General features: G+C 43.0%; 2 protein-coding genes and 1 long non-coding RNA gene across 10 annotated transcripts; 1 reads left to right on the top strand and 2 right to left on the bottom strand.

Annotated features, from left to right (window-relative positions):
- Positions 1–51,589: 51,589 nt before the first annotated feature.
- Positions 51,590–241,269, bottom strand: AIG1 (androgen induced 1). Of its 5 annotated transcripts, XM_074948533.1 has the most exons (6): positions 241,064–241,269; positions 188,179–188,334; positions 177,487–177,588; positions 67,272–67,387; positions 56,135–56,298; positions 51,590–52,624 (listed from the first exon to the last, which is right to left on the bottom strand). In XM_074948533.1, exons 1-6 carry the CDS (start codon positions 241,202–241,204, stop codon positions 52,587–52,589), a joined length of 717 nt encoding a protein of 238 aa, XP_074804634.1. In that variant the 5' UTR covers positions 241,205–241,269; the 3' UTR covers positions 51,590–52,586. The 5 variants fall into 5 exon arrangements, with proteins under 5 accessions (XP_074804634.1, XP_074804637.1, XP_074804635.1 ...); XM_074948534.1 differs by lacking the exons at positions 51,590–52,624; positions 56,135–56,298; positions 67,272–67,387 and adding exons at positions 154,223–155,452; positions 166,739–166,817; XM_074948536.1 differs by lacking the exons at positions 51,590–52,624; positions 56,135–56,298; positions 67,272–67,387 and adding an exon at positions 107,245–107,429.
- LOC141984949 (uncharacterized) lies at positions 240,979–272,619 on the top strand. Of its 4 annotated transcripts, XR_012638840.1 has the most exons (4): positions 241,473–241,563; positions 267,018–267,060; positions 271,052–271,190; positions 271,743–272,619. It is a non-coding gene; the product is annotated as an uncharacterized LOC141984949 (long non-coding RNA). The 4 variants fall into 4 exon arrangements; XR_012638843.1 differs by lacking the exons at positions 241,473–241,563; positions 267,018–267,060 and adding an exon at positions 240,979–241,048; XR_012638841.1 differs by lacking the exons at positions 241,473–241,563; positions 267,018–267,060 and adding an exon at positions 241,361–241,433.
- On the bottom strand, positions 264,159–265,963 carry LOC141983852 (uncharacterized). Its single transcript, XM_074946840.1, has 2 exons — positions 265,280–265,963; positions 264,159–264,700 (listed from the first exon to the last, which is right to left on the bottom strand). The coding sequence occupies exons 1-2, from the start codon at positions 265,860–265,862 to the stop codon at positions 264,159–264,161; spliced, it is 1,125 nt and encodes a 374-aa protein (XP_074802941.1). The 5' UTR covers positions 265,863–265,963.
- Positions 272,620–275,890: the final 3,271 nt, after the last annotated feature.

The raw sequence follows: 275,890 nt of genomic DNA, 5'->3' as shown, positions 1-275,890 counted from the left end.
CTACATGGCCCTGTCTGTGCTAAATGGACTGTGATTGACAATCCAAAGATATAATAAGTATGTTTTGTGACTGGCACGGCAGGAGAAAGCATTAATTTAAATTACAACTTGGGGCTTTGAAAGGCTTATTGAGCCATTCCATTCTCATTATGAGTTCCTTCCACTATTTGAGATTAAGTGATACCTTTACATGACAGTTTTATTTATTTAAATACGTACATTTATGGAGTTCTTCTATTAAGTGTTTGAAATGTCTGCAGGTCTCTTGCAGAGATGTATATGCAGCATGGCCCATAATTACCTTGGCAGGCTTGGAGCACTGATAAAAGATTATATTTTTAAAAGTAAAGTCCTCAAACTTTCACAGGGCTTGGCAGGAAACCTATTCCTCTGTTGTATTTGGAGCAAGTTCTGGGGAGATAGCCTGCAGCCAGGAGCGCCAGTGTGGGCAGTAACTGTTAAATCTTAAAAGAAAAGGCTTTTGACACTAACAGAGGAAAGGAGAGAGGAAGACAATTAGTGCTAGAGAACAAGAAACAGCTGTTTAATCATTTGTTTTGCCTTGTGGCTGCCAATATACAAGCTTATAATTAAAATACACATAGGAATAGGTCATTTTATATTAATTCTCTAAGGCAGGCCTTTATCTTTTTAAGGAACCACCTCTGAAGTGAGGTTATTTGAATTTTTCAAAATTGTTCTAAGCCAAGAATGATAATTTCTTTCTTTAACTGATTTTTTTTTCAGAAGTTTCTGGTATGGCAGATGGCCTGTAGTGATCCAATAGGATGTAAAACTCTAGTTAGGTAGTCACTTGGCAATAAAATATGAGTTAGCCTATGTTTCCATAGAGACGTTAAATGTTTTCAATGCTGTCTTACTTTTGTCTCTTTCAAAATATGCATGATTAAAAAATAAGAAAAAGGTAAGATTAAAATAAAATAAAATAAAAAGCTTAGGACTCTGCGGACATGAAGGTTTAGAGCTGTTTGATTAATCTTGCCTTTCTTAGGGGATGTTATGTTTGTTAGCCTCATATAGCCTGAGGACAGAAGGAGTGGGTTTGTTGCTTTCTGGCTGAAGAGCAACTCAGTGACCTCAGCTATGAATGTGTCCACCAGCTATTCTTATTTCGAGAGAACTAGACAGAGCGAGTGTGTGTGTGTGTCCACCAGCTATTCTTATTTCTTTTAGAGTGGGTGTGTGGGTGAGAGAGAGACAGAGCAAGCCAGCTACTCTTATTCCTTTTACGGGTGTGTGTGTGTGAGAGAGAGAGAAAAAAAAATGTGTCTGCTAGTTACTCTCACTCCTTTTAGAGGTGTGTGTGTGCATGTGCACATGTAGGTGTTGATGATGCTGTTGGGTAAAGTAGGGGCAATTTCTGGAATTAAGGAATTGGTCAGATTTTAATGATATGGGGTGAAATCCTGCCCACAGTGAAGTCAATGGCAAAACTGCCATTGGGATAGTTGGAGCCAAGATTTCACATGATGTTTTTCCATTTTAATATGGTTAAAAAATACATTTTGTTGCGAGGCTTTTGGCTTTTGTAAGCTTATTTATAAGTAACTATCATGAAAAATTCACTCAGTGTCCACAGGACCCTATATTCCACTTCTGTGAAAAAGAAGCCTTGAATTTTGAGATGCAGCCATTAGATTGCATTACACTGTGACATGTTAGTTGCTCAGATACCCTGGTGATGGGAATAGACCAGGCGTAAATGGGTGTGGGCAGGGGGAAGGACTAATAAAAGATGTGGAGACTGAGGATTCCTGGGAAATTGTGGCCCTAACTCCCAGACTGTCCTCCATCATTTCACACAAGAATGCTTAGCAATGTCACCACAGTTGACAGATTTGCCATGTGGCCACTGGCTACTTTAAGAATAGCTAATGCTATGGCTCCCCTTCCCAAAAGGCTCTCATGTATGGGGTAGCACAGGGAAGCCATTTCAGTATGCTGATAACATCCAACTGTATGGCTCTCCTGTCTTGCTTGAATAGCATTGTGGTCCAGTGCCTCAGCCACTGTTCAGTTCAGACAGGGCTGTGGATGAGAACAAGCTGGCTGAAGCTCAGCTCATCAGAAATGGAGGTGAGGACTGGGTTTGGGGAAGCTGCAGAAGAGATAGCAGAGATAATAGATCAACCTCTTCCATTGAAGAAGTGAGTTCACCACTCATAACCAAAGTTCAGGACTTAGGGAGTGATTTTAGACTGCCAGCTGCTGTTAGAGGATCATCTTGCAGCAGTAACTAAGGTGGCTTTTTACACTCTGTGCCTAGCCAGGATGTTGCAACTTTTACTTTTGGATGTGGATTTTGCTATTGCTAGCCATGCCTTTGCCACCTGCAATATGCTCTGTGGGGCGACCACTTAAAATCCTTCAGAGACCGATGCTGGTGCAGAACACAGCAGTTCAGTTGCTGAGTGGGGCCATCTTGCTGGGAGCACATAACACTAGAATTCCAGGATCTCAGCTGGTTGCCTATCGGTCTCTGAGTGAAGTTTAAGGTATTAGTTCTGACCTATAGAGCCCTAAATGGCTTTGAACCTGCCTACCTGAGGGACCTCATCTCTTCTATGACATACTGCCATAGCTGTGATCAGCAGAGGCTCTCAAGTTTGATTTTCCTCCTTATAAATATGAGGGGGCTGCTGGTATTGTTTTCTCTGCAAGCGCCCCAGGACTTTAACTGGTTTCCCACCTTGGTCTGAAATTGCTCAAACTTCAGAACCTTCCAGGCATACTGCAAAAGCCACCCATTTGACACAGTTTGAGGGAAAAGATGAGGATATATACCTCGGGAGAGAAGTGAAAGGGGCTTTTCTGTTTTGATTTACTGGCTGGATGAGTTAGCTTGTTCCCCTTTTACTATTATTTAATGTTGCTGGATGGTCATCATTCTGTAACTATAATTAATTAGGAAACCTAGAGCTTTCTCTGAGAGTGTTTATTAGTACAGCTAAATAATAATTAATAAATAATGCTGTTCCAAGCATCACTAAATAACCAGAATATTTTACAGAGTTGGAGAACATATGCTAAGAGCATCTGTTCTCCGGTTCTTCCACTCCCTGACCTCTGTCCCTATGTATGGTCTGTCTGCCACATGGAATTTTTGTGCAGGTGTCATTAGCAACTACATAGATGTTTGTGTGTGTAGGGATATTCCATGTGCCATCTTTTTCCTGCCTGCACTCGCACTTCATGCATTTTTCTTTGATTTGCTTCTCCAAAGTCCCCATCAAATTGAGCAGTGACAAGTGGAGAGGAGCACTTACGTTGGAGTCATGTAATAGCTCCTTGCTTTGCAAACGATCCATATGAGTCAGGCTAGTGCATCAAATTGGTGTAAACTTTTTTCAAAAATGGGTGAAGATGAATTTGGGCATCTCACATAATTTTGCTGCCAGGGGAAGAGAAGAGTAGTTTTTATTTTATTTGTATTAAGAAAATGTTCTTACTTTTAAACATGAAATCAATCCAGGTTGTTTGTGATTTACAGCATTACACAAGCAAATGTCACTTTAATGTTTGAACAGAATTGTGTAGCTACCTTTGTGTTCTCTGGCTTCACTCATAAACTCATGCTGTCATCAGGCCAAGAATCCCCAGGCTCTGAAAGGAGATGGACAGCTCCTAAGTGGCCAAACCTGTTCTTGTTAATCCTCTCCACAAAGACAGCTGCTACTTCATTTCAATGTGATTCATTTGCTTATCCTCCACACTGCAGAGTCTACAGTTTATTTCCAACCACTTTTGCAGGGCTGCTGCTGTTGGCAATAGCAGTCTAAAGGAATCACTCACATGCACACACATATGGACTTACTGAGTGTGCTCTGTAGTATTTAAATCCATTGTGTAATAATTTGCTAACTTGGGGCTTTTTCTAGTAGGGCATCTAGTACCTCCAGTGAGATCTTGAGGAGCCTTCACTCCCATTGACTTCAGCAAAGGCCCTAGCTTCTTGCACAACAGGACTCTTAATTACTTCGACTTGAAGATACCTTAATAGCATTTCCATCTTGGGGGATGTCTAGCAACTGCAGCTTGAGAAATCTTTAGGTTTGGGGATTTTTAAAAAAAATATTCCAGCAGTGTTCAGTGTTGTACCTTGCCTGCACACCAGGGGGCAGCTGGAGATCTGAATGTCAATAGATGCCTCAGAGCCTTACACAGTGAGTTGACTCCTTGGCCCATTCCCACCCCATCCATTCTTTACCTTAGCTTTGTGCCAGGGCTATCTTTTAAGTGTTTGTTTATCTCATTTTGTTGTTTTTTACTATCACTCCTATTTCAATAGTTTCTTTGTTCACTGTGGCAGCTCTTAATGCAGATATGGCATGTCTTTATTCTTACTGCTAAATTCCCTGTATCATAGGCCAGATGCATAATTGGGAGCACTATGATGTGTTTAGGATGTTATTTCCTATGCTTTTGATACTTACACATTTTAGGCCATCTTTCCAGTCTTCCCCAGTCATTATCTGGCACAGTTTTCAGCAGCCTTCAGACTACATGAATCTCTGTTGTGAGCCTAGACCAGTGCTGAGCCAGCCAAGCAGGGTTCTGCAAAAGTAACTTAAAGCAATCTTTGCACTCACCACATCTGGTCTAGCACTCAGTACAGCCAGCGAGACTAAAGAATGTGGTTCTCTCTTTTTCCTGTGCATTTCATTTCTGCCTCATGTTTGTTCTGTTTCTCTCAGTTGGAAACATGGTGAACCTGCACCATGTGACCAACAAGTGCTCCATGGATCAGAGGTGATGAATCTCTGTCCTGTCTGATGTATTTCTAGCACCTTCCTATTGGAGATCTTTTTTCCAATTACAAAAGAGGATTTGCCCAAAAGGAGTTGGAGATATTAACTCATGATTGACTTTACATTTTCCAGGATCATGTATCTGCCATTTATTAAAAATTTTAAGGGTTAAATCTGAATCCATGTGGTCCTATTAGTTTTTAAAGCAAAACTCCCCATCAGAATCAAAATCAATGGAGATTTTGGATGCCATCAGTTTTAACATAGGTTTTCGCCACTGGATAGGAGTATCCTTGCTTTTATCCTACCTTTTAAAAATCTGGATAGGAGCCCAAATTTCTCAGTGGTTATCACAATACTTTTGCTGGAATGAACTGATGATTCATGTCGATTCATCCAACACCCTAAAAGTATGGAAATAAAGGGAAAGAATTGTGTGTTCCTTTCAACCTTCATATTGCCTACAAAGCTATCAATGACACTCCCCAACGGTCCATGAGGCTTTCATTCCCAGCTCCAACAGGTACTCAAAAAGCAACACCAACTTCATCAAATGTGGACTCTAACACAAGCCATTAACAGTTACCTTATACACCTTTGTATCAATAGAGCAACACACCTGACACACATTCCATGAATTTGGAAAATTATTCTGCCTTAGCAGTGATGAGGTCCCCACCAGACTCCCACTCCATCACTACCCATTTCTTTATGGTCAGGGTAGAAAAGATGAGTCTTGCAATGCACATGGAAATTAATAAATTCAGGTCACTGTATAGACCAAGGGGAAGACATGCTTTCGAAAAGCTCATGTACCTAATGAAGAATACCCTGTCAGCAGCCCCTTGCTCTTATGCTAATGAGGCTTCAACTCAGGTGCCTCCAATACTGCAACTGTGGCATAATAGCATTTGGAGATGAGTATTTTCTTGTCAAATGCTTTCTCCAGCATCTAAGGAAATAGCATGGAGAGGGTGCTCTGCATCCTTCACGCTGCACAGTAGATTCACCAAGCATCATAACCCCAGCTGAGCCATCATCACATCCGAGAAGGATGAGCAATAGCTTTCACAATGTTTGCAAGTCTTTGGGACAACTTTTTTTTTTAAAAAACTTTGTTTATGTCATCTTAAACCATTTACATATGAATTGCTGCTAATGAGGACTTGCACATTTGGCTTTCCAGCAGACTTGCAACAAGACAAAAATTAAGGATACAATTATAGTAGTATGGCAGAGGAGTAGGCAGAGCACTAAATGGTTTTTGGGTAAACAAAGAAGTCAGCTGCTGTTTATGGGTGGGTGCAGCCCAGTTAGGGGCTGTTGGGTTTTATTTTTATGATTACTTGAGAATTTTAAAAATAGCAAATTATAATAGGCCTACAGATTCTGTAGCACCTTTTCTGATTAATGTGAACCTCAAGATTAGATGCTAAAATATTCTCCATAAAAGGTACTATTCTGGAATTTTCTGGATGATATTTTAGTCTATGTCTTTATATTCATATTAATCAAAGGATTTTGGCCTGTAATTTAATTATTGCAAATGGTCCATCATTGAGTTTTTTGGTGGGGAGAGAGGTAAGAAAAATCTAGGCTGCAATTAATGCTGCAATGAAACCCTTTTCCTCTACATCTCTAAAAACATTTCAGTAAATTAGGAGCCAAATGAGACTAAAAGAGCTTATAACATTCTATTAGAAAGTCGTCTTCACCCAGAGCTTTTCTGGACCCCAGAGATTTTATGGCTTCTTTTTTCCCCTCTGCTATAGGACTACCTAAGTGTGCTCTAATTTCCTGAGGAATTATAGGTATTTCCATTTTATTTAAGAAACCTTGAGTCAGTTCAGATGTGGCAACTGACTCAGATTAATTATGTAGGTTTTTAGAACTCAAGAGACATCACTGAGGTCCAGAGGTTTTGTAACTCATGCACCAGATGACCAAGCAGAGAGATGATATTACACACTGTGCTTTCTTGTTCTTAAACTGCACTGCCAGCAGCTTCCTGGCCATTTCCCTGTGCTCATGGTTTCTTTGTCATAATAGGGAAAGACCACATCCACCATTTTGTCAGGAATCTTTGCTTTCACTCCTCAAGTAAGTACAAATAAAATGTAATTTTGTGTCTGGATTCCAGTGAGCAACAGAACGCCCACCTCCATATCACTTCCACATAGCCACTCCTATAGATTACTCAAGCTCCTTTGGTGAGTAATTTGAATGAATGAGGATGCATAGTGAGCTCTCATTGGAATTCAGAAGCTCTCACATATCACAATGATTGATGTGACATAAGAATACCGACTTTATCAGAAATTCAGTTGAATGGGGCCAGATTGATGTATTACCTTACTCCGCTAATCCCATTGACTGATTATAAAGTACTATTCAATGCAATTAAGGGTATCAGTCTGGCCTTTAGAAATGTATTTACCTACTTCACAATGAAAGAATAGGGTTGGAAGTGGAAAATTTTGACAGAGGGAAAAAGAGAGTAGAGAGTGGGTCAGAAAAATTCTAATAGAACAGTAAATACAGTGAGCCAAAGTCATCTCTCATGTATTACTTCACTGAAGCCCAGATTATATTCCATATGCAGGGCACCTATTTGTGTCAGGTTAGCGTTTGGAAAGGAAGATGGTTCTATTTCTAATACACTGGCCACAAAGCTTCCACAAGTTTTGCTAACAACATGTTTGTAATGAATCATCATTGGGGGAAGAGGAGAAAAATGGTCTGAGGAAAAAATAAATATTATGCACTCAAACTAGTTGAAGAAATGAGCTGTGCATTCAGGGGAATACATTGGGGCTAAGGATTCTACTCCTCACTACTAGCCCTTTTAAAGCTGCTCTGAAGCTACATCTGAAAGATAAGTGAGAAGTAGTGGACAGGGCCAGTTTCTGTTTCCCCTGGTATGTTGAAACAGTGGATCCATGCCAGGTGCAGACCCACTGGACATACCACTACTTTACCAGCTTAGAATCCCTCTCCCTCTGTGCTCCTATATATACTGTCACTCCAGATCTATTCCACAAGGGTAGAGCGGAGTCACTTTGTTTCCAGGCCTTTGTGCTGATGTGTTTGAGGCCATGAATGCCTATAAAGCAGGGATCGGCAACCTTTGGCACGTGGCCCGCCAGGGTAAGCACCCTGGCGGGCTGGGCCGGTTTGTTTACCTGCTGCGTCCGCAGGTTCGGCCGATCGCAGCTCCCACTGGCTGCAGTTCGCTACTCCAGGCCGATGGGGGCTGCAGGAAGCAGTGACCAGCACATTCCTCAGCCCGCGCCAGTGGGAGCCGCGATCGGCCGAACCTGCAGACGCGGCAGGTAAACAAACCTGCCCGGCCTGCCAGGGGGCTTACCCTGGTGGACCACGTGCCAAAGGTTGCCGATCCCTGCTATAAAAGAAGGATTTGACCTTTGAACTCGAGTCTTGCATGAGCAAATGGAAACAAGCGATTTAAGGATTTAAGCAATTTAATGGAAACAAGCGATTCGTTATCTCCCCTTGTAAGCATGCAATCACCTTTTAGATATTTAATTATTTTTCAGTAGGTCATGTCACTTTCTGAACAATTAAATAGTTACTCCCTGTAGAATACTAAGCAATCTGAAGAGAGGCTACAATACAACTCAACAGCAAGGGGTGACCAGGCAATTCATTAATACCATTATATTAACTTGTGTAAAATTAGCTGACATGAAATCAATTCCATGTTCATTAAATTGTGTTCCCCTTCAGTACATTTAATCTAAAAAAAGAAAAAGGAGGATAAGACAACTACAGTCCATAAATTATTTCTAAATAGTGTGCTATAGATTGATGGTAACTAGAACTGTCTCAATTCTGTATTTATATTATAATAACTGCAAAAAGAAAAGGAGGACTTGTGGCACCTTAGAGACTAACAAATTTATTTGAGCATGAGCTGTAGCTCACGAAAGCTTATGCTCAAATAAATTTGTTAGTCTCTAAGGTGCCACAAGTCCTCCTTTTCTTTTTGCGGATACAGACTAACACGGCTGCTACTCTGAAACCTGTCATTATAATAACTGTTTCATATGCATGCATTACATATTATAGCAATTATACCAGCTGAAAAAAATAAATTTGATGTAGATAATAAATTAATGCCTATTTTACCATTCATTAACATCTTATCTTTGCTAGGAAATGCCTTTTTTTATTCCACACTATATAATATACTGGAAGATTAATGCAACTACACAATATAACCATATAATTTACTTATATAGATTTCTAAATACCTAGAACCCAGACATGAGCAATGAAACAGAAGACCAGGCAATAATATATTTAAATCAATAATAAGCCACTCATTCTAACTAGAATTCCACAGAGAGAAAAAATGAACATCAAAGTTAAATCTTCCTAGCTACTGACACTTATTTGGCTAGATTCAGTCCCCTGTGAAACCCCATTAACTTCAATGGATTTAAACCAGAAGGAATATGGGATAAAATTTTCAAAGGCACCTAGATGATTTAGGAGCCCAAGCCCTTAATCTATTCAGTATTAGGATTAGTAAAGCCAGGAATGGTTCAAGAAATGGCCAATGGAATCGTTTTTCACTTCCATATTTCTGCTTTGAATCCATATTGTCAGTGACTGAAAGTTATTACCATCTGTTGGCTGTTTAGTGGCTCATGTGAAACGAGTTGGTGGTCTCATTCCCAATCCTAATCAACAAGAGACAAATTAAAAAAAAAAATCACCTTGGTTGGCATTTGTTGGTGTAGTTGTTGATAGGCTCACTAGAGAGGCCTGAATAAGCGGAGAATGAACTACCCTCTTACCTTTAGGCTATGTCTGCACTTGGAGCTTGGGGTGTGATTCCCAGCTCATGTAGATGTTCTTGCACGAGCTCTTAATGAGCCGTGGTGAGCAATGACACCGGCTAGCCGCCCCGAGTACAACCCTGCCTGGAATTCCTGGGTATGTACTCGGCAGAGCTAAGCCATGCCGCTGCTCACCGCTGCCTGTACTACCATCGCTACACGACGACTGTTCGCATGCTAGCTCGATGACAGCTAGCGTGAGTGTGTCTATGGGAGTTGGTAAGCTACGTGTCTCGTGCCCAGTGTAGATGTAGCCTTAGAACTGGTGCCCACAGCACAGGCATTTTGGCACAGCATTCTGGGAAAAGTTTGCTCTGCTGCGGCTAGTGTTACAGTTGTTCTGTTGATCCATAGAGAGGCAATCAGTCTCCCAAATAACTTGGGCCCGATCCTGCAGCCTTTATTCACAGGGAGTAAAAGCTGCAAGATAGAACCTAAACAATCAATACTGGAAACAAATTACTATAGTGTAAGAAAAGAAAATGCTTGATACTTATTTGAAGCCTAGCATGGGGCACACGTTTTCAAAGCCACACTCTGGCTGGGCCTTTGTCACAGATCTGGTCATAATCTCCCTGTCCGCAGACCACCACTTTGCCGTGGGGGAATCCCAGCCTCTGGATACTCAGGTGTTTTAAGCCTCTGGATTTTGAACAGACCCCAGGCACTGTCCTATGCTTGGGATTCCTTGGGACACTGTCAGAGTGACAACTCTGTCTAGTACCCCCTCCTGACAGCTGCTATCACACAGTCCAGCTACCCAGCCCATGCTACCAATGCTGATCCATCAAATTCCTCTGTAGCTTAAACACATCCTCTTCCAAAAGCCCATCAAAAGTATCAGCCTTCTGGGTTATGGTTTAGCTCTCTCAGGTACCTGTAGCATGTAACAGACAGACACTTTGCACAGAACTAAACACGTTGCTCTTTACTTCGTCACCCCAGAAATACACAGATGCATAAAAAAAAAAAAAAAAGCAAAACCCTGCACACACTTCCTCTCACTATAGCTCACCCTTATCTTGGGCGTCCTTTGGGATCTGTGTTCAGGTAGGTAGGTAGGAAGTGTCCTCCCCACCGCCGGTTCATCCAGCTCCTGTAGCAGCTTCCCTCATCTTAAGAGAGTGAAAAATGGCCAGGGAAAGAGCAAAAAAAAAACAAACAAAAAAACCCAACCCCAACAAAAACAAAAAGCAACAACAACCAAAAAACCCCACCAAAAGCAGCTTCTACTCTTTATGGTCTTCCAGTCCCTGTGTCAGGTGATTTCTGTATCAGCCTCTTAGGTGATCCCAGATATTTATCAGGTAACTTCATTGCTAGGCAAGCTCTCCCCTGATAAATTAGTTCTCCTAGTTGGGATCCAGTGTTTTGTCTACAGCAGTTTCAATGGTTGGGCACTTAAGTCAGTGACCCTCTTCTGTTATTCTTTTGCCATTTGCTTTTGGAATTTTAATCCAACATGTAGGTAATAGGAAAACAAAGAATGTAAAGAACCCCATATCCAAAACAGAGTCTACAGTCTGGTAAAGACACATATAAAGAATTCATAATGTCACATAGAATTAATAAATTGTACAGTCAGTTTCCCTACGTTGTCATAGGACCCTACACTGGAAAAGAATTACTGTATGGTAAGAAAATGCTTGACACTTTTTTAGAGCATTTCCAAAGCAACATTCTGGCTGGGTCTTTTTGATGATTCTGTACCTGTACACCAGCTCCTAGCATTGACCTTATCAGCAACAACCGCAACAACTTAAACCCAGCCAACCAACCTGTGCCCCTTATACTAAAAGGGGGGATGAGAAAGTGAATTAAGAGACAGGGATAATACAGGCAGCCAGAGGGAGTAAGAGGAGAAAGGTGATTAGATTTAAACTATCCCCTGCCCTTTATCATTTATAATTCTAAATTCCAAACTGTTCAATATTCCTGTTTTGGAATCCCATTACCATTTTCATATAATTCCCAGAGTGTATTAGGCACTTCCCAGACATAGAAATAGACAATGTCCCTGTCCTACTGAGTTTACTATTTAAATTATTAAAAATACTCAAATATGAATAAGCCACACCAGGAGGTGCATCAGTAGGCTATTGGTGAGTGAAAGCATTAGTCAAATGTAGCAGAGGCATGTACCAGTACCCTGATAATACATACATGGTTATTGTTTATTGCTGTACTACTTAGGAAGGGAGTGGTTGAGTAGAACTCGGGGGTTCTCTTTCCACTTCTGCTATTGATTTTGTGCAAATAATATAACCACTCTGAGTCTCAGTTTATCCCTCTATAATGCAATGCACATGATAATACCTCACAAGGTTGTTGTGAGGCTTAACATTTGCAAAGCAATTCGGTGCCTTCCAACGAGATTCTCATTAAGTGTAAAGTATCTCTAGGGAAAGGCAGCTGATAAAATAGATTCATATGTACCATAATGAATCCGCAGAAAGGCCGAGCTTAGTTTGGAGATGGATGTGGAAAGATTAAATTCAGTCACTGATGGCAACATCGTTTGGTTCCTTCTATGGGTGCACAAGGCAGAAGTGTTCCATTTCCTCTGCTTAAGGCGACTGGCAAACAGTAACCCATTTCCCTGCCCCGTCCCTACTTCTCTGCAAAAGAGAGGGGATGTTATGAGCAGCTCAGGGAGTGGCAGGAATGTGGCCAACTAGGACAAGCACAGCACAGATTCACTGCCCCCAAATATTGCACAGTTTGTGGGCACATGCTAGCTACAGTAGCAGCCACAGCCCCCCTGGTGATGCTGTTTTCCCCACCCCGTCCTTGCACAGGACACACAGCACAGAGCCCCTTTACTCAGGAGAATTTGGCCTGGAGTGCCAAGTGAAGGGAAGGAAGAAACGTGACTTTTTTTTCCCAGTAGTTGGATTATGGTTTGAGTATGACTCAGCTCTGGAGAGTCCATAAGGATAAGGTGAGTTGTGCTTTGTTAGCAATTAGGTTAATCTGTTTAATTATTTGGTGCTGCCATAAGCACAGTTCACTGGTGCATGAAGGGAGTAAAGAGTGACAGTCACTACTCACTGTTACAATCCTCACATTTAAATACAAGGAGTGCAGCAGCCTGACTGGAGCAGTAAATGAGTTTCACGGTTATCCGAGTGACTCAATAATAACTGTTCTCCGTATTAGGGTTTAAAACCTCCCTTCACTGAAAGAAATAGAGAAGAAAGAGGTGGGTTAACACAGAAACTTAGCAGTCCATTTGTGTTTGTTAAATGTACCCCAGACTACATTGGGCAGTGTCCTTTGCCTTCGTTTCTCACCTTGTGGTGTGAGAGTCTAAGGGCTTGTCTACATTGGCACTTTACAGCGCTGCAACTTTCCTGCTCAGGGGTGTGAACCCCCCGCCGCAAGCACTGCAAGTTTCAGAGCTGTAAAGTGCCAGCACAGACAGTGCACCAGCACTGGGAGCCGCGCTCTCAGTGCTGGGAGCTACGCCCCTCATAGTGGTGGTTTTTTCTGAGCACTGGGAGAGCTCTCTCCCAGCACTCTGCTGCGACTACACAAGCCACGTTAGCGCTTTAACGTTGCCAGTGAAGACGTGCCCTAACAAAGAAACATCCCTTTAACACACCACTCCCCTCTTCCTCCACCGCACCCTGCTCACAGCTGTTGTCTTTGTTCAGCGAAGACCCAGAGTCCGGAGGTGCATTTCACGTGAGTTCACCTCCCGCCTGGGGGAAGAAACTTCAAGCAATGCCTCAGCTCTGCTGCCAACGCAACTGGCTCACACCGCTGAGTGACATATGTTGACTTAAGCTGTAGTGTAGCCGTAGCCTTTGGTTGTTCATGTAAACATAGTCTGGTCCTGAAGCCTTCCCCCCAGCTCATCAGTGGCCATCAGGGGAGAGCTCATTCAGCCCTTGTTTATATTTGCGATGCCCTCAGCTGAACTAGGGTAAACGATCTAGATCGAAGATGTGACTTAGTGGCTTTCTTAGTGTTTTGCCAGACACAAAAAAAGGCTAATTTGATATGCTTTTAAAATCTTCTCTCCCCAGGAACAGAATACAGGAGATGAAACAGAGTTACAATAGTATAATTGAGAGCTGATTTTGGCCCAGCATCTGCATCAAGGAGTGGAGATAACATCCTTTGTCACAAAGATTTGCTTGGGGAGCTCATGACAATTGCTAGGCTGCTGGTGTGCTGAGACCACAGCTTGTAATGCTGACCAGTATTGTCTCTTGGTTTTCTTGTACCCCCCTATCTGTCTGTATCCATCTGTTGTCTCTTATGCTTAGGTTGTAAGCTCTTGGGGCAGGCACTGTCTTTTTGTTGTGTTTGTACAGCACCTACCACAATGGAGTCCTGACTCACGACTGGGGCTCCGAGGCGCTACAGTAATACAAATAATAATAAATGTGTTAAATTAGGGTTTAAACCCTGCTGTGTCTGGCATAGGCCATCAATCTTAAGTGTAAAATAAGGACGAGATGGTGAATAAGGAGACTCAATGAACATGGAGGGATTTCCCAAACTGAGTAAGATCATATCAGTATCTGTTTTATCATCATTATCAAGCAGGGGCAGGCGCAAGGTGGGGCAAATCATCGGGGGCACAGAACTTCTCCAGCCCCAGGGCCATGGAGGCAGGGAAGATCGAGCTCCTGCCGGGCTGGGGCAGCGTGGAAAGGAAGATTGAGCTCCTGCCTGGGGCCGGGGCAGGGTGGAGGGAGGGAAGATTGAACTCCTCCCAGGGCTGGGTGTGGGGGCAGCGAGCTCCTCCTGGGGCCAGAGGGGGGCGCAGTGAGCTTCTTGTCAAAAGGGGTCAAATTTAAATTCCTGCGCACGCCCCTGCAGCAAAACAAATACAATTATTAGACTATAGTAGGGTCCTCTTCAGCCCTCCTTTGCATTTACAGCAGAGTTCTTTGCATTTTAACTGGAAGTGGTGCTCAATGCAACTCCTTAATTGCACAAAATCAAATAAGAGTCAGGCCAAGGTGCTAACTACACAGAAGTTATGAAGAGTGGAACCAATTATTCCTCAGCTATCCACACACATCTCCCATTGACTTCCAGGGTATTACATGGAGGTATTGAGGGCTGAATTGGGACCCAGTGATTTCAGTCAGCTATGGACAGCAGCAGCATAGTCCTGCTTAATTTTCACTGGCCCTGTTAGATGCAGATAAGAGAGTTTCCCTGATAGTCTAGCTGCAGCACAGAGACTGTAGGGACTCCTAGAGACCAGCAGCTGTTTTCATTACTATGTGTCCTATTTCCTCCTATCTAAAACCTCCTACTGGGATGGTTTATTCTGTTTCTAGTAATAGTGACTTACATAGGAACAGTGTCCCTTTATGGTGTTCCTGATAGGACCAGGGAGGCCAGATGTCACAGGCTACCCATGGATACAAAAAGTCAGCTCATCTCCTGCATGGTCTGAGTAGATACCCCCCTGCTACCAGGGCTGTCCACTTTCACTGGCACATAGTGGGGCACAAAGCAGAATCTGGGCTTTGCCCATTCTCCCTGCCCCTTCCTCATGCACTTACTTAATGAGAGGAATATCCAGGGCAGAGCTCCCATGTGTTGCACAGGACCTGGACCCAAGATCTGAGTAGCGCTAGAGCCGGGGGATGAAATGAGGCCTTAGATCCCTTTACTGCCCTGATTAGCCACATTAGGGCTAGTCACAATATAGCCCTTAGATTATATGCTTTTGGGGTGAGGGAATCCATCTGTATCTGTATTTTAAAGCACCATGCACATTTACGGTGCTACCTTCTTTGGGTCATAAATCATGAAAAAAGCAATAAATATCTATTTATAAATAAGCCTGCTGCCAGCTTCTTTGCCTACCTCTGTCTTTCCTGGTCTAGAGAACAGCTCTGTTCAGGCAGCTGCTTGGCTTAACCCAAGTCTTGCACTTTCATCCTCATCATCCTAATGAGGAATTTTTACCAGCTGGATCCCACTCTTACTGTAATCTCTGTAATCAGGACAAACACATGGGGACCTCACTCCCTGGGTCAGGGAGAGAATTTTATTTCAGTCCTCAAATCACACCAAATTAAAGGGCTGGAGAGTGAGAGGTAACAAAGGTGGAAGGAAAGGATTAAATGTTGCCCTTGCATGTGAGCATGTAACACACCCTTTGGTTCGAGCTCTTTTTTATCTGCATAAGTGTTAGTGGAGAGCACATGGATCTGATGTTTGTCTAACGTAACTGCTTTAGCTGGGAATTATCCACATTGTTCTATATTTTCATTCTGATTACTTGTTTTGTTCTATTTTGTTTGCTATATTTTAGTCACAGCTGGTTGGGTGGTTTTTTTTGGTGTTTGACTTCTTAACGTCAATACGCGTTGGCAGAAGTGACATTTTAAAAATACATATTCTAAATATGCTCCGTCCATTCTCTCCCTCAGAAATTTGATTGGCAGAAATCAGAGGGTAAAAGCAGAGCATGTCACTCGTTCCTAAATCCTTAATATGGAAATGGCCACCTACATTTTACAGCAGAGTTTGTGCCATTATGTTGAAAGTGCCTGTGCATGCTGAAATACACCTGAAGGCTGTCAGGGTTCCCTCCCCACTCTGAACTCTGGCGTGCAGATGTGGGGACCTGCATGAAAGACCCCCTAAGCTTATTTCTACCCGCTTAGGTTAAAACTTCCCCAAGGCACAAATTCTTCCTTTCTCCTTGGACAGTATTGCTGCCACCACCAAGTGAGTTAGACAAAGATTCAGGAAAAGGGCCATGTGGAGTTCCTGTTTCCCCAAAGTATCCCCCCAGACCCTTTCACCCCCTTTCCTGGGGAGGCTTGAGAATAATTTACCAACCAAATAGGTAAACAAGGTGAGCACAGACCAGACCCTTGGGTTTTTAGGACACGAAAAACCAATCAGGTACTTAAAAGCAGAACTTTATTATAAAGAAAAAAGTAAAAGAAGCACCTCTGTAAAATCAGGATGGAAGGTAATTTTACAGGGTAATAAGATTTAAAACACAGAGGATTCCAGTCTAGGCAAAACTTTAATGTTACAAAAAACAGGAATAAACCTCCTTTCTAGCATAGGGAAAATTCACAAGCTAAAACAAAAGATAATCTAATGCATTTCCTTGCTTTACTTACAATTTTTGTAATCTTGGATGCTTATTTCAGGTAGGGTTTTAGGAGAGGGTTTTTTCCTGCCTGGTCCCTCTCTCTGTCCCGAGAGAGCACAAACAAAGAAAGTACAAACAAAATCTCCCCCCACAGATTTGAAAGGAGCTTCTTCCCTTACTGGTCCTTTTGGTCAGGTGCCAACCAGGTTATTTGAGCTTCTTAACTCCTTACAGGTAAAGGAGGGATTTTATGCTACCCTTAGCTGTATGTTTATGACAAAGGCCCATTCTCTTTTTTGTTTTCTGATTTAGGCCATCTGTTGAGAATGCACAACGCAGAGCATGTGCATGTGCAATTGTCTCGTCTGCACCTGCCACTCAGACATCTTTGTAAATTTACCTCCAGGAAATATAAAGAGCAAACAAGAGTTCATAGACCTGGATGCTGGTACCCATGTGCAGAGGAGGAGGCAGTTACTGGTGCCTGCTAAACACACCTTGCAGTTGATGGAAGCGGAAGCAGTGTGTGTCTTTGGATATTAATAAGCAAACAGATCTATTTCAGATATACCACCTTGGTTCCCTTTTGTTAAAAAGATTCGTGGGTATGCCAGATATTTAGATTGTTGTATAATCACATCTAAGAAGGGCCTTTACAGCTCTCCATTTTCAATCTATGCAGACAGCTTATTTAGAAAGCCAGTAATATACTGGCACAGAGAAATGTGTCTGCTCCTGTCCATGTGGCTTAAGGCAAATGGAAGCCCTATCCCCCAATACTTATTATATTGAAATGTGTATTGCCATTTGAGGTCAAAGTGGCTTTCTGTGTTTTTGTCCTAGATGCCTTTGTCTATGACTCTTCAGAAAACAGACCATTTGGTAGGAACTGACAATGTAACTGTGACCAGAACAGTTGCTCCGTCTGAACTAAAAAAAGGAAAGGGCAAGTAGCCTGGGAATCATATATGATTTAAAGGTGTATGTCCTTTGTAATCTTTATTTATAAGTATTTTAGCATTTTATAATTTTAGATGTAGTTTTATTGTAATTGGCCCACAGCTAAATTGCTATTAATAAACTTTCCTTTGCTGTGTGGGTATCTTCTGTAACATGTTGCATCAACTCTGCCTAACCAAAATGGCAGCTCTCCCTGCCCAGACTCCTAGACATGAAATTGTAGTGACACACACCATAACAATGGCACCGATTCTGGGCTGTGTTCTGGTCTCTTTACAGTGCTCCAGCAACGAAGAAGGACCCTAAAACAGCTGGATCTCATAATCCAGGAAGTCTGCCCAGTACAGAGGCATTCCTCAAGTGCTATAGGCCACTGTGACAGCGCTATGCTTGCTCTCCTTTTAGATCCAGCCCAGGGATGGGAGGGGGATCTATTCGGAGAAGGAGGGGATGTGACCATATTGCTCTGTGCTCTGGCTATTCTGGGCTGCCAAGCATTCCCTTTGGGACTGTGTAAGCTAAATGAGCTCCTTGTGCTTTTCTAGCTCCTGCTGGGGCTGGTACTAGAGGCTCTCAGTAGCCCGTGAATCTAGGGGCATGCAAGGGTGAAATAAAGCTACCTTCACCCTTTGCCTCACTACTCGGCCAGGCCTTCTGGGAGGCATAGCTAGCGCCTAGGTTTATGCAGAGGCATTTTGGTCAGGGTCAGGGCCTGGGTGTATGCATAGACACTTTGTTCATCCCTTGGATGCTCTTGACATACACTGTACACTGTGGCCTACTGTGACACTGGAAGATCAGGTGACAGCTCATGCCGAAGCCCCAGGTGCATTCACTTGTCTGTGAGTATAGATGAAAGTAATTGTTAAATGCATAAGAGGGTATTTGGTGTTTAAACTTCGTGAAAACTAGTGGGATGTTACATGCATTGCTTTTACTTATCTGTATCCTGTTATAACATAATTGTAAATACCACTTTAACGAAATAACCCATCAGACAAGAAAGAAGCCTTGTGAAATGCAAATGAAGAACTGTAACAGAAAAGTGTTAATTTCAAAGCAAGTGGTCCTGGTGTGTGATGACTGGAGGTCAAAGTCCAAAATGCATTCCTCACTCTCCATCATCAAAGGAAAAATCCATGTGGGTAGTGACCCTGTCAGCTTGTTTTCTGTGAGAAGAAGCTATAAGTATGGACTCATGGAAAGATCCTGCATCTCTGCACTGTTTGGATTCCAGCAGGGCAGAATAACTGAACGAGAAGACAGAAATCCCCAGAGTTATTCTGAGTAGCCCTAACAGACTTTTGGGAAACTGGCAGATTACTACATCTCTAGTACTATTTGGAATTACAAACTGTGACTCACCTGTACATATATTTTATCTGCTTAACCCCTCAGTAACTCTCACTTCCTGTTCTTAGCTAATAAACCTTTAGTTCGTTTACTATAGAATTGGCTGCCAGCATTGGCCTTGGTGTAAGATCTAGAGTACCAGCTGATCTGGGGTAAGTGACTGGTCTTTTGGAACTGGGGAGCAACCCGATGTCATGTGATTTTTGGTTTAGGTGACCTTTTATCACAAAGTCCAGTTTGTCTGGTTGGCAAGATAGACTGGAGAGACTAAGGGGAATGTCTGTGACTCCATGATAAGACTGGCATAGTGATCCAGGAGTTCACATTTGTTACTGGCTTGGTGAAATCTAATTTTAGAACACACCACCAGTTTGAAGTGTCTGCCCTGTTCTCTGACAGTCTGCCCTGAGGTAGGCACTCAGTTGTGAGCTACTTCAGACAGTGTGACACCTAGTTCCAGCATCACTAATTTGGCTACCTACGCTTGGCCCTGATTTTGAGAGATTTGGACCCCCACAACTCCAGCTGACTTCCATGGGACCTATTTGCTCCAACCCCTCAGACAGAGACCAACACCTACAAGATCTTCACCAAGCATTCTCAAAACTATGATACCCACATGAGGAAATAAGGAAACAGATCAACAGAGCCAGAAGCGTACCCAGAAGCCTCCTGCTGCAAGACAAGCCCAATAAGAAACCAACAGAATTTCACTGGCCATCACATACAGTCCTCAGCTAAAACCTCTCCAACGCATCATCAGTGATCTACAACCCATCCTGGACAACGATCCCCCACTTTCACAGGCCTTAGGAGGCAGGCCAGTCCTCGCCCACAGACAACCCGCCAACCCGAAGCATATTCTCACCAGCAACTACACACCGTACCATAGTAACTGTAACTCAGGAACCAATCCATGCAACAAACCTCGATGCCAACTCTGCCCACATACCTACACCAGCAACACCATCACAGGACCTAACCAGATCAGTCACACCATCACCGGTTCATTCACCTGCACGTCCACCAATGTAATCTACGCCATCATGTGCCTGCAATGCCCCTCTGCTATGTACATTGGCGAAACTGGACAGTCCCTACGTAAAAGGATAAATGGACACAAATCAGATATTAGGAATGGCAATATACAAAACCCTGTAAGAGAACACTTCAACCTCCCTGGACACACAATAGCAGATTTATAGGTAGCCATCCTGCAGCAAATAAACTTCAGGACCAGACTTCAAAGAGAAACTGCTGAGCTTCAGTTCATTTGCAAATTTGACACCATCAGCTCAGGATTAAACAAAGACTGTGACTGACTAGCCAACTACAAAAGCAGTTTCTCCTCCCTTGGTGTTCACACCTCAACTGCTAGAAGAGGGCCTCATCCTCCCTGATTGAACTAACCTCGTTATCCCTAGCCTGATTCTTGCTTACATATTTATATCTGCCTCTGGAAATTTCCACTACATGCATCTGATGAAGTGGGTATTCACCCACGAAAGCTTATGCTCCAATACATCTGTTAGTCTATAAGGTGCCACAGGACTCTTTGCCGCTTTTATGGGACCTATAGGCGCTCAGCAGCTTTGAATATCAGGCCCTAGAAGTCTGAAGTTGGGTATCCAAAATTTGTTAATACCTTGAAAAATGTGGCTCAATATAACAAACATTTATTTCACAGTAAAAGTCCTCCTAACACTTAACTCAGCATTGGCCTACAATAAATTCAGTGCTCAGAAAAGCTGCCAAGCTCCTGGTGCCTAACTAAAGGTGAAGTCCTTTATTAACAGAACAGGAACAGCAAAGACAGGGGCAGTGTTCATCTCCTTACCCCCAGTATGTCTCAATCCTGACATGGAGGGACCGCTAATAGTAGGAGGATTCAAGATTCCCAGGCAAGAAGGGACCATTGTGATCATCTAGTCTGACCTCTTGCATAACACAGAATTTCCCCAATACACAGGATAGTTAAGCCCAGACAATAACTCAATCCTTGGTCTTTCCATTGAAACTACCAGCTGTGGTGATGGTTGTGGTCTGTCCCAAATGCCAATTTGCTAAGGAATGGGCTGGTTTATAATATACAAATAAAAAGAACACAACTAAATCCAGCTGCATTAACATTTGCTGGAAAAGGTAATATTTATTCTATTTGTTTTGCTTCCAGTATTTGAAGCACTTGAAGGAAAAATCATACCCAATGAGGCTTACATGCATGCTATTTTTTGGCTGTTACACTTTGTGTTTGGTGTTACTTATCAGAGAGAGCTGCCTCACGCTTGAGCCTCTTGGCTGTTTACTGTAAAATGGCAAAGCACACACATTAAAAAAATGGGGAGAGAGAAAAAGTGAAACTCACTTCAAACATGTTTTCAGAGGAGATGATTTAGCTGCAGTCTGGAGGCAAATTCTTGGCCTTGGAATAAGCCGTTAAGAATCAACCACTCTGGGCTGTCACTAGGAAGCAGAGTGGACACACTGGTCCTTCTCATGGGTTCTAGGAACCTACCTGCTGATTCTATACTTGGAATATGACCCATGATGTTATTGCTACTTTTATTTATTCGTTGTGCCATGAAGATTCAGCAGCTGAGGTAATCTTTTCCAGTGATCAAATGTGTCTTGTGGAAAGCCAATGCCAGATGGAAGGTTTGATATTTGTGTTCTGTGACAAAAGCCAACATGTTATAAGGTGGACAATAAGACGACAAACACCCTGGCTCAAGTAGTGAAATGGTTAAAAAAGTGCCAGCATCCTCCAGTTACATTCAGTTTGCCAAAGCCACAGTGTTCCTCATTCACCACACCCATCTTTCCAGGGCCTTCCCTTATTTTTCGGACATGGGATGTTATGACATATGTTTTAAGAGCAAAGATCTAATTACCACAAGGAATGCAGCTCCCCAGCTCATGGGCCTTGCAAAACAATTTCGCCTCCAAGGAGTAGGTCTGGTCCTCCTCTTCTCCCCCCAGGATGAGTGCCAGTGATTTGTATGTCCTTTCAAACTCCAGCTCTATATCCCTGATACACTTCCTGGCCATACCTCATTAAATCCTTAAATTATGCACTGGGATCTGTTCACTAGCTCCAGCTCTTTCTAGTGAAAAGCTTTTCTTAGGCCGCCTTGCTTTGTCCCAGTTATTGTGCAGCCTGGGATTGCTCCTTCAATGTTAAACCCAGTCTGAAGCCTCTGCCATCCAGGGAGCCAGTGACTGCAGGGTCAACTGAACTGCTCCCATCGCAGAGATCATGCTAGCCATATTCTCTGACATTTCTCTGAGCGGTGGAAATACCTGCTCCTGCCTCATGGCTAAGATTCCATTCTCGGTGGTGTGTTTCTGCTCGTCTTGGCTTTTTCAGCAGTTTTTGCATGCCTGAGACCTCTGCCAAAGTCTTGTTGCTAACCTGGTAAGTTTAGATGCTGTTAGGTGTGCTGGAGAGGCTTTGGGGGTGAGGTCATTACATTTTAAAAAATTCTCTCCTCTCTAGCATGGAGCAGGTGACACCACACGATGAGCAAGGCACCATGGTATCTGGCAATTATTTTCCATCACCTCTAGCTATGTAACTCCTTGTGAAAAAGTTTTGTGCTATCACAATGGCAGCATACCATGGTGCGGTAACATAATGGTATCTCAAGATGTTACTCCGAAGTGGCACCATGGTGGGAAGCAGCCAGTTTGGTTTTGAGACTCATGCCATGGCCCCTTCAACTTGGTAGCTCAGTTCCTACCTCAGCCGATTGTGCTTAGGTGTTGCAGTTGATATGGCCTTTGATTGGAGAGCTTCAGATTAGGGTGGGGGTAGGGGGCTCATTCAGGCCCACTATACAGCCCCTTTGCACTAATCTAGCAGCATGAAGGGGCTGCACAGCTGGCATGGGGAAATCCTTAGCAGGTGTAGAGCCAGCTCAAGTGGCTATATGCATTCCCCTTCTGTCCCATTGTAGGGGCGTATTGGGGGGGGGGTGCCTGGGGAGAGGGGAAGTTGGCAATCCCCACCTGGGGTAATAGCCCTTTGAGGGGCATTACTAGCCAGCATTCATTAGAGTAGCCCTCAGTTAGAGTAGCCTAGGGGCTGGTCTATTTTATGCGAGGAGTTGAAGCAACTCCCAGTAACCGAGGGTGTGTGGGGAGTGCAGATGTGGCATACAGTCTCTTTTTCCTTCCCCTCCATCAAGTCGTGTACTCAGATGGACTCAGGGATTGGAGCCAGAGAGTTTAACGTACTAAATAAGCTGCAGAAGCCACAGCACATTGGGGTGAGTTAAGGACATACTTTCCAGCCATAATTCTGAGTTTCCTAGCTTTTGTCAGCTTAAGCCAGATTCTTAATGTTATTTTAATGCAGTTGTTGTTGTGAGTGTGTGAATAATATGCTCTTTATGCCAAACCACAAGCCCTGGAACTAATATCTCATAAAAATGCTGAGAGCCCAAAGCGAATAGCTGTTATGCAGAAAATCGGGTGATGGCTAAAAAGTTACAGCCTGCTGTTATTCCCACTGTGGAGGTAAAATGAAATGTGACCAGGGACTGGTACTGGGTGCTATTGAATGTACATGATCAGTGATTGGGGAGGAAATACCATATTATTAGCTTTAAACCAGACCATGCTATGGCCCATCATTCAAAAAAGTGTGTATAAAATGTGCCCCAAACCTTAACTGGAGTACAGGGAATCTGAATTCAGGGCAGTTGGGGGATTTCCATCTGCTTGTCCTTTTAAGGAGGAGTTTAAAAAATGTTCAGTATTTAAAATAACACTCCACCCACTGATGGGTTAATACAGCTCATCCTCACCCGTCACTGTCGCTGCGGGCAATGATTCACTGGAGGAGAACTCAGGATACCAAAAAGATGGATGGATCCTTTCGCCCAAGGTCGGTGGTTTTTGAGCGAGTCACGGAAGTGGTGAAGTCAGGCTCCCCAGCACACTACAGCCCCTGCCAGCTGGACAAGAAGCAGCAGTGGTGTCAGCTCAGGGGCAGGTGCTTGTTTGCCTTCCCAGCCAGCAAAAGTTTGTGGAGATGGAAACAGCAGCGAGTCATGAGAGGGAGGGAGGGAGGGAGGGAGAAGGGTAAGGGACTGAAGTGAAGGGAAGAAAAAACAGGAATTCAGTGTTCGTAAGTTTGTGTCATGTTCATTCCAGTCTCAGAAATCAAGCCATGGGATGTCAGTGCATCCTGTGAGAGTGCCAAGATTTCTGACAGGAGTTACTATCTTTTCTCAAGAGCACATAAGACCCCCCCCCCACCCCGCCCCGAACATCTGATTTAGAAACCTCACATCTTGATAGGCAAAACAAAGAGACGGCAGCCCATAGAAAGGAGGATGCTTATTTAGAAATAAGAAATGAAGTGGGGTCTGTAGACAGTGATTATGGGTAAACACCTTCAATAGAACCTTTTAGGGTGTACAAATGGTACAGGTAAAACGAGGGCGGAAACTGTCCACAGTAATGAATGCAATCCTTAATAGGTTTGGGGCACTAGCTGTGTCTATGACTTATTGCCCACAAAAGAATCAGCGAGGAGAAAGGATAATCTCTAGAAACATAAACTATTGATTATTTGCCTGTAACACAGAAGGGATTCGCTTCTGCAGAGCGGAAGAATTGATGTGTCGTGTGCACTGTTTATTTTGCTTTAATCAGATTCACACCCCCTACCTCCCACTCTTAATAAAGCTTGTTTTACTACAGCTCCTGTGAGTTTATGCAGTTATTTGTGAATTTCAAACACCTTCTGAAAGAGGTGAAACAACCTTTAACCTCAAGGGAAAGGCAGTGAAGGGAGAGTGTTTGGGACCACTGGGGATTCTATGGACTAAGAAGTCCTCTTGCAGTAATTGCAGAGAAAATAGCCAACAATAAGAGAAAAGAACCTTTCTGGAAAGTGAAATGTCAGCGTCTCAGTGCATCCCGGGGCATGGTCTTCCCAATTTTGAGACTGTCCTAGATAACCTGCAATAGAACATCGTGACTGGCAGTAGCATCTGATGATGTTAATCAGAAAATGGACTCCCTCTGTTTTGTCCTTGCTCCCTACACAGCATTGAGACCATGGGGAAACCACACTGGCACAGCTGGATTCCAGATAACTTCATTTATTAACTATGTACAGATATGCAAGACCTAGCTACCTAAGTACACTGCTGCTCTGGCAGGGTTCTGATGTCCTCTGCCACAGAAGACAGGGAGGCCCATTAGATGAGCGCACACTATTAAAAGAGATTTCACCCAATTATCACCCAATTTCCATATACTACAACATTGATCCATATTCCATGGATTTGCCTGCATTTTTATATGCAAGTTGAAAAAGAATTTTTTTGCAGCCACTTCTTATATTTTCTAGACACCGAAGAACTCTGTAAACAAATCTCTTGGTCTCCTGTTTTTCTAGCCACTTTGCTAAAACAAACAAAAATAACCCACACAGTATATGCAATAGTTTTGCCTTTTGAAATCAATCTGGTCAAAGCCCTGTAGAACAAAATGAGGTGGGATGGAAGTAGAGAAAAGTTTGGAAGAGTACAGTGTGAGGTCTGGATGGCTGCGAGTGCAGCATTCTGTGATAGGGCCCCTGCGCATGTAAGTACTTCAGAAGCCTGTACACTTTGTGCAGGTGAAGTCTTTGAAGTCTCACTGCCAAGCCACGTCACTCAGAAGTTAACCTCTGTCTCTGCATCAGACCAGTCACCACAGACATTAGAGTAAGTATTACTGTCCCGACTGGCCTTGCACAAAAGAGAAGCAAAATTAATAATTAATTCAGTGATAGTTTTGTTGCCTAAATTAGCATTGAGTATGCACTTTAGAATTAGGCCCTTAATTTCTAATTCTTCTATTTAAGTGTTTTCTTCAGAAAATGAGTGCTTTCCCTGTAATACATACAGGAATCAGATTTCTGTGGGGAGTAGCTGGTTCTGTGATTTCAGAAGATATTCTGCACCCTGGGATTTCTTTGGGCCCTACACATACTTATGGGCTTGCCATCATGAAAACATTCTTCTGATATATACAAATAGCTCCTACCATGACAGTTATCCTCAATGTGTGCATCTGATGAGAATCTTTTGAGTTTGGTCAACTTCTTCCCAGTGAAGGATTATTATAATTTTCTGTTGATCTTATTACTCAGTAACTGCATATAGTAGGATCAAACAAACACATGTAATAGGTATCTTTCATTCTCACCCAGATCACCTGGGTGATTTGATACATATAGTTTTCCAAGGCCATCATTTACAGTAATGTCATTTGCCTTTTTTCATCTGCATGTGTCCACTAATTTTACTCCTGGGGGAATTATGCACCAAAAAATTAAAAATTCTGCAAATTGTATGTTAAAACAATATAATCACACCAGTTTCAATTATTTTTGGTCATTTATTTCAAAATACCTGTCAGCAAGTATGTCTGTAGCAATACAGACAAAAAAGATTCAGGAATTTTTTTTTGATAAATAGATTCCTTACTAGGCATATTAATATAGAACTATGAGTAATAATTCATTTAAACTACCATACAGAACCGTATTTCCTGCACCCCTCAGAAGCAGTGCAAAGGCTTTGGGGAGTCAGGGGTAATGGAGGAGCTGAGGGAGAGGGAAGTAAATTGCTGGGAAGGAGTGTGGATGTGAACTTGGAGGGTTGTTGGGCATGGGTGGGAAAAGTATGGAACATGTTTTTGGTGGGGCAGGGAGGGATTGTTAGGGAGCTTCCCCCACACAGACCCTGGCTGAACCCTAGCCTCTCCCATTCAGTCAGGCACATCTGATCCTGCACCCCCATGTGTCCTTGCATCCCCTGTCCACATGTGTCCCTCCACCTCCACTCAGACACCCATTCCCCCATCCTCATGTGGCCCTGCACCCTCTCCCCTATGTGTGTCTGCCCTCACCCACCCACTCCCCTGTCTGTATGTGTCCCTGTACCCCCTCCCCCATCACCATGTGGCCCTGCACCCCCTGCAGCCCTGTGCCTCCACTCCCATTCAGCCCCAGCCCCAGTCTGTCCTCTGACACTAGCCCTTATAAGCCTGTCTGACACGCCCCTCCCCCCAGCACCCCACTCTGTTTCCCTGTAGCCCCTGTCTCCTGACCTGACCTGACAGGTGCTGCAAAGAAGGCTCTCTCTCTCTTCCCTAGCTGGTGGGGAGCTGCTGCTTTGTTCTATTTCCACAGCACCCTCTGGTGGGCAAAAGGGCAGAACTTCAGCAACATTTCTGCAGAAGCTTTTTTCTGTGCAAAAAAATTAAATATGCAGGGCCTCATAAATTATGCACACCCAGAGTAGTGCAGAATTCCCCTAGGAGTAACTAATTTTTGGTGCCCAAATTGAGACACTTAGGACCTGATTTTCCAGAGTGCTTAGCAGTTTTATATCACATAAAAATGTTCAAAGCACAATTCCCATTGACTTCAGTGGCAGTTGTGAATGCTCAGCACCTCTGTGAATCTGGCCCCAAGTGTCTCATGTTGAGGACCCAGAAAATGAGGAACACACAATTAGCAAAGAAGCTAGGGGCCCTACAAACACCAGTCTCCTTCACTATAGAACCCTAATTCATCCCCAGAGTACACTCCATTCTGTTCACTGAAAAATTTAGGGATACTGTGGAAAAGTGTATATGACAAATAATTAAGATTATGTACTTTCTTAAAAGTTGTGTGTGTGTGTGGGAAGTTAAGTGGAAAATTCCATCATGTGGCATCATATTGACCCCAACTAGAATTATCAACAGACCTTTAGATTAGGAGCACAGACTGCTGTCACTTGAGTTAATGGAGTAACTGATAGCAGTAGTAGGCCGTTTTCCTCTATGGGGACCAGCACTAGGGGGGCTGAGACACACACTTTCCTGGTGGATTTCACAGATATTTGTATTGATAGCAGAGAATGGTGAGACTCAGGACTCCTGGGTTCAGTTCTAAATTCTTGAGCGGAGTGTGTTCTGCTGGTGATAGATCCTTCTGCTGTGTCCCCATCACTGCTCCAAGCCTGTCTCTGTCCCTTCTGTACAATCTACAGCCCAGCCCCCCTCCTAAGCTCCTCTCCCAAATCCCCCTTCTTCTCTCCTCCTATCCACCCTGGCTCCTGCCCCCACCCCTTCTGCTCCTCTCCACCTTATGGCTCCTGCAACTCTCTCCCTTGCACCCATCTCATTCACCACTCATCCTTTATATTCTCAGCAGTGGGCTTCCTCCTTCTCCACTCTGCCTGGGCACCAGTACACCAAGACATTGATAGCACAGGAGACACAGTCTTCCTGCTCTCGGCTCTTGTGCCTGGTGCCACAGCAGTCCCTGGCTGTCAAGAAGAACAAGTTCAGGAAAAGTCCTGCTCAGCCCGAGGATGGAGATGCTTACTTGGCTCTGCAGGGATGGTGCATGCTCAGTCTGCTCACACGTAGTAGCTGTGAGAGGATGGTGAATGTCTGGTGCAGATGAAATCTTTGGAGAATTTAGGGACCAAATTCTAGCAAGTCTCTGCTGAATGCGTGAACTGAGATTTTTCAAAGGCTCCTAACTTGGCCAAATTTGGGCAGATGGTCACAGGATCAGAAGAAGGCACAAGCCTAATGCTAGAGGAAGACATCATGATTTTGCTCCATAGCACTGAGGTGCTAGAGCTTCTGAATGAAATAGTTACACAATATTTTTTTAACATGGGCAAAATTATGTATTTTCCCCTAACTGCATTCTTGGAAACCACCATCATTTTAGTTTTACTTTAAACTAAAAAAACTTTTTTTAAAAAAAAAGGCTCCTGGAGGCAAACACCAGGCATGGAAAACGGTTAGAGGTTGGCAAAGTTATAAGCATCTGAAAACAGACTTATAACAGGAAATCTCGGGCAATCTTAATAATAGGTGGTGCTCCCAGTTCTTCCTATAACACAGGAATCAATCTTTTCTGCCACTGAAATGTAACCACCTCTGGCATGGAGCTGGCCTGTTGGTTTAATTACCAAAGCAACAGTACACCAAAGTTTAGGGCAGGAAATGAAGCTGAATATTATATCTAATGTAAAGATCATGCACAGTTAGAGTAACAGGATATGAAGGGAGCCTCTTCCTATCTTGGCATGCCTAGGCAGGATTCCAACCTGGAGCATCCTGAGCACTAAATGGGGGATTGGTAGTGCTTCATGGCCACAACGTGGTATGACCTTTTTGGCTGGGAGGAGTTACTCAGGCTCAGTCCCTCTGTGTGTCTACTGCCAATGGTAGCAGGGCAAAGGGGAACACATTGCTCCTTTATGAAGCAGAAGTAAAGAGTGCTGGATCACCTAAGCCATGCAACCTGACACCAGCAAAATGATTTTTGCAGAAGTGCACCACAGCGGAATTGCCTGTGTCTTTGGGGCTTCCTTAACAAGTTTGCAATTCAAAGGACACAGGATAAACTAGGAAAGAGCTAAATGCAGAATCCAATTAAATCTCTATCTACAGAAGCATCTGCATCATGGGAGCCCGGGAAATTTATTTTATTGGGGCTTATGAGGCCTAGGGTAGAAAACAATGTTTTGCCTATTCAAGGGAACAGATAAATATTGTTTAACATTTCCAAGAAGGTGAGTTCATAAATTAACATCCCTGATTGTCAACTGGCTTGTTCGTTAACTTAATATTCAGTAAAGGGAGCAATTACCATGGCAACATTCACATCTTATGACACATTGTGCTTCCTTGACTGCATAATCTGCACAAGACACACACTGTGAACTTTGGTATTTGTGATAAAATTAAAGAGAAAGTATATCTCATAATTGACATATTTGTCTGCTTTTTTTTATTGCTCCTTTAAAAAAAAAAAAGTCCTCCCCTCTACCCTTCTTCAAATTGTTTTCTCTCCATCCCACTGAAATGTTGAAAACAGCTCATGCCTCCCCCGGATCTTCAGATATATGTTCCTGACAGTAATCCTACGCTATGCAAATGTAAACTGCAAAGTGCAGGGTTTTTTTTTAAAATTAAGTACATCCATTGGAGTCTAAATTGTGAATAAAAGCGCTAAGGGGAATACTAATAATAATAAAAAATATCTTCCAGTGCCTGCATAATTATAGTTCTGTTGAACAAAGCCTTACATCTTTTTGTTTTGGAGTTAACCTTAAATCTCCAGACATATGTGCCAACCATGCCTACTATATTTAGGAGAGACAGTCCTTATATTTTTAATTTCTCCCTTTCTTTAAAAATCTGTCTTTCACTCTGAAAAAACTTTATAAAGGTCCAACGTGTTTCAATGGAGTTAATTGTTTATCCCTATTTTTCTCATGGATTGACCCTAATTATAGCTTTTAAATGTTTGCAAAAAGAAAAGGAGTACTTGTGGCACCTTAGAGACTAACCAATTTATTTGAGTATAAGCTTTCATGAGCTACAGCTCACTTCGTCGGATGCATACTGTGGAAAGTGTAGAAGATCTTTTTATACACACAAAGCATGAAAAAATACCTCCTCCCACCCCACTCTCCTGCTGGTAATAGCTTATCTAAAGTGATCACTCTCCTTACAATGTGTATGATAATCAAGGTGGGCCATTTCCAGCACAAATCCAGGGTTTAACAAGAACGTCGGGGGGGGGGGGGGAGGGGGAGGAAAAAAACAAGGGGAAATAGGTTACCTTTTAAATGTTTATATTCAAGATAGAGGGCAAGATAATTAACCTCCTTACATCAGATATCTTTGACCCTCACCCATTAAGAGAATGTGGGACAGACCTCCTCCCGCCCAAAAAACTCTTGGATACTTCTGTTGTGCTGCAGCTTCTTCCAGGATGAATGCTGAGCCTTTGGACTATTTTTAAGCCTATGTAAAGGGTCCATTTTAGAGTGCTCTCACTTCCCACTGATATCAATGGCAGCTGAATGTGGTTAGCATCTTGCAGGATCACCCCATTATCTGTATTTGGAGTTACTGGCATGCCCTAATGCTTCAACAGAACTATAATTATGCAGGCACTGGAAGATTTTTATTTCCCTTAGCACGTTTAGTAAATACAGCCAATGGAGTCGAAATTGTCAATGTTAGAACTCTAGATATTCTTGTTATCCATATAAAAGGTCTAATTTTCTGAGTCTTGCTAAGCTTCTCAAAGGTATCATGTGGCAATGAGTTCCATAGACTAATAATTAAAGTATTCCTTTTATCAGTTTTGAGTTTGCCATCTTTCAGTTTAGTGGAATCTCTCCTTGTTCTTGTATTATGAGAAAGGGTAAATAAAAGTTCCCTGACTATAGTATTGATTATTTTGTCATGCCCTCCTTATGCATCTCCTGTCTAAGTTAAAATAGTCAGTCTTTTCAGTCTCTTCATATGAGAGCTTTTCCATGTCCATCACTCTCACCACCCATCTTTGAATCCCCTTTATTTCTGTTTTATCCTTTTTGACATAGGGTGAGCAGAACTGTATACAGTACTCCAGTACTCCACTGATTTATTTACTAGAAAAATGTTATCCTCCCTCCAGCATTCCTCATACAGCCTAGTATTTGTTTGTTTCTTTGGCTGCTGCTATACATTGAATCAAGACCCCTGCCCAAATGTCCGCACTGATGCCCAAGTCTTTCCCCTGAGCTGATGCTGTTAAATAAGAACCCAAGGTAGAGTATTCCCTCCAACATGCATTACTTTGCATTTGTCAATTTCATCTGCCATCAGCCTGCCCATTCACCTACCCTGATTAGCTCTCTGAAGTTCCTGAAATTTAGATCTTGACTGAATTTCAGAATTGTGTCATCTGCAAAATTTGGACTGTGCCCCCCTCTCCCCCTTTTCAGATAATAAATATACAAAACAACACCAATCCTAGCATGGAACCCTAAGCCACCCAATGGGTAATCTTTTGCCATGATGAAAATTGACTGTTTATTCCTCTTCTTTGATTTCTTCATCTCTCACCCTATGACTGCTTAGTTTCTTTAGAATCTCTTGTGAAGAAGTTTGTCAAAAGCCTGTTGAAAGTCTAACTAAATTATGTCAAGATGTTCTTCCTTGTCCACTAATTTACCAAAACATATAAAGAACCAACAGTTAGAAAAGGCATGAAGCTATACTGGCTAGACTGTAATCATATCATGATCTTCTAACCATTTTCTAATTCTAGTTTTAATTGTCATTTCAACCAGCTCGCCGGATAAAAAAGTGACTCACTGGTGTGCCATTTCCTGGATCACCCGAGCACTCCTTCTAAAATATAAGTACCACATTTGCTACTTTCCAGTCCTTTGGTACAGTAGTTGATATTAATGAGAAAATGCACATTTTTGCTAGCAGTGTAGCCACTTCATTCTTAGGCATCATTTTGTTTATATACAATCTGGGCCTGCTGAATTGTTGCGGTGACAGGTTTGGTCACAGAGACGCCCTTGGGACTGTCACCTGATGTGCTGAAACTACCTCTGAGCCTGGTTTCTTTACCAGCTTTGGACTCCAGAACCCTGTCTTGTTGAGCCAGACACGCTAGCCTGCTGCAACAATCCTTTCCTCTGGAACAGTCCTTGTAGTTCCATCTCGGGTGGTATCTAGGGGATTTCTCATGACTGGCACCCCTTTGTCCTGCTCCACCCCCTTTTATAGCTTTGGCACGAGATGGGAATCCTTTGTCCCCACCCCTCCTTCTAAATGGAAAAGCACCAGATTTAAGATGGATTCCAGTATCATGTGACACGGTCACATATCACTGTAAGACCTCATTGTTCATTACCCAGGTCACGTACACTGGAAGGCTTGCAGGTAAATAAACCCATTCACAACCAATTGTCCTAGTCAATGGGAACCATCAGGATCCTAAGCCACCATTAATGGCCCACACTTTGTATCATTACAATAGGACCTCAGAGTAATACTTCATATTTCTAGTTTTAGATACAAGAATGATACATTCATACGAATAGGATGAACACACTCAGTGGATTATCAGCTTTGTAATGATACCTTACAAGAGACCTTTTGCATGAAGCATATTTCAGTTACATTAGATTCACACTCAGCATATTTCCATAATACATATGGAACGCAACGTCACAGTTGCTTTTTAATTTCTCAGTTTCTTCCACCATTTCTTCTTTTGACCTCTGAAATCTTTTCTAGTGATACAGGTGTACTACCAGAATACCTCTAGAGTAGGTATTTTCCCCAACATCCTCTGTGGTGAAGACATGCAAAGAATTATTTAGCTTCTCAGCAGTAGCCTTACCTCTCTGGTAATCAGCAGACAATCATGATCATCTAGTCCGACCTTCTGCACATTACAAGCCACAGAACCTCACCCACCCTCTCCTCTAATAGAGCCCTAATCTCTCGCTGAGTTACTAAAGTCTTCAAATCCTCATTTTTAAAGAGTTCAAGTTACAGAGAACCCACAATTTACTCTAGTTTAAATCTGCAAGTGACCCGTGACCGCGCTGCAGAGGAAGGCAAAAACCTGCCAGGGTCTCTGCCAATCTGACCCAGCCCCAAATATGGCCATCAGTTAGACTCTGAGCATATGGGCAAAACCCACCAGACAGACACCTGGAAGAAAAATTCTCTGTAGTAACTCAGAGCCTTCCCTATCTAGTGTCCCATGACCAGCCATTGGGGCTATTTTTTTTTGCAAGTAATCACAGATTGCCTACCTGCCATTGTAGGCAGTCTCATCATACCATCCCCTCCATAAACTTATCAAGCTCAGTCTTGAAGTCAGTTAGATTTTTTGCTCCCAATGGTCCCCTTGGAAGGCTGTTCCAGAATTTCACTCCTCTAATGGTTAAAAACCTTTGTCTAGTTTCAAGCCTAAACTTGTTGATGGCCAGTTTATATCCATTTGTTCTTGCGTTCACATTGGCTCTTAACTTAAACAATTCTTCTCCCTCCCTGGTATTTATCCCTGTGATGCATTTATAGAAAGCAATCATATCTCCCCTCAGCCTTCTTTAGGTTAGGGTAAACAGGCCAAACTCTTTGAGTCTCCTTTTATAAGGTAGGTTTTCCATTCCTCTGATCATCTTAGTAGCCCTTCTCTGCTTCTGTTCCAGTTTGAATTCATCTTTCTTAAACATGGGAGACCAGAACTGTACACACTATTCCACATGAGGTCTCACCCATGCCTTGTATAACGGTATTAACACTTCCTTCTCTCTACTGGAAAAGGAGCAGATGCTACAAGCATCTGGGTACAGACCTGGTCCTTATGCTGCTCTGCTGTGTACTGCAGTGATGCCAGCCAGGGCCAGCTCCAGGCACCAGTGAAGTAAGCAGGGAGTGCCACTAGGCAGGGTTGGCATTTCATGCGTTATTAGGGCGGCACGTCCTTTGTTCCCTTTCTTCCTCTTCAGCGGCACTTCAGCGGCAGCTCAATCGGGTTTTTCTTTTCTTTTTCTTTTTTTCCCTTCACCGCTTGGGGTGGCAAAAAAGCTGGAGCCGGCCCTGATGCCAGCCGAGTGAATACTGGAGTGGCATGGGAAAAAGTGTCCTATCATGGTGGAACAAATAAGGCAGCTCTCCCCAGAAACCTTCTGCAAAGGATTGTAGAGTAACTACATGGAAGTTTCCTAGAGCTCTCCATGGAGGATTTGTCTGTGCACATAAGCAGTCTTTTCGGGGAGCACCCTCGGCTTAGCTGGAGCAGCCACCAGGAAGCAGACACCCATTGCACCTCATTTTTTGTTCAGATTAAACAAAATATCAGAGCATGTAACCCCTACAGTTAGATTAGAAATGTGTACTCACCAGAGGTGCCTTCCCTGGCATTACAGTCAACCACCATGCTGTCCTGGGACCAGCTGGGCTCTGGGGTTAAAAACAGCTCCTGGCTCTCTGGGAGAATGGATCCACTGCTCACCTGTCTCCCATTCTTCTCCTCCTCCTCCTGAATGTCCTCCTCATTGTTGCCCCTTGCAATCTTTACGTAGATGTCTTATGTTTCTTCAGCAGGATCGGAGGTGTGACTGCTCAGACCCTTCTCCCCACAGACTAGTAAGATCCACCATCTCCTGTGTACTCCAGGCTGGAGCGCATTTGGGGTGTTGAGTCATCATCATGATCAGCTGGTCTGGCGAGCTCTCCACACTGATTAAACAGGAAATGGCAATTGAAAAGTTTCTGGGGCTTTAACAGGGGAGGGGCTGTTTCCTGTGAATCTGGTTGCTGTGCAGCAGAGTTTAAAATGATCTCCAGAGCGGTCACACCAAAGCATTGTTGGACACCTCCTGGAGGCCAATTCAGTCAAATTACACAATACTGCATCTACACTAGCTCTCTGTCGACCCATCAGCACTGAATTAAGTGCTACACTTCTCACAGAGGTAGAGTAATGAAGTTGGCATTACAGGTGAGTTAGGTTGGCAGAAGGGACTTGTTAATATAGACACATACATTATTAGGTTGATGTAAGGTGGCTTCCATTAAACTAAGTTCATAGTGTAGACCAGGCCACAGAGTCTAAACACATTCTTACAAAATTCAACACCCATCTTTAACAATATTAACATACAGGTGAGCTGGTCTGGTTTCCAGCTATGAATTTGTAAGTGCTTTACTGACACCTACAGCCTTGGCAAGCGCTGGCAGCTGGTTTACCAGCATCACTTTAGTACTAATGGTACCAGCAACACATTAGTACTCATTTTAGGAACACGAGGTGTATATGGAGTAAAAGATGCAGTGCAGGTTCTTTTGGCAGTGGCTTCTCACTCTTACAAGGTAGTAATATGCTTTAGTAAGGAGACCCGTACCATGTCTGCATGCAGATTGCGTGGAGTGGAGACAGCTCACACAGATTTTCATAGCTGAGGAATCTCCCTGTTCTGGATGTTCTGGACCAGAACCACAAGCACTGAGTGATGGGACTACATTGTCGGGCAGAACTGGGATGACCAGCAGCCAGCGCCTGATTAAAGTATAAACTAAATTACAGCTTAGGGTCTCTAAAGAAAAGAGTCCGTTTAAAATTTTAATCAAAATCAGTTGATAAATAAAGGAGATCTGGGAAAGAGAGTCTCTTTACACAGACATTTTCATTCAAATATGACAAAAATATACACATCTGGCTACACAAATACTCTAACCCTTCACTACTTGTTCATTGACAGGTGGGAGGCCAGGGCTGAGAAAAAACAATAACTGTACTTACATTTAGCACTTGTACTTTTAGAAATACTATCAGTCTCCTAAGGCAGCGTTTTGTTGGCCAGCTGCTACTGGTAAAATTCTGACTGTGCCTTCAAAACTTATTTAAATAAATAAAATAATCTCTCTGCCGATAAAAATCGGGAAAAATGTGAGGTCAGAGACAGCAGTGGTCATGAAGCAACCCTGCCAAGCTCATAGTTGTATGTTAGGGTTAGTGTGGTCTTTCTTCTTTTGATCCGTACAGTGTGTCAGTGCGCATGCCACGTTCTGCTTTATGTGCTATCCATGCTTCACGTGATAGAGTTTGCAGGTGACAGTCTTATAGACTTGGATCGAGTGGATCTTGGAGGATAAATTTGTGTTGGCGTCCCTCCATCAGTTTCGGGAACCTTCACAGTAAATACCAGAGTGCTGACGAAAGGATAAATAGAGAGTTTTGAGAGAAGTGAAGGAAGATATACCAGAATAATATCCGATGAAGTGAGCTGTAGCTCACGAAAGCTTATGCTCAAATAAATTTGTTAGTCTCTATGGTGCCACGAGTCCTCCTGTTCTTTTTTCAGAATAATCTAAATATTCTGAGTACTTGGTGAGCAAGTTATTTCAAACTATGTGCATATATGATTTATAGGCTATTAAAGCCTATACTATTCATTATATTTGCTTGAATATAGGCTAGTTTTTCCTCACTTTCTCAATGCCTGTCGAGAGATTACCATTCTCTTTTGCGCATAGAGCTTGTGGTCATTCTGTGTGTTGGAGAGGTTTACTCAAGATTAGTGCTCCTGGGGGAGACAGGATAGAGAAGCAAATGCAAAGAGATGTCTGCCTAGAAAAAAAGACTGGGATTTTCTGCTTGGCGGGTTTGGAGCATGCAAGATATTTTACTATCGGTAGTATGAGACGTCAAAATTCTTATATAGACTTATAAATACCATGTCATATGCATAATACATTGTATTTTTATAGTATGGCAAAAGAAAAAACCCAACAATTCATTGTTTTGTAGCGAATATTAAATTGGAATAAACATTTGTAAATAGTCTGGATAAACTTTGTATTTCCCTAACAAAATTCAAACTTTTTTCATTTATTCGTATGAAAAGGATAATTTTCCTTATTAATGGTGTAAAAAAAGGATATCTCCTCTCTCATTTTACTGTGAGAACATAGACAAAATAGGACTAACTTTCAAAGAAATATCCTGGGAAAACACCACAGGTTTTTGGCATATATCAGCGGCTCCCAAACTGTGGGTTGGGACCTCAAAGTGGGTCGCGACCATGTTTGAATGGTGTTGCCAGGGCTGTTAAACTTGCTGGGCCCAGAGCTAAAGCCAAAGTCCAAGCCCCACCAGCCAGAGCTGAAGCCCTCAAGCTTCAGCACCCCCCAGGGTGGGGGGCTCAGGCATCAGTCCCTCTTCCTGGGGTCTTGTAGTAATTATTGTTGTCAGAAGGGGGTCACAGTGCAATGAAGTTTGAGAAACCCTGGCATATTTAAATATAAATATTATTTGTTGTATAGATATATAAATCTCAATATTTATAATATAAAATTAATTTTACTGGTTTCAATAAAAGCCTTCTGCTACTAATTTTAGCACCAATAGTAGGTAATTCAGCATAACCTTCTATAAAAACAAAACAAATCAATTTATTGGAAAAGTATAACCTGCATACAATTTTCTAATTGTTTACTTATTACTTGGGTATAGTTCATATCAATATAACTAATAGTTGAGCTTTAAACTTGTAACTTATCAGCATCCTATATCTTCTGTTGCCTCTTGTATCCTCTATTGCCATCTTATATCTTCTAAGAGTCTCATTGCGTATTCAGAAAAGGAATTCCACAATTTAGATGCCCCAGCAGAGAAGAAACATTTCCTGAGAACTCTTCTAGTAAATTGTATTATTTACTGTATTTTTTATATTGCATTGTTTACTTCTACTTTACTGACATATGCAATTAGTTCAAAGAATTTATCTAAAATTTATTTCTGTCATGATGTCATTGTTACAGAGAGGGCTGCTGAAAATGACGATTATTCTGTTTTTACAATTTTGCCTTTGTATATATGCAAATGTTTATATATTGAATGTCCTTTCTGTGAAAATAATGAATTCATTTTTTTATGGTATCATGCCTCTTACATTTGACATAGCTGAGGGCCTCAGAATGTCATAATCCAGCCCTGCCAGCAGCAGGCTCAGAACTTTTGAATGAGGAAGGCCACCTTGCTGGAGCTAAGTAAGGAGCTTGCCCTAGCCTTTCCATGCTGCAATACCCAGATGAGACTCTGTTCTAGTCCAGAAGCGTTGCTGCTGTTACCGTCTGGAAGCTGGCCACCCTGGACTGTTATAGATTGGTGGCTGAGCAGTTTGCCGTCAGGAAGTAAACACAGTCAGTGCTGCGGTGATGGAGGTTTGCAAGGCAATTATAGCTTTGGTTCACCTGCAGGTGGTTAAGATTGAAAATGTCTCTGAAATAATAAAAGGCTTTCAGTGAATGGACTTCCCAAATTGTACCCATTAGCTGCCTTCCCCCTCCAACATGCACGTGATTAAGTAAACTGAAAAGGATGCTACTCCATTGTTCTGCAGGCCTTGGTCAACTACTGAGGGAGGTTCATGACCAACTTTATGGGACGACAAGCCGAATGCATGATGCTAGGGCTGTAGATTAAGTTAACTGTGGCTGTGGACTATGTGCAGAGACCATAGCTAGTGAGAGACAGTGCAGTCCTGCCATGCACAGAATTCATAGACAACAGTTATGATTGGTAGTTGGTTACTGTTATGTTTTGGCAGAAAAATGGGAAAAGTCTGTCTCACCTTTTACAGTCTGAGGTAAACAACCCCACTGCACATGTGCAAACTTGAAAATAAACCTGGCTCTAGGCAGAGAGGGGAGTTGTTTAATTCCCCTCAGACTTCAGAGGACAGCAGACAGGAAACCCCTAGCTTTGTTCTTGCTACTAGGACCCCTCCAGTTCAGACAGGATTAAGTTAAACCATACATATACACAATAGTACAAATGTGCTATGTGCAACAGTATTGTTCAATAAACTACATGTGTTTTATGGAGCAGGTCTCGTAGTCTTCTACCTAAGGCTGTGTGGCCCAGAACCATACCCTTAACAGCAGGGTAACAAATTGGCGCCCGAACAGGGACCCACAAGCTAAGAGACTACGTCAGTCAACTGATAGTACTATAGGCTTGCTTGGGTGAAGGGTTGCAACCTTCCCCACAGTGTCCAGGGTGGATTACGAGTGAGGCTTAGGACAAACCTTTGTTTTGACTGGTACCTTACCTTTCTTTAATACCAGGGAAAAGTGGTTATAGGACCACGTCCACAAGAGCACAGGCTCGGTGTGGTGGCTGGGAAACTTGCCTACAAGTGACCTGTTTGGTCAACTATGTGATCAGTGGGATAAATGTTTGGGAAAGAGACTCAGGGAGTCTTCTTAAACCCACCAATAAGAATAAAAATATGAGTTGCCTTAAAGGACTTCATATAGCTGCCAAAAGGAGATTCCCAGTGTCTAGGTGATGCTCTGGAGCAAATACTGCAGTTGCTGAAACAAGTGGCTGCCAGTCAGGAGCACTGTAAACAGCTAGAGGGAGAAAATGCTGTTTTGCAGGGCAGTGCACTTAAAGATGCCCTAAAGATCGGGCAGTTGGCACAGAATAACAGCTATTGTTGTGAGGAAATTGAGAAGCTGACAGAACAGAACCACTGCCTAGAACAGAGGCATACTACAGCACAGGCTGCCATTGTTGTAGTGTTTGACACACAGGTACATGGTGCCATGGCTGATCATGCTGGATGTAGGCTGGAAATATCATTGTTGCAGCAGCAACTTCAGGCAGCCCAAGCTGTTAATGTGGTACATGCTCATTGCCCTCTTATGTTGCCCTCAGGATCAGGGGATGAAAACCCTTATGACAACGATGATAATGATGATTTGGACTCCAGGCAGGATGATCGGGATGATGGACAGTGGGTCATAGATCCATTGCTGCTTTTGGCTCACCTCCTTACACCCCTTTAAAACAACAACTGGCCTTGTTAGATCCTAGAAGAGGTAACCTCCCCATGGCCCCAGTAACCATATGCTGAATGGAGGTTGGACATGGAGAGAACACCGAGACCAAAGTAACGTCCCAGACCATTACTAAACTGTACTCTCCCGAGGAGATCAGGGTTATAAGTAAAGATCTGGGACCTCGCACGGAGGAAACAACTGCCTCCTGGATTTTGAGTATAGAGCTGAGAAGCGATACCATAGGTGATACAGCACTGAATGAAGCCAGGTGGATTAGATGGCAGCCTGGCGACTGACGCAGCAACAAAACCTGTATTACATGGACAGGCTCAGGTGGGCCAGTGGTGGGATGGGCTGAAGCAGGTTGCATGTTTCAGCTGCCCAATTCAGCGGGATATGATGTGAGTACTCAAGTAACAGGAGTAGTCATGGGACCCACGGGGGAAGGCAAGCAAAATACAAATAGATACACCAAGTGCTATGTAAGTGTAGGAAGATCTCTAGGCTACACACCAGCTCTGCCCCAGACTTTGAGTAATACCACACACTGTACCTGGTCAAGGAAAAAGAAGAGGGACCATAAAAGGAATAATCACCTCTCCAGGCCCTTGATGGTGTATTCTTGGTGGTAGTGGAATATTTGCTAACTCTTCCGTTTTGGATGTAAATCCTCTGCGTACAACAACTCATCTCTCAATTCCAATTAGGTTAAGGCTCACAGCTGATATCCCAACTTTCACTGAATATCTGATAGAAGTCAGTCGTTATCTTATCAGTCAGGATCATATGCAAAAGGTTGTAGTTAATACTGTTCACAGACTGAAGAGACTAGAATTGTTTCTGCAAAATGTGTCAGAGGCAAGCATTAAACCTGAGTGTCACAAATACATAATGCCACTGCTGACAGGATGGGACAATTGGTGGAGGTACCAACAAAGCCTAACCATCAGAGGAGGAGCACTGTGGGAGATGTGTTAGGAACCGTGGGCAACATTTGACTTTAGGTTAACTTTGCAGTGAAGACAAGCCCTCAAACTTATTGGTTCCTCACACAGCCATGCACAAATATAAAGATTTTAAATGTTTTTATTCTTGACTTTTCAATTAGCTTCCTCTTCCCTTCCCCCCCTTTAAGTATAGTGTCACTGTACTAAATTTTGATACCTTTCCTTCCCCAAGGATGTTGAATTTAATTACACTGTGGTCACTGTTGCTTAATGACTCATCTATAATTACTTCTTGAACCAATTCCTGCATTTTACTTAATTTTAAACTGAAAATAGTCTCTCCTGTTGCGTGCTCTAGAACTAGCTGTTCCAAGAAGCAATCATTCAATATGTCAAGAAAAACCTTGCCCCATTGTGACATTTGACCAGATAATATGCAGGTAGTTGAAGTCCTTCATTATTATAATTTTTGCTGCCTCTTTGATCTCTCAGTATTATGCACTTAATGGCCTTTTCTTGATCTAGAGGTGGATATTACTGCTGTCCTATTAACCCAACTCTATCGAAAACTGCTTCCAGACAAACAACAGCAGAAAAGTTGTAAATGCCTAACTCTCCTACTCTATTCACATTGATTAGGTGTCAATTTAAACGCCAAATTGGGACCATTGCTAAGTTAGTTATTTTATTTTCACTTAATAAATAAACCAAGAAAATTAAATGTAGAAAACTATTCAGGTAATGCTATGTACACAGAGTAAACACAAAACAAAAAGTCCAGAAACGCAGAAGGTAAATGTCCTTCAGCAGCATGAACTCATTGAAGTTGGACAGCCTGTTCAACATAAGTAGACCTTGTCACAGGGTGTGCGCAGGTAATCCCAAGTGAGAGCGCTCAGATGCTACGGACAAAATCTGAAGTTTTTCAGCATCACATTTAACAAGAGAAATAGGAACAAAAAAAGACTGCATATTTGCTATATGGTAGAGTTAAAGATAAGGTAGGGAAACTTCATTTCCCCCCCCCCCCCACTTCTGGATTCCTTTTCATTTTAACCATGTAACTGTGCGTCTTTAACATCTAGCTATATTTCTCTGTATGTCTCATAAAAAGGCCAGATTTGCATCAGTGTAACTGAGACAGAATCTGGTCCATTTTATATATATTTGTGGCTCTTTAACTTTTATATATAGTATCTACACACATACAGTGGGTACTATTTATATATTAAAAGGTAAACAAATATTATATCATGGTGCTGATTTTACCACAATATTCTCTATATTTAGAATGTACACCACAGAGGTACAATATTTATGCAAAATCCCAGTAAATGTTTACTTTTTAATATGCATACGATCTATAAAATTCTGAACTTGGAGACCATGGCTAGCTACAATAGGATTTATATGAACAAGCTGCTCTTTCTTTTGCATGGTTTTATTTTATTTTAAGCTACAGCAGATGCATCATTTGATAAGCAAAGAAATACGTGGCTTAGTTTCTTCATTGCTATAGTGGCATTTAGTGTGTTGAGGTTCAAAATGTAATCGTGGCTTTATAGCTGTGGTCTGAAAAAGAAAAAAAGGCACTTAAGGCAGTGCTTCTCAAGCTATCTGATGTGGGGGACCGGCAATTTTTCCCCCCCAATGTGCGCACAGACCGGCAGCCGATGGTTCCAGTCCGCGGACCACCGCTTTGAGTAACACTGAGTTAAGGGACTAAGACTACAATTTACCTCTTCGGTGAAATTAAATCAATTGATTTCCATCTAGCACTTGAACAAAACAGAGAGTGTATTGCGGTTAAAAATAGAATAGCTTACTTTGGAGACTATTATATAAAATCTTTGCTGTTTATGGTCTGTATATTGTACTGCACTATTCTTATTAGTGTTACTAATAGTACAAATTAGAATATTCAGCTATGGTCACAGACCTATTTTGATAAAAAAAACTTCAAGACATTGCATTTTATTACCGCCTGTTATTATTAGCATTACAGAAAAGTTGGGGCCTGAAGGCTCACTTAGGCCATGATTGAGGAAAACATCCCTCTTCTGGGCAGCACTTATGCATGTGGTCAAGTTCCATTGGAGGCAAGCCTATGTGCTTTTCTGAATCAAGGCCTTAGACAGGTAGACACTTGGGTAGTTTTACCTTCTAGTTCCATGGTCTTTATCCACCCACCATAGAATATCAGGGTTGGAAGGGACCTCAGGAGGTCATCTAGTCCAACCCCCTGCTCAAAGGAGGACCAATCCCCCATTAAATCATCCCAGCCAGGGCTTTGTCAAGCCTGACCTTAAACTTCTAAGGAAGGAGATTCTACCACCTCCCTAGGTAACGCATTCCAGTGTTTCACCACCCTCCTAGTGAAAAAGTTTTTCCTAATATCCAACCTAAACCTCCCCCACTGCAACTTGAGACCATTACTCCTTGTCCTGTCATCTTCTACCACTGAGAATAGTCTAGAACCATCCTCTTTGGAACCACCTCTCAGGTAGTTGAAAGCAGCTATCAAATCCCCCCTCATTCTTCTCTTCTGCAGACTAAACAATCCCAGTTCCCTCAGCCTCTTCTCATAAGTCATGTGTTCCAGACCCCTAATCATTTTTGTTGCCCTTCGCTGGACTCTCTCCAATTTTTCCACACCCTTCTTGTAGTGTGGGGCCCAAAACTGGACACAGTACTCCAGATGAGGCCTCACCAATGTCGAATAGAGGGGAACGATCACGTCCCTCGATCTGCTGGCTATGCCCCTACTTATACATCCCAAAATGCCATTGGCCTTCTTGGCAACAAGGGCACACTGTTGACTCATATCCAGCTTCTCATCCACTGTAACCCCTAGGTCCTTTTCCGCAGAACTGCTGCCTAGCCATTCGGTCCCTAGTCTGTAGCGGTGCATTGGATTCTTCCGTCCTAAGTGCAGGACCCTGCACTTATCCTTGTTGAACCTCAGATTTCTTTTGGCCCAATCCTCCAATTTGTCTAGGTCCCTCTGTATCCTATCCCTACCTGCCACCGTATCTACCACTCCTCCTAGTTTAGTATCATCCGCAAATTTACTGAGAGTGCAATCCACACCATCCTCCAGATCATTTATGAAGATATTGAACAAAACCGGCCCCAGGACTGACCCTTGGGGCACTCCACTTGATACCGGCTGCCATCTAGACATGGAGCCATTGATCACTACCCGTTGAGCCCGACAATCTAGCCAACTTTCTACCCACCTTATAGTGCATTCATCCAACCCATACTTCTTTAACTTGCTGACAAGAATACCGTGGGAGACCGTGTCAAAAGCTTTGCTAAAGTCAAAAAACAATACATCCACTGCTTTCCCTTCATCCACAGAACCAGTAATCTCATCATAGAAAGCGATTAGATTAGTCAGGCATGACCTTCCCTTGGTGAATCCATGCTGACTGTTCCTGATCACTTTCCTCTCATGTAAGTGCTTCAGGATTGATTCCTTGAGGACCTGCTCCATGATTTTTCCGGGGACTGAGGTGAGGCTGACTGGCCTGTAGTGCCCAGGATCCTCCTTCTTCCCTTTTTTTAAAGATGGGCACTACATTAGCCTTTTTCCAGTCGTCCGGGACTTCCCCCGATTGCCATGAGTTTTCAAAGATAATGGCCAATGGCTCTGCAATAACAGCCGCCAACTCCTTTAGCACTTTCGGATGCAACGCATCCAACCCCATGGACTTGTGCACGTCCAGCTTTTCTAAATAGTCCCTAACCACTTCTTTCTCCATAGAGGGCTGGCCACCTACTCCCCATGCTGTGTTGCCCAGCACAGCAGTCTGGGAGCTGACCTTGTTCGTGAAGACAGAGGCAAAAAAAGCATTGAGTACATTAGCTTGTTCCACATCCTCTGTCACTAGATTGCCTCCCTCATTCAGTAAGGGGCCCACACTTTCCTTGGCTTTCTTCTTGTTGCCAACATACCTGAAGAAACCCTTTTTTTTTTACTCTTAACATCTCTTGCTAGCTGCAGCTCCAGGTGCTATTTGGCCCTCCTGATTTCATTCCTACATGCCCGAGCAACATTTTTATACTCTTCCCTGGTCATTTGTCCAATCTTCCACATCTTGTAAGCTTCTTTTTTATGTTTAAAATCCGCAAGGATTTCACTGTTAAGCCAGGCTGGTCGCCTGCCATATTTACTATTCTTTCGACACATCGGGATGGTTTGTCCCTGTAACCTCAATAGGGATTCTCTGAAATACAGCCAGCTCTCCTGGACTCCTTTCCCTCTCATGTTATTCCCCCAGAGGATCCTACCCATCAGTTCCCTGAGGGAGTCGAAGTCTGCTTTCCTGAAGTCCAGGGTCCGTATTCTGCTGCTTCCCTTTCTTCCCTGTGTCAGGATCCTGAACTCGACCAACTCATGGTCACTGCCTCCCAGATTCCCATCCACTTTTGCTTCCCCTACTAATTCTTCCCAGTTTGTGAGCACCAAAGTAATTGTTGCAACTATAGAGTTTAACTCAATTAAAAATGTAAATGTTATGTGCTGTGAGTTTTGCACTAATTAAAGCTATGCACACACCCTGCCTCTGTCATTACCTGTAGGCATGCATCTCATACTAGTGACATATACATTTTTACACATACACATAATGTGTTGGGACAGATTTAGTGGTACCCGCCAGTTATTTTATCTCACTCCAGTGAGGCAAAGCACGTGTGAACCTAGCTTCAATGGCTAGCTAAACTGCGTGGAGTCACTGGAGCAGCACAAAGCAGCTGGGGCAAGGCAGTGAATCTGGCCCATTATACACTATTCTGTATATATCTTTGGCAGAATGCTTTCTTGCATTAGCACTTGCACCTGTGCTGTAGCAGAGGGTACAGTAAAACACATTGTTTCACACTGTCTCACATTTCAGAAACTGCATTTATAGCACAACACACCAATGCACACATTAGAGTTTGTGTATTTAACCCAAATAAGGCCAGATTTCCCGCAATCACTGTAACCTGATGCCTTGCAACGATATGCGAAGTTGAGAGAATCTTCAAGTCGATTTGCTTTCTCACATTCTACTTTGTGGAACCTAACACCAATTAACAAGATAGGATAGCCATGGAAGGACACCAGAGTGTGCCTTTGAGGTCTCTCTCCATGCTGATCCATCTTGCTATGTGTAGTCTGGAAGAGTCTCAGTGCAAATTTAAAAGACAAAGCCAAGGGAAAAGCAGAAGCCTTATGCACTATTGTTCTGAACTGTCATTTAAGAGCCTGTCCCATCACTGTCACCTCTCATGGCTTTGGCATGCATTGGCATCAGTGCCACTAGCGTTACTAGTGTCCAGAACAGAAGCCTCTTGCCAGCAAGCTGAACGTTGACATGACAAAGATCAAAAGGTCAAAAAGGGAGGTCGTAAGGGAGGAGTGTAAGGGTGAGGGAAAAGATGTGACAAACTGGGGTAAACATTTGACAATGTTACCCTCAAAGGTTAGACAATGGGTGACATAGAGAGACAGTAAAATGGGTTTCTATCTCCCAGGAGTTCACAAATTACTGAAGCTTCACATTTTGGTAGCAATTAGCAGATGTGTGGCAATCTCATAGTAATATTTAAAGGAATACGAATATTGTACATACCTGCTTATAGTACATACTTCCAGCTGCACACAGAAATTAGGGATGAGATTTTTTCAAAGCCAGCTAGGGGATTTAGTCACAGAACTTCCATTGAAAGTCATGTGAGTTGTGTGGCCCAAATCTACTTAGTCAGCCTTGAAAATCTCAGTTTTTTCTCTTCTGTAGTAGAGAAACAGACCATGTTAAAAGAACATTAAGGTTGAAAAGTCAAGCACTTAAGATTTAGAAAAGGCCACAGCGTCTTCCCACAGCTCCCAGTCTCCTTGCCAAGATAGTTGCAGTCACTCCGTCCAACTTCCAGACCCAGTTTCCCTCCAATCCCACCAGCCTCCAGTCCCAGTCTTCCCTCCACCCCCTGACTCCTTGTCCCAACCTAATTCCCTTCCCCTCAGTCCAGCTCTTATTCCCTCCGCATTCAATTAAGGTAGCTTCCTCCTCCATGCTGTCTAGGCACCAGTGAGGGCATGGAGAGTCAGGATCCCTGCTCTCAGTTCTGGTGGCCAGATCCAGACCTGGAACGAGCCAAGCCACCACCCACACCGAGTGCTGTGCTGGCTCGGGTGCCCAGCAGCCGCCCCCGCAGTGCTGGGCCGAGCCGCTGGCCTAACCCCCTCAGCCTGCCCCAGAGGCATGGCAGGCTCAAGCTCAGGGCTGCCAGCTGGAGCTGAGCACCAGCTGCCTTAAGGTAGAGAGAGAGGGCAGGGCCATGGCCTGGGTCAGTGGAGGCATAGCCTGCCCTGGCCTAGGATACCTGCTGCCCATTTATAGAAGAATTATGAAATCTATTTCTGAAGGAAAAAAAAAATCTTGTATTCAGTTGTACTCTACACCTGGGTACTTTAGGCAGCAAAGATTTTGCAACATAGGTCTTGTATTAAAGGCTGGAATTAAATTGCCCTCTAATTCTGTTCTTTAAAGCCTATGACCCAAAGCACACAGGAGTAGTAGAACTTTGAGATAATGGGGATAAACCGAGTTCAGACTTTGCCAGACTACTATGCATTTTCCAAATCAGTTGTAACCATTACAGTCTCCACTGCATGTATTGCTACTGGCCAACATTTTCAAACTTGAGTGGCTAAATCCATATTTGACACCTAATTCTGAGTGTACTGATTTCCAGAGGTGCTGATGCTTACAGACCCAACAGCAGACAATACTAGTTGTATGTACTCAGCACCTTTGAAAGTAAGGTCACTTTGATTTAGGTGCCTAACTGTGCATTTAGATATCTAACTCATTTAACAGCATTGATCTCTGTCAGCAACCATGATGGGGATAGTCTGACCTAGTGTCTGGAGTCAGAGCCAGAATCATGAGTCCAGAGGTGGGCTGGAGCGAGAGCAAGGCTGGAGCAGGACCAGGGCTGGAGCGAGAGCAAGGCTGGAGCAGGCTAAGACTTGGGGAGGAGAGAGTTGCAAGCCCTGGAGTGACATTGAGCAAGCTAAGCTGCTGGTCCTCCTGTGGCATTTATATACCTGCCCCAAGAGTCACCAGACCAGTTCCTGGCTTGTGGATTGGCTGGAAAGTGTTAGGAAATCTAAATGTAGGTGGTCACTACCAACTCCCCCTAGATTAGAATTTATTCTTAACAGTAGTATGTAACATTGGCAAATGCAGTCATTAAGGAGGGTTCCACAGAAAGGGACAAGTTATCTAGGTCTTCAAACAACCCCCAACCTCATCATCAGACACAAGCTCCCCACAGACCAGACACACCAACTCAAAGCGGCACCAGACCCTGCCAGAACACCACATGCAAAACCTGCAGACACATCTCCACTGCTACAATGATCAACACCCCCCACAACACACCTTTCAAGATCTATGGGTCCTACACATGCCTATCACAACATGTGGTCTACCTCATCCAGTTCACTAAATGCCCCAATAGCAACTGTGTGGGTGAAACCAGACAATCCCTATGCTCTTGAAGGAACTCACATTAAAAAAATAAGACAAAAATACCACACCACCCACGGATGAACACTTTTCACAAAGCGATCAATCCAGATCTGACCTCTCTGTCCTTGTCCCCAAAGGAAACCTGCAGAACACCTTCAAAAGACAGGCCTGATGCTTAAATTCATAAATTTGCTAGACACTAAAAACATGGTCTTATAAAGACATTGGATTTACAGCTTATTAAACAATATGTGACCTACTAACCTCCCTTTTTTGTCCCTAGGACAGTAGAAGTGTTAAGGGCATGTAACAGGGTCAGCACCCGCCTCTCATGCATTCCCTCTTTCTCTGGCTGATAGTGCCTGCAAATATAGTCTTTTCACATGGGGAGGGGACACTCCCCTCTCATGGATGGCCCCCTTTCCTCTCGGTTAGGTCCATGTGTGGTGTGATATTTTTGTCTTATCATTTTTCTTTTTTGGTCTTACATCAAGGTGGCACCTGCCTCTCACAAGCACCCCCAGCCTCTGGTTCTCTCAGCCAGTCTTCAGCAGCTCAGCCCTCCAGCCAAGCTGCACACACACTGTCCCAGGGTATACAGTTCAGAGTCCTTATCACAGCCCTGGTATGGGGCCGTAGCTCTTAGGCTTCTTACCAGAGGCACTGCCTTCTTCAGGCACCTAGCCAGGGCCCATCTTGGTACCTTCAACTGGTGTCCTTTTCAGAGGCACTCCCGGGGCTCAGTCTGCTACCAGACCAGCAGGGCCCATCTTGGTACCCTCATCTGGTCTGGCCAGGTTTTATGCTCAGTCCCATGGGCTAAGCCTTCCCACAGTGACCTTTCAATGGCTCTGCTGCTATTCTAGCTAGCTAGCTAGCCAGCTACCCATTCTTCGGCACCCTCCTATGGGCTCAGTTCTGTCTGGTGAGCTCTCTGCAGCAAGCTAGCCACAGTCCTGCTGTTCCTCTAACTAGCCAGGCAGCCAGTCCTCCCTTGTCAAGCTCTGCACAACACTTAGAGCTTGCCTTTTATCTAGCCCTTCTGGCCCCTTATTGGTCACTCCAGCAGCCTTTCTGATTGGCTGCTCTTCTGCAGCCACTCTAGGCTGCCTGGAGGACTTCTCACTACTCTGTTCTGGGACAGGGTGATGCAGGGCCGTGAGGCCTTCAGCAGGGGGCCTCCGGACCTAGTCCATCCTGCCACAGGGCCACTTCACCTTGAATGGTTCCTTAGAATATATGTTAACTTCTTATGCTAAACAATCAGTTCCACATTGTAGTTAGTTGCAACACTCTTGGGGGCTGGCTTCACAAACAGTGCTACAGTGGATTTTTCACACCTGAGTGATATAATTATAATGATATAGGTCTGTAGTGTAGACCTAGCCTGAGTAAGCCCTGGTCTACACTACACAGTTAGGTCGACATAAGGCAGCTTGTGTTGATCTAACTATGTCAGTGTACACACTGTAGCTGATGTAAGTGCCCTACCATACCAACATAATAACTCCACCTCCATGAGAGGCGTAGGGCTTATGTCAGTGTAGTTAGGAGGACGCAGTATCAATATAGACACTGCGTTACTTACATCGACTGTTGGCTGTCTTGTAAATTTCACGTCTGCACTGGAGCCGTGAAATTGACAAGAAAGCCCAGCTCCGCAACTGGGCTGCTGCCAGGTCTCCGCTCCAAGCGGGGCTGCCACCCAGGCTCCTGGCTTGCGCTGCCACCCAGGCTCTCCACTTCCTGTTGAGAATCCTGCTGTCCTCTGGGGTCCTGGCTCCCTGCTTCCAGCAGGGAGCCCAGCTGCACTGAAGCTCCCAGTTTGGAGCCTGGCTGCCAGCCCTGGGCACTCGGTTCCCTGCCAGCTGACCAGACTCCAGGCACGGATCTCTCTGGCAGAGGCAAGAGGTCCTGGGTGGCTTCCTCCCTACTCCTGGCTGAAAGCAGGAAGGTGAGAAGCCTGGGAGGCAGCTGGGCTCTAGGTGGGGAGCTTTGCAGAGCTGAGAGCCCTGACTCTCAGCCCCTTACACTACCACTCTTCAATCAGCGGAAGTGCTCCTGCTGAGGACACACACCATCGACAGAAGGAGAGTAGTATGGACATCAGCCACCACAGCAATTATTGGTTGATTTAAGATTATAGTACAGACCTGAAGAAGAGCTCTGTGTAGCTCGAAAGCTTGTCTCTCTCACCAACAGAAGTAGGTCCAATAAAAGATATTCCCTCGCCCACCTTGTCTCTCTAATATCCTGGGACCAACATGGCTACAACAACACTGCAAATAGGCATGAGTAGGTCAAGTGTATGGTGGAGATTTAACTCGGATTTTCCCTGTTTTTGAAATTTAAAGGAACATTGTGAAAGTTTTAAGAGTTAAAACTTTTCCTATGGTATTTTAATATTTAGCCCATCTGGAATGTCTAGCCAACTGTACTCCTAAACTGTATTTTAAATAGATCGTTGTTTTTTAAACAACCAACCGCCACACCCCAAAATCTCTATTTTTAACACCCACTCCCCCCCAAAAAAACCCAACTCCTGCAATGTTTCTTATCATACTGTATGTATACCAATTTGTTGATAGTAAATCACACTGCAACTTGCATGTCATGTTCTGCAGTTAAATCCAGAATGGACACACTAAAAATTCTAGTTCCAGGTTAGGACCACTGTCGAGCCAAATCAACCTCCTGACAGTGTCCCTCTCATTAAATATATATTGAACACGTACAACTTTACACCGTCGGCGTGTAAATACATTTTAGTATATTTTAAACAGTCAATATTGTTATAAAGTATGTGTGAGCTGGACATCAAGGTACTTGCATATTTGGAAGATTATTTTTTCTTAAGTATATTTTCCTGTTAAAAATAATTTGGTTTGTTAATCTTAATCCCACACAGCTTTCCCCTGGCTGTAACATTTCTCTTTTAATTGTCTGGTTGTCAACTGGAATCCAAAAGAGCATAGACCACGGCAAGTACTTAGGAACTAAGGCCCCAATACACCTAAGGGACCCGAATGCATTCTCTCAGGTACCCTATGTACTGCCACTTATCTGTTAAGAGCCCAGGGCTTGGCTACCCAGTTTCAGGACTTCAGCATATTATACGGCAGTCAATTTTGTATTAGAAATCGTGAGGAAAGAACTTAACACAGAAATGCCATCATCTACAGGTGACATAACAAAAACTGGAAATAGATTATACAGTACATGCTGCATCTATCCATTTGGAATTCTGAGAAGCAGCATTCAGAAACAGAAAACTGGGCATATTGTGGTCTTTATTTATGTGCTTTTGTATTTAAGAAAAGTTCCATCATATGCACATAGGTTCTAATTACAATTAGGGTTTGATTCAATTGATATAATTACTATTAACATTGCCTACTTAAGGCAAGTGTTATACACTGGTACATTAATATATCATAGTTTGATTAGATTATTTCTTCAGGTAAGCTTGTGTAGTGGTCTTTTAATAGATCTTTAGAGTATACTCTGAAATATACAGGATTATTACATTTATCCACAGTAGGCCTATCTGCTTAACCTCTTTCTGAAAATGATACACAAATGGACCCATCATTCCTCTCACAATAAATGGAAATACATTTACACTGATATACATGTTGAGAGCATTGTGGAGATAATTAATGTACATATCTCCATGGATATGATATGTACAAATACTGGAAAGAGGAGGATCAACACATATTTAATGTTTTTAGCTAAAATCAATTCTCCTCTAAATAAAAGTGAAAGCATCCTTGCATTGGGTACATGGTCCATATAAACTTTTTTCCAAGAGATTCCTTTCCCTGCCAGCATCTGTTCAAGCTGAAAAGTTTTCCGTGGAGCAAAAAGCAAACTCTCCTTGTTGCATTCAATTTTCAGTCCATTTTAGGCTTTTCTTTTCCTTCTTCTATACCTGAAACAATATGGAAAACACCTGAGTGATGAAAAACTGATCACTTACTTGGAAACCTAATACATTAATCTTTCTTCTTCTTTGCTAGCAGCCTCTGTCATGTTACCTGACCTTCTGTGAAGGAAAAGAACATCTATACACCTGAAACCAGCAGTTGTCTGGTAATGACCTACCTTACCCTTTCCTTCCCCAGGACCCTTTTCAGAATCTTAATCTGAACCTAGAGCATGCTCTGCCTCTGACTGTTTCAGGAGAATGAAGATAATTGTCTCCTGGGGTTCCAATTGCTTACATACAAACAAAACAGAGCAGATTTTATTATGGCTACCATTAGCTGAAGCTAAGCCGCTGACATTTTTTTAAAGTACATTTTCAAAACTATTATTGATAATTCCATTTAGGTTTTTTCCCCCTTTCTTTCCATTGTCAGATTTAAAAAAAAAAAGAATCATAAGTAGAAGTCATTTTTCCTGACAGTGCACAAAGAATCAATGATTGCTAATGGAGTTTTTTTCTCATTAATGTCCATTCCTTTTAGTAATCTAGGTAGCATGAGCACAGTACATATTCTCTTTAGAAGATTTGTCTTTGCTGCAGAACTGCTCTCTGTCGTCTGTGCTGAAAGGCAGCTGGGTGTGGCAACAGGCTGTTCTCCTGGTGATGAAAAGTCAGCTCTTTCAGATGCTTGCTCCTGGGCAATTAATTTATTATTAGAATCTAGCAAAAGTGTAGTTCTTTTGTCCATTTTGTTTCTTCTGACTAAACCTCCCTGCCCAAGATATCAAAGATAGTCTGAAAATGTTTCTTTTGGAGGTTTCCTGGACTGTTGCAAATCACAGAAGAAAGATTTCTCAGGATATAAGGCCGATGAAAAGTCATTCTGAAAGCAGCAAAAGGAAAATCCGACCATAGATGATATTACCTACTAATGGAATATGTGTGCGGATGTTAGTTCTTGGGCCCTTCTGAAAATGTACCTTTTAATACCCAGATGGGGGTAGGAGGAAAGCATCTACAGAGGAGACTTTACTGAAAGAAGCCATAAGGAAACAAATGGCTCCAGACATTGCCAGCAGTCTGAACACAATGGGCGTTGTATTTTTGGTTTGCCAGCAACCATGTGATAGCCATAGTCAAAGGTCTGAAAAACAAAACAAATGGGCTGGCTCCAAAAGAACACTATTGGCCTAAGATCTGCTCTAGAGCCAACCTCAGGTCCCTTGTGTCCTCTGCTGCGAGGAACTTACCCAGTGGTTTTAATTAAAGCATTGTATGTGTCTTTTAAAAAGAGCCTCTTTCCTTTCTTCTGAGGTATTCTACTGCAGATGGATCAATTAATTTGGCAGGAATGCAGGTATCTTCAGCACTGAGAGAAGGCTTGAGGAAAGGGCAATTTTTTCCTTCCCTATCATGCTTGTGGTTTAGATTGGAAAAACTAACTACAAAATCATTTAGTCAGTAGTGGGTTTTTTTCTTAATGCACCTCCAGAGGAAAAGGCTCACAGAAATAAATGAAACCTTCTCAAGTCAGATTGTTTTAATCTGAAGGCCCCTTTTAAAGGTTTGGTTTCCAAATATTTTTTGCTCCAAATCTTACATATAGTTATAATTTTTCATTTTTTATGGTTGTGGGGTTCCTATCATACACTTTAGGCCTGATTTATATACCACGCTTCATACATGGCCACACAGCAGGTGACTCATGCCATTTGCTGGCTTGCATGTCGCTGAACCAAAAGAATTTGGGTCAATGTCTCCTAACCAACTGGGGGGAAAATTGAAGAGTAGCTAAAGGCCTTGCTGAGCCTATTGAGCCTATGGCAACATTAACCTCAATTCTTCTGGGATGAGGAACCAAAGGAGATAAAGTTTCTATTATACATACTATGGAACAGTGAGGGAGATTTTCCTTGAGCGACTTGCTTGTGGATTCAATAAGAACATGTGCTGCTTTATCATATTATTATTATGTTTTATATCATATGGAATTTATTCACAGTGAAGCCATCATCTTTTGGATAACCTTTCTTTAAAGGACCTTTCCTGCATTATCAGAAGAAAAGGTAAGTGGTTTAAATAGCCATTAACATGAAATTGAATTACAGGTTCAGGACCAGCCATAAATGCAGTGCCAAATGACCAGATGCTCTACAGTTAAGAAAAGAGGTGCCTGATGTCTGGACTCTAATACTGAAAAGGGACACATGAGGCACACAGAAAAGCAGGTTTTGTTTCAGATTCTAATTAGAAGTTAAGGGTGACATTCTGGCCCCACTGACGTTAATGACAAAATGCCCATTGACTCCAATGAGGCAAGGATTTCACCCAATTTGGCGCTGTTCCAGCGGGATGATTAAGGCCATCTGGATTATGTGAGAGGGCACACCCTCACTCTGGTAGAGAGGAGGCTAAGGAGCTCTTCTTAGTTTAGCCAGCACCAATCAGGTGCACCTGTAGGGCTTGCTCTGCCTGACGGAAGAAGCTTAAGGAAAAGACTTCCACATGAAGGGGAGGTGTGAAGACTGCTGGCTACAGGAACACAGCAGCAACCAGGAACATAGCTACAGAGCTGACTGCCCTTAAGACTGTATGAACCAGATATGAAGTGGGGGTATCCTTAAAGGAGGGGCTGGAGGCAGGCCATAACAAGACACTATACCTGCAAATAAGCGAAACTCCAAAGGGGTAACCAAAAAGACTGCCTAAGAGACTGACCACCTTTGTCTTTCTTCTTCCTTTTGGACTTTTGACTCCCTTGCTCAGGGGAATGAGAGGAAACAGGACCCTTTTTGTTTGGAGAATTCTTCGTGTGCCACAAACAGGGGAAGAACTTTATAAGTTGTTCAAATCATGATCTGCTGAGGACTTGGCGTGGGGGTAACTTCATCTATTTGGATGGTTTGGAGGGAAAAAAATCTAACAGTTATTTATGAGGAATCCACTAAGTTTTGTGCCTCTCATTTTATATGCCTAGTTGCAAGTGATGGGTAATCTAAATAGGCTAGTGATATTGATTCTGTAGAATTCTGCAGCATGGTTGTCTGTTATCCCTATTACTTGGACTGTTGGATATGGACATATTTAATTTCATAGGACAAATTGATTTATAAATAGATAAGTACCTGATGCTTGAAAATACCTTTAAAAACAATCTCTCTTCCTAACCTCAAGCATAACAATTTCCATAGAATGGCACTTTATTCTAGCTAGATTTTACTGGTTCCTCAGCTAATAAAACAGAGTGGGTTGTAAATCTTTCAGGTAATTGCCAACAGCTCTTAAATTAGTATTAGAAGTTATAAAAATGAATACATATTCATAGCTAATCATGTTACCTGGCAGACATTTCATTCATTTGACTTTTTTTAAGAGGAAGAAAAAAAAGTTACAATGAAATCTTGTCAATTCCCCCATGTTTTAATCCTAAAACTTACATTAACGTCAATGGGAACAGGATCAAGCCCTAAGAGAGTAATCCTATTGGTTAGTGCTCCTGAAAACAATACTTACATTTTTGTGTATCCCAAATGTAGTTATTCAGGACCTCTCCCAGCAAGTAGAAAATGTTAAGTACTAGGGTGACAGTTACAAAGAAAATTATCTTGGCACCTGGGCTGATGTAATCCAGGAGAGGGTACACCCAGACCCCTGTTACTTGATGGATCCAGCACACCCTGAAATGGAATCAAAAGACCAGTGAAGATATTGCTTATGTACTGGTTTTAAAGCGACTCTGGCTACTGTGTGTAGTTACCCTAACCCATCAATGAGTCAATTTTTCCAAAGAACAAGGTACAATTGAATGTTTGATTCTTAGGATCACTTGAGACGATGTCCTCCTGGAATAGGGGTGACACGATGATGAAACTGAAACAGTTTTACAAGAATATTGTTACCCCTTTTGAACTGAGTAGTTAAACCCTGAAAATTGGTTATCAGGTTGTTTCTATTAGAAGGAGGAATTGAGGCTGGACCGGGTATTTCTCTGATGCAATCCTGCTTATTTACAAAGAATGTACAAAGTCCTGTTTCCCTGAACACAGGAGGCATAAATCAACAGGAGACAGTTTGTTTGATTTCAGTTCCAAGCCTTTGAACCAGCACTTTACCTGAAAACTCTCTTTTAGTTCCTTCCCCTCCCCCCCCCGCCTTACCTAAAGTCATGCTACCACAACTCTTCTGGCTGTGTCCGGGGCTTCCTTGCTCCTTCTGTGTGTTTCTGCTGCTTCTCTCAGTCAGAACCAGACACACATAGCTCAACTCATCAATGCCGCAGCCCCCACACCCGCATTTGCTATACCAGTCCCCAGGGAAAACCCTCGAGTTACATGGTTCAGCTTCTAGTCAAGCCTTGCCATGTGCCTGTGTTTTGGATGGTGGCTTCTATTGTTTCAGCTATCTGGTTCCATAAAGGAGCTTGATTGTTTATTGTAAATGAAGGGCAGTGGTTACATCCACCAGTTTCCGTGAGGTTTTACTCAACTCCCAAAACACTGATGAATTGTTGGAGGGACTCAGATTCTCAGAAGAGACAAGGTGGGTGGACCAACTTCTGGTGGTGAGAGAGACAAGCTTTCGAGCCACACAGAGCTCTTCTTCAGGTCTGGGAAATGAATTCCCAGCCTCCCCGCAAAATGCAAGGTGGAACAGATTGTTCAGTATAAATACTTAGCACATATTGTAAAGGACCATTCAAGGCAGAGATTCTTCGCACTCATTGGCAATTCAGGTGACTGGTCTCTTGACCCAAGAAACAGAGTTTGTCAACCTTAGCACAGTTTCCAAAGAACTCCGCATAAGTACCTGGCTTTTCCTCAGGGTATTACTGTGACAAATGTGAAGGTGCTTGGTGGTGAATGTTGATCTGTAAAATATGGCTTGTTGTATTGTATTTCTAAGATGGTGGGCTGTAATGTCAGAAGGGAACAGAGAGTTTTAGCATATTCCCCCCACAGTCATAAGACAAGTGATTGTAAGTCATTAAGGGTGAATGGTCTAACTGCCGAAGAATGGAGCAGCCATCATAGGAGCGTTCCTTAGATGGCTGGGCTGGCTGACTGGGGGTGGGAGGGAAAATAGTTGGAAGGAAAGAGAAGATGACACACTTAGGCCCCATATCAAAAGTTAGGGTGATATGGTAACTGGGCTTAGGCTCACCCACGGACTGTGGGGCTCTGAGAAAAGGGAGCTTTCCTGAAAGGGGAGGGAACAGGCTAGTGGTAGGGGGCGTCACACAGTGGAAAGCAATTGGAGATGAGGCAGGATCCCAACAGTCTTTTGGCTTCCTAAAAGAATGTACATTAGTTCTTTTCTGTTCCTGTAACTCAAGAGGGAAGCCCATCTAACTTGGCTTTTAGGGAATCACAAGTTTAGATAAGACTAAACATGTACGTAGGCTTGTCATGGGGCACCTGCCCTTTATGGGGAGTTAGGGCCTACCCAGTGTGCGACTGCCTTATGAAGGCCTCCTTGGGGGTAGCTGCCTGCCCCAGGTGACTGATTAGTAAATAATAAAGGTTACCCAAACTCAGTTATGGGGAGAAACTGCTGGGGGGAGAGGAGCTCGTAAGAGTGCTGATCAGGGAGCCTAGAGGGTGAACTCTCCAGGGAACACATCAAAATGGGGACCGATTAAAAGGTGCTCCTAGAGAAAGGATCCTCACAGACCCACGGCTAGAGTTGGCAGGCATCCAAGAGGGTCTGATCTCAGCCAGAGGGTCTCCCAGATACTCTCTTGAAGCCCAGTCTGGCAAGGATCACCTGCTGTCCCTGGAGAAGAGTTGCAGAGGATGGATCTCCCCAGATTCTTCTCTGTCAGGGATCCTTCTCCAGTAGGGGCAAGATGCCTAACATCAGGGGCAAAGACTGGAATGGAGAGAACCCCTGTAAAACAACCTAGGTAGAGGAGAGCACCAGACTCAGGTTGAGGACAGATGGACAAAGAATGACTGGGTCACCCAGCTGAGATGTGGCAGGTGAAAGTTTGGTTTTTGTGTAAGCTTTTCTGTCAATAAATGAGACCCTCCACCAGGAGGTGTTCTTTAGCATTGAAGTCTGCCAGGACTTGTTGATATCCTGGGTAAGAGCTCACCCACAACACCATGCCTGCCTACAAGGGGGCGCCCTGGGTCAGCCTGGAATGATAAGGCCGTTTGTTGTGGAATCCTTTTCTCTATTGTTCTGTTCCATTTGTTAATAAACCTACTTGTTTTTGGAAGGCTTTGGGGCACTACATCTCTGGTCACGGGCTCCTGAGGGAAAGAGATGCCGGTGTCCTATTGGACTTACATGGTAATAAGTGGTTGGCATAGGTGGGGTATTGTACCCAGATCCCAGTCTAAGAGTGGGAAATCTGCAGACTAATAAGGGCCTTTGTCACCTTGAGGAAGGATTATGGAAATGCCCTGTGGTGGCTTGCTAGAGTAGTGGTAGTGTTCTGACTGTGCATGGGAGGGCTCATGGGTTCAAGTTCTGGGAAATCTCTTGCAGAAATTGTGAAAACTCTCTGCTTTAAATTCGCTGGGTGAAATTCCATGGCCTGTGTTATGCAGCTGGCCATACTAGATGATCACACTGGACCTCTCTGGCCTTAAAAAAAACCTGAGCTCCGTCCATTCCAAGTGGTCTCCTTATCTTGGTCCTGTACATGGTTACCATATCCTCCTTCAGCTGCTTCTTATAGAAGCTTTTATTATACAGTCAAATCCCAAATTACTAGAAACTTCATGTAGGAATTAAAATGTTGGCAGTAGCTAATCTGTGAGATAACTGTGACTGGCTGCTGACCCTAGCCCCCCTCCTACCTCTCTGAAAGAGTTCACATGTGAAAGAGTCCCTCCATACTTGTGGATAGCTTGTATTCTACAGATCTTGTACTGTGCCAGAATGTACCTGTGAAAAGGTAAAAGTGCTAAAGACTGTAAATGACTAACAGGTCCCAGCTTGTCACACGGCTGCTGGGGTTAAAGGAAGGGGAGCTAGGTCAAAGGGGAATGGTATGTCTTCTCCCCTTTTGGCTGAGTCAAAGCAGAGAAACCCCATGGGAATTAGTGTTCAGTATTTTTTCCACTTTTAGTTTTGTGATCATTCGGTGGACTGTAAAACAAACCTTGAAGAAAAAGCCTTAAAAAGACCTATGCTTGGAGCTTTATTTCCCTTCCCTGGCTGGTGAAACTGCCCACCAGTTTACAGCACCTCTAGAGGAGGAATACTCAAAAGGGTCTTTGATCTACTGCTGTGCACCTGAATGATTGGTTCATGAACCAAGGGGAAGTGACACTTCCTAGAATGAATTTATTTTGGACACCAAAAATATTGTCTAAACCCAAGTGAGTCACTAAAGAATTCTTGAATGTCATCTATGGCTTGTTGAATGCAGCATCCTGGCTTAAGTCCCTTTGTGGATCCAACTTTATGTGGCTGTCCCCAGAGCAATAGGTCACTAACTGGAACTAATATGACAAGAACAAGGTAAAACAAGTGCTGCTTAAGAAACAAAGTTCAAAAGCACACCTGCCTAGCCATCCTGACCTCACTGAAAATCAACCCTGCAACCCAGTTTACTATGCTGGAATTACTAACATTGTACTTCTTTCCACTGAGCAATGACACAGCGAGTATTGGTGCATTGTCTATATTACAAATGCCAGTAGCAAAAGTAGGACTGCTACCATGGAAACATTACCTGAGGTCCTTTGTTAGTTTGTATTCAAGTAGGAATGAACTCACTAACTCAACACTGCACAATAAAGGGCTGATCAACTGTAGGTATAAGTCTTCGATACAAGACTACTGATTATTAACTTTAATGAATGCCTTCAACACGGCAATTCTAGCAATCATTATTCTTGTTCAACCTCATTGTTAGCTAAGCACAGGGGAACATGCATTAAGACACACTTTGGATTGCAAAACCAGAGCCAATTTAAGAGCCTACTATTGTACAGGTTAAAAAAGTTGCTAGTTGAGATATAAATATTGTGTGTGTGTGTGTGTGGCGGGGGGTGGGGGAATTAAACTAAAACTGGACCAGCTAACTTTGCAGTAGACAAAGTCAACTTAGTTTTAAAATACACCCAGCGGTGCAATCTTCATTAAATGGTTTATATTCATGTATGCAATATTTAATATTTTTACCTTAAAAGTCCAGAGGGTTAGAACCTCTGCTCTCCCTCTGATTCTGTGACAGCACCGGTATCATTGCTACTACCCAGCTTTTTTTTTTTTTTTTTTTTTTTTTTTAAGATGAATATCCGAAAGGTCCTAAATAACATCCTGTCATTATTACTGAGTTCAGCTGGTTGAAAAGACACTTCTCAAGAAATTTCTTACAAAATATGTCATTACTTTAATGAAACATTTGAAATTTTTCAACCTGCTCAATAGCTGGCTTGAAAACAGGTAAAAAGAAAATTAGAAAAATGTAGCTCTTTTTCAAATAAACATTTTTGGAGGGAGAGCAGCTCTGTTCTGGGGTTCAAAACATTGACGTTTCCCCCCCCCCCTTTTTTTAAACTGCTACTATTGCAGTTGAGCCGTTAGCTCCTTCTTGCCAAAATACTGACTCTTCCTCTCTGCCATTCTTCTAGCATTTGCTTTACAAAACGAGCTTGCTTGAGGAAGTGGAAGATGCATTGGAAAACTCTGTACCTCTATTACTTCTAGGGCTAACTGAGGTAAACCAACTGAGCCCAAGCATGTAGTGTGTGACACTCTGTACATATCTACCAGAAAAAAATTCTTGGCATATTGAATGATGTGACCCTGGTTACCTGAAAAAGCTGTTACCTGAAAAAGAGCTCAGCGTAAGTTTGAAAGCTTGTCTGTTTCACCAACAGAAGTTGGTCCAATAAAAGATATTCCCTCACCCCGCTTGTCTCTAATATCCTGGGACCAATATAGCGACAACAACATTGCAGGCTGTGGAATGTCTCCCAGAGGAGGTGAGGGAGGTGTATCAGCTGAGTCATTCAAAACCGGAATGAATGAATCACTCAAGATTATAGTGTAGGGAACAACCCTGCACTTTCAGGGGCATGAACTCAATGACCCATAGTAGGTCTAGTCTATTTCTGAGTTCTATGATGCAGGGTAAATAGACTGACAGAAAGCTGCTAGAGATTTTAGCCAGGAATGTATTTTTTGCAAATTTGATCCATACTGATTTCTTCTTCCCTGTTCATTTTGGAAGAAAGTAGTGTGAACTTCAGTCTACATGGGATTTAAAAATAAAGGTAGGCTGTAGTGAATGGAAGTATAAAATGGCCAGCACACTGAAGATGGAGATCACTACAGGGGGGTGAGATGCATGAGAACACATGGGATGCCTCTGATAAATGAATGTAAATTTAATTTTTCTTTTGCATATATCCAACACTATTTGTCTTGATTTATTATCACACTACCAAACGCCTAGGGACTTACTTTTTTAAAAAAATGCATACAATCATCACACCATATATTACACTATGCAAACTTCCCTCCCTCCCCTTATCAAATTAACAGACCTCCCTAAAGCCGGCTGTAAGAAAATCCACACGTTTTTCTAAATCAGTTTGATTGGACCTGCCCTGCCTGAATTGTTTTATTAAGTAGTGAAAAAATGAACCCATGTTCAGCCCTGGCACAGGTGGGGACAACTCCCACTGTAGCAAATGTAGGAACAAGAGGACTGACCAAGTGCTTTACTACCAGACACCTACCCCATATGACTAAAGCGCAGTCACATCCTTGGGAGTGGCTCTTTGGCATCCAGTATATCTCAGCAGCAGAAGGAACACAAACATCTTTTAACTATACTCCTTTGGCTTCATTTCTTCTATGGCCACATATCGCTCAGACAGTAGTTGCCATGAGACCATGATTGCTACAATGAGCAAAACAATAACTTGCTATTTTATCTGCCATGACAATCAAATTCATAGACCCAGTGCCTGTGGGGTTGTTTTGTTTGTTTGTTTTTGGGTAGTTGAGGTGTACTCAGAACAGTTTTCTAGCACTAATGAAAATAAAGTGTGATCTTTTCAATCCCATTATCAATAAAGCAAACTGTCATTTTACATTATACCAAGGCCTTGATCCTGAAAGTCCAAGTAAGGTGGGCAGTATGCAGTGCAAGACTATTGTCCCCTGGTGCAAATCTGAGAGACTGCCATACATGGCCATGAGAAAAGTTAATTAAAAGCTAAGGCTTGTCCTTCCACAGAGATGGTGTGACTCTCTGCAGTTTGTGTGCCTGCTCTAATCCTTTCATGAATGCAGGGTGAAAGAGAAAATAAAGGGGTGACGGGTTGTGGGGGGAAGAGAAATGGGCTTCAATGTAATCTCCAGCATACACCTTGGTTCTGCTCCTCTCTGTTGCTACTTATTTTTTTAATTTTTATACACTATATAAGAGGGAAAAGCACCTCTTTCAGCACCCTAGTACCTTTCCATACATGAAATACAGACACATGACAAATAGAAACACCTGCTTCCCCTCACCCCAAAACCAGAAAATAACTAATTCCAAATAAAGTCAAACCTAAACACTATCCCCAATGTACCCCTTTCTCCCCAAACAGCTGGCTCCAGTGATGATCATTGCAGTGTGTCAGGAAGGTCAAAAGATCTGGGCTAGGTCAGACCCACACAGAGAACCTAAAACCTGAGGACAAACCACCGTGGCACCAGCTTCCACCGCATCTGCCTCTCCTCATCTCAAATATGGCAGGATGGCACAGGGAGAGAGGCAGTCTCTCAAGCAGGCAGGCCATGAGCTTTATAAGTCAAAAACAATCCCGTAAGCTCTAACAGGGAGTCCAACCAGGTCCTGGGGCAATGGTGGTGTGTGCTCCCAGCAAGAAACACTGCTTAATGAGCAGGCTGTTGCATTCTGCTCTAGTTTTATTTTCCAGGTGCAGCCTCAAATCGAATGCACTAAGCTTGAGGTGACACAGGCATGGATCAGTAGTTGGATCCCAAAGCCCATCTCCAAATGAAATCAATACAACCTCCTGGCAAGACAGATGAATAAAAGCATTCCTGGTTAGGGTTTGCATATGGTCACTTACCAACAGGTGGGGAATCCAGCACTACCTCAAGTTGGTAAATTCTCGTTATGAAACGTGGGCACACCCTTGCTAAAAGGGGCAGATACAATCCTTTTCATATTTTCTGGTTGCTCCTTCCAGCCTAAGCCTACCATCATCACTTCAGTTCTGTTTGGATTGAACTTAACCCAGTGATCCTTGATCTATAGTCCAGTCTCAGCCACACACTGGGTAGAACCTTCAGTAGCACCGGGGAGATTCAGAGATATAGAACTAGGTGTTATCTGCAGGCTGAACACACAACAGACCATGCTGCCTCACTACTCCTCCCACTGACCCTTACAGGCCATGAACATGAGAGGAAACAAAAGGCAATCCTGCAGAACCCCACATGCGGGTCCTTAGAGAGGAGAAGCAATTGCCCCAACTCCCTTTTGGGAATGCTCAGCAAGGAAGAAATGGAGTTAGCTGAGAGCAGCCCTATCCACTCTTGGTACAGTCTGTAGGTAAATCAATAATGGAGTGAAGAGTATGCTTATAAATCTTACATATGACCCCAAGCTGGGAGGGATGGGAAGCACTGTGGAGGACAGGATTAGAGTTCAAAATGACCTGACAAAGGAGAGAATTTTGTCAGAAATCAACATACCGAAAGTCAATAAAGACAAATGCAAAGTACTACACTTAGGAAGGAAAAAAAAATCAAATGGCCAAGTACAAAAGGGGGAATAACTGGCAAGGCAGTAGTACGGCTGAAGGGGATGTGGGGGTTATACTAGATCACAAATGGAAAGGCTAAAAAAGGCTAATATGCTGGTATGTATTAACAGGAGTGTCCTATGTAAGACATGGCAGGTACTTGTCCTGCTCTATTTGGCACTGGTGAGGTCTCAGCTGAAACGCTATGTCCAGTTCTAGGCATCACACTCTAGGAAAGATGTGGAGAAATTTGAGAGAGTCCAGAGGAGAGAAACAAAATGATAAAAGATTCAGAAAACTTGACCTATGAGGAAAGGTTAAAAGAACAAACTGGGCACGTTTAGTCTTGAGCCAGGAAAACTGAAGTGGGATCTGATAGCATCCTTGAAATATGTTAAAGGCTGCTATAAAGAGGGCAGTGATCAATTGCTCTCCATGTCCCCTAAAGGTAGGACAGGAAATGATCAGCTCAGTCTGTAACAAGAGAGATTGAGGTTGGATATCAGGAAACGTTTTCTAACTATAAGTATAGATAAGTACTGGAAGAGGTTTCCAAGGGAGGTTGTAGAATCTCCATCGCAGGAGATTTTAAAGAACATGTTAGACAAATGCTTTTCAGGGATGGTCTAGTTATACTTGGTCCTGCCTCAGGGCAGGAGACTGGACTAGATGCCCACTCGAGGTCCCTTCCAGTCCTACACAGCTATGAATCACACCTAAATGATCAACAATGCTGACGGGAGCTCACTGAGGAAAAGGCAGCAGTGTGATATAATAGACAGGGCAAAAAACTGGAATACAAGGGAGCTGGGTTCAAGTCCCTCCTCTACCACTGCTTTGCTGCATGACCTTGGGCAAGTCACTTCCCTTCCTGTGCCTCAGTTTCCCTCAGCTGTAAAATGGGAATTATGATACTGGTTTCTGTAAAGCATTTTGAGATCTATGAATGAAAAACACTATAGCAGGGCTGAGTATATTATGATAGCACTGAAATATGTAGGCAGGAATAACAAAGTGGATGGGTAGCAGTGTACATCTCTTAATGCAGAATCAGTTTCCCCTGTGTTCCCTGTCCTGTTCATCTCCTTTTATCTTGTGCTTCTAGATGCAGGATGCAGATACCTGTGCTGGGAAGGAGCAAGCTCTATACAGGGTTCTTAGTTGTTTTAAGAAATAAATTACCGAGTACTTGGAATGACAGGTGTATGCTGTGCAATAGCAATTTCCATCAGACTCTTTACACATATAAATGTAATGAAAATAACTGATATGGAGGATGTGATGTGGCCCTGTAGAAGCTGCAAGATAATGTATCCCCTTGAGTCAGTGTCAATTTATGTTTGCAATTCACTTGAGGGGGAAAAAAACACACGTAAAACAATCTTTTCATACTGATTTTGTAACGCTGCCTTAAAAAGCTCTTAAGACACTACTCAAATTTATTCCCACTTACACAAGTGGGCTGCTTCAACTTTTCCATTCCTGTGGAATAATTTTCCATGGGCCTCATCACATGATTTTCACAGAGTCATAGACTCCGAGACCAGAAGGGACCATTTTGGAAAAAAGACAAGTTGCTGTACTAAATCAGCCCACTGATTTATTAAGTCTGGTATCCTGCTGCTGTGTATTGTTCAGAGGAAAGTGAAAAAATACCCATAACACACCTAGCTAATTGTGCATTTTTTGGTAGAAGTGAAAAAAAAATCCTTCTTTTCCCCTAGAGAAATCAGTTTATGCCCCGATGCACGAGATTTGTTTATCTGTATCTCACCAAGCACAATTACAAATATTATTAACAATAAAATTATTCTGATCCTTTTGAAATCCAGCCACAAAATTTGACTCTGATCTCCTTGATTTTGGTTATTACATGATCCCTGTGTGGGTGTAGTAACTATACATGGGTATAATGCCCCCTTTTTCCTTGGCCCATATAAAGGCAGGGAGCACTGAAGAGGTAGCACTTTTCAGACCCTATGTTGCTTTCGAACTAGTGGCCCCCTTTGGTTGGTGGAAAAAGTAGTATTCCTGAGTTCTGGAAGGAGCTGTATCCCGTTCTCTTAGGCTATGGGAAGGCTGTTGTGATGGAAAGCCTCAGAGGAAGGGAGTAGGAAGAGAGGTAAACAGGAGATCATAAAAGGCCTCAAGGGGAGGAAAGAGGGGGAGAGAGAGAGAGAGAGAGTGTGTGCGCGCACGCTTGTGTGAAGGGGGATGGGGGGGGACAGACAGACTTTTTAACCAAACAAGGACGGGGGGGGGGGGAGGGAGGAGGGGAGAAAGCCAGAATGACTAAATAATTGCAGGGTAAAAAAATAAAAAAAGTCCGATGGGTAAAGTTGCTCTGTCAGATAAGTCAGGTTTTTTTCAATTGGAAAACTCCCCAAAGACCAAGTTTAGTGTTGCTTATGCTTTCTTTACTTAAACATTTTCCCAAATATTTTCATTAGAAATAAATTACAGAATGTTTGGATTTCTGTAATTGATTTCTAACACAAGAATGAGTGAACTAAAAAAAAAGAAAAAGAAAAAAGCGTTATCTTTTCTGAAGGGGCTTAAAATGCTGTTGAAGGAAATCATTTGCCTATTCTCAATTTTTGTCTGATAGAATAAAAAACCCTAAGCAATAAAACCAGGGTCCAAGAAAAACATTTAGTTTGAAAAAAGGTTGAAAAATGTAGCTTTGGAAAGATCACTGCTTACATGGGATTGTTCAACAAATTCCTGTTGTGTGAGGTTTGGCATATACTTTCTAAAAATATCAGCATCTGGGGAAGCCAGACAAAGCCCAGGTCTTGGACCATACGAGACATGCAGTGTGAATCTGTTAGTGATTATATCCATAATGAAATATGTGCCCAAATTTAGCAATATAAACCCCCAATACAATATGAAAACACAGCATGTACAGTCCTTACCATAATATATAGCCAACAGAGAAGGTGCATACTGCAGCCAGTCCACAGCTCCTGCTGGGATACTGATGATGTGTTGTTCTCATCTCGATTAATATAAAGGGCAAAACTGTTGTATGCTAAGAAAAAAACAAAACGCAACAGGAGAAAGCCAGGTGATACAAATGATTCTCATTGCATTTCAGCACTTGTTCTACAACAGGAAACTTAATAGCAAAGACTTCTCATGAGAAAAACAAAATTCTGAGGTAATCTCTTTATAGGTATGGAAAAAGTCAAAACCATGAGCATATAAAGCCGATCAAATTTAAACCCTATTACTTAAATTGGCCTTTTTAATGCCTGATCACTGAGGGCAGTGTAGGAAATAGCGAGCAGAACATACACTTTGTTTTGCCTGAGGGTTGCAGTGAAGGATCATTTTGTGATTAAGGGACAGGACCTGGAACTAGGAGAACTGGGTTGTACTCCCAGTTCTGCTCCACAATTGCTGTATGACCTTTGCCACATCACTTAGGTCAAATGTGTCCACTATTTTCGGATACCCAACTTCAGACTCTGATTGTTAGAGGCACAGAGCACCCACAACTCCAAGTGAATCAATGGAAGCTGCAAGTGTTTAGCACCTCTGAAACAGACCTAATGTGTCTCAATCTGGGGACCCAAAAATAGGGGTAAAATTAGGGATAATTACCTTTCTTACAGAGGTGTCATGAGTCTTAACTTGTTAATCTTGGTAAAATTAATTGATATCCTCAGATAAAAGGCACCAAGGCTAGCGTTCTAACAATGCCTATATAGCACCTGTCCATGTTTAGAAGGGACAGTCCTTATTTTATCATTCCACCTTATAGCTTTCTTGTGCTGCACCTTCCAAAATGATCTCCTCTTCCAATGAATATCAGCAGAGTGAAAAAGGGTGTCCTCCCCCTGTCCCAAAGCTATACATAACTCAATGTACAGATTTTAAAATGTTAGGTATGAAAATGTACAGAAATGAGGAGCAATTCCATCTCAAAATAAAGTTTTGGATTAAAACTTTCATTTTTGAACATACAGCTCAGGCAGAAGTGATCTTATTGATGACTCCAGCAGCATACATTGCACTGAAGACCTGCCGTGGATCTGTACACCAATCTCCCACTGAGCTGAAGGAGAGGTCTACCAGGTGTCAGGATTGCAGGAGCAGTCTAAATCATAAACCAGTTTCAATCCTTTCTTAATACTGGCTCAGGAATAAGACAAGAATGTTGTTGCTTATGGCCAGATTCTGCCAGCAGATGTGCATGTGCAGCCCTCATTTGTTGACTTTGGCGGAAGCTGCAGATTGAGGGCTGAATTTGGAATTTAATAATTACACTGTGAACGCCCTAAAATGTTAACCAGTATTATGGTGGGAGGGACAGAGATGCTAAAAACTATCTTTGTGGGGATAACAGGCCTTAATGAGATAAAACAGAACAGCCTTTTGTAGACCTGCTCTTCTTTAACAACCATAAATTTTTTTTTTTATTTAGATGAGAAAGACAAAGACAGTGGAAATTTCTCTGGCTCACAGATGTAACATAATCTGGATTGGATAAGTGTTCTGATTTTTCAATACACTAGTAATTAATGACTGGCATTTAGAGAATGTCAGGTGGATAATATAGCAGTTAGGGGAGCTTTCAATTTCTTCATCTTTTAACAGCTTGTTCCGCCCCCATCCCTTTAAACAATATAAATCAGCACCAAGGGAATGCACGTATGTTTTACATGTGGTCTATTATAGTCGCACCCACTAATATCTTAAGGTCTATTAACTGTGCAAAACCTTCAGAGTGCACTGACAGGGGTTTGCAGCAAAGCAACCCTAATGTTCACTTGGGGGGTTTGGGGTCTATAAGTGAAACCCTTTAGATACAGTTCTGGTATCCAGCTTCATATGCCTGGGCTACTGTGGTGTAGCTGAAGCTGCGCAAACAACTCCAGCCCAGGCTCAATAATCTATTTTGGAACCAGGGGTCAGTAAATATGTTCGCCTCCAAAACCCCCTTGATTCTGTCCAGGTTATCAGTTCTTTCTGATCTGTTCACCAAGTCTTAATAAACAATAATGCATTGAAATCAGGTTTATAATGGATAATTATTTGTATTCTTGTCGCACTCAGAAGCCCCAGTCATGGACCAGGACCCCGTTGTGGTAGATGTTGTACAAATAAAACAAAAAGACAGTCCCTGCCCCAAGGAGCTTACAACCTACGTGTAAGATGTGAGAGAACAGGTGGACAGAGACAGATGGGAGAGACCAAGGAAACAATGAGACAATATTTGTCAGCACACTAGGCTGTAGTGTCAGCACACCAGCAGTCTAACTGTTGTCAAGTTTTTTTGTGTGGACCTCACAGCAAAGTAGAGTTTTAAGGAGGGGTTTGAAAGAAGTTTTGTGGATGCTTATGGGAGTGTCTCCCAAGCGTGAGGGGCAGCATGGGAGAAAGCACAAAGATCAATGTTTCTTTTGACACCAGGTAATAACAGTATGACACACAGAAATGTTGAACAAACTGATCTTTAGTTCTGGGCTCTAGCCTAGAGAGACATGGGTTAGCATTACATCAGGTTAGTAACTGCTACATGGCAGATGTCATTATCCCCAATTCCAGTGGCTACTGCTCCAGGTCTTCAGGATGGTCCTTAATTTTGAGGTACACAAATGAAAAAGGTCAAGGGAACTTCATTTTTTCCCTTGCACAGATACGTATGGCTCTGTAGTTCGTCTGTGCCTTAATCATCTTTCATTTTGACTCCACTCTTTGGGCCTGTCTACACAGCAGGGAAAAACCCATGGCTGGCCCATGCCAGCCAACTCAGGCTCACGGGGTTTGGGCCGCAGGGCTGTTTCATTGCTGTGTAAACTTCTGGGCTCAGGCTGTACCCTGGGTTCTAGGACCCTGTGAGGTGGGAGGGTCCCAGAGCTCAGGCTCCAGCCCATGCCTGGAAGCCTAGGCAATGGTGAAACAGCCCTGCAGCCCGAGCCCCGCAAGCCCTACTTGGCTGGCATCGGCCAGCCATGGGTTTTTCTTTGCTGTGTAGACAGGCCCTTTGAATCTGTGCATTGACTCTCTCTCACTTGCTATATCAAGCTAAATCTTGTGGCCCTGTCTGCACCTCTGTCCCCACTTCTTCCTATTCCCCCTCTTGCTCTGCCACTCCCTGCCACCTTATTGCTCTGTTTTGTACGCTTCTCCCACTTTTGGACTTTCTGCCATGCTGCCCCTCTCAGCTGTGACTCACTCTCACACCTTGTCAGACAGGCAATCATCCTGACCTTAATTCAAATCATTCTTTAAAACACACTTCAGCTAAGCCCCCCACCTCAGCTAGAAGTACTGTGGTTCACACCTTAAAAAATGCAGTGCCAACTACTCTGGACATTAATGTATCTGTATTGTTTTGCACTTCTCTCTTTCACTCTAGTTTTAATGTAGTGGGGACCATGGCTATCACTGTGTTTTGTACAGCTCACAGCACTCTGTTGCCATTTAAACAAATAATACATAGCTACACAGTTTGGCAAGATTTAGAAGGAACATCCAGCTTATGGGCTGAGAACTTGTGCCTATCAGCTCTCGATCCAATGAGAATTAAAATGATCAGGTTGTAAACCTAAGAAAATAAAGCGTTTACCACAAAAATAATAGCATACCCTAAAGGGTGGTGTACTCTGCAAAATGGCTATGTAAAAATTAATGGCACAATTTTACTCAACAGATCTATTGCATAATAATAATAACAAAAAGCTTTTTCTGCTTTTTATCCCTGCTAACTCTGAAGAGCTGGCACTGCTCTCTGTGGGACTACAGGTTTTATTCCATCTTGTGCATCAGAATTCTCCCCTAAGGCCTGATCTACACTTAAAATTGGATTGACCTAACTATGTCACTCAGGGCTGTGAAAAATGTCTCACCCTTAGGCTGTAGTTAGGTCAGCCTAACCCCTGGCGGCTAGGTTGTTGGAAAAATTCTTCTGTTGACCTTGTTTCCACCTCTCAGAGAGACGGATTAATTACATCAATGGAAAAACCCCTTCCATCAGTGTAGGAAGTGTCTACACTATGGCCAACAGCATCACAGCTGCTTCACCGTAGCCTTGCCATTCTAGCATAGAAATGCCCCAAGTTTCAGTTACATCTGTGCAAACCTACTGAAGGCAAAGAGGTTGCACAGGTGTCACTGAGGGTACAATTCAAAGAGAGTGGCGTTTCACAGATGTAACTAAGGGTAACTTGGCCTGCAGAACCTTTACTACTGGAAATAATGCAGAGAAAGCAAAACCTCAACTGTCAGAGCCCAGGCTGAGTTTGCAGGTCATCTTACATACAGAAATCACTGATGGATATTAAACACCAAACCTCACCACCTCACTCTTTTTTAAAAGACTGACTTTTTAACATGGTTATGTGAGCACAGACTGCAATAATTTTCCCTTACAGCTGCAAGGTGGAGCAATGCCCCTAACCACCATACTCGCTTCCAAGAGAGACAGAGCTGTACTGAGACATATGCTAAAAATGCACATTTATTAATGCCTTTTTAAAGGATATTTTTAAAAGTTCTGCCCATCCCCCTCATGGGGGTTTGCTGTGTGTGTGTATATATGACCCTAGTGAAATTTTAGACGGAAAAAATCATATTACAAATAGGCACATCTGAACTGTCAGCCCAGCAAATTTAGACTTGATGTACTATACTTCCCACTTATAGTTATATACTACTACAGGTATTCAGAATAAAAGGTTTTATGCAAATCAGGTACATTAAGAATGAGTCTGTAATAGAGTTTTTTAAAAAATTAAATACTCTGGTGTTGAAAGCCTGATTACATTTTGTCTTCTCATCAGTCAGTACTGTTTTAACACTATTTTCATCAGTACCTTGCTTAACTTCCCATACCCCGCACCCAAAATTGTGTTTTAAAATGAATTTTAGGTAGTTTTAAAAAAGATACTGGCTGAACTGTCAGACCTGCATATTAACATCTTCTTTCCTCAGGGCAGGTACAGCACCTAACTGGTAATGTAACCTTCCTCACCAGTCTGACCCAATCCCAATCCTGAAATGATCACCTTGAGTCACTCTAGAAGTGAGAAGTTCGTTCAGTTCAACAGTCCATTTGTGCTTCTGAGATGCTCAGTAAGGGTGTGTAAGGGATGACTGCCACCCAAGCACCCCCTCATGGCCGGAAGTCACTCCCCAGGCATCCTGCCTCACTTTCTCCCCTTGGACTCCTCAAAAACTCCAGATCACAATCCAGAGTTAGTTAAAGCACTCCCCTTTCTTGGGTCCAATTTATTTAAAGATACTGCACAAACTGGTCCTTCAGGCCTCAACCCCAGTTCAGCATCTCTCTCTATCTCTCTCCACCCCCTTGGTAAAGGGTTTCCAAATCTCCTTCATAAAGAAGAATCTCAGTTCACCATCTCCCAGGCTTTACCTGGCTGGAGTTCAGCCTTCAGGCACTGACTTCCAAACTGCCCTGGTCACAGGGTCTTTCTCCTGCCTTAGCAGGCTACTCCTAATCCTCCTAGCTGAGGCAACTCTCCTTGTCTCAGGTCTTTCATGCAGAAGCTTTTACTTATTCCCTGCAGTCTCTGACACAGCTTCTTGAGCCCCCCAACTTTGTGGGGGCTTTTATGTGGGAATCAGCTGTCTTCTATTAGGCCCCATCAAAACAGTTGATGCAGCGCAGGTGGGCTTGAGAGGTCCTTTAGTAAATCAGGGTTGGCTGGCCCCAGGCCTCCAGCCCTTTAGGGCAAGCCATCTTGTTACAATCCCCCCTTAGAACCTTGCCCACCCCAGGGAAAGTTCTACCTTAGGGGATACTCTTCCCCTGTCCCTGCCCCCCAGGGGTGGCCAGGTCCCATGCACCCTTACAAGGAACTTGAGCTACCTACGCTTGCTTTGTTTTCCCCAAGGCTCACTGTTTGGGTGCCCCACCTCCTTGCATGTGTTATCTGGGCTCTGACTTCATCCCCCTGGAACTCAGTTTGGGTTCCCAGTGTCTCCTGATCTCACACCTGCTTCCCAAGATTCCTCCCAGAGCCTTGCCAATCCTGATGCAAGCTTTCTGCCATACCTTGCAGGGGATCTCACAAAACTGGGTGACTGGGCAACAAAAGGGCAGATGAAATTCAGTGATGATAAATGCAAAGTAATGCACATTGGAAAACATAATCCCAGCTATACATATAAAATGATGGGGTCTAAAGTCGCTGTTACTACTCAAGAAAGAGATCTTGGAAACATTGTGGATAGTTCTCTGAAAACATTCACTCAATGTGCAGTGGCAGTCAAGAAAGCAAACAGAATGTTAGGAACCATTGGGAAAGGGATCAATAATAAGACAGAAACTACAATGCTACTATATAAATCCATGGTAAGCCCACAATTTGAATACTGCTTGCAGTACTGGTGTCCCATCTCAAAAAATATATATTAGAATTGGAAAAGGTACAGAGAAGGGCACCAAAAATTATTAAGAGTAAGTAACAGCTTCCATATGAGGAGAGATTAAAAGACTGGGACTTTTCAGATTGGAAAGGAGATGACTAAGGGGGGTGGGGGGCTATGATAGACGTCTATAGAATTATGAATGGTGTGGAGAAAATGCGTAAGGAAGTGTTATTTACTCCTTCTGATAACACAAGAGCCAGGGGTCATCCAATGAAATTATTAGGCAGCAGGTTTAAAATGAACAAAAGGAAGCAATTCTTCACTCAATGCACAGTCAACCTGTGGAATTAGATAAGTTCATGGAGGATAGGTCTATCAATGGCTACTAGCAAAAATGGTCAGGAATGCATCCCCATGCTCTGGGTATCCCTAAGCCTCTGACTGCCAGAAGCTGGGAGTGGATGACAGGGGATAGATAACTTGATGATTGCCTGTTCTGTTCATTCCCTCTGAAGCACCTGGCATTGGCCAAAGTTGGAAGACAGGACACTGTGCTAGATGGACCATTGGTCTGATCCAGTATGGCTGTTCTTATGTTCTTCCTTCCTTGGCCCCGTGCCAGGCTGCTTCTCAGACGGCAAGCTCTCCAGCTCTCCATAATGAGTGAGTTCTCTCTCTTCTACAGTTGCCTGATGCATCTTGTCTAACTTGTCCCTCAGCCTCAGGGCCTGCTGCCTGGCCTCCTCCGTAGCAGCTAGCTCCTGCCAATACTTCTCCCCTAAAGAGGTCAGGCTTTCTATATCCCTTTTTCTGGGTGTTGTGCTGCACATCTTGGCAGCCGTAAGAACTGCTCTCATGACTGCAACATCCACTTTTGCTGCAGCCTCTGTGGTCTCCCAAACACGAATCCGACCATGCCATTCTCTGGACATCTCTATGCTTTGATCACATTTCCTCATGGCCATTTCTGGCTATCACTGTGGCTATCACTGCTCCACTTGTTTTTCAGGGCTGACACACTGCTTCCCCCTTTAGCTCTCTCTCTTTGACTCTCTCTTGGTCTGTTGGGCTTTTCCCTTCCTTTCCACCCCATTATCCAAGGTACAAACTCTTTTAATGTGCCCCATCTCTCCATATCAAACACTTGGGCAGATGGCCCCCACCCTTTGTGCATCTGTTTCTTTCTTGTTCATTCCCCACTAAAGTATTCATACTGCTTCCTGGGGCACTCAAATCTTCTGTGCCCCGGTCTTCCACACTGGCAACACACAGAGATTACTCCTTTGCAGGTGGCAGTGGTCTTCCTGCCAGCACTGTTGGGTCCCAAAGCCTACTGTGTGACCCACTGTGATTTCTGTTGCTGCTCCTGCAGAACTGCCTGCATCCACTGCTGCTGTTCCGCCAAACAGCTTCCTCCATTTTGCTTTCCTAAGCTGCACTGTCACCTTCCTTGACGGGAGGTGCTTTTGTCAAATCTGCCAACTACCACCCACGCATCCCCTCGTGGCCTGGGCTTGCTCTGCAGGCACCCTGCTTTAGTTTCCCTCCTCAAAAAGTCCAGATCACAATCTGAAGTTAGTTAAAACACTCCCCTTCTAGAGTCCATTTATTTAGTCTTCAGGTACACACTGGCCCTTTAGGCCACAACTCTGCCAGGGTTCTGAGGCAGGACTTAGGGATCAAGCAGTTCAAGATCAAATTTCCAGGCCAAGATCAGTAAAAGAGGTCAGAGTTGTGTCAAGGTTCTGGATCCAGAGCAAGTGTCAGAATTCAAGTCAGAGCCCAAGTCAATGCCGGGAATTCAGGAGAAGAGGAACAGAGAAGCAAAATCAGTTGTGGCAGCTCGCTGGGGATCCGTGTTGTTTCCTGGATGCTTCCTGGTATGCCCCATGGGCTTATATGGGGCCAAAAGACCAATCAGGAGCCTCAAAAGCAACTGCCAATTGGGTCTCTTGGGAAGGATTTCCCATACATGTACATCCACTGCAGTTTGTGGGTCATGGGAAGCAGCCAGATTACAGTTGCCAGCAAGTTGTAGTGTGAGGGTGTCGATTGCCTAGTTTCTCTGCCAACCCAGGTTTGAGTCCCACTGATCTTTACAAAGCCTGGTTCAGAGTGTCTCTCTCTCCTCCCACCCACCACTTGATAGGGAGTCCACAGCACTCCTTCCCAGAGCAGGATCTCAGATCACCAATTCGCAGGTGTTGCTTGGATGGTGCTCAGCCTTCAGGCTCTGACTTCCAAACTCGCCTGGTGTCAGGGTCTTCCTCCTGACTTAGAAGGCTACTCCCAGTCCTCCTAGCCAAGGCAACTCCCCTGGTCTCCGAGCCTTCCCTGCAGAAGGCTGTCTCTGCCACAGCTTCTCTCTTCCCTGTACTGGGAGAATCAACTGTCCCCCATCAGGCCCCATCAAGGCTATTAGCACAACACAGGTGGGCTGGAACAGTTCCTTCAGTACTCAGGGTTGCCTGGCTCCAGGCCTCCAGCCCTTAATGGCAAACCACACTGTTACAGGGTGCAAGTTCTGATGGTGTTTCTTGTCATGTAGTCACCTGTTCACCAGGAAATGGCCTGAAACCAACATGTGATTTCACATTAGTCACTAAAGAGCCATCAGATGATGATGATTTTTATTACTGGCTCAGGCTAGATTCAAAACTAAAGATCTAAGTTTTTGATAAGGTCTCCCACAGTATTCTTGCCAGCAAGTTAAAGAAGTATGGATTGGATGAATGGACTATAAGATGGATAGAAAGCTGGCTAGATTGTTGGGCTCAACAGGTAGTGATCAACAGCTCAATGTCTGGTTGGCAGCTGGTATCAAGCAGAGTGCCCCAGAGGTTGGTCCTAGGGCTGGTTTTGTTCAACATCTTTATTAATGATCTGGATGATGGGATGAATTGCAACCTCAGCAAGCTCGCAGATGACACTAAGATGGGGGGAGAGGTAGATATGCTGGAGGGTAGGGATAGGGTCCAGAATGATCTAGATAAATTGGAGGATTGGGCCAAAAGAAATCTGATGAGGTTCAACAAGGACAAGTGCAGAGTCCTGCACTTAGGAAGGAAGAATCCCATGCACCGCTACAGGCTGGGGACCGACTGGCTAAGCAGCAGTTCTGCAGCAAAGGACCTGGGGATTACAGTGGATAAAAAGCTGGCTATGAGTCAGCAGTGTGCCCTTGTTGCCAAGAAGGCTAACAGCATATTGCGCTTTATTAGTGGGAGCATTGCCAGCAGACCGAGGGAAGTGATTATTCCCCTCTATTCGGCACTGGTGAGGCCACACCTGGAGTATTGTGTCCGGGTTTGGTCCCCCCACTACAGAAGGGATGTGGACAAACTGGAGAGAGTCCAGTGGAGGGCAACAAAAATGAGTAAGGGGCTGGGGCACATGATTTACGAGGAGAGGCTGAGGGAACTGGGGTTATTTAGTCTGCAGAAGAGAAGAGTGAGGGGGGGATTTGATAGCAGCCTTCAACTGCCTGAAGGGGGGTTCCAAAAAGGTGGGAGCTCGGCTGTTCTCAGTGGTGGCAGATGACAGAACAAGAAGCAATGGTCTTAAGTTGCAGTGGGGGAAGTCTAGGTTGGATATTAGGAAACACTATTTCACTAGGAGGGTGGTGAAGCACTGGAATGGGTTACCTAGGGAGGTGGTGGAATCTCTATCCTTAGAGGTTTTTAAGGCCCGGCTTGACAAAGCCCTGGCTGGGATGATTTAGTGGATGTTGGACCTGCTTTGAGCAGTGGATGAGACTAGATGACCTCCTGAGGTCTCTTCCTACCCTAATATTCTATGAGTCTATCTAAAGGTGAAAGATTATTTTAGTTCAGTGGAAATCCCATGAGCCATCCTGTCTTGTTAGCAAAAGGGTTTAATTATGACAGGTATATAGCAGAATGTTAATAATTAGTACAAGCCAATAAAGTGATGAAAAAGGAAGTTTAATGGCTTTGATATCAGAAATAAATCTTTTGTCACAACAGACTGTGAGGGTCTGAAGTATTGGCTTCTCCACAGAATAATAATCTTGAATGATTCTACAAAAATTAATGAGTAATTATGTTTCTGTCCTGTGATGACAGTATGTAGGTATCCATGGATACTATATAAAACTATGAAGAGCTGCAGTGCTTCATGAGCGATAAGTGATGCAGCAGACTGACAGAAGTGCAGGAAACAGAACGTTACGGAATATTGTGAGAGGCCAGCATTACATGCTGAGGCTCTAGGTGCTGCTGTGATAGCAGCCTGGCCTTGGCTTGCATTCCTGAGCCTCCAGGACCCACCACACTAGGTCCCTCCTGAAACCTGACCCTCATCCTTCCGTTCCAATTATCATATTACAGGTAGCATTTCTATATATGCAACAGACACTTTCATGCTTAATCAGAACACTTGCTTCTAAAGCGTTTCATTTCTGAAAATGAGACTTATGCAAATCATCAGGCTACAGCACATCGTCTAGACTTACCATCTTGTGCTGTGATCCCATCAGACCCCACAAGATAAGCAATACTGAGCCAGGGCAGTGCTTGAATGGGAGACCTCTAAGGGTATGTCTTCGCTGCAGCTGGGAGTGAGCCTCCAGCCTGCGTAGATGGACTTGCACTAGCAGGACTCAAGCTCTGATTCTAAAACTAGCCATGTGGATGTTCCAAACCAGGATCTTAAGCCCAGCTGAGCTCGAGAGCTCAAATTCCAGCCTGAACTGGAACATCCATGTTGCTAGGGCAAGTCAGACTGGGAGATTCGCTGTCAGCTGCAGTGTAGTCATACCAGAGCTACACTGAGGTGCTGCAGCAAATGTTCGCTGTGATTCAACTGCTAGCGCTCTTCCTTCTCAGCCAACACTGAATAATGCTCCAGAATGGTACTAGTAAGGGAGGTCAGAGGTGTTGTCTTTTGAATAAGAAACAAAACCGAGATCCTGACCACTTAGGGTCATTGAAGATACAATCTCATGACACATTCTGTAAGGGCACGAGAACCCCTGGGGTGGGGTGAATTTCCCTTATGGGCATCCTATTATCCATTAACAGGATAGTTAATGGATAATAACATTATTGCCTCCCTCTGAAGCATCTGGTACTGGTCAGAGACAGGATATTGGACTAGATGGACTATTGGTCTGTGTGGGGCAATTCCTACATTCCTAACCTTGGTGTCCTGACCAAATTCCAATATTATTCTGCTTTTCTAAATTTCTCTCTGCCATTTCAATCAGATATGGCATTATCCTTCACTTTCTGTTCTAAATTCTCATGTAGTTGTGTGCTGTTAAACAGCTGTTGCATTTCAGAGTGGGTTAAGCAATCCATGTCCCTCCCTTCCCTACTTCCCACGGGCATGTAAAACATTGTGAGATTAAAGGTGTTGTAGAAATGAAAAATATTATTAGCAAAATAACCTACTACTTTCCACTACATTTAAAATCTCTGCCAGTGTGCTTACCTTAGCAACGGATAATGACATACAGTATCTAAAAATTGCCACAATAGCAGGCAGCCACACTTGTAGCATAATAGCTCTCCATAATAATGTCGCAAAAAGAAAAGGAGTACTTGTGGCACCTTAGAGACTAACCAATTTATTTGAGCATAAGCTTTCGTGAGCTACAGCTCACTTCATCGGATGCATACTGTGGAAAATACAGAAGATGTTCTTATACATACAAACCATGAAAAAATGGGTGTTTACCACTACAAAAGGTTTTCTCCCCCCGACCCCACTCTCCTGCTGGTAACAGCTTATCTAAAGTGATCACTCTCCTTACAATGTATATGATAATCAAGTTGGGCCATTTCCAGCACAAATCCAGGGTTGAACAAGAACGTCTGAGGAACAGTGTGTGTGTGTGTGGGGGTAGTAGGAAAAAACAAGGGGAAATAGGTTACCTTGCATAATGACTTAGCCACTCCCAGTCTCTATTCAAGCCTAAGTTAATTGTATCCAATTTGCAAATGAATTCCAATTCAACAGTCTCTCGCTGGAGTCTGGTTTTGAAGTTTTTCTGATGTAATATCGCAACTTTCATGTCTGTAATCACGTGACCAGAGAGATTGAAGTGTTCTCCGACTGGTTTATGAATGTTATAATTCTTGACATCTGATTTGTGTCCATTTATTCTTTTACGTAGAGACTGTCCAGTTTGACCAATGTACTTGGCAGAGGGGCATTGCTGGCACATGATGGCATATATCACATTGGTAGATGTGCAGATGAACGAGCCTCTGATAGTGTGGCTGATGTGATTAGGCCCTGTGATGGTGTCCCCTGAATAGATATGCGGGCACAGTTGGCAACGGGCTTTGTTGCAAGGATAGGTTCCTGGGTTAGTGGTTCTGTTGTGTGGTATGTGGTTGCTGGTGAGTATTCGCTTCAGGTTGGGGGGCTGTCTGTAGGCAAGGACTGGCCTGTCTCCCAAGATTTGTGAGAGTGTTGGGTCATCCTTCAGGATAGGTTGTAGATCCTTAATAATGCGCTGGAGAAGCAGCTGTCCTATCTCGGGGCCTCTCCTTCTGCCCCTCCACCCCCACGAACATGATACAGTTCTGTGATGACCTAGAATCCTATTTTCGACGTCTCCGACTCAAGGAATATTTCCAAAACACCTCTGAACAACATACTAATCCACAGAGACCTCCCTACCAACACTACAAAAAGAAGGATTCTAGGTGGACTCCTCCTGAAGGTCGAGACAGCAGACTGGACTTCTACATAGAGTGCTTCCGCCGACGTGCACGGGCTGAAATTGTGGAAAAGCAGCATCACTTGCCCCACAACCTCAGCCGTGCCATCCTCAATGCCATCCTCAGATCCACAATGCCAGCCTCAGAAACAACTCTGACATCATAATCAAAAAGGCTGACAAAAGAGATCCACTTCCTGGACACTACAGTGCTAATAAACGATGGTCACATAAACACCACCCTATACCGGAAACCTACTGACCGCTATTCCTACCTACATGCCTCCAGCTTTCACCCTGACCACACCACACGATCCATTGTCTACAGCCAAGCTCTGCGGTACAACCGCATTTGCTCCAACCCCTCAGACAGAGACAAACACCTACAAGAGCTCTATCAAGCATTCTTACAACTACAATACCCACCTGCGGAAGTGAAGAAACAGATTGATAGAGCCAGAAGAGTTCCCAGAAGTCACCTACTACAGGACAGGCCTAACAAAGAAAATAACAGAACACCACTAGCCGTAACCTTCAGCCCCCAACTAAAACCCCTCCAACGCATTATTAAGGACCTACAACCTATCCTGAAGGATGACCCAACACTCTCACAAATCTTGGGAGACAGGCCAGTCCTTGCCTACAGACAGCCCCCCAACCTGAAGCAAATACTCACCAGCAACCACATACCACACAACAGAACCACTAACCCAGGAACCTATCCTTGCAACAAAGCCCGTTGCCAACTGTGCCCACATATCTATTCAGGGGACACCATCACAGGGGCTAATAACATCAGCCACACTATCAGAGGCTCGTTCATCTGCACATCTACCAATGTGATATATGCCATCATGTGCCAGCAATGCCCCTCTGCCAAGTACATTGGTCAAACTGGACAGTCTCTACGTAAAAGAATAAATGGACACAAATCAGATGTCAAGAATTATAACATTCATAAACCAGTCGGAGAACACTTCAATCTCTCTGGTCACGCGATTACAGACATGAAAGTTGCGATATTACAACAGAAAAACTTCAAAACCAGACTCCAGCGAGAGACTGTTGAATTGGAATTCATTTGCAAATTGGATACAATTAACTTAGGCTTGAATAGAGACTGGGAGTGGCTAAGTCATTATGCAAGGTAACCTATTTCCCCTTGTTTTTTCCTACTACCCCCCCCCCTCCACTGTTCCTCAGACGTTCTTGTTCAACCCTGGATTTGTGCTGGAAATGACCCACCTTGATTATCATACACATTGTAAGGAGAGTGATCACTTTAGATAAGCTATTACCAACAGGAGAGTGGGTTTGGGGGGGGGGGGGGGAGGAGGGAGAAAACCTGGATTTGTGCTGGAAATGGCCCAACTTGATTATTATATACATTGTAAGGAGAGTGATCACTTTAGATAAGCTATTACCAGCAGGAGAGTGGGGTGGGGAGAGAGAAAACCTTTTGTAGTGGTAAACACCCATTTTTTCATGGTTTGTATGTATAAGAACATCTTCTGTATTTTCCACAGTATGCATCTGATGAAGTGAGCTGTAGCTCACGAAAGCTCATGCTCAAATAAATTGGTTAGTCTCTAAGGTGCCACAAGTCCTCCTTTTCTTTTTGCGAATACAGACTAACACGGCTGTTACTCTGAAACCTGTCATAATAACGTCGTGTTCCGTTCTTGGGATAAATGGAGAACTAGATAGCTATCTTATAAGACAAGGGGCAGGATTATTAAACTTATGAGAGCTGAAACAGTTGACCAGGGAATATTTATGTGTCATTTGAAGGATGGCACCTTCCACCAAGGCAGCATAATCCACACAGAGAACAGCAGGGTATCAGAACTGGGCATATAATAAATTGGAATCCTTGAGTGAGTCTGAAACCTTCTGAGACCGAGAGCACTGGCAGCACTTTCCCTTTTGCAAATGAGAAATTATTACTATTAACTGAGACACACTGATGCACAGGATGCACTCCAAGGCAGCCACAGACAGATCATTAAGTATTATTGTATGGTTTAAGAGAGGAAGAAGTATTATGTGATCTAAACAAAGACCCATACTACCCAATGCCACAAGAGCCAGAGAAAACAATTTTCAATCAATATGAGAGTGCAATGCTCTTTGGAAAAAAAAATTAACACTCTTGCATGTAAATCCCTCTCTTCCTCTTTTGTGTGGCTATATATACAGGGTATTGTACATCTGAATTAACTGGAATTGTACAGTAGACCTCTCCACCCCTACCCATTGTTGACGGCCTCAGCCTCCTTGTTTCTGACATACCGTACATTAAAATAGCAATGGTGGTCCGTTCTCACCATAATCTTGGGTTGATTAGTGGGAGTTATTTAGGTTTATTTATTTATAGCTTTTCCATAATCCCAATCACTGCTGTATCTGAACACTTCAAAAATATTAATAAACTTATCCTCATAATATTGCTATAAGGAATGGAAAGGAAGTATTATCGTTCCCATTTTGCAGAAGAGGAACTGAGTCAGAGGGAGATTAAATGACTTGCCCAAAGTCACTCAGGAACTCTGGGGCAGAGCTGAGAACAGACCTCAAGCCGGAGTCCTAGTCCAGTGCCTTAACCACAAGACCATTCTCTCTCATACAGAGGGGAGACAGGGTAACAAAAAGTTGGCTAAAACCGTTTCCAGACACTAATGTTTGTAGCTTTGGGACATTCTGGAACTCTGCATCTCTGAGTTCCTTTGATCTACCTTCTGTCCTTGATCCTCCTCCATCAGTTTTCCCAGGCTGCTCTGATTACCTCCCTCAGAGCCATTCCACTCCCATCTTTCAGCTCCTGTTGCTTCAAGCTGCTCCCTTGCAGCTCCTGTTCTGTCAAGCCAAGCTACTCCTTCTCTGCTCTTCCCCCTCCATTACCTGATGATGCGTTCGTTATCTCTGTTTCTCTGTATCTTCCACTTGTCACAGCTCCTCTCTTTACATAATTTAGTATCTCCTCCAGGTATACATAGTACTCTATAATTGGACCACATGAAAATCTTTGTCACTAGTGCTTGAAACAAGGTGGAATGCAAGATAGTGTAGCAAAATTTTTATTTTAGTGCAATACACCCCCAAACAAAACAAAACCCCTCAACAATTCTGTGCCACTAGTTGAAACTGCAGTGCTACATAATATAGTGATACAACAGTAATATGTCTGTCCCCATTACCCTTTGGGTGGTACAGGAAATAGTAAACCAAGCAAATGATTTACTCTACATATTTCTCCAATAACAGATCCTACTCCTTTCTTCCCTGAGACCATAAAGTACCTGTGAACCAGAATTTAACTTTCCACTTCATGTCAAAACACCAGCAGGAAAAGAAAACCCACTAGCAGAGTTTCTGAACTTTGGCGAATGCCACTTGTTAATAAGTGCCATAATTATTACTTAATGAGTATTATAATTCATGAACCTCTTGTCCAACTGATCTCAAATTTAATAGAAATTTTATTTCATCCACAAACCTAATCTTCCAGTTTTGAAGTTGATATTCCTCTGTGAATTTCTGAGGGAGGGGAGCAAGTTGGATTTATAATATAAACCTTCACTATGGAGCAGCCACAGCCTGTCCACTATAACAACACACACACAAACTGGAACTACTGCAAACTGCTGCCAATTTTTTTTTAAAGAACCATCCAGAGAAATATTTCCTTGTTTCTTCCAATTGCCCCCAAAATCACAAGCCCAGTGCATATATACTGAATTATGTGTACCGTAAAGGTTTTATTGGCATGACTGTTGGATGGTCACTTTATGCGCAAATGAGTGCCAACAGAATCTTTATACCACACTGCACCATCACGTTTTAATAGGCCACATTTCACAAAATAAACCTTGTAGGTATATTTTACAGATTATTTTAGAAAATGTTACTGATATGAAAAATAGTATTCCTCTCCTTGAAAAGCCAGGCTCTCTGAGTACCATGAGTCCAATTGTACAGGTTTCTGATAGAGAGAAATATTATAATCAATACCTTTTATAAACCACTTTAAATGACCTAAAATAGCTTATTTATACATGCAATGTATCATTTTAAAGTCCTTGCAATCTACCAGGGCTAAAACAAAGCTTTAGAAATTTGGGGAAGGATATTTCTGGCTTTATAAAGATGTAAAGCTCCTGTTTCTAGCTTGGAGATACTGGACTTTGAACCTATGACTAGTCCAGGGCTGAACATTGCTTGTCCTGGGCCTCAGACCAGTGTAATTTTGGAGCAGAAATTCCACATTTGGGAAAGGCAAGAAACATTTCTTTGGAAATTTCATTTTTAAGTGGTGGCTAGGGTTGCAGCCCTCCAGGATTGCCCTGGAGTCTCCAGGAAGTAAAGATTAATCTTTAATTAAATATTATGTCATGTGATGAGATCTCCAGGAATACGCCAACCAAAATTGACAAGTGGGGGTTGTTAGATGCTGCTCAGAAATCTGAACACTTGGAAGTGGATTCTGAGGAGGTGGATTGTTCAGGTGAGGTAGCCAAAGATGCATAAATGTAATCGATCACACGGCTCTGCAATTTATCACATGGTTCTACAATTTATCTCAAGGCTATTGCCACTACATATATAATGTGTTTATACATTACACACATACACACTATAATAGGCAAGTTTACATAAGCCTGTAAGCCCTTTCCCTCTGAGATTACAAAGAGAAGCAGGCAAATACGAATCCAGTACCATCAATGTACACAACAACCCAATTTGTAATTTGTTTTGCATGATGTGTATGGTACTATACATTTTAAATAGCAAGTATTCCACTGTGAGAAAGATACAGCAATGTGCTTTGTCATAAACTATGTTATACATTTCCAACACATTCTGCCCATTGTATTTCAAGCTTCTTCACTCCACAGATCCACTAGCTTGCGTTCTAAGTGCAATTATTGTAGATTATTTTAATCTGGCATTGTTTATGTTAAAAGAAATGTTATTTTGATTGATCAGCAAAAGTCTACAAGCTGCAGTAAAGGCAATTATGTCTGACATAGGGACATTATAGAAATCTATAACCTGAACCTTTAAAGCCTGACTTGAACCATCAAGTTTGACTTATGAGACCAGTTACAACACTGCTTCATGCAAAAAGCATTAGGTTAATGCTGGATCAAGCAGTTTTGCCAAACATGCACTGGCATAATTAATCAAGAATATTTCAGAAACGGATTGCCTGCAAGAGGTTATTGATTTCCTTTCACAATATGTTTTCCTTATGAGGTGCTACAATGCTATGTATCGGAGATGTTTTGGCATGTATTTTTCAGTGACTAAGCCTTGATCTCTCTTGCTGGATTTCTGCCATTGGTGCATTGACATCTGAAACTACTCATGTTTGACAGCCTCATGCATGAGCTATGTGGCTTCCAAGTTGGATGGGATTAGTATAGGAGACTTTCTAAATACTTCAAGTTTAATTGAAAGCAGATAAATACAAGGGTCTCAAGAGGGTGGCATACTTCTTACAAATGGCATCACATTAAATCATACACACACGCTTAGAATGAGAGAAATTTCAGTGTTAAGCAGTGTAGTATGCTCAAGAAATCAGTTGCCCTTGTTTTAATATAGATGAATAATTCTGATAATGACACATCTTCCTAAGCTATGAATTTGCTGCATGATTGTAAGTGGACATATGCCAAGTACACCTTGGTACATACATTATCTGGGAAACAGCATTTTTTATTGTGTCTGGAAGGTGTTTTGCCTTTCATCCAAACTTTTATTATGGCATTATTTGATTTCTTTTGTTAACCATCCCAGCTGCATTATGATACCTAACACAAACTACTCATGAATGCAATCTTAAGGTTGTAGAGTTACAATTAGAAATGTCAGAAAATATGAAAGATAAGGTTTCCATAAAAGAATAGATTCAGCCACATTATACCTACATATATATATTGTAAGGAGAATTTTATTTTCCTGTTTTTCTTGTTAAATGTGCAATTTAATATGTTTTTGAGCATATTTATGTACTAGTAATGAAAGCCTGTGTCACACAGCTGTAATTCGTAAATTCACGTGTGTAAAAGAGCTCAAAATTGTGGAGAATATAAAAATTGGATGGTAACAGACCACAGATCCCAGTGATGACTGCACCTTGGTGATATTCTGAGCAAAAAGAGCTCTCAATCATTCTCGTAGCTCTTTCCAGCACTTCACACTGACTCAACGGACCTTGTAGGCTGCAGAAGGATGTTTGGGGTTATTGCATGTGCTGCAGTGAGGGACTATGTGTGTTTGGGGTTATTGTGTATGCTTGTGGTGGTGGTGGCGTGTGGGTGGCTGTGTTGATCTGTGTCTAGAGGAACTGTGCTGGGAGAATTGGTGTTGACCGGTGCAGGTGGCAGTTGGGCACATGGGTATGGCCATTGGACCAAGTAATCCATCATCAGTGCAGTGTCCGTCATACAAACAATGAAATTGTTGCTTCTAAATTAGTTGTAGGGTAAGGATAATGATTAGTTGAGTTACTTCTGATATCACAATGGTCTAGAACTTTTGCCATGGCATAGATTCATGCCTTTCTGTATCTATACACTGCTCAAGTGTAATTCATAAAGTCAAAATTAATGAGAGTTTAAAAACTGGATGGTAACAGATGGCAAATTCTAGTGATCACTGAACCTGGTGATAGTCTGAACAAAAAGACCTCTCAACCATGCTAGTTACTGCTTCCATTGCTTCACACTGACTCAACAGATGTTTTAGGCTTCAGAGTGACACACAGAGTGATATTAGTGGAATCTTATTATACAGATTTACTACACACTAGATAGGAAACATGCCTGTATATTGCTGTATGAAGCTTATCTTTTGCATTTCCTTTCTTTTTTTAGCTTTTAACTGGGCAAACATAATGTTGCTTTAATGTAGATTATGAGCTTGACAGTCTCTTGATGGAAAACGGACAGTTGGTCTCTGATGTCAGCAAGCCCACCTAGCAGGATGGGCGCAATATGGGAAGACCCCTGCAATACAGTCCAAAAAGCTGTGCAAAGAGGCAAGTTGTGGGTGAAACCATTTTGCCACGTTACCTGTAGCCTTCACCATACTTTGTACTTCTATCATACCCTTCACCTCAGAATCTTGAAGCATTTCATAAACAATTTTCATAACAGCTTTGTGAAGTAGATAGGGACACTGAAGAATAGAGAGGTCACATAAAGGCTATATAGACTCAGGTACAGAGAGATTAAGTCATTGTAACTGGGTTAAAAAAAGAACTAGACAAGTTAATGGAGGATAGGTCCATCAATGGCTATTAGCCAGGATGGGCAGGGATGGTATCCCTAGCCTCTGTTTGCCAGAAGCTGGGAATGGGTGACAGGGGATGAATCACTTGATGATTACCTGTTTCAGAGTAACAGCCGTGTTAGTCTGTATTCGAAAAAAAAAAGGAGGACTTGTGGCACCTTAGAGACTAACCAATTTATTTGAGCATGAGCTTTCGTGAGCTACAGCTCACTTGTTCTGTTCATTCCTTCTGGGGCACCTGGCATTGGCCACTGTCGGAAGACAATATTCACAGTATTCTGGGCTAGATGGACCTTTGGTCTGACTCAATATAGCCATTCTTATGTTCTTAAGTAATGTGCACACAGTAAATCTGTGGCAGAGCTTAGAACTGAATCCAGATCACCCAAGTTCCAGTCCAGTGCCTTCACTATAGATCATCCTTCTTCTTGTCTCCTGATGCTCAGCCCAGTGCTCCTTCCCATAGGCCACAGATTACTTTAGTAACATCTCTCCTACTCTCAACACTGTTAAACACAAGGTGCTCCTCACCTAATTACATGACATAAAAGGAGCGAATGACACAGCACTACAATGGCTTCCATCATTTCGCTCATGTCAGAGTGGAGATGGTTGGCTGTTCTTATGCCCAAAGAGCAAAAGAACCAGTGGAGTCCAGTAGGCATCTATCTCACCTCCTCTGCAATATCTATGAAACCACTTAGAGACTGTGGCCAGAGTTGCTCAAAACTTATCAAAAAGAACAGGAGTACTTGTGGCACCTTAGAGACCAACACATTTATTTGAGCATAAGCTTTCGTGAGCTACAGCTCACTTAATCACGAAAGCTTATGCTCAAATAAATTTGTTAGTCTCTAAGGTGCCACGAGTCCTCCTTTTCTTTTTGCGGATACAGACTAACACGGCCGCTACTCTGAAACCTGTCAAAACTTATCAGTTGTCTTTCATGGGAAATTTTAATTCCCCCCCGCAAAAACTCCACATGAAAATATTTTGTTGAAATGCTGAAACTGAAATAATTTTTTTTCCAGTTCTTTGAAAGCCAGGGTTTTTTTCCAGTAAAAATTTTCATTCAGTTATTGAAAACTGAAGTTTTTTTCTTTTCTTTTTTAATTCCGTTTCAAAAACCTGAAAATGTTTTGGCTTTTGATTTTCAATTTCTCTCTGAAAAAAAATCCGACTAGCTATATTTGTACCTTTCCAGTGCTGACAACTTTACAGACAATAATCAGTAAAAAAGTTAAAACTAATTTCAGGATGCATTTTTTCTTATAATGCCCACATCAGGATATATTAACGATATCTTACAGATATAGGACCCTTCAGATTTCAAGATGGTTGTCATCTTCATCCTAAACTCAGAGAAATCATAAACGTGCAAGGTATCTTTAATGTGACTTGACAAGGATGTTAAGAAAAAATGCCTTATGCAACTGAAACATTTTATTTTAACTCTACTGATTATTTTATGTACAATATAAACATTATGGCTTTTTCACTATAAATACCTATAAAATATATAGACTTACTTCCTTGTTTAACTATTTGTTGTTTTATTTTAGATGCATATTGGCCCAACCTCATACTTTATATATTTTGTGTGTGAAACCTTCTGCTCCATATTATTATTCAGACCCATATGCAACCACACAGAAAAGATCTGTTATTCCCAGGTTTCCTTCATGCAAAAACTAAGCTCTCTAACAGCTGGTCTACACTACCGCTTAAGTCAATGTAATTTATGTTGCTCAGGGGTGTGAAAAAGACACCCCCCCAGCAATCTGAGTTAGATTGACCTAAGCGTTGTCCACTCTGGTGCTATGTTGGCGGGAGACGCTCTCTCCTGCTGACATAGCTTCTGCCTCTCATGGAGGTGGAGTAATTATGCCGACAGGAGAGCACAAAAGGAACCAAGATTCCTAGTGATTTCCATACCCTTAGAGCAACAGATGGACCTCCTCCTTCTTTAGCCTGGTGCTGCTGCACTCCGAGGTTCATTGTTCTTGGTGACTGCAATTTCCACGGAGACGGTGCCAAGGACACCACAGCATCCAAACTCTTCTCTTGCGTAGGTTTCGCACAAAGTTCCCACACACTCAGCTGGGCACATGCTGGCCCAGATCCTCGGCCTAGGAGTAGATGCTCAGGATGTAACAAATGTCCTGCTCTGCCTGAGTACTCATATGGCTGTCTTCAGCATAGTATCTGACTACCATCCTGGTCTGATCTGCACCTCATCCAGGAAAAGATTATTTCGTTCCTTTCGTCCTGCCAGGGGAATGAAGCAATAAAGCAGGTTTGCATGCCAACACTTTTTAATTTTTAGTTTTCAGCATACCCTAAAGCCACAAACTGCCTGGCTGCAAGGCCAAGGTGCTGATGAGCTGGTTGAGGCAGGGCGCTGCTAGGAAAGCCCTTAATCAGCTCCTGCCATCCCAGCCCCAATCAGGGGGAATGGATTGGGGCTGGGTAAATAGCCAGTGCTTGGCTGGGAACTTCCCGCATCTGCCAGCCTCGTTAGCAGGAGCTAAAAGACTGGGAGGAAGTGGAGGAAGTGGGGTGGAGACCAGGAGGGGAAGATCAGGCTCAGAGGGAGGAAGGAGCCTACTAGTCTGTTACTGGTCGGGCCGGTGTGAGGCCAAGCTGTGTAAATAGCCTGTAAACAGTGGGAAACTGGTGGTGGGAAACGGACACAAAATAAGGAACACAGGTGTTGCACCAGCTTGGAGCATCCCTGAGTCTTTAAGGAGCGGGCCAAAGGGGCTGAATCCTACAGGGTGCAGTGTGCACCCCGTTACATGGGTATTATCATCATCTGACCAATTCATCTTTCCACTCCTCAGACACAAGCTGTGTCTCCCCACTCATCAGTGAGGAAGATCAGTATGGCTCACCCAGGGGTGAAAGTAATATTAAACACTTACCGGTACAGAGGCCTGGCTCTGGTCCCCTGGAAGGGGCGGGGCCTTGGCAGAAGGGGCGGGGCTGCGGGTCAGCCTCCTCCAGCCAGCCCATCCACGCTGCGTGGCCTGTGCCTCCTGGGGCTCCGGCGGCAATTTAAAAGGGCCCGGGGCTCTGGCCGCTGCCGCAGTAGCAGTGGCCGGGAGCCCCAGGCCCTTTTAAATCGCTGGCCCCGGGGCAGATGTCCTAGCCCCCCCGTGAGCTAGGTTCTATTCAGTGTCTTCAGCGCAGAAGAGGCAGCACAGGAAGAGGGAGCAAAGACAGCTTTATGCTGCCTTTATGCTGCCCAGTTGGCCCTCAAGCTCCTCGTCTGTCCCAGTTTTATTTATTTAAAAAGAATCATTGCTGTTCCATTTTGAGCAGGGAGCGGAATCTGCTGCACAGAACAGGAATCATTTTTTAAAAAACCACACACACAAAAACCCAACAGCTCTCATCTCACTATCTGACTTTAAAACTTTGCTGGAGCCTGTATAATTAATTTAAACAGATGAGAGCTTTTTTTTTTCTTTTTTTTTTAAATGCTGGTTACTCCAACAGACTGCAACGGAGCTGCAACAATTTCAAAGGCTTCCGCTCCCTGCACAGAACCGAGCAGCTGCAGAACAGTTCTTTGAAGAGGAAATGGCACCCAATGGGACAGGCAGGCAGCTCAGGACTGAGCTCAAACAGCCCCAGAAGTCCTAGGGAGCATCTGAGGACATCAAAAGAAGGAAGATCCAGGCTTAGAGACATCTGAAGAATTAATTTGAAAGACTTCCCACCTTCCAGGAGCTTTCGTCAGTGCAAGCAGTAGCGATTGGAGGAAGGAGCCTTTCATAGATCACATGACATTTGACTGAGGCAGCCCTAACTCTTGGGGCCTGGGAATTAAGGGTCCAGCTTGAGTTGTGGCAGGCTTCCCAGTTTGTGTATTAAAAATATAGATCTACATTTAAACAATAAGAGTACGTTGTTAAAAAAAAGGACTCCTGTATTTAAATACGTCTTAGGGCTTGTCCTCGCTGAGGAGGGGGAGGGTTTAAACCGGAGTGATTTGACACACATTATTTAACTGAGCATGGAAGGCACAGTAATAGCATGCACACAGGATGCTACGCCTTCTTTCAAGTCACATCATTGTGTGCACATGGCAGTGGCTTGCCGCATGCTAAGTGTGCGGCATTCTCAGAAGGTATCCCATTGGTCCTTTACGTCACTGCTCAGCAGCATGCGCTCTGGGATTTTTCTTGCTCTGCTTAGCAGAAGCCAGTTGGGTTCAAAGTTTTTAAAAATCCCATGTTTCCACTGTCTTGACCCCATGCTTCCTTTCCAGGCAGACTTTTCAAATGGTTGTGGGTCAGCATAGACTCAAGAATACTCTGCTCTATTCTGCTGGCAATCACAAGTACGCAGAGGCTGCTTGAGTGTATTTCAGCTCTTAAAGCCAGATTAATTCAGCATTGAACTTCACCAGCTGCACCACCGAGTGGAAGATCTGGCAGCAGCAGCAGATTTAGTGGCAGCAGAGGAAGTGGGACAAGAATGAAAAAGAGGAGGACACAGAGCAACTGATACTAGAGGAGCAATTCCTGGAACAGCTTCACACTGGACAGCACCGCTTCTGGGCTTGCGAAACCAATGTGGATTGGTGGGAAAGAATTGGTCTGGAAATGGCCAGCAATAGAGAGAGAATTTCAGGATGGCGAAGGCACCCTTTTTTGAGATAGGTGCTGAGCTAGTCTTGGAGCTGCAGTGGCAGTGTATCAACATGCAGTACCCCATATCCATGGAGAAGCGGGTCACCATTGCCATCTGGAAGCTGACGACACCCAAATACTACCAGTTGATAGCCACACAATTGGGGAGGTCAACCACGGGGCAACTGTCACGCAAGTGTGTGATGCCAAGGAAAAGGTACTGTTGTACCAGATTGTAAAGCTTGAAATGCTCAGGAGATTGCTGATGGCTTTTGCCCAGAAGGCATTCCCCAACCGTATTGGAGCAATAAGGACCCATGTGCCTATTATTTGCCTCCTCTTCTCTAGGGCACAGAATTTATACACTGAAAGGGGTATTTCTCCATGGTGCTCCATTATCATGGCAAGCTTCCAGACCACCTTGCATTTAAGTATGTAAAGGTCTATGCTGCTAAGAGCTTTGGGAACTCCGCTCTATCGATCTTAATGGAGAACGGACTGCTTGCCTTCAGGATCACTATGGCCAGTAATGGTGTGGAGATTGCTCTGGTTATCCAGGGAAACCTGACTAATCCTCTGGCTTTGCTGGTCAATGAAGCCATTCAAAGGGAGAGAAGGAGGGAACAGTTTAACTATCACCTCAGTAGTTGCAGAATGGCAGTGGAATGTGCATCTGGCCGTCTGAAAGGAAGGTGGTGCTGTTTGTGGAATAGGTTGGAAGCAGCAGAAAAAAATGTGCTAAAGATTTAGCAGCACGTTGTACTTTGCACAGTATTTGTGAGACTAAGGGAGAAAGCCTTAACAATGGGTGGGAGGCGGAGGTGCAGAGACTTGCTCAGTGGTTTGAGCAGCCAGCAAGGCATCCAATAGAAAATGGAAACAGCCAGGGCAACACTATTATGGAATGCCTATTCATCGTACTTTGAGTCTCAGGCCTGAGACTGTGCAGCTGAACGTCCAGCTACTAAGCCATCAGGCGGGCTAGGGGTGGGATGGATTGGGATCAATGTTTTTTCTGGGTGGTGGAAGTGCAGCATTGTGGGAATCCTTATTTTTCCTCAGATCTGTGCTTAGAATACACTGATGACTCCTCATAAATGAATGTTATCAAGTTTTTATTATTAAATACTGTATTAAATTAGAGCATGAGTGAAGCAAAAATTCACAGTGGTACAGTACCGTGGAGGGCAGAACACAACCAGGGGAGGGGGATTCAAGTTACAGATATATGCCTTCCCTCTGCCACTTCTTGTTCCTGAGTCTTCTGTCGTTGAGTGGTGAGGCTTGATGTTACCAGGGTTGTTAGTTGGCTCAAAAGAGCTGGGCTCCCAAGTTCAGCTGTTCTCAGTGCCCTGGTTCAATGAAGGGAAAGGCCTCTAGGAGCACAGCTCCAGGGGTACAGAGTGGAGGAGTTGCTGGCATTCCTAGTACCCTGTATTGTCCAGGGCACGGCTTAAATTCTCACAGAGTATTTCCCGGGGCTCAGGGCTTCAGCCCCGCGAGAGGCACCAAGGCTGGGAGCTTCAGACCTGTAGGAGACGCCAGGGCTCAGGGCTTCAGACCTGTGGGTTTGAAAATATTTACCAGAGCTCCACTCCAGCCAGCTCCAGCTGAATTTAAGCCCTGGTCCAGGGGCTACAGAACATGTACTGCAGCAGAGCTTCCTGGCTCTGTATTGCCTCTTTGGGGTTTGCCTTTGCATCTCCCTGTCTTTTCCAATACTGTGCTGTCTTTTGCCATGGCCACACTGTCCCTGGCCACTGCGACACAGACTTTGGCCAGTCCAAAGATCTCTCTGGAGCTCCATTTCTTTTTCCATCTGCGTCCTCAAGTGCTGCCTCCACCTTTCTGCTATTTTCATTTTTCCTTGGGACTCGGCAGTGATGTCTGTAAACACTTCATCCCGAGTTTTCTGTTTTCCAGCCCTCAGGTTAGCCAGACACCGAGCTGTTGATAAAGGCCCTGCCCTGGCTGCTGCAGGTGCTTTGGGGGGTAGGAGTAGGAAAAACCCACAAGTGGTTATTGTTCACATTCCAAAGATGCTGTGATAGCTTTTTTTCATATGCATTTCTGACTTTCCCTCTCTGAGATTCTTTCCAGTCTTGAGGGAACCTCAGAGATGTTAAGTGGTGTATGCATGAGGAGGGTTGTACTGGGATTATTGCCAGTGCAGTATATGCTGTTTGGGTTTGCTGTTGTGCCTTAAAAGCAAGGTGGAGGGGACGTTTTGGGAATTATGTTTCCAGTTTGGGTTTTTGCTTATATGGTGTCAGAGGGCTTAATGTGGGGTATCTGGGGCTAAACTGAATAGTAATTCCCTCTACATCCCCTTTAGGCTGTCCTGACTCTTGACGACATTACACTGAAGTGGGTGACTGGGAGGCAGAGAATGGCCTTATTCAAAAAGCCAAAGGGCAGACCAGTAAGACAGAGATACGCTGTGAAGTTATTCATTAGGATGGTCCCCCCAGAAGTGCTGTGGGAGTGGAAAGGAGGTGCGAGCTATACCAGGGGGAATGGCTGAGCAGCTATCCCCATAATATCTAGACCAAAACTGAGCAATTTCTCAGTGTTAGATTCTGCTTGATCTCCCTTGCAGACATGGAGAAAGAGTAGAGAAAAACAGACAGGGTTCTGCAATGACTGTCTGAAGCATTCACTGTAAGAATGCAGGTTATGTGGGCTCACAAACAGCCGATAGTCAGGGCTTTAGAATGAAACAGAGGCCAACTGCCCACCTGGAGCAGCCGTCATTTTGAAAATGTGTACATGGGAGCCAAATGGACAGTGTGGGCTGGGTGAGGAAGAGAGGGAGGCGGGAGCTGGGGACTCTGAAAGGTTCCTAGCTCACGTCTGCCTAAAATGGCTGTGGCCATGGGCCACCTGGAACAGAAGCTAGCATGCCCATATAGCACAATAATAAAGACAGGGACTTACATGCTGAAGTTCCCTTGAGAGGATCCTCCTGCTTTTGAACTAGTGACCCTCACTCCTGTCCTTGTTTTTTCATTTGTTGTCCCCCCTAATCTTTTGATGCTTGGATCCAGTGGCTCCTCCCATTAAGCTCGGGGGTGGGGGGGCCCTTTAGATGTGGACGGGCCTGTGCCCATCCATCCCCAGAGCCTCAATAGGTGCAACGCCCCCATGCCTCCTGGCCTGGGTTTCTGGCTAGGAATTGGACTCAGCTGCTGCACAACAGGAATTGGGCTTGCCATCTACCTGGCTGGCTTCAAGATCCTCAGGCCTGAAGAGATCCTGGCTTTCCAGAGATAGCTCTTCACTGGCCTCCCACTGCTCATCCTCCAGTGAGACTTGCTGGTTGTCCTTGCAGAGGATAGAGGGGGTGGAAAGAGAGAGGGCAGCAGGGTCCACGACCTTCTTGGGTTGGGAGGCTGTGTAATGGTGGAAAATCCTGACCAGCTCCTCAAAAAATGGACAGGTCACAATTCCACTACTTGACTCTTTCCCTGGTTTGAATATAAGTCATCCTGAGCTGTTTGCTCTTTGCACTGGTCAGTGTCCCGGCTGTGCCCCCTCACAGTCGTCTGCTTAGTGATGCCCATAAAAAGATCTTTATTCGAATGGCTGGTCACAAGATCTTCCTGCACAGTCACTTCTCCCTAGATGGCAATAAATTCCAGGGTCTCAGCACAGCTCCAAATGACTGCCCCAGGCCTGTTGTAAGGCTTCTGGAGTTTTACTGCACCGTGCTGATACACTCAAATCCAAGAGCACGTGGTCAAATTTTGGCCCCGTGTCAGTTTTTAAAATGGGGGAGGGGGCATCCAGTCAGCTTGACACTAGAGAAGTGGGGTGCACACAGTAAACAGACAGGTCACTAATGGCTGCCTGCAAAGCAGCGTAAGATAGCTGTTGCAGGACTGCCAAAGCAGTACACAGCAGTGTTACTTGCACATAAACAACAGACTGAACCAATTCAATTCACAGCAAATGTAGTTCACTTTGAAAGAGGACTCTGGAGTTCCAAAATAAATACAGAATTAGTGTGCTATACTGAATTACATTGTGTGTATGTAAGCACTTTCAAAGTGGTTTAATTGGACTTAATCTGGTTTAACACCACCACCCCCTCCCTGTAGAGCCAAGCCCTTAGTGAGAGATTATTTTCTAAAAATCAATTAAACATAACCTGGGACTTCAGTTCAGGATTTAGCCTGAATAGGGGCATTCACCATGAGAAGTCCAATATCTCAAGTGCAGTAGTTTCCTTACCCCACAGGTGAACGTGGTCCCGGGGATGCTTTGGGAGACCTAGAACTTCAGGGCACAATACCTTCCCAAATAATCCAAAATGCAAAGTGAGTGTACACATTGCAACATCCCTGGGGCTTGAGCACCCTTCTCCCCCAAGCATAACCGGGCAGCTTTGTGGGCTAGTGCAAAGAGAAGAGGGTCCATGATCCCACCTTCTCCTCACACACTGTGGGATAATTTGAATCAAAAGGGGAGCAGTCCTTGTGCTCTCCTAGTATCAGCAGCTGTGATTGCCCTCGCCCTTGTGTGATGTGTGCAAGGAGGTGGGGAAGTTTCTTTCACCCTTCCTCCCCCTATACTCTTGAGGGAATTCTGCACCACTGCGCATGCAAAATTTGTGCAGAAATTAATGATTTTTGCGCAGAATTTCCTTTTCCTCCACAGAAATGGGCTGCAGAGTTGCTGGCCACCACTAGGGGCCACTGGATGCAGCAGAGCACAGCTTGCAAGTAGAAGACAGCTTGACAGGGGGAGGAGGAGATAGCTGGAGGGTTTCTGGCAGCTGCAGTTCTCAGCACGCCCTGAAGGAAGGAGGCATAGGAAACTCCATACAAGCCCAAGAACCAACATCAGGCTGTTTCTCCCTCTGGATCTCTGGGCTCTGGGGGAAGATGGGGTACGTGTATCTGTGTGTGGGGGGCCTGCAGCTGAGGTCTGCGGGGTGGAGATTAGGAGATGCGTGCGAGTGTCTGGACTGGGGGGAGGTGCAGCTACGTTCTGGTGGAGAGGGGATGTGGGTGTCTGGCCCCCTGCTGGGCTGTCGGGGGAGGGGGCAGAGAAACAGGAACTGGGTTGTCGTAGTTTAACTCTCTACTCCGGGAGGAATTTTTTTGTCTCTGTATTCTTACAGAAATACCTGCTGACAGGTATTTTGAAATAAATTACCAAAATAATAAACACTGATGTGATTATATCATGTTATTTTGACAAATAAAATATGAAAAATTTTGCAATACTGTGCACAGAATTTTTAATGTTTTGGCACAGAATTCCCTCAGGAGTACCCCTGGCCCTAACACATCTATCCTGTCCTTTTGAGTACAGGGACAACCTGTCCCTTTATAAACACTCCATTCCACATCTAGGTTTGCATCCATTACTCACTCTACTGTATGTATGTTTTGGCTATACTGAAGTATTTAACTACACCACTGCCCTCAGCATACTGAGGGGGTTTGTATGTTGATTGACAAATACTCATCCTGAAATTTGCACACACTTTGCTCTCATCTGTGGCTCCCATAACACACCCATAACTATCTTTTCTATTTAAGAGATTGCTAGCAAAATCAATAAATAAAAATCAACAAATCTTGCCATCACTCCATGTACACACATACAAACTTGCAGAGAATACGGGTGACCTTCAGCCTAATTTTGTAACCCATAGAACTGTCTGGCTCACTTTATTAAATAAACCCTAACTGTTCCTTTAATTTAAAAATATAATTTTCAGTTGATTCAGCTTTTTTTGTAGATGAAATTTGTTCCAACATTTAACACTCCCAACTCAGACCCAAAACACATATGGAATATTGGCTTCAGTGCACTGATCTATCCTAATTAGAGTACCAAATACCACCAAAGCCACAATACAAACAGCAGTTAATTTAGTTCAAGGCTCACAGAATAAAGATATTAAACTGAATGCATATTCTTTGGAAGCTGTGTGCTCCCTTTATTACTAATGTATAAATAGATACCATTTTAGTACACTCTGCTACGGCACATAATCAAAATGTTGTCTAGAAAAAGAACTGACACAATTGCCTCTGCTTTGTTGGATTGTGCTAATTATACACCCATCACATCAAACCACTCCATCTTTGTCCTGTAACCAGCATTCTCTCTCCCGCCTTGTCAATTTCATGCTACTCTTCTCTCCCATAGTTATTAACTTTATTCTGTGTGTGTATGTGCATGCGTGTGTGAGAGAGTGAGTGTGTGTGTGAGAGAGAGTGTGTGCTAATACCAATGACTTGAGCCAAACTGAACACAGATAGATACTGTATACGTTTTCACAAACAGCTTTACCTTCGCAATTCCCCGATGTATAGGGACCCAATTTTTTTCTGGGATCATTCTGAGTTTGACAGGACAATACTTTTTCTTGCAAAGAACTATCCCAGCATAATTTTGCATTATAAATAGTTTTGCTTGGCAACTAACTTTATGTCACAATGTTGTGCTGTCAGTCTCAGATGTGAGTTGTGGCATAGCATCATTGTATTATGACAAATTGCACTACGACAAAGAATTTGGCTGAATATCTTAATTTTAAACACTTTTACTATATTATTGACTTTTACTATTCCAGTCCTTGGCCTCAACTGAGCACAGAGTGCTTTATTATACTGTTCTATGCTGTGGAAAAATAGAACAAAGAACTAAGATGAGACCACTGGACTAATTTACACTTAAACTTTCTTCCCTGGGAGTGAAAAGTGCACTGATCTCCTGTACCATCTCACTTCTTTTAATCATATTTTAAAAGGATGATGAGACCAAGTGCTGTAGAATGAAAACTCAGTGGGCAGTTGTTTATAGTTACAATGGCAAGATAAAAATGCAAACCGGAAAATAAATTCAAATGGTCTCAGAGTTTTGAATGGAATGTACAAATTTTGTTTAATTAGGTCACTAAGCATATATTTGTGTACTTGGATGTATTGCCTTTGGCAGTTCACCTGTGGCAGCTACCCTATTTGAGATATTGGCGTTCTCATTGTGAATAACTTAAATCATTTCTGGGCTAGAAAAATCAGAATATTAAAACACTCATCCAAAATTTGTCTTTGCTGATTGAGAGAGAGCACAATGCCGTGGCATCCTGATTCTGCGTCACGTTTTCCGCTGCCCCAACTTTCTGCTCTGCACAACAGAGAGGCAGTGCCATCAGGGAGCCAGTTACAGCTATCAGAGTAGCAGCCGTGTTAGTCTGTGTTCGCAAAAAGAAAAGGAGGACTTGTGGCACCTTAGAGACTAACCAATTTATTTGAGCATAAGCTTTCGTGAGCTACAGCTCACTTCATCGGATGCATTCAGTGGAAAATACAGTGAGGAGATTTATATACACACAGAACATGAAAAAATGGGTGTTATCATACACACTGTAAGGAGAGTGATCACTTAAGATGAGCTATGATGCTCTGCCCAGCTCTGGCACAGGTTAGAGCAGTCCATCCCTAAGATATCCATGATGTGGCCCCTAAGCAGAGAGTGAGCTAGAAGGTTGACACCCCAGGGGACTTCCCCCATACTGGGAGACAGAGTGGGGCAGGGAATCTAACCCTCAACCTCTATCATGTTTTTCTGAACAAAGACTTGAAAATCCTGTGCTGTGTTTGGACCAACACATGAAGAGTCTGACGGTGAATTAGAAAAGTAACTACAGCTTTATTAAGAACTCAGTACAACTGAGCTTAACAGAAACTGCCTACGCAGGTTGAAAACCACTTCTAATTCAGACCCATCCTCGATCCAAAGCTGCCCACAAGCAAATCAAGTTACAAATCTTGTATCATTCAAGCAACTCCCTGAGGGCATGACCCCTACCTTGCAGCTTTTCAGAGCTGCTTCATCCTTTGTGGTGTCATATACATTGCACAGTAATTCTGGAACTCCCTGGTTAAACAGAGTACTATGTATTTGCAAGGTGAGATTTGTTATGCTTATATATTTTTTTACCTTGATTACATTTCTCATTAATAGACTGCAAGAAGGTTTCTTAGCCCTGGTCTACACTATGAGTTTAGGTCGAATTTAGCAGCATTAGATTGATTTAACCCTGCACCTGTCCACACAACGAAGCCATTTTTGTCGACTTAATAGGCACTTAAAATCGATTTCTGTACTTCTCCCCGACGAGGGGATTAGCGCTGAAATCAACATCGCTGGGTCGAATTTGAGTTAGTGTGGACACAATTCGACGGTATTGGCCTCCAGGAGCTATCCCACAGTGCTCCATTGTGACAGCTCTGGACAGCACTCTGAACTCGGATACACTGCCCAGGTAGACAGGAAAAACCCTGCAAACTTTTGAATTTCATTTCCTGCTTGCCAGTGTGGCGAGCTCATCAGCCGAGGTGACCATGCAGAGCTCATCAACAGAAGTGACCATGCAGAGCTCATCAGCAGAGGTGACCATGGAGTCCCACAATTGCAAAAGAGCTCCAGCATTGTCCGAACAGGAGGTACTGAATCTGATCGCTGTATGGGGAGATGAATCTGTGCTATCAGAACTCCGTTCCAAAAGATGAAATGCCAAAATATTTGAAAAACTCTCCAAGGGCATGAAGGACAGAGGCTATCACAGGGACTCACAGCAGTGCCGCATGAAACTTAAGGAGCTTAGGCAAACCTACCAAAAAACCCAAGAGGAAAATGCCCACTCAGGGTCAGAGCCCCAGACATGCCACTTCTATGATGAGCTGCATGCAATTGTAGGGGGTGCCCCTACCACTGCCCCACCCCTGTATGTGGACTCCTGTAAGGGGGGAGTCTCATGCCACAGGGATGAGGATTTTGGGGATGAGGAAGATGAGGAGGAGGGAGAGGTTGAAGATAGCGCACACCAGGCAAGCGGAGAAACCGTTCTCTCCAACAGCCAGGAACTCTTTATCACCCTGGAGCCAATACCCTCCCAACCCGGGCTCCTGGACCTTGAAGGCGGAGAAGGCAGCTCTGGTGAGTGTACCTTTGTAAATATAATACACAGTTTAAAAGCAAGCGTGTTTAATGATTAATTTGCCCTGAAGACTTGGGATGCATTCGCGGCCAGTACAGCTACTGGAAAAGTCTGTTAACGTGTCTGGGGATGGGGTGGAAATCCTCCAGGGACATCTCAATGAAGCTGCCCTGGAGGTACTCCCAAAGCCTTTGCAAAAGGTTTCTGGGGAGGGCAGCCTTATTGTGTCCTCCATGGTAGGACACTTTACCACGGCAGGCCAGTAGCATGTAGTCTGGAATCATTGCATAAGAAAGCATGGCAGTGTGTGGTCCCGGTGTTTGCTGGCATTCAAGAAACATTCGTTCTTTATCTCTCTGTGTTATCCTCAGGAGAGTGATATCATTCATGGTCACCTAGTTGAAACAGGGGAATTTTATTAAGGGGACATCAGAGGTAGCCATTCCTGCTGGGCTGTTTGCCTGTGGCTGAAAAGAAATCATCCCTACTGTTAGCCACACGGTGGGGGGAGGGGTGAAGCAATCATCCCAGAAAATTAGGTGTGTGTGGGGGTTAGTTGGGTTTGTGCTGCATGTTAACCCAAAAACATCAGTCCCTCCTTTTAAATGGCCAGTGTGTCTTTTTCAATTTTACTCACCCTTTTTTTCCTCCCGCAGCTGCAAATGTTTCAATGCTGTGACTAGCATCTCCATTCCAGAGGCTAGCACAGATAAGAAGGCGAAAAAAACACACTCGCGATTAAATGTTCTCTGAGCTCATCCAGTCCACCCAAACTGAAAGAGCTCAGCAGAATGTGTGGAGGCAGACAATGGCAGAGTCCAGGAAAGCACAAAATGAACACGAGGACAGGAGGGATGCGAGAGAGGATAGATGGCTGCAGCAACAGGAGAGGTGGTGAGGTCAAGAGGAAAGGTGGTGGGAGAATGAGGAAAGGAAACAGGATGCAATGCTGAGGCTACTGGAGGATCAAACTGATATGCTCCGGCTTATGGTTGGGGTGCAGGAAAGGCACAGACCGCCACTGCAGCCCCTGTGTAACCAACCACCTTCCCCCCCAAGTTCCATAGCCTCCTCACCCAGACGCCTGAGAATGCGGCGGGGGGGGGGTGTGTGTGAGAGCTCCGGGCACCCAACCACTCCACCCCAGAGGACTGCCCAAGCAACAGAAGGCTGGCATTCAATAAGTTTTGAAGTTCAGTGTGGCCTTGTCCTTCCCTCCTCTCCCACCCCTCCTGGGCTACCTTGGCAGTTATCCCCCTATTTCTGTGACAAATTAATAAAGAATGCATGAATTTGAAACAACAATGACTTTATTGCCTCTGCAAGCAGTGATCGAAGTGGGGAGGGGAGAGCAGTTGGCTTACAGGGAAGCAGAGTGAACCAAGGGGGCGGGTTTTCATCAAGGAGAAACAAACAGAACTGTCACACCATAGCCTGGTCAGTCATGAAACTGGTTTTCAAAGCTTCTCTGATGCGCAGCAAGCCCTGCTGTGCTCTTCTAACAGCCCTGGAGTCTGGCTGTGCATAATCAGCGGCCAGGTGATTTGCCTCAACTTCCCACCCTGCCATAACGTCTCCCCCTTACTCTCACAGATATTGTGGAGCACACAGCAAGCAGTAATAACAATGGGAATATTGACAGGTTTCAGAGTAACAGCCGTGTTAGTCTGTATTCGCAAAAAGAAAAGGAGTACTTGTGGCACCTTAGAGACTAACCAATTTATTTGAGCATAAGCTTTCGTGAACATTGGTTTCGCTGAGGTCTAACCGAGTCAGTAAACTGCGCCAGCGCGCTTTTAAATGTCCAAATGCACATTCTACCACCATTCTGCACTTGCTCAGCCTATAGTTGAAAAGCTCCTGACTACTGTCCAGGCTGCCTGTGTATGGCTTCATGAGCCAGGGCATTAAGGGGTAGGCTGGGTCCCCAAGGATAACTATAGGCATTTCAACATTCCCAATGGTTATTTTCTGGTCCAACTCCAGACCAGAGTTCCTGAAGATGCGCGCGTTATGTACCCTTCCCAGCCATCCCACGTTGATGTTGATGAAACATCCCTTGTGATCCACCAGTGCTTGCAGCACCATTGAAAAGTACCCCTTGCGGTTTATGTACTAGCTGCCCTGGTGGTCCGGTCCCAAGATAGGGATATGCGTTCCATCTATAGCCCCACCACAGTTAGGGAATCCCATTGCAGCAAAGCCATCCACTATGACCCGCACATTTCCTAGAGTCACTACCCTTGATAGCAGCAGCTCAGTGATTGCACTGGCTACTTGGATCACAGCAGCCCCCACAGTAGATTTGCCCACTCCAAATTGATTCCCGACTGTCCGGTAGCTGTCTGGTGTTGCAAGCTTCCAGAGGGCTATTGCCACTCGCTTGTGAACTGTGAGGGCTGCTCTCATCTTGGTATTCTTGTGCTTCAGGGCCGGGGAAAGCAAGTCACAAAGTTCCATGAAAGTGCCCTTACACATGTGAAAGTTTCACAGCCACTGGGAATCATCCCAGACCTGCAACACTATGCGGTCCCACCAGTCTGTGCTTGTTTCACGGGTCCAGAATCAGCATTCCACGGCATGAGCCTGCCCCATTGCCACCAGGATGGCCAAATTGCCGGGGCCCATTCTTTGAGAGAAGTCTGTGTCCATGTCCTCATCATTCTTGTCACTGCGCTGCCATCGCCTCCTTGCCTGCTTTTGCAGGTTCTGGTTCTGCATATAGTGCATGATAATGTGCGAGGTGTTTACAATGCTCATAACTGTCACGGTGATCTGAGCGGGCTCCATGCTTGCCATGGTATGGGGTCTGCAGGAGAGCAGGGTTGCAGGGGAAGTGGTGGTTGGATGACCAGTTTTGTAGACCTGCTGCACTGTCTGCTGCCAGGACACAACAGCTGAGTGGGCTGCACGCTTGCTGTGATATGGCGAAACAAGAGCAGCTGAGCAGAGTTGCAGCGGAAGTGGCCCTGCAAGACCATCAGGAGAGCAGAGTGCCAGCGGAAGCAGTGGATGACAACAGTCATATAGAGGACCTGTGACGTGGATTCATAGCAGAGCAGGAGAGCAGAGTGGCAGTGGAAGCAGTGGATGACGACGACGACGGTTAGCAGTCCTACTGCACCGTCTGCTGAAAGCAATATTGCGCCCACACAGAAAAAAGGTGTGAAACGATTGTCTACCGTTGCTTTCACAGAGGGAGGGGCGACTGACAACATGTACCCAAAACCACCCGCGACAATGTTTTTGCCCCATCAGGCATTGGGAGCTTAACCCAGAATTCCAATGGGTGGCAGAGACTGCAGGAACTGTGGGATAGTTACCCACAGTGCAACACTCCGAAAGTCGACACTAGCCTTGGTACTGTGGACGCATTCCACCGACTTAATGCGCTTAGTGCATTAGTGTGGGGACACACACAATCAACTGTATAAAATCGCTTTCTAAAAAATCAACTTCTATAAATTTGACCTAATTTCATAGTGTAGACATACCCTCAGTGAGAAGCAGTAGGTTAAAAAGTAGATACAGTTCTGGTTCTGGGGTACAGTACAGGAATGAACATAAAAAGGGAGGTTAAGGAAAAGTTTCTGGTTGGAGAATCCACCTGTTAACAAATAACATTCTTTACAATTTTATGCAATTTACAAAAGAGAAATAATTGGTTACTTTGCTTGTGGAACAGCACATGGTTTTCAATGACAGACAGCCCTCCAACTCCACTCGTCAGGCCATTGTTACACTTCTCTGGGAAAAGGGAATGTGATGTCAAGCTGTTCAAGGCTGAAACAGAGGCCTGTATAATTGCCAATGCTACTCATGAAAATAATACTTATATACAGACTTTCCCTCTTGAATAGGTGCAAACAAAATAGACAAGTGGAGGGAGGAACACTGTAATATATATAAGGTCTGTTCTAAACTATAGACCTACATCAGTATAACTACATTGCTCAGGGGTGTGAAAAATCCACACCCCATACGATGTAGTTATACCGACCTAAGCCCCCATGTAGACAGCGCTATGTCGGCGGGAGAGCTTCTCCCTACTGCCTCTCGGGGAGGTGAATTAACTACACCAAGGGGAGAGATCTTCATTAAAGCACTACAGCGGTGCAGTTGCATAGGTGCAACTCCGCTGATCCAGCATTTTAAGTGTAGACCTGCCCTAATTAAAAAAAAGAACTACTGTAAAAGAACATCAAGGTTGCAGAGCCAAGCACTCAAAAGTTACGAATTGCCACCTTAATTATATCACCTTGTGCTCGTACAAGCTTCTTAAACTTAGAAATTCCATCTTGTGGAATCATTTTGATCCCCACAAAGGTCATCTGCTGGGTTGGGATCTTTAGATTTATAGCACTGTCCTCTGTCACTTGACCTAATGGAGTAACTGGTAGCAGTTGAAGGCTGTTACCTTCTATGTGGACCTGCCACTATAGGTGGATGGAGAAACACACATTATCAGTGGGTTTCACCGCTATTTGCTGACAGCAAAGGAATACTGAGACTCAGGAATAATGGTTTCCATTCCACGTTCTGCAGGGAAGCGTTTTTGAGAGGGCACAGATCCTTCACCCTGTCCACCTCATGCAACCCTGCCCCCTTCTGTCCATGGCCCCTCCAGCCTGCCCTCATCCTGGTTCCAATCTCCCACTGAGCTCCTCGTCCCAGTCATCATTCCTCCCTACCCTCTTGACGGGTAGTGATCAATGGCTCCATGTCTAGTTGGCAGCCGGTGTCAAGTGGTGTGCCCCAGGGGTCAGTCCTGGGGCCGGTTTTGTTCAATATCTTCATAAATGATCTGGAGGATGGTGTGGATTGCACTCTCAGCAAATTTGCGGATGATACTAAACTGGGAGGAGTGGTAGATACGCTGGAGGGGAGGGATAGGATACAGAAGGACCTAGACAAATTGGAGGATTGGGCCAAAAGAAATCTGATGAGGTTCAATAAGGATAAGTGCAGGGTCCTGCACTTAGGATGGAAGAATCCAATGCACCGCTACAGACTAGGGACCGAATGGCTAGGCAGCAGTTCTGCGGAAAAGGACCTAGGGGTGACAGTGGACGAGAAGCTGGATATGAGTCAACAGTGTGCCCTTGTTGCCAAGAAGGCCAATGGCATTTTGGGATGTATAAGTAGGGGCATAGCGAGCAGATCGAGGGACGTGATCGTTCCCCTCTATTCGACACTGGTGAGGCCTCATCTGGAGTACTGTGTCCAGTTTTGGGCCCCACACTACAAGAAGGATGTGGATAAATTGGAGAGAGTCCAGCGAAGGGCAACAAAAATGATTAGGGGTCTAGAGCACATGACTTATGAAGAGAGGCTGAGGGAGCTGAGATTGTTTAGTCTGCGGAAGAGAAGAATGAGGGGGGATTTGATAGCTGCTTTCAACTACCTGAAAGGGGGTTCCAAAGAGGATGGCTCTAGACTGTTCTCAATGGTAGCAGATGACAGAACGAGGAGTAATGGTCTCAAGTTGCAATGGGGGAGGTTTAGATTGGATATTAGGAAAAACTTTTTCACTAAGAGGGTGGTGAAACACTGGAATGCGTTACCTAGGGAGGTGGTAGAATCTCCTTCCTTAGAGGTTTTTAAGGTCAGGCTTGACAAAGCCCTGGCTGGGATGATTTAACTGGGAATTGGTCCTGCTTCGAGCAGGGGGTTGGACTAGATGACCTTCTGGGGTCCCTTCCAACCCTGATATTCTATGATTCTATGACTCCTCATCGCAGTTGCAGTTTTCCTGTACTGCTCCCCTTCAGCTTCTTGTCTCAGTTCCAGCTCTGCTCTCTCACCCTGAGGTGAACACCCCTGTCCTTCACCCTTGCCCGCTCATCTCCTCTAGCCCCTTGTCCCAGTCCCCTCCCTCGTCTTCCCCTGCCCAGCCCAGCTCCTCACCGTTCCAGTGTGGCTGTTTCTTCTTTCTGCTCCAGGCCTCTGGGCACCTGAGAGCACCAGAGAGCCAGTCTTCTTGCTCTCAGTACCTGCAGTTGGCACACCTCCATCACCTCCATCAGCCAGAAGGAGCACTTGCAGGGAAAGTCCTGGTCATCCTTTCCAGCCCCAGGCCATAGCATGCTCAGTTGCTCTGTGGGGTTGGCACATGCCCAATTTGGTCAGCATATAGGAACTGTAAGCGGATGGAGTATACCCAGTAAAAACATAATCTTTGGAGAATTTAGCTGACAGACTCTAATAAGTCTCTACTCTGTGAACTGAGATTTTTTAAAGGCTCATTACTTGGTCAATGTTGGATAGATTTTCACCGGCGCAGCAAAAGACACACCCCTGACATAGGATATGTTTACACTGTAATAAGAAAACACACGGCACTGAGTCTCAGAGCCTGTGTCAATTGACTCAGATTCATAGGACTTGGGCGGAGGGGCTGGAACCTGAGTTTTGAAACCGCGCTAGGGGAGTTGCGTCTCAAACTTCACTGCTACACTTCAATTTTTAGCCCCGCAGCCCAAGCCCAAGTCAGCTGAACTGGACTGGCCATGGTATAGACATACCCACAAAGGTCAAATTTCAAGTTCTCGCTCCAACTAATGCCAAATTAATGCCACTCTGCCAAATTTCAAGTTCTTACTCCAACTAATGATGGTGCTAGAGCTTCTCAGTGAAACACCTGTATTTTTTTTTTTAAGGAGGCTAACCTAGTTCTGAGAAATGGCTGATTTTTTTTTTTTTGCCGAAGTTTTTCTACAAAATTCTGCCTGAGGTAGATACCTGACATGGAAAAATTCATAAGAACATAAGAATGGACATACTGGGTCATACCAATGGTCCATCCAGCCCAGTATCCTGTCTGCCAACAGTGGCCAATGCCAGGTGCCCCAGAGGGAGTGAACCTAACAGGTAATGATCAAGTGATCTCTCTCCTGCCATCCATCTCCACCCTCTGACAAACAGAGGCTAGGGACACCATTCCTTATCCATCCTGGCTAATAGCCATTTATGGACTTAACCTCCGTGAATTAATCTAGTTCTCTTTTAAACCCTGTTATAGTCCTAGCCTTCACAACCTCCTCAGGCAAGGAGTTCCACAGGTTGACTGTGCGCTGTGTGTAGAAGAACTTCCTTTTATTTGTTTAAACCTGCTGCCCATTAATTTCATTTGGTGGCCCCTAGTTCTTATATTATGGGAACAAGTAAATAACTTTTCCTTATTCACTTTCTCCACACCACTCATGATTTTATATACCTCTATCATATCCCGCCTTCGTCTCCTTTTTTCCAAGCTGAAAAGTCCTAGCCTCTTTTACCTCTCCTCATATGATACCCCTTCCAAACCCCTAATCATTTAGTTGTAAAAGTTTGGCATAGTTATAAGCAACTGAAAACAGGGTCTTATAATGCAAAGTGTCAGGCAACCTTAACTACAGGTGTCACTACCCTGTGCCACCTATAATATATATGAAATTTTATTTCTCACTTTGATTTCTTTTGCAACTCATTCCCCTCCTCCTGCTGTATACTGATTTTTTGCTGGTTTTTGGGCTGTGGGGTGTTTAAAATGGTAAGCTTCTCATAGGAGGGATCTTGTCTTTAAAGTTCCTGCCACACTTTTGGTGCTGTAGAAATAGATAAATAATTGACTCCTCCTCCAGCACTAGAGGATTCAGGCCAAAATTAGGAACTCGAGGTAGATCTAGCGGTATCACAGTTATACTACAAAAGAGGAGCAGCCTAGTGCAAGCCAAAGTTAAGAGATTCTCAATGCTATGGCAGGCCTCACCTTTCCCTGCACTGTGCTGGAAGTTGGACAAGCTAGTTCAAAGAGTGGGACCACCAACCCTGTCAATGCGGTTGCAGCTATGAAGCAATACAAGAAAGGAATGGGAAGAGACAATGTGTGTTTTTTTTCTCCCCCACACAGAGCTTATATTTTCTGGATGGAGTGCCTCAGCTGTTCCTCTTCTGTGAGCCTCATCTGACCACCTGGGATACGTTTGTCTGATTTCTCAATTAACGTTATTTGCCCCTGGATAGGGATGATTCGGGGTTGGAGGAGATACTAAACTGACAATGGGAGCTGGGAGAATCCTTGCCAGCCTTTGTGTGTGCAATTGCTGAGTCAGTTTGACAGGCTCACGTATCACCAACCCTGCCCCCACATATCCATGCAAATGACCATCAAAAAGGGAATCTTAATTTGGCTACATACCAAATTTCACATTCCTCTTGGCTGAGCTAGACCAGTTTTCCCATATGGCCTCATCTTCCATGCCCTCATGGCGTACTGACAGTCAGGCAAAGCAGTTGCTTCTCTAAACATCCCGGAGTTGTTGTGGAAGTGGGAGTGGATGAGAGTCAGATACAAGCCAGAGGAACAGCAAACAGGCATGCCCGGGTCTGGACCTTTGACCTTCATATCTCCCTTGTACCCACTAGAGACTGGGAAACAGATCCTTAGCACTACTAAGTTTCTTTTGTGCCATTCCCCTAAACATTAAGTGGGCAGCTAAGAATATCACCAGCATGAGGAAATCCCAGCTGACATAAAGCCTGCTCTACACCAGCCCCTCCTGGCCCTCCCAGCCTGCTTCAGGGGGCATGTGATGGACAGTCAAGGTGCAATCTGACCATCCTCGCTGGCAAACACTGCCCTTTCGTGGGACAACCATGTCAGGACAAATTAGCACAAACTGTACCAGGGACTGGTACACTAGCTTTGCCTCTCTCCTCCCCTCAGCTCGCTGTAGCAGAGGATTGAGCCATGGGAGAAGGAGAATGGAAGGAGTGAGCAACTACAGAGATGTTATATGGTCTGCCGATGCTGGGCAGGAAGAGTCCCTCCATGCTGTCGAGCAAAGGGACCTCAGCTCTGTCTGGCTCTTGTGCAAATGGTAAGGGGAGTTTGCAAATTCTCCCAAGCATAACTATTTAAGGGCCTAAGATAGTTGTGTCTAAATCGTGCAAGCTTATCCTCTGTCCCAACCACCTTCCAGAGCATTCTTGGTGTAGTTAAATTAGCCACTCAGACAAACACAGTGAATCCTTCCTGAATTATGCTTAGCAAAAAAGAAAGAAAAACAATTCTGCACCCACTCAGTATTTACAAAGGCTAATAATTTGGTCAAATCAAAACCAATTTCCTCAAGAACAATGAAAGGCACTGCTTCTCAAAGAAGGTTATTTTCATGCCAGATTTCACTTTTCAAACCCCAGACATTTTGACTGCACAGCTGATCAAACAAAGTTGCAGGATTTCTTTTATTTTGGGAAACATCTATTTCCGCCTCCCACCTAATGCTCTAAAAACAGTGAAAACATGATTTAAGTTTTTGGTTTTTTTAAATAATACTTTTAAGGCAGAGATCAACCCTGGAATATTTCAAGCCCAAATGGTGGAAGTTTAACAACAATTATGAGCAACTGAAAACAGATTAGCATAGAAACTATTATGCAACCTCAGCTGTAGAAGTCGCTGCTTCAGCTGCTATAATTAGCCAAAAGACATATTAAAATTTGTGATACTTAATCCAGTTCATATTTCATTTGGCTTGTTTAAGAACCAACCACTCTCATCTAAATTTTAGTATCTTGGGAGTTAGGGCAGAAAATAAAACTTGAGCAGATGGCTTGAGAATGACAAAATAAACGAGAGCCTACTGCTGTTAGAGGCTACATGGATGGAAAATTATGACTGCCAGGTTGGCTGAGCTTCAAACGTATCCTACAAACAGTGCAACTGGCTCAGGAAGGACTGGACAAGAGAGAAGAGGGGGTGTAAGTCACTGAAGAGCTAATAACATACATCCATAGCTGGCTGACTCTGTGTTGGGCTCTCACACAGGCTCATCTAACAAGGACAATACAAACATCAAAGTTATGACCAGATAATCTCTCTGTAAAGCAAAGTTAAGTACACAAGAGGGAACAATAATAAATATCAACAAATACACTGTGCAGCACATTCAAAGCTAAAGTAAGGCTGCATATGCAGAGGGGGTGCTGCTGCATTCAGGAACAGGACAGGAGTACAAAGTAGCATGAAGGTGTTTGTGCTGGCAACATGGAGAGTGCTCTACACTCGGTAGCTCTTGGGGGGGGAAGACAAAAAACTATTACCTGCAAAATGAATTCTGTTCTTAACATGTTGGTAACAGGCCCAGACTTTGTGTCTATTTAAATGTAAAAAATCATGGAAGCAGTGTGGATAGAGAGGGAAGGGTGGGGAAGGTTAGGACATGTCCATTAAATCTCCTGGATTGGTTGGGAGACTCCCCTCCATGGTTTCTGAGTGGCTACTTTATTCTACCCCTTGGGAGTGGTGCAGAGCTGTGGGGGAAGAACTCTAGGATGTGTCTCTATTAGTTAATCTTCTTCAGGTCTCTAACCACAGAGACCCCACCGAGAGCATAGACCCCACCAACCCATGATAGCCATAGAAATATGGCTAGAGTGATGCGGAAGAGTGTGAGCATATTGGGACTACATTCCAGGTCAGGGTGGAGGGAGAAGCCGGAGGGGGAAGGAGAACCAATGGGTAGTAGTAAACTTGAGGGGGGAATAGAGGAGCCTGGGGAGAGGGAAAAATGGCAGAAATCCAAATGGTGGGGGGGAGGGCAATGTGGGAAGCCAGAGACAGTAGGGGAACATGGGGTTGGGAAACCTGACCAGGGAGAAATTTAAAGAATCAGAGCAGAAGATTTTTAGTTTGCCATGGCATATGAAGCAGCACTATGCATAGTACTATCTATGACAGCTATGGCAATTTCCTGCCATATCCTTCGGAGACCTTATTGAATTAAGTTTTAGTAGCTTGGGGGTCCATTGTATTAAATGAATGGTTTATGTATTGTTGCAGCAGGGATTGTATGTCACCTCTCAAAGGGGTAAATGTGACAGTTGTGAGACCTGGGGGTTCAAAAGACTGTATTGAACAATGTGCCAGACAAGAACGGACTTTCAGAACAAAAAGCATGAAGTGAATTTCTTTGGGAATATCTAGGGAGAGGTGAATGCAAATCCCCCATCTCTACTTATGCAAAAAAAATCCCAGTCTTATTAATCTCTCCTCATACGGAAGCTGTTCCATACCCCAATCATTTTTGTTGCCCTTTTCTAAACCTTTTCCAAGTCCAATATATTTTTTTGAGATGGGGCGACCACATCTGCACGCAGTATTCAAGATGTTGGCATACCATGGATTTATATAGAGACAATATGATATTTTCTGTCTTATTATCTATCCCTTTCTTAATGATTCCCAACATTCTGTTTGCTTTTTTGACTGCCACCGCACATTGAGTGGATGTTTTCAGAGAACTATCCACAATGGCTCCAAGATCTCTTTCTTGAGTGGCCACAGCAAATTTAGACCCCATCATTTTATATGTATAGTTGGGATTATGTTTTCCAATGTGCACTACTTTGCATTTATCAACATTGAATTTCATCTGCCATTTTGTTGCCCAGTCACCCAGTTTTGAGAGATCCTTTTGTAGCTCTTTGCAGTCTGCCTGAGACTCAACTATCTTGAGTAGTTTCGTATCATCTGCAAATTTTGCCACCTCACTCTTTATCCCTTTTCCAGATCATTTATGAATATGTTGAATAGGACTGGGCCCAATACAGACCCCTGGGGGACACCACTATTTACCTCTTTCCATTCTGAAAACTGACCATTTATTCCTACCCTTTGTTTCCTATCTTTTAACCAGTTACCAATCCATGAGAGAACCTTCCCTCTTATCCCATGGCTGCTTACTTTGCTTAAGAGCCTTTGGTGAGAGACTTTGTCAAAGGCTTTCTGAAAATCTAAATACACTATATCCACTGAATCCCTCTTGTCCACATGCTTGTTGACCCCCTCAAAGAATTCTAGTAGATTGGTGAGGGATGATTTCCCTTTACAAAAACCATGCTGACTATTCCCCAACAAATTATGTTCATCCATGTATCTGACAATTTTGTTCTTTACTATAGTTTCAACCAGTTTGCCCAGTACTGAAGTCAGGTTTACTGGCCTGTAATTGCTGGGGTCACCTCTGGAACCCTTTTTAAAAATTGGTGTCACATTGGCTATCCTCCAGTCATTCGGTACAGAAGCTGATTTAAATGCTAGGTTACAGACTACAGTTAGTAGCTCTGCAATTTCACATTTGAGTTCCTTCAGAACTCTTGGGTGAATACCATCTGGTCCTGGAGACTTATTACTGTTTAGTTTATCAATTTATTCCAAAACCTCCTCTACTGACACCTCAATCTGGGACAGTTCTTCAGATTTGTCACCTAAAAAGAATGGCTCAGGTTTGGGAATCTCCCTCACATCCTCAGCCATGAAGACCGATGCAAAGAATTCATTTAGTTTCTCCGCAATGGCCTTATCGTCCTTGACTGCTCCTTTAGCACCTCAATTACTCCAGTGGCCCCACTGGTTGTTTAGCAGGCTTCCTGCTTCTGATGTACTTAAACATTTTTTTGCTATTACTTTTTGAGTCTTTGGCTAACTGGTCTTCAGATTCTTTTTTGGCCTTCCTAATTATATTTTACACTACATTTGTCATTAACATGCATACTTATAAAGAGCTGTGTGGTAACTTCTCTCTGGGGACCATTACACTGTTCATAGCCTTTGACGAGAATGCAAAGTGCAGATGCTGACCTGTTTAGGCAGTTTGGCTTACCAGGAATATCACACTGTAGGCAGGGAACTGTGCAGCCTGGAAAAACCTTGATCATGAGGGAGAGGCACAGGTCTCTGTCCAGGAGAGGTGATGGCTGAGGAGTCGGTAGCCTAGAGTGGGTGCCCTTGGTGGATCATGAAGGGGGGAAATACAGGTGCAGTTACTCTGTACTGTGACAGTATCACCAAGACTGACTTCGGAGTCCAAGGTGATCAATTTAGCAACTAGAGATGGGTTGAACAAGTTTGGTTAAAATAAGAAATATCCCAAACCTGAACCATTATCCATCACTCAAATAGAAACACAATCATTTTTTGTTTTTTTAAGGTTTGGAAAAGTTCAATAGTCTTTAGTGCATGTTTCACAGTAATTAAGAAATAAATAAGGATCAAACTAGCTTACACCTGACAGTGAGCCAGGTGATGATGTGTGATAATTTGTTTTTCTTAGAATTTTTTTTAGAAAGGGCATTTATAAAATTCCAAATATAGATTTGCTGCTCTGCATGTACAATAAGTGGAACATTTGGTTGCACTGTGGTCATCTCAGTGCTATTAACCTGCAGTCTCATGATTCATTATTTATAACAGCACTCACTCTGTGAGGTATCAGATCACAGTCCTCATAAAAAGCAAAAGTTTGAAGTTATGAAAGTTTTGATCATTTTGTGGGAGGAGTTGGGGAAAGGGTGGGGGGAAGAGAGTGGAACCAGGAAGGGGAACTACGTCATCCTAATGGGTAGGGTGATCAGATTTTCTGGACCTCAGTCTAGGGTAAGCAGCCCAGGAGGTTGCCAACTCTACCAGCTCTAGAGATGACTAAAAGTTCTTATGGAGGAACACAGGTTTGTCAAATGACAATGCTGAGCCCTGGGATATATTAAATGGGGTGACCAGGTGTCCAGTTTTCGACCAGAACACCCGGTCAAAAGGGGACCCTGGCGGCTCCGGTCAGCACCACAGACTGGGCCGTTAGAAGTCCGGTCGGCAGTGCTGCGTCTCTAAGGCTAGCTGTCCTGGGGCACTGTGCTGCACCCCGGAAGCAGCCAGCGAGTCCAGCTCCTAGGCGGGAGGGCGCCCACGGGGCTCTGCAAGCTGCCTCCACGCTGAGCACCAGCTTCCCGGCCAATGGGAGCTGGGGGGGGCAGTGCCTGCAGGTGAGAGCGGTTCATGGAGCCTCCTGCACCGCCCCACCCCAGCTGCCTAGGACACGGACCTGCTGGCTGCTTCCGAGGAGCACACAGTGCCATGCCACTGCCAGGAGAGGCAGACAGCTTACCTTAGCCCCATTGCGCCACTGACTGGGAGCCGCCCGAGGCAAGCCGACGCCCCAACCCCTTACCCCAGCCCTGAGCCCCACCCAAAACCTCGCTCTCCCTCCTGCAACCCAAACCCCTCATCCCTGGTCCGATCCCAGAGACAGCACCCCCAGGCCACTGCCCTCCCCCCTCCCACACCCCAATCCCCTGCCTCAACCCACAGCCCCCTCCCGCACTCCGAATCCCTCGGCACCACCCCCACCTTGGAGCCCCCTCCTGGACCCTGAACCCCTCATTTCTGGCTCCACCTCAGAGCCTGCACCCCCAGTTAGAGCCCTCACCCCCTCCCATAACCCAACCCCCTGCCCCAGCCCAGTGAAAGTCAGTGAAGGTGGGGGGAGAGTGAGCCACCGAGGGAGGGGGAATGTAGTGAGTGGGAGGCGGGGCTAGGGTGTTTGATTTTGTGTGATTAGAAAGTTGGCAACCCTAGATATATATGATTGTTACAGCCTTCTGTGGACCTATAAACGTTGGCACAGCAAGTTAGGGTGACCAGATGTCCCAATTTTATAGGGATATTCCCGATTTTTTAGTCTTTTTCTTATATAGGCTCCTATTACCCCCCACCCCATCCCGATTTTTCACACTTCCTGTCTGGACACCCTACTGCATGTTAGCATCCGGGTGTATGTGCACCATTAATCTCAGCTGGCAAGATTCAGACTGCTCAAGTGTTAATCAGTTTGTCATTATTTCAAATCCTTACTTAGACTGTAAGATCTTTGGGGCAGGGATCATCCTTCTGTTATGTGTTTGTACAGTGGCTAGCACAATGGGACTGCGTACTCTCGATGCTACCATAATATAAATAATAGTATCTTGCCTTCCAATGGCTGGCCTGAAGACAGGATGTGAGCTTGTACCAGGCTAGATTCACTCCAGGTCTGTAACTGTAATGGCTTCTGTGGGACTGTCAGCAGCTCTGAAATGTCATTAAGCTGCTTACCTTGGTGAACCTAAACATCAACTGCCTCCTCAGTGGGGGAATATGACTTGGAACACGGCCTCTCCTGCTTATGTCAGTGGATGCAATTTAACCCACAATGTGCTTGAGGGGAGAGAGACAAGTGTGAATGAAAGTTCGCTATCTACAGCTAGCAGTAGACTGTTGTGTTTTGGGGAGCTGGTGGTTCAAAACAGTGCTGCTCCCACTTACCATGGAAATATATTGTAAAGTGTGAGCCAAATATCACTGCTGTTCACCTTCATAAAACAAAAAGAAAGATGCAGACAGAGAGACCTGGTACGGCAACTGGCATTGTAGCTGTGCACTCAAGCTCTCCTCACTCTGTAGGTCGATCCACTTAAATCACCACAGCAAAGTCACTAAACTGTCTTTAGTATGCTAAAAGGCAGCATGTGTCTTGTTGGAAGACAACAGCTGGCTGAGGTACAACATGGTACATTGTGGACAATTACTTCACGTGATAAGATATTCTCCATGTCCTCACTCATCCCCACAAATTGTCTCCTTGGCCAATACCTGTATAGAGTGGTTGCATAAGAGCAGATGTTTGTTAATTTGAATGAAGGCAAGTCTCTATGCATTCCCCTATCTATGCTCTCATCAAGACCAAGTATCCCTCTACGTGGCTGTCTAAGACATCTAGAAAAAGCCTACAGCTCCAGCCACACTTATTTTGTGACACCAGTAGCACCAGCAGGACACTTGGGTTGTTTCTTTATAACCACCTACTCTATATCACAGGCTAACCTACAAACCATTTGTCACGGTTACAAGACTAGTTACACCTCTCTCACCTTTCTGATTTCTCTGCACACAGCCCTTCAGGTCTTAGGCCTCATGGCTTTACCTATTCCAGGATGGAATTCCACAATTCTCCTAGTCTCAGACCAGGCCCTGGGCTACCATATCCTGAGTATCCACTGTACTTGCCCAGCAGGTCTGGCTGTGATTGAGTACCTGCAGTTCTTCCCTTCAGGTGACTGACGAGTGGTGTACAGGGATCAGTTCTTCAAACAAAGTATTGTTTATTTTAACAGTAGGAACGAAGCATTTGGGGTGGGGGGAGGAGGAAGATTTTAAAATAAACAGCCTACACATTTCTGATGGTAACCTAGACAGGCCTAACCACTTTAGACATCCCATTGGATGCCTGTGTCACTCTGGTTCCCCTGAATAAATCCTCCCTCTGGTGAGAGAGCCTTCCTTTTTAAACTTGCTTCAGTTCTGTGTGGGTCTTTTCCTATCCTGGCATTTACTCTTAACAGCCCTCAAGTGTTTGTGGTGAAGTGTTTTATCTTGAGACTTGCTTTTTCCCTCCTGCTTGTTTTTCCCTTACAGCCCCCTATTAAACTCAGCCAATATAGTCATACAGTAAACAGCCCAATAGTCAGGTCAACACAGCATAGTAATAAATTATTACAAAGCAGCTCCAAATCTGTCAGATCATCATTCTCTCATCTCTAAAAAGTCTTCATTCCACTGCCTCCTGCTGACTTTGCTGCCTATTGAATTTAACCCTGATTGGCATATTGCTCATTTGATTTTTTAACTGACTTGCTAAGCCTTCTTTTGTCCTCAGTTTGATCCCTGATTTCAGCTTAGGTCTGTATTTTATCCCAAACTCTGTTTCCTGTCACCTCACAGAAACTGATTGTGACACTATGCCCCATATTCTTCATAGAGATATTGCTATGATATGAATATGGCATAACAAAGATATATTTTATGCAAGATGGGTCATGTGAGATATCACTGGCAAAGTCATGATTTACGGAATGTGATTATCCTATTTGTATGCATGTATCATTTCCGTATCTGAAGTTAGGAATACTAACTATGTATCAATTACAAAAGTGTTTGCACCTGGGGAACGCCCACCAGACAAAATGCAATCAGTCTGGCTGTTTAGTCAATGAATCATAGAATCATAGAATATCAGGGTTGGAAGGGACCTCAGGAGGTCATCTAGTCCAACCCCCTGCTCAAAGCAGGACCAATCCCCAATTAAATCATCCCAGCCAGGGCTTTGTCAAGCCTGACCTTAAAAAATTCTAAGGAAGGAGATTCTATCATCTCCCTAGGTAACGCATTCCAGTGTTTCACCACCCTCCTAGTGAAAAGGTTTTTCCTAATATCCAACCTAAACCTTCCCCACTGCAACTTGAGACCATTACTCCTTGTCCTGTCATCTTCTACCACTGAGAATAGTCTAGAACCATCCTCTCTGGAACCACCTCTCAGGTAGTTGAAAGCAGCTATCAAATCCCCCCACATTCTTCTCTTCTGCAAACTAAACAATCCCAGTTCCCTCAGCCTCTCCTCATAAGTCATGTGTTCCAGACCCCTAATCATTTTTGTTGCCCTTTGCTGGACTCTCTCCAATTTTTCCACATCCTTCTTGTAGTGTGGGGCCCAAAACTGGACACAGTCCTCCAGATGAGGCCTCACCAATGTCGAATAGAGGGGAACGATCACGTCCCTACATTTTCCAAAAACTTCCTGGATTGTCTGTGCACCGCTGTAGTGCTCTCCCAGCAGATATCAGGATGATTAAAGTCACCCATGAGAACCAGGGCGAACCATTAGGAAGAACAATAGGACTTTGAAAATGCTAATCTCCCACCTTCCTGGGATGCTTCTTTGACATTGCAGGGTCATGTGATCATGTCACCTGGTACTGGACCCCATCTTGTACTGCTAGTACTGCTAGTATTTTCCCACTAGTAGGGTAGGGATCAAACTGAGAAACAAAGGATTCCCACCATATGTAAATCCTGAGTGAGCTAATCAGGGTCGGTTCTTCACTGAATCCCTGCCCAGGATGACTGCTGAAAACACCTAACACTGATCTGGGGAAGAAAGAACTGGACCCAGGCTGGAAAAGGTGTCTGGCCTGTGAAAGGAATACCTGGGGTTCTAAGCTGCAAGCAAGAGCAGTTTGTCGTCAAGAAACTCTACAACCTGCTTTAAACAAGATTTAGGGGGAGAAATTACTACTTGTGGCCAGTTTCTTTAATGTATTAAGTTTAGTTTGAGTGTTTGTTTTATTTGCTCAGTAAGCTGCTTTGACCTGTTTAATATCCCTTATAATCACTTAAAATCTATCCTTTGTAGTTAATAAACTTGTTTTGTTTTCTCTAACCCAGTTTGTGAAATTCATAACTGGAGGGCAAAAAGCTGTGCCTATCTTCCTCCACATTGGGGGTGGTGGTGGTGATTTTCATGAGTTTACACTATACAGTTCTCTGTGCAGCACAAGACAATACAATTTTGGGTTTGCACCATGGGGGTGAGGGGGTGCACTTGAATCCTGGGCAATCCCCAGCTCAGGGGTTCTCAATCTTTTATTTTCTGAGGCCCCCCAAACATGCAATACAAACTCCACGGCTCACCTGTGCCACAGCAACGGTTTTTCTGCATATAAAAGCCGGGGCCGGCATTAAGGGATAGCAAAAAAAGCAGGGCAGTTGCTCGGGCCCCCACATCACAGGAGGCACCGCAAAGCTAAGTTGCTCAGGCTTCAGCTTCAGCCTTGGTTCGTGGAGCTCAGTATCCTTGGCTGCAGTCCCTTGCAGCGGGGCTCTGGCTTTCTGCCCTGGGCCCTAGAGAGGCTAATGCCTGCCATGCTTGGCGGGCCTCCTGAAACCTGCCTGTGGGGCCCCAGACCCCTGGTTGAGAACCACTGTCCTAGCTGATTCTTCCCATGCAGAGCTGATTTCAGTGTCTGTGTCTTTCTGCAGCTAGGCGTGTCCCTACCTGTGTGTGTGTTAGAGGAGGCTTGGCGGCCTGGCACAGCAGGACAGGGTGAGGGAGCCCAGGCTGGTGGAACAGGCGGGCTCAGTGGGACTCCAGTACATCAGGTTGCACCCTGAAGTGGGGGGGGGGGTAACCTGTTACACTGATATAGACTTGTTTTGTTCCTACAGTTGCTATTCATCTTCTGAGAACCACTGGCTCTTGCCCTGACGAAAAGAACTTGGAAAAATATTATTAATTATTTGGAAGATGTGGGTTTCCTTCTACCCCTACATAATTCTGGGGTCTAAACGCCCCAATTTTTTCAACTTGTGCTCCTTATATTGAAAAGGGATGCTTTATTATTAAGTGATTGTTGTAGCTTGTCTCTCTCACCAACAGAAGTCGGTGCAGTAAAAGATATTATCTCACCCAACTTGTCTCTCTATTATTAAGTGGAACAATTGAACAGAGAGCTATTTGCATTAGTACTCTAGCTAACATCCTGCAAATACATGATACATTGAGTCTTCATTTAAGAAACACAACCCATGGTGGTGCTTTTTTTTAATCTCTGCCAATTCATTGCGGGTGCTGATGAAGCTGAAGGAGGGATTTCGCTGTGCTCCATCCCTAGGTTTGCCAATTCTGCGGTACAAAAACCAGGACATCTGGAATAAGGGTGAGCCCATAAAACTGGCCAGCTGCCAGCTGAGCATCCCCAACAGATTTCCCAGGACAGCCACCTCCAAAAAGGGAATATCCTCAGAAAACCTGAACAGGTGGCAGCTCTCTCCACACCCTCCTATCTCCCCCACTGACAGCATCAACATGGTGTGATGTTGCACTCTATATGATTTAATGAAAATATGCTAATGTGTGAATATAATGTAAATGGAATATGCTTCATGCAAAAGGTCTCTTGTAAGGTATCATTACAAAGCTTATAATCTACTGAGTGTGGTCATCCTATTTGTATAAATGTATCACTCTTGTAACTGAAACTAGAAATATGAAATATAACTCTGAGGTCCTATTGTAATTATGCAAAAGTGTGGGCCATTAATGGTGGTTTGGAATCTTGATGGCTCCCATCACCTAGGACAATTGACTGTAGATGGCTCTGTTTACTTGTAAATCTTCCTGTATATGTGTGTGCTGGCAAGTGGGTAATGAAGTCTTACAGAGACATGTGATCATGTCACCTGAAATGGACTCCATCTTTAAGCTTTTCCATTTAGAAGGAGGGGTGGGAACCCAGAGAGGGACAAAGGATTCCTGCCTTGTGCAAAAGAGATACAAGGGGGTGGAAAAGAACAAAGGGGGCTGCAGTCATGAGAAATCACCTAGCTACCACCTGAGCTGGAACAAGGACAGTATTAGGGGAAAGGATTGAGCCCAGACTAGGAAGTCCAGTCTATGAAAGAAGCTTATTGAAACATCTCTGAGGGTAAGATTTTATCTGTATTCAACTTCTTACTGTATTAGGCTTAGACTTGAGTGTTTTATTTTATTTTGCTTGGTAATTTACTTTGTTCTGTCTGTTATTACTTGGAACCACTTAAATCCTACTTTTTGTATTTAATAAAATGACTTTTTACTCATTAATTAACCCAGAGTATGTATTAATACCTGGGGAAGGAATGGGAAACAGCTGTGCATATCTCTCTATAAGTGTTATAGAGGGCGAACAATTTATGAGTTTACCCTGTGTAAGCTTTATACAGGGTAAAACTGATTTATTTGGGGTTTGGACCCCATTGAGAGTTGGGTATCTGAGCACTGGAGACAGGAGCACTTCTTAAGCTGTTTTCAGTTAAGCCTGCAGCTTTTGGGGGATGTGGTTCAGACTTGGATCTGTGTTTGAAGCAGGCAAGCATGTTTGGCTCAAACCAGGCAAGGGACTGAAGTCCCAAGCTGGCTGGGAAAACAGGCTCAGAGGTAGTCTAGGCACACCAGGTGGCAGTCCCAAGGGGGTTTCTGTGATCCAACCCGTCACACATGGGGCACAGATGATGCCAATTCTTATGAGCAGGACCAGTGTTTGAATCACCACCATCACCTTAGTACTCCCCCTGGCATCAGTCCCACCATTTCATACTACATCTATATTTTGTGTGTTTGTAACAGAAAGTAGGACTTTTAAAGGGGAGCTCTTAGTGTAAGATTTCCTTGGGGCAAAGGGTCAGTCCACTGTTCCTTCTCCTTGCCAACCACAAAACATTTCGGTGTCCATCAGTCTGCAATACCTACTTCTCCATCATCCTCACTCAGAATCACTGTTTCAATGTCAAGGAATCCATCGTTTTATAATCACCATCCGCAACAGCAACAGCATTCTCTTTAGGGACTTGTAGCCCGACCCTGTAGTACCTAATCAATGCTCAGCCCCAATTAGGTTTGATAAATTAAAGGTAAGTGTGGGAAGAAATCCCTGAAGTTTGCAGGTAAAGCTGCCAGGAAAGGAGATGACCAGTGCTGAAGAAGCTATAGAGCCACTGCTGGCACACAGAGATGGTACCTTAATAACAGAACATTTTGTTCTAAGCTGCATCTCCTATGCCACAGATGCTCATCATGCTCTGGTGAAGGTCTGATAATGAAACAAGCATAGATATATGATACAACACATTATGAAGCTGAATAATAAATAATAAATCAGTTTGCTGGCAATAACTGAAGTATTTCCAGAAGATAGTAATACCAGGATGTGGGGAATGGATTGTAGGTTTTTCACCATTAAAACTAAGAGGTACTTATGTCAGGACAACTAAGTTTCCAAACTAGTTATGAAATGTAATAAACATACTATTTAGTGCCAAAGTCAGAGATACAGAGGCAAGGATGAGGAGAAAATGGTTCTTTTTCCTGAATTTTTCTACATGGGTGAAATAATTCAGCAGAAATGTAGCCTCTCTGGCCTTACCTACACTTGTAAGTTACAGTGTTAAAACACGGTAAGTAACACATGTAAAGCAATATAAGGTGAAACGCTTGGTATAGACAATGACTGTTGTGCTCCAAACACCATAGGGCTAACCACAACCAGATAACTACATGATAGTCCTTGTCACATTTAACATTGTGTAAGCTACCATATTAGTTAACACATGTTCTAATATGGTGTAATTTCCTGGTGAAGTGCCCCGTCCTCCACTGAGCTGGGCTGACCTTGATAGTAGAAAAGTTTGGGACATAGGAAAAGTACTATGTGGTTTCCTGAATATTGTCTATCCCAACAAACAGCACGCAAGCTTTACATTCCACCTGGACAGGCTTGGGGATATGCAGCTTGAGCAAAAGAAAATGTAAAAAAGTTTTTCTCCCCCACCATCTCTGGGAGTTCAGATAAAAATCCTGGTGATATGCAGACAGAGTTGGACAAAAGCTAATTTTGAGCAGTCTTCAGTTTAAACATCACTAGTTACTGACAATCTTGCCTGATTCGAACACCTCCTTTTGTTCACGGACCACCATCGTTTCTTTTGTCAAAGTAAGTGAAGTCCTGTACACTTTTTAAATGGTTCTGGGTTGAGTTAATATCCTCCTCAAATATTTGGCTTCTGACAGAAATCTGTGCTGGGCAGGCCTCATTTAAGAGTAATGTTAGCCTCTCATGGGAATTCTCCTCTAGACAAAGTGGTACAGCTACCGCTTTTGGATTTCTCATTTAAGAATTCATTTCAAAATGCAGGGCACAGAGGTAGTGGACTTTCTAAAACCTTCATCATGCTATGCCCAGTTAATTTAAGCTAAAATCATACACTGTAGCAGGGTTCTGGATGTTCCTCCCACTTATGAAGAATTATAGCTTGATTGTCAGAGGTGCAAGCACCCACAGCTCACACTGACTTTAATGAGATCTGAGGAAGGACTGAAAACCAGGCCCCACTGCGTAGTCTTTCAGTGATGTGACCCTTCACTGGCCAAGGGTATGGCAGCCCTTATGATCAGGTTCTATTCTTGAGTCTCTATCATCTTGTTACAAGAGGCTGTGCCAAACAACTGTCAAAAAAAAAAAAAACCCAGTGGAGCCACACAAACACACTTCTTCATGTTGAGATTACAATTTTAGAAGCTGTAAGTGAATATTTATAGTAGGTCTTGGCAAAACTGAAAGGCCATATATGAAAAGAATAAAGAATAAAACTTCTGAATTAAAGCAGAATACTTAATGTCTAAAACGTTCAGCTTTTCAGATCTGACAGCTCGTATTTACCTTTGAGTCTTTAACTGGAATTCATCAGATGGCCTCAGCAATTACAGCAATTGTATTACAGTAATACAATAGTAAAATATTTTATTCATTAAAATAAGGATTTCAAGAAGTTGTCTCAGACTTACAATACAGGGAAGTGGGATTAATGCATCATACACTGTATTAGCAGCACAAATTGACCTTCAAATGCCAGCAAATAACTAGTGGATATTTCCCCTCTACACATGAGCTTTCTGCTGTCTTCTACACGAGTTCCTCCCACCACGCCCAATATAAAGGGAAGGAGGGGACATGTCACGGGAGTTCCATGGACAGGACCTGGGATGGAAGAGTGTGTGGTGGAGTGAAGCTCCACTATAACTGATTCTCCACTGATATAAAGCCCAGTGGCTTATGTTAGGGCTGCCATAACTTGCACCAAAGCCATGATGCTCTGAATCAGGAAACCACAATCATCTGCTGCCACCCTCCACTAGTTCTGAGCTGAGATCAGGGTCATTGTGTTAAATTTAAAGAAGACATTAGAGGCTCAATTTTCCACTGCATCCAAGTACTAATCAGAAGCCGGGGAAAGAGGGGACTGCTGGGAACCAGTTGCAGATTCATAGATATTTAGGTCAGAAGGGACCATTATGATCATCTAGTCTGACCTGCACAACGCAGGCCTCAGAATTTCACCCACTACTCCATGATCCCATGCTGCCTGGCCCCAGCATAAATTAAAGCTGCTGATGTCACTGGTGCAAGATTCCTAAAATGTAATCTATAGGAGAAAAGACTTGCAGGTAGAGCAAAGTCAGTAGAGCTATACTGGCCTACCCTCCTAGTGTAGCTGCACTTTATACTAATTCCCTGGGCTAAATAAGCCTTTCCAGCAAAAACCCTTTTATGCCACTATAACTGCATCTACATGAGGGCTTTTACTGAAGTGTGTAAAAAATGCGACCCCTAACCAACACTGCTATGCCAGCAAAAGTTTCTAAGGTAACTTGTCCTAACTGACCCTGCACATGTAGAAGATCAGCACAGCAGAGCTGCGCTTTGCCATACCCCCTCCAAACCCATCCAGATACAAGCCCTACACCAGGGTTTGGAGACCAGCTGCTGTAGGAAGTGGTTAGACCTCCATCTGCTTTTCAGCACCAGAGACTTCCCCTGCAAAAGGAGAATTCTCTACTAGCCTTTGCCATCCAGTTTCTGCCCACTTTGCGCCATTCAAACAGCAGAAGCTGGATGTAGCAGACTGGAGAGTCCAGCTCTAATTCTCTTCCTTTTTTTCATGATGTCTCCTCAGAGATGACAGAAGAACTTGGAAGACAAAGGAACTGTAAATATGTGGTAGCCATACTTTCTGGGAATACTGCAGTGGAAGAGGCAGGAGAAGAAGTTACTGTTTTAACCTCTCCTTCACATGCTCCTTTGCATCAAATGTAACAGAGGCTCTCCAAGCTGCTGCTTGGATTCCATCATGTTTCTTCAAAAACATTCCCATAAGTTACAGTGAATTCTGTCTGTTTTGATTTGATTGAATCTAAGACTGATTCCCTTAATTTAAAATGACTGATTTTGATAAAGATATAGAAGACCAGACCTTGGCCCCCACTGCAGCTATTCGGCACTGGTCTGCCCATGTAAAGCGGCCACAAAACTGGCTTGGTTGGTACAAGAGAATCCTTCCGTGGCATACGGGAGGTTTAGCTGGTTTTACACAAGGCCTTCCTGTCTCATACCCAAAGTAGAGAAAGTGTTCGGGGTGTTCAGTAGCCAAGTGAGGATGAGACACGGCTGGGGAGCTGAGGTGACCCCCCAGCTGCCATATAGCTCTGCTCCACGTGTCCAACTTCCAGGAGATAGTTTAAAGACCGTAACTATATTATATTGTAAAGTTGAGTTATTGTAAAACAATGCCAGACATGTAAAATTCATGTTTTGGCCCCTAAGATATGGAATTGGAATATTTTCAGCAATTGATTACTTTTCAATATTATACACTGAATGTATTCATCTTCTCCAAATTTTAAAATATTTGTACAATCTTGTTAAAGAATAAGACACCTATGGCCATGTCTAACTTCATTTTAAGCAGACCTTCAACTGACCTTTTTGACTACTACTGATAAAGAAAAGAAAAGAAAAGAGTTTTGCTATTTAAAAAAAATACATAAGAGGGAGGAAATCATATATGTCCATACCTGGCCAGGGCTGCTCAATCATATGAGAAAAGTTTTTTAAAAATCTCTGGTTAATCTCTTTCAATCAAAGCTTTAGTACTTTTGCTGGCAAAATTCCAAAGTGGTGTTGGAGACATATATATTTGTTGAGCCTTTTAAAGTAGTGTAGGAGATCTAGCCCCAAGTCTTCCGTTATATAAGGAGAATGTGTAGTTAAATCCTCCTGCACTGGTCTGAACACTTTTTAAGCATGAAGATACTGTGACTTTTTTAAGGAATGCCAAAATAAAAGTAATAATGATGTGGCTGATGTTAATTTGAATGGCTGACAATGATGCTTTATCTGATTCCACATTTCCTTGATATGAAAAGTTTGGTTTCTAGAAGAACAATAGCTCGGATATTTACTTTGTTATTTCATCCTGAATGGGTTTTAAGAGCAGATATGTACACTGGCAATGTATACGTTTCAAAAGGAAATGTTCATTGATTTGTGGCAGTGTTGCTCTTATTTAGCAATGAAACATTAGATACAAACACAGTACAGACTTTTTTCCTATTTGTCATTTATATATAAAATCAGCAATCTTCACACAAGATATTTAGAGGGTTTCCATTTGACAAAATTACATTAAGTGAATTGTGATCTTACTTTTCTTTTGTACATGCTTCCAATTTGTCAATGATTTAATAAATAATCAATCACTGGTGTCTAAAATATAAATTAAGCGCTTCAAATACCAAGTTACACCACTGAAAGCCACCTCCTCCTCTTGAGGTTACATAAACATCTCAAGAATATAGCAGTGAAAAAAGCTGGCCAATTGATTTTAATGTTTATAAACTCAAAACAGGTTCAAGGTAACAGCATTCACAGGACTTTCATGTCACTTCTTCAGAGGCTTAGAAAGGAAGTGAGAGGACCAATCTTCATACGTTTCCTAAACAAATTCAAACAGGGGCTCTTTGCTTTTCCACTTGGAGTGTGTGATATTTTGTGCCTGCCCTTATGAACACTTTGATCTGGATCAGTTAGCAAGAATAAAAGAATTTGCTTCCTTTGGGGCTCTGGACAGATGACAGCAGCTCAATCTGCCTTGCTTTGTAGGGCGCACTCACACACAACTCAGATGCACATCACTGTGATTAGGAAAGACATTTCAATCTGTTAGTATTTTTTTTAAACAAACCTCAACCCCTCGCCCCCAAATCTCTGCAGTCACCTCAGCTGTGTCATTCTGTTTCTTAGAGAGATGGAAGATGATATTGCTTATTATTTTAACTAGCAGGGGAAAACAGTGACATGACATCAATGGATATAAACGCAATGGTAACCATGACAAAATTTTGTCACAAAATAATTACCTTAAAAAATAATGTGGCTCTGCAACACAAGAGCTGAACAACTGCTTGTTATTTCTGGAATTTTATAGCGAGGAAAAAAATACTGAAATCTACATGTAGCAAACAAAAAACAAAGAATCTATGTGCCAGAAATACTGACGGCAGTACACTGAATTTCTTAAGTATGTAATGAGGTGTGATCTTATTTCTGGAGATATGCTATGCTATTTGATCTAACAATGACATTATACTATTGTTTAAAAGACAATGGAAGATAGTTACTTAGGAGTCGCTTGTGCAAAGAATCACATTGAGACAGCACATATACAGAAGAAAACCTACTATTTGGTATACTTGTTTGTGCGAAATTTTGTTTCTTATTGTCTGGGGACAATTTAGTTAGGGTCAGAGTTATTTCCTAACCCATATATTTTTCAAAATAAGCAAGAAATAATATTAAAAATAGCTTTTCCTGATTGATACATTAACAGTACTCTGGGATGTTCCACTTTAAGGTCTACACCGGGGTTTAAATGGATTAAGAACTGTTCCTCCACTCAAAAACTGACCGAAAGACAACAAGGCCAGAAGCAACAATCTATCCTTCTGAGATTAGACACTCAGGCGTTTACTTTGAAAATATGAGATCAGCTTAATGAAAACAAATGTTTTGTTATGCAGTGCAGGTTTTATTCATACAGCAATGAACTCCCCCATGTTAAATGCATCTACAAATACATGGACAGTTGACATTATTCAGACCTGGATACCTCCTGTTTACATTATTCAGGACCTGGCTACCTACTCATCTCTCCTATATTTCAAGAAGTGCAGCACAAGGAGTTGATGAAGCTCAGTTCTGATGGTACTCTGGAAAATGATTCAACTAAATGGTTTGGTGGATAGGTCCAATTTTTTGCCTCATTGTCTGTGTTCAGACTCCAGCCTTGTATAATATTTTGGAAAAAGTTATCCTTTTCTGTACTGAGCAGAGTAAATATTTTGTCAGTTGTTAAGGATGAGCTAGAGAGTAAGACCCAATGATGTATCCAAATCCAGCAACAAGACTTGGAACCGCTTAAGAACTTTTTCCAGATTGTGACTTGTAATATATTTCAGAAGCCAGCAGAAATACCAACCACTTGAACTACTAAAGAAAGGCTGAATGAATCCTTTTAAGAGCAGTGAAAATATATTTTCCACCCAGCTTTTAAAAATTTAATTAAATTAGCAAAGAAAGGGTGGGTGACAAATAGAAAAAGTTTCCTTCCTTAAAGTGCTGTTTTTATGGTATCTTCTCAAGTGTAGAGCAATTTCACCACACTTAAATCTCATCAGAGAGAAGAACCTTACTGAATTAAGCAAAAATTAAAAGGTTACTACTTATGTAAGGTTCAAAACCCAAACTATATACATAACAGACCCATGCATACAAGTAAAATCTCCATCTCGTAAGGAAAGAGCAAGTTTTGTTAGGTATTTGAGTATCATAGCTGGTCAGTCAGGTTGTAATTGGCTGTCACTGGCAGCCCTACACAACAAAATATGCTTTGCCTACAGAAAAGAGGCACTTAAACATTTTTTCTTACCTTTGGAAATAGCAAAGAAAATCAAAGAAATTCCTTCCTATCTGATCCATGGTGCCAAAAGCCCCACTAATAATTATAAGCTAGGGCCAAAGACATTATTGGAAGCTATACTGTGCCTTGCTATTCTACTGGAGCGCAAAGAAGTGAGGGGGAAATGGTAAGAATCACACTCCTGCACAGTAGAGCTAGTCCTGAATTTTCAGATGAAACTTCTTTTTTTGAAGGAAAATATCAGTTAGTTGAGACCAAAATTCTTCACAGGAATGCACCAGTTTCAACAAAACTTTCACTGGGAAAGGTTTCTTGAGTCAAGGATGGAACTTCTGTTCAAAACTAAAGAAAGAGAGACACTCCCTGAGAATAGCGAATAACTCCAATTTAGACGAGGGACTTGAACCTCAGTCTTCCATGTAAGTGCCCTAGCCACCAGACTACAGGCTATTTGAGGATGGGTCTTTCTCAGTCTCTCCTGTCCTGTTGAAGCTGTTCTATGTATAAACAATTAAATACTCATTAGGCCAGAGCGAGTAAGAGAGACTGACTCTATAGCCCAGTATTTAGGGCGCTCCCCTGGTCTGTAGAAAGGACTTGAGGCTGTCTCCCACATCCAAAGAGAGTACCTTAACCACTGGATTATTGGGTATTCTATGTGTGGGGAGGTCGCCCTCCCTCCTGTGAAAACTTAAAAGTCTCAGGTTCATCCCAATGTGGAACAGGAATATTTTTTAGCTGTTCAAGAGTTTCATGTGACAGGAAAACCATTTCCCACCCAGCACTATTACACAGAAACAGGGCACAAGCACAGTCCTTGTGCTCTGGGAAGGTCATGGATTTCTCCCTCTGTGGTGCGAGTCATTCTTTGCCATGCTCCCTTGCCCGTGCAGCTAGCCAGGTGCACAGTGGAAAGTTTGCTGCAGTTCCTAAGGACAATGTAGCAGCAAGTACATGCCTTCTGTGCACTGCCGTGCTGTGAGAGGTATTCTACCTTGCTGAGTCATAGCTCCAATGGGATAAAATAGGACTTGACACCCTTAAGGTGGGGCTGTGCCATAAAAGGCCACAAGGAAGGAAAGTGTCTTCAGGAATCTAAGTTCTCAGTTGTGTTGCCGCCACCAATCATTACAAGTGGTGATCAGTAAAACTGAATTCCACTTCAGACATCGCTGATCTGTAAATGCATAAGCAGAGAAGGAAATGAAAACTGAATATCTAAATATAAAGAGATAATTCTGGAGCTCACCACATAATTATGAGAGTATCTTTGTGTTCATTTAAAAGTTATCTGTATTATGAGGGTTGTCCCAGTGTCACTAGCCCTTTAAGGGGGGTTGGACCCAACTTCACCTGTGACAGATCAGCTACTTCTCAGCTGCAACTGATCAGTGAGGGATCAGCTGATTACACAAACTCAGCTGGGAACAGAACTGCAGGGAGCAGGAAGGTTACTGTAGGTGATCCAGGAGGTGGGAGGGGGAAAGCACTCCAGGAAAGTGTTGGTTCGTGTACCTATTGCGGTAGCTGAGAAAATGGCGGACTTAGGCCTGCCCATAGCTAAAGGACCATCCCCTCAACTGTGGGGGAGGAACCACTGACCTCAGGCCACAAGTGATTATTTGGGACAAAGAAGGAGAAAACAAGGATGGGAGTGAGGCCAAAGGTTACAAATCAGGGAACCGGAAGGGGACACTGAGAAGAGAAGCCCAGACAGCTCCCACTGCTCCATAAAGGTGTCTAAAGAGTCAGTGGACATGGCCCAGTTGTAGAGCATTCCACATACCACCCCCCTGGCTAGCTTCCTCCTACTGGTGTGTTGGAAGGCCATCTTGGCCAGTGCCAGGAAGAGGTTGACAAGGTCTCATGTAATTCATGGGCCATGGATAGGGTGTACTAGGATAAACAAGTAAGGGAAAGTGCAGTCAGAGCCTCAGTAAGAGGTTCTGAAGGAGCCAGAAGAGGAGCTGCAGCCTGACACACCCTACACAGAAGTGCACCTGGGTCTCCCTTTCATTGCAGAAGGGTTTTTTCTTTTCTTTTTTTCTTTCAGACCGTGAAGCAGGTGGATTCCCAGGCAGATAGCCTGCAGCAGGAATGGAGAAGAGCTGCCAGCAGCAAGAAGGCTCTGAGAGGAAGCTCCTTGGCTGGGGAAAAAAGAGCACAGTTTATGGATGACACTCAGGCATGTGGTCTGTAGTGTGGAAACCTGTAGGCACCTGCAGAACACCCCAAGGTTTCTCATGGTATTGGGCAGGGGGGAGTATGATTGATGTGGAATCTCTTACCAGTTTTCAGATGGAAGAAATAAAGCTGAAGCTCTGAAAAAAGAGCCTGAGCCAAACTGTGAGTGGTGTCACGGAGGGGACAGGCCAGCAGCCAACAAGGTTCTCCTAAGAATGATCTGCATCATGAAAACAGAGATACCCAGGATGCTGTAGGTCAACCATTTGGTGCTGTGACTTGATCAGCAAGGAATTAAATCTCCTAGTACAAGCACATTGTTCAAGAACCAGTCCTTCCTTGTTTGCAGTTGTATTACAGAAAATCTGCTGCCTGTCATTTTGTAAATCTGGAAAGAGCTTCTTTTTTGTATAAACATAGCATGAAACAGGAGGTGATGATGCAGCTGGCATGACAAGATGCAGCAGCCTTAAGTAGCTGCTGAGGATGTGAAAGATGAAAAGGGTGAGGAAAATGACTGTGAGAGAATGACGTCTCAATGGTAGCCACCTCAGAGGAAATTCCCCCCTCCACGCCTTCAGTCGGCAGCTGCACAAGAAGTCTGAGAAGTGAGTACTTGACAGGTAGTTACATTTAACACTTGATTCTGAAGCCCGAATTTTGAAGTGCAGCTTCAGAATGGAAGACACTGGTGAGCCCTCCGTTCCCCTTTGCCAGGGACCCTGTTTGCTGAGGGGCAGACACATACAGATCATAACTTCTTTGGGGCAGGGACTATGTTTTTGTTCTGTTTGCTGGGCTCCCAGCACAGTAGGATCCTGGTCCAGGACTGAGGCTCCTACGCACTACTGTAATGCAAATAACAGATTTTAGAGCCAGGAATCAGATATGTAAATATGCTTCTTACAGGTTCACGGGCGCTACCAGAGACATCCTCTGGAAGTGAGTATTACTTCTGGGCAGGTTTAGAGACAGCTGATTTGGAATCAGGTATGGCATAAACTACTTTCACAAAGGACAGGGTGGACAAGATGCTGTTGCGTATCACCTCCAGGAACAGAGTCAGTCTTCTACTAGAGGCCTGAGAATGGCACAGCAGCGCAAATAAATGAATCAATAAATCACAGCAGCCATTCCCAAGCCCCCCAACACACTTACCTAGCTAAGTTTGAGAGCTCAGCCGCCGAGTGTGAGGAGACTGGGAAGTCACTATAAGTAGAAAGAGAGCACAGCCTCAGGGAGCCAAGAGTCTAGAACTTTTGCTGGGGTCCACTGGATTTGGGTAAGGAGAGAACAATAAAGCTGATCAAAAAAGGTAAACAGCTTAGTTGAAAAGTTTGTCATTTTTGATCAAAATTCTGGAACAATAAGAACCTCATCCCCACTGACCTGAGTAACAGAAAACCCCGCTTAGCCTTTAATTGTCTAGCACGAACTAGCCTCCTTCTTCTGCCTCCCATCTAATGTGGTTGTTATAAAGCATAATTAGAACATAAGAACAGCCATACTGGGTCACACCAAAGGTCCATCTAGCCCAGTATCCTGTCTTCCGACAGTGGCCAGTGCCAGGTGCCCCAGAGGGAATGAACAGAACAGGTAATCATCCTCTGTCGCTCATTCCCAGCTTCTGGCAATCAGAGGCTAGGGACACCATCCCTGCCCATTCTGGCTAATAGCCATTGATGGACCTATCCTCCATGAACTTATCTAGTTCTTTTTTTAACCCTGTTATAGTCTTGCTGTCACTGTTAAGTGTTGCACATGTAGTAATAGAATTTTATGTTTGTATTTTATATAATTTAAAATAAAAAATCAAGAATAATAATGTAGCATGTATTAAATGTATTAGTGTTTGATTTGATCATATCCTGCCAGCCACCCTTTTTGAATAGCAGAAAGGAATGGCTTAATGGGCCACTGGTAGAGATACATCAGCCAGAATCTGTGTCTGGACTGATTTCAAGGCAGTAACAGATCCTTTGAGGGTCATCAATTTGTTGTAGGGTTAGCATTTTAAAATAAGGAGAAGAATGCAATGATTGTTTTCTTTTGCATTGCAATTTGATGTTCCCGTTCAAAATGTTCTGTGTAAATTGATTCTGTTTTGTGTGTGAAACAGGAATGTGTGGGTTAAAAAATAAGCGTGAAGGCCATTGCTGAACCAGATGGCCTAGGGAGGAACCAGAGACAGACGCAAGGGCTCCAGGAGGCTGCAACATATCCCTGTTGAAATGTCAGAGGAGGGCAGATTGACTCCTCTAAAAATGAGACAGGCACCTATCAATAGGGACAAAATAGTGGTAATCAAAACCAGCACAGAATAAGTCCCTACAAAAATTAATAAAAAACCAAAATGATAAATAAGGACAATTTAAAAAAACAAGCACTTGTCAAACAACAGTTGATTACAGCATGATGGTGCAAAACTCATTGGTCCCAGTCAAGAAAAATCACTATATAAACAGGGTGCCTTGCCATGAAACTTTGGATTCGTCCTGCCAAGACTTCCCCGGAGCATCGTGTCGTGACCAACGGAACCCGGATCTTCCCTACTTGAGATCAACCTAGCTGGCCACTAGATTGATCTGGACTGGTAACTACAACATCGACTGGCAGGACAGTGTGTGTGTGTGGTGTGATTGAATGCATTTGCTAATTGTTGTATCTTCAATAAACGCAGCTGTCATAAATATAAAGGGAGGGGTGGCCACCTTTCTGTATACCGTGCTATAAAATCCCTCCTCAACATCCTGTTACCTGTAAAGCATTAAGAAGCTCAGCTAACCTGGCTGGCACCTGACCCAAAGGACCAATAAGGGGACAAGATACTTTCAAATCTTGGGGGCGGGAAGGCTTTTGTTTGTGCTCTTTGCTTACGTGATTGTTCTCTCTTGAGACTGAGAGGGGCCAGACAGAAATCCATCTTCTCCAACCCATCCTAATCCAAGTCTCCAATATTGCAACAAGTATAGGTAAGCCAGGCAAGGCGGATTAATTTATCTTTTAATGTGAATTTTCCCTGTGTTAAGAGGGAGGTTTATTCCTGTTTTCTGTAACTTTAAGGTTTTGCCCAGAGGGGGATCCTCTGTATTTTGAATCTGAATACCCTGTAAAGTATTTTCTATCCTGATTTTACAGAGATGATTTTGATCTTTCTTTCTTTTTTTTTTTTTAAATAAAATTCTTCTTTTAAGAACCTGGCTAATTTTTCCATTGTTTCAAGATCCAGGGGTTTGGGTCTTCGATGATTTTGTAACCAATTGGTTAGGATATTATTCTCAAGCCTCCCCAGGAAAGGGGGTGTAAGGCTTGGGGGGATATTTTTGGGGAAGACGTCTCCAGGTGGTCTCTTTCCCTGTTCTTTGTTTAAAATTCTTGGTGGTGGCAGCATACTGTTCAAGGACAAGGCAAAGTTTGTACCTTGGGGAAGTTTTTAACCTAAGCTGGTAAAAATAAGCTTAGGGGGTCTTTCATGCAGGTCCCCACATCTGTACCCTAGAGTTAAAAGTGGGGAAGGAACCCTGACATGGTGGCAGAGAGGTGGGATCATTTTGAACCAGAGATCATTTTGAACCAAAAGCACAGACCTGAAGAGGTTTTTATTTTTAAGCTGAGAGCAGCTAGAGGGTTTTCTGTCTATTTGCCTGGAGACAGAGGTGTTAGTTTTTTTACAAAGGGATTTTTCTTTTTTGAGCTGGAGTTTTCTTTACCTAAAGACAGGGTAGTTAACCTCCTGCAGGGAAATTCACAAGTTTTTTTTTCCCCCTAACTCTCGGGTATAGCTAGAGTTAAGCACAAGAAAGCAGGAAAATGACTACCAGTGAAGCAGCTAATAAACTAGACCTGGCCAGATTCGAAGCTGAAGAGAAACAAAAAGAGCATAAACAAAAGCCTTCCCCCTCCCAAGATTTGAAAGTATCTTGTCCCCTTATTGGTCCTTTGGGTCAGGTGCCAGCCAGGTTAGCTGAGCTTCTTAACCCTTTACAGGTAACAGGATGTTGCCTCTGGCCAGGAGGGATTTTATAGCACTGTATACAGAAAGGTGGCCACCCCTCCCTTTACATTTATGACAGCGGTGTATTGCCTTTTCCCCTGATAAAGATCCCGTGTTCTTATGAGCATAACACACCTACCTCAGATGTTGTCACTACACAAATAATAAAAGGTGGGATATTTTTTCCAACTACATTTTAAATTTTAATTACTCCTTCCTCCTGTAAAACAGAAGCATTAGCTCACAATGTATCAGCACAAAGGAATTTGAATTATCATGGTCAGGAGGCATGCACTATGTTCAATTTCTCTTTTAATTTTGTCAAAAATGTGAAGGAATTTCTCTTGCCCCTTCCCTGCCTACCAGAAGCACTTACAACATAATCACAGGTGTAAACCTTAACATCTTCAACAGGCCCAAATCCTCTTCTTGTGTGGAATTTGTCTTGTCAAACAAAACTATCATTGAGCTCAAGTGCCAATTTAGGCATGTGCTTCCAATTATTTTCCTCTAGTTCCTTATCTAAAATTGGCAGTTGTATTAGTATATGAACAAAAATGTTCTCTCTCGTGGTTTATCTTCTCCTCTTCCTGCTGGATCAAACAATGAAGTCATAAGGATATATTTATATATTTAAAATTAGCCTCCATTTATATTTATTTTCTGATATAGCTGATTAAGGGCCAATCTTTAAAACATGTGCAAAGCCCAAGTAAAATGCCTGTTTAGAACCAAAATATGCTAAAAGCCAGTGGACCTGGGGGAAAATTTCGGTGCCAAAATGAGCTCCATGGGCATCAGTTGCATAACTGGGCTGTGGCCATGGGGGTGAAAGGATAGCAGATGTGGCCTTGTGACCCCTTCTTACCCGGGGTCTGGCCCAAACCTATCTGAAGGGTGCACAGACCCATTAACCGTATCTCCATTGGTAGGCAACATGCCCACTCTTTGCTCCCAACATTTCCCTGAAGACCTGCCTTGGACATCACCTCCACAGCGTGCACATGTTCTCATAATTTGCTCAGCAGAAATGCATCATTTCTGGGCATTTGACAATTAAGGATTTGGTCAAGTATGTTTAAAGTGCACAAACAAATGTCTACATGCTAGCAATTTCTGGAATTATTTTGCTGTGGACACAGATCCACAGAGAAATTCCCCATTGTGCCATTTATCCTTAGGTAGCATGTAAGCCAACGAAGGGGGTGGCAAGAAAGATGGAAAAGAAATAGCCTGCCTTATAGACTCATGGAAACGTAGGGCTGGAATGGAACTTGAGAAGTCATCAAGTCCAGCCCCCTGTGCTCAGACAGGATCCAGTAAACCTAAACCATTCGTAACAGGTGTTTGTCCAACCTGTTCTTAAAAACCTCCAGTGATGGGGATTCCACAACCTCCCTTGGAAGCCTATTCCACTGCTTTGCTACACTTATAGTTACAAAAAAGAAAAGGAGTACATAAGCTTTCGTGAGCTACAGCTCACTTATGCATCTGATGAAGTGAGCTGTAGCTCACGAAAGCTTATGCTCAAATAAATTTGTTAGTCTCTAAGGTGCCACAAGTACTCCTTTTCTTTTTGTGAATACAGACTAACACAGCTGCTATTCTGAAACCTGTCATTATAGTTAGAAAGTTTTTTCTAATATCTAACCTAAATCTCTCTTGCTGCAGATTAAGCCCATTACTTCTTGTCCTAACTTCAGAGCACATGGAGAACAATTGATCACAGTCCTCTTTATAATAGCCCTTAACATATTTGAAGAGTATTAATAGGTCCCTGCTCAGTTTTGTTTTCTCAAGACTAAACATGACCAGTTTTTTTAACCATTCCTCAAAAGTCAGGTTTTCTAAACCTTTTATCATTTTTATTGCTCTCCTCTGGACTCTCTCCAATTCATTCACCTCTCTCCTAAAGCACGATGCCCAGCACTGGTCACAGTACACCAGCTGAGGCCTCACCAGTGCTGACTAGACATTTTGTTTTACATAAAACACTCCTGTTAATACACCCTAGAATGACAGCAACCTTGTTTATAACTTCATCACATTGTTGGCTCATATTCAATTTAAGATCCTCTATAAAGCCCAGATCCTTTTTAGCAGTACTACCACCTAACCAGTTATTCCCCATTTTGTAGTGCATCTGATTTTTCCTCCCTAAGTGTACTTCTTTGCAGTTATCTTTATTGAATTTCATCTTGTTGAATTCATATCAATTCTCCAATTTGTCCACGTCATTTGGAATTCTAATCCTGTCCTCCAAAGTGCTTGCAACCCTCCCACATTGGTTTCATCTGCAAATTTTATAAGATTTCTTTCCACTCCATTATCCAAAGTCATTAATGAAAATCTAGAATAGTATCAGATCCAGGACTACCCCAGCAGGACTCCGCTAGATATGCCCTCCCAGTTGGACAGCAAACCATTGATAACTACTCTTTGAGTACGGTCTTTCAACCAGTTGTGCACCCACCTTATAATAATTTCAGTAAATCTAGACTGCATTTCTCTAGTTTGCTTATGAGAATGTCATGAGGGACAGTGTCAAAAACCCTACTAAAATCAAGATGTATCATGTCTATGCTTCCCTCATCCAGTAATATTAGACCAATAATCCTGTCAAAAGAGAAAAATAGGTTGGTTTGCCATGATTTGTTCTTGGCAAATCCATGCTGCCTATTCATTATAACCTGTTATCCTCTATGTGCTTACAAATTGCTTGTTTAATAATTTTTTCTAGTATCTTTCTAGGTACTAGGTATTGAAGTTAAGCTGATTGATCTATAGTACCCAGGGTCCTCTTTGTTCCCCCTTTTAAGGATAGGTACTATGTTTGTCCTTCTCCAGTCCTGTGGGACCTCAACCATCCTCCATGAGTTCTCAAAGATTGCTTCAGCTAGTTCTTTAAGTACCCTAGGATGAATTTCATCAGGCTCTGCTGACTTGAATATATGTAACTTATCTAAATGTTCTTTAACCTATTCTTTCTGTATTTTGGCTTGTATTTCTTTCCTCTTATCAATATTAATTGTGTGGAGTATCTGGTCACATTTTAGTGAAGACTGAAGCAAACTATGCATTAAACAACTCAGTCTTCTTGATGTCATCAGTTACTAGCTCTTCTTCCCCACTAAATAGAGAACCTACACTTTCCTTCATCTTTCTCTTGCTTCTAATGTATTTAAAGAACCTCTTCGTATTGCTTTTCATGTCCCTTGCTAGCTGTATCTCATTTTGTGCCTTAGCCTTTCTGATTTTGTCCCTAAATGGTTGTGCTATTCTTTTGTACTCCTCCTTAGCAATTCATCTATGTTCCCACTTTTTGTAAGAGTCCTTTTTTATTTTCAAGTCATTAAAGAGCTCCTGTTGGTGCCATATTGTCATTGTATTATTCTTCCTAGCTCTCCTTCACATCGGGATAGTTTGCAGTTGTGCCTTTAATACTGTCGCCTTCAGGAACTGCTAGCTCTCCTCAACTCCTTTTTCCCTTAGATTTTCTTCCCATGGGACCTTACCTACTAGTTCTCTGAGTTTAAAGTCTACTTTTTTGAAGTCCATTGTCCTTATTCTGATGCTCTCGCTCCTTTCTTTCCTTAGAATCATGAAATATATAATTTCATGATCTGTTTCTCACATATTGCCTTCCAGCTTCAGATTCACAACCAATTCCTCCTTGCTGGTCAGAATCAAGCCTAAAATAGGTGTCCCCAATGCATTCCAAGAACTTACTGGAAATTTTGTGTTTTGCCATCTTACCTTTCCCACAGATCTCAGTGTAATTAAAGTCCCACATTACTACCAGGTCTTTTTTTGCCTATGTGCTAATATTTCCAGTTCTTCCTGTTTATTCCCCCTACTCCTTGCCTTATTAAACTATCATTAATTCAAAACAACCTTAGAAGATTCTTTAAAACTCTGGTAATTTTTAATGGTATTTTTAAATTATTTTTTTCAATAAATAGGTGAACATACTGCTCAAAATAAGTAAGCCACCAGTGAAATCCAGGCTGCACTGAAGTCCACGGCTAAACTCCCATTGTCTTCAGTGGGGGCAGGATTTCACTGTATATATGAAATGAGAAACTACATCAAGAGAAAACTAAACCGTAATACATTTTCCTTGTTTGAGAAGATATGTTTTCAGCATGAAAGGGATAAAGGGATTAACATAGTTATTAAACATTTTTCAGAGGCAGGAATCCATATTCATATATGTTTTATAAGTTTTATAAGTGGACCTAGTACTCCATACCATCCAGTATAAACTATCACAATCCAGACAGACACAAATTTATCCTGAGAAAAATATTTTAAAAATTAGACCTATTTCACCAAGAGCCATCCAAGAAGTAAGCTCTGAAAGCGAAGATTTTGCTTAACTTCATCAAAATGACTTGGAAGAAAATAGAGAGTGAGATCTTCACCCGCACTCCAGCCTTTTCACGCTGACTAAAAAAGGCAGAGGGGCCCTACAAGCTCTGTAAACTCCCAGAGAAGGATTCCCCCAGCACAGACACCGGGGGAACAGCTGTCAGGCTACTCTTCCATAGATCACCTCACAAGTCCTAATGTAGGGGGCATTCCAGGGCTGGAATGGCATCATGTAACACTGGGATTCCGGACAGAGTTGCAATCCATAGGGCAGCCCGGAGAGTATGCCATAAACTTATGCAGGGCCCTGGCCCTGTTCACCCTGGAGACCTCTTGGTCCTCTGGAGCAGCCCAGGATTGAGGGTATAAAGGTGGCTCAGAGACACCTTTGTTGCTGGGCTGCAAGTTGTGTGCTGTGTCTCTTAGGCTCTGTCTATGCAGCAATTGGGAGGGTGCTTCCCAGCGTGGGTAGACAGATGTATGCTTGAGCTTGCATGCTAAAAATAGCAATGGGGTCAAAGTGGCATTGAGGATGGCATCAGCTAATTACCTGGGTACCGTCCCACCCGAACCTCAGGCTACGTACTCAGGTGGCTAGCCCAAGACAATGCCTGCGTCACTGCAGCCACACTGCTATTTTTAACACGCTGGCTGCAGTAGAGCTAGCACAAGTCTGTCTGCCTGCACTGGGAAGCACCCTGCCAGCTGCTGTGTAGACATAGCCTTAGAGGCATAGTTCCTACAACTCATGGTTTAAAGCCGTGGTTCTCAACCTTTTTCATACTATTTTTCACTCCAGGACCCACTTCCAGATCTAGTGAAGAATCCCCTCCACCCACTTAACAATATGGGAAGGGCAGGGTGGTTATGACCCCCTGATTGCTGTGCATGACCTTCAGGTCAAGAACCCACATCGTTGTCATCTATATGGTTAGATGAAACTTGATATAAGCTATTTCATTGGGGAAGGGATAAAATTAAACAATAAAATAATGAAGAGTGATTTTTTAATGATTTCTTTACTTTGCATCTGTGGCTTTTCTTTACCCTTAACTTCAGAACTCCTGACTTGAACAAAGACTCCATGGAGACAAACATGACAAACTCAATTAATTAAATTTCCCCTTTCAGAAGTATAATTTACGGTTGTTTCTAAAGTTATCTTGCACAAACTACTGCAGCAACAAACATAAGACCCTGCTGATCACAAGATCCTCCCATTGGCTCATCTAATATCATCTACAGTATGGAAGGTTAATAAAAAATGTCTAAAGATGAAACACTAAAACTAGTGCCAAAAGTAATTTGACTCAGTCATTCTTTCTAGAAGCTAATGCCTAGCTAGCCAGAGGTCCAGTCTGAGATTCTTACTCCTGACTTCAAACAGATTTTATATTTGCCAGTGGTCACTAAATTCCAGTAAAGATTTAAAACTCCTTAAGACACAATATACTACACTTCATTTTCTCTTCAAAATGTCTAAGAAGTGCCATTTTTAATATAAAAACTTTATTAACAGAATAGAAATTGGCTGAGTGAAACGTGCATGTGACTGAATGAAAGAAAGACAGACAGACATTCTACTTCTGATTCAGCTTGTACTGAAAGTTTCTGGGTACGTAAGAACTTACAAACCCAAACCAGGGCCTTTAAAAAAAGAAAAAAGCTAAAACACAAATGTCCAAAAGTAACCAGAAGAAAAACTTCTGTTTAGCTGGAGTTAAAGTTGTAATTCCATATCAGTAACTTAAGGGAAAAATTGTAAAAGAACATTGAAATTGGGGGGCATTTAGAAAGCCATACAATTTTTGGTTAAGGTCAAACTAAAAAAACTGGAAAGTATGAAGATGCAGAGTTCTGTATTCCCTGCCTCTGTATTCATTCTAAACAGACTAGTAAGGAGTGGTCTATTGGCTGGGGAAGGCCACAAGATCTCTGCCTGCTCTGATCCAGTGATCCAAACCTTTTCTTAGGGGAAGTAGAGTGGCAATTGTCTTTATTCCTGTCAGTAGGCTGTGTAACGGGGTATACTGGCCCTTTAAGACTGAGCTGGGAAGTCTCTGGGGCAATATTACTCCTTTCTAGGTATAGTGTCTTAAAAAAAGACAGAACTGTGGGACAAAGGAACTGATTACCCTGAAAGAGGAAGTGGTCTCAGAGTGGCAGTTTGGGGTTTGGGAAAGTATCCAGGCCGCTGACTCTGTGTAAGGCTTGGGACCAGGGATTTGAGCGTGGGCAGGGCAAGACTCCCCTACAACTTAACCAGAACGAATCCTGGAAAATGAAATCCCAGGGTCTGCTGTAGACCACTACAGAAAGGCATACTTGGAGAGGCTGCAAGATAGCAGTTGCTCCTTCCTAGTAACTTAGGAGAGTGTGGAGGGAACTGGAACTGCTGCTAGATCCTGAAACAGGGAGAACGCTGCTTAATTTGACTTTAACTGCCAAACCTCTGGGGAGAGCCTGGTTACCCACCAGGAACACTCGGCAGGAAGAAGCCCTGTGGGCAGGCCATTCTCTAACTATATTACAAAAATTTTCAGTTTGTTTGTTTAGACTTTACCGCAAGAGCTCTGGGGAGAGAAATCCCTCCAGTGAGAGGCTGTACTGCTTGTTTTTAAAATAGCTTAATAAGCAAGACCTCCAGGGAACACTGGTCCGTTACAGGCTGGAATAGCACACTCAGCGGGAATGGATTCCAAGGTTCATGCAGAATCAATGAGATAATTAGGTTAATGCAACCCCCCATGTGCCCAAATATCCGGCCCCTCATCCCAAGATAACAAGAACACTGTACTCCAGCACAGGGTACATCTTCAAACTGAGAAAATGTGAATCATATCCCCACAACACTGTACCATACCAGACATAGAATCACAGGACTGGAAGAGACCTCGAGAGGTCATCTATTCCAGTCCCCTGCACTCATGGCAGGACTAAGTATTATCTAGGCCTTCCCTGACAGGTATTTGTCTAACCTGTTCTTAAAAATCTCCAATGATGGATATTCCACAACCTCCTTGGGTAATTTATTCCAGTGCTTAACCACTCTGACAGGAAGTTTTTCTTAATGTCCCACCTAAACCGCCCTTGCTGCAATTTAAGTCCATTGCTTCTTGTCCTATCCTCAGAGATAAAGGAGAACAATTTTTCTCCCTCCTCCTTGTAACAACCTTTTATGTATTTGAAAACTGTTATCATGTCCCCTCTCAGTTTTCTCTTCTTCAGACTAAACAAATTTCCCTTCCCAATATACCCTCATAGGTCATGTTTTCTAGAACTTTAATCATTTTTGTTGCTGTCCTCTGGACTTTCTCCAATTTGTCCACACGTTTCCTGAAAAGTGGCACCCAGAACTGGACACAAGACTCTTGTTGAGGCCTAATCAGCACAAAGTAGAACGGAAGAATTACTTCTCGTGTCTTACTTACTGACATTTACAGGCCTGATTAAGCTCTCAGTATAATAAAGGACAAATCAAATGTTGCTAATTTTATTACAAGTCTCACAATATTTGGTGTTTTGCTTGAATCCTGAAGCTGAGGTATTATGTGATTAGACAAGAATCTCAGCTTTCACTAAAAAAAACAACCACCCCACACCAAGTCCCCCTCCCCAACCAACCAAACAAAAAACACAAGAAGTTTCTAGCCCTCATGGTTGTGGAGAATAGCTTGAAAAAAAACGAACCCTATAGACTAGATGCATCCGATGAAGTGAGCTGTAGCTCACAAAAGCTTATGCTCAAATAAATTTGTTAGTCTCTAAGGTGCCACAAGTCCTCCTTTTCTTTTTGTGAATACAGACTAACACGGCTGCTACTCTGAAACCTATAGACTATGACACCAAGAGGCAAATAAATAGCTCTATAAGTTATTATTTTTAACTCTGTCATTATGTTTGGGATCCAACTCATTTTTTTAAATGCTGGGGGCTAGTGATGCTAATAAGATTACTGAAGAACAGGAGCAGGGTCTAAAAGAAAGATACCTAGTGTGTACTAATACCTACCTGCATTATATACCCTGGGTTTATCTAGGCTTTCCACCAGGTGTGGGAGCCTAGGTAAAGGAATACTCTACTAATATGTGTGGCAGATGAGATGAATGCTTGTGGTCAATCTTATAATTATAACATACCTCACACGGCTTTTTACCTTACTATAGCAAAGTATGAAAATTAAAAGTCATGACATTTTGCCTTTTGTCTTTAAGCAGAAAATACATATGTGCCTATTTGGCTCTGATCACATCGGCTTTTTTGTTTTAAAATGCTTCTGCTCAATGCAAGTTCAGTCATTGGAAGACGGATGTGATGGAATGATGAATAAGCTGTACCCCGGTGCCCTTGGACATACAATAGAGAAAGGCTTCCTGGTGGCACTTTACTCTCTGTAACTGGCTTTGGGGAGGAAAATTCCTTGAAAGCAGCACAACATTCAGCAAAAGTAACAGAAAGAGAATACGTAGGAGGGGAACAAATCAGTTAACAAATCTTCATTTCAGATATGGTAGATAAAGTATGGCTAGCTAACTAAACTACTACTATTAAAATGGCACACTGATTGCCAAATTCAAATGTTCAGGTTGAAAATATTCCTCTTAATTTTGAGCTTTACCGTCACCTTGAACTGTCTGGAGGTTTAAAAATGTCCCCTTGGGTTTTCAGTGTGCATTGATGATACTCAGAAAAGCATGCTACTCTCATTGCTGTTTTAGGGACAGTATCACATCTAAAGAAACAGCATGGGCATTGATCAATGGAGACTTTCCAATAATCTTTATTCACATGGGTCAAGAAAAAAGGTGGCTGGACTTTCCTTGAGGAACGCAAGGATGCTTGAGGAGCACATTGGAATGTGTCAAGAATACCCCCTGCAAGCACTTCAATGAAAAATGTCTTTCAGGTGTAATTTTCTGTGTGTTTGGTGTTTCTGAGGAAGGTCACGCTGTTTGACTATGCCGGGTCCATATTCATTTGCTTTGAATTTGTAGCTGGACTGTTAACAGTACTCCAACATGACTTCTAAACCAGGAAGCTAAGTTTAACTAGCCAGGCACCTAGACAAGTCAATGGATTTAAGGAATATGAAGTGGATCCTGTATATCATCATCCATTCACCTCTCAACAAGTCTGAAAAAGAAAAAGGTAGAAGCGATGTATATAAAAGTTACTCATTGAGTGCTTTGCTTGTGGCAAGATTCCAGCTCCAGCTCAAACAGCTAGTCTCTCTTACGGAGCCTGGAGGTTCCCAAAACTTAATAAAGAAGGAAGCAGCTGGATCAGCATTCAAAATGTCTTCCAAGACTTCATTGTGGACCAGCACAAAAAGCTAATGAAGCTCCTGCTCCTTTCAAGCCCAGCAGAGACCCAGAGGGTCCATCAATTGAATCCCAAGGGTTAAGGTGGGCTTTCTCCATGCGCTAACAACAGTTAATACAGTCCCTGACTCAGATCTATCCAGGTCATCCCAGCTCTCCCTGGGTAGCCAGGAGATAAGCTCACCAATTCCCTCCCAGCACTTCTCATCAGCGAGGTTCATACATTCATAAATAATGTCAGAAGGGACCACTGTGATTATCTAGTCCGACCTCCTCTATAACACAGGCCCTAGGACTTCCCTGATTTAATTGTTGTTTGGACTAGAGCATAGCTTTTCGAAAAACCTCCCATCTGGATTTAAAATTTTCCAGAGATGGTGACTCTATCACAACCCTTGGTTAGTTGTTCCAAGCAGGTTTAGCAATTGCCTCTGCTATGATAATAGCAGGAAGGAGAGGGATTTTATTGTGCTCAGGCTCCCAACCCAGTAGCCTTCTCTTTACATCTTCCTCTTACATGAATCCCAGCTGGAATCTCTCTCTTGCGTCATCAAATCTGATAATTTATCTGGGGTGGTCCTTACCCTTTTCCCATCTGTTGGCTGCTAACCCTTTCCCACACACTCTGAGTGTGCAGTAGGTATGCCCTATCAGACTCATGTAAAATTAGAGTTACCAAAAGGAACGGGCCATTTGTTACTAAAAATGATAGTGTATCAGAGTCTTTATTCTTCCTCCCTCCTCATGTTGATATTTCACCTTGGGTCTGTCCTATGAAATAAATAATAGTGCCACCTCATTATGTTTTAATGTGTTGTAGTTCATATCTGAAAAGGTCAAAAACTAAAAATAATCTAACTAGGCCATCTATTCTACAACTGTTCTATTTAAAAGTAGCTGAGTATGTGTACATGCACGTGAGTTGGTAACAGTGGGAGTTGAAATTCAAACTCAAACTTGACTCTGTATGGCTGCAACTTCACTTGGATACTGACAGTTCACAACAATCTCTGTTTTTGCAAAGTCATAATTTGCTGCCATGGAAAGAATTCCATTAGCAGAAAATAAATGTGTTGCCTCAAATCTTCAGGGAAAGAAATATTCCAGGAGGAGGAGAATTTTTTTTTCCGAGCAATTCCAAAAAAGAAGAAGCCAGAAAAACAGGGAGGGGGAGGAGGGGAGTGGAGGTTGGGTACATGGTTTTCAGATGCTGACGTGGAAGATAAATAACCAAGGCTTGGGCAATAAAATTAAAACACTAATATTGTTCCTTCCAGCGCAAGGCCCAAATCTAGGTTCATCACAGGGCATATCTGATATAAAAACTCTTTGTAGAACTATCTTTTGATGAATATTCAAGTTGTTCTTAGAAGAATACAGGAAGGGAATGGTTTGTAATCTGAAAAAGTTAGCAACAGGAAGAAAATGAAATGAAATAACCGAGACACAGTTTTAAAATGGTAAATGTTTCCTTTTGAAAGTCATATTGGGACTGGTGAAAAGTGCCAGATTAATAGCCCAGGGGAGTGAAGTATTCACAGAACAACAACAACAACAACGTGAGCGGTGCTAATATACAATCTGCCTCAACCATACCCTGGAGGGATCACCTCAGGTGGTGTAAACTGTCATAGCTCCACTGCATTACACATATTGCATCTATTTCCCCATGTGAAGTATCCTCACACCTTCTTGTCAACTGTCTAAATGGGCCATCTTGATTATCACTACAAAAGTTTTTTTTCCTCCTCCTGCTAATAGCTCATCTTAATTAATTAGCCTCTTACAGTTTGTATGGCAACTTTCACCTTCTCTGTATGTACATCTATCTTCTTACTATATGTTCCATTTTATGAATCCGATGAAGTGGGCTGTAGCCCACAAAAGCTTATGCTCTAATAAATTTGTTAGTCTCTAAGGTGTGTGACAAAGTTCCTCCTCTACCTTGGTGGGTCTTGTGCTTATTGGCAGATTTGCTCCCCTCAGAGATTCACGGCAGCCCTCAGTTTGGCCGTTTTCGTGAACACACAGTCCAGGTCAACTCCTCCTGTGTCTGATCAGGAGTTGGGAGGTTTGGGGGGAAACCCGGGCCCACCCTCTACTCCAAGTTCCAGCTTAGGGCCCTGTGGAATGCAGCTGTCTATAGTGCCTCCTGGAACAGCTGTGCAACAGCTACAACGCCCTGGGCTACTTCCCCATGGCCTCCTCCCAACACCTTCTTTATCCTCACCATAGGACCTTCCCTCCTGGTGTCTGATAATGCTTGTACACCTCAGTTCTCCAGCCTTCTCACTCTCAGCTCCTAGTGCCTCTTGCTCCCAGGTCCCCACACACACACCACAAACTGAAGTGAGCTCCTTTTTAAACCCAGGTGCCCTGATTAGCCTCCCTTAATTGATTCTGATAGCAGCTTCTTGATTGGCTGCAGGTGTTCTAATCAGCCTGTCTGCCTTGTTTCCAGAAAGTTCCTAATTGTTTGGGAACCTTCCCTGTTACCTTACCCAGGGAAAAGGGACCTACTTAACCTGGGGCTAATATATCTGCCTTCTATCACGTTCCCTTCATTTGACCGTTTGATCACACTCCTGTCCCTGTTATTTCATTAGTTGTCCCCCGTACTCATTTGGTTTCCAGGTCCTGTGGATCCTCCTCTTAGGCTGGGGGGGGGATCCTTTAGCAGTGGGTGGGCTTTGCCCGCCCACTTCCCTGATACCAATAGGATCACTCTCCTGTAACCATCTGGCCTGACCCTGTCACAGGTGCCACAAGTACTCCTGTTCTTCTCACTGCAGCGAATGGAGCTCTGACAATTTACAGCAATTGAAGATCTACCCCTGTCAGTTTTTCTGACAATTTAATTCTTGGCCTCTTTGCTGAGACTGCCAAGAGAGTTCCCAGTTAAGTTTCCCTATGTCCTGCCCTTCTCCTTTATAGGCCCAATTCTGTGAAATGCTTTTCAACATGAATTGAGGGCACTCAGCACCACCCAGAGTTGGGACCATCATTTGATTCATTGAACTGAAATACTACAGCCAGCTCAAAGCCTGCCCAAACCAGGCCTGAGATATGGTAAGCAGGATTCACTGTCAAATATCAACCATCAGAAATATCAACTCAGTAGAAAGGGTCAACAAATATGTTATGCTTTGTTCCTTAATATCATCCATGCCAATGTAAGTTAGGAAGAGACACCTCATTATAAGGAAAAATCCACTCCAGACATTTACCTGGTGTTCGCCCACTACTATTATTAAAATTATTGTCAGCAGTAGTGTGAAAGTATGAAATGAAGGTTAGAGAAAATGTTATTTATGCTAAGGAATCTGATCCCACATCTCTAAATTATTTTTCTTGCTGTCCTCATATTTTGTCCTTGGCCTACTGTACATCATATACTGTATTTGGGTCCAGGAAGGATGAAGGCGATTAAAATAGAGACCTTTTTATTGGTAGTATAAACACACACATACACACAGCCCCAATCAAAACTTTCCTTTACAACCAGAGGGAAACCTTCTGAGATTCCTCAGAAAATAGGTTTAATTTTTATTGAGACAAGCTGTAGTACTGTTTTAAAGAGAATGCAAATTGAAAATTATTAGACAGTTTTGCACACCAGTCCTTTTTTTTTTTTTTTTTTTTTAAAGCATAATTCTGAAGATGCCAGGGGGAATTCTGAGTGTAGGGAACCATCTTCATATTTTTTGGAATGTCACAAGTGGACAGTCCAAATTCTAGTCCACTGTAACAAAACCAAAGCAAGAGTTCTTCAAGAGACTTATGCCCTTCTCCCTTTCCAAATTCCTACTATTTTGGTAGTAAGGACATTTCCTATTTTACAGAAATTGAGTAAGGACAGAAATCATGTTTAGAATCAAACAGCCCCAGTCTTGCAAGTTGATCCACATACACAGACGTATTGCGTTCAGAGGGAACCCCACTAAAGTCACAGTACCGTGAACTGGGCTGCAGGATCAGGCCTTTGTAACTACACTAATAGGCTTTTTAATTACTACTTTTTAAAAATTAACGGTAAATAGATTTGTGCACAATACAAATATCTTGTACAAGGGAGGGTTTTAGATATACAAGATAAGGGAACATCGCTGAACTTAGGCAATATTAGTTACAGTATACATTAAAGAGCCATACTCTTGTATAAGGTATATTAATGATTTGTTTTCAATCACTTCATCCCACTTGGTCCATTTTTCCTTCACTAGTTTACCTGTTAACATATGTGTTATATGTCTTTCAATTTCTCTTATTCTTGTTAAGCATATTTCTGTGCTCTATAGTGAGTTTTTATTTCTGCGACCACAGAAATCAGGTATAACTACTGTGCTCTTATTTTCCTCTTTAGTCTATTGCATTCTGTTAATTTTTAAAGCCAAGGTTAATTGAGGAGTAAAAACCACAACATCTATGTGTGAAAGGAAATGAGGGATGTTTATAGTTGTGAGAAGTCAGAAAATTGAGGGGGGGGGAAAATACCCTCATCACTTATAATTGGATATGATTGATTAAAAAGGACTGTCTCATTCATACCCACAAATGAAACAACTCCAACCTCCCCGAGGTTCTATATTTAACATAAATTAAAAAAAAAACTCCTGAAATTTTTATCTCAAGTTAAATGAAAAATCAAAGTGCTGACATGATACATTTTAGAACAGACCTATCATTCCAAATGAGAAATTAGTTAACAGATTACACAGAACTCTGTAGCTTCTCTATTCCTCCCCAAACCATAGCCTTCCGGCAGGAGTACCACCAATACATTCCCTCAGAGGCATGGGTTACAACCAACACTCTCGTCCCTTGTGAAGAGTGACATCTGTAACTGGTATTTTAGCTGGGAAATCATCTGCTATTGTCTCAATTCTGCTGGCACAGCAGGTGAAAATCAGGAGCAGCTGTCCCTCTGGGTCGGCATACTCCTTCAGCAGGCCATTGTTTGCACGACCAGTGACTGCAAGGAGGGCAGGTTTAAATTCTGGCTAATGTTCCATGGGAGCCTCCTGGTCAGGGGCTCACTGGGAGATTTGATCAATCAATGCACCCCTTGGGGCTCCTGGCCACACCTCTTCCCCAGTCAGAGGCTGTGCTGCTGACTCCCTGGAGAAGTGGGGTGTGCAGGCTCTTGGCACCAGCCCTCCTGATCATCTCCTCCCGGCAGATTTTCTGCTGAGAGCAGCCCTATGCTCAAGTTGGTTGAAGCCAGCATATCCCAGGGCTAAATTAAGCCCGAAGTCTTGCAGATGGAGAGTACACAAACAGAAATTAAGAAGTTCGTTTTAAATAAACCATAGAAACATACAAAGCAAGAGAATGTACAGTGTGTAGATTTTTGATGTGTCAAGCTTCATCCCTTTTGCATGGTACAGAACAAACTACCCTGCGAAGGACCGGAAGATAAATCAGACATCACTTCTGTAGAAACACAACAACTTCTGAGAGAGTAGTATGTCTATGCACACGGATAGATACGGGCTAATGTCTATAAATAGCTCCAACCTGGCAGCACTGGAGCAGCAACAGAAGCTAGACTGTGGCAACAGCCAGCTTTGCTATGGGACTCTTAATCTTAATGCCATCCTGCTTCTTGTCCTCGGAAATGCACTGAAAATGGGTCTGGCTCATCCAAGCTTTATCATTCTTTTCAACATGGTTTCATCGGGCAATCCTAGTAATTTTTCAATGTCATATTTAAATATTGCATTATTTGGTCTTTATTTCAAGCCAATGCAGCAACCTATCAATACCCAGATTTCACTGTAAACACACAAATGTCAAGTAACAGTATTTTTAAATGCAGTTTATATACATGTTCAATTAAATGCTGTTAGGCATGCAAAGTGTGCTATGTTATGCTATGGAACAGTGTAGAAACAGTATAAAGAAACCTTACATTGAAAGAAATCAGATCACACAATCCCATAGAAACAAAACACCCATCCACTCTCTTTGGGTGCTATTTCTTTGTTATTTTAAATTGATTTACATTGGTTATGCATTCAGGATTAATTTCACCCCATCCCACTAAAACAATCAAACCAACCTAAATCCTGAATATATGGGCTTCAGCATTCTTGTAAAGTTGAATGCATTAATATTTGCAAAGCACTTTGAGATATTCTGAAGTGGAAATATGTATTATTATTCTCTTTATTAGCTAAGCTAGCGTGCAGTTGAAAAATCTGGTGCAGTTAATTGTTTGCTTTTCATTAATCTGGCAAAAAAATAGGCCAGGTCCTCAGGTGCAGCTCACCTATGCTCAGCATGGTAGGGTGGGGTGGAGGGTGAGAGAGCAAGGAGCAGAGGGCTTAGGTAACTTTATACCACCTTTCCATCCCACTGATCGTGGGGGCAGATGGGAGAGAATTTGTTCTCTAGCACAAATTAGAGTAACTTTAAGGGTGTTATAGCTTATACTGGCAGTAACTGCCCTATAGATTCCAATTTGTTGGTCCAGGACTGCATTCCAGTCACACACCCCAAGTCCCAGTGGGCCCCTATGCTGGGCTGAAGTGGGGCAGGAACTGGTGATCCTATCCTGGGATTTCCCTACATCGGCAGAGTCGCCAGCTATCTATGTAAGTCAGTTATCCCTCCAGTTTGTGGTACCAGACTGGCAGTAAAAGGACTGAGCAGGGATCTAGATCTGGCTAATTATTTTCATTGAGATTCACCAGTAGTGCAAGTTTTCAGAGCAATAGTTGGATGCAGGAAGCAGAGAGAAAGGGCACTCTGACCACAAGATCAGCTACGCCCACCAGTGTAAATCAGAGACCATTTTTTTTAATGCCAAACGATATTAAGTAGTCTCTTCTTTTATTGTGAAAAGTTCTAGAGTAATATCACTTGAAACTTGTAGGATTCTCTTTTCCCTCTGTTACGATACAGCATTTACGGGATCTATAATATATAGGTGGTATGTTCTGTATATAATCCAGTTTGATATAAACAGCTTTCAGGTTCACTGGGAGATGCTCTTCTCTACACAGTAATACCCGCTAAGAGGCTGTATTGTATTATGTTACTTGGTAATGGTATTTCCAGAAAAAAATGAATTACACATTAATAAAGCAATGAAAGTATGCAGGTAACCATGGCTACTGTTGTGGACTCAATAACATCTCTTATACAGCTGTTAACATTTGTATTATTGCCAATTAAGCTGCAGAGATCAGATTTGAAAAAGGGCTAGCAAACAGTAATTTCTCATCTGAAGGAAGTAAATGCAGGCTTCTACATCAGATTACATTATATTTTGTCTTCTAAACAGGCACATCCTTCTTCCAACGTTCAAATTAATACTGAGAAGTAATGAAAATATAACCCCTCCATGGCCATCAGTTACATAACTTGTGTGTCAGTAACATGTTTCACCCATGCTACCTTTTATTTAAGTTATCTAAATTATACTTCCTGTTCTGATGTCCCACACAAACTATGTATCTGTAACTGGACTTCCACAAAGCCTCTTGAAGAGTCTCTTGAATACATGCAAGAGGCTTCTCAGTCCCTTTAAAAATGTGCAACCAAAATGCTAGTGTTTCTGTAACTGATCATAACAGCTGCCCCTTCCACTTGGTGCCTCAACCAGACGTCCTGGTCACCAAAAAGTGTTACTGCAAAGAAAGTCTGAAGGAGCTGGGAAGAGGAAGAGGCAGCACTTTCCCCTTGGACAGTGTTTGCATTTTCGAAGTGTTCCTTCTCACATCACCTTTCTGTTTATGGGTCAGATTTTCTCCTCCCATCGCCCAAATAATCATAGAGGAGAGGGCATCCCTGGGGAATTTACCCCTGGTAAAAAAAAATGTACAAAATAAAATTGTGCACTTGAGATATTTTGGAAGTAGCTGCCAAACAAGTTGAAAGAGCATCTAGAGGGCTATATTAGGAACCCGAGAACCAGTGCACCTTGAACCAGCTTCCAGTAACACCACTAAAACGAAGATAATGAAAAATGACAACTGTAAGCAGGATGAAGAAGAACCTGGAGCAACTGCCCCAAAATCTCCCTCCACAAGACTGCACCCCCCGCATCCCCAGAGATTGAGTCACTTTGTCCTCCCAACAGAATTACCAAAATCTCTCCGAGTTTGAATCACATATGAATCTCTATCCTGTATGAGTTTGTGTTCCATGCCTGCTTTGGAGAGGAAGAAAGATTTCTTCATTAAGGCACTAGGCTAGGACTGGATTTAATTCCAGCTCTGCCACAAACTCCCTGTGCCACCTCATGCAAGTCAATCTCTGTGCCTCAGTTCCCGATCTGGAAAACAGAGATAATAATGCTTCCTTTCTCCCACCCTTAATCTGTTCTGTCCATTTAGACTGTAAGGTCTTTGAGGCAGAGTGTACGTACAATGCCCAGCACAATGGGGCTCTGATCTGAGCTTCTGGCTGCCACTCTAATATAAATTAATCAATAGAAATAATAATATTGTTTTAAAAAGTGATGCTTGACTTTAGAGAGTTTTGGGTACTTATGACATTCTGGGATGCAATCCAGACCTGTGAGGGGTTGTGTCACCACTTGTCCTGCAACTTGGGGAGCCTCACTATGCTTTTGCTGCTGTAGCTCCCAATGTGGGCTCCTCACAAATAGCCAAGCAGCATGCAGGTCACACCCTGAGTGTCTGTGCATAGCTACAGCCCTAGTCCAGCAACTCTGACTCCAGCAGCCTGTCATCAAACACCAGCCACACTCTGGCTTCCAGAAGCCTTGGTCAGTACTTGGAGGGTGACCTCAAAACACCCCCCATCCAGGATTTCTCCCCCAAAAATGTGTGTTTTGTGCTGTCCAGCCTCTCCTGGATCGTCCAGATATATCAGGTCCATTGCCCCTCTAAGGGGATCAACATACAGCTGTCTGCTACCCAAATAGTGTTACCCAAACAATTCACAACGCTGGATTAGTTTTGATTAAAGAATAAAGCACATTTATTTACTCACAAAGAGATAGATTTTAAGTGAGTACAAGTAATGATGCATTAAAGTCAGAAATGGTTACAAGAAAAAGAAAGATAGAATGCTTCCTAAACTTAACAAGCTGGACTTGTGGTAAGGGACTTCGCCTTGTTCCCAGTAACACTGCTGACCAAACTCTCAGGCCAGGATCTACTCCCAAAGTCCAACAGCTGTTTCTCTTTGTCGTCTTAGGTGAAAAAAGAGGTGGTTAGGGAGAGAGAACTTGAGGTGTTTTTGCCCCCTCGCTCTCATAGTCCAGTCCCCCTTTGAGATGCATTTTCTTCTAGGTTACCCCTCAAAGTCAAGTTTATTCAAACAGTAAAGGAGGCAACATGGTGTCTAGTAGTGAAAGCGGTTCCATGCTGTTTCTTCTAACGTCTGTTTGCAAAAATGAAGATTTTTCTTGTCTCCTGTCTTCCCTCCCTCACTGTCTGAGGACCCTGTTTACAACATATACGTAAACTGAAGTAAACCCACATTCCTTTAAGACCTGCTTGGCCAGTTCTGCCTAACTGGGGCTATGTGTGTTTGAACATGTGCCACCATCATCATTCAGGAGCAATTTATAACTTTACATATATTGCTAGATACATTTCACCATGATATTATTGACCAGAAAGTTATTAAGTTTTCAAATGAAACCTCACAAGGCATATTTGGTATGAAGATTATAACAATTGTGTGTAGAGTGTGAATATAGGGGTGCATTCTATCACAGTGCTGCTACCATGTGCTTTTTGGGGCACACCAGAGGCAGACAGAGAGCAGAGATCAAATAAAAAGACTCAAGAGCCCTGAGGAAATTCATGATTGTGAATTCAGGGAGGCAGCTAACACAAAATGAAGATCACAGGGAAAACATATTCATGCTTCTTGAAGCTTTGCATAGGCAGGGAGGGTGGGAAGAAAAAAACCCACCTCTCTGCAAAGGATGACACTGCATGATACACTTCACAGGAAATCAAATAAAACCAAAATTGCACATGATGGCCTGGAATAAAGTAGAGGGCAAATTTTCAATATACACTATGTAATTTAAACATTTCTCACTTCCCTTTTGAGCTTTCTCCTCAGCAATGTACAGGACATACGATTATCAGTTCCATGTTCTGTGGCTCTTCCCAGCTGACTACCATGATCATGTCTTTATTTCAATATTTGGTTTCCTCTTCATTGATTCCTCTCTGTCTTGTACTGTGAGCAACTTGCACCTTTATCACCTTTTCTCTTAACTTCTGACACACCCAGTTCTTCCTCCATCCCTCTTTCTTCTTCTGCTTCATCTGCAGTTCCTCTGCCTTCCATCTACTGAAATGTTCTCAACCTTATTTTCTGATCCAAGAATACACACATAAATATGCATATGTACATATATCTTTTTAAAAAGATTTTCAGCCAACATGAATTATCCATGTTTGCTAATGGAAATCTCAATAAAACTTTGTATTAAAGAAATTCTGAGTATTACGTTTAAATAAAAGAAAATGGCTTACAGAAAATGATGTCATTTTCCTGTTCTTAATCTGAACATGGCAGATATTTTTAAGCCACTTTATAAGTTTCTTTTCTAACCAGTTTTATGGAGATACATACTTCACCCTTCCCATAAATAGTTCATAAAACTTTTCTACACTGCCTACTGTATTTGCAGAAGAAGCCACAAAAACATGTATGGCTGTGACTCAGCAGATTGGAATGCTGCATACAGGGTTTATGAAAAACTGGTAAAGTTCAAGATGATAAAATAAAACTCCAAAAGTCCTACTGACCAAATTAAATTCCTTCCTCGGGAAGTGAAGTTAAGGATGTAATTTGCATTTGAGTCCACTTCAGATAAGGGAGAAAAAATGGTTACTCACCTTCTTGTAACTGTTGTTCTTTAAGATGAGTTGTTCATATCCACTCCAATTAGGTGTGCGCACTCTGCGTGCACAGTCATCGGAAAGTTTTTCCCCTAGCAGCACCCACTCGGTTGGCTGTGGAGCCCCCTAGAGTGGTGCCTTCATGGCATTCAATATATGACCCTGCTAATCTGGCGCCGCCTCAGTTCCTTCTTGTGGTTACTCTGACAGAGGGGAAGGTGGGTGGGTTTGGAATGGACATGAGCAACACATCTCGAAGAACAACAGTTACGAGAAGGTGAGTAACTGTTTTTTCTTCTTCTTCGAGTGATTGCTCATATCAATTCCAATTAGGTGACCCCCAAGCCTTGGGGTCAGAGTTATGGAATCGCTGATTGGAGCACCGCTCTGCCGAAAGCTGCATCATCCCTGGCATGCCGGATAATGGCATAATGAGAGGTGAACATATGTACCAAGGACCAAATTGCTGCCCTGCAGATTTCTTGTATTGGGACCTGGGCCAGGAACACCACTGATGAGGCCTGGGCCCTCGTGGAGTGTGCTGTAAGAGCCGGGGCAGGTATTTTGGCCAGCTCGTAGCACGTGTGGATGCATGAAGTGATCCAGGAGGATATTCTTTGAGATGAGACCAGGAGTCCTTTCGTCTGGTCTGCCACTGCTATGAACAACTGGCTCAACTTCCTGAACGGCTTAGTGTGCTTGATGTAGAAGGCTAGTGCTTGCCGAACATCCAGAGAGTGCAGCCTCTGCTCACGCCTACTGCCATGAGGCATACAGGCAGGAAAATGTCCTGACTAGTGTGGAAATGTGACACAACTTTAGGAAGAAAGGCCAGCTGAGGTCTGAGTTGCACTTTATCCCTGTGGGAAACCGTATAAGGTGGGTCTGAGGTAAGGGCCTTTAACTCAGACACCCTCCTTGCTGCGACTAGAAAGGCTACCTTCCACGACAGATAGAGAAGGGAGAAAGTTGTAAGTGGTTCAAATGGGGCCCCCATTAGCCTGGAGAGTACCAGGTTAAGGTCCCACGTGGGGACCGGCTGTCTGATCTAGGGATGTAGCTGTTCCAGACCCTTGAGGAACTGACCAACCATAGGGCTGGTGAAGACAGAGCATCCAGACGCTCCCGGGTGGAAAGCCAGGATAGCAGCAAGATATACCTTTCTGGAGGATGCTACCAGGTGCAGAAGATACTCTAAGATGAGAGGTACAGGTGACTGAACAGGGGCTGTACAACGCTCGTCACACCAACAAGTAAATCTTTTCCACTTTGTCAGATATGTGGCTCTAGTGGAGGGCTTCCTGCTGCCAATTAGAACCTCCCTTACTTGTTCTGAGCACAGAAGCTCCATGGGGTTCAGCCATGAAGCTTCCAGGCCATGAGGTGGAGGGACTGCAGGTCGGGGTGATGAAGGTGACCGTGGTCCTGAGTGATCAGGTTGGGTAGGAGAGTCAACGTCATTGGGGCGACCACTGATAGCTCCCGGAGTTGGTGTACCAATGTTGTTGGGGCCACACTGGTGCCACCAGAATTATCTCTGCCCCGTCCCTGAGGACCTTGAGTAGGGCCTTGTGCACAAGAGGTAACGGGGGAAAGGTGTAGAGCAGACAGCCTCCCCAGGGTACCAGGAATGTGTCCGTGTGAGCCTGGGCTGTCTCTCTGGGAGGAGCAGAACATTGGGCACTTTCTGTTGCTCCGGGTGGCGAACAGATTGACATGGGGAAACCCCCATCTTTGGAAGACCAAGTGTATGACATCTGGCCAGATGGACCACTCGTGATTGCAGAAGGACCTGCTGAGGTGGTCCGCCAGTGTGTTCTGAACTCCTGGTAGATAGCCCACTCCATTCACCTGGAAGCGTCCTATGCAAAACTCCCACAGCCAGAGGGCTTCCCTACATAGGGGAGAGGACCGGGCTCCATCCTGCCTGTTGAGGTAAAACATGGCAGTGGTGTTGTCTGTCAGAACTGCTACACACTTGACCTCGTAGTCAGGCCTGAAAGGTCTGGCATGCTAGTCGCACTGCCCCTCAGCTCCTTGATATTGATATGGAGGGTGAGCTAATCCTGCGACCAAAGGCCCTGCGTTTGGAGGTCTCCCAAATGTGTTCCCCATCCCAGAGTGTCCGTTACCAGGGACAAGGAGGGCTGACGACTGTTGAAGGGGACTCCTTCACACACCTACCAAGGGTTGAGCCACTACTGAAGGGACTCAAGCACCTGCCCCGGCACCGTGATCACTGAATTCAGGCTGTCGCATCCCGGGCAATAGGCCGAAGCAAGCCATGCATATAAAGGCCTGAGCCTCAGTCTGGCATGCCAAGTCACATAAGTGCAGGCTGCCGCGTGACCGAGGAGACTCAGGCATCCCCTTGCTCTGGTGGTCTGGTATTGCCTGAGGCCCTGAATGATGTCCGTCATGGCTTGGAAGCGGGACTCTGGGAAAAGCGTTCTTACTTGAACTGAGTCCAACACTGCCCCGATGAATTCTATTCTTTGGGTCAGTAACAAGGTTGACTTGTTCAGGTTGAGGAGGAGACCCAGTCTCTCGAATGTGGATCTGACCAATTGGACTTGAGACTCCACCTGCCTCCAGTGCGGCCCCTGAGGAGCCAGTCGTCGAGGTATGGGTATACCTGCACCTGTCTCCGACAGAGGAAAGCAGCCATGACCAACATGCACTTGGTGAACACTCGGGGGGCTGTTGAGAGGCCAAATGGAAGGACCGTAAATTTATAATGTTTGTGGTCAACCGCAAACCGTAGGAATTGTCTCTGTGCAGGCCGAATAGCTATGTGAAAGTACACGTCCTTCATGTCAAGGGAGGCGTACCAGTCTCCCGGATCCAGAGAAGGGATAATTGTGCCCAGGGAGACCATGCGGAACTTCTACTTTATCATGAACTTGTTGAGTCCTCACAGGTCTAGAATGGGTCTGAGAGCCCTGTTGGCCTTGGGGATTAGGAAACAGCAGGAATAGAATCCCTTGCCCAGAGGAACCTCCTCCACCGCTCCCCTGGTGAGGAGCACCTGCACCTCCTGGATAAGGAGTTGCTCGTGAGAAGGGTCCCTGAAGAGATGGGGAAGGAGGGTGGGAGGGAGGGTAGGAACAGAATTGGAGAGAATATCCCACTTCTACCATACGGAGAACCCAGCGGTCCGAAGTTATTTGGGGCCAAGCACGGCAGAAGTGGGACAGACGATTCAAGGATCTGGAATTGTGGCTGGTGTGCCGAACCTTCAAAAGGCCTGCTTTGAACCTGACGATGGTTTAGTAGGGCCCTGGCCCTGCCCGGGTGGGGAGTGGGAAGGCTTGAGTCTGCCATTCCCGCCCCTTCTCCTATAAAAGTCCTGCCTTGGCCAAGAAGGATAGGAACACTGCTGCTGAGGCTTGAAATGTTTGTGTTGGGTTGCTGGGGTGTGCATACCCAAGGACTTCATGTGAGGCTAAAAGACTCAAGGGCTATGCAGCTGAGAGTCAGTCTGCTCCGCAAACAGACCTGCCCCATCAAACAGGTCCTGCGTGGTCTGTTGAACCTCGGGCGGGAGTCCCAAGGCCTGCAGCCATGAGGTACGCCTCATGGCGATATTGGAGGACAAGGTGAGCGCCGCTGAGTCTGCAGCGTCCAGTGAGGCCTGTAAAGAGGTCCGTGCCACCGCATTGCCCTCCTCCACTATTGCTCCAAACTCCTCGCTGGACTCAGTTGGCACTAGCTCCTTAAACTTGAGCATCAAGTTCCAGGAGTTGAAGCTGTATCAACTCAGAATTGCCTCTGGTTGGCCATCCTGAGTTGTAACCCCCCGTGGAATACACTTTGCGCCCAAATAAATTTAGCCGCTTGGTGTCCTTGGACTTAGGCACTGGGGCTTGTTGTCCCTGCCTCTCCTTTCATTTACTGCAGCCACCACCAATGAGCAAGGCTGTGAGTGTGTGAAGAGGTATTCATACCCCTTAGATGGTACAAAATGCTTCCTTTCCACACCCTTCACGGTGGGAGGGATGGAGGCCGGGGTCTGCCAAATGGTCTTAGCATTGGCCTGTACAGTCTTGAGGAGGGATAGAACCATGTGTGACGGGGCTTCCGGGGCCAGGATGTTGACCATTGGGTCCTCTGACTCTAGCACCTCCTCAGCCTGCAGGCACATATTTCGCGCCACCCTGAGAAGGAGGTCCTGGTGGGCATGGCTGTCTACAGGGGGTGGTCCAGAGATGGAGGTGCCTGCAACCGCCTAGTCCATGGAGGATGATGATGAGGCTAATGGGGTAACAGGGTCCTCCTGACCCTCTTGGTCTCCAGGGGCCTCCTGTCCTGCCTCTCTGTTGGGGCCAACCACACATGGATCAGGCTCAGGAGCTGGGGTTGGTTCCAGGGGAGGTAGTGCGACTGGTACCTCCTTGGCACACCTCGGGATGGGGCGATTGGCTGATGCCTCTGGTAGCCGCGGTTCAGAGGTCACCAAATGGACACCTTTGGATTGGGCGCCCTGGGCCTGGTGGTACGCCCACAGGGTCCAAAATGGCCACTGCGCTGGTCTCTGCCTCTGCGCAGGCCACGGTCCTGCTGCAAAACGGGGATCAGCATGAGGATTGGCATTGTGATTGGAAGCGCTGGCATGACCTGGAGCGGTGCTGTGTCTCTGACTGGTGCTGCGAGTGCAACCACTGCTGTGAGTGTGAGCGATGCTGGGACTCCGAGCGGTGCCGGGACTCCACTGGCAGTGATGAGGGATGAAGCATTGCTGGTTTGCCTCAAGATGTTGCTACGACGTTGTGGTACCGGAGGCTTGGCTCGAAGGACTGGGGACTGTGGTGCCATCATGGCAATGAGGTTCCTCATGGCCTCAAAGGTGTTCAGGGTGGATGGCAATTCCACCTCCTCAATGACCTGGCTCGGGGAGTCCAACGGCACTGGACTCGATGGTCCCCCTTGCAGGACCGAGGTCAATGGTGCCAGCTCCAAAGTCTCCGGCCCTGGGTGCTCCTCTTTGGGACGCGCCCCACTGGCCGGCTCCAAAGGGGTGGGTCTTGGAATCACAGATCCACTCTTCCCCTGCTTCTGGTATTGCTTCTGCGTTGGGGAATGGGACTGGTGCCGGATGAATCCTGACGGTTTCAGTGCCGCCGTGGGTCTCTCCCTGAGTCCTTCCGTGGTGCTGCTTCTACCACTGCTGCGCACCAATGAGCTCAGTGCTGAGTCTTGCTGCGCCGATGTAGGTTGCGGTCAAAGTGCTGTTTGAGGGGAAATTCTCCATAAGGAGCTGCCTGAGGTGAAATTCTCTCTCCTTTTTTGTTCTGGGGCAAAACCCTTTACAAATGCTGCACTTGTCCACTTGGTGTGCTTCCCCCAGACACTTTAAGCAAGTGTCGTGGGGGTCGCCCGTTGGCCTGGGCTTGTTGCAGGCCTTGCAGGGTTTGAACCCTTGGGACTGAGGCATACCCCAAGTCCCAATGGGGAACAAGGTTGACGTGAAGTGGAATACCCCCCCTCCCAACAGCTATCTGCTGTAACAACCAAAAACTCTAAAACTAAACTTAACGAGGCTAGGAATAACTGCAAATAAAACTAAACTGAAAATGAGGGAAAACGAGGAGAGCTTGCTAAGCAAGTCACTGCAGTTCCAACGACCGTCACTGGCGGTAAGAAGGAACTGAGGAGGCGCCGGGTCGGCAGGGTCATATATTGAGCTCCATGAAGGCGCCACTCTAGGGGGCTCCACAAACGACCTGACGGGTGCTGCTAGGGGAAAAACTTTCCGATGACAGTGCATGTGGCACACACACACCTAATTGGAATCGATATGAGCAATCACTCGAAGAAGAACTCCCATTCTGCACTCATCCTAGCCTGCTGCCATAGTGCACGTGGACCAGGTCAATCGGAAGCATTTTATGAGATATTGGCAATGCTAACCTTAGTATAAAATCCATGGATAATTTTATCATTTTAAACATAGGTCATGTATACCCTACAGGGAACTGGATCACACCATTAGTTCATCAGTTCTGGTATCCTGCCACAATCCGTGACCAATATTTGTCACACCTTGTTACAAAATTAATAGTACTTTTGACTTTTATATTAGGTTTCATCTGCGGGTGTTACAGACATTAATTAAGACTCACAGCACCCCATTATGTAGGTATGACAGTATTATTATCTCCATTTCACAGGCAGGCAAGCTAAGGCAAAAAAGTTTTAACGGTTTGATCCTGCAAAATGCTGAGCATTCTCAACTCCCACTGACTTCAATGGGAGTTCAGGGCGCTAGCACCTAGCAGGTTCAAGCCCAATAAGACTTTTCCAAGATCACCCAGTAATTCAGTGGCAGAGTCAAGAACAGATCCAAGGCTTCCTGGAGCTCAGTCCTGTCCTTTAATAGCTACATCATGCTTTTTCATACTTGGGAGCAAAGTGAAAATAAAAGACCACCATAATGCTCCCAGACAGTTGTGCTATACTGTACATGGATACGGGTATTTGCTTCCTTCCCTGCAGAAAGGAGTCTTGCAGGGAGACTTTGTGCTGTTGGAGGGGACGGTTTTGAAACAGATTTTGCACCACCAGCATTCAATTCTTCTCCCTTCTCTAGTCAGGCTGTATCCTTGCTCCCTCATGCTAGCTGGGCTGCTAGCTCTGTGGATTTAAATAATATTAATTAAACTCATTGCATCATTTGTTCTGAACAAAAATATCTTATACAAGTGATATAATAAGTAGTAGTTGTAACAAGAATAGGATAAGGCAGCTTCTGGTCTGCCTTTTGCCATTTTTCTTATTTCCTCACTCATTTCATTGCACCAGGGGGCTAAGATGGTCATTCTAAAAGACAGGCACACAGCATCCGCCAAAGCCATTCCTAATACCACTTTTTGAACTGTCCAGAAGGTGGTGTTGGCACCTTTCTCTCCCTTGTGCCGATCCCCCCCCACTATAGGATACTAGAAATGCAAATGGAATTTATTACTTATATCTTACAGGGTGTGATTGGGTTATGGGGGGCAAATGGAGCTCCTGGCCAAAGACAGGTCACAGCTGATGCTCACAGTCACCGTAGGCAAGACTACGTCTCAAGGTCACTCCCGAATCCTTGATTTCTGCAGATCAGCAGGTATGCAGCATTACTGCTGTGGCACTAGTTCCATGCATTAATCATTTGGCTAGAATGTTTTTCTGCAGAAATGCTGCCTGTTTTCAAGTACAACTGAAAAGAGAGTAATTAGAAAACTAAAAAGGCAAAAAAGGGAACTTTTAAAAAGTGATTATTTATTACAAAGACAATGTCAGAAAATGATTTCTGATATTGCTTCTGTGTGAAATAATGGCTCGCTCCAGCAATGATAAATAGGTAAAAATCTGGTCACTGAGTTGGTGCATATGTCTTCAATTGAAGGAAATACTGTCTGCCAAACTTAAACCAAGCAGATCATAGGTCTGTGGAAAAAAACACCACCACCACCACAACCCTAACGGGGTGGAATCTAGTTGCTATAGCAGCAAATTAAACAAATAAATGAGATACCATGGAATGCTGCAAAATATTTGTGGTCTGATTTTGTCATATTTGCCACATGTGTGAATACTGGCAGTCAGGTTTTAGCTTACTAAGCAGGGTTCAATACAGTGAGTACAATAGAGCACAACTATACTTTTCTAACATGGATACATTTATTCTTACCTGATTACATGCTAATGGGTGTCAGCTGCTGGTCTCTAGCATACACAACACTGCATTTTGCTAAGAGTGCAAAAAAGTTACCGTAAAAATATTTTGTCCTCTAGCTATAGAAAAGTATACCTGAAATACTATTAACTGAATGTATACAACATTCACTACTTTTCTATAAGGATATTTCTACTTTCCCCTGTGCTTGTATGGACTGGTAAAAGTACAAGCACAACCAAAGTGATTTGCTTCTGGGGTGTTTTTAGAATACTTTCTCTATCGGCTATTAAACTCTCAAATAATCACTTCTGCTCCAATTATTTTACAAACTCATTAAAGCAGGCTGTTGTACGTTACACACAGTATATGCCATTTCCTCTCCAACCCAAGAAAAACTGCATTTAAATTTTCCATTGCAATATACTGTATTGTTCCTCTTGTGGATGAAAGGCACTATCTGAATATAAGCTATTATTAGTCATAATAGTGTATCATTTTCAATTTTGATCCTATTTTCTGCTTATATTCTCTGGAAAAGGAGAAATACTTGAAATATGAATATAAAAGGGTCCTAGAAATCTCTGATGTCAGAGGACCCAGAGAATAAGTTTGTTATTTTAGCTGAGGAGGGAGAACAGATCCATATCCATATGTACATACAGGATGGTATAATCATTTTACCTTTATACAGTATTTTATATTTATTTCCTGAGAATCACAACAAGATAAAATGTGAACTAGCATCACAAAAACGCACCTGTTAAGAAAACTACTATACAGTTTAATCATTACAAAAGAATTGCTCATGATCACAAAAGATCACATAGTCAGCGATGTAAATTGTGTTTTAAATAAACATTAAAAAAATTAAAATCAACATTCTCAAGCCTTCTGCATTTGACCATGTATGATCAGAATTATGGAAGTGCACTATTAGATTGTAAATCAGTTTCTATCCTGTCCTGTGGTAGTACTGGTTTTATCGCAACCAAATTTTAGGGCCAAATCCCTGGTTCCAGACAAGCTGTGCTCAGCATATAACACAAAGAGGGAGGGAGTTTCTAACCCTGTGGCTTTTCACTGGTCACTTGTGCGTATGATCATGCTTGTGAAAATGTTGGCATGTGCAATTTTCTGAAAACATGGCTTTCAATGTTTTAAAAAACAGCAAACTCAACAACATACATCTGAATGTTAAACCAATATTAAAGCAGGAAGATTACAAATTCTGAAACTAGACTTCCTTATCACTGGTGTCACAAAGTGAGTCACTTTCCATCATAATAGTGACCTCTAGCAAGCAGCTTATTTGACTATTTCAATGTGCAGCACAAACCATGTGTTGTAGCCAATATGCACAAATAGGTCTTACTCTAAATTGGCTTCTTTTAAGAAGAAGACATGATATTCTGAGGGTTAGCCAGGGAGCTGAGATAATGTATCACACTGCTAGTTAAAGATACAGACAAAAAGAAACAGATACACAGAGATACTGACACCAGTCTACCAATACCACACAGATATAGTTTATGCAGACACAGATCTTTGTTTTAACATTAAGATAAATGTTACCAATTCTTGAAATTCAGGGGGGAAAACTGTCTTGTCACCATGCAAATATTAAATACATCTGCCCTGTTACTGTTGGACATGTAAATATATTAACAGCAGCAAGTTGGCTTAAGTCTCACTAGCAGCATCATTACACCATCAACTTCCTCCCCCATCCCTGTAATTAACAGAACTGTGGGATGTTTCCCAGAGGGCATGCAATGCAAAGTAAGACACATGAATGAAACATTTTCCTTTCCCTCTTCTTTCCTTTTTTTCTTCTATAGTTCTCTCCCCGCTCTCAGTTCTTCTTTGACCATTTTGTCTCTCTTCCTGTTGTCTACACTGTTTTCTGCTCCCATTTTCATTCCCTCTCCTTGTCTTTCATTTATTTATTTTTTGTCACACGCTGGAGCAACATCTGCTTTTTGTTTTGTGATCTGTCCCTGTTCCCCTGATCAGATTCACCTCCCCTGCCTGTCTTTCCATCACAGTCAGCCATTCCTCCCTGACATCTCTCTCATTCTATTCTCTTTGCTTCTCTCTTCCTTTCTTTCCCTTGGTGTTCACATTTCTTGCCTTCATCCCTATTTTCTGCCAGAATGAGTTAGGTTCCTGTCTGGGCAGTGATAGGTGGCTTGACAAAAACGATTTGACCTGGGGAGTTTAACTTAATATGCAAAAAGAAAAGGAGTACTTGTGCCACCTTAGAGACTAACAAATAAATTTGTTTGTCTCTAAGGTGCCACAAGTACTCCTTTTCTTTTTGCGGATACAGACTAACACGGCTGCTACTGTGAAACCTAACTTAATATGGACTTTTAACTTGTAAGAATACTTCTTTTCAGTAGGGATCAGATCTAGGAACATTCAACTGACATTAAGTAATCAAATGCATTTTATGAGAGATCATGACATTCCAGGGTGCACTCCAGACCAGTGAGGCAGTGTGTTACCCTTGCAGTGCAACCTGGGGTGCCTCACAATGCTTTGCTGCTGTAGTTGCCAATCTGGGCTTCTCACAAACAGCCAAACAGCATGCAGCTCAGACCTTGAGTGTCTGTGTATAACTGTTGCCTGCCAGCATACTCCAGTCACACTCTGGCTTTCACCAGCCTTGCTTACCACTTTCAGGGTGACCCGAACACAGTCCCAGTCCCAAATTTTCCCAAAATATGTGTTCTGCAGTGTCCTGGACAGTTCAGAGATTTTAAGTCCATTGCCCCTCTAAGGGAATCAATATTCACCAGTCTGCTACTGTAAATGGAGTTACCATTTGGGGGTTGGACTAGATGATCTCCTGAGGTCCCTTCCAACCCTGATAGTCTATATTTTATACCCCAAAGCCCAGTTGAACCAAAACACTGGATTCGTTTTGATTAAAGAATAAAACTAGTTTATTTAACTACAAGGAGATAGGTTTTAAGTGAGTACTAGTATAAGGCATTAAAGTCAGAAATGATTACAAGAGAAATAAAGATAAAATGCTTCCTAGTACTAAAACATAACTAACTAGACTTGGTTCAAAGTGAAGTCCCTTACCACGTTCCCAGTAACATTGCTGACCAAATTCCCAGGTCAGGATCTGCTTCCAAAATCTAACGGGTGTTTCTTTTGTCGCCTTAAGTGAAAGAGAGAGAGAGATGGATAGGGAGAGAGAACTTGGTGTGTTCTTGCCCCTCACTTTTATAGTTCAGTCACCCTGTGAAATGCATTTTCCTGAGGGTTACACCTAGATAAAGTTCATTCCCACTGTAAGGATGGAGACAAGGGGTTTGTTGGCGAAAGAGGCTACATACTGTTGTTTTGCTAAGATGTAGATCTGTTTGTTCCTGCCCCCCTTCCTTGCCAAAGGATGGTCACTTGATATGTGATTGCCCATCAGCTTTGGTGACACCTGGCTAGAGGCGTCAGCTTGTCTTGCGTTTAAACGGTTAACCGATTAAAGGGAGAGGGGCTGCGGTTGCTCTTGGGGCTGGTTGGCTGGCCGTGGGGCTGGGGTCGGCTGGCTGACCAGCTGGTTGGCGTCGGGGCCAGTTGGCCGGCCAGCCAGCACAGCTGGGGTCTGGCGTGGCGCAGCCAAGGTCCAAGGTCTGGCCAGTGTGGCTGGGTCCGGCGCTGAGGGTCTGGGGTCCAGCGTGGTGCAGCTGGAGTCTGGCCAGCACGGCTGGGGTACGGTGTGTCGTGGCCGGGGTCTGTCCAGCAGGTCCAGGGTCCAGCATGGCAGGACCAGGGCTGGGGTCCAGCCAGTGCAGCAGAGGGTTAACGGTTAATGTCAGTTAACTAGTAAGCCTAACGCTTACCGGTTAACCAGTTAACATTTTACATCCCTAGTAGGGAGTGAATATAGGGGTGCATTCTGTCACAGAGACCTGTCATTGTTATACTTAAGTCCTGGAGAAGGCAGTGTGCATTTCCTATAGACCACAGATGCACCAACTGGAAATGACTGATAATGAGGAGCATCCAACACATATGTCCAGCAAGGAGTGCTATCTCAGACTTACATTATAATGAGTAATCTCACTTGACAGGTGCATAGTATTGTTAAGGCACAGATCCTACTTTATAGAAAATGGCTTGTGCTTTTTTGTATTAGGTAAAGGGTCTTTTTTCAGAATGTCAGGGGATGTCACTCTCATAATCCAGCATTTTTTAACCAGGAGCCTCTCAGTTTCTGGATGCTATGCTGACACAAGTTCTGACATACATCCAGTTTCCAAGCACTCCACATAAAAGTAACAGAAAACCAAGATAAGTTTTTATGTTATTGCTGTTTTTCTTCCCAGGGTGCGGGGATAATTGATATCACTGTATTCATGTTCTAGCTGTGGAACTGGCAGACAATGAAGAGATATATCAGAAGATGTACCATAACCATAACCATGTAAGAAATGTTCAAAGCCAGGAAAGTTATTTTCAGTGTTCTAGTTAAATGTCCTGGGCCCACAAGTGATGTCTACTTATTTGATATTCCATCATTTAGACAGCTGTTCAAGTAATGGATATTTATTCAGCGTGAAACAGGGTTCATTAGTAAATTGTATACTTTCTGTGCTTTCTATCAGTAAACCTTTCAATTAATGTCATAGTCAAGTGTCTACACTCTGAAACGTTATTTAAAGGTCCCATTTCTGAATCTTTATAAAATCAGCCTCTGATGGTCATATATATATATATATATATATATATATATATAAAAAAATAAAAGAGAGCTCAATTAAACTGAAGGATCCTTGAGATGCTTACCATGGATTTAGATATCAGTCGAGCAGAGAGACTACATTACAATTCACTTCCAGCAAGCCTGTCAGATGTTAGCAGCTATGGGAGTATTGAATTAAATGGCCCATAAATGGGGTGTTCTTGTACAAGAAGCAGTATGAATTGTTAAATGTACTTTAGTCCACAGTCTTCTATTAGAGCTTGTCTGCAAAGGGACTGGGTGCAGCATGCTAGTAAGAGACAATATGGATGAAAAAAACTCATGGTTTTTCCTTAGTTGTTCCTCACAGAGACTCATTGAGCAACTGGCTAGATTCCGAGCTCCTGATGGAGTGACTAAGGAATCGTAGGTTTGTCAATAACTTTTACTTGATCTATAGGCCAGGTCACTATGAGCTTTGATCGAAAACATCTTTCATGTGGCTTCCCTATTTCTGCATTGGCCTGAATCATTCTTGAATCAAAAAGACAATTGAGTATCAGTGCTTTCTTCTGGCATTAGTCCTCTGCTTCTCCAGATTCACTAGATCTGTAAGATGTGTTTCTTAAAAAAAGTAACAACAGGACACATCACAGCACCGGATCCATCCCGCTCTTCAATTGTCTGAATCTTTAATTTGAGCTGACAATAATGAAGAGGAGAGAGAATCTGTAAGAGAGGCAGGAAATGTATCATTTGGACATGCTCTGCTCCATAATTCTTTTCCATGTCTCCTACATGTCCCTTTTTGGCATGTATGCTTTCACTTAAACCAAAGGGAGCTAAGAGGTCTTTCTAGTAATCCTTTTGTTTTCAGTATACATCACCAAAGAATAAGAAGCATAAAAAAGGAAAATATCATATTACAAACTACACTGGCACATGATCCATACAATAATCAACTTTCCAGCACCGTAAAGGCAGCCCATATTTCCCACAAGGTTCTCTCCTCTGTATTTTCATATTGAGATAGCTCAGGGGTAGGCAACCTATAGCATGCATGTCAAAGGTGGCACGTGAGCTGATTTTCAGTGGCACTCACACTGCCTGGGTCCTGGCCACCGGTCAGGGGGGCTCTGCATTTTAATTTAATTTTAAATGAAGCTTCTTAAACATTTTAAAAACCTTATTTACTTTACATACAACAATAGTTTAGTTCTATATTATAGACTTATAGAAAGAGACCTTCTAAAAACGTTAAAATGTATTACTGGCACGCAAAACCTTAAATTAGAGTGAATAAATGAAGACTTAGCACACCACTTCTGCAAGGTTGCCGATCCCTGAGATAGCTCATCATTTCTGATCTTTGAACCCACTAAACACTTCAGTAAATTTTACTACTCTGTGTTATCTTCCCTGCCACAAATTAAATTGATTCAAATATATATACACACACACACGTAACTGAGAACATCCCAGTAACTGAGAACATCCCAGATTCCTAGAAAATGTGTGTGTGTGTGTGTGTTATATATAAACAGTATTTTAAGAATCTGGGATGTTCTCAGTTAGAAATAAACAAGGACTCTTGTTGAAACCATGTGATAACTTGGATAAATTCTATATGCAGGCCTGCTCACATGTTGCTATGTAAGCACAAAGTATAAAGTACTGCATTATTATAATTACTATTAAAGTGTGTGTTGTACATGTGGTAGGTGCAAACTGCAAGGTGCTGAGCGTCGTCAGCTCTAAATGAAGCCAATGAGTGTTGAGGACACCTTACATCTCCTTAGAACCTGTAGGATGAAACTCAACTGTTTAAGGGTATATCTCTGCTACAGCAGCATAGCTGATAGTTGTACTGTTATAGTGCCAGAGTGCAGAAGATTCTTACATCAATGAAAGTGGTATTTCTGTCAATGTAATTCATACAACCCTTCAAGAGGCAGTAGCAAGAATTCTTCCCTCGACCTAGTCGTTTCTATACTGGGAGTTAGGTTGACCTAACTATGTCATACAGGGCATGAAATTTTTCACAGTCCAGTTGCATAACTAGGTTGGTCTAATTTGAAAGTGTAGACCAGACCTAAGAGTTTGTTTTCACTGTAAGGGTGAGCTTGAGTTAGAACACTTGAATTACTTCAGAATGAGAGAAAGGACACTGCAAAATAACAGCGGAGCTACATGGCGTAATTGGATTAGCAGAGTGACTGGATTAGCAGAGTGATTGGATTAGCATTTGACGAGTTGTTGTAACTTAAACTGCTGCATCCCCACTGCACTACCAGCTCAAGCTACAGCAGCATTCAAGCTTTTCCCCTCCTGTCCCTCCCAGGCCAGCCAGCTCTTGTTTAAAAGGACCTAGCTCAGGGGCAGGCAAATTTTTTGGCCTGAGGGCCGCATCGGGTTTCTGAAATTGTATGGAGGGCTGGTTAGGGGAGGCTGTGCCTCCCCAAACAGCCAGACATGGCCCGGCCCCCCGCTTCTCACCCTCTGACAGCCCCCCCCGGACTCCTGCCCCATCCAACCCTCCTGTTCCCTGATGGCCCCCTGGGGACCCCTGTCCCATCCACCCCCTGCTCTCTGTCCCCTGACCACCCCCGGACCGCCTGCCCCTAACTGCCCCCCGCCGCCTCATCCAACTCCCCTCTCCTTCCTGACTGCCCCCCCAGAACCCCTGCCCCATCCAACCACACCTTCTCCTTGACCGCCCCCAGAACCCCTGCCCCTGACTGCCCCTCCCGCTTCATCCAACCCCCGCCCTTCCTGACGGCCCCCCCAGGATCCCTACCACATCCAACCACCCCTTCTCTCCCTGTCCCCTGACTGCCCCCTGCCGCCCCATCCAACCCCCCCTTCTTCCTGACTGCCCCTCCCCCGGGACCCCTGCCCCCATTCAACCACCCTGTTCCCCGCCCTCCGACTGCTCCGACCCTTATCCACACCCCCAGCCCCTGACCACTCCCCAAACTCCCCTGCCCTCTATCCAAGCCCCCCTGCTGCCTGCCTCCTTACTGCGCTTCCTGGAGCACCAGTGGCTGACAGCGCAGCTGCACCAGGACAGGCAGCCGCGCTGCGCAGCACAGAGCAACTATTTCTTCCCTGTACAGCACAGAGCACCAGGTCAGGCCAGGCTCTGCAGCTGCGCTGCCCCAGGCGCTCGCTGCTTCGCTGCCCAGAGTGATGCGCCGGCGGCACAGTGAGCTGAGGCTGCGGGGAAGGGGGAACAGTGGGGGAGGGGCTGGAGGCTAGCCTCCCGGGCCAGGGGCTCAGGGGCCGGGCAGGGTGGTCCCACGGGCCACAGTTTGCCCATCTCTGACCTAGCTAGATGTTTGTGTGTGTGTATGGGAGTTGAGTTAGGGACAAACCTAGAGTTAAAACTCAAGCTAAGAATGTATGCAGTGAAGACAAGTCCTAGAAATATAGAATATATATGTGTCACTTCATCCACTGCTGACATGTAGCCACAATATGACACAAATTTTACCCAGCACCAGTGACACAACACAACAGTTTATTAAAAAATAAGCTTTAGTTATTTTAAACAATACTTAAGATCACTGGAGATCAAATCTGAAAGCGAGTTATTAGAAAATAGGCCCACAGAACTGAGCAATGACACAGTAAAAGTCATGAGGTTGAAGCACTTTTAAAACAATATGGATCTTTGGTGATGTAAGAGAAAAAATAGAAAGTATATCCAGAGCGAAGGACCCTACACCCAAGACTTGAATAATAACTTGTCTGATGAAGGGACTCAGTTTTAGAACTAATTTAAACAAACTACCAAGGCTGTGTTCAGTCGTGCAGTCTGCTAAAATTACAAAACATTTGATAAATAGAGGATATAAGCCCTCCTGGTTAGCGATTTACAAACAGGTATTGCTTGATGTAATCACATTGTTCTCAGATAATCTGCTCGGTATAAAATGAAGATGTAGCCTGTGGTTTACGCAACTATATACTCAACCTGGGTTATTTAGGGGTGGCATTCACTTCACTAAATGAAACAGGTCAAATCCTGGCCCACCAAACTCAATGGCATTGACTTCGGTGAGATCACTATTTCAAGTTAGGTCTTTGTTTTACACAAATTTCTGTGTATAACAAAAGTCATACATACTGTATACAATCTAGGTACTCTGGCCTCTTTACCATAGTATATGTGATGTAAGCATCAATATGATGATTATTACTGTTTAGGCATGAGCAAATCAAATACTGTACTAAATATGCCAAATAGCATGGATAACAGAGCTATTTTAGGCAACCGAACATGGTCCAGTTACTATTTTTTCCTGTTTTAATTCACAGTGCCAGTTTAGTACAGCTTTAAAAATTAACTAAAGAAACATCATATTGCCATTGTTTTCAGTTGTTCTTAAAATTTTATTTGTCCGTTCCATCAACAGAAATTGGTCCAATAAGAGATATCTCACTTACCTTGTCTTCTCTTAAAAATATAGTTACCTTGAATCATATTTAAGTGTAAAGTGTCCCAAAATACCAAATTTTATTAAAAAATACATTGTTAAAAACAGGTTAATGTTAAGTGTGTTTCACTGGAGTCTAGCTAATATCTAACAACAGTTGGTTACACTTCCTTTAAAAAATTCTTCATCTTTTAAAACCCAAACATTTGGACACAACGAATAGGGTCTCCACTACCATATAAATCCTTCATCATTCACGATCACTGCACTTCACTTCTGCCTACCCAGACTTAACTTTGTTCTCTTGTTCTGTTCTGCAATGGAAATATGCTGCTGGATGTATATGATTTTATATATTGTTTATTAGATGTTTGTATTTTTTTTAAAAGAAATACAGTCCCAGGTTACATTAAATTATCTCTGAATTCTATATAAGTTCTAATAATGTGATGTGTTGGTGGAATAGAAGAATATTTGCTATGAGTGATGAATTAGCGAATGTTAATCAGCGTGTGATGCTGTGGACTTATATAAGCATACAGGGCATAGCCTTGCAAGTTTATATATATTAATTATATTCTGTACCATCTAACACATCTAGATTTTTTTTTAAGAGACTAAAGGTGTTATATATGTTATGTGTTATAGTAAATGAGAAATGTAAACCCCTTGATAGAATAGGCAATATTATAATCTTCTAGTAATTTGTTACTTTGATCACAGCAAATGTCAGGGACAACAATGAGTTTGGGTGAGTGACTGATGATTATTTTTTAACAGTGGGATATTTATTTGCTGTTTCTTGCGAACGTTCATTTCTAGAAAGTCTAACTTTTTTTTTAAAGGGTGAAGAATTTTTGTTCAGAAACAGTGTTAGCTAGACTGCATTGTGTACAAATGAAAATAGCTCTGTATGGCTGAGCCACGTTGTAGTTGCAGATAACAGGACAATGGGGAGGGGGGTAAGGAGGAGAGAAACAAAATATTGTAGCCTAACACTTTGAGGCCCACAAGATCTACACAGAGCATTTCTTCCTGACCCAGTGCACAGAGTCAGGACTCAGGCTTTCTTCAGACTGGTTCAAAAAATTCCAAAAAAAGAGCAAAACAAATGATAGTGAAAGAGCAAACCATCCCTCACTTACAAAGTCTCTTTAAGCAGTATAGCAATACCATCAGTGCTGGAACTTGGGTTGCTGGGGGTGCTACTGCACCCCTGGTTTGAAGTGATAATAACAACCCAAATACATGGTTTCCACCTTCAGCATCCCCACTATAAAACTGTTCCAGCACCACTGAGCAATACCATCAGTTTCCAGTTCATCTGGCCTGGACTTGGGCAGGAAAAACACTCCTCCTCCTTCCTCTCAAGGCCCTCCCCAAGGTTTCAACTTCTATCCCTGCTTTAACGGGCTCTTACTTAACCCTTTTTCTGCCTATCCTGCTGTGCAGTTTATTTTATTATGAAGCTATATGTTACATATTTTTTTAATTCTTCCCCATTGGGCTAGTCACTTCTCACCCCCATTCACCCCTTACCCCCCATCCCAAAAAAGCCCTAACAGTCTCAGCAAGACAAAGGGAAACAAAACAAATGGAGAGTCTGTAGGCCGAGCGAGTCAGGAAAACGTTTACAATTTGAAAGATGGGTACATTTGCAAAACACTATTCCTATTCTGATATCTGGTAATATTCCCAGAAAAAAAAACAACAACAACTCTACTCTGGAATGAAAGGCTGCCCAAAAAATGTCAGGGGGATAAGTTCATTTTTGGGGAAGATACAAAGAGAATGAAAAATTAGGCTTATAATAAGATGAAAGCACCAACCTTATCTTAGCTCCGCTACCACCGCTCCATAATAAATTACAGATGCATTTTATTGTTGTCAGGAGGCATCAACAGGCCCTCCTTCAGCTGCTCTACATGTAGTTATTTCTGGCTGGCCTAAAAACTGCAGGTAGGACTAGCATAAGAAGGAGCACTCTGTAGGGCTAAACCAAAGAAGAACCCCCAGCTTCCTCCAATTAGGATCTAAAATAAGAATATCCTGAAATATTTGGATGTATGCCCATACTACTACTGATTATAATGAATCAGGGTTGATTCCCTGTGTGGTTACCAAGGTAACCATAGATGTCATGATTGCTCCTGTTTTAAAAAAAACAACCATATCCATAACTTTTCCCACTAAGGAATTTTTGCAAGTTGAAGGGTGGATTGACAGGATGTTAACAGGGAGTTAAGTAGAGTAGTCAGAATATTGTTGTCAAAACAACAACAAAAAATGGCTTTTCAACCCAAACAATTTTTCATGTATGTGGAAAATTTTCATTTTGATTGAAATTGATTCTCATTTTAAGACAAAACCTCTCCCGCAAACGGCAAATGGTTTAGTTTCATAGTATTTCCCAACCCGCTGTAGTTCTTAACATTTGAGGCAGCTGTTGAGCATTGAGTGCTGTGCCACTGGGCTGAATGAGAGGCCAATAGAGAGCATGAACTCATCAACTGCTCGCTATTGGACTTCCACCGACACATTTAATTCCTTTGGGGTTGTAAGTCTTCTATATAGGCTTTGGTTTATAAAGCATGGCTCCAATAAAGCAACTCTTGTCTTCATAAGTTATCAGAATGTAGTAAAAATTGGGAGAATAAACTTTAATTTGGGAACAAAATAATGCCTGTAACTTTTGACTTTTCTAAACTGTATTGCTATGACTTTTGCTCTTTTCACCAAAAACAAATCCATGACACTTCCTAAAACCTCCCATGTCAAAACAATAGCCCTGCTCATAAATAAAGTGCTAATACACTGAGGAGAAATATACTTAATATACTTTAAGAGCAGAAGATATTTCTCTCCAGAGGAAAATCCCCCAAATCTCATATTCTGATAGGCAATTCATCAGAATGAATTAGAATGAAAGCTGGTGAAGATAATATGATGGGTAAAACATCAGATAAAATTAGATTAAAAGATGGTGAAAAGCCCAACAGCCAAAAGCCTCCCTTGTGACCCAGCCAAAGTAATGCTTGGATAAATAGAGACTGACAAGGCAAACAATTCCTTCAAAAGACATTCAAAACTGCCTTCTACAATACTTAAAGTTGAAAATAAAAAATGTCCCAGACGTTTGCATGCAGTTCATTTCAGCAAATGCTACAATGTGCAAAGATTTTAAACAAAACCCCTCTTCAAATGTTTCAGCAAATCTACATTTCTTCAGAACAACATGGGCTTGAATTGCCCTTTAGGTTTGTGGTCTCGATGATGAGACTTCCTGAATACACAGGGCCACACATTATCATGTGCTTCACAATGGAGGTCTATGAAAAAATGTCACAAGTGAGGCATTTTCAGTATGCAGAATGTCACCTGGGAGGAATGTCCTCAGAGTTGGCATGATGCTGTGTGGAAAATAGGAATGTATGTACAGCTTGGCAGCCTTTGTGAGTGCTTAGTGGATGACCTCAGAACTGACAGGGGGCGGTCTGCACAGACATGGGAAGATCCACCAGCAAGAGAGCATGTTACATCGTATTATTCCCTCTAAAACTGGCATATAACATGGCAAAGTATCTGGCAGAAGTTACAGCTCTGTTTAGCAGTAGTGATTCCCAGGCTGCTTCCTGTACCCACAGGTTAGGGAAACAATAAATAACTACACAGCCAGTTTGCGTACACCCCTGGAATGTGAAACAATTCATCAAGATCGACATTTGTGAGCAGTTCTGATCTGCTCTGGCCACGTGGTGCACAGCCCTTGAAGGATGGCCTCTGCTGTAGCTACAGATTAACAGTGCCAAATGGTTTGCCATGCTCTGATGCCAACAGAAAGGTATAATAAAATATCTCACACAGGCCCAGTCAGACAAGATGTGTGAAACAAGCATGAAATCTGTGAGCTCAGTATTGCATGTACTGCAGTAAGTGCCTGGTAACAAAGTGGGCTCTTAATCAAATGCTTTACCTCATCCACAAAATGCCACATTAGTTGAAGGCTAGCAAGAATATCCTACTGTTTCAGAGGCATATCATTGCCTCTTGCAAAGGGGGTGGAACAAAGATATGCCCCTTGTACTGTGGCAGTTACACCATTTTTTCCCCAATAGCATTTTTTAAAAACCACACACACGTCCACATTTTCAAAAGGATAATCTAAAGTAGGTTCTGCTACACAGTTTTGGCATACTTAGGCAGCTAGCACTTTTGTTAGTTTTTTAACCATACACAAGGGTACTGTATGGCCCACGGAAATTAATTTAATTTCTTGAACAAGCTTCTCTCACTTTCCAGCATATTGTTAAAACAGGTTTCATCACAAATTACAGTGATATAATCATATTGATTCCTTCAATAGGCCTAATAATCATACACTTTGACCAGTAAGGGTAATATTCTCAGCTAGTGTAAATCTGCATAGCGCCATAAACTATGCTGACTTATACCAGTTCTGGGCTCCAGATTCACTGACTTCTGTGTGGAGGTTCCAGGCATATGCAGAAGTCTATTCCGAGTCTAGAATAAGGGACTAAAGTATGTACAGATTTTACATTCACTCAGCTTTCTTCCTTAATTATCATGTGCTCTTTCATCAGAATTTTACAGACATTAGTACAAGACTTGCATGAACCATTACATGGTGAAACCAGTCTCTTAACAGCTTTGGTTACATAAGACAGTGCATGTGTTACTATACTCACCATTCCATGATTCAGCCAAGAGGGTATAAAATTATCAAGAAGCTTTGGGTAAACCATTTCTCTGTCATAGATATAGAGGCTCCAAAACATTGTCACAACAAACTGAAAGAAGGGAAAGAAAAGACAATTTAAAAAATGCTTATGGTCAATTATTTGATTTCACTGCCCTTTTTCATTTTAGTTATCCATAGCTCTACATCTACCTAAAGATCTACAAACAGGCAGACAGACATTATTGGTCATAAACCCAGTCTTCCTTTTTTTCAGTGCGGTCGAGAGTATTCTTTACATTCTCAAAAGTTACAATTTTTCTTTTCTGTGTTTGACATTTAGATTGGAAAAATAACTTTTTTAGTTATATACTTGGGGCCAAGTTACAATTGAGTACTATATTTTAGTAGTAGATGTGGTATATTAATAATGTTTTACCGCTAACAGCATAGAAAACAATGTGAAATCTCACAAGATACAGCATATATCAACATAAAGAGTATTAGGGCTCTGTTCATATGGGGTGAAATTCACCCTTGAATAGAAGGCCATCACTTCTTATGTCCCATTTCGGCAACCAAACACTTTAACCAAGAAATAAATCTAACCCTTGAAGTGTTATTCACAGAATTTATGCACAGAGGTCCAAAAGAAAAAAATAGGTTTCCAACATCCTACTCACTTGTCCATATGAAACTCATCTTGGCTCTTGTCAAAGAGACAACTTACTAGATGCCCAAAGAGTGAGCATTCATTCTCCCCCCACCCCCCTTACCTGAGGATGGAAGAATGAGTTTGAATAAAATAAAAACTAGCCTAAACCTTTAGCCAAAGCTTGTACAAAACCTTTTAACTTCTTTTGAAGTTCAAAAAAGCTGATAACTTCTTTCTATAACATTTTTTATTTTGACCCACCTCTGCATTTTCTCTTTCTCTCCAAGACTATGGAAGTATAAAGACTGAAAGGCTTTTCTCATAATATTTTTATCCTAACTGAAAGCAATAAGTACTGGAAGGCTGGAACTGCTAAATTTTTTGAGGTTCGCTCACCATTAATTTAGCTCCATTTTCTTTCTCTACTATTTAACAGTGCTGCCCTGATTCAGACTGTTCTGAACACGCCATTGTCAGCCATGGAGATTTCACAGAAGTAGGTTATGCTTCCATTGAAGCTATGTCTACATTATGAACCTCTTAAGGTCTCCTTGCTTTTTAAATTTGTATTCTCCCTTCCCGAAAATGCAGTCTTTCTAAAATAAACACAATATAGAAATATTAGTGTTAGCTTAACTTAATAAAACCCTGAATGTTGGAAAGAAAACATAGAACTAAATTCTTTGAACCTACACTGTTTTCTTTTTAATTTGAGTTCAGTTCAAACTATGTTCACAGTCCTGTAGGGATAAAAGGGCTATCACTTGCTACAGAAAAACTGACAACAGGTCCAGGAATCTTTCACTGGTAAGTTTCAGGAGAGATTAGAGGATCTCCGTGCAGAATAGATTAGACCAAATTTAGCCCTACAGCAAGCAGGTGCAGCTCTCACTGAATTCAATGGGAATGTGTCCAACTGTGCTGGGTGAGGGATGGTTTTTGGGGACTAAGGAGTGGGAACAAGGAATGTGCGGTTTATGGGGGCAAGGGTGTTTCAAGGTCAGCAAATTATCAGTGGATGTGGATGGGATGAGCATAATTCACTTCATATGCCTCTGGCTTTGGGACATTAAAATTTAGGTTACAGATTACCAGTGGCACCTCATCCTAACCACAGATATGTATTCTTAAGGAAGACAGACGTTTGGATGATGTAGACTGGTAAATTGTTCCTTCAGTGCACATACAGTACATAGTTCCTTAGTTTCCAACACACTTTCCCATCTGTTATGATGGCTTTTGGTGCTCAAAAGAAGTTTGGACCCTTCAACTTGTGCGTAGGTGCCAGGAAAAAAAATAGGTTATGATGGACAGCCTGCAAAATACTGAAAGTATAAAGTGCTCTTCAAGAAGTCTCTCCTCTGTGCCAGTATTGGTATTGGCATCACAGAGCTCTTTACACACCTGTTGACACTTATCTGCCAAAATATAAACAGTTGAACAATCGGGAAATAAAGCAAAGTTTCCCAACTCCTTTGACTTCCTTGAAGTCATGTTGTATTGCAGTGGGTCACTAAGAATATATTAAGACCAATTGGGACATCAAAACATATGTAGCGTGAAAATCAGGCTCGAAAGCACTCTGTATGGAGAAAATCCTACATCAAGCAATGGTACCAAAGGTAAAGCTGAAACATATTTGAATGAATCCAGCTAAACTGGCAAGCACTTGGGTCTGGGATTTTTGCATGGGGCAAAGTAAAATGATAGGAAAATGAGGTAAAGGTAAGAAAAGAGAGGAGGAACCATCTGTCTCTTAACCAAAGTCAGCCAATGGATGGAATTAAATCAACATAGCTGGTTGCAACCATCTGGAGCTACAGACGGTAAATGCTGCTTAGCAAAGCACCACCACAGGCAGACATAAGGAAAGACACAAAAAATGAAACATTACAGTTCTAATGTAAACCAACAAAGAGAAGGACATTCAGACTCAATGGCTACCACACTGACCTAAGTCTCTTTAATTGGAGGAATACTTCTCACATTGGTTGGTCAATGTCTCTAAGTGGTTGATCCCAACTTTTTTTATGAATTAATATGGATGACAGAAAAATCTCATTTCTAGGACATTTTACATAGCTTCCTAGCCACCCTTGTGGCTTGCTTTGATTAATAGGCAATTGTTTGATAGTTCTAAATAGGTTTAAGATTCTCTTCAATATCAGAGAGTGTTTATTTCGGTATTAGTGTAATTTAATTTGGGCTAAACTCAGCTAGATGTCATGTGGCTGTTCAGTGAGGGGGAAGGGGAAAATGAGCTCCCCATTTACATGTATTGCAATCCCTGCCCAACTGGGGTAGCACAGGTAGGCGAAGAGCCATTGGAACTTGCTTCTATACCTCCCTCCTTGCAGTCCCTTGCACAGGGAGTATCTCAGGACCCAGGAGAGGCATGATGGGAGTGGGAAGAAGCAGTGCCTAGAGCACCATGCACTTCAGCAATCCCCAGCTTCCATGTTATTCCTAGAATACCAAGGCCAACCTGTGCAAATCAGAGCTGCTCCCAAGTTTCTCTGCCTCAAGGTTGTAGCAAAGAGCCAGGCAGCTATAATCAGCTCCCGGGGATGCTCTCTCCCTTTCCCCAACTCTGCTGCACAAAGCGGATGCTAATGCTGCAGAGAATCTGCCTCTATGGGGGTGTCACTGTCACAGTTCAGAGCAATTGCACCCATATTCCCCCTCTGTGGGCCAGCAAAGGCACCCGTACCCTAGGCTTTCGGTTCCTCTGCCACCACCTCTCCTGGACAGAGGCCCAAGTCTCTCTCCCTCCTGACCAGGTGTTTTTTTCTTCAGACTGCACAGTTTCCTACCTACACTGTGAGTTCCCCAGTGAGGCAGACTGCCTAAGCAGGCCTACTTTGCTTTCTCCTCAGAGGTTATAAAAAGTATAATTCCCTGAAGCTGTAAGTTATCACACAGTCCTGTCTAAACAAACACATTTATTGTTAAAGTAAAAGCATTACAGAGAAAACATATTTAAAACAATAAGAAAACCTCAGCACATACTAATGAGCTTACCAGATCACCCCCAACTCCAACAAGGGCTCTGGCAGGTGACCAGCCCTTCAAATCCCACCAAGGGTTTTTTCTGTGGTTACAAGTTCATAACAGCTGTTAGCTCTGACACCTCCATGAATCTGAGAGTCCCTCCTTTATGCAAATCAGGGCTCTGATCTTCAGATTCTGGTAACAGGTAATCAGCAGACAATGGGTTTCCCCATAGGGTGTAGCTTTAAACAGTTGGGTTTGGAGGTGGGATTTTACTTCCTTCCAAGTATTTCTTAGGAAACCCACTCAGCTTTGTTTGTCACAAAGGTTCCTTCTTGTCTGGCACATTGTTTAAAAAGGGCCTTTGAAGCTCCACACATCCCAGGGTTTACATTGGTCACATACACCCCCCCGCACCACAGTGAAGTTACATACAATCCCACAATGATACATAAATTTTGTATTTTTAATACAATGGACTACAAAGCTACTTAAACTTAATTCAGTAAGGCTTCTCAGGGATATTGCAGGAAATTGCCATATCTGGCATAGTCACATTGCTGCATTTTGGCCTGCACCCCTTAAGCTTCCTGCCAACTTGAGTCTGCCACCTTTATTTTTGTGCAGCAGTAAGAGATTACTTGTGGACAAAGGTGCTGCACCACATGAGGAAGAATGGCAAAATTATGACCTATGTTAATTCCTTCTCTCCCCTTCTGCAGACAATACCCTTGGATAGTCAGGAGGAAGTTAAATAGCACATAAAAGCCACAAGAAGGACCCTCCTTTGCTACTCATTGTATTCTGTGTACACTCTAGACAGTGGGCACGTCGGTTTTTCAAGTGGGCTTTGGGTTCTCTCTGAGAAGGAGTAACTGATTTGTAATATGCAACTCAATATCACTAAACAATACACAGCAGCTGCAAAAGTGTTACTAAGGCCCAAGAAACAATTTCCTTCTTCCACTTCAGAAAAAAAAACATTACTCAATTTCCCCCTCAGCTTTAAAGCTTCAGAAAGTAACACAAAAAGAACACAAGATACAACTGAGGGGGAAATTTTAAAGCATGAAACAGGAAACTGTTTGTTATTTCTCCTTTTGAGCCACCAAGGGCACTAGTAAAACAAAAGAAATTGAAGCAAAGACAAACTGACAGAGGGAGGCCAAAACTGTGTAATTTGCTGTTTATGTGCACCTAATCAAAAAAACTACCATATAAATGAATGGAATTTTTTTTTACTGCATATTTTTGTTTCTGGATAACCCATACAATTAAGTTTCACTCATTTCCTGAGTGATTTATAGGGAAAACTGGATGCTTTATCTGTTCTGCATGAACAAAAAGACCCTCTGGTGCTTTTTGCAAGAGTAAAGATTTTCTCCTGTGACCTTGGGCAAAATTTCTTCTCCACACATTGTTGTGCAGTTTGATGTAAGCTTTCTGGCTACCTCTCTGAGGTGGCTGTAGTAAAGTGGTGCTATATGTGTATGTTTTGTGAGGATCTTTGGGATCCTACACGACGAAAGGCACTATATAAATGTGAAGTTTCATTATGGCTAACCCCAGCTGATGTAAACTAGCATAGCATTGACTTCCATGGAGCTACACCTATTTACACCAGTTGACACTCCACCCAAATGCATTTTATAAAGGCCTATCAAGAAAGTCATGAGGGGCAGGAGCTGAGGAATTAGGAAGTGCAGTGGGCCAACCACCTCCTGTTTGCTCGCTCATGGCCCAGGGTCACGCTACAGGCAGCCTACCTCAGTTTCTCCTCTTGCACAGTTCAAATAAAACTTCACTTCAGGCATTTTCTTGGTCCTAAATACCCCTCCTTGGAGTTTGGGTTTACAAATTGCAATAAAATAAATCTCAAATAAAGTCCATTCATAAGTCCACATCACACAAGGTTTCTCTTACTCCTCCCAGGCCTTCCTGCCTGAGGCCTTTGCAGTCTATCCCTTGCTTCGACTGGATCTTTGCCAGATGTCTATGCCTGGGGAAAATCCCCTCATGTCAGGGTTTTCCCTGCAGGAGCCTTTCCTCATTCTTTGCAGACTCTGTCATAGCTTCTTGAGCTTTCCCCCTCCGCTACAGCCACCCACTGCCTTTTATAGGGAAGTTCCTGATCCAACCCAGCTGTGTCTCTTTAGTAATCCAGGTTAGCTAGCCCCAGGCCTTCCAGACAATAGGGGGCAAGCCATCCTGTTACAGGAAGAAATTTCCTACACAGGATGGAGCTGCACAATTAGAGTTTTAAGTTTTCATCTGGAGCATTTGGCATTGGCCACTCCTGATGGCAAAATATCAGACTAGGACATTGGTCTGTTCTAGTGTGGCAATTCCTGTCATTTATACGCTAGTAGGGGGAAGGCGTTAGATGGGAACAGCTGGCAAATATCTGCAGTAATTTTCTTAGACTTAGAAGACAGGGGAAGAGGATTTAAAATGACTGGAAGACGTACAGATCTCTTCCATGCATGGCTTCTAAGACAGAATGACTACTAGTTAGGTTTGTGCAGGAGTGATCTCTTCAGTGTTCCTCCAGCAAATACTCAATAGGTCAGCTGTGGGTGTGGCTAAAAGAATTTTTTTTTAAAAAAGCCAACTATAGCATACCAAAAGATAAATGATAAATCTTTGAAAGTTTGTTTACAATTATTGAAATGGGAAGGACTAGGGAAAAGGGTATTTTTATATACACAGGAAGAGGCTGAGCTCTTGAAAATACAAAAGCACAATTTTAATCACCTAGAAATACCTATTCACCTTCTTCTTCTACTACGTGAATTACAAGAAACACGATACTGTCATATACAGTTTACATAAAACACTGAATTAGCCGTGAAAACTTGGCAGACTTTGTGATCTGTGACAAACAAATAGAAAACAAGAGGGATAAACTAAAAACATTGGAACAGACTCTGCCACACTTATCCCCTTATTCGCTTTGAGATTCATTCATAGTCTCACTAAGGGTACTTCATACTCCTCTAGACTGTAATTTACTGCCACTTTAAGGCCACTTTTTACTGCTAGGTTGGTGGAAAATGAATTTAGCATAAATAGGAATGAGGTTTTTTGAGCAATACTTTAGTATGCAAACCGTACCATTAATTTAATGGATCAGGTTCCTATACACTTATTCACATTGAATAGTACCATAAGGTACCACTTAACTGGAGTAAAGGTATCAGAATGTTGTCCAATGAGACTATTCATGGAATAAACTGCTACTCACCATGAGTAAGAATGGCAAAATTGGGCCATTATTTTCTGGTTTCATTAAATAAAAACAGAAAATCTATCACTAAAAGTCCTATTAAAAAGGACAACAAGGTAGTCAGTGATGGTTATTGGTTCCATCTAACAAGCTCGTATGTTTTTTTTTTATGCTCCTAAAACAGCTCATGTTTCATTTGAGCAGCTGGAGAAATATAGAACATAACACAAAAGAGGCAAGGTTTTGCATATCTTCTGGCTATTGTTTCCATTGCTGTTGTTGTGTTTTAATTCGGGGGGGGGGGGGGGGAGGATGCTGACCAGGCTACCCCGATGGCTTAACTGTGATACTTATTTATGAGGAGGCACTATAAATAAAAAGCTGTGTTTTGTTAGGGTTTTTTCCCCACTACACACATCATTGTTTGACCTGGGAGTGGAAACCTGCTTTCTCCTCTATTTTTCAGATCAATCCATTTTGAAGACTTTAGAAAGCAGGAAACTGAGAGCCAATTATTTAGAATAATTCTCAGAACTGCAGTTATTGCACTTAAAAACTTTCCAATTCTTCCTTGAATAACTTTATCCCAATATATGAATTATTCTGTATAAAGAGCACAGAATAACACAAAATATTTATGTAACATTAATTTAGCTGTGTAAGGCCACTGACAAGTTTTTAAGCATGACCACTCTGGTTTCAATCAGAAATCTAATTAGCATTTTATTCACATCTGTTTAATTTTCTATTTTGGGATTCCCACATGCCTCTAATGTAAACCACTGAGAAGCCCTTTAGAGAGCTGTTTGGGCACTTGTCAAGGAAACCTGCTTTCCCGCACTGCTTTCTGTAAGGAGGAAGCTGTTGAGAGAATAGGGGAAGTTAGAGAATTTTAATTTTTCTCTGTTGTATAATAATTTCTCTACAGCCTCTGACATATAAAGACCTCACTGCATATTTTCATATTTTATATATTTGCAGAACAATAGTGGCATTAGACCTAAGCTACTTGTGGGCACACCCTTAATCACACTGCATAATATCTTATTCTACAAGTAGCCCCACTCAAGTGAATGTGCCAGAATCTGCCTCCCTATATTTTGTTATCCCTCTCCCTACTGGTTAACACCACAGTGAGTGGTAACTGATGAATAGGAGAAAGAGTCAGGTTTCAGAAGGGACTCTTGATTGGTGAGGGACCAGACATTCAGAAAAGTCTGAGTCTGGCTGCTGAGTGTTACATTCGGAGGCTCTACTGTTTGTCTCCCAGCAGCCAGGAGAGACGGGAACAACAAAATCTTTTTAGGCCTTCTTTGTACAAAATTAAGAGCAAAAAATGAAGCAAAGACATTTTGTTCCCTATCTGGAGGTCACCTTTAGGAAAAAGAAAGAGAGAAAGACTATATTTACAACATACTTAGCTAGTTATTTTCTCGGTTTCTTTGACAATACAGGACATTTGTGTGTGTTTTAACCCTTAGGAAACTAGCTAGTTCCCATGTGTAAAGTATATCCCCTAGGAACTGGTTAATTTAGAGAATGCTCATTTGTACATCTCATTTAGAGAGTGCTTACAATGCTTGCTAGCTCCTCCTCCACAGATGGCAAAACAAGTAACGCCTGAAAGAAAAAAAATAGATATAGCTCCGAATGCTTAGAAACTGCGGCTACTGCCAACAGAAGCTGTAGCTAATGTCTTCACAGGAGGCCTTAAACGGTCTTAAAAAGTTTCAGGGCTGGGAATATGAGAGGAGGTACTGAAGGAGTACACAAAAGCCAGCAGAGAGTTAAAACAGAGGAGAGAGAAACATAGTATTGTAAGTGGCATTGTGGATATTGAATAGCTGGCGAGAGAGCCAGAAAAGGCAGGAGAATGTGTCTCTCGATGTGTGTAAAAGCTAATATGGTGAGTATTTTCCCCAAAAAGAATCACTTAAAAACTTAAAAATAATGTAATGCTGTTCTTAAGGGGCTCTCTCTTTTCTAGTAACAACAGCAGGAAAAGCACCTGTTATCAGTCACAGTCACAACTACTACATAACTCCCAGTCTTCCTCAAAATATAATTGTAAAAAATGATATTTTGCAAGCCTGTTTATTTCCAGATATTTTTTAAAAATACATTAATTATTACTGTGTGTTTCTTATGTCATAGTAGAAAAATTGCAGCCAGTTAACCCAATACGAATAGCAGCAGTTACCCTTAGCAATGGCTAGTAAGTAAAGTAATTTAAGGCTACCAACTGGGTGTTCTGGGAAGGGAACACCTGTACAATGCTGTACATGTGTTTTATATTTTATAACCTTGCACAAGCATTCTGTATTTCTTCATGGAGTGGACTGTAAAATATCACACTAAGGATTTGAACAAAGCTTGATGAAGTATATAAAATTTGATATTTTAAATTGGTGCGTTAACTGTAAAGTTACAACAGATACCTAGTTGTTATGAAACAGTGTCGACAATGAGACCTCATACAGTTAGCTAGAAGACAGTACAAGGAAAACAGTGGTTCACAAGGTTGCAATTAGAACGGGCAAACTTTCATAAAGAAACAAAAAATGAGGCATGGTTTCCAGTCTCATTACAGCTTGACAACTTGGGCCTGTGCTTATTGTAAGGCTCACAAATCTTCTGCTAACCTGGTCCAAGTTTTGGGTGGAAAGCACTGGCAATCTGAGTTGCGTCATGCCCAGTCCTGCACCACTGTAGTCAATGGCAAAAGTCCCATTGATTTAAGAGCCATAGAAGAGCAGTTTTACTCTGAAAAGTACTCATAAATGCCTTCTTACTCTGCCCCCTCTGTGTGTTGGAGAGAAACTTGTGCACCTTAATGACAAAAACATGTTTTTACTCCTCTTAGCTCTGAAGAGCCCACAGGGCTAACAGGGAGAGTGCTAGATTCTATTCTCTTTTGCATCATCAACAGAATTGCTTAGCAAACTCCAGTCAGTTACACTTGTGCAAACCCATGGAGGGCAGAGCTTCTAACACTGATGATGATGTGTGATATAGAAAGAATCCAACTTGAATCCCAAACAGTCTACATGCCAACCTACCTCATACTTGCAAAGGATCAAGACCCTAATGCAGGGATGGGCAAACTTTTTGGCCTGATGGCCACACTGGGGAATAGAAATTGTATGGCGGACCATGAATGCTCACAAAATTGGGTTAGGGTGTGGGAGGGAGCGAAGGCTCTGGTTGGGGTGCGGGCTCTGGGGTAGGGCTGGGAATGAGGAGTTTAGGGTGTAGGAGGGTGCTCTGGGCTGGGACTGAGGGGTTTGGAGGGCGGGAAGGGGATCAGGACTGGGGCAAGGGTGCACGAAGGGGTGCAGGTTCTAGCTGTAGGTGAGGGCTGTGGATGAAAGGTTTGTGGTGCAGGAGGGTGCTCCATGCTGGAATCGAGCGATTTGGAGAGCAGGAGGGAGATCAGGGCAGGGCAGGGGGTTGGGGGATGGGGAGAGGCTCAGGGGTGCAGGCTCTGAGTGGCGCTTACCTCAAGCAGCTCTCGGAAGCAGCGGCATATCCCTTCTCCGGCTCCTGTGCATGAAGTGGCCCCCAACCCTTGGAGTGGGGCCATGTGGCTGCTTCCGGGAGCCATGTGGTGTGGCCCCCAACTGTGCGCCCTGGAGCGGGGCCATGCCACAGCTGGAGCGCCCCAGCTGGAGCAGGGCTAAGCCGCGGCTGTGGCTCCCATTTCCCCCTTTTTTCATAGTCATTTATCCCTTTTGCTAATCATGTCAATCTTTTTACAGTCAGGAAACAATGAACAAGTTAAATGATGCACCTGCATTGCAGTGAAATTAACTGCTTAGCACCATACTTACAACTCCAACAGGAAAGGCTAAAACAGCCATCATCCAGTCACGGAGGGAAATGAGCTTTTTTAACTGTCTTTCTTGTTCTTGGCTGTCACTTCCTTTGGTGAGAAGACTGGAGAGATCAGTCAATACGCAGATCCCAAAAAAGACAGCCTGGATAACCTGCATGGAAATAAAATCCAATCTTGAAGACTATAAATACACAGATCATCAGATGCAATAGAGATACAGATAAAGACTCTGAGTCATCCAAGCACTTAAGTGTGTTCTTAAAGTTACATACGTGTTTTTAAATGTTTTACTGAATCAGGACCATAGAGATGGAACATAGTGCTGGACAGTCAGCAAGGAACTCCTCAAGTCAAATCTCAGCTCCGATAGTGACTCATTGTGTCACTTTGGGAAAGTCACTTAACCTCTCAATGTTACCAGTCCAACAGGGAGATTCCAATATGAGGATTATTAGTTCATGTTTATACAGTGTTATGTAAGAGCTAAGCATTATTATATTAAATAGGAAAAAATTACTTAGGTACAGATCCTGCAAAATGTAATTAAATATATGCACAAGTCTTGGCAGAATAGGGACCTTAGAAAACCCTACAAGGATGGTAGTGGATACGAACTTGCAATATGGAAGAAAAAAACAAAAACAAAAAGCAAGTGAGACAACAATATATTTCTGGACTCTATGATACCAGACAGAGGGAATTCAGAAAAATACAACATAAATGATTAAATGGTTGGAGGGACTGATTTACAAGTAAGGGGTCTGTTGTTAGGATTCAACATGAAAAAATTATTTCTACCCCAAGAATCCTTCCTCCATTTTTTCTCCACCTGGCTATCTTACCTGAGCTGTCTGGTGATGCTGTTGCAGAATTCCAGAAGCTCAATTTTCTCACTACTGGCTGTAAATTAGCAAACAGGCCCTCAAATGCCCACTGAGCATCCTGTGTCATCACCACACTAAAGGAACAGCTTGTGTTATTGCTGCTGCTGCCACAGCTCCCTCCCCACATACTGCAGAGGCACACATTTTTCTTAAAAACTAGTGCAGAACATAGATCAAGCAACATTCCAAAACATGCACTGATGATGCCAGCCATGATACATGATAAATTGTTAGAGTTAGAAAAAAAAAATTAAGTTCTTTGGGGGAAACTCTCCACTTCTACTTAAAACTCAGAAAACCTAAACATTTTGATTTTAAAAATAAGATTTTGGGTCCCCTGAAACTCCATGATGCTAATGCATTTTTTCCTCTTTGCTTCTTTTAAGACAGCATTTAATCAAAAATAATCTCCCCACCAATCAGATGGCCTACTTATACGGAAAGATTACAAGAGCTAAAAATGTTTTACCTTGGCCAAATGATGACCAAAGAGATACGTTAACCATCTACAATTTACTGAAGGGTATAAGTATCAAGGAAGGAAAAGGTCCTGTTAAGGGAGGTCTAGAGAAGTATAACTACAAATAACTAGATGAATCTGAGCATAAGAAAATGTAGGCCAAGTGACAGGAAATATTTCCTAACAGTGAAATCTATTAGACCATGGAATAGTCTCCCAGAGGAAGTGGTGGAAGCCTTATTGCTTGAGTCATTCAAAGTGAGATTGGACAAAACATTCAAGAATATACTGTAGGGACCAATACTGCACTGGCAGAGTTTGGATGAGTGACCTAATAGGTTGTTTGCAAATCTAACTATGATTTCCTGAAATGAGATCTATTCAAAGTAATATAGCCTGAAACACCCACATTTCCAAAGGGAACTGAAATTGTACATTTCCTAATCAATCATAAACTGAGCTGATTCTTTCAGTTATTCTGCTATGAGGACAAAATTACATGGGGGGAAATGTAATGCTATCATAGTGTATAGTGATGAATTTGTGAAAATACTGAAGGGAAGGAAGCTATCCATAGGATTCAAAAGTTGTGGTATGAGGGATAATGTATAACAATAAATTTAACAACTAACAATAAAAACTACAGAAAAATATAAGACAGGAGGAAAAAATACATTTCCTGACAGAGAGTTACTGAATAGAGCCAGGAATAAATACTTCAGAGTTTAGGGAGGAAGCTTCCCCAGCTCCCCCATACAAATAGCACACAAAGCTATAGCTAATCACTTTCTTCCCTACATACAATGCATAAGAAGTGCTATCTTGACAACTGCCCTTTTGTCCAAAATTGGGAATTGAACCGGGGACCTCCAGAGCTGAAAATATGAGTCTCTACAGCAGGGGTCTCAAACTCAAATGACCACAAGGGCCACATGAGGACTAGTACATTGGCCTCAGGGCCGCATCACTGACATCCACCCCCCCGCTGTCCCAGCCCCGCCCCCACTCCACCCCTTCCATGAGGCCCTGCCCCGCCTCTTTCCACCCCTTCCCTGCCCCCATTCCAACCCCTTCCCCGAAATATGTAGAGCAAATAATCTGCGAATGGTGGAGGAACAAGCAAACTGTCCCCTGTTAATTTGTGTAACTAATTACTGGTAGTGTTTAGAAAGCGAAAGGTTACATCAAAAGTCTATTGTTTATCCACGACTGTGCAGTCAAGTAGATGCTAGAACACTGTATAAAAAGACCCTTGGAACCTGATCCTGTTCATCTCAGATCTGCTTAGGCTTCATCAGGGGAAGTTTGAGTCCCAAGACTGAGGTCCCAGTTATGCTGGTATACCCTGAATATATTTGGACGTTAGACTGTAAACTATGAACTATTTTAGAAAGAATTCTTTACAACTACAAAGCTCACCATCTATGCTATGAATGTGAATCTCAATTAATTGAACTCATGTCTGTATGCATATTGATCTTTTAACCATACTCTCTCTCTTTTTTTTAAATAAATTTTAGTTTAGTTAATAAGAATTGGCTGTAGTGTGTATTTGGGTAAGATCTGAAACTTTCATTAGTCTGGGAGGTAATGTGTCCAATTCTTTGGGATAGGTAGAACCTTTTCTTTTATATGATGAAATAAGATTTTCAAAAATCATCATATTTGACTTAGGTACCTGAATGGAGGCCTGAGGCTGGATCACTTTAAGGGAACTGTGTTGTTTGGACTTCTGAGTAACCAGTGAGGTAATAAAGATGCTGTTTTATACTGGCTTGATAAATTTTATTGGAATATCCACCAACTTTACTGGGATTGTCTGCCCCTTCTTTGCAGTTCACCCTAATTGAGTGAGTACAGCTGGCTCCCCACTAGGATCCCGGTGAAAATTGCAAAATGCAGGCAAACTTTTTTTTTTCTTTTTTTAAATTTGCAAGTCTGGATCTCATCCATGTAGAAAGAGATACTGGTAGCCTGTGAACAGAGTTTGAAGAGAGCACAGATTTACAAAAAGAAATAAATACTGGTCCATTATGTAAAACAAACATGCAATAGTAATCAACAAACAAAAACAAGAAATTGACATAATGGGTGAAATCACCTTTATACATTCCAGAAATGGCCCCTGGTTGTGCATAAAATTAACATACCTTTTCACGTACTACTACCTCCTAGTTTACTTACAGGTAAGTTTCCAGTGAAAAAGAAGGGGAATGTATTTTTGAGGGATTCATAATTATGAGTTTGTGGCTATAGTTCACTGTTCTGAGAATATAATTCATATCTCCAAACTTCTAGGCATTTCATTAGCAATTCCCAGATATTGTCAGTATCTGAACAAGTTGTCCCTTGAAGCAGCCTTATATGAATATGAACTCTCTCTTCTAAGAGAACAAGCAGCCCAAACAATAGCACCAAATTTTAGCTCTACCAGCATGCGAAAACAAAAATTGCTGGTATCTGTCAGTCCACATAAATTACACTTTTTATAGTTTGCCAAATCCATGGTTTGGGGGAAAAAAAACCCCTAATATGTTTTTTTACCTCAGATTATCTGTTACACTCCTTGTCACCTCCGAGCACTGTTGTTTCTATTTTTCAGGCTTTTGACATAATGGATCAGTAAAATAATCTGGTGTTGTGAACATATTTTATGCTTGAGCAGTTAGCATGGTAGTGTGATTTAAGACACATTGAAGTACTTTAGGCCAGACTATTTGTCTGTTTGGCTACTGTAAGTGTGATTGATTGGAATCGGTGTACTGGGACCAAGCTTGTTTTAGCATCTTTATAATACACGGGAATGTGAATTACAACAGAAATCCTCCAAAGTTCAAATATCCTGAGCACACTCAGGTAAGTCAAGAGTAATGAAGTGGTTTTGACATTGGGCTGCTCTGTGTTTACAGAAGGCAGCCTAGGGTGGCAATTGTTTGCTAGGGCTGTTACCACTCTTGACTAACTCAAGCTATTGATCCTCCTTCTCCACAGCTACTGACTCCTCCGCTATTTCCTGTGTCCGCATGATTGTTGCATTCTTCTCAGCTCATTTTCCATCTCTGTCTCTTTGTTAACTTGGGGAGCAAACAAACTGGGGAATGCATGCTTGAGTGTAATACTGCAGGAGGGTACTGAGACTATTAGAACCATGAGCTACAGCACAGACAAATACATGGTATTCATGGATAATAAATATATAAAATTAAATAAAACTTAAAAAGAAAGAAAATGATGATGAAAATGTAAGCATGAACTCACAAAATTTTATTTAAATATATGTCAAAGAACAGTTTGATAGTACTAATTTTTTCAGGAGAAAGGCCTTCTTGAAGTGCCATACATGTAGGTATGAATATATGTTTCCTCTTTCAGTGTTTGCCCTAAAAGGGCCATATTGCTTGGGTTGCTTTTTCCACAATGAGGCCATTGGTCAGTGTTCTGTTGCCATGTTGATGGCATTAGTCATGCCAAAGCCCTTAACAGGGAGGATGGCATGAAGGTTGCCCTTTTCCTCCCATTTGCCATCATCTTGGATGACAAACTTGGGCATTGAGCTTTGATGTTGTTTTTTTTCAATTTTCAAACAAAAGAAGAATACCACTCAATATATAATTAAGTAAATTTATAGGGATTCAAAAACTTACAAAAAATATTGCAAATTACTTGAAGTCACCTTCTTCTAACCCGCAAGGATTGGGGAAGAAGCCTTGTTAATTAAGAGCCAGAGATGGAAGAGCAGCAGCATTCTAGTTAATCTGCTGAGTAGTTAATGTTACGCTATTATAGCCGAGCCCATTTGGGGATGTGGCCAATGCTCCTCCACACAGTTGGAGTCCCAAGAGGTGTTTTGGATGATTTATTATTTTTCATTTGTTTTCAGTAGGTCCCACAATGTGGCAGGTGCTTTTACAACACAAAACAGTGTGATGTCTTGGGTCTTGAACCTAGGCTTGGCCTGGGGGGGAGGGGTCGGGGGGTCCCTCACACAGCTGCTGCATCTTGCCCTCCACCCAATGCCTACTGAAACCCAGTGGGCTGAGTTGCTACTAGGACTATATCCCTGGCCAAGGCACCACCCACAGGAGCTCTGATTGGAGGATCACCTGGTTCCTGCCTCTAACTCTGGCTTGACACCTGGCTCTGGTAACTGGCAGTGGACTCTGTTGCTGACCCTTGGCTTCGTTCCCCAATCTGGATGCCTGCTCTGCCCACTAGCCCGGACTGCTGCTCTGACTACTAAGACATACCACCTATACTTGGTCCATAACACACAGTACCTTCTCTTAAAAGATAACAATGTGAGAGAGAGAGAGATAGAGAGAGAGAAAGGGATACAAATACAGAGTAGGGCAAAGGAGACCTAAATACCAAACCCATTTCTTTGTTTTAGAGTTATTGTTGGAATGCTCAGAGACACCTCAATGCATACACACATTCCTACTTATTTAAATCCCAACAATACTTTAAAACTTATTTTTGCCAGTAGAGACGGTAGAGAGATATATATTGTGTTTATTTTTTATGGAAGGTGCACAAATGCCACAGTGATGGTCAGCCTTATAAAAATCTGGAACCCTGTCACTACCCTCATCCTATCCTGAGAGTCCTCTCCTAGTGCACAAATGCACAACGCACAAATATGGACAAAGCTCCCATAATAAGAATGTGACACACAGGAAGTGGGAAAAGAGACTCAACTTTATTTCCTGGATTTAGTCACATCACATGAGTCAGCGTTATAAGACATTAATAATTCCATATCACATGACACAGGTCACCATCCACTGGCTCCTTTCACCCTCTTCCTCCACCTTTTACACAACTGTGCCAATCTGGCTCACTGAAATCTAATGGGGTTCCTTCGGTGTAACTGAGAGCATGATTTTAAACCAATGAGATTGCACAGAATCTGGCATGCAGTGCTCATGAATGAGAAGGAAAGAACTCAGATTGAGTCTTACGCTTTGATTTTTAAAGGTATTTAGGTGTTGCTCCACTCTGTGTTGCAAGGGCTACATGACTTAAACAGCTAAGTCCTTTCAAAAGTTATTTAGGCACATAGGAGCTTAAGTCTCACTGAAAGTCAGTGGAACTTGAGCTGCTAAGTGCCTAAATCACTTCTGAAAATGGGACTTTGCCATCTAAGTTATATAGGCTTCTCTCTCTTTAACCACAAGGTTATAGAGTAATTCTCATATTCTGTGCTGCCTCCTTCTCCCTGGCTCTCTCTCTTAAAGAGCCACTTGGGCCAGAGAGAGAGAGGGAGAGGGAGAGGGAGACAGTACAAGCACGAGAATTACTCAAATGACTCTATAGCACCTGATGGTCAGAGCTCACCCAGGAAGTGGGAAACACCAGGTCCAGTCCAGTCTCTCTGCTCCAATTACTCTTTTGTCATTTATCATGAATGCAACAACAACAACAACAGGAGAGTTTGAGGGAACGTCACATCAGATTATCCCATAGCCCACTGGTTGGAGCACTCTTTGGAGAGGTGGCAGGTTGCAGTTCAAATCTCTTCACCCCCTCACATGGGGCAGACAGTTGAACCAGGGGTCTCCCAAACCCAGGTGGTTTAGCTCTAAGTACTAGGGTAAAAGCTCTGAGGGAAGTCCTTCTCCTCTTCCCTGCTCCCCCACCTGTTGTGTGTGAACTTACCCGAGGGGCTCAATCTGGTAAATCGCTTCTGAGCACACCTATTGCATCAGGCCCTGCATGAACCTTAGGCAGCCAAATGCCTGTCTTCCCCGGGTTGTGAATTGCTCTGTGGCTTAAGCAGGAGATAGGTGTCCAGACACTGAAAATGAGGCAGCAATGCACATGCTCAGGGCAGAAACACAGGCGCTAAGGAAACTTTTACTACAAAAATTTAGGTGCCAAGTGAGTTTCGGTGCCTACAGGATTAGGTGGGGGAAGCCAGGGTTGTGTATTGCAGTGATGCTGAAACCAGGATCCAAACACCTAAAATAAGGAGTTAGATGCCTACTTCCTTTTCTGCATTCAGGCCTTAGTCAGAAACACTATTCTGCCTTACCAGAGTTGACTACCTCTCAAGAACCATGTTGGATATGTTATGACACACTTACCAGAGAAGCTGTGTGGTTGTACTAATGTAGTTTTAAAAGCAGTTTCCATAACATTGTTAATATTTTTTTCAAAACCATATAAAGTTCTTTGATGGACAGGACTTGGGACAGGACTTGAGTTAGCTATGGACAGGACTTGAGTTAGGTAAACTGTCAAAATCCTTAGAAATCCAGTATTTGTGTGGGGAATTGGGTGGGTTGGGGGGTTAATAATGCATTTAATATACTCATTCTCATCTGTAAATAAAACTCAAGAAAAAAATTAATGGCCAAAAATGAATGGTAACTGATAAAAACCAATAGCTATGTAACTATTGAAAACCTGATGTCAAAGTGTTATGTCTCAGCTGTTTTACATAGATGGCATTTTCAGCATGATCTCAACATGACAGAAGAATATGCCATCTGGTTCAGAAGTGTTAACAGCCTGGAATCTTCTACTATGTAGCACATGAAGAGATGGAATGGACAAAATACAGTATATCACAGCAATATAAATAAGAATTTGACCAGATTCTGAGAATGAAGAGTACTACACATTCTGAAATTGGTGCAATAATTTTTACTTGGATCACTCCCCTCAAACACACACATTCCAACCTCTCACCTTCAGAAAAAGAAAGTTTTCTTAGGTGGGTTTTTTCCCCCAATTTTAGATTTGTCTCCTTCTATTTTACCCCATCTAATATATCTGAGGAAACATGAATTTCACTTGTAGAAGCATTTAAGAAACTACAATTCAATTTTCATCTTTATCTTTTTGATTTTAAGTAGTTTGTACTACATTCATTTTGTAATAATCCCCAATCCCCCCTTGCTTTCTTGCACTATACGTACAAAAGCTGCCATTACTACCTAGCATATTCTGTTTATAAGACAGTATAATTTAATTAAACTTATATCATCCAGTCAGCAAACATGTGTAATATAGTTTATTCAGAATGTATTTTGGTATTATTAGATTACATCTTTTATGTTTTTCTTTGCTAAAACTTAATCTTATTAGTATTATACTCTGCACAGAAAGTTATGCCATTATTTTGTCTTAAATGCTAATTTTATACATTTCAGGAGGATTGGTAGTGTCTCCTAAGCAGAGCTCAGCAATCAGCAGGAAAGGCAGCACTCTAGGCAGTGTTTGGGATAGTTAGTTAAGTAGGGTAAAAAGTCTTGCATTGCAGCTGTCTGTACTAAACTGAACTTCAGGATAAGGTTTCTGATGCCTGGAAGGTCCCTAAAACTTGACAGGTAAACTATTTATTCCCCAAAATAAATAAATTTTATTAAAGAGTAATCTTCCCAGACTGACTGGTAGGACCCCCCCTGCAACAGACACATGAAGTTCAATTTAAGTGTCCTAATGTTCTGGAAATATTTGCAACCGATCTGCTTATTGAATATTGAAAAAAACCTGTCTGAAAGCCACCAGGTGTAGATCATTTTGGTAGAGCAGACTTGAAAAAAAGACTTGAAAAAAGTGAGGAGAATGATTAAATGTGTTGTTTTTTTAAAAAAATCAATAAGGAAACAGCTACTTTTTAACTGGTGACTCATCAATCCTGAATGTGTCATTCATGTTACATTCACAAATGACCAAGATTGATGAATCTCAGTAGTGTTGTGACAGTTATGGAAATAGGAAAAGAAAGAAACACTGTCTTCTGAAAACCATAGTCCCAAAGCTGGAAAAAATCAAAGAAATATTTTCATCTGTCTCTTCAAAGCACTGTAAAAACATGAATGAATCCTCACAACCATCTAGCCAACTAGGTAAGTATTACTGTCCCCACCATGCAGTGGTCAGCGCATCTGGAGCAGCAGAGGGGGCACATCAGTAACTTTACTCCCCCTTTCTTTCTACCCACAAAAGATGCTAGGACAAGTTAAATCAGCCCTCAGGGTTGTTCTGGTTTGCACCAGTCAACAGTGACTCAAATCTACCATAAGAGCAGTTGCTTCCCAAAGGCAACATTAAGTCCCTTGTTCAGCCCAAAGGAAATTTATGAAGGATCTTTGCAGCATGTTAGTAAATGTAGAATTATTATTATTTTTTTTAACAGTCAAGATGTCTTGGTAATTAGACTTCAGTAAAGGACTCTGCTATTAAAACTTTCTTGAAAACAAAGGAGAGGAGACTAATAATTTTTGGTATTGATTATGAAGGCATGCAGGGTAACAAAAGGCAGCTTAGCAATTTTCTGCTGTATTCAAATATGCTACTATTCGTAACTAAACACTTAAGCAAAGTCCTGGGCACAATACAACGCTGTGATCGAAGAACATTTAGGGATCTCCTTGAGTTTAACAATGGGTTCTCTCAGAGAGATAGTGATGCCATTTTGTAACGTACTGAGTTACAACCTTAACTATTGGGTCATGACCATGATTCCATAATGCCAATATTCATTTTCACAGGAAATAAATAAATAAAATGTTTGACAATCTAATTGCCTTCAATGTCCCTTCATTTATCTTATAAAGTTAACACTAGTGTTAACTTGTTTATTCTCCTAAAACTCAAACACACACATGGGAAATCAAAACTGAAATAAGGAAACTTAATCAGCCTTGCTAAATGTGACTATTTAAATGGCTAACCCTTTTCTAACATGTCTGATTCCAATACCTTTTGATATGACAGAATTGTTCTTTTCCTAACCTGGTTTTTTGCTTAATGATGTCAAAATTATTAGATCTGATATTATTTCTGCTTTAGAAAAATGACAGGAATCCTGAAAATATTGAGTTCAAAGTCTGATTAGGATTGTATTTTTATTAAATTACTTTTTTTTGTCGAGGTGTCAAATAGAACACAATTCTTAAACTCTTAATTATTTTTTACATTCATAAATATTCTGATTTCAAAGAAAATGAAATAATGGCATTGCATTGTAATCCAAACCTTTTAATTATTCACCCAGGCTAGAAAACTGGTGAAAATACTTCAGTCTTATGATGTATTTCCCAGCTATGGATCTCAAATGATTTATAAAGGAACTTAGGTATCTTTATCGTCATTTTACAGTGATGAAGCCAAGGCACAAAGAGATGAAGGGACTTTCTCGAGGTCACACAGCAAATCAGTGGCAGACCCAGGTCTCCCAGTTCCCAGACAGTGTCCTATCCCTGGGACCATGCTGTCTCCTACACATTCATTCTCTTATTTTATGCATGATACATGTGGGCAGACGTATTTTAGCCACACTGGGAAGCAATCCCAAATTTCTTATTGCTGGTGGAAATAGCACAGGTCTCTTCTACCCTTCCATATGCAACCTTGCTACAAAATCTTTCTCCTCTGCAGCTCTTGCTGTCTGGAATAGTCTTCCTGTATCTTCCAACATTATTTAATGTACTGACACTTTGCTCTTGGCAGCTATCTGACCTCTCTGTTCCAAGCGTGACAACAAACTAAAATTAACAAGGTCTGAAATGTGGCAGCTTCAGAGAGCATGCTAATTATACACTGCCCTTACCTTCTGTGCTCTTCCACCCTATTGCTCTGCTCTGATTCACAATAGCAAACATTTGGACTTCCAGCAGTGCTAACACCGCAGAGAACTTGTTAATTTTACTTCACCTGATCTGCCACTACTTTTATTTTCCAGTCTATCCATAAAACAGTTTGCAATAGAGTGTATGAAAACTGCTACACAAAATTCAGTTATTTTGAATAAACTGGTATGTCCAAATTCATCCCGGCTTTATGCTGGTGAGAACTTTGGAGTGCAGGCCAGAGATGGAAAATCTGCTCAGGTGAGGAGAAGTTACAGCATAAACTCCCTTGTAGCAGGATTACTATAGAGAGCCAGTGTATCCCAGGAAGTAAGCAAGCAACGACAAATGGGAAGAAGCATGCATAAGGCACCTGAGAGATATGTTGGTACTATGTACCAATCACCTCTCCACTCTTTGCCACTGACTCAATTCTCAGTTCCTCCCTTCCTGCTTTTGGGCCAGGAAGAGAGACATAGAGGAAGAGTGCACAAGTGGCTTTAAGCCACCTTTGCAATTGCCATATTCTGGGGCAGCAGCTGACCTGCTCAGTCCCTGGTGTAAATTTGAGCAGAGTTTATTTTGCTTCCCAGAGTCCCTATGAGAAGAGCTGTCATGCATTAGGCTCTGACCAAGGCCACCACTTCACTCCCCACCCCGATGCCTGTTATGCTGGAGGTATGGGGGGACTAGGAGCAGGGGTGGCATAGAACCCTTTATGCAGGCTATAAGCGGCCTCAGGGAAGCCCACTCACTATTCTGGCAGCATAAAAGAACCTTTGTGTACTTTGGGAATTGGGCTCACTGCCTGTATTCCCTTGGAGTTAATCCATTTTCCTCACTAGGAGCTTTAGTGGTATAGTGAGTAGGGTTGCCAAACTTTCTAATGGCACAAAACTGAACACCCCTTTCCCGCCCCTTCCCTGAGGCCCTGCCCCTGCCTCACCCCTTCTCCGAGGACCTGCCCCCACTCACTTCATCCCCCTTCCCTCCATCGCTTGCTCTCCTCCACACTCACTCACTTTCAGCTGGCTGGGGGAGGGGTTGGAGTGTGGGAGGCAGTGAGGGCTCCAGTTGGGGATGCAGGCTCTGGGGTGGGGCTGGGGATAAGGGTTTGGGGGTGTGGGAAATGGCTCTGGGTTGGGGCAGGGGATTGGGGTATGGGAGGGGGTGTGAACTCTGGGCTGGGGGTGTGGGCTCCGGGGTGGGGCCAGAAATGAGGGGTTCAGGCTGTGGGAGAGGGCTCCAGGCTGGGGCAGGATGTTGGGGTGTTGGGTGGGTGCGGGGTGCAGTCTCTGGGAGGGGACTCCAGACTGGGGCAGGGGGTTGGGGTGCAGGAGAGGAACCGGGATACTGGGTCCCAGCAGTGCTTACCGCGGCTCCCAGGAAGTGTCCGCCAGATTCCTGCAGCCCCTAGGACCATGGGCAGCCAGGGAGGCTCCACACACTGCCTTCGCGCCCACAGGCGCTGCCCCTGCAGCTCCCATTGGTTGCGGTTTCCGGCCAATGGGAGCTGCGGAGTCAGCACTGGGGACAGGGGCAGCATGCAGAACCTCCCCGGCCACCCATGCACCTAAGGGCTGCAGGGACCTGGTGGCTGCTTCCGGGAACTGCGCAGAGCTAGGGCAGGCAGGGAGCCTGCCTTAGCCTCGGGCCCCCGCCGTACCACTGACTGGACTTTTAACAGCCGCCGACCGGAGCTGCCAGGGTCCCTTTTTGACCGGGCATTCCAGTCAAAAACTGGACGCCTGGCAACCCTAATAGCGAGAGGCAATTTACATCTCACTATGCCAAATTCCATGTATCTGGCCTATAGTTTAGATCTTATGTGGCCTCGGAATTCATGCTTTTAAGACTCCTTTGAGGCTAACCTAGATCTGTTTCTAAGGGGTTGAAGTTAACAAGAGTCTTATCCTTTTCATGGGTTAATAAGCCAATAACTCATATGGTAAATCTAATATGGGCAGAACAACATCCTTTTATAAGAAAGGAACACTGAAATAAAATTGCAGTCCAGAAAAGCCACACGCACTTCAAGTTAAAAGATCATAGCTTTCAATTTTATAGCTTTTCTTTGAAATCATATTAGCTAACCAGTCTGAGGAAAATAGGAAATAAAGATTGCTTTGATCTATAAAATGCTTGACATTCAATCATAAACTTCCCCAAGTGCACTGAAATAATGTGATGGCTGCTTCTGTAGCCGTAGGTAGGGATTTCTTGTTGGTGAGAATAGCGGCTTTTATCCTACTACAGATGTTGTAATAGTCCTCATAAAAACAATACACACTTCATTTAAAGGAAAGATATGAATACTACAGTGGAACACTTAACAGCAGAATAAATTAAAAACCTACAGAACATTTTTATGTTTCAAATACACATAGTTGCAACATTTTTATTCTCAATGTATAGGTGACAAGAAAATTTCAGGTAACTTTTTTTTTTAAAGTGCCACAACCATATGACTAAAATGAGTGATGTGTATTTTAATCTTAACTTTACTAATCTTGCTAAAAGCTAATCCATCATGCCATTTATTTCCATACTGTAAATTCAATTAATTGGATATTAAATGATCCATGGAAAACCCCACAACAATACTACTACTGTAGCATACATTTTAATCTCTTCATTTTTTTTTTTTAAACAGTGCAGGTTACCTTCTCCCAGTTTCCCCAAGATAAGAATGTACAGAATGCAAAAGGCATTCTCATCTCCCTAAAACAGTGATTCAGGGCATTAGAAAAGTCTAAGTGGACTTCTGAAAGGATTTCCCAAACATCATTCTGGGTTCCTCTCCCTTTAAAGCACTTGTACGTTTTGCACTTTCTCTGGTGGTAGTGTTGCTCTAAGGTAACACCAGCCCTCTCCTCCTCCTCCTCCCTCACAGAACCTGCCATCCAAAGAATAAAAAACCTTTCACCAGTAGAAGGATGGAGTAGGTGACCTAGCACTCTTCATCCATCTCTAATTTATAGGACTCTAAATATTACACATGCAGTGAGTTGATTTTACACTGCATTGTCATATACTGAGCTAACTTATGGGCTTCATTACAGATGGTTAAACAATTACTATGGACAGATTACATACTGTTAAAAACCAAAAATAAAATATCTAAAACCACACTGACATGCACAGATATTTGACTTTCACCGCTTCCTCATTGCTCAGATCAGTTAAATATGTTGCTGGAAAACAATGCACAGAAGGAAAGAAATAAAAATAAACTTTTCAGTTTGAAATAATGCACTTAAGGTGAGAAGCTATGAAAGGAAAAGGTTGTGAAGCAAGTTATTTACAATTGCAGATAATTGTATGCATTTATTTATATGTACTTACTGAATGAACAAAGAAGGCATTAATCTTAAACTCTAGATCCCTTTAACAATTATTAAAAACAACCATAAAGACAGAAGCCAGTAACATTGTGCCGACCATCTACAATAATTGCAGGCTCAACCTTACAACAAGAAATCAATACACCACACTCCCTCAAAATTTCATCTTATATAATATTCTTCTCCCTAAAGGTCCCCATAAAAAAGATGTCTTAGAGGACAACAAATTCAAGCTATTTCAGACAAAAAAGGAGAGCAGTTTTCAAAGCTAAGAAGTACTTATGGAGAATGCCCTGTCATCTGCCCCCTTTTAAATCAAGAGAATACCATCTTAAGTACATGTGTTGATCTTAGCTGCAGCAATATGATATGGAAACAGTGTCCGTCTCTCAAGTAGGTAGGTCCCAGACCATTTAAAACTTTATAAATTAACACCTAACACCTTAAATTCAAACAGGAAACCCAGAAGCAGCCACTGTAGGTCATGAAACACTAGTGAAATGTCTTCGTGGAAAGACACACCTAACGAGCAGGTTGCTGCATTCTGCACTGGGTTCAGCTTCTAAATGGATTTAAGATAGAACCCAAGTAGAGAACATTGCATTAATCTATTCTCAAGGTGAAAAGGTGTGAATCACCGTAGCAAGGTCTGCATCACAAAGAGGTCACAGGCAATCTTCTTGATAAACACAGAAGGAAAAAACCAGCTCAGCTACTGCAGAAGGTTTATCATCTAGTAACTGGAAATCTAACCAGACTCGTAATGTCTAAAGACAAGTAACAAATGGCAAACAGCGCCCCTCAAACAGGGGAACAGACATTTTGCCATATCATCTCATTGTTTTTTTAATCTACCATTATCACCTCTGTTTCATCGAGCTCAAGTCCTCAACGTGTTCACAATCATTCATGCCCCAATCTCAAGCAGACACTATGAACAACACTCAACTGCACCATCCGAGTTAGTGATGGAAACGTAAAGATCAGTGCCATCATAGTACTGAAGACAACCCATGCTTCCCCCATAGCCTTCTTAAATAGCATCACATATATGTTGGAGAAGATGGGATCCCAAAGAACCTCACATGAAAGAGCCCTTGAGGAACCCGAGCTATTGCCCAGCAGCACCCTCTAGGATTGCTCTGAGAGAAAGGATAAATCCATTTAAGAGTAACACTGTCATCCATAAGCAGGTCAACAGCACCTCATGGTCAATGGTCTCAAAGGCAAAAGGCAGAGCTAACAATATTAGCATGGATATTTGATCTCCATCCATCAAAAGGACATCTCCATCCAAGAGAAATCGCATATACTGTATTGTACCCAGATCCATATCCAGACTGGCAACAGTACTGAGATATCAATATGTAATTAACAAGCAGGAGAACAGTCAACTGAAGAAGGCATATGGATTCGCTTCCGAAATTAATAGGTACAGTCATCGACGTACAATTATCTGGATTGATAGGGTACAGTGTGCTCTATGGAGTGACTTCACACTAGTGAGATTACATACCAACCTGCAACTAATGCTAGTACACCACAGAATTTACCAGTAATGGTGTACAACTGCACATCACACTAAGGCACAGATGCCACATTTGCAAGAGTGGCCTTTGACTTTGGGCATCTTCAACCTTTGTGTGATGAACTTGATATATGTTGGGCCCAAACTTTCAAAAATGCTGACCACTTCTGAAAAATCTGGCCTTAAATCCTAGTTTCAAATTGGGCACCCAAAATTAATGGACATCTTTGAAATATTTTGGCCAGAATTACTTATGCTTTTATTATGAGGGAGAAGTGGAATACTATATTGTGGATCATAATCTGAGAAGGGAGCATGGTTCACAGATTTGCAGACTGTAGGCACATTTGTATTAGCTTGCCCTACTACATGGGAACAAAACAAGAATAATGAATCTATTGTATTTGTATGTACAGTTACATATATTTCTATAATTCATCCAGTGGTAACCTCATGAATTTCATACCTGGTCTGCAATAAGTAAACCAAAATAGCATGGCCTGTGTATTCTAAATAATTTCATGGGATCTTGGTTTACATTTACAAATATATTTATTAAATTCTTAGACTGTAAAATAAAACCCAGAGGGTCATGTGAAAAGCCATTTCACTGAAAAGCCATTTTTCATTAAAAATTTTTTCCAACCAGCTCTACTTGCCAGCCACTGATGGAGACAAGACTACAATTGTTATTTGTATTATTTGCATTGCAGTAGTGCCTAAAGATTCCAAAAGCCTCACTGTGGCAGGCACTGTATACACACATAATGAAAAAATATGCTTCCTGTTTCAAAGAGCTTACAATCTAAGGAATCATATTTTGAGATCTAAAATAAAGCAAGAAGTCTCAAGTTTCAAGAAGTCTCTAAATCTAAAACATGTTTAGGAAAAAGACATTGTAGCTGAGAGATTTAAACTTTAAATTTACTTGCAATACAGATTTTGGAACACATTATTACCAGACTCTTCCTCTTCATTTTTTAAAATTTAAAAATCAAGCATTTGAAGTGAATGCCCAGGAAGGAAATCTGCAAAGATTATAACAAGTGGGAAAAAAACCTTTTCTTTATAACAGCTAGATACCTGGGGTGGGGCGGAAGATTTTTGCAAAAGTATTTAAGAAATGACTAAGCATCCTGAATCCAGACAAGGGATGGATGAAGGCTGCACATAATGCTACATTATATTAGCAATTATCTGGCGGTACAATCAGCTTCTGAAAAGTTTAATTTTTTAAAACAAAATTGCACTTCTAGTCTATTTAGTTGCAAACAAACCTTCTGAATGTGAACCAATGCAGTTCTGTCTTAGTAAGTTTGCAGACAAAGACAAGAAATAATGTCACATATTTTCAGCTGCACCAGAGTTTCAACTAGTGCAGCTCAGGATACAGGGAGGCAAATATGGATTTAAGCCACTTTGCATTCCCACAATCCATGGTGTAACTAGAGCAGTCTTTAGGTTGCACTGAATTACGTTCAGCACCAATAACTCCCATGGGGCCAGGAATCACTGGCATAAAATCAGAGCTACAGCCTCATCCTTTCCCTTGGCCATAGCCCTTATGCCAGAGCTGAAAGGAGGGATGGTATAGAGCTAGCTACATCATCTCTCTGTCACCAGGGGTTTTCACTACAACATGGGAATCCTCATGTAGCCAGTTAAGCCACATTTAAGACAGAGGTACAAAGCAGGAGTGGTGGGAAGCAGCCTTATTTGGCGCAGAATTTGACACAGTAACTCTGGTATGGGCAACATGCCCAATTTGTACCAATAGCTTGGTAACTCCGATGTCTATTAATGAAAAAATAAATGTTAACAGCGTCAACTGTTTCAGTGCTCTTCCGTTTAGCAGAAACAACAAGCTGTTTGGAGATGGGGAATGAGCCCTGGCAATGCAGATAAAGCCTTGAATAAAATCTCCCTAATCTAATTCATAAATGAAAGGGACATAAGAAAATACAGGTGATAAACTGAGCATGAATCAGTTAGAATCAGATAGGAAGATTGAGATCTTACAGAATCCACTCCTTTATATTCTCAGGAAATTGAAAATGCAGGATAAACCTGTTTCTTTCTATTTTGTTGTATATGAATTACTACAATGGAAGTTGATGGTTAATATTGTATTACATATTTGCCCACAAGAACATAATATATTCTTTTAGAACTAGTCCCAACTAGATATGAATTGCTAAAACACCAAGAAGGAATACTGAAAAAACGATATGTGCTTTATGTGCAGATAAGAGATGATAAAATCCAAGGACATACTGTACCCAAATCCTTGAGGGGTTACAAATAAGAGTATCATGCAAAGTACATAACCAGAAAACAAAATGATCAACTATGAGATTACTAACAGGCAACATGTTGGGGAAGTGCTAATAGGCAATAACAGAAAGAAAAGGCGTTAGTGTGCTTGTATTAAAGAATAAAATTGTGTCTTGGTTTTCATATAGGAGAAATATTCTGTTCTTGCCAAACAAGCGGGGACTATGATATCCCTTCTTTGCTATCAAGAAGTGTAACATAAGTACTGCTAGAAGGACTTGGGGTGATTTCCACTGAACAACTAGATCTTAACTACACAAAGGTATTCCCATAGTTTATGTGTAGCACTTTGACTTTAGTAGAGGAGATCATAAGTTTAAATTCCACAAGAGGACTTGGGTGCATACATGGTACCACCTCTGCAGTATTAACAGGTGTAAGCCATTCCTGCTCAGTGTGGCACTTTGTCCCCCTCTCCTGGTGGCTAGGCCAACTAGAGGTTGATGAGCCTGCTACAGCACTGGTTAAAAGAATTGGCTCTTTCAGTTCAGGCAGTAGAGCGTCATGTATTAAGAGCCAGAGGTCCCAGGTTTGATTCTGATTGATGATGACCCACTCAGAGATGTGCTGTTACTGGTTGCTGCCTTGGTGATGTACCAACCTTCTGCTTAAACTTTTTATTCAATATCTGGCAAATTAAGTCAATATATATACACCAGCTGAGGACCTGTCCCTAAGATTATATAATGTACAGTCACTATATTTGGTTCATTACTCTGTTAATACCTTTGAAAATACCTTCAGTAGGAAAAAAATAAAAGATTTTTCTAGACATCTCTCCTTTCCTATAACTGGAGATCATAGCAATGGCTGCAACGGCAACAAAAGACTAGGTAAGCGCAACTCTTCCATAAATATCAGTACAAGCGATCTTTGTACATTTGGATTTGTATCCATTACCAGATGCTCAGGAGTGAAGACAAGTGGTTATTTGATTACCATCCAGTTGTCTGATTAATAGATCAGTGTGTTGTCAGGAGGTCCCTCCATTTTTAAAAAGTTATGTATCAGTACTGCTTTGCAAATCTGATGATTTTGTTTGTTCAAACATAGCCAAAAAACTGAAGGGTTCTGATGTGCTTGGTGTTGGCCAAAATCTGATTTTACCTCAGTGAAACCAAGAGCAAAGTTTACAGAAATATATTATATGTGTATTTTTAAAATATAATTTGTTTTACAGTCCTGCTGTTTACCTGAAATAGAGAGGTATCTCCTTCATTCAAGTATTGTGTACGTCTTATCTCTCTTTGTTCACATTCAGGTTGTACTAAGAGCTATTCAGTGATATCTCTTTGGGGGTATTTGATTCTGTATCTTTTGAAACCTCGGTGTCAGAATCTGGCTAATTCTGATTCAGCCATCTCCATGATGCTCTTTTACATCACACATTTATTCAAGTTTGTAACCGTAAGACTACTTCCAAGGGGAAATATAAGGCCAATGGCTTGTCTTAAGAAGCTCTGTTAGTTTTTCAAGCAGTTAATGGTATAAGGGACTTAGATACAAGCAGGGACATATTACAGGACCTATACACTGACAAAGAGCGAATTATTTTCTAAAGTGTTATTGAAGATGTTAGACCAACTCAAACTCATTCTATTTTTGCACATTATTTTTGAATTAGCAGTTTTGTGTCTCTGTGTCCCTAAAAGAACACTTCCTTTGAAAATCCTTTGAAATACAAAATACATCCTTTGAAAATCTAGACCAAAAGAGTTTTTAAGTAAATGACAATTCTGAAACAGCTATATTGTGGCTTGAAGTCACAACTCACGGTAAGGGAGGCATGGAGTCATCCCGCCGCAGCAGGACCTCCTGGAAACATTGTGCTAAGGACAGGCACACTGCCTCTATAAGCACAGGGGGACCATGGTTTCTAGAGCATTGTTTGGGAGAGTGCAATGAGTACTTCCCTACCATTCCCGTGTAGAACTAGCTCTGCTGGCCAATATGGAGAGGGAAGACCCCACACCCTCTTAGGTGAGACTAGTGTTTTTGGTGGCACTAGACTTGTGCTGCCCTTGTCTTCAGGGAACTGCAAGAACAGCTACTGTTTTTTATCCCAGCACAAGGACACAAGGGGATGGGAGATGGCTGGAGAGGAGAAGGTGGCTCCTGGCAGTCTCTTTCCTCTTCCCGTTGCTAATGCACTTAGGTAGGACTGGGCACAACCCCGCCCTCAACATGCACCTCTGTTAAATGTGTTGAAGAACATAATACACACCCGGTGTTGAAAACCAACTTGCACGCTTACACAGCTGTAATCTTGGATCCACAGTTATTTTTGCTTTCATTTCGGAGTGTAACATACTCTGTCAGGCATTTTCAAAAATACTCAGTGTAGGTCTAACTCTGCTCCCACTGAAGTCAGAGGCTGTCTGACTTCAGTGGGAGCAAAATTAGGCCAACTCTGAATGTTTTTGAAAATCCCACCTTCTGTAGTCAGATCTGATACCAAATTAACACGCAAGTCCCATGTTAAGGGTTTACAGGTCCACAGGGCCCATGACTGGATCTTCTGTACAGGAACGTATGTTTTTAACTCAGTCCTTGATGTCCAGTTATTGTATAGCTGGTAAAATATGTGGACACTAATGCCATATTGAACATTCCAGGATAGCACTGTTTTGTAGAAATTATCTCTTGATATATGTTATAGCAATATTTACGTAGTGTTTTAATTACTAAGCTTTACACTACAGATGGAATCTTCAAAGGAGCCTAAGGAAGTTAGGCAACCAAATCCCATTGAGTTTCATGATAATACAAGGTACACGGCAGTAGAGAATCCAATATTAATTACTCCTTATTACACCACACCATGAAATAATTATAGTTACCATTATCCCAATTTCCTAGATGCGCAAGCTGAGGCACAGAGTTTTAACTGGTTTTTCTGGAGTGACACATCAAGGGACAGAATCTGGAATAGATAACAGTACTTCTGATTTTGCCCTCTGACCACTGAACTATGCTTCTTGAAGTCAAAAGAAATTCAAAAGGTTCTGGGCATCTAACTCCCTTACACTTCTTTGAAATATTTATAAACATATTTTAGAATCACAACCACTTGCTTTTCCTCTCAGCTTTAAAATAATAAATAGATGATAAAATATTTTAATTGCCTCTCATGGTGGAGGAAACATTGTCCAGTAGGTAGAGTGAAGAGTCAGGAGTTCTGGTGTCAATTACAGACTCTAACCTTAAAGTGGAAAATCATGTATCTTCTCTGTGTCTCAGCTGTCCATTGTAAAATGGTGATATACTAACAGGGGTACTTAACTCATGGGGTTGTATTATAAGGTTAAATCAATCACATGCCTGAATTTCCATTGCCTTGTACCTTGTGTTGTCATTTATAATTGTGCGCAATGAGGGCAAGATACCTGCAAATCAGAATGGTACTGCGGTTTTTATGCTCACTTTGAAGAGATGTAAATGGCAACACCAGGTATGAGGTAGAGGCCTTAAAACTTGAGGAAAGGTACTACAGAAGTTGAAACCCTAATAAAGCTAAATTCTCCACTAATTCTGAATAGGCTAAGAGAACAATAAAACAACCACCGTTCTCCAAGTGAAATTCTCAAAAGCAAATCTGGAGTATTATTAAATCAAACAGTATAAACACCTAAAATTCTTTAGCTGCCATGATTGTTTACCACTAATTAAACCGATAATTTTTTCACACTCCATTTGCAGCAACATCTTCTGTTTGAAGTATTCTAAAAATGTTGTGTTTGTCCAACACAGAAACAAACACTTATTAATTTTCCTTTTTGATGGTTCTAACACTCTGATCAATTCAATTCTTTTTAAAGCTCCAGGAAAATTAGCCTTGAGATATATATTTAACATCTCAGTGTTGAAAACAGTGAGAACTGGAGATATTAAACGTTTGGTGACAGCTAACTGTGACTCTTTACAGAGCCAGTGTTAGACTTGTTGGGGCCCGGGGCAGAAAGTTGAAGCTGCACCACATGGGGCTGAAGTCCAGGGTCCTGAGCCCCACCATCCGAGGCTGAAGCCGAACTTAGCTTCACAGGGGCTCCTGTGGCACGTGGCCCCAGGCAATTGTCCTGCTTGCTATCCCCTAACGCCAACTCTGGCTTTTATATGCAGAAAACCAGTTGTTGTGGCACAGGTGGGTCGTGGAGTTTTTATGGCATGTTGGGGGAGCCTCAGAAAGAGAAGGTTGAGAGCCCAGGCTATAAATCAGTATTAAAAAATAAAATAAATAAATCAGATAACATATAAATACCAACACTGTTCGTTTTTAAAGAACGATACCAGTAAATACAAGCATGGAGAGCACTTCAAACAGCTCATAAGAAAAAATGATCTGTAGAATTTTGCTGTACAAAGATTGCTTCCACCTGCTTTTCTCCATTTTTCATGTCTGTGTATGTCCCACTGTTGTTAATAACAGAATGTTTTAGGTGTACTTAGTACTTTGGAAACAGATGAGAAGCAAAGTCCTAGCAACCTACAAGGTACTCAGTAAAGGGGGTGCTTACATTAGCGTTAATTCAGGCCCAAATCTGAGAAAAGGCTTAGGTTCAAAATTCAGCTGTGCCAAAGTCTTGCAAACGCTTCTCATGAGATTACAGATTAAAATGGCAGCAATTTCTCAAGTTCAGATGATCATGGAAGATTTCTGAAATCCTATGAAAGTAGATATTCAACTTTATCTGAACCCAAACTGTAAAACCCATCTTCCAATTTGGGATCCAACCCATCACTGAAAGGGCTCATTCAGATCTGGAGAATGGACTCCAAGCCCCATCCTAAAATTTTAAGAGCTTCTGTTTCAAGGTTACAGTTCTGTCCCTTGTCTTGTAAGAACATACTTTTGTTATCAAATGTATTCACTTCTATGAAAATTTATAATATTCTAATTCTTGAAGATGTAGATATAAAACTTGGCATAAATTAATTTACAACATATGCCTTTTCTTCTAATTTTCTTTTCAGACCAATTTTTTTTAATAGAATCAAAGTCCTTTTTAGGCTGCATAACAGAGGGGAAGCAAAATTATTCAGAAAATATTAATTTCATGCTCTGGTATGGGAATGTGAAAGAATGTATTCATTAAAAAATACCCTTGGAAAACATTCTTGAAAGGAAAAAAATAAAACTATAAACCCTTGTACTCACACAGAAAAGTGTTAATTTATATCTTTATCATTTTCAATTAAAAACAATCAAACAAAAAAACCCACAAGAGAGAATGAATTAACATGATGCTTTTTCCACTTCACCATTCCATCACATTACTTTTGTTGCACCCTATATCCTCCTACCCTGATTGATATGCTGTCTTTTTAGAACTTTGGGGCTGGGAACTTATAATCATATCTCTCTGGAAAGTTCCTTGCATACTGTTTGCAATATAAACTAACAACTGTAGTAAACTAAGGCCTCTAGCATGCAAACACTTATGCATGCACTTCAGTGTTCGCAGGATTGGAGCCTAAAAAAAAAAATGTTGACAAATGTTAGAATGCATGAAATTCATAATTAGAAGAAACTACCATAGCAATATGTTCATCCATGCAGAATTCACAAGCACACTCAACCCAGTTCTCAACAGGAAAACTTTATAAGATAAATATGAAATTATATATAAAAAGGAAAGGTGGGGTCCTATAACATCAGAAAGGTGGGGGTGAAGACAGAAGATTTTTTTTTTTATAATGGGGACATCCATAAAACTACAGTGAATCCTTGCTAAACTGAATTTACACCAAGATGGACAGTTTGCCCAAAATGATGATGTAGTACCAGGCAATAGCCTGTAATACTTTCCCGCAGTCTCTTTCATTAATTCACTAACCTTTTACAAATTTTTTTTATAAGGAAAGGGATAATGTTTTTCTAGAATAGTCAATTGTCTGGCATAGTGAGGCAGTAATGCATGGACATGAAATGTGTTCCTCATTTGCCTCTCCACTCAACTTTGTAGCTACATGAAGACTAACACAGTAAACAAGCCTCCTACTCAACACACTCCAAGTCATTCTTCCCACACACAGCTGCCACTATCATGCATATTTCAAAGATTCCATCTGGGCATGACAACTGTACTTTACTTCCCTGCAGCCAAAAGAAATACACATCCTACTCAAACATGCCTGGACAATACCACTCTATACACTTTCAAAAGAAACCTCCACTAACATTCTACAAGCCAGGTCCTGGGGGTGGAAGCCTTCCATGGCTGCTTTGTACATTTTTCAGATAAAGGATCTCTCTCTTAAAATACACATAGCATGACAGAAATGACTATATGAAAAGGTATTATTCATCACATCTCTAGCCCAATACATTTCAATATCTTTCCCACTGGGTCTGTGATTGATTTAAATTATGCCTTTCTGCAGAAGGATGTTGTGAGGCTTAATTAGCTAATGTTTTCAAAATGCTTTGAGATCTTAGGATGAAAGGCACAATAGAATTGCCAAGCAGTCTTGTTCATTAGTAATATGCTTTTATTGTTATAGTAATAGGATTTATTAATCTAATTTCAAAGACAAATCAAGAACTCTTCATCTATGCTTACAGACAGATATTTTCATCCACTTCTTGGACTATTTGGTACTAACTAGATGACATTAAGATAAGCATTTACAAGGTAAAGGTTAAAGGCTGTAGCTCACCAGTCAGTCAGCTCTCCTTAATGCTCACTGGTACTTAATGTGGAATTGGGAGAAACTGCAGGAGCATTGCTCCAGTCCAACACAGCCTTTATAGATTCTAGGGGGAAGCCCAGAATGAAATCTTTTGCCATCTGATGTTGTTGCTGTTTCTCTCATTTCATCAATATTTCCAGAAAACTGAGATGTGGCCTCCATTTCTATAATCTGATCATGCAGGCACTAAGATTTTTTTCTTTGGAATTTGTCACAGTAGTTTGGAGATCATCCTGGCATTTTATGTAGTGTGTTGGTACTCTGCTTACTCATTTCAGTAATTTCCTGCAGTAAATCAGGAGAGGTTGTAGCAATAAAAGATGGAGCTGTTCTACGCTCAGTCTTGGAGATTGAGCCTCGCCTACTAGGCTTGAAGAAGTCTTTTGCAAAGGTCACTTTACCCTGGTGCTTTGTGTAAAACTAAGGATGCAGAGTTTGCAACCACAAAATCAATGCAAAGTGTTCAATCCAAAACCAGCATACAAAAGCCATGCAGAAGTTGCAAACAAAAAAGGACAGAATGGAGGTTGGCTAACCAGTGTTTACAATGCTGCTTTACCCACAAGACCTCTTTGGAGTATTTGCCACGGAGACAGAGACAGATCCGCCCAATGCAAACAGGTTTCTCCTAAGGCTGCTCTACATACACGTACATCACCCGAGCCTCTTCTCTGGCACAGCACCTGGAACTCTGATCAATCACACTCATTGGGCTCAAGCCCTAAAACAGACAAAATATCATATCTTAAGGGAAAAGAAGTTGGCCAAGAATTGCCAATCTGTAAGGATATTAAATATTTCCAAGGACTCCACTTTCTCATCTATCTTGTATCATATCACTCAGCTTCTAGGACCTACCTAGTAATACAAAGGCTTATACTCATATGCCTTTTGGGGGGTGGACAGTTATCTCGTCTCTCCCTCATTTTGCTTTCACTATCAGATTCAATGTGTATAGGATTTACTTTACTATAGTTTGAATTACAGTGCAGACAGATTTCCCTTGACGATAATGGATATTATGAGTGATTAGCACCTTGCAAGATCAGGATGTTTCTGTGAAAATGGCAGTGTGCTTAGGGACAATAAGGCAAGGATGGTAAGGATTTAAAATATTTATTAATAATTAGAGCTGGTCAAAATTTTTCCACAGGAACAGTTTTCTACCAGAAAATGCTGATTCAATCAAATCTACACATTTTGTGGGAACATATTGATTTCAATGAAATTTTCAAGTGGAAATTAACAAAACATTTTGTTTCAATAAAGTCAAAACATTTCGTTTTGATTTTATCATTTCAACATTTATATAGCACAAAGTCTGGAAGTTTTTTTAGCTCCATTCAGTAGTAATTCGGTGAAATTTAATGCCTTGCAATACACAGGAGGCCATAGCAGATGACTGAATGGTTCCTTCTGGCTTTAAACTCTAAGAATCAATTCAAAATATTTTGATAACGTCAAAATTATTTTGGAATATTTTATTTTTTCAAAATTTCTGAGATTTCAACTTTTGTTCCAATTTGAGGGCTGCAGGGAGGGGCCGGGAATGAGTGGTTCAGGGTGTGGGAGGGGGCTCTGAGCTGGGGCAGGGGCATGGGGTTACCTCGGGCAGCTCCTGGTCAGCAGTGCAGCGGGGGTGCTAAGGCTTGCTTCCTGCCTGTCCTGGCACCGCGGACTGGTTCCTGGCCAATGAGAGTGTGAAGCCAGTGCTCGGGGTGGCGGAGGCGCGTGGAGCCCTGTGCCCCCTCCCCAAGGAGCTGGACTTGCTGCTGGCTGCTTCCGGGGCACAGCATGGTGTCAGAACAGGTAGGAACTAGCCTGCCTTAGCTGAGCAGCACTGCTGACAGGACGTTTAATGGCCTGGTCGGTGGTGCTGACCAAAGCCACTGCGACCCAGTGCCTTACATTCCGCGTCACAGTGTTGTGTTGTGACCCGCAGTTTGAAAACCAGGTTTTGCTAAACCATAACTATGCTGTCTCTGCAAAGACACCCATCCATCCATCCATCCATCCACGCGGTGCTTAAATCTGTGTATCTATTAAAAAAGAAGTCCCTTCAATGAATAATAATAATCAATAAACCAGGTTATGCTGTAAATTTTAAAACATCGTTTTTCCCTCAATGAACGCTGTTGCTGTCAACCTGCATGATAGCAAGTATACAAGTAAAAGGAAACTCATTTTCCTTTTGAATTCAGTTCCAACTTCTAAACAGATTATTTTATGCCAGGCAGAATTCTGTGAGCAACTGATCTTGGAATATTTTAATTACCTTAACATTTGGCATAGTTTTGAACCCAATTTCTTATTTCATAAAAATATAAAATATCACTAAAATCATTTGTCAGCATTTACTTGTATTTTCACCTCAAATAGACAAATGTGAAAAATCACAAACAACTGAAAATGTTTGAATAGTGATTGCTGATTGCCCTGTACTAGATGTTATTCAGATTCTCCAACTGTAACATCAATTATGTTCAGGGGCTGTCTTCAGTACTGACAACCGCACATGTTTTTAAAAAAATAAAATAATAGTAATAATAATAAAACACAAGGCAACATAAAAATCACATGATATTTAAAAAAATAATAAATTGTACATTTTTTATTTGCCTTCTGGTTCTCAGGCTTGTATGGTTCACATTTTTAAAGCTTTTCTCTGCTACAATGAGGGCTAGAAACTTACTTAAAAAAAAAAAAGCTGAGATTCTCAGTAACCAAATAAACACAGGAGCTGGGGCTTTAAAGAAAACATCAAAGATTGCAACATTCACAATAAAATTGGAAGAGTTGGCAACACTCATTGATTTCTTCCTTGTAACTAGTTAAGTGTGATTGCTTAAAAACAATTTATTTATTTATTACTGGTATAGCAAAGTATTTGTAGTCCTGGCAAGCAATGAGATATTGGAACTTAAAATCATTTCATTCTAATTACCATTTCCGTTGTAGCATCTGAATTTTAAGATGATTCGCAGGGTTACTACCTCATAATTTTATCATAAGTCTCATAATTTGTTTATGTGTGTGTGTGTGTGTGTGTGTGTACACAAACATACACACTTTCTTGTAACATGATTCCAGCTTTAATCATACAAATTTTGCCTTATGCAAAGTGGCATCACCAGCCATTACTCTCAGTGGAAGTTAAGCCAGACGGCCCTCAGACAAGATAGCCAAAGTTTCCCTGCAGTCTCAATGAGGAAATGAGGCTACTCCTAGTAAAATTGTTGCCAGCTCCTTTTGTTTACAACAAGATAGAAGCCAGGCTGTTCTCTGGGAAGATGGCTGTTGCTCAGTGGCTAGGGGGATACATAGGGTGCTGTGAACAGATGGGGAATTGGGGGAAAGAGGCAGACTGAAGAGGTCAAGTGAAGGTGGAGACCAAGGGGTATATCGGGGACAGGGGAAAAGACTGAGGGATTGCAGGGAATATGGAGGGTAGGAGAAAGACTGATGAGAGCAGAGGAATGTGGGGTGGAGAGCAGAGACTGGGGACAAGAATATAGGGTTTAGAAAGGAGACTGGGAGGTGTAAATAAAAGTTGTGGTACAGGAATTGGGACTTCAGAAGAATGTGCGCGACAGAGGGAGACTCAACAGAATGGGGGAATTTAAGGACCAGTAGGGAAATCTCAAGAGTAGGAGGTTCCTGTGAAAATATGGGGTGAATATAGGGGCAGATGTGAGAGAGGAGACTGGAAAGAGGAGAGAGGGATTGGTTAAGGTAGGGATGGAGATAGGATAGGGACAGAGACAGGACAGTGATAAGGAATGGGAATGGACAGGGATAAAATGGCAGCTCCTCCACCACCAGGGTAAAGAGAGGATAAGTGGAATCCTCCTCCAGCCACTGGGATGCCTACCTTTTGCATATGCATTTCAGGTTGAATTTTGAACCCAAGATGCTCAGATACATATTGGGGGTGGGCAGCTTCCCCCTAAAGGCTCATAATCCATGTGATAATTAAAGCCCCTTGTCACGCTGTCTGGAGTGGCTCACAACTGTGAGTGCCTACCTCAGGGCAGACTGTCAAAAAACACGGTAGACACCCCAAACTGGTGGTGTGTTCTATAATTAGATTTCACCAAGTCAGTGACAAATGTGAACTTCTGGATCATTATGCCAGTCTTACCATAGAATCACAGGCAGTCACCTTAGGCTCTCCAGTCTATCTTGCCACCCAGGCCAGCTGGACTTTGTGATAAAAGGTCATGAATACCAAAAATCATACTACATTTAGATTGCTCCCCAGTCCCAAGAGACCAGTCACTTACCCCAGATCAACTGGTACTCTGTATCACACACCAAAGACAATGCTGGTAGCCAATTCAACAGTAAACCAACTAAAGGTTTATTAACTAAGAAAAGGAAGTGAGAGTTATTGAGGGGTTAAAGCAGGTAAAATATATGAACAGGTGAGTCACAGTTTGTAATTCCAAATGCTGGCAGTGATGTAATAAACTGCCAGTTTCCCCAAAGTCTTTTCAGGGTACCAGATTGTCTCTGGGGATCTGCACTTTGCATCTGGTACACTTCCCTGTAAGAGTCCAAACAGTCCAGAGATGCAGGATCTTTCCTTGAATCCCCCTTATAGCTTCTTCTAGCAGAAAACAAGCTGACAGGGTCACTACCAATGTGAGCTTTCCATTTGATGATTGAGAGTGAGGGATGCATTTAGAGTCTTTGACCTCCAGTCATCACACACCATGACTACTTGCTTTGAAATTAGCACTTTTCTGTTAAAGTTCTTCATTTACATTCCACAAGGCTGCTTTCTCGTTTGATGGGTTATTTAGTTATAGGGCCATATACAATGTAAATGTTCACTACTACATTATAACTAAGGCTGCGAGTCTATCATGGAGGTCACAGATTTCGTGACTTTCCGGGACCTCCATAAATTCTGCAGCTGCTGGTGTGGCTGCTGCTGGGATAGATCCTAGGGCCAGCCACACCAGAGCAGCAGTGGTCCTGGAGCAGCAGCAGTCCCAGGAGCTGCCCCGGCTGACCAAGCAGAGGTCCCTGGAGCCTTGGTGTCAGCCCCTGCTTCCAGAGCAGTGGCCAGCTGTCAGCTGCTGGGGCTCCCCAAAGCAGTGGCACCCAAGATCCCCCCAGAGCAACAGTACCTCGAGGCCCCAGGAGCTGCTAAGTTTTAGTCAGGGCTCTTTATAGTAAAAGTCATGGACAGGTAATGGGCCATGAATTTCTGTTTACTGCCTGTGAAATGTCCATGACTTTTACTAAAAATACCCATGACTAAATCTTAGCCTTAATTATAACGGGATATAGATAAGTGAAAACAACAACAGTAACATCACACTAGTTTTCATGAAGTTTAAACACCAAATATACTCTTATATATTTAACAATCACTTTGATACACAAGTGAATTGGCCTGGGGCTCTGGCATGAACTGATACCTAGTCTGCCAGCATCACATCCCTCTTCCATTTATTTTTTAAAATCTCATTATTTTTAAGCCACTCATGATTTTGGGGGCTCTAACTCAAGATTTCTGAATGAAGATGGCAATACTGTTTCAGTGGCCTCTATCTCAAACCTCTAGAGCTACGAACTATAACATACCCTACCAGAAAGCCTGAAATGCCATATTACCAACAGAGCAGAACATTATTCCTTGAGAGCAGCCTCTAAAATCATGCTGGCATTTAAGTGTGTGTGTGGGGAGGGGGTGGGCGGGATTTTATTGTTGAATATCTTGTAGTCATATGATAGGACAAGAAACAAATGGCAGCTTTCTACTGATATAGGAGCATTCTTTTCTAGCTGTGATAAGGTCAGCTAGCTCAAGACCTAAGGGTGTCTCTGGACACTCAGTCAAGGAGTGCTTTTTGACACTCATCGAAGACTTAAAGGAAGACTTGGACCTCAGACCAGTGTAATTTTCTATCCCTGCTTCACTCAGGCAACTTTTATCAACTGAATATATGTCTAGTATATTGATCTCAAGTAGTAATAGTTTAATTTGCTACTGAAAGGTACTTGGATGTCACGGTGGTGTGCACAGGATAAAAGCCTATATCAAATAGAAAGAGTTTTTTAAAAAAATAACTCTTTTCCTGTTATGTGCAGCATGCCTAAGTAACGATCTGTCAAACGATCTGTCAAAAGATGCATATATTGTATGCCGCACCACCAAAAATTCCAGTTCTCTTTCAAACTCTTGAATGCCAAGTTTAAAAGTATATTGCTATCTGATAGTTCAACAAGGTAATGGTTTCCTTTGTGATTCACGCATTCCTAGGGTTCATTTCCTGAAAAATATATATATGAATGTAACTAGTTGTGTCTACTGTGCATGCAAATTTTCAGTGCTTGGAACACACTTATAACAAGAAAATTAAGGTCAAGCACATTTTCACAGCATGGAATTTTAATTTGTTTGTAAACTCAAATGAACAGCAAATGGGGACCTTTACATCTGCTGGTGCTTATGGTTTCTAACTAAGGGCAAAATTCTGTAGGCACCCTCCATTGTGTAGAAGGGTGCTAAGCAGCTCAAGTTACATGAAGGGGAGGGTAGTGTGTGCCTGGTAAGTGGAAGGGAGCCCCCAGAGCCAGTGCTAGGCATAAGCAGACTAAGGCTATGGGTACACTACACAGCTTTTAGAGACACGGCTGTGCCGCTAAAAGACATGCAGTATAGCTGCTCTGTGTCGGCAGGAGAGCTCACAAAAAGCTTCCATCCCCCCATGAGCAGCAGTGGCTTTGTTAGCAGGAAAGCGCTCCTGCTGACAAATTGCTGTTCACACCAGCACTTTTCATGGGTAAAACTTTTGTTGTTCGTGTGTGTGTGTGTGTGCGTTTTTTAACACCCCTGAACGACAAAAGTTTTGCCGATGAAGTGCCAATGTAGACAGGCCCTGAGCATTTGTTTAGGGCCCTGAGCAGCTCAAGGGGGCCCTCTATTCACTTCTCATTATAAGAATTTACCTGTTTTAGTATTGTAGAGGGGGGAAATTCCTACTTAGGGCCCCCGATGGGCTAGCACCAGCACTGGGAGCCATAGCTGGCTAACAGGCTGCTTCTGCTTAGCGACATACTGGCCACCCCACATCTCCACTCTTTGTTTCTCCACACACACACCCCATACAGTTGATCAGCATCAGTACTGGATCTAAACATCAGCCTATTACAGCCTCTGACTGACCCCCATCCCAAAGTGTTAATCTTTCCCCTCTTTTCACACTGATACCTCGTAGTGTCCCTCTATCAGTGCCCAATTAGGCAGTAAACCTAACCCCCATTCCTTCCTTTCTCAACGAGTCTCCTCCAATTCAGCATTTCCCATTTCCTCTCCTTTTTCCTGCTTCCTCTACGGCAGTGGTTCTCAAAGCCGGTCCTCTGCTTGTTCAGGGAAAGCCCCTGGCGGGCCAGCCTAGTTTGTTTACCTGCCACGTCCGCAGTTCAGCCGATCGTGGCTCCCACTGGCCGCAGTTCGCCGCTCCAGGCCAATGGGGTCTGCGGGAAGGGCGGCCAGCACATCCCTCGGCCCATGCCGCTTCTTGGAGCCCCCATTTGCCTGGAGCAGCAAACCGTGGCCAGTGGGAGCCGCGATCGGCCAAACCTGCGGACGTGGCAGGTAAACCAACCGGCCCGGCCCGCCAGGGGCTTTCCCTGAACAAGCGGCGGACCAGCTTTGAGAACCACTGCTCTACAGAACCCGGTCCTTTTTTGGTGGGACTCTCACATTCCATTTACATTTGCATGAGTTGGGGAATTAAAAGCCACATCTCCTCTACAGGGTAGAGTTCTATTCCTTTGTCCCAGGTCTTCACAGAGATTCTGGGCTGGACCAGAGAGGAGCATTTTGCTCTCTGTGTTGTCTTCAACTCTTTCATTCAGCCATCAAGTTATTAAGCATTTGCATTCATCCACCCAACAGAAATGTACAACAGTATCAGAAAGTAGAGAATCCCTGTTTTAAACTTATATCTGATCAAGAACATTTTAGGGACACATGCCACCCCTGCTCTGCATGTAGAACTCCCACTAATCCCTGTGTGGACTCTATTAAGAAGAGCAGTAATAATAAATAACAATTTGTTATTTATATGGTGCCAATGCCAAAAGGCTTCTAGGTCCCTAATTATATACATGTAAAGACACAATTACAAAAGAAAACAAAATTCACCAGCTAGCACATAAACAGCCAGATTAGAACAAGAAAAATGTTAGCCATGCAAAGATATAGGTCGAGATTTTCAAAGCCATCTAAGAGATCCAGACACTGAAATCCCATTAAAGTTCAAATTAGGCTCCCTCCTAGGCTACCATGTAACCAGCTCAAATGATCTAAAAGGCATTAGACAGGTGTTAAGGTCATTTTCAATTGACTTAATCTAACTCACTTGAGCTAACTTATTTGGGAAAACACACCTTGTTTGCCTATGCAGACGGAGTCTAAGTGTGCCTTGTTTTGTGTGGCGATTTAGAGCACAATCCTGAATTCCTTGCTGAGGCAAACTCCTGTGCCTTGTCTTCACTAAGACATTTCAGACCTCTACCCACCAAAAGATGAAGTTCCACTTGTGCTACTACCATTTTTAAAATATATTGTAGACAAGGCGCAGGCATTGTAAGGTCTGTGACAACTAAACCTGTTAGACAACTTGACGGTAAAAATGCCTATAACTTGTCTGCATTATAGATTCCACTAGTGCTAGTGCTGATGGAGCTACACCCTTTGTGAATTATGGGTTTGGAAATGTATTGTGTACACAAGTCATCAGTGAGGTGAGTCAATGGCAAGTTTGGGTGTGCAGGGACTGTAGGCCCTGGAAGTCTCATCTTAAACACTACAAGGTAAAACTGTATGGGCCTGTTTACAAAGCTAGAGTGGCATCAAGTGGCCTTAGTGTAAATGAGAATCAGGCTGTGTGTGTTTTCAAGCATTTCAGATGAGCCTAACTTGTTTCCAATAAATCCTCTAAATGTTGCAGGCCTCCTCCATGATGCAGAAGAATACCACACAATGAAAACTATGTGAAAGGGAGGGTACCATACAGCTCCCCAAACTGGCGGGCAAAAAGCTACTGGAGATCACCTACTTAATCCAATGAATAGGGGCGGGAAGAAATTACCACATTTACAATTTGATGTTAAATCATATAGAAGCAAGCTTGGAAATTTTACCTTGATTCAATTTCTTCCTATCCAAATGCCAGATATTTTGTTAATAGTTCTCAAAATGATCAGTTTCCATCTGAATTTTTATGGAGACATAAGGAAGCAAATCCACCCACTGAAGTTAGTTATGCTTTACGCAGGTGTGGTGAATTCCACCATTTTGAGTTGAAAACCCTTTGTTTATCTCATAATAGGAAAGAAAAAAAAGAGCACAAAGTGAAGTCCCTTTGCAATGCTTTAAAAACTAATGATGACTTTGAACTTACTGAACTTCTTAAGAACTGGCTAAAAAAGATATATCCAAAAAATAAAAGCAACTGAGTGGGGAAAGATCTGGCAAAGCAGTCACTAGGAATGAAAGTCACCCCTGGGCAGAAACCCAAACAAAAGCGTACGCTCCACTTAAGTACTCAAAACAGGCCAACATATTCAGGTCAGCTTTCCTTTCTTATAAGCCACAGGTATATCTGGACTCAGAAGCGCTGACTTCTCCATTCGTGGGGGGGATGCTGGACCCCCACTCCACCTTCCCCCCAAACCTCCACCCCACCTCTTCCTGCTTCTGCTCTGCCCTACCTCTTTCTGTCCCCTCCACGCCTCCTGAATGCTGCTGAATAGCTGATCCTAGGCAGGTGGGAGGCACTGGAGGGAGGGGAAGGCGCTGATTGGTGGGGACCGCAGGTGGGAGGGAGGGCTGGTGTGGAGGGGGAGGAGCTAATCCATGGGACTTCCTGTGGGTGCTGAGCATGCCCCGGAGCACCCACGGAGCTGGCGCCTATGTTGAACTATAGTTAAAACGAGAAGAGCAGTCCCCAGACTCACCTTTATTAGAGCAGTAATTCAGATAAAGGGACTTTACTGTATGTACAGCTCAGTAATTAAAGCATTCTAGTTTCAGGTACAAAAATTCATCCAATATCATGTGAATTCACCTACACTTCTATACATTACACACTCTAGAATTCTGCTGAAAAGATATAAAGCTACCAATGATGCTGGTTTAGGTAGCATTTAGTGGTTGGAGTTGTACTGGATTACAGCCCCAATCCTAACAGAAACTCCAGGAGGGTGAACACCTGCGCCCCTGCAGAACACCTTGTAAGATCGGGACCTAAATTAATGCAGCTGAACTAAAAACATATCCAAATGTCAATGTCTGCACTTTGGAATATAATATCTGTGGTGATTAAATATGAAAAGTTGCAGCAAGAAAAAGAAGGAAGACTTTGTGCAATGGAAGGAATTTGGGATATTTTATTAAATCTATCTCATTCAGTCAAATACTTGGCATAATAGTATCTTGTGGATTTAAAACAGTTTCTCTGCATGTACAGTACATAGTTTATCTTGTTATATTATACACGTTAGTATTTAATCTGTTGCAATATGGTTTATTTTTACTGAACTCTTTATTTTACTGTACTTTTCCTTCCTCCCTCCCAAACAAAAAAGCAAGCAAAACAAATCCCTACATATGTATACTTTGGTGGAATTTCAATGTTTTGCTATTCTAGTTTCCTGAAGTTTTTTCTTTAACTATTTATATAATTTTGATATCATTTCATTGGTTTTTTTGGGTATATCTGTGTCTTTGTATATCCATTATACATACAATAATACGTTAGTGAAGATTTAACCTACCTCTTATTTTTTATATCTGACTCTTACTTTTAATATCTTGACTGGATTTGTATGTTTGGTGTCTAATGATCAAGTTGCATTTCCTTTTTCAGGTTAAGAAATAAAATAAGTGATTGCACATATTTTGTCTCTGATCCTGCAATTCTTTGCATGCATACAAACCACTCCATGGACAGATAGCCACAATGAAGTCAATGGCTCAGAGCCTTGTTTCATTTTTAATGAAAATAAAGTCCAGCAACTTTCTATATCAGCTAACTATCTTATTGTACAAGCTTTCTTTAACAGAGTTAAAGCAAGTCAGCAAATGTGTCACTGGATTATACTTATGTATCCTCACGAACATAAAAGAAATATATTTAAAATGGCATCTATATATCATTTAAACATTTTATTTCGGGAGTAAGTTCCGAAAAGGACAACCTAATGCACATATGATACATTAGATGCATCCAAAATTCCTGGATTCAAACAAGACATATTTTATATAGTGCACAAAGTTAATTTTTCACATGCATATAAATAGCAATGATTTAGCTACCCATATCACTAAAAGAAACATTTAAAAAACCCAGAGAGGACTGGAAATTTCTCAAGAAACCATTGATGGAGTTTCTATTGCTTGACACTCTTCTGGCAACATTCCAGATTTCTCACCAAATTTAATAACATAGCACTATTATATAATCATACCTATAACTTATGTAAGGTAAATTAGTGAAAGAATTCTAGTGCTACTAATTAAAGCCACTACCATGCCTATAAATAATATAGAAAACGTCAAATCTCACCCCTGCAAAAAAAGAAAATACTACACATTAGAAATTTCATGACGGACATAATTTGTGAATTATTATGAAAATTACATGTTTAATATATTAACTTCTAGTTGTAAAATAAAGCCATATTAATATAAAAAATTTAAATGTAGCCCTAAAATAGTATTCAGTTTACAATAGCTTTACAAAAGTAACAGAGAAACATGACACACACAATAAGAAACACAAGAGTGATATTATTACATTTTTATTACAGTGTCTAGGGTGCTATTCAGAACGGTTTCTCTGACATGTTTACAACCTGAGAGATGAAAGAAAGCTGTAAAACATACAGTTATTAAAAGGCTCCCATACATATGTATTTCTCTTTCTCCCAAATGTATTAAACACCATTAAGAAATCTCACTTCGTTATCCCGTAAAGAGCAATTCTGTAGTTTCCTGCTCTGTGAACTGACAAATAAATAATTGCTCCTGATTGTGTTCTCAACAGCTACAGTAGGAACAGGATGATTGTGAAGGACTGTATTATTCCGTTATGGAAAAGGCTGGAGGCTACAGCAGGAAGAGCCTGGGTGCAATCAAAGTGGACCTGCCACACCCTAGAGCTGGGTTATATGAAAGAGGAAGCTACGCAAGGGTGTGGGGAAGGTAAACTATAGTAGGTGGGGAGTTTGCTCAGGCTGCAGGAGACCAGCCTAATCAGATGCAGAGACTTGGTACTAGAGATGTTAAGCTTAGGAGTTCTCAACCAGGTCCCTGAGGTAAGGACCTTATGAACTGTTTGTTATAATTGCTCCTGTCCTGAAGCCTTATTAAAAGGGGACATGCTATTTTGTTAATGTATGTTAGCTTTTCTTGCCCAGGCTCTTCAAGTGAATCTATTGCTGCCCTAATCAGGGGAAACTGAGGTGGGGCTCAACTGCAGCATTATATTGAGCTTGCTAGAGGGTGTGCAGTGGACCTTTACAATGCTGTGTAAACATGCTGGTGACTCATCCTTAGGAAGAACAAATAATAGTTCACACTTTTATGTAATGCCTTTAATCTCAAACTGCCCTGTCTCTCCCAACAAGTCACTTGACAAAGGTGGGTAAATATCAGTATGCCAATTTTATAGATTATAAAACCAGAAGCCCCTGTAGGGTGACCAGACAGCAAGTGTGAAAAATCGGGACAGGGGTTTGGGGGGTAATAGGCATCTACAGAAGAAAATGCCCCAAATATCAGGACTGTCCCTATCAAATAGGGACATCTGGTCACCCTAAGCCCCTGTGATAATCTAGTCCGATGACCTGTATAAAACAGGCTATAGAACTTCCCTGAATTAATTTCTGTTGGAATTAGCGTATATCTTTTTAAAATGCATCCAATCTTGATTTAAAAATTAACAGTAATGGAGATTCCACCACAACCCTTGGTAAATGTTCCAATGATAAATGACTTTCACCATTACAAAAGTGCATCTTATCTATCTAGCTTCAACATCCAGCCCTTGGAAATTGTTATACCTTTGTGTGCTAGACTGAAGATCCCATTATCAATTTTTTGTTCCCCTTACAAGTATGTGCAAATGACGATGAAGACCTTCTCTTTGTTAAAATAGATTCAAGGAGCTCAATATTTTTATCAATATAAGGCATGTTTTCTAATCCTTTATTCATATTCATGGCTCTTCTCTGAATACTCTCCAACTTATCAATATCTTTTTTCAACTGTGACCAGTGTTCCCTCTAATTTTTTCCATCCATATGCGGAATAAATTTTATGTGCACCGAGGTATGTCTGGATGTGTGCCAGCAGTAGAAACAAAAAACCTAGATATAATATATATTTTTAAAAGTTATCATAGGGATAATTACTCCACCCAGGACAGGTTAGGCATTTTAGAACTCACTAGTCAAAGAATTAAATTTAAGTGTAAGAGAAATAAAAATTATTAAATGCATGGACCAGTCAAAACACTAAGATAACACACTTTGAAAGAATAAAATTACAGAGAATATATGTGCCTTGCAGGAAGTACCAAGAAATAACAACAACAACAATATAAGTATGTGTTGGGAGGTGAGTGTGAAAGAGACAGAGTGTGAGTGCGTGTGTGACCCAGACACAGTGAGTGTGAGTGTGTGACCCAGAGTTTGTGTGTGTGTGTGTGTGTGAGTGAGACCCAGAGACAGCTGTGGCCACAAGAACTGGATACAGTATTCCAGTGGCAGTTGCACCAGTGCCAAATATAGATAATATAACCTCCCTATTCAAAAATCCTGTTTATACATCGAAGCGTCACTTTAGCGTTTTATGCCCACAACTATGTGCTGGGCGTTCATGTTCAACTGATTATATACCAGAACCCCCAAGTTTTTTTCAGACACTGCTTGTTAGGATAGAGGCCCCGTCCTATAAGTATGGCCCCCATTCTTATTCCTAGATGGGTAGCTTTACATTTGGCAGTATTAACATGCATATTTTTTGCTTCTGCCCATCTTATCAAGCAATCCAGATCACACAAATCAGTGATCTGTCATCTTCATTATTTATGATTCCCCCAGACTTTGTGTCATCTGCAAATTTCATCAGTGATGATTTTTTTCTTCAAGGTCACTGATAAAAAATGTTGAATACCACAGGGCCAAGAACCAATCCCTCCCCACCCAGAAACACACTTGCTTAGTGCTTCCCCATTTACAATTATGTTTTGAGACCTGTCAGCCAGTCTGAATCCACTTAATGTGTGCCATGTTTTTTATATTGTTCTAGTCCAGGGGTTCTCAAACTTCATTGCACCGTGACCCCCTTCTGACAACAAAAATTACTATATGACCCCAGGAGGGAGAGCCAAGCCTGAGCCCGCCCGAGCCCCACCCCCAGGTGGGGGGGCCAAAGTCAAGCCCAAGGGCTTCAGTCCTTGGTAGGGGGCCTGTAAGCTGAGCCCCAATGCCCAGGGCTGAAGCCCTCAGCCTTCAGCTTCAGCCGGCGGAGGTGTGGCTCAAGCTTTGGCCCCAGCAAGTCTAAGCCAGCCCTGCCAACCCCATTAAAATTTGAGAACCGCTGTAGTCTGTTTTAACCAAAATGTCATGTGGTGCTAAGTTAAATGCCATACGGAAGTCAATGGTAAAAATGGTTGATGTAATATACTTAATCAACCAAACTTTAATCCCATCAAAAATACCAAGTTTGTTTGACAAGATTTGTTCTCCAAAAACCCATGTTGATTCATATTAATTATATTACCCTTCTTTAATTCTTTATTAATCAAGTGCCACATCAGCCATTCCATTATTTTGCCCATGATTAAAGTCAGGCTGACAGGCCTATAATTACCCAGGTCATCCCATTTATCCTTTTTATATATTGGCACAACATTAGTTTTCTTCCAGTCTTCTGGAACTTCCCCAGTGTTCAAAGAGTTATTAAAACATTAATGGTCCAGTTAGATCCTCAGCTAGTTCTTTTAAAACTCTTGGGTGCAAGTTATCCAGATGTGCTGATTTTAAAATGTTTAACTTTAGTAGCTGCTGTTTAACATCTCCCTGAATTACTATTGGAATGAAAAGTATTGCATCATCTGATACGACTACATCATCTGTTTTTTTTCCCATATGCAGAACAGAAATATTTTTGAACACTTCTGCCTTATTATGGACAGTTCTACCATTCCCACCTAGTAATGGATTGCTAGGATTATTTTTGTTCCTAATATTCTTAAAAAAACAAGCAAACCCAAAACACCTCCTTCTTAACAACATAAGAATGGCCATACTAGGTCAGACCAATGGTCCATCTAGCCCAGTATCCTGTCTTCTGACAGTGGCCAGTGGCAGATTCTTCAGGGGAATGAACAGAATAGGGCAATTTCAAGAGATCTACCCCCTGTTGTTCACTCCCAGCTTCCGGCAGTTGGAGGTTTAGGGACACCCACAGCATGAAGTCGTATTCCTGACCATTTTGGCTAATAGCCATTGATGGACCTCTCTTCCATGAACTTAGCTAATTTTTTTTTAATCCAGTTATACTTTTGGCCTTCACAATATACCCTGGCAAGGAGTTCCACAGGCTGACTGTGCATTGTGTGAAGAAGCACATCCTTTTATTTGTTTTAAACCTGTTGCCTATTAATTTCACTGGGTAAACCCTAGTTCTTCTGTTATGTGAAGGGGTAAACAACATCTCCCTATTCACTTTCTCAATACAATTCATGATTTTACAGAACTCTATGATACCCATGATTACTCCCAAGATCCTTCTTGATGGTAAAAACCACGTTGTCACTTCCCCCAACATATTGTGTTTATCTATCTGTCTGATAATTTTGTTCTTCACTATAGTTTCAACAAATCTACCTAACACTGAAGTTAGGCTTATCTGTCTGTTATTGCCAGCATTACCTCTGGAGCCTTTTTAAAAAAAATCTATGTTACAGCACCTACCCTCCAGTCATCTGTTACAGAGTACCATCTGTTAAGAGATAGGCTATGTACCATACTTAATAGTTCTGCAGTTTCACATTTGAGTACCTCCAGAACACCTGGGTGAACAACATCTGGTCCTGGTGAATTATTATTGTTTAATTTATCAATTTGTTCCCAAACCTCCTCTATTAACAGTCAGGGACAGTTCCGCAGATTTGTCTCCTAAAAACAATGGGTCAGGTGTGGGGATCTCCCCCACAGTCTCTGTAGTGAAGACTGATACAAAGAATTCATTTAGCTTTTTCACAATGGCCTTGTCTCCTTTGAGTGCTCCCTTAGCACCTCAATCATCCAGTGGCCCAACTGACTGTTTGGCAGGCTTCCTGCTTCTGATGTACTTAAAAAATATGCTGTTAGTTTTGTTTCTTTAACTAGTTAGAACATAAGAACGGCTATACTGGGTCAGACCAAAGGTCCATCCAGCCCAGTATCCTGTCTACCAACAGTGGCCAATGCCAGGTGCCCCAGAGGGAGTGAACCTAACAGGTAATGATCAAGTGATCTCTCTCCTGCCATCCATCTCCACCCTCTGACAAACAGAGGCAAGGGACAACATTCTTCACCCATCCTGGCAAACAGCCATTAATGGACTGCATGCATCATTTTAGTTGCCCTTTTCTGAACCTTTTCTAATGCCAGTATATCTTTTTTGAGATGAAGGGACCACATCTGTATGCAGTATTCAAGATGTGGGAGTACCATGGATTTATATAAGGGCAATAAGATATTTTCCGTTTTATTCGCTATCCCTTTTTTAATGATTCCGAACATCCCGTTTGCTTTTTTGACTGCCGCTGCACACTGCATGGACGTCTTCAGAGAACTATCCACAATCACGCCAAGATCTTTCTGCTGATTAGTTGTAGCTAAATTAGCCCCCATTACATCATATGTATTTTGCTCTTCAAATTCTTTCTTGGCCACCTAATTATACTTTTACACTTAACTTGCCAAATTTTATGCTCCTTTCTATTTTCCTCAGTAGGATCTGACTTCCAATTTTTAAAAGGATGTATTTTTGCCTCTAACCACCTCTTTTACTCTGGTTAGCCCTGGTGGCATTTTTTGGTTCTTTTGCTGTTTGTTTTTTTTGGGCAGTACACATTTAGTCTGAGCCTCTCTTTTGGTGTTTTGAAATAGTTTTCCTGCAGTTTGCAGGCTTTTCATCCTTGTGACTGTTCTTTTTTTAAGTTCTGTTTAACTAGCTTCCTCATTTTTGTGTAGTTCCCCTTTTTAAGTTAAATTCTACTGTAATGGGTTTTTTTGGTATTTTCCCCTCTACTAGGAACCTACATTTAATTACTTTATGGTTGCTATTACCAAGCGGTTCAACTATATTCATCTCTTGGACCAGATCCTGTGCTCCACATAAGACAAAATCAAGAACTGCCTTTCCCCTTGTGGATTCCAGGACAAGATACTCCAAGAAGCAGTCATTTAAGGTGTATAGAAATTTTAACTCTGCATCCCTTCCTGAGGTGACACATACCCTATCAATATGAGGATAGCTGAAATCCCCCGATTATTATTGTGTTTTCTGCATTTGTAGCCTCTCTAATCTCTCTGGATATTTCACAATCACTGTCACCACCCTGATCAGATGTTCGGTAGTATTTTTCTGTTGCTATACTCTTATTATTCAAGCATGGAATTTTTATCCATAGAGATTCTATTGTACAGTTTGATGCATTTAAGATTTTTACTGTATTTGACATACTGCACCCCCAACAACATGACCTACTCTGCCATTCCTATATATTTTGTACTCTGATATTAGTGTTCCATGGATTTATCTTCATTCCACCAAGCTTTTGCAATACCTATTATATCAGTGTTATTTAATGCCAGGAACTCTAGTTCACCCATCTTAGTATTTAGATTTCTAGCATTTATAGCTAAGCACTTGTACATTTCATCAATATTCAGTTTCTGGCCTTGATGAGTTGTATTTAAATGGGGCTTTTATGTTTGACTCTTCCTCACAAGCTCCTACCTGTACTTTACCAACTTCTTTCCTGTCTTCTTTACTAGGTTATAGAGCTCCTCCTTTAATAAATTCATCCCTAAGGGACATCTCAGACTGAACTGTGGGCTCCTCCGCACTTGTTGTCTTTCCCCCACCCGTTAGTGTAAAACATCCTTTTTAATTGTGCAGCAGTCTGGTTCCCTTTTAGTTTAGGTGGAACCATCCTTCCTGTACAGGCTCCTCCTCTTCCAAAAGGTACCCCAGTTACTGATAAACCTAAAATCATCCTCCTTACAGCATCATTTCATGCACGCATTAAAACCCTGCAATTCTACCAGTCTTCCTGGCCTTGTGCATGGAACTGGAAGCATTTCAGAGAATTCTACCAGTGTTCAAGGATACCATGACATCATCTGGAAGGAGCATCCCAGCTATGGGATTGTTTTCCACCGCTCCCGCTTGATGTTCTCCTTCCCAGAGACTTTCATCCTTCTCAGCAGCACAGAGGCTGTCAGGCTGGGGCCCCTCTATTGGGTCCCTGAAAGTCTCCTCTATGTACCCCTACACAGTGATGAGCTGCCAAAATCTTAACAACCGGTTCCCTCCTCACCCCACGAAAGGGTCGTGGCCCACCCCCGCACCCCAGGACTCCTGCCCCATCCAACCCCCCACGTTCCTTGATGCCCCCCCCCGGGACCCCTGCCCCATCTACCTCCCTCTCCTGTCCCCTGACTGCCCCCAGAACCGGGCAGGAGGGTCTCGTGGGCCACTGTAATGGGTGCCCACCCCGCCCCGCCCCTAAGTGCCAGAGGGACCTGCCGGGGAGTCCCAGCGGTGCTTACCTGGGGCAGCTCCTGGGAAGCATCCAGCAGGTCCCTCTGGCTCCTAGGGGCGGGGGAGTGGCTGCTCCCCCCTCTTATCACTTCAAAAGTGGCGCCTTAGGCACCGACTCCCTGGGTGCTCCGGGGCTGGAGCCCCCACGGGGAAAATTTGGTGGGTGCAGAGCACCCACCGGCAGCTCCCCGCCCCGCACCCGGCCCCAGCTCACCTCACCTCCGCTCCGCCTCCTCCCCTGAACGCACTGCCCCGCTCTGCTTCTCCGCCCCTCCCCGGCTTCCCGCGACTCAGCTGTTCGCATGGGAAGCCTGGGAGGGCTGAGACACAGGCGGCGGCTTCGCGCTCAGGCCCAGGGAGGCAGAGGTAGACTGGAGGTGAGCTGGGGCAGGGAGCGGTTCCCCTGCGCGGCCCCCCCCTCAGGTTACCTGCTGTGGCGCGGGTGGCCCTCCTTGTGCCCCCCGCCCCAGCTCCCCTCCGCTCCGCCTCCGCCTCCCTGGGCCTGAGCATGAAGCCACCGCCTGCTTCTCAGGCCTCCCAGGCTTCCCGTGCAAACAGCCAAGTCGAGGGAAGCCGGGAGAGGGGGCGGAGAATCATAGAATCATAGAATATCAGGGTTGGAAGGGACCCCAGAAGGTCATCTAGTCCAACCCCCTGCTCGAAGCAGGACCAATTCCCAGTTAAATCATCCCAGCCAGGGCTTTGTCAAGCCTGACCTTAAAAACCTCTAAGGAAGGAGATTCTACCACCTCCCTAGGTAACGCATTCCAGTGTTTCACCACCCTCTTAGTGAAAAAGTTTTTCCTAATATCCAATCTAAACCTCCCCCATTGCAACTTGAGACCATTACTCCTCGTTCTGTCATCTGCTACCATTGAGAACAGTCTAGAGCCATCCTCTTTGGAACCCCCTTTCAGGTAGTTGAAAGCAGCTATCAAATCCCCCCTCATTCTTCTCTTCTGCAGACTAAACAATCCCAGCTCCCTCAGCCTCTCCTCATAAGTCATGTGCTCTAGACCCCTAATCATTTTTGTTGCCCTTCGCTGGACTCTCTCCAATTTATCCACATCCTTCTTGTAGTGTGGGGCCCAAAACTGGACACAGTACTCCAGATGAGGCCTCACCAGTGTCGAATAGAGGGGAACGATCACGTCCCTCGATCTGCTCGCTATGCTCCTACTTATACATCCCAAAATGCCATTGGCCTTCTTGGCAACAAGGGCACACTGTTGACTCATATCCAGCTTCTCGTCCACTGTCACCCCTAGGTCCTTTTCCGCAGAACTGCTGCCTAGCCATTCGGTCCCTAGTCTGTAGCGGTGCATTGGATTCTTCCATCCTAAGTGCAGGACCCTGCACTTATCCTTATTGAACCTCATCAGATTTCTTTTGGCCCAATCCTCCAATTTGTCTAGGTCCTTCTGTATCCTATCCCTCCCCTCCAGCGTATCTACCACTCCTCCCAGTTTAGTATCGTCTGCAAATCTGCTGAGAGTGCAATCCACACCATCCTCCAGATCATTTATGAAGATATTGAACAAAACCGGCCCCAGGACCGACCCCTGGGGCACTCCACTTGACACCGGCTGCCAACTAGACATGGAGCCATTGATCACTACCCGTTGAGCCCGACAATCTAGCCAGCTTTCTACCCACCTTATAGTGCATTCATCCAGCCCATACTTCCTTAACTTGCTGACAAGAATACTGTGGGAGACCGTGTCAAAAGCTTTGCTAAAGTCAAGAAACAATACATCCACTGCTTTCCCTTCATCCACAGAACCAGTAATCTCATCATAAAAGGCGATTAGATTAGTCAGGCATGACCTTCCCTTGGTGAATCCATGCTGACTGTTCCTGATCACTTTCCTCTCATGTAAGTGCTTCAGGATTGATTCTTTGAGGACCTGCTCCATGATTTTTCCAGGGACTGAGGTGAGGCTGACTGGCCTGTAGTTCCCAGGATCCTCCTTCTTCCCTTTTTTAAAGAAGCAGGGCGGGGCAGCGCGTTCAGCGGAGGAGGCGGAGCGGAGGTGAGGTGAGCTGGGGCTGGGCAAGGGGAGCTGCTGGTGGGTGCTCTGCACCCACCAAATTTTCCCCGTGGGGGCTCCAGCCCTGGAGCACCCATGGAGTCGGCACCTAAAGTGCCACTTTTGGCCAGTGGTTAAATTTGGAAGCCCTTTTAGAACTGGTTCTCCCTTGCAGGACAACTGGTTCTTAAAGGGCTTCTAAATTTAACAACTGGTTCTAGAGAACCGGCTCCAGCTCACCATTGCCCCTACATCTTCCTTAGCCTCTCCAGTGCAGCCACTCTGGTCTCAAGAGCCCATACTGTGTCTCTGAGGCCATGAGCTGCTTGCACTGTGTGCATACATATACCAACTGTCCAAAAGACAGGTAAGCATATGCACTGCATTCAGTCGCTATTAAATTGGATAGCTCCCACACCCCACTCCACCCCCACTCTGCTACTGAACTTCTTGTCCTCAACTCTCCTGGCCACAGATTTCGCCCTATGCCCCTTTGTACAATTCCTTGCTTCCCATATATATATATATATCATCATCAACTTCCCCTTTCTTTCATTTTTATATTGTTTTGTTTTTTTTAAATAGCTGCCTTCACTGACCCATTAAGTCAAGATGATTTTTAACCAGTGCTGCCTTCTTCCTCTCTTGTGGTAGTGGCATTTGGGCATCTAGTAAAATGTTCTTAAAGAATTTCCAATTCTTTCACAATTTTTGCTTTAAATTCTCTTTCCCAGCTGGTTTGGCTCCTAATTATTTTCAGCTTTGTGAAACTGGCCCTTTTAAGTGGTTAGTAGTTTGGACTTTATTCTTTTTGCACATTACAAATGTGATCAAGTCATGATCACTTATGCCTAAGCTATCACTATGTTATAGTTCTTGGATCAATTCCTCTTCAACTGTCCATAGAAATCCCTCATGCTGGATGCAACACTTTTTAGAGTTAGGAAACTTTCATCCACAATATTTAGAAATTCCAAGGATGTTTCAGTACTGGTGTAATGAGATCTCCACCATATGTCACTCAGATTTAAGTCCCGCATGATCATGCAAGTTTCTTCCCTACATATTATAGATAAGTGCTTAAGGAGCCAGTCATTCTGTTCACTAGTGTGATTTCGTGGCCTTGTTTGTTACATAGGCTGCTAGCATTGGTGTATAGGCAATTAAAGAAAGGGAAAGGGAAGCACAAAAGGTGAAATTCACCGCAGAGAAGAGGATCTAAGCAAGGCGCTACACACTTAAGCCCCAATTAAATGATGAATAGTCATTTGCCTGGGTCCGCCACATTGTAGTGGAGTTCACTCATCGAGTGAGTTATGAAACTTGCTCAGATTCAGATATTAAGTCAATGGCAGTTAGGAACAGAATAGAAGCCACTTAAAATTCCAGTCTATAGCACCCCTTTTTAAAAAAATAATTAAATCTTTTAAATTCTATTCTGGTGACTTATTTAAATTAGACCAAATTAAATTCAAAAACATTCTCTTTAAGCAAATAAAGATGTGTTTATTGCCTCTGGCAAGGATGTGCCTGAGAATACAGATCCAAATCATGCCAGCAACAGGGAAGAACAAAACTCCTTTAGGATAGTTTCAAATCACTTCAACTGCAACATTGTTTCAACAGAAATCTAGATTGTCCCATACATTTGATGAAGCAGACAATGGTAAATGTGCCAGATGCAGGAGAATAGAGCTTTTCCAGGTTTGGTAAGGTAACAGGAACATTAAATTTGCCACAGCCATGCAGGATCAGACACCTGGTCTGGCTAATTAGTCCAACAGCAGCTAATACATGATGCTTTACTATACAGATCATTAAAAAGAAAAAAGAAAAGGAGTACTTGTGGCACCTTAGAGACTAACCAGTTTATTTGAGCATGAGCTTTCGTGAGCTACAGCTCACTTCATCGGATGCATAGCATATCGTGGGAACTGCAGATATGCTATGCATCCGATGAAGTGAGCTGTAGCTCACGAAAGCTCATGCTCAAATAAACTGGTTAGTCTCTAAGGTGCCACAAGTACTCCTTTTCTTTTTTCTTTTTACGAATACAGACTAACACGGCCGTTACTCTGAAACCTATACAGATCATTGTTGTTGTTTCTTGTAGTGCCCACAGTGTTTTAAGTGTTTTGCAGGTAAAAGAAGGTACAGATATGACACCGAAAATCTTACTCTTGAATGGAATAACAAAACAAAGCAAAACTACAGAGCCAATGTGTGCAATGTTACACATTGGAATGGGAGTGTGGGAGAGAATCAGTTCTTTCCTAACTCCAGCTGCCCTGAATCATGAGTTATGAATATACTTGTTAACACATTCAACATTATTCAAGACCATGTTGTTAATAAATCACAGTCATCTTTATTAAGATAGAAGTATCAAAATGACTACTATACATAACAAATGGCCAATCTCCACTTCCTACTACGCATTCAAACACCATTTCCAATCTAACAGAGCTTTTCAAATTATATTTAACTCTGAAAGTCTAAACTGGGTGGAGGAGGGCAGATACCAAGTCAAGAAATTTTACACATCTTATTATGTTTGCTCTTAAATGTATCCCATCTGAACCACCTTCTTCACCATTTCACTGCAGGTAACTTAGTGAGGCCTAATTAAGTTTGTGGGGTTGAAAAGGAGGGAAAATGTTGTTGTAGCTATAAAGAAGTTTTCACCAGGAATAAGGAGGCATATTTACTTTGAACAGCATCTACCTTTACATGCCAAGAAGAGAAATTAAAGCAGAGGCGGTTATTCGCAGCAGCAGTGGTAAGCATAATTGGTATATTGTCAAAATGTACCTTCAATATTGCTCCATGAACTAGGTAAACGTTCCATTGCCAGGAATTAAAAATTCAAGGACAGGAAAGACTAAGAATTCACATCTAAGGAAATATTTGAGAATGGACATCCAAATTCTACCAGTATACTTGTTGCTAGGCAAAACAGACAAATACAGACTATATAAATGGATATATTATGATGAACAGTCTGAAAGATCATGCAGTAGATATCCACCCTCTAACTAAATGACACAAAACAAATAAACGTTAATTTTGATGGGAACTGACCACTACTCTGGAGCTTCATAGTCCATGAATTTCCCTAAAAGCACAGATTTTTATAAGCAGGGAAAGAGCTGGAAATCTACTGCAAGGATTGAGTACAAATTAATGAGCAGAGAATAGGAATGTTTTGGCTATTTAGTTTTTGCTTCAAGTTCTTTTCAGCTATCAAATAGTATCATTTGATGCAAAACCACATTAAGCGCAGATACTAATAACTGGGTTAGAGGAAGCATTATTGCCAGGGCATTATGGCCAGCTATAGTCAGTTGCCTAATTTCTCCAGGTCACTGACTGATGCTGAGGCTCTTGTGCCGATTGAGAAGGAATGCCTCACGACAGTCTCAGCATGCAAAAAATGTCCAAATTTCTTGTTCAGATTAGATTCCTAACCTCACTTCTGACTGACTACAAACCTCTCATACCCCTCATAAACAGCAAGTGCTTGCACTGTGTGCCAGTGAGATGTCAAAGACTCAGTCTAAGCTCGTTGATGTACAATCTGCAGTGAGAATACATGCCTGCCAAGATTCTGTTGCCGATATTTTGTCTAGACATTTTCTGAATGTGACTGATGCAGGGACATTGCAAGTAGCTGAGGAAACTGAAACTTACAAAAGAGCTCTGCAAGCCTTAAAGCCATCATACAATATAGTGCAAGTGTGCCTAAAAACATCCAAACTTTCCTTCTGGAGAACAGTAGCCTCACTGGCTCTGATGGCATCTTATTTCCTCAAGACAGGGCAGTTAACCCAGTAGAAATGCAGAAATGTATCCTTATATGAGACACCATTAGGCCTCTTGGATATTACTGAATGTCGTCAACAACTAAAGATGTCTGTCTGGTGGCTAGGAATTAGGAGACAAATCTAAGTGATTCAATTTCTTGACCAAACCAACTGTCAGGGACACATACCGTATTTAAGAAACCATTAATATTTCTCTGCTGTCAGATTTGGAAAGTGGGCCATAGAGGGTGATCCTTATGAGCTAAGGGACAGAAGTACATGGTTATAGTTGACTACTTTATTAGATATTTAAAAACCACACATTTACCTGATGCTCTTTGATCATGTCATGCATAGACGAAAGAATGTGATGGTGAGAAAGTCCACATCAGACTGCATGGTGGGAAAGTCCATGTGAAATTGTTACAGTGGGCCATAATTTTTTGGAGAATAATTGTTATTTACTGACAAGTAATACTATTGCTACATTAAAAATAGCCTCCACCCACCTAAGGATGGTCCTGTGGTTAGGGCACTAGCCTAAGACTTGGAAGATGTGGATTTAATTCCTTATTCTGTCATAGACTTCCTGTGTGACTATAGGTTAGGCACTTAGCCTCTCTAAGCCTCTATTTTCCATCTGTAAAATGGGGATAATAATACTCTACCTCTCAGAGGCGTTGTGAGGATGAATACATTAAAGACTACGAAGTGCTTTGATATTCACTGATGAAAAGCTATAAGAGGTAGGTATTACTTGTTGTTGTTATTTTTATTAGGCCAAGGATTAGATAATAATGGTAAGGCCAAGAAAGCCAGGTAAAGGGTTAAGCATACCCAAAACCAAGACAGTCTTCTTTTAGCTTTAGTCAGTTACGGTCTGATCCAACTGCTATTAATATAAATGGAAAGACTTCTGTTTGACTGCAGTGGGAGTTGGATTATTAATCCATGTCACTGAGTGCAGCCCAGCATCCCAAAGGGAAAAATCTAAAACAAGTCAAATAGCATAACAGAAGAGCAAAATATGCATATAAATTTCACTTTGACAAAAGGAATGCTGTTAAGACACTTCTTGAGTTGTATCCTGGTGTCTTGAGAGCAAAATCGGATAGCGATATAGGTTAGATAACATACATGCCAAACTTCTAGGTTTTACAAGGCCAAGCCCAAGGTAAGTAAATTCTGGAAGAACAGAACATATTTGCAGCTCATCCTAGATCCAAGAAATGGCTTTCTACAACTTAGCACTCTAGAGTCAGTGTTACCCAGAGACTTAGATTGTAAGCTCTTTAGAGAGGATCCTTCTTCTGTGTTTGTACTCACCCTAGCACAATAGGGTACTGGTCCATGATTAGACCTTCTATGCACTACAGTATTACAAATAAATAATAATAAATAAGGACAATTCTGCTATAGAGGAATTATAGACAGAACCAGCAACGCAGCCAGACTTGCCACATTGAGATCATTAGATAGTGTCATTAATAACAGATTCCTTTTTAAACACTGTGACCAAAATGTCCAGAGAATGAATGATCAGGAAACCTGAATATTGGAGAAACTCTTATATCAATGCCAGATCGGGCAAAATAATCTCCATTGTACTTGAAGTCAAAGAGTTCCTCTCTTCACACTTTGTTTAATACTGTATTACGTTAATTGCAAATGGTTTAAGAGATAGCATTGACAACAACTCAAAGTTTAAAGGAAGTGTGTGTGGGAGACCTATAATTCAAATATCCTGGTTTTAATTCTACTGAGAATTCCTGATCTTATAAGTGTAAACTATTTTTTCAACAATACCCTACTACACAGCTTGAAAGTTCAGAGAGTGGGAAAGAATAAAATTTACAATTAAATAAGCTCTAGCTGAATTCTAAAATATTAAAATTTTAAACAATATAAGCTTGCTAACTCTTCAATAGGAAAAGCCCAAAACAAAAGTTCTGCATTTGTAAAGTACAATGAAAAATTAACATATGTAAAAATAGATCTTATTGGATATAGACAGTTGTTTGGGTCAAGCCCACACCTGCCTACTGTCAAAACTGAGAATACGTTTAGCCATAGCATGCACTGCAAACACCTGTAACTGGCACTTGGCCTTAAACACAAAAATTCTCTTCTTTAAATAGAAATATGGAATAGTTGCTCCTACCCCATCAGGAAAATCTAGATCCTGATTAACCATAGGGTAACAGTATCACAAAATCTTGCATCTGGCACCTGTACCCCAGCAAATCACATAGGTTTTAGGCTCTAAATTAAAAAATTCTACCATCTAAAAGACAGCAAGCATTATCAGCAGCTAGTGTAGTAGAAGTATTTACACTTGTGCTCTATTTAGTTGGGAGAATTTGAGTTTGAGCCCAAAAATTAATGGCATTGTGCTAGTACAGGTTTTTGCTGTGCTCTTGCATCAGGGTCTAGACTTTTATGGTGGCCTGGCAATGGTATAATGCCTTGTCTAATTCTGTCATCTAATTTGAGGATTCAGCAGAGAAACTACTGGGTCCAGGTGCTGCATATGAGGTTTGTCGTTGTATTGCACCTGGATACATCAGGATCTGTTTTTTTCCCCCTGGTGGACTAGGTGCATTAACATCTGTCTGTTTAGGCCGTATGATCATGGAGTTCAGGGACACAATTTTTGGATTCAGCATGGTTGAAGTGCTGGATATGGGTTTTCCCAATGGTCTTATGGCATGATAGTAAGGTCTGCATCTTTGCGCTGAACTGCAGTGAGAAACAGTTCTTGTCTAAACCGACAGGTGCACTGGTGGGACTGGAGGAAAAAACTGGCTGAATCTGGTTGCCAAATGTGTGGTTTGTGGCACTTTTACCTCACCCGTGTTAGGCTCAAGATTATTCTGGTAGCCAGGTGTGGCAAGCCATGTTTCCTACTTTGACAGTATGTTTTGTGGTCAGCATTATATTCTCCTATATTTTGCTTTAGGAAAACTATGTTTAACAGTTCTGTTGACACAAACATGGCTGCTGTGGCCTATTCAACTATAAACAATAAACAGGCCAGAGGAGTTTTTTAAAAAATCCATCCAGTATTGCTGCTGCTTTATTGCTTGACCAGCTCTTTTCAGTGTTACCCATTTAATGAGTCACAAAAGGGCAAGTTCTTTTTTTCCCACCCACAAGGTCGCCTAATTATGATGCTCTCGTGGGGGAAGTGGGACTAGGGAGCCCCATGCACAAGGGAGCTGAAACGCCTGTGCCAGAACATTGCAGGCTGGCCAGTGACTCTCCTGCCAGAGCTTCCGGAGGCACATCCAGCCACTTACCCAGTGCACACACAGGAGGGAGCAGCTTAGGCTAGGACGCACCCGCAGGCTGGAGGGCGAAGGTGAGGGCAACTTACCAGGTCTATGAATGTCAGAAATTTCCAGCTCCCTCCATAGGTCTGATGCGCTGGCATGTCAATGGCGTTGTACGCGCACAGGATGGAGAAGTAGGAGAGGAGGATGGCGACTCGCAGCACCTGGCAGGGCACGAGCGCCATGTCGCCACTTTGCAAGCGGGGCCTGTGAACTGCAAGGCAGCGGGGGCGCGCTTCCCGCGCGGGGCTGGCGCGGCGGCGCGCGGGCGGCGCGCGACGTTGGGCCCGGGGAGGAAGCGCGAGCGCGCGCCTGGGTCTCCCCCTTGTTCTGTGCGCGGGGGACGCGCCCGGCTGCGGGGAGAGCGGGCTCAGCCGGAGCTCCTCGGGCAAGAGGGTGCTTCCTGGAGCAAAGGTGGGCGGGGAGAGGAGGAGATGCTGGAGGAGGGGTTACCATGGCAATCTACTAAACCTGCCCTGCGCTGCTGCTGCTGCTTCAGCGGAGAGACCCCTGGAGCAGGTGACCCCTCCGCCTCTGGGGCTGTGTGAGTGTGACTTGTATATTCTTCTTGCCAAAAAGAAGAGCATGGGGTGACATGCAGAAATAAATATGGGCAGGGTCATTATCCTGTAGAGCCTTGCATTTTCACCCAAGCTGCCCCTGCACTTACATGACCCAGTCTGACTACAGAGTCTGAGCACCTGTTCACAAACGCCGGCGTACACCCATGCATACACCCGAGCGCACGTGCACATGCTTACATGTAATACAGAAACTTGCTAGCATGCATGCACACATCCTCGCACACACGTGCATGCACAAGCTTGTGTGTACACACAGACACACACTTGTGCACACATGCTCAATGATACACAAGCACACAAATGAATAAATGCATACATATTTTGTTATGTTCACACACAAACATGCTAACACCATCTTGCTCTCACAGCCACACATAAAGAAGAGTGGATGAGTGTTTGTGAATATGAGATGATGTACCCCTGTGTCCATGTAAAATAAACAAACATATTTTTAGATGCATGGTTGCATGCATTGCTTTTGGTCTTACGAAATGGTAATTATGAACCTCTTAGAAATGTAGATTTATTTTTCTTGTCTACAGATCAAATTTTAAAATATCCAACCATAATAAAATGGTGTTTTGCATATCTGCTTTTAGAACAACTGTAATTCCATGCAGGCAGTATTGCCTGAATGTTTTAAAGATTGCTTAGTTTGTTTTAGTCTGGGAGATTAGAGCACAATAGATGTATATATGTGATTCAGTAGTGTAGAGAACCAGTGACACCAGTTTTGTTTTTAAACTTAAGTCACTGTTTTATTAAATACTAGGATCTCCTTCACCGAGAAGGATATAAATTACATACATTCCCAGTTTGCCTTCCAGTAAGTGTTGTGGGATATCAATTGCATCAGACTGTGGGCAGCAGATATTTTTTTAACAGGTCAGATGACTAAGTTTTAGCCAACCAAATATGGGGTCAATTTATGAAAAGACAACACAGGCATTTCCTGTGGTCCATTTAAAACAGGTGTCCACTCCAAACAGTCTGTGAGTCACAGGGTACTTCTGTAGTGGGGGACTTGAGTGAAAGGAGTGGGTAAATAATTTTTTGTTCATTGTCCTGTTGCAGAGAATTGGAGTTGAACAGATGGACAAAAGATTAAACCTGCTAAAAATATAAATGTGCTCTAAGTGCCTGATTGTGCCACTGAAGTCTTTACTCTTCCGCTATCCCTTGATGCAAGGATGATGTCTGCCAAGGGGGTTCATTGGTGGGTTTTTAAGTGGCTGAGGATCCCAATTCATGCCCTGCAGACTTTCCCACAGAAGTGAGAGGTGTAATCTTGGAGGAGACATAGTTGTTGGCTGGACTGTTGTGCCCTTTCTTTCCCCCTTTCTTGCTTCTCTGTCTCATGAGCTTGTCTGTTCTCCTCAAAGTGAGCTGTGGCGTGGGTGTATGGTTTGGCGCCACTGTGTTCTGTTCTGTGCCAAGTCCTCCCAGTTTGTTGGGTTGATGCCTCCCTTTTTAAGGTGTACTTTCAGTATGTCTTTGAAGCACTTAATACTAGCTTTACCGTTGACTTTAATGATTGCAGGATCAAGCTCTAAATATCCCTTAGGTAAATGTAATGCAGCATCGAATAATAGTCCCACACTTGTACTATATAGTAAGTCAGACTTCCCACCTATGCTTCTATAAACCAAATTCTTGAAGGAAAGAAAGTGCTAAAAGCGTGCTCTCTATAAGCTCCTCAGAGCAGGGGCCCTGTCTCCATCTGTGTATTTTATTGCACCAAGCACTGTATCTGTACTTAAAAAAAAATTAATAGTATTTTTATGATATATGATAAAGATGAGAGCGAAACAAAATGGCCTTGTATGGATTGATTTATTTTAACACTGTCACAGGGTAAGCTAGGGTTTTAAGGGGTTTGAGTCCCAGCTCTGGCCTGTGCATTGGTATCCCCCTCCCCACTCACATGCTTTGAGAGGGGTCATGTTACTGCAGGCTAAAAAAGGAGGCTACTATAAAAAAGGCAGCTTTCCTTCTCTACGGGGAAGACTAAGGTTGAGGCAATATATCTGGGCCATGCTGGTCCAGAGAAGAGGCCTGGAATGACCTGGGAAAGAGACAGATGTTCAGGAGGAAAAGGCCTGCGAAGAGGCAGGACATAAAAAGACCCTGGGATAGGAGAATTAAGAGAAGGACAGTGCCTGGGGTAATAATGTGAGCTGAAGGTCTCATGTTGGTAACAATCTTTGCTTAGGGACCACAGGAACTTCTGGAGAGGGTAGGAGAAAACCCCTTTCAACTCCCTGTGTCAGTCCAGGACAGACTCTAATAAAGAAAGGACTAGAGGCAGAGCTGGAGGTGGACAAAGAAGAGACTACTGAGGCTGGGGGAGGGCTGAAGAGGTTTTTGTATTTGGACTTCTCCCTCACCCTGAATGGGCAGGCCTCTTAATGAGTTTGAATGGAGGAGTAAATCTCAAATGAGTCCGCCAGCCCAGGAGGGTTATGGTTGAGGGAGGAAAACAGGCAGCAGCTGTGTCTGGGTAGGCTGAGATAAACTACTACCACTACTGCAGACACCATGTGTACAGATCTCCCTTTACAATCAATACCTGAACAAACAATAAGGACTTGGTGCTCTTTCCAGTTATACTGGTGGAGGGAAGCAGAGAACTGGTGTTGGGTTAGGAGAAGCAATAGCTCTGTGACATGCTCCCTGCCCTTACAACAATCAGCGGAGGCCTCTTCATCATGCAACCTTGGTATTTGAGCTCTGCAGTGTGGGAAGGGATAGTTGGGGAACTGCCACTCTCTGTGACATGCTCTGTGGGATCCTGGTAGATATTCTAGAGAATTAATGCAGCTTCAAGTTCTCGGTCTGTACACCCCTTGAGAAGGGAGTTTGGCTTAGGTATGGACAGGGAAACCAATAGAAGCATGGCTTCAGCAAGTGCCATGCTGCCCTGGGAGTACAACAGAGGGGATTGATTTCATGCACAGTAGTCCTGGGATCGGCAAGATTTACATACAGATTATCGAGCTGTACAGGGTTTAGATCTTCTATCCTCTGCTTTCCTCATCGGCCCTTAAGCCCCTCCCCAATTAGGGAGCATGCAGCAAAATCTTTGAGAGTCTGACTTCCAAGTGTTTTCTATGGACTTTTCTCTTTTCAGTCCAATAAAGATGAGTATTTTACTGGTTTCCCCTTTATCTTGCTGTATACCTGTAACTTACCAATGGTTAAAACACCTAAAATGTAAGTAACTTCTAACCAATGTGCAAATCATGAAAAGATACATGTAAAGTATGATGATATATAGGGCTGGCCCTAGAGTTTTGAGGGCCTGGTATATAACGTATTGTGCAGGATCTCAACTGGATTCCCATGATTCAAACACAGTAGCTCATCTGTAGGTGAGAGAGTTTGGCAGCGTGTTGGGTCATGTTTGTCATTCGGGGATAGGGAAGGGATTTAGAAACTGGGGGAGGAGAGTCAGGGGGGTTGCTATTTCTGGCATGGGAGGAGGTTGATAGGTTCCATCTATTAGAAGAGGTTTGTTAAAAAGCTTGTCAACAAAAGTAGGGAATGGTTGAGTGGGCCATTGATTATATGATATTCTGGATGCATTCTAGGAAGGGGGTGCTGCCACAGTGGGTCTTCCATGTTAAACATGCAAGGCCCTCTGAGGCTGCACACTCAGCAATAATAATGTGAGCATGCTGTTTTACTATTTTGGCAGTATCAAATGTAACTTCTTAGTCTCCATGTTTTAATCTGTGTTTACATGGCTTTAACAGAACCATGTTCTTGGTGTGATTTTCTTTATAGGCGCATTCAGTGAATTTCTGGGCAATATTAGGAGCAGTGAAGGTAAAATACCCTCTTCAGTAGAATTTGGCGGTAGATGGTATTTGCATGCTGACTTGAGATTTGGGCAAGGGAGTTCCTTTTCTTCTTTTTCTTTTTTTTTCTTTTTTCACTGTATTAGGGAATGGTGAGTCTAAATGGAAATGTATTATTTACAGGGTACTCTGCTACATTCCGTTTGCCTCCCTCAGTGAGTAGTATACAAACTGTTTGAATTCATAGGAAATTTATTAGAATTGTCTCATCACAATGTGTTCGTGCTGATGCTCCTGATGATATTGCCATTTCTAGTGCCTGAGGCTGAGTGCATGTAATCTGCCAAAGCAAACTCTCTTGAAAAATGGTGAATACTACACTTCAGTTTGACATGAGTGGAGGTGGGGAAAGGAAGATTTTCTTACAATGGACACAAAAAGGTGTTTGCTGGCCATACTAGAAGTGAAAAAGGCACTCAGAAAAAGCCTGCTACAATGAAGACAATTTTTAGAACTATTACATGTCAAATATACTTTATCTAATGACAAAATCCTGCTATCTTTACCTGAGTAAGGGTAATGGTACTTTTTGTCTGATTAAAAAGTGCAGGATTTGTCCCAATGTCATCAGCAAAACTGCTCACCTCATTCACCTAAATGAAACTTGACTTCAAAGTCTACTGTAATTGGGGCCATTTAAATCTAATATTAAGCATTAGATCAAATATAAAGAAGTTATCTTTCTCTTTACTTTTCTTAAAAGAAAACAAGAAAATGCACCCTGTAATGCTGTGAATGTTTGCCCAAAGTGGAAGGCAGGAGAGAGGGAGAAGGTTGGCTATGCTGCTGCTGTATGAAAGTTTAGTTTGTTTAATTTTTCTCTTCAGTATTTAAACACTTGGTTCATGTGATGCTGTTTACATATGCAATGACTGAGCATGTTACTGGTAATGTAATTAATGGATTCACTGTCTGTCCCAAGAGCACAGATGTCAATCAAATATGTTTTGCATTGGTACGGTACAGTATAAATATACACTAACAATGGGGAAGGGATTAGAGGCAGAGACAACTCCTGTACTATTCAAAGAAAAGCCGAAATGGAAAAATATACAGTAACAACGTTTCCAATGCTCAGGTTTCTGGTTAAGTTGGATGTTAAATTGGTTACATTTTCAAAATGTCTTAAGAAAAAGCAACTGAAAACTAACAACAGATTGCTGCTCACCCTCTGCCAGCTCCTGCTCTCTCCATAAGAGTGGCTGCCTAGCAGCAAGTCACATCTCTTGCTTGTATCACCTGCCAGATAAAGGCAGCAGCAGCAAAGGTCACTCCATCATCAGCTGGAAGCTGTTCTGTCTGCCGAGGTTTGTATATAGTGCTCATGACCGTACATCTGTTACCCAACTTGCTGCTACTGTTGTGGCTGTTGCTTGTATCCCTTTCCTCCCTAACTGGTCCTGCTGTCTGATGTTTTTCTGTGCCAAGGCTCCCTGTCATTGCTCTTTTGACACTGTGCCATGTGTGGAGATGGTTCCATAGGCTATTTGTCCCAGTTACTGATGTGTCTCACTTCCTCTGATGCAGTATCTGGCCACACTTTGATACATGTTTTAGCCCCCCAGAACATGGAAGAGCAAGAGACCTTTATGTTCCTTGAGCACCTCCCTTCTACTGCTCTCTACCGTTTCCTTCTTGCTGCTGCCTATATTGAATGATCAAGTCACTGGCTTCCTGACTCACTTACGCTCTCCCCTCCTAACTGTCTCATTCCTATACACACAAAGCCAGTATACATAAGGGAGATGGGTGAGCACTTTGGTGTGAATATGCTCCTTTACTTGTCTGCCATCTATCTACAGTCACACAACTGAAAGCATCTCCTGAAACACTCTTGCAAACAAAAGCCATTCATACCATGTTCACAGAAAAGTGAAAAAGGAAACAGTCACACTTAATTGCAAGTTGGATTTAGCAAATATGTTTGTGAATAACTTTCTCCACTCTTTGCTCAACCTCTATATGCATGTGGTCTGATGATCAATTCATTGAACCTGATAGCAATCCTAGAGTGGAACACTCTGTTCTTTCTCCTTTTCATGTAGCCTGCTAGGAATGACATGTGATTGTCAAGAATTGGTAACTATGGTCGTGAATGGTATACCTGGAGACAAGAAGCAAGGGAAAGTCAGAAGATTACGTCTAGGCTGATCTTCAGGTGAAAGCCAGCTGTGCTAAAATTTTATATTCCGTTTCCCAGAGTATCCCACCACAAATATAGATGAATAAATTAACTTTTAATTAGTAATTAACTCCTCTACATATTTTTTAAAAGAAATCCTCCCACCCTACTGGTTTATATTGAAAGGGCTATAAAATAACTTTCTCCTGGTTCCTACATTATGAGCTTCAGAGCTTGCTGGGCTGGGATAAAAGTAAAAATAAGTCCATAGAGTGATGGAACTTTTTTTCTTCCTCTTGTCATTTAGCACTTATAGCTATCTAATTGCATCCATTATATTTGCTGACAATCTATATACTGGTATAGTTAAAAGGTCAATTTGATGCGGACACAGTGGCAAAATGAGCACAGATGCGTGCATGGAATTAAGTGGCAGGCTGCAACTTTTATTAAACTTGAATACAGGGGAGGGGCGCTACCTGCCCATCACCCATACTCTCCTATACCAGGCATTTAAGTAGTTCCAGTGTGGGAGTTAGAGGCCTCCTTATCATATACCTCATTAACGGGGACCAAAGTTACAGGGTTCCTTACCATATAACCCATAACCTGGGGTTGCTCTCCTTAGCCTACCCCCCCTCCCCGGGCTCAGCTCTCAGAGTCCTAGTACCGTCCCCACCATGAGGGGGACAGAGGGTGCAGCAGGGTGGGGACCTCGGCTCTAGAGGGCCACAAGGTTTGACTTCAACCCACGAAGGTCCTTATGACATTAGCCCAAGGCCCAGCACCAAAATTACAGGTATTTTTACCTCTGGGAACTTTTCATTTTATTCTTTTAACCACACTGGAAATCAACCGCAAGTTGGAACGAATAAACATCACCACTCCAGTACCTCAGTTAGGTATTAAAGGTGTTCACACTTAACCCCCTTAAGATGCTGTGAGGAAGGCAAAAAGCTACCTTGTCCTCTGCCCATTGGCCCTTGGGAGAAAAAATTGCTTCTTGACCCCCTAAATAGGTGATCAGCTATGCACACACCATCTGATAGGCTGGATTCTCATTCCCAGTTCAGGTACGTAGGGTGGGTTGCTGGAACAGTGCATTTAGCCCTTCACTGGGCTAAATCCTGGGAGTTGGGGAATGCTGGCCAATCAGCACCCTTCTCTCCCAGCTGGCCAATAGTGCCAGAGACTTGCGGGGGGAGGAGCTACATATTGTCCCTTGGCAAACATCTCCCTCCCTTGCTACTGGGGACTGTTCCCCTTTCAATGCTGGCCCCATCAGTTTCCCCCAGCCATTGATGTGGGTGGGTGGCATTTATAGGCAAACTTCTGATATAAGAAAGAGCAGTTTCCATAGCTCTGTAGTCTGGAAATTTGGTTTCCTTCAAGGGCCAACAGGCCTGAATGAGCCTTTATTGATCCCACGTCTGGCATATTTACACAGGGAAAATTGTTGGTATGTTGGATGTGGGGTATATTGGAGGTGAACATGAATAAATCAGCCAATATGAGTACAAATTTCAAATAGGTAACTACACACCTATGTATTCCCAGACCTAGAAGTAATTTTTAAGTGCTTTATATATTGGGGGTAGTTAACTCTAAGATACATTTAGGCTGCTTCATTCTACCATCCATTTCCTCTACCTTTTATGGGAAGTTGTTTTTTAGATATTCCCACAAAATTTTGTAAATTACTTTGATTGTAGTTTATTTAATATTAATGTCCAAATTTGGCTAATCATTTAAGCCTGAGCCATAACTTCCATTGTTTTTAATGGTGCAGGATCACTCCCCAAATATTTAAAGTTAAGCATGTGCTTTAGTGTTTGCTTGTTCAAGGCCAATGTCCTCATGGCATCAGAAAAAAAATAGTACATAAGAACATGGGTAGAATTTATCTAGAAAAGAATAAATCTTGAATAACGTTATTCCTCGCTAGACTCATCAGCAGTGTTCTTAGTTGACAGTTCATTTGAATGTAACAAGTAAAAAAGGAAACAACAAACAAACAGAATATTAAAACAAAACCAAAAAGCAGCTCAACTGAAACAATATGTACAAAAGAAAACATTCAGTAGTTTCAGGATTAGTTGTGGTTCTATCATAAGCTCCACACCATTTTTCACATATTGAACTAGATATATTGTTATTGCATTATTCCAGGAACTCTACCATTATAACATTTGCACAGCAAGTAATACATCATAATCACTTAATTTTCACAGAAAAAACTTGTATTTTTAGACTGAATTCATACACCACGTGGAGTTACTTACAATTCACTAATTTTCAATTAATTTGTTAAGATCAGCTCTCCTTACTCTTTAATTATCAATAATCAGTGTAACTCCACTATGAAAGCACCTCTGCAGTCTAGACAGTGTATACTCATGTGATAAATAATGGATAAATACTGAGTGTGCCATTTGCCGTTAATGTAGTGGATTGATTCCCTGCAGCATATACTCTCCATCCTTGTTTTAGCACTTATGCCACCTGTCTCTTGCACTCATTGTATGATGCTTCAATAAGAGCAAATGGGGTTCCCTGATCATACTTAATTTAGCTCATTTTTATCATCTCATAAATATATTGAGAGAAAATAAAGCTCGTCTTTCTACAAGAGCACAGAAGGATGTACAAATTAAAAGGTGTATTAGGACTGTTGCTGTTTTTAAAATACAATTTTTTAGAACAATTATTTGTGTGGATTATTTGTTGCTAAGATGGCAGACCCAACATAATTCCTCCCCCCCCCCACAAGCAATGTTTAACATAAGTGGGCTGGTGCCACCAAGCTCTGTACCAGGGGATGAGACAGAGAAATGAGACGTGGCTCTGGGAAGAAGGATAAAGGAGTTGGAGGCGCAAGTGGTCTTCTCGTCCATCCTCCCCGTGGAAGGAAAAGGCCTGGGTAGGGACCGTCGAATCGTGGAAGTCAACGAATGGCTACGCAGGTGGTGTCGGAGAGAAGGCTTTGGATTCTTTGACCATGGGATGGTGTTCCATGAAGGAGGAGTGCTGGGCAGAGACGGGCTCCATCTTACGAAGAGAGGGAAGAGCATCTTTGCCAGCAGGCTGGCTAACCTAGTGAGGAGGGCTTTAAACTAGGTTCACCGGGGGAAGGAGACCAAAGCCCTGAGGTAAGTGGGAAAGCGGGATACCGGGAGGAAGCACAGGCAGGAATGTCTGTGAGGGGAGGGCTCCTGCCTCATACTGGGAATGAGGGGCGATCAACAGGTTATCTCAAGTGCTTATATACAAATGCACAAAGCCTTGGAAACAAGCAGGGAGAACTGGAGGTCCTGGTGATGTCAAGGAACTATGACGTGATTGGAATAACAGAGACTTGGTGGGATAACTCACATGACTGGAGTACAGTCATGGATGGTTATAAACTGTTCAGGAAGGACAGGCAGGGCAGAAAAGGTGGGGGAGTAGCACTGTATGTAAGGGAGCAGTATGACTGCTCAGAGCTCCGGTACGAAACTGTGGAAAAACCTGAGTGTCTCTGGATTAAGTTTAGAAGTGTGTGCAACAAGAGTGATGTAGTGGTGGGAGTCTGCTATAGACCACCGGACCAGGGGGATGAGGTGGATGAGGCTTTCTTCCGGCAACTCACGGAAGCTACTAGATCGCATGCCCTGATTCTCATGGGTGACTTTAATTTTCCTGATATCTGCTGGGAGAGCAATACAGCGGTGCATAGACAATCCAGGAAGTTTTTGGAAAGCGTAGGGGACAATTTTCTGGCGCAAGTGCTAGGGGAGCCAACTAGGGGGGGCGCTTTTCTTGACCTGCTGCTCACAAACCGGGTAGAATTAGTGGGGGAAGCAAAAGTGGATGGGAATCTGGGAGGCAGTGACCATGAGTTGGTTGAGTTCAGGATCCTGACGCAGGGAAGAAAGGTAAGCAGCAGGATACGGACCCTGGACTTCAGGAAAGCAGACTTCGACTCCCTCAGGGAACGGATGGGTAGGATCCCCTGGGGGATTATCATGAAGGGGAAGGGAGTCCAGGAGAGCTGGCTGTATTTCAAGGAATCCCTGTTGAGGTTACAGGGACAAACCATCCCGATGAGTCGAAAGAATAGTAAACATGGCAAGCGACCAGCTTGGCTTAATGGTGAAATCCTAGCGGATCTTAAACATAAAAAAGAAGCTTACAAGAAGTGGATGGTTGGACATATGACCAGGGAAGAGTATAAAAATATTGCTCGGGCATGTAGGAAAGATATAAGGAGGGCCAAATCGCACCTGGAGCTGCAGCTAGCAAGAGATGTCAAGAGTAACAAGAAGGGTTTCTTCAGGTATGTTGGCAACAAGAAGAAAGCCAAGGAAAGTGTGGGCCCCTTACTGAATGAGGGAGGCAACCTAGTGACAGAGGATGTGGAAAAAGCTAATGTACTCAATGCTTTTTTTGCCTCTGTTTTCACTAACAAGGTCAGCTCCCAGACTGCTGCGCTGGGCATCACAGAATGGGGAAGAGATGGCCAGCCCTCTGTGGAGATAGAGGTGGTTAGGGACTATTTAGAAAAGCTGGACGTGCACAAGTCCATGGGGCCGGACGAGTTGCATCCGAGAGTGCTGAAGGAATTGGCGGCTGTGATTGCAGAGCCCTTGGCCATTATCTTTGAAAACTCGTGGCGAACGGGGGAAGTCCCGGATGACTGGAAAAAGGCTAATGTAGTGCCAATCTTTAAAAAAGGGAAGAAGGAGGATCCTGGGAACTACAGGCCGGTCAGCCTCACCTCAGTCCCCGGAAAAATCATGGAGCAGGTCCTCAAAGAATCAATCCTGAAGCACTTACATGAGAGGAAAGTGATCAGGAACAGTCAGCATGGATTCACCAAGGGAAGGTCATGCCTGACTAATCTAATCGCCTTTTATGATGAGATTACTGGTTCTGTGGATGAAGGGAAAGCAGTGGATGTATTGTTTCTTGACTTTAGCAAAGCTTTTGACACGGTCTCCCACAGTATTCTTGTCAGCAAGTTAAAGAAGTATGGGCTGGATGAATGCACTATAAGGTGGGTAGAAAGCTGGCTAGATTGTCGGGCTCAACGGGTAGTGATAAATGGCTCCATGTCTAGTTGGCAGCCGGTGTCAAGTGGAGTGCCCCAGGGGTCGGTCCTGGGGCCGGTTTTGTTCAATATCTTCATAAATGATCTGGAGGATGGTGTGGATTGCACTCTCAGCAAATTTGCAGATGATACTAAACTGGGAGGAGTGGTAGATACGCTGGAGGGGAGGGATAGGATACAGAAGGACCTAGACAAATTGGAGGATTGGGCCAAAAGAAATCTGATGAGGTTCAATAAGGATAAGTGCAGGGTCCTGCACTTAGGATGGAAGAATCCAAAGCACCGCTACAGACTAGGGACCGAATGGCTAGGCAGCAGTTCTGCGGAAAAGGACCTAGGGGTGACAGTGGACGAGAAGCTGGATATGAGTCAACAGTGTGCCCTTGTTGCCAAGAAGGCCAATGGCATTTTGGGATGTATAAGTAGGGGCATAGCCAGCAGATCGAGGGATGTGATCGTTCCCCTCTATTCGACACTGGTGAGGCCTCATCTGGAGTACTGTGTCCAGTTTTGGGCCCCACACTACAAGAAGGATGTGGATAAATTGGAGAGAGTCCAGCGAAGGGCAACAAAAATGATTAGGGGTCTAGAGCACATGACTTATGAGGAGAGGCTGAGGGAGCTGGGATTGTTTAGTCTGCAGAAGAGAAGAATGAGGGGGGATTTGATAGCTGCTTTCAACTACCTGAAAGGGGGTTCCAAAGAGGATGGCTCTAGACTGTTCTCAATGGTAGCAGATGACAGAACGAGGAGTAATGGTCTCAAGTTGCAATGGGGGAGGTTTAGATTGGATATTAGGAAAAACTTTTTCACTAAGAGGGTGGTGAAACACTGGAATGCGTTACCTAGGGAGGTGGTAGAATCTCCTTCCTTAGAGGTTTTTAAGGTCAGGCTTGACATCCCTGGCTGGGATGATTTAACTGGGAATTGGTCCTGCTTCGAGCAGGGGGTTTGACTAGATGACCTTCTGGGGTCCCTTCCAACCCTGATATTCTATGATTCTATGAAATCATTGGAAGCCTGTTTTCCCACCTCTGGAGAAGTAAGAGCAGGGATTCTGAGAGAGGTGATCAGAATTCCACTCCCATTTCATAATGGCAGGAATCTACAAGGAAAGAGGAAAGAAGCTGCTAGAAGCTTATTCCCTTTGGCAGGAGCACAAGCTGTTGGTGGATCTCTCTCTGTCTCTGGATCCAGTCAAGCTCCCACTGAAGAAAATGGCAAAACTCCAGTGGGAGTATGACTGGGGCCTCTGGTAACAGAATCCCTCCCTGCAACACTTGACAAGCATATTCTCTCTCTCTCTCTCTCACACGCACACACGCTCACACACACACACGTTTCATTTTCCAGACAGCTGTGAGACTAATTTTCAATCCAATTTACACTAAAAGTATCTGATATGATTAATATGAAGACTTGAATTTTCTGGTTCAGCATTATGGGCCTAATTGTCCTGCTTTTTGCAATGAGAAAACATGTTAAAATTGTGACTTATGCAAGAAGAAAAAGAAGGCAAGTTTCTCACACGTCCACCCACCACAGCAATGAACCCAAACAGCACTGTCATGCTTCCCCAGTTAATAAAACATGGTGAGCAGCATAGCCCTAGTGATGCACACCTGCCCAAAAATATGGGCATGTAAAAAAGTAATAGAAGTTTGGCCAAAGGAAGAGACCACTTCTGTATAGATCATGCAGAATTGGCCTTTTTTTCTTGATTGAACCTTTCAGACATGTGCGCACAAAATCTGTACACAAACAGCTCTATGTAAAAGATGCACTAGAAAGCTTTATCTGTATATCTACACTGTATCTATATATCTATTTCTCAAACTGCAGCCTCCACTGTGTTATTTGAGTGCCATTGTCATGCACGTCAGGGTGGCCAGTAGAAAACAGGAATAGAGAGAAAAGTGTGCTATATTTATCTGTGCACAGTGGTGACAATGGGCCATAGTACAGAGATAACAGATTAGCAAACTATGAACACAGCAAAGGGCAAATGTCAGTCCCTAAACAAAGAGCTGGGAGGCCCAGGGCATGGGAGATATACAGGAGATGAGGCATAGACAATCTTTAGTCTTTTGGGAAATGTGGATGTCATAGCCATTGCCAACTGATTGTTGCATGATGTTGCTTTGTATGTTGATGATGTTTGCACAGTATTTGATGGACGTGATTGTTGTGACGAATGTGGTGTAGTCACTGGATGTTTTTGGCTCATGAAGGTGTGTTACTCTATGGTACAATGATAAGTTAGGGGATGTAGGTGCCCATCAGACATACGATTGATTACCTGTGTGTGTTCCTTCAGATACAAGCTTGTGACTGCAACATGGTATCAGTGTATATTGGTCATTGCTGCACTTCTGAATTACGTTTTGTTTCACTGACATAAAAACTGTCCTGTTCTAGGCTCTTGTAGTCCACGCTAACCCTGTCCCAGATCCCTGTCCCAGCCTTAGCATTTTACTAGATGGTTGTCAGAATGTATCCCTTCTGTGGACTGGGTTGTGTCCCTGCCTACATTTCTACTTTGAGACACATTAGCAGCACTGTCCCCCTACCTTACAGGCACAGTGTACTAGAGAGGCATCTTCCTGTTGGTGACTGCATACTCAACGACAGTATATTTTACCTTTTGTATGGGGATGGTACCATTAAAGTAGTGCTGCCCATTTTTGTACTCCCTTGCCTTATCTCCAACAATCCTCTCAGGGCACAGTGGGAAGAGTGGGGCCTATAATTAAATAATATTAAATTAATACCCGTCCTCCCCCCCGCTCCATGCTTACCATATACCCTCTCCCACTACGTGTAAATACTGTTTACCTGAATCTGTGGAAAAACAGCAACAGAGGAAGCAATCCTTAAACATGTGTCAATGTTTAAATAGCTCAGATAAAAGCATATCAAAGGCTCTGTTACGCTACAGAACAATGCACCAGAATTTTCAGAAGGGCTCACCATCTATAAACAAAGAAGCTCAGCAGCTTGGGTACTGAGATTCTCTGAAAATCAGACCATAAGTATCACAATGGAAACTTCTCAGTACTGAGCTCTTTTGAAAATCTGGCCCTATATGTAGTGAAAATGTAGTGTAACTGTCAAGGTTCCTTCCCCACTCTGAACTCTAGGGGTACAGATGTGGGGACGTCCATGAAAAACCCCCTAAACTTATTTTTACTAGCTTAGGTTAAAACTTCCCCAAGGTACAAACTATTTTACCTTTTGTCCCTGGACTTTATTGCTGCCACCACCAAGCGTTTAACAAATATAACAGGGAAAGAGCCCACTTGGAAACGTCTTTCCCCCCAAAATGCCCCCTTACATTCCTGGGTAAGGCTTGATAAAAATCTTCACCAATTTGCAAAGGTGAACACAGACCCAAACCCTTGGATCTTAAGAACAATGAAAAAGCAATCAGGATCTTAAAAGAAGAATTTTAATGAAAGAAAAAGTAAAAGAATCACCTCTGTAAAATCGGGGTGGTAAATACCTTACAGGGTTATCAGATTCAAAACATAGAGAATCCCTCTAGGCAAAACCTTAAGTTACAAAAAAACACAAAAACAGGAATGTACATTCCATTCAGCACAACTTATTTTATCAGCCATTTAAACAAAACAGAATCTAATGCATATCTAACTAGATTGCTTATTAACTCTTTACAGGAGTTCTGACCTGCATTCCTGCTCTGGTCCCGGCAAAAGCAACACAGACAGAGAGAACCCTTTGTTTCCCCCCCCCTCCAGCTTTGAAAGTATCTTGTCTCCTCATTGGTCATTTTGGTCAGCTGCCAGCGAGGTTATCTTAGCTTCTTAACCCTTTATAGGTGAAAGGGTTTTTTCCTCTGGCCAGCAGGGATTTAAAGGTGTTTACCCTTCCCTTTATATTTATGACAGTAACATTTAACCATGTAATTGTATAACAGAAAAACGGGGAACTACTTTACACTGCTCTTGAGTTCCATTTGCACAGTGGCAGCTCTTCCAGACTCAGTTCCTCAAAGACAGAAGTGCCTCTCAAAGATATTTGCTTCAGAAAGAAGAATTACATTTTCTTCCCAAGTCCATCTGTCTTTTATATAAAAGGCAATGGAAAAACTCATTTTTTTTTACTTTCTAAGTGATTTTTTGTCATACAATTGACTCCTGCTTACTTTCTGCCAACACTTACATCTTGCAGAAATATTAGTATAAGAATATTAGACATTAGAACAGAAGCTCTGGGGGAATATTTCAAAGTAGTGCACACTGGAACTAAATCACAACTCTGGCTTATTACTGGAAGTTGCCAAAAGGAGATTATTGAACAAAGGGACCAGAGCTATCCTGTGCCAGCCATGCCCGTGGTGAAAACCAGATTGGCAGGGCTTAAAGAAATATGAAGACTCCAGAGACTGAGGAGATTCTCCGAGAGATTCTCAAGTTGTTGATTCTTCAGCAAGAGCCCATCAGGAGCTTCTTTGAGAGATGCTGGTAGCTTGTTCTTCTGAACAGAAGTGTTGACAGTTTTCCTCCAATAACGGAGCTAATGTCTCCTGTCTGACTCTATCTGCCAAGTAAAACAGGAGTTAAGCTTGCAGATCATAGCCTGAATCTTCCAAGTATTTCTAGAATCCAAATGAGTTACACTAGCGGAAACTAAAACAGAAAAGACAGTAATTTTCTCCCTGATATGCTTCAACAAACACTCTGGCTTGAATCTGAGATTTTTTTTCTGTGCTGTAGGCTGAAGATCCTGAAGTAGATTCACAAGATCCTAGGCTAACCTGCAGTAGAAGAGCTATCATCATCCACATGGTCATTGAAGTCACCCAGAACAATAAGTCTTAGGGTATGTCTACACTACGGAATAAGGTCGAATTTATAGAAGTCGGTTTTTTAGAAATCGGTTTTATATATTCGAGTGTGTGTGTCCCCACAGAAGTGCATTAAGTGCATTAACTCGGCGGAGTGCTTCCACAGTACCGAGGCTAGAGTCGACTTCTGGAGCGTTGCACTGTGGGTAGCTATCCCACAGTTCCCGCAGTCTCCGCTGCCCATTGGAATTCTGGGTTGAGATCCCAATGCCTGATGGGGCTGAAACATTGTCGCGGGTGGTTCTGGGTACATATAGTCAGTCCCCCCCTTCCCTCCCTCCCTCCGTGAAAGCAAGGGCAGACAATTGTTTCGCGTCTTTTTTCCTGAGTTACCTGTGCGGACGCCATACCACCGCAAGCATGGAGCCCGCTCAGGTAACCGTCACCGTATGTCTCCTGGGTGCTGGCAGACGCGGCACGGCATTGCTACACAGTAGCAGCAACCCATTGCCTTGTGGCAGCAGACGGTACAATACGACTGGTAGCCGTCCTCGTCATGTCCGAGGTACTCCTGGTCGCCTGTGTGAGGTCGATCAGGAGCGCCTGGGCAGACATGGGCGCAGGGACTAAATTTTTAGTGACTTGACCAGGTCATTTTTTTTAGTCCGGCAGTCAGTCCTATTGAACCGTCTTATGGTGAGCAGGCAGGCAATATGTCCTTCTGCACCGTCTGCTGCCAGCCAAAGATGTAAAAGATAGATGGAGTGGATCAAAACAAGAAATAGATCAGATTTGTTTGTACTCATTTGCCTCCTCCCCTGTCTAGGGGAATCATTCCTCTAGGTCACACTGCAGTCACTCACAGAGAAGGTGCAGCGAGGTAGATCTAGCCATGTATCAATCAGAGGCCAGGCTAACCTCCTTGTTCCAATAAGAACAATAACTTAGGTGCACCATTTCTTATTGGAACCCTCCGTGAAGTCAGCCCTGTAAGCCGTGTCCTCAGTCGCCCCTCCCTGCGTCAGAGCAACGGCAAACAGTCGTGCATCTGAGTTGAGAGTGCTGTCCAGAGCAGTCACAATGGAGCACTCTGATTGGGCTAAAACATTGTCGCGGGTGGTTCTGGGTACATATTGTCCGGCCCCCGTTCCCTCCCTCCCTCCGTGAAGGCAAGGGCAGACAATTGTTTCGCGCCTTTTTTCCTGAGTTACCTGTGCGGACGCCATACCACCGCAAGCATGGAGCCCGCTCAGGTAACCGTCACCGTATGTCTCCTGGGTGCTGGCAGACGCGGTACGGCATTGCTACACAGTAGCAGCAACCCATTGCCTTCTGGCAGCAGACGGTGCAGTATGACTGATAGCCGTCCTTGTCATGTCCGAGGTGCTCCTGGCCACGTCGGCTGGGAGCGCCTGGGCAGACATGGGCGCAGGGACTAAATTTTTGGTGACTTGACCAGGTCATTCTCTTTAGTCCTGCAGTCAGTCGTATTGAACCGTCTAATGGTGAGCAGGCAGGCAATACGGATTGCTAGCAGTCGTATTGTACCATCTTCTGCCGGGCAGGCAAGAGATGACGATGGCTAGCAATCGTACTGTGCCATCTTCTGCCGAGCAGCCATGAGATGTGGATGGCTTGCAGTCCTTCTGCACTGTCTGCTGCCAGCCAAAGATGTAAAAGATAGATGGAGTGGATCAAAACAAGAAATAGACCAGATTTGTTTTGTACTCATTTGCCTCCTGCCCTGTCTAGGGGACTCATTCCTCTAGGTCACACTGCAGTCACTCACAGAGAAGGTGCTGCGAGGTAGATCTAGCCATGTATCAATCAGAGGCCAGGCTAACCTCCTTGTTCCAATAAGAACAATAACTTAGGTGCACCATTTCTTATTGGAACCCTCCGTGAAGTCCTGCCTGAACTACTCCTTGATGTAAAGCCACCCCCTTTGTGGATTTTAGCCTCCTGAAGCCAACCCTGTAAGCCGTGTCGTCAGTCGCCCCTCCCTCCGTCAGAGCAACGGCAGACAATCATTCCACGCCTTTTTTCTGTGCGGACGCCATACCAAGGCAAGCATGGAGTCCGCTCAGCTCACTTTGGCAATTAGGAGCACATTAAACACCACACGCATTATCCAGCAGTATATGCAGCACCAGAACCTGGCAAAGCGCTACCGGGCGAGGAGGCGACGTCAGCGCGGTCACGTGAGTGATCAGGACATGGACACAGATTTCTCTGAAAGCATGGGCCCTGCCAATGCATGCATAATGGTGCTAATGGGGCAGGTTCATGCTGTGGAACGCCGATTCTGGGCTCGGGAAACAAGCACAGACTGGTGGGACCGCATAGTGTTGCAGGTCTGGGACGATTCCCAGTGGCTGCGAAACTTTCGCATGCGTAAGGGCACTTTCATGGAACTTTGTGACTTGCTTTCCCCTGCCCTGAAGCGCATGAATACCAAGATGAGAGCAGCCCTCACAGTTGAGAAACGAGTGGCGATAGCCCTGTGGAAGCTTGCAACGCCAGACAGCTACCGGTCAGTTGGGAATCAATTTGGAGTGGGCAAATCTACTGTGGGGGCTGCTGTGATGCAAGTAGCCCACGCAATCAAAGATCTGCTGATATCAAGGGTAGTGACCTTGGGAAATGTGCAGGTCATAGTGGATGGCTTTGCTGCAATGAATCATAGAATCATAGAATATCAGGGTTGGAAGGGACCCCAGAAGGTCATCTAGTCCAACCCCCTGCTCGAAGCAGGACCAATTCCCAGTTAAATCATCCCAGCCAGGGCTTTGTCAAGCCTGACCTTAAAAACCTCTAAGGAAGGAGATTCTACCACCTCCCTAGGTAACGCATTCCAGTGTTTCACCACCCTCTTAGTGAAAAAGTTTTTCCTAATATCCAATCTAAACCTCCCCCATTGCAACTTGAGACCATTACTCCTCGTTCTGTCATCTGCTACCATTGAGAACAGTCTAGAGCCATCCTCTTTGGAACCCCCTTTCAGGTAGTTGAAAGCAGCTATCAAGTCCCCCCTCATTCTTCTCTTCTGCAGACTAAACAATCCCAGCTCCCTCAGCCTCTCCTCATAAGTCATGTGCTCTAGACCCCTAATCATTTTTGTTGCCCTTCGCTGGACTCTCTCCAATTTATCCACATCCTTCTTGTAGTGTGGGGCCCAAAACTGGACACAGTACTCCAGATGAGGCCTCACTAGTGTCGAATAGAGGGGAACGATCACATCCCTCGATCTGCTGGCTATGCCCCTACTTATACATCCCAAAATGCCATTGGCCTTCTTGGCAACAAGGGCACACTGTTGACTCATATCCAGCTTCTCGTCCACTGTCACCACTAGGTCCTTTTCCGCAGAACTGCTGCCTAGCCATTCGGTCCCTAGTCTGTAGCGGTGCATTGGATTCTTCCATCCTAAGTGCAGGACCCTGCACTTATCCTTATTGAACCTCATCAGATTTCTTTTGGCCCAATCCTCCAATTTGTCTAGGTCCTTCTGTATCCTATCCCTCCCCTCCAGCGTATCTACCACTCCTCCCAGTTTAGTATCATCTGCAAATTTGCTGAGAGTGCAATCCACACCATCCTCCAGATCATTTATGAAGATATTGAACAAAACCGGCCCCAGGACCGACCCCTGGGGCACTCCACTTGACACCGGCTGCCAACTAGACATGGAGCCATTTATCACTACCCGTTGAGCCCGACAATCTAGCCAGCTTTCTACCCACCTTATAGTGCATTCATCCAGCCCATACTTCTTTAACTTGCTGGCAAGAATACTGTGGGAGACCGTGTCAAAAGCTTTGCTAAAGTCAAGAAACAATACATCCACTGCTTTCCCTTCATCCACAGAACCAGTAATCTCATCATAAAAGGCGATTAGATTAGTCAGGCATGACCTTCCCTTGGTGAATCCATGCTGACTGTTCCTGATCACTTTCCTCTCATGTAAGTGCTTCAGGATTGATTCTTTGAGGACCTGCTCCATGATTTTTCCAGGGACTGAGGTGAGGCTGACTGGCCTGTAGTTCCCAGGATCCTCCTTCTTCCCTTTTTTAAAGATTGGCACTACATTAGCCTTTTTCCAGTCATCCGGGACTTCCCCCGTTCGCCACGAGTTTTCAAAGATAATGGCCAAGGGCTCTGCAATCACAGCCGCCAATTCCTTCAGCACTCTCAGATGTAACTCGTCCGGCCCCATGGACTTGTGCACGTCCAGCTTTTCTAAATAGTCCCTAACCACCTCTATCTCCACAGAGGGCTGGCCATCTCTTCCCCATTCTGTGATGCCCAGCGCAGCAGTCTGGGAGCTGACCTTGTTAGTGAAAACAGAGGCAAAAAAAGCATTGAGTACATTAGCTTTTTCCACATCCTCTGTCACTAGGTTGCCTCCCTCATTCAGTAAGGGGCCCACACTTTCCTTGGCTTTCTTCTTGTTGCCAACATACCTGAAGAAACCCTTCTTGTTACTCTTGACATCTCTTGCTAGCTGCAGCTCCAGGTGCGATTTGGCCCTCCTTATAACTTTCCTACATGCCCGAGCAATATTTTTATACTCTTCCCTGGTCATATGTCCAACCTTCCACTTCTTGTAAGCTTCTTTTTTATGTTTAAGATCCGCTAGGATTTCACCATTAAGCCAAGCTGGTCGCTTGCCATGTTTACTATTCTTTCGACTCATCGGGATGGTTTGTCCCTGTAACCTCAACAGGGATTCCTTGAAATACAGCCAGCTCTCCTGGACTCCCTTCCCCTTCATGATAGTCCCCCAGGGGATCCTACCCATCCGTTCCCTGAGGGAGTTGAAGTCTGCTTTCCTGAAGTCCAGGGTCCGTATCCTGCTGCTTACCTTTCTTCCCTGCGTCAGGATCCTGAACTCAACCAACTCATGGTCACTGCCTCCCAGATTCCCATCCACTTTTGCTTCCCCCACTAATTCTACCCGGTTTGTGAGCAGCAGGTCAAGAAAAGCGCCCCCCCTAGTTGGCTCCCCTAGCACTTGCGCCAGAAAATTGTCCCCTACGCTTTCCAAAAACTTCCTGGATTGTCTATGCACCGCTGTATTGCTCTCCCAGCAGATATCAGGAAAATTAAAGTCACCCATGAGAATCAGGGCATGCGATCTAGTAGCTTCCGTGAGTTGCCGGAAGAAAGCCTCATCCACCTCATCCCCCTGGTCCGGTGGTCTATAGCAGACTCCCACCACTACATCACTCTTGTTGCACACACTTCTAAACTTAATCCAGAGACACTCAGGTTTTTCCACAGTTTCGTACCGGAGCTCTGAGCAGTCATACTGCTCCCTTACATACAGTGCTACTCCCCCACCTTTTCTGCCCTGCCTGTCCTTCCTGAACAGTTTATAACCATCCATGACTGTACTCCAGTCATGTGAGTTATCCCACCAAGTCTCTGTTATTCCAATCACGTCATAGTTCCTTGACATCACCAGGACCTCCAGTTCTCCCTGCTTGTTTCCAAGGCTTTGTGCATTTGTATATAAGCACTTGAGATAACCTGTTGATCGCCCCTCATTCCCAGTATGAGGCAGGAGCCCTCCCCTCACAGACATTCCTGCCTGTGCTTCCTCCCGGTATCCCGCTTTCCCACTTACCTCAGGGCTTTGGTCTCCTTCCCCCGGTGAACCTAGTTTAAAGCCCTCCTCACTAGGTTAGCCAGCCTGCTCTTGGCAGGGATTCCCTAACTGTGGGATTCCCTAATTCCCTAATGGGATTCCCTAACTGTGGTGGGGCCATAGACGGAACCCATATCCCTATCTTGGCACCGGAGCACCAAGCCGGCGAGTACATAAACCGCAAGGGGTACTTTTCAATAGTGCTGCAAGCTCTGGTGGATCACAAGGGACGTTTCACCAACATCAACGTGGGATGGCCGGGAAAGGTACATGACGCTCGCATCTTCAGGAACTCTGGTCTGTTTCAAAAGCTGCAGGAAGGGACTTTATTCCCAGACCAGAAAATAACTGTTGGTGATGTTGAAATGCCTATATGTATCCTTGGGGACCCAGCCTACCCCTTAATGCCATGGCTCATGAAGCCGTACACAGGCAGCCTGGACAGCAGTCAGGAGCTGTTCAACTACAGGCTGAGCAAGTGCAGAATGGTGGTAGAATGTGCATTTGGACGTTTAAAGGCGCGCTGGCGCAGTTTACTGACTCGGTTAGACCTCAGCGAAACCAATATTCCCACTGTTATTACTGCTTGCTGTGTGCTCCACAATATCTGTGAGAGTAAGGGGGAGACGTTTATGGCGGGGTGGGAGGTTGAGGCAAATCGCCTGGCTGCTGGTTATGCGCAGCCAGACACCAGGGCGGTTAGAAGAGCACAGGAGGGTGCGGTACGCATCAGAGAGGCTTTGAAAACCAGTTTCATGACTGGCCAGGCTACGGTGTGAAAGTTCTGTTTGTTTCTCCTTGATGAAACCCCCCGCCCCTTGGTTCACTCTACTTCCTTGTAAGCTAACCACCCTCCCCTCCTCCCTTTGATCACCTCTTGCAGAGGCAATAAAGTCATTGTTGCTTCACATTCATGCATTCTTTATTCATTCATCACACAAATAGGGGGATGACTACCAAGGTAGCCCAGGAGGGGTGGTGGAGGAGGGAAGGAAAATGCCACACAGCACTTTAAAAGTTTACAACTTTAAAATTTATTGAATGACAGCCTTCTTTTTTTGGGGCAATCCTCTGTGGTGGAGTGGCTGGTTGGCCGGTGGCCACCCCACCGCGTTCTTGGGCGTCTGGGTGTGGAGGCTATGGAACTTGGGGAGGAGGGCGGTTGGTTACACAGGGGCTGTAGTGGCAGTCTGTGCTCCAGCTGCCTTTGCTGCAGCTCAACCATACACTGGAGCATACTGGTTTGGTCCTCCAGCAGCCTCAGCATTGAATCCTGCCTCCTCTCATCACGCTGTCGCCACATTCGAGCTTCAGCCCTCTCTTCAGCCCGCCACTTACTCTCTTCAGCCCGCCACTTACTCTCTTCAGCCCGCCACCTCTCCTCCTGGTCATTTTGTGCTTTCCTGCAGTCTGACATTATTTGCCTCCACGCATTCGTCTGTGCTCTGTCAGTGTGGGAGGACAGCATGAGCTCGGAGAACATTTCATCTCGAGTGCGTTTTTTTTTCTTTCTAATCTTCACTAGCCTCTGGGAAGGAGAAGATCCTGTGATCATTGAAACACATGCAGCTGGTGGAGAAAAGAAAAGGGACAGCGGTATTTAAAAAGACACATTTTATAAAACACTGGCTACAGTCTTTCAGGGTAAACCTTGCTGTTAACATTACATACATAGCACATGTGCTTTCGTTACAAGGTCGCATTTTGCCTCCCCCCACCGCGTGGCTACCCCCTCAACCCTCCCCCCTCCCTGTGGCTAACAGCGGGGAACATTTCTGTTCAGCCGCAGGCAAACAGCCCAGCAGGAATGGGCTCCTCTGAGTGTCCCCTGAAGAAAAGCACCCTATTTCAACCAGGTGACCATGGATTATATCTCACTCTCCTGAGGATAACACATGAACGGATGTTGCTTGAACGCCAGCAAACATACACTGCAATGCTTTGTTGTACAATGATTCCCGAGTACGTGTTACTGGCCTGGAGTGGTATAGTGTCCTACCATGAAGGACGCAATAAGTCTGTCCTCCCCAGAAACCTTTTGCAAAGGCTTTGGGAGTATATCCAGGAGAGCCGCGAATGCCAGGGCAGAGTAATCCTTTCACATGCTTGCTTTTAAACCATGTATAGTATTTTAAAAGGTACACTCACCGGAGGTCCCTTCTCCGCCTGCTGGGTCCAGGAGGCAGCCTTGGGTGGGTTCAGGGGGTACTGGCTCCAGGTCCAGGGTGAGAAACAGTTCCTGGCTGTCGGGAAAACCGGTTTCTCCGCTTGCTTGCTGTGAGCTATCTACAACCTCCTCCTCATCATCATCTTCTTCGTCCCCAAAACCTGCTTCCGTATTGCCTCCATCTCCATTGAAGGAGTCAAACAACACGGCTGGGGTAGTGGTGGCTGAACCCCCTAAAATGGCATGCAGCTCATCATAGAAGCGGCATGTTTGGGGCTCTGACCCGGAGCGGCCGTTCGCCTCTCTGGTTTTCTGGTAGGCTTGCCTCAGCTCCTTCAGTTTAACGCGGCACTGCTTCGGGTCCCTGTTATGGCCTCTGTCCTTCATGCCCTGGGAGATCTTGACAAAGGTTTTGGCATTTCGAAAACTGGAACGGAGTTCTGATAGCACGGATTCCTCTCCCCATACAGCGATCAGATCCCGTACCTCCCGTTCGGTCCATGCTGGAGCTCTTTTGCGATTCTGAGACTCCATCATGGTCACCTCTGCTGATGAGCTCTGCATGGTCACCTGCAGCTTGCCACGCTGGCCAAACAGGAAATGAGATTCAAAAGTTCGCGGTTCTTTTCCTGTCTACCTGGCCAGTGCATCTGAGTTGAGAGTGCTGTCCAGAGCGGTCAAAATGGAGCACTCTGGGATAGCTCCCAGAGGCCAATACCGTCGAATTGTGTCCACAGTACCCCAAATTCGACCCGGCAAGGCCGATTTAAGCACTAATCCGCTTGTCAGGGGTGGAGTAAGGAAATCGATTTTAAGAGCCCTTTAAGTCGAAATAAAGGGCTTCATCGTGTGGACGGGTGCAGGTTTACATCGATTTAATGCTGCTAAATTCGACCTAAAGTCCTAGTGTAGACCAGGGCTTAATGACTTCAACACACTCTAGATGCAAACTCTGTGATTTCCACCAGCTACTCTGGTCTAGTGGGCAACTGTATAGGAAAATCCATTTTAAGCTCCATCCCAGCATTTATCCACAATATGGATACATGCAGCTGAAATTTGTTTTGGAGTGAGGGACTATAACAGAGGTGTACCTTTCTGTCATACAAATGAGTTCTGTCTCGTTGGTTGGGTAGTTTAGTCTGCTAGTAAAGCAATACTCCTGCCCCTTTTGGGGGTTAAATGAAAGTGCAAGCAAAAAAAAAAAAGTCCGATAGACGGTCAAAAACTTTCACCCAATCTTTTCCTCAAATCATAGTCCTCCCTTGAGGGTCTGTCAATCTCCACCCTTCTCTGGAGCATAGAAGAAATGTCCCCTGTGGTCCCACAGAGACAAAAGGAGTTCACACACTTCCTCTTCCATGAGTTTTAACCAGTTCTCAATAATACATGCACAGTGAGGGCCTAATTTGTGATCAAGACATCGATAATATTAACCATATTGGCCACTGACTTTGCATTAGACAATATAATCAAAGACTTGGGTCCCTGTCAGTTGACATCTTGCCCAAATAAGACTCAAGATGAGACCAATGGAACTGATATCTAGCACGTTCTCCTCTTCCTCAGCAAGACCTAGACAAGACTACAGTAAAATATGCTTCATTATGGTTGTTCAACAGTACTGAAACCAGAATCTCTGCCTATTTAGATAATCCACCATATCCATTCCTCTCGTTCATCTTGACTAAATGTCTTTTTTTTTTTTTTTTTTTACAGAGACGGTGAAGCTCAACTAGGTTTTAGCCATGTTCTTCTTCAGGTATTTTTTCACTAGTTGGTCAAATACAGCATCTGCTGGCTAACTCACTAAATCAGTTCCTCTTCCTCTATAATCTGCAAACAGAATTTCATTATGTCTCAAGAATAACTCATAGGAGTCTAGATTTTGCTGTCAGTTACAAAGATGTAAATCAGGAGTAAATCCATTGACTCATCCCCCACTGCCTCACCACTCACCCCCACCCATATAATGGAAGATTTGCTGGAAAACTCTGTGAGCTGAAACTTGTGGAGATTCCACTTTGCTGAGTTGGAGCAATCCTTATGAGGGAGATTGGGGTATAGACCAATTTATGCCCATTCTAATTTAACAAATGAAAAGAATGGAAATAAAGCTGTGAAACAGCCCCCCCATTCTCCACTGTCTCCCTCCCTGCCCCAGTAATAACTGCATCCCAAGCATAATACAGAAATCTCAGTAATTTACAGGAGAATGTATGACCATGCAATTTAACCAATGAAATCCATTTGCTTAAAAGACTGTAAGAGAAGCACACCCTCTCATTTGAGCTGTTTATTCTGTGGAGGAGAAGGTAAATACTGCACCCCAAAATCAGATTTGTCTAAATCCAGGAGCCCCCAAAATAAAAGGAAACAGAGATTAATAATGTTCTTAAATTTAAAAAATATTGCATTTTAACATTAGTTCTACTTAGGGTTTCCTTTGTGGAATTTCAAATAATATTATGCAACTGATCCATGAAAATTAAAACAAACAAATAAACTAAAAACCCAGAACAAAATAAAACACCTAACTTCACTTTTAGTCTGATTATTATAACTGAATGTTGGAAAAAGCAATAATAGGCCAACTTTAAGTAACAGCCATTACTTCTTGTTGTTGTTATAACACTGAGCTACAATTACTTAGTTCCATATAGCCTCCCTTTTCTCTACAAGTTTTGTTATTGCATTTAGGATCCCTGCTACCACAAAGGCTCTTTCAGGCTGTGTATATAACAAAACACATGTGAACTATAAACAATCGCCTGTATGCATCTAAGCTATCAGCTAAGCTGATTTATGTGCACTGGTTTGTGTATTGCCAGTCTATCAGAAAATCATGCAGAAGAGACCCAGTTATGTTTCCTTCGAATTCAGTGAGATTTACCATTGATTTGAGCAGAAATGTAGACTTGTGAGTAAGATACTGGCCTGGGACTTGTGAGATTGAGTTTTTATGCTTGGCTCTGCCACACACTTACTGCGTGACACTAGCAAGTTATTAGGGGAATGATCCAAAGCCCGCTGAAGTCAGTGGAAGTCGTGCCTTGTAATTCAGTGGGTTTTGGATCAGGCCCATAGCACTAGATTGAGTAATGTCTTCTCCCCCTATGTAAGGGGCAGCACACAAGAAGAGCAGGAATTATATGTCTCAGAAAGGTACACTTCCCTTCCTGCCCCTGAAGGTCAGCTATCTGCTACTGGCTCTGACAGTGACAGATTATTAATCTTCATGCTCCATGCCACCTCAGCTGCACTGGATGGCACATGGATGGTGGAGTCAAGGCTCGGCCCATTCCCTGCCACTCTCCATACATACTCTAGCCAATTGTGTGTTGGAAGTGAGCAGGCATGCAGTGACTGTAGCCATGGTATAGGGGAGGTCGCACAGAGGAGTCGGGAAGTTTGCTCCCCGCTTATGTCCTTGCATGACTGCAAAATGCTAGGTCAAGATCTGGCCCTCAACTTCTCTTTGCCTCAGTTTCCTATCCATAAAATTGTGATAATTATGTTTCCCTGTTGTGGGGACCAATGTATTAACTTTCTGAGACACAGCTAGATTCCACAGTGATGGTGGTCACCTAGAAAAATCATTTTCAGTAGGAGCAGATGCAGGTTGAAGGATTTAGCTGAATCCTAAAATTTAGCATGGGTTAGTTAGTGCACATTCATGCACATACACACACACAAAACACATACAGATGCAAGGAATTGGGGGAGAAGAGTACAAGGCCCTCTAAATATGACTACTGATTAATGCAGGCCAGTTTGTTATCCTAACTGCCATGATTGTGAACGCTGACTCACCAAGAGACACATTTCCTTTAAAAAGATGATTTTAAAGATCCATTAAAACTCTCCTGTTCACATCTGAGTCTCCTCTGATTTTTCCAGCAGACTGAAGTCTTTCTCTAATATCAGACTGTCCCAACAGACCAATAAATGAACCCCGACAGTCAGCTCTAACAGAGCTCTGACTCAGAGAGAACAGTAATAATGATGATTGACTTAGAATCTAGAAAACCCATTTAACATCCTGTCTCCTACTTTTCCAAATGTTTTCTAGTTAGACCTTTATACATTTTTTTAACTTAAGGCTCATAAAGTTCAAAAGCAGGAATATAGTTAAACTTCATAGTGGTCAAGGATTAATTGCTTGGATGAACTGGGACATATAAAAAGCCGCTGTAACTCAAGAAAGAAAGGGTAATTATTGATCCCAGTGGCTATAAACCATTCTAAAGAACTTTTATGAATGGTGTAGCTATTTTATATGTTATAAATATCAATTTATCACAATTATAAATAATAGTACATCACAGTAAAAATCTGGTTAATGTATATCAATATAAAATATATTCCATCAAGTGGCATAACTCATGTTGATGGTTCTAGCCTTCCATTACTAACCTGACTGGATATTTAGGATATTTATAGTGGATTTAATTTATTAATAATAAGGTATTACTTGTGCCAACTGTACTATACAGATTAATAGTTTTTAAATGGTTAGTACTATTTAATGGTCTCTCCCTGAGCAATGAGAAATGTGCACTGTATGTTGAATGATGATGGAGGCAAATAATTCAAGCAATGTCATTCCACTGGCATCAACTTGGGAGATTTGAGAATGTTTTTTATGTATTACCAGAATTTTCAGTCTGCAATGCATAACAAAAGCACTATTTGTTTTAAAAGACCAAGTCGAGTTTATGAAGGGGGGAAAAAACCCTCAGTGTTTAATGGATGGAACAGAGAATGGAAGTAACTGATAGAACACACAGAAATTTTGTACTGTTTTGAATGCCTTACCACTGCTCATGCCATCTGTCATGCATGTCTCCATGAAATAAACAATTTTCAGAAATGTTTGTTCTGAAAATGCAAATTATTATTATTTCTTATTTATTTCCAGTCATGAAAATGGATCTGTTTTTAAGCCATTTTTGCATAAAGGTATTTGTACATTTGCCTACTTCAGAAAAATAGTTAAGACACTGAAATTAAGCATCCTTATTCAGGAAGGCTGCTTAAGCACATGCTCAGCTTTAAGTACAGGAGAAGAGGGGATGAAGAAACTAGGACCCCAGTTCAGAAAGTACTTGAATACATGCCTAACTTGAAGCACATTTGCCCTGATTCAGGAAGTCACTTAAATACATGCTCAAGTCCTTTCCTTAGTCAGGGCCCTTTACCTTGCTGGTTTCACTCAGTGCTTCCACTCATTCCATTCTCTCTTTGCCCCTTCACTTTCTGTTTCTCTCTCTTTCATTTCCCCCTTCACTTGTCCCACCCTCCCTTGCCTGCTCTGTATTCCAGCCTTCTTTATTTTCTTGCTGATCCCTCACTCTCTATGAGCCTGATCCACAGCTCATTGAAGGCAAAAGAAAAAAGCCCATTGACTTGAGTGGGGTTTGGATTAACTCCTAGATATGCTCCTCAGATGCCCAGTCCTACCCCTGCTATGAAAGCAGCATCCATTTCTGCATCAGCTCCAATTGCTACACCATCCTATGTTTCCTTGAAAATGCAGATCCTGAAGCAGAAAAGTTTGTGGAATTGCTGCATAAAGCGAAACAGCGTTATTGGGGTAATATGAATAGAGATTCCAAATCATACGCAAGTTAGGGTCACCAGCTGGCTGAGGTGACTGCCACTACTTCTCTAATTAGTATTATTCTGAACTATTCCAGCAGCACTACACTTGAGTTGAACTCTCTAACACCCTTTGTTTTCTCACCCTTTAGATTTTTGGTGCCGGAACAATCTGTATAGTATGGGGGTGCTGAGAGCCATTGAACCAAACTGTAAACCTTGCATATAACGGAAACCACTTCAAGCCAGGGAGTGCAGCAGCACCCTGAGTTCCAGCACCTATGCCTTCAGGTATGAGTACGCTGCAATAAAACATCCATGGCACTGTTGTGGGTGGCCCAGGTCAGTTGACTCAGGCTCACAGGGCTCAGGCTATGGGGCTAAATAGTACAATGTAGACACTCAGGCAGGAGCTTGGGCTCTGAAACCCAATGAAGTGGGCAGGTCTCAGAGCCCTGTCTCCAGCTTGAACCTGAGCTTGTACACTGTGATTTTGGGTAAGTGTGCACTGCAATGGAACCCCAGGGTTAGTGGAATTCAGGTCAGCTGACCCGTGTTAGGGAATCCAGGGGCTGAGCATCTGCACATTCAGAATTTTCTAACCTGGGCTTGAATCTGGGACTCTACACTGCAGAATGCAGACCTGAGTCAAACCAACCATATCCCAGACTCCCTAGTGATCATCCCAAATGTGGCCACTCTAGCCCTTTGTCCGTGGTGCACTGTGGGAAAGCTTTACTGCCCACCCTGCACCTTACAGGAAGTTTGAACAGTCTGCCAAGCAACATGGAGGAGACCCCTTTTCAAGAAGTTCTCTTGCTTATACTTTCACTCCTGTGTCAGGAAACAGGCAGAGCTTCCATGAGGCACTGGTGGACATTTTGGCAACGTTTTCTGACCCACCAAAGGTGTGTGACAGAGCTTCGGATGGAGCAGGAGGAGGAGGAAGAGCAACCTGGCATGGCAGACTCGCACTAGCTGGTGCTGCTTGTTACACTCCGTATAGCCACTGAAGCCCCCTATGAAGACTGGTGCCTCTGGTGCTGGGCCACAAGCACAGACTGGTGGGATCACATTGTCACAGGGACTTGGGATGACCAGCAGTGGGTTCAGAACTTTTGCATGAAGAAGCTACATTTCTGGAGCTCTGTGAGCAGCTTGCCCCAACCTTTCAGCATAAAGGCATGAGAGCACCTTTGCCAGTTCAGAAGCAGGTTGCTGTCTGGAAGCTGGCTACCCCAGACTGCTACTGGTCCGTGGTCAAGCAGTTTGGTGTTGGAAAGATGACAGTGTGTACAGTGGTGGTAGAGGTTTGGTGGCAGTTTGGTGGCAGTCAAGGGTTTGGTTTACTCCAAGGTGGCGGGCATATAAAGATATTCCTGAGGTAATTGCTGGCTTTGAGTGAATGGGGTTTTCAAACTGCGCCAGGGCCATTGGTGGGACTTGTGTGTCCATAGTTTGCCGTTTTCAAGAAGCACGAGTACATAAACTGCAAAGAGGACTACTCCATTGTTATGCACATTGTGAACCGTAGAGATCAATTTATGAATGTCAATGTGAGTTGCACTGGAAAGTTCATGATGCCAGGGCTTTCAATGGGGCTAATTGATTTAGGGAGGGTTCAGAGAAAAGGGGAGTTGGCTGCCGTGCAATGTAGTTATGAATGACATGACAACTTATGAAATGGGGGAGAGGTTGATTCAGAGTATGGATTTATATAAGGAAGTAATTGAAGAGTGGATTGCTATACCTAACTGTACAGAGGAATAGTGTTTGCTTACTAATTCCTAATTGTTCCTGATCAGTATTTGAAATAATAAAGCTAAACACGTGATTGTATGATGAGATGCAGTGGTAGCAATAAACTTTCTTGATGACATAAAAATCTTTATTTGTAAACATGTGTTAATACAATACAACAGTCACCCATTGCCAGGCAGGCCAGCTGCCCTTACAACACCCAAGCACCCAGTTATAAAAGAACATTTCCAAAACAAACAAAAAAAGTGCTTGAAAAAGTGCAAACGTGACAGAAACCCCCTACTGCTGGGAGTCTTCCAAGCTGTTTACCCTCTCCACTGTGCTCCCTCCTCCTCCATTAGCTTCTCTTCCTGTTCTAGGAACTGCACAGCAAGTGCCTGCTCCAGCACTGAAACCCTGTCCTCAAGCTGTGCGGTGAGCCTCAGCCTTTTCTCCTGTCTCTTGGCATGTGTTTTCTGTAGTCATAAGTCCCTCTGTTTCCAGTACTGGACCTGCTTATTGGCCCCATCAAGAAGTTCAACCGTAAGTTCGTCCCAGAAATGCTTCCTTTTGGAACAGTCCATGAAGATATGTTGGGCCAGCCTGAGGTCGAGCTGTGGAGGTACAGCAGCCAGTAGAGGTCAAGGGTCCTGCAATAGGACAAGACACAGAGGGTTATTGTTTCAAAGAGTTCAGTGGAGGAGTACAGAATTAATTCTTGTGGAATTTCAAGGACATAAAATGTTTCATTTCACAACTGAACTTCAGTATGAAAGTATGTGAAAGGGATGCTTCAGTCCACAGACTCTCCCTGGAGAGAGCCTGGTTATTCACAGTTAAAGTGCTGCAAGATGTAACGCCAACAGACCCGAGTCAGGGGTGGCCGGGATCAAACTTGGGACCTCTGGAGCTTAATGCATGAGCCTCTACTTAGTCAAGGCTGTAGCAGACTCATCAATCTCTAGCTGGTCTAGCTGCCACTAGAGGGGGACAGACTGCCATTCCAAGCAGGCATGGATTACACAGAGACAATAGTAAGTTAAAAATTCTAAACTGTTTTTGTTTTCCAAAAATTGATAATTTTTTTTTCTGGGGGTGGGGGGTGGCGGTCAGTGGCCTACTATAAAAGCTTTTTCTATCATTTCAGGCCTTTCACATTTTGGAAGACATAACTGTTCTTGTGGTGCCTGATTGCAAAGGAAGTCGTTATTCCAAGCTGCCGGTGGGAAACCTGCGGTTTATTCAAAGTTTTCAAATGTATAGTGACTGAACAGCCCATTTATGAGTGGAATGGGCTGGTCAGCTTCTGAAGTGTCCCTGGCAAATATGCCATTCCCTGCAAAGTGATTAGCTATCTGGAGTTCCTGCTTCAGGGAAAGTTTGCAGCTATCAGCACCTGGGATTGGATCAGGTCAGAATTCATGAGGGAATCAAAAGGATGTTGTGTTAGTTTCCATATGGCTTACCCTGTAATGGCGGCATGCAAACATACAGAACTCCACAGTCTTCCTCCTCCCCACCCTATGCACATTACTGGACAGAAATTCAAACTGCAGTTGTACTTGGGACAAATGATTTGATCACTTCTGGAGTGGATGGACTACTGTAGCTGAAATGGACAAGATTTGGAAATGGAAAACACTTCCCCAAACCCACACAGAATTCATTGTTTCCACATGACTCCAGAGTCTGTTAAGTGCTTACAGAGTGGCAGTCTTCAAGGCATGGTAATGTCATGTTATTATTTTTAAGAAATAGGAATGGCCCTTGCAAAAATGTGTGCCTTTTCAGTAAAAGTACTTTTTAAGGGTGTCCTTCACCATTTGCTTTTCCTGGTCACCATTTTGAACTCCAGGTGGTGCAGGTGAAGGGGAGGAGGGATGCTAAGGCATTGGGATACAATCCGCCATTAGCAGATACACACTGCTAGCCAAGGCTTCTCATAACTTTTGCATTGGTTCATAGAGTGGAAATCCCTCCCATTATTGTATCAATAAACATTAATGTGGAGCCAGAAACTTACCGGGCTCAGGGGCAGTTTCCGTCCCTTCCATGTCTGCTTCAGGCTCAGCAGCAGGATGGTCCTCAGGGGGTGCATCAAATAGCACCTCTGAGTGTGGACCCAGTATTTGGTGCTGATCCTGTTCTAAAGTGTGCTCTGGGACTGGTTTCAGCAACAGAGTGACTTCATGGTCCTCACTCAGTGTCTTCTGCTGGCTCCCATTAGTCTTCCTGCTGGATATTAGGGTCAGCATGGCACCATCCAGGCTGACTAGGTCATCATGCACCACGGTTGGCTCTGTGAAACTCCTCATAAAACGGGCACAATATCAGTTTGTTGCCCAAGGTGCAGTTCTAATCCTTGGTCCCTGGTCTTCTGGTACTCACTCCTGAGTCGCTGAACCCACTGTCTGCACTGGTCACTGGACAGGTCAATTTGTAATGCTGCAAATTTCTTGGCTATTTGCTGGTATGTGTGGTCATTCCTGGTACTCTTACTAAAGTCCACTGGCCTTGTTGGCCTCGAACCAAAGATTCACCAAAATCTGGTTGTGCTCCTGTGACCAAGAAGCAGCACACTTTGCAAAAGGCTTGTTTTGGTCAGTCTCCATTGCAATCACAAAAGGCTCTCTGACGGTGAGTTTGCAGGTAGGTGGTCAGAAGATAATGGAAGGACTGACTCACTGAACTGCTGGGGATGGGTGGCTTCCATTTTCACTTGAGTCAATCGGAGAATCTTGGGACAGAGAGGACAAAGGAAGTTGGTCTATGGGATTTTGGGATACTTTTGGCAGACTCCCACGACCCAAGTTGAGGGGACTGAATCTACATTGCAAAGCAACAGGGCTTGAACCTTGGGTCTTGGCATGACTTGGGGTTGGATCCTCTGTCCCTGCAAGGTCCTAGAATCCTAGGTCTGAGCCTGAGTCTGAGAGATTCTTGTGTAGATGGAAGGGGTGGAGGTTGGGCTCACGCCTGAGTCTGAGCCCAGACTTTCATCGAACTGTAAAGATACCCTTTTAGCCCTACAGCTTGAGTCAATTGACCCTGGCTCTGAGATTTGGTGCTGTGAGTTTTATATTGCAGTGAAGACAAACACACTTTGTGGTGTTTTACAATTCACCAATATCCTTCTTCCGTTATGGTAACTTGTACAGCACAGAGTATCTTAGACCTTATTGACCCACACTACACTACAAGAAGGATGTGGAAAAATTGGAAAGAGTCCAGCGGAGGGCAACAAAAATGAT

The sequence above is a fragment of the Natator depressus genome, chromosome 3 (genome assembly GCF_965152275.1).
Source record: "Natator depressus isolate rNatDep1 chromosome 3, rNatDep2.hap1, whole genome shotgun sequence".
Taxonomy (NCBI): Eukaryota; Metazoa; Chordata; order Testudines; family Cheloniidae; genus Natator; species Natator depressus.
This window is presented reverse-complemented; position numbering and strand designations above follow the sequence as displayed.

Excerpts from the sequence above, each read along its gene's own strand:
- AIG1 (XM_074948533.1), bottom strand. The coding sequence starts at position 241,204 with ATGGCGCTCGTGCCCTGCCAGGTGCTGCGAGTCGCCATCCTCCTCTCC. Across the intron at positions 177,589-188,178 it reads TAGCCTTTCCTGTTGGAGTT|TTTGTTGTGACAATGTTTTG; the intron begins GTAAGTATGGTG and ends CCCTTCTTTCAG. Across the intron at positions 67,388-177,486 it reads CTTGGCTGAATCATGGAATG|CATACAACAGTTTTGCCCTT; the intron begins GTGAGTATAGTA and ends TTTTTTTCTTAG.
- LOC141983852 (XM_074946840.1), bottom strand. The coding sequence starts at position 265,862 with ATGCAGAGCTCATCAGCAGAGGTGACCATGATGGAGTCTCAGAATCGC. Across the intron at positions 264,701-265,279 it reads AGGCGGAGAAGGGACCTCCG|CTGCATGTGTTTCAATGATC; the intron begins GTGAGTGTACCT and ends TTTCTCCACCAG.